This window comes from Scleropages formosus, chromosome 7 (genome assembly GCF_900964775.1).
Source record: "Scleropages formosus chromosome 7, fSclFor1.1, whole genome shotgun sequence".
NCBI classification, from domain to species: domain Eukaryota; kingdom Metazoa; phylum Chordata; class Actinopteri; order Osteoglossiformes; family Osteoglossidae; genus Scleropages; species Scleropages formosus.
The window spans coordinates 4,436,188-4,724,545 of NC_041812.1; the positions used below are offsets into that span (position 1 = coordinate 4,436,188).

Here is a 288,358-nt window from a genome sequence, read left to right on the forward strand (position 1 = left end):
ATTTTTTTTGTCCTTAAAACATTATGGCCAGTAACCTTTCAGTTCCTGAAGCTAGAAAAGAAAATCATAACAGAATCATTTTAAGGGACAATGTTTCCATTGGAATTAATGCCCAAAAGAAGGAAAAAACAGAAGGAAAAGAGTTCATCTTTAAGCATGCAATTTTGGAACATATGTTACATACCTAAAGTTCAAATATTCTCTGTGCAAGAAACCGATAAAGAAACAGATGTCTCTAGATGCTCAAACTAGTTTTATATTATTGAAATATTGCTATTGTCTGGATTTCCCCAAGAAAAAACACTTATAACAACCCTGCTGAAAATATTAAATAGTGCCTATCAATAACAATTCCTTATGGCAATCTTATAGAAACATTCAATGATGATAATCAATAACAATTCCAGCAGTCAAGTGTCACTGTCCAACAAGTACTGTTACAGATGCTCCTTGACTGGCGATGGTTCGACTTATAATTTTTCAACTTTCCGATGGTGAGCTGGCGATAGACATTCAGTAGAAACCATACTTCAAATTTTGAATTTTGATTTTTTTTCTTGGGCAAGCGATACGCGGTACGATACTCTCTCGCGATGCTGGGCAACGGCAGCGATCCACATCTCCCAGTCTGCCACATGGGTGCTATTCAAATACGTTGTGTTTTGTACTTCCATAATATCACAGAAACTCCCAACTGTGTCTCCTGCTACTGGTGGGAAGAAGAGGAGGGCAAGTACTCCTGAGGAGAAACTCAAGATAACTGCCCAGCATGAAGGTGGCCAGGCTGTAATGGCCATCGGATGTATTCTAGGCTATGATGTTTGGTAGGTTAGGTCTATGAAATGCTTTTTCGACTTACGTTGGGTTTCACGGAACGTAACCCCATCATAAGTCGGGGACCACCTGTACTTTTCCTTTTACTGACTGATTTGCCTTTGTCACAGAAGGTTTTTAAAGTCCCTGAATGCTGAGATTAAACCCGAAAGCCAGCACACCTTGAAGCCCTAGGGGACCAGCAGTGCCCACTCCTGTTTTACATCTATGAGCAGCAGCCAGAGAAGCAACTACAACAAAAAGCATCCGAAATATTTAAAGCCCTTGAATAGTGGTCAGGAATGAAAAACACCGATGAAAAGTGGCCTAATAAAATTGGCTTGTTTTGTTTGAAGCCGCTTGGACGTTTGGCCTGTGGCCGTCCCACAATGAAACACCAGGACATCCAGCATGCTTGGCTGAGCGTTGTCTTTCCTGGCAATTCTCAGATGCTTTTGTTTGGCTCATTCTGGTTTCACCCAGGTCACTGCCTTCTGCTCCCCTTAGCATAGCAGTCTGGATGTTGAGACTAACTACTTGGAAGAAGAGGTTTATAGTTTTGTTATTAGCTGAATTTAAGGTCACTGATCTTGGAAACCGTCAAAAAAACCTCATCAGAATCTACTAGTTGGGAAACCTTCCAAAACCTGATGTTGACCTGCTGTTCAACATCACTCTACTCGAGTTCTAAGGCAGGAATATTAATACTGAATTTGTTTCTCTGCATGAAGCATGAACTTGTGGTATTAAGGGACTTCTGGCTCTTCCAGAACTTTCACTCGGATGTTAGACACTGCAGCTGAACTTCTACTGTGTTGCTTGCATCTCACAGTTTTTTCTGTGGCCTTCGCTAAAATGAGAATCGAAGCCTCTTCCTCTTCTGATTGGTTCATTAGCTTGTCTGGTCTTTATCTGTCTGACGGACTGTCACCCATTCATTCATTCATTCATTCATCTCCATAGAGTCTTGTCTCCCTCTCAACTTGTAGGCATTAAAGCCGTCCAATGAAAAGTGTAAATAACCCAAGTCTATAATCCTTCTGTGTGTGGCAGTGAAAAAATTAACATGGTTTACAATCAGCAGCATATTTATGCATGCACATTTTCAAAAAGATATGTTGTCTTTTCAAAACATGTCAACCTTTAGTTTACTCAAAAGGAATTTATTGGGAGACAGGGGAAGCGAAAGAGGTGATCCTGTGATAGCTTGAGACTCAAGTGAAAGATTGAATCTCCAGAACTAAATATTGAGTCAGTTCTATGATCACAGCTGGAGAAGTTGCTGAGCTAAACACTGCTCACTGTTGACAGCAAAGGAGATTTAAAGTGCATTACTACTTCACTTAGGTCTCGTAGGTGGCCTGGCTCACCCACATAGCCATGAACTACATCAACAGTAGAGGGGAAGCTGGACAAACAAGGAACAGACCATGAGAGATCCTTATCGGGGTCGGAAATGCATGACTGGTGTAAGGCTTTGGAAAGGCACAGTTAGAGCCTGGCTGAAAGTAGCAGGACTAGATCTTGGATAGCATTCTACTACCATACCCAAGAAAAAGACACAGTTGAAAACACTGTAAACTGCTGGCGATCACATTCCAATCATCTACTGCAGTGCAGTGCGCAATGAACAACACTAGTCAGCAGATTGATTTACAACACATCAGTTTACACATTATTGGTCAAGATCAGAACCGACTGCTAACAGTGTCATGATTCATTTCTCTCAGTTCATTTAATCTTGACCTTTATTGGCGGACGCCCAAAAATTGGTCCAGGCCGGATGAGCAGTGTTAATGGTTAACAGCCTGGTCAAAAAAAATTTCAAGATCATGACCCAAGACAATCATTCTAATGCTCCATTGGGCAGATTTCTCATTCCTTAAACTTCCATTAAGTTTTTTGGTACCTTTCCACATGTTTTGAGGAAGAAAAAGCACATCCTTAACTTGTTATCCGATGAAAACGCTGAATGGTTTAATGTAACTGACATAAACGTAGAACATGATATGGACACATGTTTTCAGATCAAACAAGTCCCCATTCTTCCTCTTCTGGAAATGTGTGGCCCATATCCTCGAGGCAAAAACAAATGTAGCCTGAACTGTCCAGCATGGAACCGCATTGCGAGTCTGAATCATATAAAAGATCTTTCTTCTAGAAAAGGATTTACCATCAGATAGACATTTCATTCAACTGTTTTTGCAGTTATGAAATTATTCTCACGTTTGACTGAAGTTCAGAAAGCCGCGTTACTTTTTCATAGTTTTTTGTCAGCAGTATATTTTACTGTGAAGTCTGTACAGCAGACTCGTCACGGGAGAAAAATTCTATTCCTGTGCCAAAGGGAGACACAATTGCAGAACTTGAGGTCTTCGCATAGTGATCTGCTGACTATGATCGGAACAATGGTCTGACTTGTCTTTGTTGGAAAATCTCAAACTCACTTCAAAGTAGCAATGCTATATAAAAGGCAGAGAATCCTAGACCACTATTTTATGCAATTTATTTTTTGCCCAATGCAACTGACAAAACTACTTATATTTACATTCATTCATTTAGAAGATGCTTTTCGCCAAAGAGATCCAACAGATAACATAGTACAAAATACAGGTTTATCAAGCACACAGAAGATCCTAGGAGATGTGAGTCTGAAAGAGAAGTGTTTTTAGAAGCTTCTTGAATGTCGAGAGACCTTCAGCAGTTCTGAGTGAAAGATGGCGGTCATTCCACCACATTGATCCTCTGTGCTTTTGACTTTGGACCTCTTGTTTGTGGAACCTCCAAGTGGATAGAGGTGGAGGAGCATAGCAGTGTGGTTGGGGTGTAGCGAGTAATCGGATATTGGTAATCAGATCCATTGATGGTCTTATAGATTCTAACCAGAGTCCTGAACTTGATATGGGCGGCTAAAGGAAGAGGATGGAGGATACATGGGAGTGCTTTGGTAGCTCAGACACATCTCAGCTGGAGAGGTTTGATTGCAGAGGATGGAAGCCCGGACAGATGAGAGCTGCAATAGCCCAGGTGGGATATCCCTATGGTCTGGACCAGAAGCTGAGTAGAGTTCTGGATAAGGGACATTGAGAGCCAAATCAACAGTCTGCGGGTTTGGTTTCCAGAGCATCACTGCAAGAGAGTGATCAGCAGAAGTAAAGATTTAGGAGCAGTTCTTAGGTTACTTTAATTTTTCTCCCCCAAATTTCGTTCCAAGATTGCATATGGCTTCCATGTGAATCCCAGGAGACCAATCAGGATTGGGAATAATGCCCTCTGACCTTCCCACACTTTTCATTTCTGATTATTCCAGCTTTAGGACTCTAATTAATCCAGACAGACATGAAAACAACCCTACTAATAATACGAGAAGAGACTGCTAAAGGCTGATGAGGAAAAAGGAAAAATTTGAGTGGTATTATAGAGGAACACCATGTCTAATCTTGTTTAATAAGATGTTTGGAGGCTGAAGGAATTCTGCTACGCTTCTTGCGCCCTGGTTTGTATCCATTGCGGATGTGCCAATCTAGGTCCTCAACTGGTTTTCATTTCAGCTGATTATTGTAATTGCAGGGATCATGTGTTTAAAATTAATGCCACTGTCTTCTCTGCGAGCGTCATAAAAATTTCCCCTAACCTCCAAATACAGTATACAAAATATAATCCACTTCTTAGCTACTGCTCCTTTAGCATACTTCCCTTTGAACAAATAACATGATTTGGCCAATTATAAATAAACAAAACCTAGAAACTTAAGCAAAGCATGTCAATGATATCCATCCTCTCCAGCTGAATTGAGGAAATTGCTTTTGTATGTCGGAAGGGCACATACGGTATGTTGGGATCATACAAGAATATGACCGAATTTTTTAATATCTTTCCTTTCTTTGCATAGGAAATGGTATCAAGTGTTGTCAGATCCAACAAGACGCTCTGTGTATCTGTTGGTCTAATGCTGGCGAGTGTCTTTACTCAACTAGACTTAAGACAGTCCCTCCCAAGTGTTAGATGACCCCAGATATGTTGGGTCACGCTCAAGATGAACCAAACACACACATTTTGGTTTGACTCGGTCTCTATGTCTTTGGAATTTATTGCACACTCAGCATCCTCTGCTCTTTTAATTTTGTGATGCTGTAATACAGGTACTTGAATTAGAACTAGATAAAGTCAAGAAGGACTGGAATAATTGATTTTTGTTTCTTTTCACTGCCCATCGATACTAAATTCCATTAATTGGGTGCTTTTAACCTGTAAAAATGAACAAAATTACACATGGAGATTGTATTCTGTGAAAGAAAATTCTTTTCACCTGGAAGAAAACCGCAGGACATTTGAACTTACTTGCCAGATAATGTTCAGGAAGAAGACCCGAGACAAAGACACTAAACAGGAGAAGACCCGAGACAGATAAAGACACGAGATAGACAAAGACCCGAGACACAAAAAGACCCGAGACAGATCTGTCTTTTTGGAAGCCACGGTACCGACAGGAGAGCCCCAGTCATCCGGGTGTCTCCCCGATCAGTCCTTACTGCCTTCCTTTATTTGCAAAGCTCACACATAATTCATAACAGGGCGTAAAAACAGGCGTATTCGTAATTTTCCTCTTCTCGGTTCTCAGAATTTTCGTGGAAGCAGAAGCAGCTAATACCTCAGCTCTTACTGACCTTCTCTCACATCATATCTTACACATACATACACCACCTCGCCCTGCATGTTTGGTCACTTCTGGGTGTCACAACAAGCTTGTTTGGTAGTACTTGTCCTATTTAGTTAAGTCGCAACGCATTCTAAGCGTACATTTAAATTTTTAAACATACATAATCATCAAAGCATACGTTTAGGTCATTTTTAGATGAAATTTAACACTATAATTCACACACTGCTGACACACAACACTAACAAGTTTTTTAACGTTTTTAACTTGTTTATTACAACCTTATTCTCAATAATAAGACACCATAGAACAAATGTGAACCGCAGCTGTATTCTTATTTGTGCATTTAAGTGATTTTTTTTTTTTCTTCGAGTGACATAAATTTTTGTTAAGCTGCTTGCAATCGGGGGGGGGGGGGGGGGGGGGGTGGTGCAGTGAGTTCAGCTGGTTCCCGCTGTGTGGGGGGGTCTGGGGTTCGAGTCCTGCTTGGGGTGCCTTGCGATGGACTGCTGTCCCATCTAGGGAGTGTCCCTTTGACCTTGTGCCCTTTGTTGTCGGGTAGGCCCCAGCTCGCCGTGACCCCGCTCGGGACAGGCGGGTGTTGACGATGGATGGAAGGATGCTTGCAATCATTTAGCCTTTCAGACAGCTGGGAAAATGTTCCTGGTACTGACCAGGGTACTTCGCTCAAGGATGCTGCAGTGGAAATTCGCACCTAGGTCCTTTGAGTAGAAGGTGGGAACTCTCACTCACCATCAGCCTATCTTCCACTTTATTAGACAGATAAAATATATAAAAAATTAAACAAAAATCTGAAATGAAGCTGAAGAGAGATAGACATTGTTATGCAGGCATGTAGAAACGGACATTCTCTATAAATATAAGCAGTTGGAGGAAGGCCTTTGAACAAGACCCTACACTCATTTGCTCCTAAAATAAATGTCTGTTTCTCACTTAAATTTCTCCTCCAGTTCTAATTTGCCCCACATCAAATTCCTGTTGATCGCATTCTCATTTCCATAAATACAACTGCAGAAAATGTCGCGCTCTGAAGTGGTGGCCGCGTGGTGTTTTCCTCATCGTTTGCACCCGCCGTCCTTCGTGCGCTCTGTCGTTAGAGCCCCGCCGTGGTCACGGCGGTCCCGGCTGCCAGCGCGCCATCCCCCTGCGGGGACCAGGGTTCAACCGCACAGCCTGCGACCGGGCGCCTCCAGAAACCCCAGGACGTTGGATTGCCGGAGCTTCGCGTAAGGTGAGGCCGACGCCACCGAGCTCCGCGCGGTAAGCACGCGCTCAGGTCGCGCAGCAGACGCCGAGCGGAGGGGGTCGCAAAAAGTGTGATAGTTTTCGGAAAACAACCAAGACCCTGCAAAATTAGCCTGCCGTAGCTGCGCAGAGCTTTTCTAGACCTGGATACAATTAAACGCAGGAAGGATATGGGAAAAATTTCGAAGACGAATCCCTGACCACAACAGAAAAAAAACAAACAATTACCTAATTGGAACCACTTCCCAAACCCACATCCTTCATTATTACTGGTATCATCCAAAGGACAACTGTTTAGATGCTTAAGTCTAAAGGACTGTGGCATAACACAATTTCCCAAAAGAGGGACAGAAATAATACGACTCTGTGTCTTTGAAGAGTTCTTGAATTATCATTTTTACATGGCAACGAAACTCATTCGGTCCCAGCAGTGTAAGAACACCGGATGAAGGACACATCAAACTTCAGAGTCCTTTGTCGCTCCGGAGGTCACTGCAGTCTTTGTTTCGCGTGTGGCCTGCAAATAGGAACAGCACAAAACTGAGATTGCGGACAGCAGTGCACGCTGCCCTTCCGCCTTCGTCTTTTTACTAGCTGGAGGTACAACACTCGCACTGGTACGGAACACCTGGAACTAACTCCGCTTGTATGAGTACACGTTTTTCCCTTTATTAAACACAGGCAGTCCCCAGATTACGAACGAGTTCCGTTCCTAAGTCTGTTATTAAGTTGAATTTGTACGTAAGTCGGAACAGTTAGGTATGATGGGTATCTGGCATCAGTTTGTCAAATGTTTGTCTTAGTATATCGTTGTAGCCGCCCCAGGGAACGAGCGAAGCACCGGCGGTTAATTGAACCCCTGGGATATAACGAGCTCTGAGTCCACACCATGATGCGGATTCTCGCAAACACCTTCGTGGTTTTGCAGCATCAGCATCTTTGCCTTCCTTGTTCCCGTGTTCCTGGTTTCTCACTCTTGCCCATTCTCCCTGACTGCTGACCTTCGGATTGCCTGTATTGTGACGTTCGTGCCCCGCAAGACCTTCGCCTGTCCCTGACTTCGTTTATGCCCAGTCCTACGAACCTCGCTGAAAGATTAAAACCAACCCGCGATTGGGTCCACTACCGACCTGTCTCTAGCCTGCTTGTGTCAAACATGACAATCGTATATCATGTACCTTTCTATGCAAAAAACACATTAAAGAAACACTTCCAGATACACTAAAACATTTTTAACATAGTAATAATAATAAGTGTAACTACAGTATTTATAACAGAGCAAGACATAGAAAAAGAAAACCCCCGGATGGGACAAAGAGGGAGGCGGAGACAGCAGTCATGACGAACAATTTATTATAACAACAACACCAAGGAAACAATACTCTCAGTCCGAGGACCCATTTCCTCTAGGACCTGCCTTTCCAGCCAGCTTAGCACCCTAAGGCTCTCCCCCCACACACCAGGAAACACGGTCACCCCATCATTTTCCCCCTAAGTGCCCCCAGTGGTTACACACATTATTTACAATTTTCCCATAATGCAACTATTTACACAAACCCAGTAACGCGGGTCGTTACAATAATGATAAATGTTACTACAGTATTTACAATAGCTAGAGAGAGAGACATCGGGACAGAGCATTTTACAGGCACCATTATTTTTGCTTTTTCGTTTAAAATTGTTCCAGTTGTTGACCGACTGTAGCTGAACGCTGCTCCAATGTTCTTTGGCGTTTCACCTTTTTCCGATCGCTTTATTATTTCCACTTTAGCTTCAGTTGTGATCGTTTTCCTTTTCTTTGACGCATCACCATCACTTGCATCACATTTACACTTTGATGCCATGGTTACGAGGGAAAAACAAAAAACAATTAAAGCCAAATACGGTAATACACGAGACACGAGTCTTAGTCCTACCTCGGGCTCACGAGGCGACAAACCGCTCTAGACAATGTTTTAATGCGCATCGCAAAGTAGCGCCCGTTTTTTCTTACGAACAATTGTATGTAACTCAAATTTTTAAAATAGTAGGCTTTACAGGGGGTGGTTCATAAGTACGGGTTGTATGTAAGTCAGACTTTTGTAACCCAGGGACTGCCTGCAAATGCAATTACAGTATACTGTATCTTATTACTTTTGTTAATGCGTTAATCTTCTCACCAGAAAAAAAAATCTTTACAAATGTTAGCAATTAAGTGTACAGTGGATAGTAACTGAACACGTTAAAATAGATTTAATGCTGGCCTTACGTCCAATAAAATATAATCGTAAAGATTTTACAGCCTTCTCCCATAAAAACCATTCCTTTAACTATTTAATACTGTAAAGTGCTAACTTCTTGAAGAGCACTATAATTCCATAGCAACTAAACAGCAATATGCTGCTAAATCAAAAAAAAAAAAAATTCTTTCCAGCGCAATATGAAAAAAGACTGGGAAGTGTTACATATGTTATATAGCGTTAAATATTCCAAAAATTCTTCACGATTCCAAAACGTTATTTTTTTGTTTGTTTAGCCGACACCTTGGTCCAGGACACTGTGTGTTGGTACAGAAATGGAAATATTATGAGTTTATGCTTCTTCTTTCATTCAACAGTCCAAGCCAGTAATGACCCCAATTGGCTGGTGTACATGTTGAACTTAAGAGTTTCCAGTAGATTTTCCAGATCTTCTCAGCATCTTTGCAGCTGCATGTGCAACACTAATATGTGGAACACATTTGTGGAGACCTCATAATTTCTGGAAGGTACATGCAAACTATGGCAAACCCTCCCTCAGATTCAGAGGATCTGAAGTATACATTAAGTGCCCACGGATGCTGCAGTGTGTTGTAACAGATTTCATGCCCCAGCTGGAGAAAGGGGCAATGGGCCCAGCTGGTTGTGAGTTTTGGAGGCCCACCATGCAAATATGATGATTTGGATTTATTACTGTCAGCATTTTCTCCTCCCCAGCCTGCTGATGGATCGAGCTGAATAAACAGAACTGTTTGAGGCGTTGGTGAACGGAAAAAAAGATGTGTTTGTTTTGCTGGATCTCCCACACGCTGGAGCGGTGAGTTTATTTGTCAAGGTTTCCTTTCCTTTCCTCTATGAAACCAGTGCTGGCATGTTGGGATTCAGGGTCCTCCAGGAGGCCAGACATGAACGTCAGAGGCTGCTGGGGCCCGAGGAGAATCGCTAACCGTTCTAACCAGTGTCGCATTTCAAGTTCCGTTCGGTGGAAGGGAGACTGCACATAAACTAAGAGAAACCAAACTTGAAGACAGAAGAAGGTCTAAACAATCCCATAAAAGATGATCATTTGGACCTCCTGCTTTTGAGCTTGTGTTTAGTCCCATTTGTAGCACGGAGCCCCAAGGCCTTTGTGGACAGCTCACTACGTGTCCACTGTCTGGGATTTTTTTGACTGAGCTGCTCCCAAGATGATTTATGAGGCAGAGGCATGCGTTCCATGTAATGGCAACAGAAAAACAGGGGATCCGTCGGTGAGAAACAGTCGCCTGTTTGATTTGTTCTCCTTTAAAGGGGGATTAAATGTTTCAGCTTTGAACTTGCCTTGCTGACACGACCACAGCTACACGCTGCCAGGGGACGCATAAAGGTTACATAGTCACTCCATTCATTTCACTGGCGTTTACTCAACATGCCAGTGTTTCATTCCTGCACACAAAATGTTGCAGAGGCCATTGCGTAAGCTTGTGAAAAGTACACAACGTGTTGCAGAAGTATTCAGACCCTAAGAAGGTCTGCGGATCTTGCTGGACTACAAGTGATACTTTCTAAACGTGATGCTGGATACACAGCTCTTCCCACGTGCTATTTTGTTGCCAACTCACTATTTTGTCACTAACAGAAAAAAACCTGACACAAGAAGAGTTATCTGAGCTGATAAAGTAAAAACACCGATAGGCCGTTTGCATAAGTATTCACCCCCTCACATTATTATTTGGAAGAGCCACCTTTCACCACAATAACATCTTGAAGTTTTCTGCAGCAGGTATCTACCGACTTTACTAACCAGTCAGAAATTGGAATTTTCCACTCCTTTTGGCAGATTTCCTCAAGCTTGTTGAAGCTTCATGGACAGAGCTTGTAGACCTGAATTTTGGAATATGGCTGCAGGTTCCTAATGGAAATGAGATTCAGTCTTTGACAGGATTGCATTCCATTTACATTCACATTTAGTAATTTAGCAGATGCTTTCCTCCGAAACGACATACATCTCAGCAAAAGCAAGAGTGTATTCTACCAACAGATGTAGGAAATGTAGGCGCAAACATATGATTCTCAAAGGAAAGTCAGTTTGTTTGATGTCACTGTTTAAACCAGTGCACTTTACATGGGTAGCTACCTATAGAATTTAGAAAGTACAGAATTTTGTAAAACAGATATGAACAAGAACTTAGCCTGAGTATCAATACATAGAATTGAAAGGAAATACATGAGTAATACTGGCAGATAATGCAATTCCTACCCAACGACACTCAGCTTGGATTTCTATACTAAATATCAATATATACAATTTATATTATTCAATTGCCCAGGGTTTAACCTGTCACGCCCGCACCTGCAAGCACAACGGCAACACCTGGTACCAATCAGCCCAGCCAGGTATAAAGGCAGTGCCATCCTGGTACTGGGTGTGGAATCTTGCAAACACCCCCCTGTTTTGTGGTTTGGCTTTCCTGCTCTCTGACCCTTGCCTGATCTCCTGGTTACTGAGTTTTGCTTTGCCCATGGAAACAATGTCTGTGCCTCAAAGACTCATGCTTGTCCACAACCTCTGTTTTTGCCTGTCCCTACAATCAAACCCACACTTGGGTCCAATCCCCTCCCTCTCCTGGCCTCAGCAGTGACATAACCTCTCACTTGACAACCAAGTGAATAGCTGTAAATGACATATTTATCATCTAGCTGACACTTTTCTCCAAAGCAACTTACAGTGTTAAGGTTACAATTATTTACCCCTTTATACAGCCAAGTATTTTATTACTGCAACAATTTAGGGTAAGTACTTTGCTTAAGAGTACTAGACCCAGAGGTGAGGCTCAAACCTACAACCTTTGGGTCCAAAGGCAGCAAAGCTAACCACTGTGCAACCAGCTCTCTAACTACATGCTTTAGTGTGCGTGTTTGTGTGTGTGCGCTGCTGCACACGTGTATGTATTAAAGTAAATCTGAAGTAATATCACTTTCCTTCTCGATTCTGCCAAGCCATGGCAGCCACGGTCCAATCCAAATAAACAAGGCAGACAGTAGGGAAAAAAACAACTTTTCACTCTGCATGTATAAAGTTTACGAAAGTGAAACGCTATAAGAAACTTGGGAAAACAAATGTTTTTTTGCCTTCATCCACATTCTCCATGCCAGAGTAGCTAGAGAACATTCTAGAATGTGGCTGGATATTTCATAAAAAGCAAACAGGAGCAGAAAGCTTTCGTCACTTTATGGCGCCTTGATCAACTTAATTATTCACAAGCAGGTTCTTATTTAAAAAAAAAAAAAAAGAAAAGAATCTGACACCTTTTTCACTTTCCTGGTATACAGTTTTAGTAAACTTTGTTCTTTTTTCAAAACACGCAAAAAGTTTTGCTTCATTAACTTTCACAGAGCAAGACAAGGTAATTTACTCTGACCACAGTGCTTGGAGCAGAGGCCACTAATCTTGTCCACATGTCGCCCTTTACTTTGTTCGCAGGGCTTACTTTAAACATTAATTGATTTGTTGTAATGAATCCGAACAAAGTTTAAAAACATGGCATCTGGGGGGGCGCAGGGGCACGGGGGGGGGGGGGGGGGGGGTGGGGGGGGAGGTTGAAACCACACTACTGGACCATCCAAGCACAACCAGATTTTTAATGGTTTAGTCTCCTACCGCAATGGAGTCAACCTATTAAAATTTAACTTGCTAAGGACAGTAAACTTGGTGGTATCAAAGACTTAAAATATTATTATGCTAAATCTAGAACACAAAAGCTGTAAAAACGTGAAATCAGAACACACTTTAGGGTTTTCTGCGCTAAAGCCAGCTGGTGCTCCTCTGTCTTTCATTCAAATGCAGAGGAAATCCGGGAAATTCTTCATGGTAATAGTTCTGTATGAGCGATGAGATATTTCATGTGATATTTACTTTTATTTATTTATCAGACGCTCTTCTCCAAAGCGACTTCCAATGAACTCTATGCAGTGTTATCAGCCCACACACCTTATTCACCGCGGTGACTTACACTGCTAGATACACTACTTACACCGGGTCACTCATCCATACATCAGTGGAACACACACACTGTCACTCACACACTATGGTGGAACATGAACAGCATGTCTTTGGAGTGTGGGAGGAAACCAGAGCACCCGGAGGAAACTCACGGAGACAGGGTGAGAACATGCAAACTCCCTGTGCCACCATGCCGCCCAAGATAGACAAGGTATGTCGTATGGAGCAATATTCGTCTCGTGATGTCAAAGGAGTGATCGGCGGATTGTGACGATGCCCAGTGAACAAACAAAAACGTACTGATAAATAAACAAGCTGTTTCTGTGTCGGTGCAACAAAAATTAAACAAAGTGTTTCGGCACTAGGAAGGGGAACCTCAGATGCAGTTCAGTGGCTGTCTAGAATTTCACATTATGGGTCTACAAAAACTGCTCTGGACCGAATTGTTTCATCTCACTCCAGGTTTAACTGGTCTGGATGGGAGAAGAAAAATCGGTAAGGTTTTTCCAAGGTAAAGGAAACTTACTCAAAAGGAACATTTTAGCAGTCATTTACCCAAGAGAAACTTCAGAAAAAAGAATAAAGAATTGGTGTCTGAAGTCATGTAGGTGGTGAAATGTGCAAAGTGGAAATTGTTCTGAGCGAAAGCACATGTGTCTACAGAGAACTTGTACTTTACATGCTCGAAAAAGGCAAGTGGGGTCAAAACCCGGTTCTGCCACCGATCCTCCTGCAGACCCACAGCATATGGGACGTAATGACCCATTGCCTTCTGTTACCGACGCTCAAATGAGGTCGTATCAAATCAGTTACTTCCCCAGTGTTTTCATCATCTTAGCCGTGCACAGTTACCATGAATATATCGTTTTCACCGAGCAACTGTAATACTTAAATATCAGATTTTAACATCATCAATTCATATCATAATATACACATTTTTTCATGGTAATAGTTCTGTACAATAGGGGGGTGCAGTGGCACAGCAGGTTGGGCTGGGTCCTGCTCTTTGGGAGGTCTGGGGTTTGAGTCCTGCTTGGGGTGCCTTGTGATGGACTGGCGTCCCATCCTGGGTGTGTCCCCTCCCCCTCTAGCCTTGTGCCCTGTGTTGCCGGGTTAGGCTCCCGTTTGCCACAACCCCCCCTTGGGATGAGTGACTTCAGCCAATGTGTGTGTGTGTGTGTGTGTGTTGTTTTGTATGAGCGATGAGATATTTTGTACAATATTTGCTTTTAGTTATTTATCAGACGCTTTTCTCCAAAGCAACTTCCGATGAACTCTATGCAGTGTTATCAGCCCACACACCTTATTCACCGCGGTGACTTACACTGCTAGATACACTACTTACACTGGATCACTCATCCATACATCAGCGGAACACACTCTCTCTCTTTGTCATTCACACACTATGGTGGAACCTGAACAGCATGTTTTTGGAGTGTGGGAGGAAACCAGAGCACCCAGAGGAAAACCATGCAGACACGGGGAGAACACACAAACTCACTGTGCCATACAACATAATTATGCTATTATATATTTTTTGTTTAGTTAATATTTTGTGCTTAACCCCTAACAGTCTATTTTTCTGTAAAAATTTGGAATATGTAGTGAATATATTAAATGAATATAGGATTAATGGCAGTCTACCACAGTGGGGGATTCATGCATCTGATAGGTTGTATTATTTGGCAGATCTGGTTGTGCCTGATATCCGGCAGCCGGTGGTTTGTTCTGTGTTTTGTGTTAAAGTGCACAATTTACACTGGAATAAGTTATCAGTTCTGGTTTCAGCGTTGTCTGTGCTTTGTTTTTACCACCTGCTTTTTTCTGTCGAAGGAGAAATATTCTTCTTTGCTTACATCTGCTATGGGCAATGCGGGGCGGTGTTGGCGATAGATGATCGCTTTCAGTGACAATGGCAAAAACATGACCTAACGCTGCGTGGAAGGAGGCAACGGTAAACCACTTCCTTACTTTTTCAGGAAAGCCACAAAAGCAGACTGTCCAGAACAAACATAGATATAGTGTCAGTAGATGGGATCCTCGGGCCAAAAGGAACCCGACACAGAAGTGCGAAAGAGCTGAGGATCATTTCGAGTACTGAACACGTTTAACTGCAATAATGCCTCTTGGACGTCTGGCACCCGATGTGTCCGTGCAGGAAAAGAAAATCCGAAGCTGCAAAATAAGATTATGATCATATGTAAAGTACGAATAAATGGAAGCTCAACACATACAGAAATGAAATAATTCGATTATAGGCTGAAGGAAATGAACAGGCTGAAGACCAACACCTTGGTCATTAGTGGGTTGAAATGGACTGCTAATGGACATTTTCAGTGAGAAAAGCGTGCTGCTTATTAGAGTAGAGATGGCAAAGTAAAAGTAAATTGAGGAATTTTTACGCATCAAAGGGTATGACAGACACCGTAGTTGGATATAATGCAATGACAACAAAGGGGGGCATAGTGGTGCAGTGGTTGGACCGGGTCCTGCTCTCCCGTGGGTCTGGGGTTTGAGCCCTGGTTGGGGTGCCTTGTGATGGACTGGCATCCCGTCCTGGGTGTGTCCCCTTCCCCTCCAGCCTTATGCCCTCTGTTGCCTAGTTACGCTCCAGCTCCCCATGATCCTGTATGGGACAAGTTGTGTGTGTGTGTGTGTGTGTGTGTGTGTGTGTGTGTAATGAGGATGTTACAATATCAGTTAGGATTTGTGGACAGGCCATGATCATCATTTAACATGCAGGGTAGCACAGCAAGTAGTGCTGCTGTCTCACAGTGCCTCGGTGGTGCGAGAAGGTGCGGGTTTGACCCCCGTGGAGTTTGCATGTTCTGTCTGTGTGGGTTTCCTCCAGGTGCTCTGGTTTCCACTCACAGCCTGAAGAAATGCTGTTCAGGTTCACCCAGAGTGTGTGTGTTCCACTGATGCATGGATGAGGAGTGTAGGACAAATGAACAAAATTTTTATTCTTCTGATTATTTGTAGTTTAGGAACACTTATCTGAATTGTAAAATACCACATTTATTGTGTAATGAGACTGTAATACTGTAATAAGAAAGGCATTGTAAGTATTGTATTGTATCATACATGAATACACACACACACACACATTTTCAGAACCGCTTGTCCCATACGGGGTCACGGGGAACCGGAGCCAACCCGGTAACACAGGGCGTAAGGCCAGAGGGGGAGGGGACACACCCAGGACGGGACGCCAGTCCGTCGCAAGGCACCCCAAGCGGGATTCGAACCCCAGACCCACCGGAGAGGAGGACTGTGGTCCAACCCACTGCGCCACTGCACCCCCTATACATGAATACTTGCATTATAAATTTACAGCATACTGTTTTGCAACAAAAAATTATTTGTACAATTACAAAAAAGCATAATTAAAAGAACATCATATCATATCTTTGAAAAAAGTAATATTAAAAACATAATTGAGTGTTATGGTTTATTTAAATGTCATTTACTACCACCTGATGCAGTGTCCTCCACCATTCAGAAATTAACCAACACGGAGAACGATTGTAATATTTTCTAGGACTGATTCAGAATTAAATGACTTAATTCATATTTTTTCTTCCAATTATAATGGTCTCTCACTCCTGCTGCCACCGCGACCCTTTTAGGACAAGCAGGACAGAAGATGGATGGATGGATGGATGGATGGATGGTATAATGGTATTAAATGGCATTAAAGTGCAAAAACAGAAAAAAACTGGGGCTTTTGTCATTTTTTTATTTAATTAAGAAGGTTTTGTCCTACTTTGTGTATCAAAAGAGGGGGTTTTGTACAAGGGGGGGTTTTTCCGGACCGCATGGATGAGTGACCCAGTGCAAGTAGTGTATCTAGCAGTGTAAGTTACCCTGGTGAATAAGGTGTGTGGGCTGATAACACTACATAGAGCTCATTGGAAGGAGCTTTGGAGAAAGGCATCTGCTAAATAAATAAATATAAATGTAAACATGGCCACCATTCATTCAAACATCAGCATTTCCTCAAAGGAATAAGAAGAAACAGCACCAGGTCTGTCCACCAGATTTACATGGCAGCTGTGATTTATAAGAGAAAATGTTATTTTCCTGCAAGAAAATGATGGCACACAGTATCAGAAGAATGTCCAGGTTCACTGGAGACAAAAGAGCTGAAAACAAATAAAAAAAATCCATGTCGAATTGGACAACCACCGTTAAACAGTTGAGTATCTGATATGAAGGAGACCGGAATAGTATTAAAAGGCCACCCATCTACCGCTCTAATTAATTACTGCACCACAAAATCACATTAGATCTGGTAAAGATGATTCTTTCCAAGACGATTTTGTTCCATCCAGCAGGGACTTTGAACATCTAATGACACTAATGTTCAATTTTATTTATAATATACAATGGATAACACATAAGATATACCAAACAGTGATTGATTCATAAGAAAATCTAATCTAAAGCATCTTGTATCGTGTAGTTTCATCAATTATTTTTACTATGTAGCTTTGCTCAAAGCAAACGTGTATTGTGTTGCATATTAAAAAATGGCTTAAAATGATTTACATAAACATTAACTTCTTGAGTGCTATAAGAAAGGGTAGGACTACTTAGATACTACATAACAAAGAGGAGAGGAAACACTTCTATTGACTTGATTTACACTCTAGAATCAACAGAACAATTAATGTATGCATTAAACATGCAGGGAAACAAATTCTGACATTGTCAAGTCTCACAAACACTGTTATTATTATTATTATTATTATTATATTTTATTTTTAATATAATTATCTTATATTAGTATAATAATATAAGAAGAATGTTTTATTATTATATTAGTAGAATAATAATAATAATAATAATAATAATAATAATAATAATAATAATGAACTTATTTTCCGGGCCAGACTGCAATGAGTAGCTCATATTAACTGTTACATATTTCTTTTAGATGAATCTCGTGTGTTTTCTGCATTTTCATACTTGAAAATGTTTTTCAATTGCGTGAACATCGTGGATAATATGTCAGACGCTGATTTTGTGATACTGATAGTTCAGATATAAAACGAACAGACACGGTTTAATATGGGTTAATATATCTTTCTGTAAATGTTGTTTTTCAATATTTTAATCAGAGATAGAAATAAGAAACAAAAAAAATACGACATCGATGTTCTGCTGAAATAGATCCCACTGCGTCTCGGGATGCCACGAATATTGTTTTAATTTTTTTAAAACGTGGTATTATTCTGAATTTGCGCGTTTCAAACTTTTCGACACCTGCGTTTTTCGCTCCAGTAAACTTTTCCACACGAACCGATATGTGCGGCAATATAAAAGTAACCGAGGAGCTGAAAAGAACAGTAGGACCCTTTGTTGCGCGGGTACGTGTTGTTTTAGGGATGCGGAACATCGCTGCACGTTTCCGGTTGCGGCTCATTTTCAACATGGAGGTGGTTTGTTACTCTGCTTTGCACATTTATTAATAAATGAACTGTTTCAGACATTAACAATTTTTTTCAGGAGCACAAAAAAATAACCAGAGGGTGTTTTCTTTGTAATACCGGGACAGCTGAGTCTTTGAGAATTATGCAGAGGCCGAATTTCCGACATCCTCCTCCACCTGGCGGAGTAGGCCCGAGACCGGGGGGGTTTCGTAGTCCCGGCGCCGGGTTCGATAGCGGCAGAACGGGCATGTTTCCTCCGCCGCCCCCTCCTCCGTGGGCCTTTTCGAAGGGTCCGCCTCCGTCGTTCGGGCCTCGCCACGGGCACTTTTGCGGTTCTCCCAATACTCCACCGAGGGAGTTTTATGGGAGCAACGGCAATGGTAGTGGCAGTGCCAGTGGTGGAGGAAGCGGGGGAAAGAGCCGCTTCCAGAGCCCGTCCCCGGGCCACACGCCGCGGCGGCGGCAAACTGCGAGCCCCAGGTTTACTCCTCCCTACAAAAAAGCCCCCTATCACTCTCAGAGTCCCGGACATCACACGGGCTACCATCAGGTAAATACACCACAGCTCCACTTGTGTTTCCAGCTCGGACAAAATTAACTTAAGCAGACTGAGACCATGAAACATAAACTTAAACATGAGATCAGTCCGAGCTGCTCCGAAAATGTGAGTTTCGGCTGCTGGCAGAGATTTTAAATTGCATTGCAATTACACATTAGAGTTTGAAATTTTCTTTTAATATTTGAGAGAGCTCAAAGCAAGTACAGCTGTTTTTCTTTTTTTTTTTTTTTTTTTTTTAAAAACATCTGACAGTGCACAGTCACAGTGTTTATAAAGGACTAATAGGGAAGTTTTTGGAGCGCCTGAGTAAATGTTTGTTGATGAAATATGATGTGCAAAAAAATATCGCACCCCAGTATTACTGCATTTCCCCTTATTGGCGCGTTTATTGTTGCGCTGACATTAACGCCAAGTTCTGTTTGTGCAAGAGGCAGCCTTCGGCGGTCTGGTTGAATGTCTCCATTAACATGTCTCTGCATGATGGTTCTTTCCCGAAGGGTTCGCCGCGGACCTCCACCCCGTTTGGGTCGACGCGTGACAGGGAGAGGTTGGCAAATGATGTGGAAAAGTATTACAGCCCGTCAATGCTGCAGGACCCCTGGGCATCTCTGCAGCCAGTTGCAGTCACAGACATTAACCCCAAGTGCAGCTCAGAGCACGCCACACACACGGGTAGGAAAGGGAGGTATTTTAACTAGACTCGCGCAACTATGGACACACGTTACTGCAGGAGTACAGTTTGATGGTTTTTATTTGGATACATGAGTGCTTGGCAATGGGAGTATAGAAATGAGGTTATTGCATACTGCCTTACCGGTACAACAGACTTGAAGTCGTTTAAAACCACCAGCAACCAGTCTGACTGTTATCTTTCAAAGCAGCAGCTCTTCCTCTCGAATACCTCCTTTTTGCATGCAGACAGCTGAAAGCTCCTGTTTTTTAAAAACCACGTAGGGCTTGACCCCTTACAGGACTCGCTGCAGAACGTAGTCGCTTGCAGCCCATGTACGAGACGAACGTAGCCCACCACCAAACGTGTGTGTGCGCGTGCGGATTCATTACCCGTCGTCGTTGGGAAGAGAAGTCTGCAAACAAGGATGCGTTGATTTGTTTTGCAAATACGAGGAACTTGTTTTGACTATACTTGCCCATAATTGTGTACTGCTGTACACCACCTGTAGATGTGCCGGCAAGTCCAAAAGCTGGCATGTAGATTTCCATTTCCTTCCATTACCTAATGATGTTAATATTGTAACTATATTTCTCACCAGTAATTTTACATGGGGTGGCAATCCAGTGGTGGTTTCCCCACTTTTTTTTTTTAAATTTTTTTTTGAGAGACTCCAGCAGACCAGTGTTTGTACAACACTTGTATGAACTGTACATACCACCAGTGGTAATACATGATTGTGACTTAGTCACAGGAACTTGGTGTACAATGGCAATATGAATCAAAGGACTCTTTTGGATGGTGTTGAACCACCAAAAGATTCAAAGACTGCATATCCTATGTATAAAAAAAACTACAGTACATAGATTTTTGAAATAATTGTGTAACTTGTCACCATCTCAGGTTTTTCTAAATGTAAATATTTTACAAGAAAAGTTGAGTCAAATAGGTGTTGTTTTTTATTTCTCTACATCTAATTTCATAAAAACACTTTGCTGTTCAGTACATGCTGGATGCACCATTGAGTGTCTGTGTTCTGTGATTTATATTTAGATTTTTTTTTTTTTCCCCCCCCCTCTGTTTTAGTCATGAATGACTTTAGGTTACCATTTTAGAGCAGCATTTCTACTGAATGCTTCAGACCTGTCATACCTTTTTATATATAAAATATTTTGTGTGTTATGCGTGATATACTTGTATTTTGCCCAGGATTATTGTGAACCTGGACCAGTGTGATAATTGACCAGTAAAACATGTTTTTCAGAGACTTGCATGCCAAAGGTAACTGGCAGGTTGCCTTTTCTGCAGTCTGTCCACAGCACACTCTGCCTGCTTGTATTATTTACTTCATAACTTACATAGAGCAAATTTCATCTCTCCTCTGTTGCTGTTTATCTTCATACTGTTACTTTACATTCACACTCAGTAACTAAGTTTCTCTGAGGGGAAAAAAGTAAAGTAATACCTTTAATAAGCGATGTGGACAAGAAAAAGGCTACTAGGTTAAGAATGGGATTTGGGGAAAAATGCTGACAGTACTGGCAGTTGGGGGAAGAGCACAAGGCCTGTGGTGGAAAGGGCCTGTAGAGGCTGGTTTTGTAAATTATTTTCTACCAGTTGCAGTGAATCAATGCAAAACTGTGAGGAAGCACAATATAAAGCATGTAATTAATGTGATACGAGATTATTTTCCTATTTCACGGCGGAAGAAAAAACTGATTCATGTTTTTCATCCATTATATAGCAAATATAGAATTGTATTTGTTGGACATTTAAACTTTTTTTTGGTCATGAATTGGGAAAGCGGCTCTACACTGTGCTTTTATGTATGATGCACATATTGCATTTGTCATAGCAGTTATTGTAGCGGATCATCGTATTCTGTAAATTGTCTTTCTGACGTTATTCCTCATTCAGTTCTTCACCAGCCGAAAATAGTTTCACACTTTGGCGCGTCTGGAAACAAAATTTCTGAGAATTAAAGGCGCTATTGGTTTTATTATCGTACCTCAGATTATTGAGATGGGGGAGCAGTTATGAACTTTTCAAGGTAAGTTTTGTTTGCAGGGGGGTATGCTTTTATGTTAAAGGAACACTTTGTTTGCTGTAACACTTTATCCATGTTATCCAGGTTTTGGTGTCACCTTTCTTTGAGTTTTTACAATGCAAAGGAAACACGGTGCTGTCTTTCAACAGTAATATTTTTATTAAAACCTTACTGGAGTTCACAGGTTCTGTTGGAGGAGTGAAGAGTGGCGTTTCAATAGTTATAATGTGGTCTGCGGTGCCTCCTGTTGGCAGTAATGTGTCAGTACAGCTGGTGTGTCTACGGCACAACTTTGTGTGGATTGTATTTACTTATTCATTCAAAGCTGTTACTTGGTAAGTGCATGGATTTTAAGCAAAACACTTTACTTTTTGGCACCCATGTCAGGCAGAAAAGGTATTAGATTCAACCCATCAGCTGTGGTTTAGAAGGGGAAAAAAAAAAAACACTTTCGATATTAAAGAGATTTGGCAGTTTTCTTGTTAGAGCTTACCTGTTCGAATGATGCTTTTTGTAATTTTTTCTTTTTAATTTCCCATGGTTGCTGTTATAGCATATATCCAAGGAATGTGTTTGTCTTCTGTGTTTTAACTTGCAAGCAGTACAAGACTGACTTAAATTTGGCCTTGTCAAAAATCAGTTTTAAAAGAAAAAAGGATCTCTCTGAAGAGGAAGAAATTAATTTAAAATACATAAACGGATGGCAATTTCAGCTTGAATTGCTATTCGATAGAACTTTGAAAGTATGCTAAATATATGAGTAAGGTTACAGAGGCTGAGTAGTTTGTCAAGGACATTTCCTGTGTTTAAGCTCACAGTTGGCAAACACTTCTCCAATCATCATATCACACTTCGATATCACCATTTTGCTGACATGCGTTGCTCAAGTAATTGCCTGTATAAGTGAGATTTGAGTGGCCAGTGCATAGATCATGTGTAACAGAGGGTGTTGGTCCAGTTTATGAAGCTGTCATGATTTTACAACAGGAATCAGGGTGGAAAAGCACCATTGGAGTGCTGAGGTGAGGAGGGAAGACTTGGAGTTCATAGTCGGTGCAGTTACATTCTGGCAGTTGAAGATAATTTGGTTGCAGAGGTTGGAAGACCAGACAGGAGGGCTTCCGGTAGTCCGGAGTGTGAGAAGTGTGCGCAGATGTTACAGAAGACATGGTGGTTATATGGTGAGAGGACAGTGTCTGCAGATGTGAAAGTATGACATGTATCTTCCATAATTTATTTATAAATCTATGGAACAGCTATACGGGTATGTTGTGTACCTGTATACACTGATGCACATTAGTCTCCTTTAAGAGTCAGGGAGCGGAGGGGATGCAGTAAAGGGGGTTGGTTACAAATTTTCTACCCTAATTCTCATAGCGGTGAAATGCAGTGAAACACCAGGATGGTTAAGAGAATTTCTTTAATAAAGATTTTTGGGAAAATTCATAGTACAAAAAGACATTGTTGCCTTTCATATCTAGGGCTAAATGTTTCCACATTGATTATTCTTGCATTTTTTTTTTTTTTCTCAGCAAGAATTTCACATTCTAATATTTGGGCTGGTTTACTATCTGAAACCCAACAAAAAATCCATGTAGGAAGATTTATCCAGTGCCTTTATTTGACCCTTCCTGGTTTATTAAATGTACTTGGTCCAAAACTATAGTAAATTTTCAATTTTTTTTCCCCCCACCAAGAAGTTTTAATCCTAAACAGGTTTGGGCTACCTAGCAGTATGAAATCTTTACTACTCTGCCCTAAAGCAATTAAAAACAAAACAATTGCTAAGGTACAGATTTAAAAAAAATTACCTGGTTAGGTAAATGTGCACTCAAAAAGATTAAAAGACAGCAGTAGAACAGATTTAAAAACAATACCAAATGGTAAGAGCAGGAGAAGTCCCTCTGCTGTATGCATTTCTGGGGATGTTTGGGAGGGGTATTGTCCACTTAATGAATTACAAATCACACCAGTTTATTTCCCCATGTTGGGGCCTGAGAGGGTTTTGCTTGTGGTGAATTTGTTCTCTTCATTGCAGCGGGCTTTGACCCACCATACGGTTCAGCGTCAGAAGGGGAGACCGCGACCCCTGAGCCCCGCTGTGTTCATGTGGGGCATGAAGCCAGGAGGGAAGGGGGGCACCGCAGGGTGCGAAGGGGAGCCCCAGCCTGTGCCCGGCGGGTGGGGTGGGGGATGAGGCGGCAGGGGCAGTGGGGGTGGGAGCACACAGTCCTGCCGATTCATAGTGTGGTTGTAACCGGGGACACCGACTGTGTGGGGGATTCCTTCCACAGGCAGCGGGCTGTGGCTGAAGTCAAAGCGGTGGTCCTTGTCACCAGAGAAGACAGCGCCTGCTGCAGGTCCACCACGAGGGAAGGGGTCCTGGAAGCCGGAAGGTGGTGGAGGGGGGGCTGGACCCCTGAACATGTCCCGCAGTGTGTGGGGGGGCATAGCCCCTAGGTAGGTGGCACTGTAGCCTTCAGCTGGAAAAGCAGAGGGAAAAGGTGGTGGTGGCGGCAACACAGGGGCGAAGGCTGGTGGAGGTGGGGCCTCTGGCTGAGGTGGCGGTGGGTGTGGAGGTGGGGGGTAATCGGGTTCACGAGGCCCCCCTCCTTCCCCGGCACCACCTCTGCTGCTGGCTTCGGGCGTGGGCCGGTAGTCGAGGTCCTCGCTCGGAGGGGGTGGCTCCGGAGGCTCCGGTGGCCTCTGATCCGGAGGGAGGATAAACGGCGCCTCTTGAGCAGGAGGGGGTTGCGGAACGGACACCGTGCTGCCATCACACACTGCGTGGGGTTGGGGGGGACACATTACTCATAGGACTGGACAGGATTGCCGAGACAGTAGAGCGGCTGAAGCTTACAGTTACCTGGTGACATGGGGGGTGGGGTGCTCGGTTCAGGCGGTTGCTGCACTTCGGCTGGGGGTTCTTCCTGAGGAGGGGCTGCCTCGCCGTCCACCCCCTCTGCTGTACCCGTCTTCCTCTGCAGCTGCTGGACTTTGAGCAGCTGCGCTAACAACACTGTGACCGCACTCTGCACTGCTGTTGAGGCCCCCTCCCCTTCTGCTTTCCCTTGTGGGGGCAGGGGAGGGGTGTGGGGTACCCCCCCAGGTTGGGAGGGCCTCTCTGTCTCAGCAAGGATCCCAGCAGGCAGTGAAACCTGTGTGAGCTGTTGCAGCATGTCTGGGTTGACCTTGATGTTCATGGCCTGGGCAAACTGTGCCATGTTCACTGCGCTCTTGGACTGTAGCAGGTTCACTATGATGGCCAGCTGCTCTGGGGTCAACTGCGAGACAGGCGCCCCCTTGGCGTCTGAAGGGGGGTACAGTAAACACAGTTCAAGTTGTTTAAACCCCAGTACTTAACTGAGAACACCCACAATGTATGTACATAACTGATGGCTGTTGTGTCCTTAGCATTCCTCTCTTTGGCCTCCATTCTATTAAGATTGGTACAGAAACCATTCATTGGAGGAAATTCTACATATAGTTTTCAAAAATGTTACAAGTATTTTAGTTGATTTGATTTTTATAACATTTGAGAGGACCCTTATCTAGCTAAGCTTTTATCTAAAATCCCTTTAAACATCAATGCACGCAAGTCTAAACCACCAAGCTTGACCTTTATTAGCTGTTTACACGGCCGCAGTGGAGTATCAACTGACCCAACGGAGCAGAACCGCTGCAACTGGGGGCCTTCTGCTGGGTGGGGGCAGAGAAGCCCTGCGGGGTGTTGTTTCGGCTGTCGTCCAGCCCCAGGTCCTTCCGGGGAACCTTAGGAGCAACCAGCTCTTCTGGCATTTGTTTCTGCCGCCGTCGCCTCTTACTCCACAGTTCATGGCAGTCCTGCCACAGCGGGAGACTGAACACCAGAAGCAGCTCTGGTTACTAACCTGCTTACAACGTCATTTTAACTAGTAGCAGCAAAGACACGTGGAATGCAAACTTATGTTCCTTAGGTGGGTGCAGTAGCTAGGTTCCACCCCCGACTCCCAGTCCATCAGTGGTCACCTTACAGGACTGTGGGTGAGTGTCTCGCTTCAAAAGGGGAGACTTAAGAAGCTGGTAACTGGCTACAGCTAGAACTGGTAGTAAAATTCAAGCAGGAACAAGTTAGGATTCAAGTTCAAAACTGTTAAGGAGACTGTGACCTGAGCAGGAAACCCTTAAATTATCAGTCCCCTTTATTATTAGCAGCCATAATTTAGCTGGCTTTAAATGGGAACTGATTTAAGTTGTTTGTCATAGGTTCAAGTATCATGAAATTCTTCTTGAACGCTTCTCCACAGACTATGGACAAGACAGACAAATACTGTACAAACAAGGCAATGACAAATAACTAACAATGCCAGTAGACAGCCAGAGAACTCAGAGCATGAAAATACTTATTGACAGTGTAATTTACCAATGTGCTTGAGTGAAGCAGTCCAACTCTAGTTACTAAAGGTGGCACATTGGTTAGTGTTGTATAGTCTTACAGCAGTAGGGTAAAAGCTGTTCCTGTACCTAGCAGCGTGGGTTCAAATAGACCTTAGCCATTTTGCAGACGGCAGAGAAGAGAAAAGTGCCCGTGGGGGGTGACTATGATATCTCATGATGCGCATCGTCTTTCTGAGGCAGTGTGTGGTGTAGGTGTCCTGTACTGCTGGTAGCTGTGTGCTGATTTCCTGAGCTGTTTTGACCACCCTCTGTAGGGGTTTTCTTGTCCTGTAGGGAGCATCTACCAGCCCAGGATGCAATACACCCTGTGAGGACGGACTCCACAGCACACCTGTAGAAAGCGGTGAGGACTATAGTGGGCATCCTGGCTTTCTTCAGATGCCTGAGGAAGTGGAGGTGTTGATGGGCCTTTTTGATGGTCAATGCTGTGTGCTCAGTCCATGTGAGTTGGGCAGTGAGGGTGACCCTCTCTACAATGTCCCCTCCTATGTCGATGGGTGCATGAACCGTATCCTGTTTCCTGAAGTCAATCACCAGCTCCTTAGTTTTACTGACATTGAGAGACAGGTTGTTGTCCTGGCACCACTCTGCCAGGAGCCTCACTTCCTCTCTGTAGGCTCTCTTTGTTGTTCGTGATCAATGGTGGTGTTGGAGCTGTGCCTGGCCACGCAGTCATGTGTGAACAAGGAATACGATACAGCACCGGTGCATATCACTCCCTGCTGCGCCCACACCTCGGGCAGTCAGATCACACCTCGATTCTACTGCTTCCGGTCTAAATGTACCAATTAACAGCTGGGTAATTTTTCCCAGAGAAATTCAGTGCAAGTACTTTGATCAAAGGTACTACTGCAAGAGTTGTGATTTGAACTCATGATCAGGGTGAACAACTCGCTTCCAAATCATTAACAACATCTGCCGTCAACATCAGTACTAGTTTTTATCACCTCCATATTCTGAAGAAGCTTGGGAGGAAACACCTACTCTGGAGTGGGCATCTTAGCAGGGTCCACGTCCTTGAGGAAGTCGCTGTTGAGTGCCTGCTCGGCTGTGCAGCGTTTGCTGGGGTCCAGGGCCAGCATGTGGTCGAAAAGGTCCAGCGCAGCAGACGGTATGCTGATGAGTAGGAAACATTGGACAACACTTGGTCGACCACAGCCATAAACCCGGAATAAGTACATTTACATTTATTCACTTAGACATTTTTCTCCAAAGCAACTTCCAATGAACTCTTTGTAATGTTATCAGCCCAAACACCTTGTTCACCAGGGTGATTTACACTGCTAGACACACTACTTACAATGGGTCACTCATCTGGAGTGGAACACTCTCTGTTACTCACACACTATGGGGGAACTTGAACAGCATGTCTTTGGACTGTGGGAGGAAACCCACTCAAACACAAGGAGAACATGCAAACTCCACACAGACTGAGCAGGGATCAAACCCATGTTCTCTTGCACTACCTGCTGTGCCACCATACACACACAGACTCATGGCCTTAAGCAGCATGCTGCTTGAAGCCCCTCCCATGCTCAAGAAATGAGAAGGCAAACACTTACAATGCAAACTCTTCCCGTAGTCTGCGGCGGTACTGTTTCTTTGGTTTCATGGTGGTGAAGTAGGGTAGTTTGATGACGTCGGGCCACACCGCCGGACACGGACTGCCGCATATACGGCTGCAGGGCAGGGAGAGCGTTAAAGTGACCACAGCTTAATGCACAAAGTTAGCATGCTTTACAAGTCTTGTAATGTCACTTGTGCGCTTTTGATTATTACTCAGCTGTGGAACAGGGGACATGTTCAGGATGGAAGCTAAATACCTAATGAGCTCCAACTGGGCAAGCTCCTGATTGGCCTGGAAGATGGGCTTCTTTGTGAATAATTCTCCCAGGATGCACCTACAGGTAAGAAAAACAGCTAAGAGACAGAAAAACAACTGACAGGATACTGCTAACTATTAAGGTTTTCCCATCTGAAACTTTCCCTACTCAGGACCTACGGCCCAGGGCTCGTACCCGCAACTCCAGACATCGATGGCAGGGGTGTACCGTTCCTCCCCCAGGAGCAGCTCAGGTGGCCGATACCACAGCGTGATCACCTTGTTGGTATAAGGTCGGCTGGAGGACACAGGCAGAGTCTCAGTTAGTCTGCATTGCTGCTAAATACTTCCCACTATGTGCTCTACTGAGTACCACTGCAGGTCACTTTCATTTGGAAAGCAGAATAACTTTGACAGTAACCCCAAATATTTGCAGAAAATCCAGTAAGTGTCTAAAGGATTTGTGTTGTTGGTGTTCAACCTTTAGCTCCCTCTCAGGTCAGGAAACTTGATACTGGCAGTGAGGGTACGAGTTCTACTGGGACTGGGGTTCGCTGATATTGCTAATAACTCTTAAAGGATGTGCGACCAGTACCTTGTGCTTGCAGAAAAATACTAGGAGTACATTTATTGAAAATAAATTCCTCATGAAAATGATCAAAACACATAGTTCTGCATGTACAGTAATACGCAAGAATGTGAGTGAGCTACGAGCAAGGTGCCCAGGAATAACACTGCGTTACTATTATGTTACTTTAATGAGGTATTATTCGCTATGGTAACCTACTTGTTTACATGCTGCTTAGTTACTGTCAATTACTGTTTAGGTGCAAGAAAAATACCCTTTACATGTTTTAGATGTAAAGAGATACAATGTGTCTCTAGTTCCTTATGTGTAATTTTTAATTTCCCCATAACGGTAAAAGCTTTTTTGCCTTCAGGATTTTTTTTTTTTTTAAACTTTGTGTGTGTGTGTGTGTGTGTGTTCTGTTCCAAAGGAAGGAGTTGCAAGCATTAAGGGAAACCCATACATGCTCTGGGGATACTGGTCATTTAATACTCAACACACCCAGCTATGTAACTACATGCATAAGTCATCCTAGAAACGCGTCTCATTTTGTACTCATGAGCTACATTACATACAAGGTATTTTAAGGGGGTGGGAAAGAAGTCTGACTACATACACACCTCTCCTCAGAGTTATAGAGACGAGCCAGGCCAAAATCTGCAAGCTTGATCTGCCCCCTGGTGGAGAGAAGGAAACATGACTGAACACATCCCTCAGCTTCAAGTCACAGGACACCATTCTAGTTCCTTAACAAGTAAATTAGTTTCTTAAAATGTAGTAGAAATGCTGGCAGAACTGCTACAAAGCATTCCTCCATGAATGACAATAGAAACCGCTCCTTTAGACTTGTGACTAACTTGTTGTTGAGCAGGATGTTAGAGCACTTGATGTCCCTGTGCAAGAAGTTCTTCTTGTGGCAGTAGTCCAGGCCTTCCATCAGCTGCCGCATGAAAGACTTGATGTGGCTTTCATTGAAATGCACCAGGCCTGACTCCAAAAGCCCCATGAGATCGTGGTCCATGTACTCAAACACCAGGTAAAATGCACCTGGGGGAATCAGGAGGAATGACAGTTACCGCAAACAAGTGTTTGTGAGGACAGGCTCAAGGAAATATGAAGAACTTGCAAATCACCAACATGACAGCTTCGATTATACTGTATCATTTATATACCTGTGCAACCCTTACTTAAAATAAGTGTGTAAAACTCAAAATAAAACTAGATTCATCTTAACGCAACCTTAACCAATAATCTCCCATCTGCTTCCTGTCCTGAGCCTGGTGGGACAAGAGCTTGAGAAAAATAGCTGTATAGTAAGAAACTGGATGAAAATTCTCAATGGAGGAGCAGGTTGATCTCAGAGTCAGGCTGAACGTACCCTTGTCATTTCTGAAGTCGAGGGCATCTTCTTTGTCAGTAACAATCTCTTTCATGTTGATGATGCTCTTGTGGTTGAGCTGCCGCAGAATCTTGATTTCGCGAATGGCCGTGATGGGGAAGCCCTCCTTCTCGTTGTCCAGCCTAACTTTCTTCAAGGCCACCATTTCGGCTGATGAAGCATCAAGTGAAAGACATATGATTGTGGTCTTTATACAGCAGCACAATGCAGTTAAATGTTTTGTTCACCAGAAAATATTTGCCTCCAGAGTAAAACTATTAATGTGCTGCTATTTTCATTATTTTTGGCCATAATTTTTCCTTTACTCAGGAATTAACACCACTTGATGATCATGCAACAACTCATTAGAAGAGACTGGGAAAAGGGGAGCATATGGCTCTTACCGGTGTCTTTGTCTTTAGCTTTGTACACCTGTCCATAGGTGCCCTCTCCTGTGATTCCAATTATCTCAAACTTGTCCACACATCGCTTCCCCCAGTCGATCTCCGTGTCCTTGATTTCCCCAAACCGAGGGCCACAGATCCTGTAGGTATCAGGTGGTTACAATAAGTCACTATGCACCTCACCTACACCACCATCATTTTGAGGTCATGAGAAGAATTGTTCTCCTCGTCTTACAAATTTCATGGGCACCAAATCTCTACGCTTTTTCAGGATGGACACTGAAGGGGATTACTTGGGTCTCCGTCGGGTTGGGGTCATCTTCTTGTTCTCAGGGTATGCCGGCTCTGCACCTGGGAGCTCAGGAGGAAGAGGGAGCTCGCTGAGGAGGTTCCGGGGCTTGCGCTCCTGCTTCTTCTTAGCAGAATGAGGTGGCAGGCAATCCTTCAGACTACATTCGAAAACAAAGGTGAACAAGTCAGGTGTCAGTGTGAGAGCTAAGTGTTTAACACTCACCCAGCAAAAGCAGACATTAAATCACACCCAAACATGTAACATAAACACTCACATGTGCTCTTCTTTCACAGTACAATGATTGTACCAGATACACAGATGATCAAAAGTACTCTGTTCTATAACTCAGTTATTGTGTTTCAGGAGATCACCTCCTAAGACAAATTACCATTATTTCTTTTGGGAAAAAACTGCTGGTTCACAAATTAAAAATGTCTCTTAAAATTCATTAAAATGCCAAAATAAAAGGTATTATGCAAGACACCACCAACACATTTCATACCACTTGTAACAAAATTATTTCTAGTTTATCTTGTCATGTTATATTATCATTCATTCATTGTGATCAATAACTGCTCTTCTAACGTAGGGTTGCAGAGTGATCCAAAGTTTACCACAGAACCATAAAGCATGAGGCAGTATACATAGCAGGCTAGATGACATACCAGTCCATGTTTTTTCTTTTCAATTTACCTTTCTCTGCCTTGCAACCTGCCTCGATACCTTTTTGCACTTCCTTTTAACATTTTTGGACACAACTGACAGTTTAGCTTAGTGATGTTGACACAAGGAAATAAAGGTCAGAAGATCACTGCATCTGTACCCTCACCCTGCAAAGCATGCAGACATAATGCTGTCAGAGGCGCTCTGTAGGTTAACAATTGTTGGATGTTACTTTACCTTCATTTTATGAGATTAAGGCTTTGACACTTGCAACAATTGTTTCCAGGGTTATTTATAAGATAATACATTATATTTAGCTGAAAAACTGTCAGATTGATAGCGAACACGGACAACCAAGTATACCTCCGTTTCAAAATGTGTTACCCAAGCGACAGTGATGTGCAAAATAAAACACCTGCAGCGGAAAGACAATGATGTTCAGAGAGAAATGTCACAGAGTGCCATAGTGGTTTTGTTGTACGGAGCCCGTTCCAATATAAAGAGATTTTAAACCTAGCGCTTCCCGTTATCCTAACAGGGCGAAAACGCAGCAAAAAACTGACGTGTCAACATCCCTGCTTCAGTCACATGTTTTCTCTGTGACTATTATTTTCCTTTGAGCTGACAATCCCCACACCTTCCTGCCCTCATCTCTATTGTCAAGTTGGCAGTGCACACCTTTCGAACAAATATCTCACGTGTAAAAACAAACTCACATGCAAAGAAAATATGATCAGATACACTACATCAATGAAATTCAACAAGAAAAAAAAGCAATGCTAACAAAGTACTTATTACTGAAGATTTAAAGTCAAATCAGCAGTACCACAAGTATTTGCAATGTTTTTTTAAATATCTTTGTCTCAGCAGTAGATGGCAGTTTACACACCTGTCCACTTCCTCTAGATGTTCCAGCAGAGTTGGTGGCAATGGGAGGGAGGCAAGGGTTGACACAGGAGGTGCACTCGCCCGCTCTCTCTCTTTAGCAGCAGGTTTTCTCTTCTCCTTGGCTGCTGGTGGTGGTGGTGCGGCTGGTGGTGGCACTGTTGTTGTTGCTGCTGCTGCTTCTGCAGGAGTCTCCTCCTTCCCCTTGCTCTCCTTGTTCACCTGTGGAACAGATGCAGTCTTCTTTGGGGCACTCTCAGGTGGGGATGGGGAGCAGGAAGGTACCGGTGTCTTGGGGCCCTTGTCAGGAGGTGGTGAGGGAGGTCGTGACTTCTTGGCAGGAGGGCAGGACTGAGCAGCTGCAGCGGTGCCAGCAGCGACAGGGGTGTCCCCGGAGCCCTTGGTCCGGGCTGCCTCTGCAGCCTTTGCCCTCTTCTGCTTGCTGAGCTCAGCGGCCAGGCTACTCTTCAAGGTCAACGTGCTCGGAGAGAGGCTGGAGGGCCGGCTTCGTGAGCGAGAGTGCCGGTGGCGACTGTGGGAGCGCGAGTGGCGCGAGGACGTGTACGGGCTGCGACTCCGAGACTTGTTACCTCGCCTGGGGGTGGAGGGAACAGAGACAAGAACACCCTCATGTGGACCACATTTACAGCACAAAATAATAAATCAAGTTGTACTGAGTAACAGACAAACTGGACTCCTTTCGCCAACTTCAGAATTCAGTAACAAAATTAGTGACAAGTCATACAAACCAACACTGACCGAAATGGCAACATCCCAGTACTGCAACACTGACTTTTTTTTACCAATATAGTCCTTGTCCTCTTGTTACATATACTATAATCTGATCACTCTGTATGGGACTGTTTTGTTGAAATATAGGAATATCATGCAATATTTACACCACAGATGTGTTCCTTGACCATTACACAACCAAAGAACAACCAGGAACAAGAACTTCCATGAAATGGATGCACACAATGTTACAGACCCCACCACCATGTTCAGCAGTTGCTAACTGCACTTTCGTTTACTCCAAGTTGTATGTTGTTTTGGAGAAGTGTCTGCATAAAAGCAAACGTGACAATCTGGGCCAAATGTAACTTCTTGTTTTCTACAAACACATGGAAAATTAGTAAAAGATGACTCAGTAAATTATTTTTCCCTTTGCTTGTAAGTCCAGGTTCTACGTGCTGAATTGTTTATTTTACAATTGTTTCCAAATGGCAGTCCAATCACAAATACCACTGTTGTAAACCTCACAGCACTTTTGGCTCAAAGTGCCTCAAATGTGTTGGTCTAATTCTCTGTTTTTTTTCAGGCTGTTATGTGGTTTTTCTGAACAATCCTGTTAGATTTCTATGCCCCTGGTGGAGAGAATGGCAGAGACTGAGACTGCATACACTGCAAATAAGATCACATATAGGCCCAACTTCCCACAGAACCACTTTGACTGAAGACTGCATACAATCTTAATACTGAATTCAAGTCATACACTATAACATATGGAAAAAAACACCCATCCAAAATACATCAATCCAGTAGAGCCACTGGAGTATGATTGAAACCAAAAGCACAACATGTGTCAAATGTTACAGTACAACCCCCCCTCAGTGAGGACTCAGAAATCCAACACAAATGACTCACATCAGATATAAATGTTCACCTTTTCATAGCTTTGAACTCTGTAGTGGAAAGTTGTTAAAGGTTTAATAAAGATACTAAAATTGCATGTATTTTCAGCAGTGACCGTGAACTTCAGTCCTCATCACTAATACCCTAAATTGCCCTTCTGTAATATTCTAAGGCCCTGACATTTCTCTGTCACACACTTTGTGTATTGCCCCATAAAATGTGTAATGAGTAATAAACACACCTTGTGAAATAAACGCACCATCTCACATGCCGTTTTGCAGATCACGAAAAACCAGACACGCCAGCGCATGTCTTAATAGAGATACTGCACAGATGTGGGGAAACAAAGAGTTTAACACTCTGGTTCATTTGACTCTTTGACAACGCATTGTGTCAGCCAAGCCGTCTTGGACTTTATTCCTCCGGCAGCACGGGATAAACTGTCATCGAGCCAAATCTGAGCCTATGGTCACTCCCCGTGTCACACTGTGCCTCTTAAGGCAACTTTGTCTCAAGAGTTTAAAAACAAGAAAAACATTTTTTTTGTAAAGCATTTCGCCACAGCTGTATCAGACAGCAACTGACCTGAGATCAGGACTTGGGCTAAAAGATTTTCTGTAGGGGCTTCTGGACCTCCGCCGGCTGCTGTAAGGACTGGGAGCTATTTCTCCTTGTTCGTAGGGACTGCTGCGGTTGTAGCTTGGCGATCTGTGCCTGTTATAAGGACTCAGCGGAGACCTCTGCCTTTTGCTACTCGAGTAGGAGCCTGGGGACTTGGAGAAGTAGGCACCGTAGACATCCACATCCCGACCGTAATACGTAGGGCTTGGAGAGTGCCTCCTGCTCCCATAGCTGGGGCTTGTCCTGGATATAAGCTGGTAATACACCGGGTTGGGGGACTGGTACCCGAAGGGTTGGGAGTAGGATGCCCCGTAGGGACTGTCCTCCTTGAAGCCAGGGCTTCTCTTGTAGGCTTTTGGCTCCTCACGATCGTCCCTGTAGGCCTTAGGGGTGTCCCTGTAGGCAGACGGAGGCTCCCTTTCCACCCTTTTCGAGTCCAGTCTCTCTTTGTGTTGCTTCACCTCCTTCTTGTCCAGGGACGCGAGGGACTGTACGGCCTTCTTCTTGCCATTGCTGTCTACAGTCCTCCCCGCATCCCTGCTGTGCCGGGTGCCGGTGCGCGACTTAGACGACTGGTCCTTCTCAGTCCTTTTCTCCTCCGCATGGAGCCGGCGCCTCTCAGCCAACTGACCCTGCCCATCCTTTCTGGAGTAAGAGGAGGGCCGCTCAGTCCTCGACCTCCCGCCCGGAGCGGACGGTGCGGACGGACCCCCGGCACCGAGGTACTCGTCCTCAGCCAGCCTACGGAGCAGCAGCCGCTCGGCACGCGGGTCTGGCCTGGGCGACGGGCTCCCGGATAAGCCCTCGGACTGCGAGCTGATGTCGTCGTACTCCACCAGGGTGTGCAGCTCCCCATCCCGCTCGAAAACACTCCTCCGCTCGCTGTTGGGCTCCTCGCCGTCCTCCGCCGCCACTTCGCTCGCTCGCTCGCGGGGACGCCTGCGTTTCTTTCGGCTCGAGGACGACGACGGTCGCCTCTTGTCCCGCCGCCTCTCACCCTGAGACGCAGGGCCCCCCGGCGCTTTGCTCCGTCCCTGCGCTGGGGAGTTCCTGCGCTCGGAAGGACTGCGGCCCCGAGCCTCCTGCAGCAGCGTCTCCGAGCTCGGCATGTCGGCCAAGAGGAAGCCCGGCTGCCTAGCGCCTTTGTTTCCTGTCCGAGATCACGGGGAAAACAAAGCCAGGCGACAGCATCTGAAGCCAACAAACACGTCTATTATTCTAGCAACACAGCAGACTTGCAGACATTGCGGGTCAAGTCAGAAAAGATCCATTCCGTAAACATGGGGGGGGGGGGAGAGAGAAAAGAAGCCCGGCGCGGCTACAGGGTGGCCGCCGTGCGGGACATCAGCGCAAGTCAAGTGCCCCTTTGAGGGGGAAAAACTCCATAGTGCAGCACTGCTGAGCGTCGAGGGAGACTGAGACACAGAAGCGGAGCGCAGTTCGGGAGCGAAGGCCGCGCCTCCGGAGGGATTAGAGCGCTCTGCCCGAGCGCCACTTGGCCAACCTGTGGACGCCTGGCGCCGCCATCCCGCTCCGGCAACACGGAAGTGGCCGCGCGGGCCGGCCGACGCTCATCTCCGGCACGCGACAAAATCCCCACGAGCGCGGAGCCTCCAACTGCCGGGCATGCGCGCTTCTCGGGATCGATTCCCGGAGATATCGCCGCAAAAAGTGCGCTCCGAGTCCGCTCTTTGGTTTTTTTTGCTACTTAAACGCCACAAGGATTGTTTCAAAGCGCGCTGCTTTCTTTTGCGTTTCGGCGTCACTACCAGCGGAGTCTCTAGTCACCCCTGAAACCGGTTAGCAACTTCCTCCCCCTCGCAGGAAAAGGGGACGCGGTTCTCTGGACGGAAATAATACTGAGACCAAAAACAATACCCGTTTACGTGTGCGGAGCCAAAATTATTCCTAGTTTAATAAATATTAACACAGTCCGAGCTCCGCGCTTTAGTAGCGTCTTACGAGAAATAACTAAAACCAGACGAAAGATATGGCCGCTTGGCTCAGAAAGCCTGAACTTCCGGTTGATGAGGCACGGAGGGGGGGAGTCAAACAAAATGTCCTTCCGTTCAAATGAGGTCAAAGGAGCCACGCTAACGAGTACTGGAGAAAACCGGAACTTCCGGTTGGAGAAAAGTGAGTCCTGCGACTTCCGTTTGAAGAAAAAGTGAGCGGCGCGAGGGATGAAACCCGAAACTTCCGGTTGGACAGAAAGCAAATGTAGCGAAAGATGATTTGATTCTAATGCATTTAACCCTGTTCCTAGTAAATCTTCTGTCTCATGTCTGTACTGAAATAAATTTTTAAAAATAACTTTTGTCAAACACTGGGCTTTACTGATACATACAGAATTTAAACCCAAACTCTACAAGTTTTACTGTGATAATTAGGATTTATCCCCTAAAATTTGTATTTGTCTATGTTTAAATCCTTTTCTTGTTTTTTAGCACCTCCCCCTTGCCCTTAAGCGATCATTCTAGTATTTGCATAATCTTGAGAGCACTGAAATCAAATATTATTAACCTGTCCCATTGGAAACTAAGTTGCACCTTGCATTTCCAGGAATCTTGCTGTGTTGAAATTAGAGATTTTGCTGAAATTTGTTGATTACTGTTATTATTTTAACTCAGGAAAATGTTTGGTTTATTGTGGGAAATTGGTTTCTACTGTGAAAGTCAAACAGAAAGCAGTCTTGATTAAGAAACTTTCTAATATTTGAACAATTAAGCACAGAGGACGACAGGAAAATCTCCCATTCTTTACTAAAGGAATTAAATTCTATATTCCCTAAAAGAGCCTGAGATTTTTGGATAAATGGCAAGAATTTGGTGAAATCGATCAGCGTTTTCAACGTTGAACAGCAGGGAAAATGTGAAAATAAATTGTTTCTGCATTAAAATGCTCTTTATTCCTATGGTAATATGCTCTCAAATGTTGTTTCTGACTTTTATCAAAATTATATTCAACTCTTGATTCTTTGGCAGCTGATATGCTTTCTTGATAAGTTGCGTTCTTCATTTCCCCAAGAAAAAGTGTTCATAATAAGGTTACGTGCGGCGAACCTTTCACATTCAACTGGAAAACATAGTGTTTGATTCCCCCGTGAAATAGCAGCCTCATCCAGATGGTCTCACTTTTCCATTTATACAGTACATTTTTTTGGGACTGTATTAAGGTTTTCTTTTTGATGCACTAAAAGAACGTAATGTGTTGAGAATTGGCTTCCGCTATGAAACAAGGTCTTATTACATTGATTCCAAAATCCAATAAAGACATCAATTTTTTGGACAGCTGGAGACCTATTTCCCTCCTTAATATGGATCATTAACTTTTAGTTGCTCTTTATGCCAATAGGCTAAAACTCTGTTTGACAGAAGTAATTTCAGAGACACAGTCAGGCTTAAAGTGAGGTTGGCATATAACATCCACCTTGTTTTAGATTTAGTACATTATTCTGAATTGATAAAAAGGGATGCCTTATTCTTTTTATGGACTTATTCAAGGCATAGGGTACCATAGAGCATAATTTTATCTTTGAGGCTTTAGATATTGGCTTTGGGGGTAACTTAATTGGTGTTGTGTAGCTGTTGCTCCCAAGAATTTCCCTACACATCATGTCGATAGAGACATAAGGCAGGGGTTCCACATATCTTTGTCTTTTGGCTCTGGGGCTGTTACATTTACATGTTGTGCCTTGCTCCAATGTTGAGAGGGTCCAAAGTGGAAAGAACATTTTGATCATAAGCCAATTAGCTAATGATACTTGTTTTTGAAAAGGTCAGTCTCAAGCGTATCCTATAGATCAATCTTCATGTCTTCTGTAGGATTTCTGTTCATGTCACCAGTACTAAAATATTGAAATAATGCTTCTACACCATGTAGTTCTGTCTTCCATCAATGGAATAATGGTTTAAAAAAAAAAAAAAAAGACAACTGGATATCTTGACATATGCAGTATCTGCTAATATACTGAAGATATATCAGCTTTCACCCCATTGTACTTTCAAGTTATTTAATTTATAAAATGAAGTTATCACAATGGATATAATTCAAGTCAAGCTTATGAAAATTGCTTTAACACACAAGAACTCAAACACAAGTAACGTCTTGTTTCTCATAACTATATTGCAGATAAGAGACTGGTGTACATTTTCTTTCTTGTAAAGAAACTCAGTTCAGGAAACAGACCACGTGGTACAAGTTATAAAATGGTAGTTTATTTCTTTATTCATGTTTTCACATTCTGACTTTCTTTCAAATGGCTCAAAAGTACAGCAAAGAAAAGGCGTGGGCAGAAGGAGCCTCGGCTCTGAACGTGCAACGATGACATTTGTAGCGTCATTGCACCTAAGTGCCCACCTCCCACAAACAGAACATTACAACATTAGTGGTTTTGTTTAAGGATCCCTGGTTACACTGTACTTGTTATAACAAAGTATGCATGGCTAAAGCATCATCACAACACTTCAGAGGGTGAGGAGCCATTGAAAAGGAGAATTTCATATTGAAAGGGGAAGAAAAAACAGTTTAATAACAGCTAAACACATACATTTAAACTATGCTTAGTGTTTTAGTACAGGTGTTAATTTTCCTCTCCTCGTTCCGCTGCGGAAACTTATCCACGGAGGGGGTGCGCAAAGCACCACTGAAAATCCAGTCAGCGTCCAGTGTTTCGGCACCAAGGCGTTCCCACAGCGCACTGTCGCTTTAACAGTCCGAGCTTCATAAATTGCTAGAAAAGGGGAGTTGTGAAACTCGTGACCTCTTTTACTTGAAATAAAGCAGCTCAAAATATTATGGGAAAAGTTCAGATTTTGCCACTTGACCAGAGATTTGAATGACTCCACAAATGCTACTACACCTTCTCCCCCAACTACCAGGGCTCAGTCAAAGAGGAGCAACTGCTCGGTTTGTTTCAGCTGGTGCTGAGCAACAGAACAAGGGTATGCAGGAGTTAGCGTTACACCCAAATACACAATTCACAGTAACCTTTGTCAAACCCAAGTCATGCTCATATTGTCCTTGTTTAAATAATAAACTCCGACCTTTCACCACTTGAGAACACGATGACCAAATTTAAGTGCTGCCAGGTATTAAGCGGTCCTCAGAATGGTCAGCAGAGTGTGAAATGAAATTTCCCACAATGCCCACTGCGGGTACTGTCTCTGATGTCCAGCTAGGAGGTTTCCGCTCCAGTCGGTGCACAGGAAGTTATGCGCGACACACTGACGGGGAAGGGAGGAAAGGTTAGCCCTTTGACATCCACACACACATACTATTACAATTCCATGTTCACCCCTCTCTTTAGTTCCTAACTTCATAATATAAAACTCTTTTTTGTGTGTTCCTCTATGGAGTGTGTGTGTGTGTGTGTGTGTGTGTGTGTGTGTGTGTGTGTGTGTGTGTGTGTGTGTGTGTGTGTGTGTGTGTGTGTGGTGGGGGGGGCGGGGCAGAAACACTCAGGAGATACTTCATTTATTGACTTTGCAGTTTGAAGTCAACACTTTTGGTCCCATTGTCTTATAACGGTGGGGTAGCTTATTTAATTTGAGGGCAGATTATGAAGGAATATTAAATAGCTTACAAACTGCATGGCAAAGATCAATTTAGTGTTATGGTTTCTAACTACTGAAAATCAAAGGCAGTTAAGCACACAATTTTTTTTTTTTGCTGAGAAGTGAAATATTTGGTAAATTACAAAATGTTAAAAAGCTAAAGGACACTCAGAGAAAGCTTGGCATCACTTGATTCAAGAGGAACATTTAAATTGATGAAATGAGCTTCACTAATGATACAGAAAAAGGAAAGAAGCAACAAAAGAAAACTCCACAATTCTATACACTGAAATGCTGCACCACAGGGGGTTTGTAGTCTTCTCAAAACAGATGGCGGCATCGATGGCCAACACCCATCTTCCAAAGGCCCCTAACAGAATTTTGGTCAGATTCAATCATAGTTTACTTTATTTATGCCAAACAAGAGTATACGTAGGTTAAAATGTGTAGAACAATGTGCTTTCGGTAAGAAAAGCTTTTTTACGTGGATCACGTCAAACATGGGACAAGCAAACCGAAGTAAGACCAGATCTCACATCCAAACCCCTTCCAGTAAAAACAAAACAAAAGTTACACAGCAAGCCCATACTGAACTGGAGAGACACCCAGCAGGGATACACCGTCTTTACATTTTCTTTCAAGGAGGAATATTCATATTTTGGAATTTCTCTAACTACAGACTGTCCCCAAGTCCACCCATTGTCCACATTTTGTCCACTTATGAATAACAATAATAATGAAACATTTAGTTGCACACATCAGGCATGTCCCTGTATCATGCCCCCCACACACACACACACACACACACACACACATTGCATATTATATTACTGATGGGAAAAGTGGAGTAGACTGGGCATTAGGCCTGTGTCAGCTTTGTCACATTCACAACGGACATCAAGGCATCAACATGTCAGAAACACAGTGGCAGAGTGTTTGAGCAGAGAAAAAGCACCACAGCTAGAGCCACTTTGGAACCTATCCATTTCAGTGTCACTTTTTTGTTGCCTCGAGTAGTTCTATCTCCCAGTTCCCATGTAACACTAGGGCTTATGGGAGTTGTAGTGAAAATGGAAAGGAAGCAAGGCTGAGACGCCACAATGAAATGGAACGGAAATGCAGAACTGATCCAAACTTTGATGGGCTTCTTCACATGTATCCCGGAATATGAGACATTAGCTTTAAAGCACTAAATGACAAAAATGTGCCACAAGGGAAAAAGAATACCACCCATGATAGGTTTTATAAAAAAGAAAAAAAAAAAAGAAAAAAAATCACTGTGCTTATGGCACCATATATACATGTTATTTCTAAAAGCAAAAAAGTCCTTTTACCATTAGCCTCCGAATTCATGCTTTTCTATGTCAGTTTTCATTTTTCCCCAATTTAGTTCTTTTTGAAGCACTGCACATCCCCTATTCCCTAACTTACCCCCATCCCCAAAAAATGCTAGGAGATGACATCTCTCACAGCCTGGGCTGTTTAGAGGGAGCTGAGGGGACCCAACATAAAATCTGAGGAATCATTAGAACATTGAGGACTCTGGAAGAGGAGAGTGACCATCTGGGCTTCATTATAAAATGCAGCATCGCTCTCTAATTCTTTTAGCCAGACTTTTCCTCTTCTTCTTTCCATTCTTCTCCTTGCTGTCCTCCATCTTCCTCGCCCGGATTTCTCGCATTAGATCAAAGAAAACCTGCAACACAAGACCAATCAATTATAAATATTGTTATAAGTGTGGAAATTCAGTTCATTTTTAATTCGCTTTTTCTTTTATTTTTTGAAGTTTATGTTCGTCACAGATGAAAAACAACCTGCCCTTTCATTTCCAACCAAAGAGCTCTCAGGATAGGAACAATAGGACTGTGGGAGCACCTTCAACTTTATTCTACAGCACTTCAACTTCAACCAGACATACACAACTGTTTCAGATGAATCAGCGTATCCAAATGATATTAAGCCAGTGTTTGCCCTTCAGTTTAAGACTGTCACACTTGTTATATAATGAAACCAACTACAAATGTCTGATCACACTGACAGTCCCAACCCATCACAACCAATGGTTAAGGTAAATCTAATATCACAACTGAAACAGATTAAAATGGCATTAATTCACTCAGTTGACACTTCTCTCCAAAGAAACTTACAATTATAAGCTTCTTACAGTGATTTACCCATTTATACAACTGGGTCATTTTTCCAGGACCACTTGGAGGCAAGTAATCAAGGACTTGACTTGATCAAGGATAATACAGCAAATGTGGGGTTCAAACATTTGCTAGTAACTCTGTACAAGGCATCCAACACCAGTGTCTGCGTGCTTTTCAGAATGACAACATGGGCAGTAATCTACCGAACTTTGTCTTTATACAACAAGTATCTGTGTGCCAAATTATCAAAATATCGCTATAGTTTCAAGAGCTCTACAATCCTGCACTGGAGAAATGGTCACTGAAAATGCAGGAAAACAGAACATTAAAAGACAATCATATCAAAATGTGCAATAATTTACAAATTTTATAAAATATGTTTGTGTTGTTACTGCTATGTGAGGACAGAGGGTACTAGTGAACAACAGAATTGCAGTTTTACTAGTAATGGGCATGAGGATTTACAATACAAGTCGTCAACTTGCATTGGACTTGTATTGCCTTTGGACCCAAAGGTCGCAGGTTCGATCCCCACCTCCGGCTGTAGTACCCTTGAGAAAGGTACTTAACCTAAAAATTGCTCCAGTAAAATTATCCAGCTGTATAAATGGGCAAATAATTGTTAGTAGATTAACACTAAGTCACTTTGGACAAAAGTGTCAGCTAAATGAATAAATACAGCTTCAGCAAATTTTAGTCAAACACAAAAACCTTTGCAACACTCAACTGAAAACAATACTTTAGCAAGTCAGACACGTCTGGAACAATGCCCTCTTTGCCCCCTGCCCTGGCCCACCTTGTCCACGTTGGCCCGGGTTTTGGCTGAGGTCTCCACATAGCTGACGCCCCACTGTTCGGCACGCGCCTTGGCCTCCTCGACGCTCACTTGTCGGCGGTCCTCTAGGTCTGATTTGTTGCCCACCAGCAGGAAGGGCACGTTCTCATCTTCCTTCACACGCAGGATCTGCTCTCTGCGGAGGGAAACCCTTCAGATCAGCTACCCACACTAACCACCCAGGACCTGTTACCCTTTTCACTTTGCTGCAATTTTGAAAATTTTATATCCGTTTTCCGTTTGCATTAGGAGTTTGGATTTCGCCGATTTTTCTCCTGCTTCTCACACCTGAAGTCGGCAGTTGCAGCGAAGGACTCCAGCTCTGTGATGGAGAAGACGCAGAGGAATCCCTCTCCACTGCGAAAGTAATTGTCCCGAATGGCAGCGTAGTCCTCTTGGCCTGCCGTGTCCAGAATATCAATTTGGACCTCCTCACCATCCAGAACTACCTTCTTCCTGTAGCTGTCTGCCTTGGTGGGTTCATAGTCTTCCACAAACTACATCGGGGAGAGGAGGAGGCAAAGCTGAGCCACAAGGCCCAAACACATCTACAGATACACCACAGCTTGCTTTCTAACCACATCTCTCTTCTAAAACTGAACACACCTGACAACATCGCCATTCTTCTCGGATTATACCAACCCGGTCAAGCTGCACGGCTCAATTTCCATTAGTAAACATAACTCAGGTTGTGCAAAAAAGATGAGGTTTTTAAATTTAATGACAGGTTAGGGTTTTGATCACCTGTATCTGGTCCATTATAAAAATTTAGCTCATTACTTGCGAACGGTTAGGTCAGACAGAATTTAATGATTACGCCTTTGGTCGGAAAAAATTATTTTGAACACAGTTGTTTTTCGAAAGCGGGTTTGGCCGGGGCCTGCTCTCCGGTGGGTCTGGGGTTTGAGTCCTGCTTGAGGTGCCTTGCAATGGCCTGGCGTCCTGGGTGTGTCCCGTCCGCCTCCAGCTTTGTGCCCTGTGTTGCCGGGTTGGGCTCTGGTTCGTCGCAACCCCACTTGGGACAAGTGGTTTCAGACAATGTGTGTGTGCGTTTTTTGGAAGAGTTGTGCACTTACTAAAGACATGGTTTGGAAACATTGAGAAACCTAGTTACCGTTTCCTGTACAGCTATGATGACCTACTCACTTAAAGCCTGAACATCACTTTTATGCCCTGTTCTCTCTCAGACACAGAAAGCGGATCAAGTTGTGTTGTCATTCCCCCTATAATTAGCAGGAAGGCAGAAAATTAGCTGTATAAAAGTGTTCTTGTTCCGGAAAAAAGGGGTGCTCACCTCATCGTACATGAACTGCAAAGTGAGGGCTGACTTCCCGACACCGCCGCTGCCCACCATGATCACCTTGTGCAGGGCCAGCGAATTCTGCCCCTTAGGCTTGCTGGCTGCCATGACTGTGCTTGCAGGGGTGGGAAGGGCAGAACAGGACAGAAAGAGAGAAAGGGACTGAAAAAGTGCGGAAAGTCCTGTAGAATCGGTCTCAAGTGTGCTGTAGATATCTGAAAGACAAAAGAGAACAAATATTTAACGTTAAAAAGAAGCAGAATTAATTTCAGGTGAGTACAGCAGGTGGGTACTCGGTTGGTTCCTCTGAATGTAGGAACTCCTTTGAGTGGAATGTGTGCTGGGCATCCAAGCCAGCAAAGCAGCGACAGCAGTGATGGGGTCAGATGCAAGTGGTATCCGCCCCATGTAGTTTGTGTGGTTTAACAGCGGGGGGCACTAGCAGTGTCTCCTAGAGCGCACAGATTGCCGCTCAGCTGTGCTGCGAGTGACGGCGAAGGGCAAGTGTGACATGTGGGCAGGCCAAGTTTTTCCATCTAACGACCCAAGACACGCGTACACAAATCTACCTGCTAAGCTCTTCGGACGATGGCCACGGCGCTGTGATCCTCTCACGAGGGCCCGGCCTGTCGGCAATCTCTCCAGTCATTTCCAATTACTAACAAAACCCCTTCTTGCACTGATCGCACAGGGAACCTCTCAACCGTCGCTTGTTTTAATGAGCCTGGTAAATTGCTCTGAGTCACTCAACTCCTGATGCTCACAGGATTACTGCTGCAGAAACAGGAGGTTTTTCGGCTCCACGTAGGGCTTAATTGAGCTGATGACGTGTCGGAAGCCCAGCTGGGGAACGCTTCTTCCTAACTACTGGTACACATGCGTGCATTCTACCGGTGATGAGGCTTTCTCAAGCTATGCCACCATACCGTGGAATTCCTTTCCCAGGAATATCAGGGATTCTCCTACTTAAGACCCCTTTAAATTCAGGCTTAAGACCTACATGTTCAAAATAGCTAAGACAAAACACACGTGCTCATTTTGTCCCTCATTATTTGACTATAACCATTTTATTCTGCAACTGTTGCAACTGTAAACATTTACACACCCACATACAGTATCTTTGTTCTTTACTGTCAAGAGCTTCGAGAAGCTGCTTTAAAAGTTGCTACATAAATATTACGACACTTGTCTCAAGGGATCAGTGAATCGCATTATGTGCAGCGTTAACTTCTCTACACATTTCTTCAACAGAACTGACTGCTAATGATATTAAAAAAAACATTTTGTAAACTTTGAAATTTAATTTAGAAAAGAAAAACTAAATTTTGTTATAGTGAAAAATGGGAACCATAACCCTTTTGGTCAAGGCTATAGTGAGCCACTTCAAATACAACGCGATCCGATTAATTTATTAAATTTGTACTGAAAAATTCTATAAAAGTCACACGGCAATACAAATACACTTACAAGAGTCAGGCGTCATTCTCACAAAAATCCAAAACTCAAAAACGTAACAGCTGGAACATGACATTAAAGAGAGACTCAGCTGCACAGATAACTATCAAAATGTAGTAAAGCTCATCTTCCATTAATGGGCTGGAATATATACAAAATGCAGAATTTTACAGTCCAGATCTCCCTATATATTATCAATCCATCAAATTCTAATTCATTGAGTATATTTATTAAAGTCATTTGTCAAAAACCTTTTTAAAGTTTAATTTTACACAGGGAACCACAACAATTTGTCAACATGGGAGAAATTTAATCACTAACTCCTACAAAGTGATTAAGTCAAACCCTCAAAAACCATGTCCAACGACTGATTAGTTGACGCAGTTGCTTTTCTGCAGTAGCTCAGTCGTGCGTCTCCCGTTTACTTGCTTGTCATACATTTTTCGTCAGCTTGCAGGATGTCAGTGTTTTATTAATATACGAGGGGACAATAAAGCTTTGAGGAAACTAAAGAGTCCATCAGTCTTACAGCAGCTCCACAGCCGGCCCTGGAAAAAGCTGCCAGGAGCCATTCAGACACGGAGATGTCAGTCCGCTGCGATAAGCGGAGCTCGATAAACGATGAGGGCTCAGTGCTCACAACTATCTGTCAATACAAAGAACATATTTTCATTTTGGATTATTTAAAAAAATAGCCATAATTATGGACAGATAATGGTGAGAGATCCCACCTTGCAACTGAAGGACAAGGGTTCCAATTCCTGCATAGGCTGTAGTATCCCTGAGCAGAGTGTACACACACACACACACACACACACACACACAGTCTGAAACCGCTTATCCCGAGCAGGGCTGCGGCAAGCCGAAGACTAACCCAGCAACACAGGGCGCAAGGCTGGAGGGGGAGGGGACACACCCAGGACAGGACACCAGTCTGCCGCAGGCACCCCAAGCGGGACTAAAACCGCAGACCCGCCAGAGAGGAGGCACAGGCCAAACCCGCTGCGCCACCGCACCGCCCCGAGCAAAGTACTTATTCCAAAATACCTAGTAAAAAGTGTCCCATGCATTAAAAAATTACCCAACTATATGAATGTGTAAATCACAGTATGAAGTTTAACAAAGGGAGCCGCTTTGGAAGAAACTGTCAGCAAAAATAAGTAATGGCATTTCCACCAATAGAGGTCATTTAACTGTGACAGACAGACTGATACACACTCCTGAATAGTTTCGGTTCACACGCTACCCAATGCTGGAAGGAAGGTCTGATACAACCACAAACTATGAAATCAAACATTTTAAGGAAACTGATGCCACTTCCTGCTCTACAGGAGCTGAGAGAAGCTTGACTGGTGAACGTAGTGAAAAGTTAGCACCTTCTAATAATAAAGTGGTGGGCATGCGTTGTCGATACGGCGCACCGTTATAGACGACAGCGGCTGGCAGGTGTCCCTGACACAGTTACGGTGACACGGGTGTGTGGCGAGACGATGCAGGTGCATTATGCCTCCGCAGAATGGAGCTCCCGTCAATCCCGACCACGCAAACCCGTCACATGCTTCAACTGTTTTTAGAGCGTAACCGTTCAAAAACCACACGCAATACCCAGATATGAAGGAAAGCTGGTTGAGGGCTGACAAGATGACAAGGTGGATTACCTTCCCTCGTATGCATGCTTGCAAAGGGAAGCTACGCGTTCCAGAAAAACCAACCAGATGCCAGCTGCTTGGTGAAGTCACTGACTGGTTGCCATGGCGACCTCACCACTCTCGACTGTAGCGGATCCCCCCAACGTTTCAACGGCAGGTCTGGAAAGCGTTCCACTGTTGGGGGCTCACATTTACAAAAGCTGGGCACGGCGGGCTGCATGCGAATCAGCTCGGAGCAGATGCACTCGTCTCCGTTCACATGGATCGTCACGGAAGGGAACGATTCTTCCTCACGCAGCGGTGCTGGCATCTGCTCTCGTTTGTTCAATTTAAACTTGCGGCGCTTCCATCGGTGCCATTATGCTGGAAGTGGCTTCACACCCAGCAGTTAACGCAAGATTGTCAAGGACAACCGAGGGCAGAACAGATGTGATGAACAAGGCCGTCATTCCCGTCAAACTTTGTTTCACGCAAGAAAAACTGATTTCACCCGTTCGGCCTAATTACACGCATTTTATTGAACGTATGAACCCAATTATTTGGGATTATGAATTATGAAAGGAAATACATTTATATTTACAGTAAAATCAGCTAAATGGGGATATGAATTAGTAATTGAGTTGTGCTTATAAAGCGCTGCCAATTCATTTAATTTCAGTGACACGCAGACAACGGAACTTTGTCCCTAAAGCACAACACTGCGCACCGACACACAGACCATCAAGATGACTAGCGGCCAGGTCAATATTAGCATTTATTCGCAGCGCCCTAATTAATCCCCCTGGTCGGAAGAGTGTGTCGGTACCTTGCGAGCACCTCCCCGGTGGCAAGTTGGGCCGCATGTGTAACTATACAGCCCTTGGCCTGTTAGAAACAGGCAGGAAAGTGGAGATCCCCACCCCCATCTAGGTCTTATTTGCGCCTTGATTCGGGACTCCACATTATCGATTTGTCTTCCCACTGAAACACCATACTTAATTCAAGATTTGAAATGTGTTTGTAAAATCTTTTTTGGCTCTTACTGACATTACATCTACATTTATTCAATTATCTGACACTGATCCAAAGCAGCTCGCAACGTTAGTCGACCTACAATTACTTACCCATTTGTACAGCTGGGTATTTTTACTGGAGCAATTTAGAACAAGTACCTTGCTTAAGGGTACTACAGCCGAAGAAGACTCGAACCTGAGACCTTGGGGTCCAAAGTTAGCAGCTCTAACCACTATGCCACAAGCTCTCCCATTACACTTTCATATACAGGTGGTCCCCAATTTACGATGGGGTCACGTTCCGCGAAACCCATCATAAGTCAAAAATATCGCATTTAATACATCTAATACACACCTCTGCGTGACAGACTCTGCATATCACTTGCCTCGGGGGGGATCTAAATTTAAAATTCAAAGTACAGTTTCTACTGAATGTCTATCACCAGCTCACCATCGTAAAGTTTAAAAAAAGAAAAAAAAAGAAAAGAAAAAAAAACGTAAGTCGAACCATTTGAAATCAGGGACCACCCGTACTTTGAATTTGAAGGGCATTACCATTGTACTCTGGTTCCTGTAGCTAAGGTTTTATGAGTTTCACTGTAATAAGTGAAAATTTAACTACATGCAGTCATGATGAAAATGCCAGCTTTTCAAACCTACAAGTCAATACAGCACATTGAGGAGGTGCAAAAAACATGTTCAGCTGAAACTGAGACATCTCTGAAAACATGCAAATACAAATCATGAACAGGATTCTTTATATATCAGGCCATAAAAAGTAAAAACGAAAAACAAAGTGAAATTAACTGACCCTTTGTGTGGTTGACAAGGTGAAGGTGTCTGGCCAGAACACCAACAAACTGTGGTGCTTTGAATTTGAATGCGAGGGACAAAGCAGGCAGGCACACGCACGCACATACACGCCAACTGTACAGACCTCATGACCATTACTAGAGGTTGGGAGACCAAATTATACACACAAAAAAAAAAAAAAAAAAAAAAACCTCAATGGATGCAAAAACGATACTGACGTCATCATACTTTAGTCAAGCCATGAGGGAATTGGATTCTGTCGGAAAGACCGATTCACAAATGTGAAAGAAAAGCGGATGACCAGTTACCGGGTGAATGGACTCGGTGAGAATGGACGCACAACTTTCCACAAATAAGGACACGAGTGGAAGACTGAAGATTGTGGAAGCTCTGCGTGGTTGCTAAGAGTGGAGAGACTTGAAAGTTACCAGCACTGCCCTGCCACCACCAGCGCTTCCTTCAGGGCAGCTCTTCTGAGAAACTTGCATTCGCAGAACAGAGTCGTACTAAAATCACAACATGGCCTGCGCCGGCCACACACGGCCATTTCCCCCAAAGCCAGCATCGGACAGGACAGCCCCTCCACACGGAGAACGTTATACACCCGCTCAGCAGGGCAGGAGCAGACACCCTTGGAACACTGCTTGCCTCCTTCCCTGTCTCACACCCCTCCTGTTCCCCTAATGTCTCACCTTCCCTTGCCTCCTGTCCAAGAGTCTTTTATTCACCTTTACTTCATATCTACATATAACAAGGAGTAGACAGGGACTCAGTCCCTCCAAAAGGTAGAGGGAAGGGGGGGGGGGGGGAATCTCTGATGGAAAGTCCACTAGGCTGCAGCAGCATACAATATACAGTCAATACATTTACGAGTCAAAGTGGCTTTATTGTCATTTCAACCATATACAGCTGGCACAGTATACAGTGAAATGAAACAACGTCCCTCCAGGACCATGGTGCTACATAAAATGACAGCGCTACCTACACAGGACTACATAAAGTGCACGCGTGCAAGACGTGTGCAAACAGCACAAGGCAGTACAGTAATTACTAAAAAAAAAAAAAAAAACAACAAACACGGTAACATATGGCCACACAACATGACATTTGTACATACTTATGAATTAATTAAAAAAGCAAATGACTGGCGCGTGGACCGAGGAGGGTGAGGTGTGAGCTAGGAGAAGCTGGGTGGTGCATAGCAGCTCAGAACACAATGGGAAGAGGAAGGCGAGCAGGTGGCTTTGGCGGGACGATCAAAACAGCAAGAGCAAGACACCCAAACCACGGTGTTTTAGTCTGATGTCCCATGCTCCGCTCTGCCAAAACAAAACAGGAAGGGCAGAAACGTTGAAGTCTTCTGTGCTTCTCCTGCTTGAGCCAGATGGACACATTGTCTCCTGATGGACCTCCAAATCAGTTGGTCAATCTTGAGAACTTGTCAACAACTGAATAATACTCCTTTTTTCAGCCCAAACCTTGTTAAGCAAATTCAAAACCAAGTCATGCTGCAGACAAACGCATCTCGTAACAGCAAGAGGAACAGATGGGAGATGGTCTTATTCAAAGCTCTCCAGGAGAAGGCACCTTAAGAGCAAGTACATTCATTTGCTGGTAACCATCAGCTTCAACTTCCATGAAATCAGCACAAAATCCATCTGTTAAACCCAATTTGTAGACCACTGCCATGTGTTTATGGACTGCATTTGGGTCAGAGACAGTCATCTTCATCATAACAAATATGGCCTCCATATTTATGCGCAACAGTTGTTGCTGTATATTGATTCAATGAGAATAAGAAGAAACCCCAACCCTCCAATACATCAGCAGTACTACTGTAGGCACAATGTTCTTCTAACGCTCAACATTTCCCTACAGAAACTGCCTTCAGAAACCCGAAGGAAACCTGCTAGTTTAAGTTCACAGGAAACTCGGAACGTCACTGGCTCAAACATTTAGAAGAGAAACACACACAGACAGATAACCAGAGAATTAAGATGTGTATTAAAAATTCTTAAAGATCAGATACTGAGCTGCAGACAGGTGGTATTGGCATAAAAACCAAAACAACCTGGGCAAATCCATGTCATCGCATCTGACTCCTGGCTCCTCGCCCCCAGCCTCCGCCCTACACTGAGACACCAGCTGCGAGTGTCAAAGGAGGGTTGGGGGGGTACATCCTCCCTCCAGTTCCTCCTGTTGTTTGCACGCAGCCTCCTGGATTCGATCCATTTGCTGGCCGATGAGAACACGTTGACCTTGAGCAGCTAGATGCTACCCGTGACCATTCTCCGTCTTCGACAAACTCTAGTTTCCAGGAGTTCTCAGCTCAGGTGGGAGTCTAATAGGCGACGCTAGTGTGAGCAGTCCAGCATGCACTACATTTTTGGTCCCTTGCGGCAGACAGCGTTGCCGTGCCAACCGGCACCCGTGAGCTGAAAATCTCTTTGCTGGTTTCAGCTGCTCCCTATTCTCAACTCATTTTCAAGGTGCACCTTAGACAGCGCGGCATGAAAGTCGCCAACGCGCTCAACAAATAGGTCTCTTCAAGACTGTTTGAATCTTTCCTCCCACGTCTAGCTCTGTCCCACCAACCCCCCCCCATCCGCCCCTGTGCGTCCGTGACAAGTCTCCCAGAGGGTCACGCTTGTCACAGCTCACAGAGGCTTCCTCTGTTCGGTGGCACTCTGCTCCTCCAGCTCCGTCTGCATCCGCTCTGTTCATCAGCCAGGCTCCGGCAGCTGGATGTCCAACCCCTCCACCCAAACACTGCGAAGGGGCCTTCTGTGAAACCGCAGCACCTTAAACGTCACCACCTTGTCCATTTTGAAACCTGCTCAAAAAGTAAAACAGACTTTCAAACAAGCCCCAATTAAGCGTACGATGACTCCACTGGGATGCCGCAACTGTGCTCGACTCCGACTGCTTGCGCCGCAACCGTTCTGCAAACACATCGCGCTCAGATTACGTTCTGAAATAAATGATCTGCCAGAGATGACCAGAGCTGCTAGGAGAACAGAATGATGACGGAAGCTTAATTCGTTTCCCAGCGCGAAGCCGGAACATACCGCCTCGACATTCCAGCTGCCATGCTGCTCAGATCTGCTGCTTTGTTTGTTATTTTAGGTTACCGTGGGAGGCAGTTTATGTCCCCTCCCAGTTAAGGGTCAATGGTGCACTTCCTGTTTAAAACACCAGTCACCTTTTCCATTGCCGATCCTAGATATGCCAACTGGCATGCTCTGCTTCATCTGTTTTCCATCCATTTGCCTCCACTGCTCTCTGTAGGAGGTGGCTACACTCTCCACCAAACCTGCTCATTTAACTTATCAATTCAAAATAAACAGAACTGAAAAATGACACTGACTGTTTAAATCATGACTAGTTTAACTGCCTTCCATAGTAGGGGTTAATTCATACTAGATAACAGAACCCGAGAAGAAACCAACAATTGGAAACCTGAAATTATGTTGGTTCCTGGAAAACTAGTGCAAATAGCAGTTAAAGGAGAGAACTATTCTCAGTGAAGTTAAGAATACATAAAGGAACATGTCGCCGTAGCCGTAAGGTGCTATTCCTCCACAATTTTCACACAGTTGCAAACTAAATGAAAAAATGTGTGCATAAGCTCACATAACCAAAAAAGCGACACAAAATGAGTTGAATGCTGGACCACATTGTGCGGAGTACTCCATTTCCTTGTCCTCCACTCATCCCTTCGCTGGAACTGCACGCCTTTGTGGACCACGCACCTGGAGAACTTCATTGTCCTACATCAAATCCACAGGGAAGGAATACTCCTGGAACATCTGGAGACAGCTATAAGACTCCGCAAGTCTCATAAAAATAAATAGAAATATAATGAGAAACAATACAGCTTTATTGTATGAACACATGCAATGACATCATTTTTGTTCTCAGGCTGACTGCGGGACACTGGGGCCTAAGGATCCGAACAGCTGAAGACCTGCAGGAATTTAACATCCTTTAGGCTACAAGTCCATTCCCTACTGGCAAGATCCATACTGATATTTCTCCAGTACAGATTTTTAAAAAAAAAAAAACACACACACACACACAACACTTTTAATGGACTTTTAACGAAGTTGCTATATCATGCGTTTCACTTCAGTTTTGTTTTCCAGCTAGAGGCAGAAAAACACTCTCCTTGTCTTTTCCACACCTACCCATTCTCTGCATTGGGAGACAATAAGAGCTACAAGTAGATCGAGGAGGGAGATCTTCAGGACGCACAAACGTCCATCCACTGCGCCGCTGTGTGTATTTCCATTGGGTGAAGGGGATGGCAAATTGTAGGGTCAATCTGCAGGTGGGAGCACAGCCCAATCTTGCTCCAGACCTGTTCAGGCTTTAAGGCACTCTTGACACAACTAAACACTTTCTCTCCACAGCAAGCTCATCTCATAGACCACTTATTTTAGGACTACATGAGGTAGTGTTTTAATCCACACTGCTGACCGCAGCTGAGGTGTGAATGATTCAAGCCAGACCTTTAATCACACAGCTATTTCAACCTGGCCACATGACAGGAGTCATCATGTACTCAGCTCATTGCCTGCATGACCCACATTGGGGAAGAGATCAAGAACAACGGGTCTACATGGACATGGATAGGACAGGAAGCAAAGCTTCTATTCCAATGTTCCTGGTTGTGCTCAAGTTTTCGGTCTTCCTGGGGAGGGAGTGGTGTAAACAAGGGGCTTTGTGATGTCAGAGCTGCTCACACCACAGCTGTTCAGCTCCACTGGGCGAGTAGGGAGAGAGCAGTGAGGAACCAGTCCAAGGTTTCTGACACCACCATTGGAAGAGGGGGGGGCAGGGGCTACAAACAGGAATTCATCTGTCTCTCCCCTCCACTTTCCTGGAGAGCTGACAACTTTATAATAATAATAATAATAATAATAAAAAAAGACCTTCTCTGACATCCTACCAACCCTCTTGACATTACACCAGGAGCAGCTGGCCTCAAACCACCCTGTCATACTGAAGAAAACTGGAAGAGGTCAAAGTGACGTTGAGCTCAAAAGAACCATGATGGTGCTACGGCTGCTGTCATGTGGCGGATGTGCCTGGCACACCCTCAATACATGTAGTCATGTCTCTGGGGGTGATGGGAGTGAGTCAGGCCTTGGTGACCTCAGCGCTTAGCTTCCTAATACAACACTGTCTGCTCTCAGACACTGCCAGGGTCAGAACGAGAGAGCGTGTATGTGTCAGTGAAAGAGGAAAAGAGAAGGAGCGTGAAAAGGACAAGAGGGACCAAGTCAAACGCTCTGGGACAACTGACAATGGGGGCACCTCCATCAGCTCTGGCACTCCCATCTCTGCCAATGTCACGAAAAAGGTCTGCAGCAGAAAGCAGGATGACTTCAAATCGCCTACACGCGCTGATAGAAAACAAGCGCCATTCCCAACTGTCCACGGCGCTCGGATCGCGGAAGGAGTTTCAGGGCTCCGGTCCGAAAAGACGGCCAAACTTCAGCCAAACTTACCGCACAAAGCAGATCAGTTTGTTATGCTGAACAATCAGTCCTGGAAGTTACTCTTGGCAGAGTTTCTTCGGCAGAGACCCTTGAGGTACTGATAAAAGTGTCATTCACATGACGGTACGGGGCCCGCATGCTAAAAACTTGTGGACCGTGGTGCTGTGGGATTTTCAGCCCACAACAGCCACCGCAGACACCCTGATCCAGGCCATAAGCGAGTCTTTGCACTGCGGTGTATTCGTATGGGACACACCTCAGTGGGGGGTTTACACTGAAACTAGAATTTTACTGCTCAACTAAGGGAGCAGCGGAAACTGAACTGGTAAATTGCGGTCCACAGATTTCATTCCAGTTCAAATGATATGATGCACAAACTAATACCACCTTTCATGCTCTACACATATTATTAAAATAAATCCACATGTTGGCATTTCTCCAAAATTTTTACAGCATTATACAAGCAAATGCCTCAAAGCTGTTCATTAATGCACTGCACAAGGGTCATTCTGTTTATACCAGGGGTCGGCAACCCGCGGCTCCGGAGCCGCAAGTGGCTCTTTCATCCCTCTGCTGCGGCTCCCTGTAGATTTGGAAAATAAATAAATATTTAATTTAAATTTCTTTTATTTTAGTTTTTTTTAAAAAAAATGTAATTCTAAATTCTAAGATTATGATGCTCTTGTAACATTAAAATAAACCGTGTTTAATTTTTTTGTCGCTCAAAATATGCGTCACAACTGCCGACTTGCGAAATCCGCCGGCGCGAAATTGAAAATTCCATTCAATTCAGATCAAGCTTTTCAACCCCAGGTAGGCAAACATGGATAAATGCAAGAAAAGAAAAGTTTCTGAAGAAAACAGAACATTTAATGAGATGTGGACAGATTCATTTGCTTTTACTGCTTTTACTGGCTTCCCAGTATGCCTAATATGTGGTGAAAAATTCGCGAACAACAAAAAGTCAAATGTTGCTAAACATTTCCACAATAAACACACAGCCTTTGCTGAAAAATATCCGGATGGAGATGAGAGAAAAAAAGCCGTTTCGGAACTGTTGCGGAAGGTTGATCGGCATTTTTGGTTTGCTGCAGCCGACAAGTTGAAATTTTGATGTCATGAATACGAAGAGGACTCAATTAGACACTGAACATTTTATTTGAAAGTAACCTTCAACCCAGCATCTTTTTTGTTAAGGTTAGTTCAAACTGTTCAAAATATTTTTGTTTGCCTGCAGAAATAAAATTTCGTTTTCTCGGTAGCAGTTCATTGATTGCAACACACTACAGTTTTTTCTATACTTTCCATAAAGGTAAAAAAACGATATATGCAGTGTTATCTTCATTTTAGATGTCAAAAGGGTTTTGTGGCTCCCTGTGTTTTTTTTCTGTGGGAAACGGGTCCAAATGGCTCTTTGAGTGTTTAAGGTTGCCGACCCCTGGTTTATATGGTTACTTTTACTACATCACACTTAGAACTGATTACTTTGCTACGGTTTAGCTTCTCTGTTTAATGTTTAACATGACCATGAGGTACATAGTAGAGCTCACATTTACATTTCTTGATTAGGTTGACTGTTCACAAGTTACTGACAATGATTTACCCATTTATAGAGCTGGATAATTTCTACTGAAGCAATTCAAGGTAAACACCTTGAGCAAGGGTACTACAGCAAGAAGGGCCATTCAATCTCAGGTCATTTCAGTGCAAGACAGTTGCACTACCCACTACAGCTGTCACTGCCCCAGAAATTATGAATAAAATGACCACTGGTATGAATTAAATAGTACTGTCCAGGGTGTACCCTGCCTAGCCTAGTGCCCCGTGCTTCTGGAACAGGCTCCAGACCACTGTGACTCTGCATTAGGATGGTAAGATACTCATACATGCATCACCCTCAAGAGACAGACGCTGTGAAACCCAAGTAGTCAAACAATATAACATTTACTGCCCATTGTGATATGAAACTATGTGGGTATACAATTTCTTTTATAAAAGGGAGAAAACTGCAGTATCTCTAATTTTATTTGCAAGCCTAGCCAATATCATTACCCCACACACAGACATATAGAGCGACTGAAAACATGTCTCTGTTGATGAAATCCAAGGGATTTCCACACAGGGGTTGTGGTATCGGAGCCCTGGTGCGTTCTAACATGCCTGACTGATTCAATCAGCGCTAATAAAATGTGACTTTGAGCAGCTGAATTTTTGGAGATGCTCTAAAAATTTGGAATGTTGTTCAGTCCCAGTGTCACACTTAATAAGCAGCAGATACTGTACTAGTTACAGCGGTCATCTTTAGACTCTGACATTGCAGGTTCGAATCCCACCTCTTGCTGTAGTTGTCTTGAGCAAGGTACTTAGCCTAAACTGAGTCAGAACAAAGTTACACGGCCGTGTAAATGAGTAAATAACTGTAGACAGCCCATCGCTGTAAGCTCTTTGGAGAAAAGTGTCAACGCCTCCACTTCCTCAGGCATCTGAAGAAAGCCAGGATGTCCACTACAGTCCTCACCGCTTTCTACAGGTGTGCTGTGGAGTCCGTCCTCACAGGGTGTATTACATCCTGGGCTGGTAGATGCTCCCTACAGGACAAGAAAACCCTACAGAGGGTGGTCAAAACAGCTCAGGAAATCGGCACACAGCTACCAGCAGTACAGGACACCTACACCACACACTGCCTCAGAAAGACGATGCGCATCATGAGATATCATAGTCACCCCCCACGGGCACTTTTCTCTTTTCTGCCGTCTGCAAAATGGCTAAGGTCTATTCGAACCCGCACTGCTAGGTACAGGAACAGCTTTTACCCTACTGCTGTAAGACTATACAACACTAACCAATGTGCCACCTTTAGTAACTAGAGTTGGACTGCTTCACTCAAGCACATTGGTAAATTACACAAATTCTCTGACTGTCAACTGGCATTATTGTTACTACCGTTACCATTATTTATTGCTATTGCTGTTGCACTACTCACTGTCATTGTTTTGTTTGTGCAGTGTTTCTATTGTCTTTGTCCATAGTCTGTGGAGAAGCATTCAGGAAGATTTTCATGATACATGTACACGGTACTTGTATCTATGACAATAAACTTGAAACTTGAAATTAAGAAATTAAAATTAATGCTCAGGAAGTCACAGCAATAGATCAGCTTGCTGCTCCAAAACCATGACATCAGCCAAGAAAATCTCACCCAAATGCAGGCCACAACCGGACTTCTCACGTGGCGCCGCCCCTCGACGGGCTGAGGAACAAGATAAGCTCCCCGTCTAAATCCATCTGTCATGAGTTAAAGCCTGCAAGTTCCCCCACCTCCCAGTAGCAGTTGCGTGCTGGTATTTCCTCGCAGCACCGCTACCCGGGAGCTTCACTTCGGCTCATGGACAACTGTGAGGAAAGCAAAGAAATGGAGACAAAGTGAACCCTGATCTAAAAGGGGTGGAGAACTGGCAAATCTACTCTAATCGTGCACCGACTGTGCATTGATGAAAGGGCTCATCTGCACAAGAGTCACTTGTCCATGTGACACTCTCAACCCTTTCGATGGCCGCATCTACTGTACCTGGATAGGTTCCAAACGTAGACAGATTAATCAAAAAGACCCACAACTTACACTACCAAATTAAACACACTCAATAAAACTCTGATTTAGATTTTAAGATTAAAGGTTGAACAGTAACTTCAAAATCTATCAATTATGTACACTGTCTGCATGGAAAACTTGAATGTGCCAAATACACACACACATTTTCTGAACCGCTTGTCCCATACGGGGTCACGGGAAACCGGAGCCTAGCTGGTAACACAGGGCGTAAGGCCGGAGGGGGAGGGGACACACCCAGGACGGGACGCCAGTCCGCCGCAAGGCACCCCAAGCGGGACTCGAACCCCAGACCCCCGGAGAGCAGGACCCGGTCCAACCCACTGCGCCACCACGCCCCCTATGTGCCAAATAAAAAGTACAAATATTAGTAACTAATCCAGAATGGACTGTGAGAAGGTGAAGTTGGAGAAACATCTAAAGATACTTGTCTCTTATAACATAAACACAATAAATAATAAAAGCATTTAGTAGCTGGATTGACAGTTATACGTCGTATGGCATTCTGGCAAACTAGCACTACTGCTGACAGGAACATGGTGCTCTTATGAAGAGCCTATCTTACAGGGTTGGTCAACTGCTCTCCAGCTCTCCAGGATGGGACCATATTAAAGGATACACCGATAAGCTAGTTTCAGGAACATGCCACTGTTCTTCAGCCGGCGAGGAAGCCCTGTGAATCCTCTTACAACCACTAACGCAAAATGCCGTGTTCCAGAAAGGCACATTCCTTCCCTGCCCTCCCCTCTTGATGGTTTTACTCACCCACTGGATTCATTTCAAGGGGTTGAGTCGAGAAACACAGCTAAACAAAAAATCTCTAACGTAACTTCAATTTAAAACAACAACATGTCAAAGATAAGATTCAGATGCTCTGAGCAATGCACGGCTGAGCACTACAGTAATTTTCCTGTTATTTTGATTAAATGTCCTGAGCGGAGGTGGTTACCATTTTAACGGTTTCGACCACCACCAAACCAAAAAAAATGCCCTTTCAAAACAGTGAAACTCACTGCCCGTTTCCAAATAAGTTCACCAGCTAATGAAGTCGGTGACAAACGACCGTTGCACAGAGACAAGGCAGCAGCCGGGCAACATCGCTCCAGGCGTGGAGCCCCTGGGATGTGCGAGGATCCGGCGCCTCCCTCCGCGAAACGGTAACTCAAGCAAGTTTGGAGCCTGGATTCCAGCTCTTTGACTAGATGGAAATGTAGCAGGGAGCACATGCCCTTTCAAGCCAGACACACACAAATCTCACGCTGCCAAACAATTCATTTTCTCCGTTTCTCCAGAGATGAAACGGACCAGTTCAAGTCCCTCTGTCCCAGCTCTCTCCAGACAGGAGTCTCTGCTGAGGGACACAAGTAGAAATCTGGCAGAAACCTACTTTTGACCTAGAAAGTACAGTAAAAGTACATTACTACATTCAGTCCATGTAGCAGACACTTTTCTCCAAAGAACATACTTCATCCACCCAAGGTGAGTTACACTGCTAGATATACTACTTACAATGAGTTACTCATCCATATATCAGAGAAGCACTTTCTGTTACTCGCACCATGACAGAACAACAAGTCTACCTTAAGAGCATGTCTTTGAACTGTGGGAGGAAACCAGAGCACCCTGAGGAATCCCACACAGACACAGGGAGAACATGCAAACTCCACACAGACTGAATGGGGATCGAACCCACTTCCAGTTGCACCACCAAGGCACTAAGAGACAGCAGCGCTACTCGCTGTGCCACCTTTACTTTATGGCACAAAGGGGAATTCCTCTTTTTATAAAGCTATTTTTGAGAAATTTTAGAGCACGCCACTTTGCACGAAAGCAAAACAGTAGAGCCGCACCCGGACCTTCAACCTACTGGTTGCGTTGCACAGTCGAGAAGCGGATCATGAGCCGAAACTGAAAAATATCCTTTCGAGGTTAGGGTTATTGTTTAAACTTGATGCATCTATTTCCTCCAACCTTGAAATCTTGCTAAAAAAGAAACAAAGATAAATACATAGTCACATTACAGTCTGCCTCCAGACTGTATCTTAACAGCTGATATTATTGCTATACTCCACAGTTTTTCAGGCAATAAAACCAGCTACACACCCACCTGCCCTTGACTTGAGAACATAATGGGGAAAAAAACCAGAGGCATTCTGACGATCTCATCTCTTCCTTGCCCAACTGAGCGAGACATGTAGCCTGTCAACAGTAAAGCATTACACTTACACTGTTTTAACAGTTATACAGTTAACTGAGCTGGTTTTTACCCCAGCGTTTAGAGACAGACACGGATTTTATTTGCCGCTCTGCTGAAGGTACTCATGGGTGATTAAAATTCATCAGGAGACGAACAGGCTTGCGGATAGGTGAAAAACGAGCTGCTTGGATGTGTACATGAGATGGAAGATTTAGGCAGACCACACAAACACACCTCTGTTTGACTAGCTGCTCTGACAGGACACACCCATCTCACGAAGAGTCGCCAGGCAGCGGCTCCCAACGCAGACGCAGTGTCACGGAACCGCATCTAAACTGACGTTTTCATACAAGTCTTGCACGTTTTCGCAAAACGCCTAAATCTAAATCTTAAAAAAATCTTTTCCATTCACGCAGTGCCGCTCGACCAACTGCTTCCATAGTAAAAACAGTTTCCGTCACCTTTTTCTTTTACTTCTACGCCTTCGGACACCCGTCATCACAGCCGTCAAGAGTAGGAACTCGGGAACTGATTTTTGGCGCCCGACACCTGCTTCAGGTTTTAAACAAGATTACAGGTCATTATCATTAGCCAAAACCTAAAGACAATAATATGTATTATACATACATACATATACACATATGGCAACAACATGCTCTGTGTTACAAAATCCATGTGTAAAGGCAGCAAGTATTTTTAATTATCCGGATATTTACCAAAACAGAGCAGATTATTTTAACAGCTACAGCAGGTAATATAGTGATTAGAGTTGCCGCACACATCTGAAGGACCCTGGTTCGAATCCCAGCTGAGTGAGGTACCCATCCCCCCAATCCCAAATTGCTCCAGTACAAAAACTACCCAGCTGTGTAAATCGCTGTAAACAGCTTAATGTTTTAAGCCGCTCAGGAGAAAAATTTCAGCTAAATAAACACAAATGAAGTACTCTAGCTAAGAACATCAGTTGATCACTTAATATTTGAACCAACTTTTAATCATAGGTGAAATTCCATATGCACTTCTCTAGTTCCCCCCCCTAGAATATGAGAACAGTCATGGTTTTACAATAGCTCTACAAATGTCCTAAGTCTTTCTCAGCTGATCAGAAAGTATTAACTGGACACAAGAAAAAAATAACTCCACAAGCCGCTGTGCTCAATTTACATAGAATCCTGCAAACCACATTCGATCTACAAGGGTGAGAGGTAAGGTGTCCGAAGACACCAATGACAGTGGCAAAATGCTTCCCAACTACGGTAAACTACAGTGATCAACAAATTAAGTGGACAGGATGTATTTGTGACGTTTCCACTGCATCCCATCAAGCCGATCAATTACTATGGTTGGTAACTTGGTTACTGGCCTTGGCCATTTCCAAGGTGCTCCATGAATAACAGCTCTTTTGGATATTTTTCTTACTCCACCACTGCCTGATTCAACAGACTAATGGCTTGAAGGTGAGCTACATGATTCAATGTAACCAAGATCAGATGATTTTGGAAGTGTAACATAGAAGATCTTCTGAACATGTGGGGTTCCCAAGGTCAGGTCTGGAAACCAGCAGCTTAGCTAATGCTTCTATACAAACATCATACATTTACACAGTTGAATAATTTACTGCAGAACGATCATGGGAAGTACTTTGCTCAAGCAGGTTCCCCCCTCGGGACTTGAAACAGTACCCTTCAGGTCGCACACAAGCACTCGTGCTGGTCTAGAGCCATAACGCTTAAAATTTCAAACTTGCCCACAAAACGGAGCCGTTTTCCTTTAGGACCCACAACTTCAGGAAATGAACATGTATCACCACACCCAGTGACTAGTCTGGGTAAAAGGCATCACTGGATGCCTTTCCCTCAATTAATCTCAAGTCCAAGTGATTCCTTAATATACCAATAATGACCTTCTCAGTGCATTACTGAAAGGTGTAATCTGCGACAAAAATCAAGTACTTCACACAAAAGATGTCTTTGCGGGGCTTCACACCAACATTCATTTAAAAGCCATACTATGGCTTAAGCCTTAAGTGCAGAGCACACAGAGAGGAGATCTTAGCCATGTAGTAGGAAGGGTGCAGTGTTGGGTGTTTTTAAACATGTTCAAAATAATTTTCCAAACTCATATTTTTAAATAGCCACAAAACAGAATTCCAACTTGAACTTCAGTGAGCGAGCAACAGGATCTCTACTTACAGGATGGAAAATCGATCTGTAAATAAGTACTATATGCTTCAGTAAAGTGGGATTTACAAATACCTTGATTTATACTAATGTTAATTAAATATCTGATTAAATATTCACATGGACCAGTCTCAGCAGGCTACAGGAAACATCCATCGAAACCACATTAGGGCAATGTCAAAGAACCCTTGAGTAAGGAAGAGGAGGTATCCTGGTCCATGGACCTCCTACCCATAAACTCTTGTCACAGTGTTTACTTATGGGCCATTCATCACTACTTTCTTGCACGTATGGTGCTGAACCTTGGTGCAGTTCTGTGTGAGGATTGACAAAGAATTTATCTATCCCTCCATCACTCTATCTGCAGAAACTAAAGATGACAAACAGCTGGGACTTGAAAAGAATCAACAGCCATCAGCTGCTTGGAAAGCGAAGATCCGTCTTGGATCCTAGATATAAGTAGCAAGGCTCAGGCTGCCAAAGAAAGGATTCTTTCTTCTACACAGTAAGGAGACTTTGTAAGACGAAGATTAAATAAATATTTGGAGATGTCCATCTAGGGTGTATTTCATACAGACAAGTGGCGCCATTTGTCTTCTCAGCAGCCCATAGGTGGACATCCATGACAATATATGCTTCCTCAAGCTGGCTGAGCTCTCCACACATGTAAGAAAAGATGACGGTGGTTTGAAGGGGTATGGAAATACAGGGTGTTTGTACTATATATAAGAGCGTAGCGAGACAAAGTGAACGAGATGAATCTTAAGGAACTGAGGTGGTTGGGAGCTGGAGAAATAGTGCTGAGGGATGGGGCTGGGAGAACTGGGGCTAGGAGGATGGAGATGGGGCTGGAGCTCAAACAAATGAAGCTAGGAGGACAGAGATGGTGGTGGGGCTGGAGCTGGGAGTGCTGGAGAAATGGTGCCAGAAGGATGGATATGGGGCTGGAGCTGGGAGTGCTGGAGAAATGGTGCTAGAACAAGAAAGATGGAGATGGGGCAGGAGCTGAGAGAACTGGTGCTAGAAGGATGGAGAGGGGGCTGGAGTTGGGAGAAATGGAGCTAGAAGGATGGAGATGGGAGAAATGAGCTAGAAACATGGAGAGATGGGGCTGGGAAACTGGAGTAATGGTCATCTCCATCCTCCAAGACAAGTCCTACCTAGTTCCATTACTCCAGTTCTCCCAGCTCCATCTCCATTTTTCTAGTTCCCTCATCTCCACCACCATCAATGATCTGCATCTGCATCTCCATCCTTCTAGCTCCATTTCTCCAGCACTCCCAGCTCCAGCCGAACCTCCCTCTCTCTGTCCTCCCACCTAGCTAGTGGGGCTGGAGATCACGGAGAAAAAGGGGGCTAGAAGATCTGATGTGAGGATGTGATGGAGCTGCTGAAGGAGGTGGGGATGGCTGCCTGGCTGGGAGAAAAAGCAAGGCTCCGGCGTCTCCCGTGTGACACGATTGATTCGGCTTCGGAAAAGCAAACTAGCCACGCGCCGGCAACAGGCACTGACTCGCCGCGTGCAAAGCGCGCGCCCGGACCTGGCGCGGCTCGCGCGGGTAACATCAATATGGTGGTGAAGTGAGCGAAGAACCACGGACGTTCCAAGCCGACACGAATTCCAGCGCCACACAGTTACGTACCTGCTGCTCCAGTCAGTCTCCGCCGATGAGCAGCCAGCTGGCATAAAAATAAAGGGCGGACTGCTGAAGCGGCTCTTTCCCCCTTTCTTCGTCTTATTTTTAATGTCTTCCCAGCCTCTGGCTCTTACTCCGGTGCTCACACCCTCCGTTCACTCCCTGCGCGCCCGACAAACCCCAAAGCTGCCGCCTCTCCCCTTTCTTGTACTACTGTACGCTTTTACTGGGGAAATATGGCGAAAGGGTGGGGCCGCCGGCGGCGTCATGATGTCAGAACGTATACGTGACGTCCTTATGACTCCGCCCACTTATTCGTTCTTCCAAATAACTGTTTGAGAATCAGATGTATTTGCGCCCAATCCAAGGCGCCAAAGCGATGACGTGAAAATGGATCTGATCCAGGGTCAGGTGGCAGGTGATTCGTTCATTAACCTAATTCCGGTATCAGTCACAGAGGGAATCGGAGGAGTGTAAACCGGTGAGAGGAAGCTGAGGTGAAGCAGCGGCGGTGCGGTATCGCTTCTCCATCCAGGGAAACACTTTCATTGATTGAACGATAGCGAGGATTTTTGATGAGATGAGATTTCATTTAGCCTGCAATAAATTGTCACAGCTAATAACAGTTTTAAAACAAATTACAAGGAATCGCGCCAGCGAGTCCGCGCGGCCTGATGAAGGTCACGCCGGTGCCATTTTCATGGTGGTTAAACTGTGTCCGCTCTTTTATTTCATTTATTCATTCATTCATTCATTCATTCATTTATCTTCCCCTGGTGTCTGGTGAGCTCAAACTAAGCTTCTGTTGCTGGGTGGTGATCCATCTGTTGGTTCCCACAAAACGAAAATGAACAAGACCTCATTATTATAATGGACCCCCCAAGTAGCCCCCCGCCTTACATTTATTCTTTTTTTTCCTGACACTTTTCTCGAAAGCGATTTACAATATTTTACCCATTTAAACACTTGGATGGGGTAAGTACCTTGTTCAAGGGTACTACAGCAGTATGTGGGATTCAAACATGCAACCTTTGGGTCTGAAGGCAGCAATTCTAATCACTCCTAAAGCCAAACCCAAGATATTCTCAGATTTACCACAATTGACAAATTATTCCTAATATTTCTGTGACACTGTTCTTATGGTTGCCAAATACTATGTAATACTATGCATTTTATTTAATAAAACTGCAAATGACATAACTGTCCAAAATATGGCCTTGTATTCGTAAAGTTGGCTCGAATCCCTAGTTCTACTATAGTACCACTGATTGAGGTGCTAATCCTGCTGTAAAAATGGGTTAATAATTGTGAAGTTGATTAGGTTTATTATCAGGCAGCAGCTGATAGTGTAGTGATTAGAGCTGCTGCCTTTACATCCAAAGGTCGCAGGTTCAAATCTCAATCAGTAAGTTGCCTTAGACCAATGGGTCAGCCAAGTAATCATTAATAATAAATTCATGACAATACAGTTTTTATATAATGCATCATAAATTGGCCTAGGTTTGTATGTCTAGAAGTACAAACTTACATGCACTACTGTTTTTTTCCACATTTTCTGTCCCAGTAGATATTTAATACAGCATGTTTACCCTTCTATACTTCTACAGCAGACTGTATATGTCTAAAATGCAACTGTCATAATAGGTGATTTTATTATAACTGGTCAGTGAGAAATAGTCTTAATTTTTATACTAACAAAATCTGCCTGTTTCATACACTTATTTTAAAAAAGGGAAAAAGTGAAGAGTACAAGTATGTATGGAGTTTGCATGTTCTCCCCACAGTGTTGAGGGTTTCCACTGCATGCTCTGGTTTCCTCCCACACTCCAAAGAAATGCCATTGAGGTGGATTTGTGACTATAAACTCACCCCTAGTGTGTTCCAGTGTGTGTTCCACTAATGTATGGATGAGTGACCCAGTGTAAGTAGTGTATCTAGCAGTGTAAGTCACCACAGTGAATAAGCTGTGTGGGATGGTAACACTACATAGAGTTCATTGGGAGTCTCCAAAGGAAAAGATGTCAGATGAAATGATTTCGATGTAATCCATTTGAACGTCTATGGCGCCATCTAATGGTTTACATTGATAATGGCACACAAACCCAAAGCCCACAGGACTCCAGGAAGCACAACATTACACTATTATAGAAAATAAAAATACAGGGGCGTGTGATGGCAGAGTGCGTTGGGCCTTGTCCTGCTCTCCGGTGGGTCTGGGGTTCAAGTCTCGCTTGGGGTGCCTTGCGCCATGTTGCTGGGTTAGGCTCCGGCTCCCTGCGACCTTGTATGGGACAAGTGGTTCAGATGTAATTTTTTTCCCCCACACACATTATTACAGATGTTGTAGGTGCCATGTAAATGCTCTGTACCTGTTTTTTATTAAATGTATTATGTAATTCTTGCAGTTTTGCTGAAATTAAATAAGACTGGTTTTGCTAGTTATACATCATTACACCTCAAAAGTACATAAGTAATATTGTGCAGTTAATGCTAACCAGTAGTAACTTAAGTGACATTTATTGCAGCACAATTGACTGTTTTCTGCTTTTGAGCAGTCAAAGCATATCTTACAAAGCCAAATCCTTGGGATTGCACTTCACAACAGTAAATTTCCATGCTCTCCAGCAGGGCAAAGACAGTAAATAATACTGTAGTAGACACTTAGTGGCAAGTTTACAAGCAATTCCAGTAATTTAATCTAAACCCCTAGTGGATCGTTCAAAGCTTGAAGCAACAATGTGCAAAGAGCTAAATCTAGTTATGAACACAAAACCTGGTATTTAAGTTGAATTACAATGACAAGGTCTGTATTCAAATTCAATTATATAGTTTCATTACATAAACATCCATCTAAAAATGTCAAGGATTCCTGGCTGTGGTCTGAATGCCATTTCCAGTGTACATTTTCCAGATGGGAATGTAAACCTGGACAAAACATTTGTTATTCTGTGCAAGACCCACCTCTAACAGAGCTAAGACCCATCCTGAGTGCCAACGTTCACAAAGACAGAAACACAACCATGAAATCTGCTCGTCCTTTTTAATGGCGCTCTGTTTCGCAGGAAACATTACCTCGATTTCCATCTATTGTCAAATTATCAACTCGACAGGATACTCAACCTACCCAATTCAGTTTTTACAGCAGCAAAAAAAGAAATAAGTACTAATTTATAACAAATTAAATATTATGTATTTGTATTTCTTGTACTTGATACATCTTTACAAATATATTCTAATTACAAGAGCAGGGTGTACAGTCCTGCCACAACTTAGTGATTCAAATTCTCTCCCATAATCAAGTAGTCCTGGGCATGTGATCAGTCCTGAAGTCAGAACCGCTATAAAGCCAGTGCGTGACATCAGCAACATGCAAGAACATTCTGCCAAGATCAGCATAGACGTGTGGTCTACAGTTTGGTGTCTTCAATTCACGCAATCGCTGATGGTTCGCAGAAAGATGCTGTTACCACTCTGCTGCAAAGCTGCACACATACAAGGCTTTCAGGTGAAACCTCACATAACTGTATTGTCATTAGCGTGGCTATATCAAAAGAAATTTTCCTTTTTTTTTTGGAACCTTAACATGCACCCGCCCTGCTAACTGACGTGTCTCTTGCCGACACCCTCATTTCAAACACTCGTCTTTTGCCTCCTCGCATTTCCTTCCCTCTCGCCGGAAGGTTTATATGGGCATTGCCCTCCACTCCTTGCCCTCAGTGAGGGCTCGGGGCTGGTGGATAAAGACACTGTAGCGCACTCCTTGGTTGGCTGCGGCCCTCACGAAGCCACTGTTGGCAGTCATGGTGACGGCTCGCAAGGAGTCTCCCGTTCCAAAGATCATGAGGGAGCGTTTGTTGACCTTGGAGCTGGGAACCAGACGCTCGGTGCGCTCCGATGGCTGGTCTGGCACGACTCGCAGGCGAGCGAGCAGCTGCTCGGCACGAGCCTTCTCCCCAGGGCCCCCAAGCGTGTCCAAGATGACTCGGAAGTCATCCACAGCAGACTGGCAGGCGAAGAGCTCCTTGCCTTGCATGAACTCCTCCAGCTTGGGCAGCACCTTCTCTTGCCTCTCCTGTGCCGCCTGCTCCGTCAGCACCTGTTCCTTGAAGGTGAAGTGGCAGTTGCCGTGGCTGAGGGAGGACACGTAAGTGATGAGCGTGGTGATGTCGAGGTTGACGCGCTTGCAAACATCCACCTTGACATCTCTAGGGAACGCAACGCTGGCCACGATGGTGCCTCTGTCTACCTTGGTGTGCACGACATCCAAGTCGTCGCCGTCGCTGTCGCAGTCTGTGCTGCCGTTGCTGTCGGCTTCTTCCCCATAGCTGCTGTCGCTTTCCTCGTCGTCTCCAACCTTCGCAGTCTCCTCCGCCCCAACCACTGAGTTCACAGCCACTATATCCCCCCGCACGGAGATGCCCATCTCGCGCAGCCGGTCAGCCATGGGACTGGAGACGCCATTGTAGAAGGCAAAGATGATGTGGGGGTTACTGTACTGCACAGGCTGCTGGCGGCTGGCCTGCACAAAGTCCTCTGCCTGCCGCACCACGCTCTTGTCGCCATACTGGCCCCGGCCCTGCCAGATGTTGTGGAGGGCCTCTGCCTTGCGCCCGATGGCCTTCACCCATGTATGGCCGCCGTTGGCGACCACATCCACAACCAGCGTCTGCTTCTGACCGCCGGGACCCTCGTAAGTGAAGACGTGCAGCACACTCACGACGTCTTCCAGGCTTTCTGCCGACTCCACGATGGCCTTCAGGTGGGTGAGGTTGGTGCTCTGCAGGTGAGACTCCTTGATCTGCACCTGGCCTGCCTCCACCTTCTGCAGGAACTTGAGCTCGGCACGCAGCTTGCTACACAGCTTGGCGCGCCCCTCCACCTCCTGCGTCTGCCGACTGCAGAGCTGCTCCACCCTTCCCAGGAGCTCCTGGGCCACCTTGATTTGGTCCTTTAGCATGGAGTGTGTTGCCATTGCTGGAACATCATTCCTGAAGGGGTTGAAGGACAAGACATGCACTCAGTAATGCACTCAACAGTTAATGGACTCACATTAGTCAGCAAAAAGCTGAAATACCTGAATACCATTAATGACCATTAAGCAGTCAATAGCAGCACAACCCTGAGTACTGGACCAGGACTGAAAACGAACAACAAACGTCATTATTATCCAACCATGATCTTCAGCCTACGAAAGTAAACATGAACTAGAACATTTAAAAAATTAGGAAATAAATTTTTTAGTTAACACAACACAATTTTAAATGCAGTGAGTCCTAAACTGCATCATACAGCCAATAAGAAAAAAAGTAATATTACACATGTCTTTTTCACAGCCAAGATAGTGTTTCAGTTACAATTTCATTCTACCAAGAAATTTCTGAACTCAGTACATACGCAAAACTAAATAAAATACGGGAGACAAAAGTAAAACCAAAGCAAAGGTTCGTTACAAGGGTAACCAACCTACTGGGATGCAAAAAAAAAAAAAAAAAAACGGAAAATGTCAAATCCACTTTTATTAAGTCTACTTAATGCTATGTTCTTCGTGCTTTTACGCGTTATGCGATTATGTTCTTTCGTGTTCGCGGCGCCACGTCGTCACGGTGCAGGTGAATAAAAAGTGGCACAAGTTTCCAGACGGAGCACAGTGACGGTCGGACCACTTAGTGCCAGTTAGCAACAAGGCTAACAGAAGTTAACACCAGTCCTCTGATTTAACGACACCCACAACACTTTCATATAAATACAGATACTCAAAAAAGCATTACTGCGCAACAATAAAATCACACATTTTCTAAAGGTTTTCTACATCGCAGCCTCTCTGCATCATATTTGAACTCATGACCAAGCGAAAGATAAAATGTTAAACAGCCGCTAAAGTAATAACAGATAATAAGACGTAGATGGAATACCACAGAAGAGTAAGAACAAGAGAACCGTTCAAAGAAATACTGACTTCGACTACATAAAGCAGAGTTCATGGAACCACTTACGAGAAGCGCTCGAGTTCAAGATATAATGGGCTCTCGTAAGAGCTCTCCCGGAACTTGGACCGGAAGCTTTCCACGCCTCTTTTTCCGCCGCAGTTTAAACCGTAGGACCAGTTTTCTGTATACAGCGATTTCTCAATGTTCTTCCGGGTAAATTGTTACCATTTCCGGTTTTTGTGACGACTTTGAAGTATTTGACATGATGCAGTATTTTACGAGACACAAAGTTTTTTTTTTTCCCCTGTTAAATGCCAACCAATATTGTTACACTCCGAAATCACTTCAGAGTTAGGCATTGTAGTGAAACACTTTATGCTTCTGATACATTCATTTTGAGTTTCTTAAGTATGTCCATGTGCAGCAATCCGAAAATCCGCAATTTCTTAATAAATCATTTTCAGGCATAACATTTTTAAAAGAGGGCAGTTAATCTTGAAATATCCCATCTGAGACATCCCTGCTTACTTCAGTGGGGTTTGGCATGTGCTACCATTTGAGAAAAGTTAATGTATGAGTGGAGCTGGTTACCCCACATTTTGAAACCATTTGTGTTCATTTACTTTCAGTAATTAAGATAAAAATAAATTTTGTTAAATAAGGTTTATGAAATTAAACATTAATGGGTGAGACCGGCCACATAACCCGGAGTGACTTAGTGACTCAACTCCCTATAGTTTTTAGTATTAGAAACCAGTATGAATCTAGCATCTCCGCGTTTCAAAACAACTTAGAATTACCTCATAATAAATAATGTTTTGATAGTAATGTGTACTGTGCAGGTCTTTCCTCTCCTCCCTTTTGTCCCAGCAGCGTATGTCAACTGACGTTTCCGTGCTGCCCATCACCTTCGCGTTCGGGGAAAGAGCGAGGCAACACAGGGCTCTTTTAAAGTCTGTAGACACTTCAAACTAATGTCAATTAATGGGAAAGTTACGTAAAGTCTCCCAGCTCCACAGGGAGGCCTGTCATGCATGAGGAGTTGAAAGAACTAATTGCCAAATCCCTCCCTCCCTCAATACAACAAGATGTGGAGTAGTGCCTTTGTTATAATCCGCCCACCAGACATTTACCATGCTGCAGCATGGGTCATTAGCCTTACTAAATTATTTGGGCAGTTTTGTAAGACTCGCAATGTTGTTTTGCCAAAAAAATGGCAATAATTGGCACCTTCCCTTTGATATTCGCAACGCCAAGATCGAGAGGCAGGAGAGGAAATTTCTGTGGTACGCCTCAACAGCCTGAGTAATGCTTTCGTTAACGAGAGACGGTTGCGTGCACCTTTATTCGAGGTTTTAAAAATCCACACAACTTTTGTAAATAAAATAACTTCTCAGTGTTTTGACATGCGTACAATAAACGTAAATTAATAAACGTAGATGTAATTCGAAGACGCTTGCTCGACACAAAAACGGTGATTGGACACCAGTAGAGGGTGGTCCTCTTCGTCTCGTTTCCTGACTTTTATGGCTTCCTTAAGGCCTTTGTGAGGAAGAAAACGGTAAAGGCGAGGAACAGCAGGGAAACGTCGAACAAACACAGAGCTGTTTTATATCACTAACCCCTGGGAGGTGAGGAGAGAGTTTGGAGGTTGAGATGGAGCTCACAGGAGCACTGGCTAGCGCAAATTTTCTGTAGTATTAACACGAGACCCAAATACTAAATCTTTTCTTTGCCGAGCTGCATAGTTGCAGATTCTCCTCATTAGCGGTTGCCCGATGTGCTGCGAAAGAGTAATATTCCAGGTAATGTGAGAAAGAGTGATTAAATAAAACACTGTTCATTATCTCCTAACTTACATGGCCTAATAGTTAACTGTTGCCTGAAATGGAAATTTAATATGGAATACAGTACAATCTAGACTGGTTTTATGCTTCATTTATTCAACCGGTGGAAAATAAACCAAGAAAGACAGAGAATTCACCGGCTCTTGTTACAAATTCCCGTAAGATAAACTGATTAGTGGACCAATTTCATACACTCCACCGGACGCTTTTTTTCACGTTTCTCAAGAACGTGCTTTCTCTCTCATTACATAAGCTGCAAAAATGCATACCAAACAGCATGTGTTCATTTAATTTCACAAGAACTACCCCTTGCATCCCCATTTATGTGTATATTGTACCAAAACAGATGACTTTGCTGTGGGAGACTAAAGAAGGGCACCATTCAAGCCATGTGTTTTCTATCTGGTGTTGAATTTGGATGAAATCATGATACCACTAAGTTACTGCGCCCCGAGGACACTATGGTCCAAGAATTCACTTTTGCTTTATTGTTGGTGAGTGCTTTATTTACTTTCTGTGCCCATGCACATCTGTAAAATCCTAACTGGAGGCTCAGAGCGTGCTCCTTGGATGTCATTCTGTGAGTCAGAGGACTGGTTTGGCAGTCGAGGTTTGGGGCTTGGCACTTGACCTCATCAGAATGTCCAACCAACATACCTGATGAGCGCAACTGTTTTCCAGGCTCGGATGGATACGCATGACCCTCTCGCAGTGGACGGGAAGTCGTTTTCCATACTTTTAATATCTGAAAAGCCAGTACTGCCGTTTTATGGGAAACTGCGAAAAGCCAGTAAGTTGTAAATGAAAAAAAGATAAAAAGAAAGTATTGTTTTATCCCAGACTTATGTGATAAGTCAACATGTGCTCTCTAAACATTTACATTTATTCATGTAGCAGATGTTTTTTTTTTCTTCCCAAAGCAACTTGCAGTGAATACTATGATACATTGATTCATGGTATTTATGATATCTTCTCCATCCAAGTTACTCACAATGCTAGATACACCACAGTACAGTAAATCATTCTGAAACACCAGAGCAATGTAACACACATACTATAGGTAATTTAGAGTCACCAGAAACAGATCTTCAGACTATGGGAAGAAACCCACGTGAATTACATTTACATTTATTCAGCAGATGCTTTTCTCCAAAGTGACTTCCAATGAACTCTATGTAGTGTTATCAGCCCACACACCTTATTCTAGATACACTACTTACACTGGGTCACTCCTCCATACATCAGTGGAACACACTCTCTCTGTGTCACTCACACACAAGGGGTGAACCTGAACAGGATGTCTTTGGCATGTGTGAGGAAACCAGAGCACCCAGTGGAAACCCACATACTCACGGGGAGAACGTGCAAACTCCACACAGACTGAGCGGGGATCATAGACTATAGACTGTAGACATATAGCTGATTTGATGTGTTATGTCTAAAATCCATCCAAAAACACATTTATTTATAGGACAGGGTATAAATTCCCTTTCATTTTCTTTCTTTTTTGACATATTTGGCCAATTAACAATTTTAAAATGCACATAAATATAGACAACCCACCCTTTTTGTGTAGCTGCATGTTCTAGTTTAGATACAACATTCTGGCTCACACCTCCCAACAGCTTTGCAAAATTCACCTAATAAAGTCTGTTGTTTGTTTACATCTGATTGTGATTAACAGAATAAGCCCAAGTTTGTGTGTGTTACCAGCAGGTGGGTGTGGTATCAACAGACCAGTTTAGGAAAACCCATGAAATTTCAGAATTTGTTTGGTATTATCAATATTTTGGAGTATTGCGGATGGCTTCTCTGGCACCTTCTGTGTTTATGCAATAATTGTTTATATATTTAGGGCCCTTGAAATTATTATTATTGCGCTTAACACAGAGTCCCTTTGGGTTCAGAGAGAAAGAACTTTGACTTCTGAGTGTGAAAGTCAAACACCCCACAGTCTAAGGCTGGAGATGAAAATTTACACCACAGGATGGGCATTTTGTGTAAAAAAAAATCCACAGTAATTAAGCACAGATTAAAAATGAAATACAGGCTTTCTCTGGGGACGTGAAAAATGCTCTCGATTGTTTCAGCATAAAGTTGCTGAACCTATTATAAGTCACCTGACTGATCTGTCATATTGACTTTGGAAGTTGTTTTTGTCAGAAAATATATGGCGATTATTCACTCGGTTTAATTTTGGAATTTGTTCTGTTTTGAAATCTTAATAATTTAAGACTTCAGTAATACCATGTGATATTTAGATAATAGGATATACTGAGAGAAGGCCAGAAGAATGAAAAGAAAAAGGAAAAGGAAATATTTTGAGAGCAATGGCCAGTAGAGGGCTGGATTGACAAAAGTACCTCTTTAACTGGGTGATCTGGCAATTAAGAATTACCCACCGCTGACCGCATATTATTTCCATCTAAAGGTCGAAATAGCTTTCTTATTTTTTAATGATTCCCATTCTTCATCTAAAATTCTTTTACGGGAATAGCATATCACCAGCATCTTTTGGCTGTCCTGTTGAAAAAATAAACAAACAAAACAATAATTATGAATAATTGCAGACCTGCAGAGTTATCCTATAGCCTGGTATGAATTGGACTATATAAGTCCAGCAGCAGCGTCTGTCTCTTGTCCTATTATCATCCCATAACTTTTCCCTTTTCTGTCATTTGGGGCCTGATTGCATAACGGTTAAGGAAATGTACTTATAACCTAGTTCAAATCCCATCCCCACTGCTTTCCCAGTAACCTAATAAAAGTATTTTCTCTAAACTACCCTGTTAAGTGCACTTGAGTTAGATAGTAACATGGTGGTTAGTGCTAATACAATTAGACCCCCTAAGGTGCAGGTTCGAATCCCACTTCCAGCTGTCATACCCTTGAATAAGGTACTTACCCTGAAATGGTCCAGTGAAATCTTCCACCTGTAAATGGTTAAATTAGGTAGGTAGCTTAACACTGTAAGTCCCTATGGAGAGAAGCAGTAGATAAAAATTAATATTGCCTCTGTTTAAGTGTGCATAAATCTAAGTCACTTTAAAAATATAACAGTTTATAAATAATCTTTCCACTGTTGTACTTTGGGTATAAAACTGACAGCAGAAAATAACACTGAAAGTCAAGCCAGAACAATTAATTAATGATGTCATGAACTTTCAAATGTTGAATTTTTATTTATTTCACAGAAAATGTGGGATAATCACCTATTTACTGTGATTTACCACTTTATACATACAGTGGCACAGCGCATAGTGCTGCTGTCTCACAACTCCTGGGTGGTGAGAGAGGATAAGTGTTTATTTCCAGCTCAGTCTGTGTGGAGTTTGCATGTTCTTCCCCAGGTCTGTGTGGGTTTCCTCTGGGTGCTCTGGTTTTCTCCCACAGTCCAAAGACATGCTGTTCATGTTCCACCATAGTGTGTGAGTGACAGTGTGTGTGTTCCACTAATGTATGGATGAGTGACCCGGAGTAAGTAGTGTATCTAGCAGTGTAAGTCACCTTGGTGAATAAGGTGTGTGGGCTCATAACACTACATAGAGTTCATTGGAAGTTGCTTTGAAGAAAAGTGTCTGCAAAATAATAAATGTAATATACTATAGCAAGGCAGTGATGTAAATCAGGGTAAGTACCCTTATTCAGTGTGCCGCATCATTGGTTGGACTCGGACCAGGAATTTCTAGCTGTGCGACGGCGCCTCGAACCACTACGCCACCTGGTGCGCATCGCTTAAGGGCTTGAAACAGGGAGTCGAAGTTTTTTTAAAGAGCCCTTTGACGAAGAGCGCCCCGCTGCGCACTTTCCCCGTTGCAAGCGCACTGTCTCTTTAAGAGAGTCCCAGCCCACTCTTGTGCACCCATGGCGGGGGGCAGAGGGGATCCGGAGCTGCGGAGCGTCTCCTCCGAGTTCCACATGGACCGAGGGACTTCCTACGCGTGGAGGGACCATCTGGAGGCGCCTGGATGCTGAGATCTTCTCGGCACTGATCTCCTGCTGTCACTGATCTCCAGCTTTTTTTGTCTCCCCCGCGCTCCGCCCGTGGGCTTCGCCGCGCAGTCATGAGTGCCTGGATTACGGGACGCGTTCCTTCGGATCTCTGTCGTTGTCAAGAACTTGTGTAAAAAAAAAAGGGAAAAAAGAAAAGAAAAGGAAAGAAAAAGCTCGTTCATATATCTTGGTGGGATGGCACTCTGTCGAGGTCCGCACTGAGGATTTGAACTAACAAAGTTCCTCCCGGGCGTTTCGCACTATAGCGGTTCTGCCGTCACTCTGTGGTCCCGCTGCTCCAGGTCTTTATGGATTAATACTTTTTATGGATGTCTCGGGATTGTGTGGGTAGATTATGCATTCTGCAGGATGGGTGCGAACAATGGCAAACAGTGTGGAAGTGAAGGTAAGTGAAATAATCACTATAAATAAATCAGAGCTCTTTCTCTCTCATATGTATGCAATGTATTATTAATTATATATAGTAGATATGAGTATTAATCTCAAACCTGCGTTTTTTAAATCTTATTTCCATTTTGAAGCCCATCAGACACCCTCCTTGTTGTTTTCTCCACTTTTCCGTTCCTTATTCCCTTTTTTCTTTTTTTTTTTTTGCACTTTGTTAGAGAGCACAACTCATTTTTTAACCTGTTACTCGGTTCCATTGTCCTTCAATGGACTGAAATGTCACTCTGTCATTTTCATTTTTACACCCTTCGCCTTCTATAACCTTTAAACAAAGTGGGTCACAAAGTACAAAAAATGAAATGTTTTTCTTTTGTTCCAGTCAGCAGAACACAGTGGAACTCAGAATTAAATGAGTTTTTTTTTGTTGTCACTGTAGAAATGTATTTAAATATCCCTCAACAGTTTAAAATGAATACATTTACTGTAAGGTCATATCACATAAAGTGATGGGCGTGTGTGTGTGTAAAATCTGGAAAGAAGAAACACATGGATCAGATGATGAAGTAGTGACAGTAGTGATGTGTATGTGCACTTGTGCCCGATAAAAAGCACGAAAATAACGAAAAATTCCATATTCGGCGCGCTACTGTTCCGAAAACCATGCAGAAAAGTGACATTTATTTACAGGATAATTCAGCGTAAGCTGTTTCCAGTGGTTTCTGAGAGGTATTACCCTTATAATATGATTCAAGTGGCTTCCAGGCTACAAACAGCACTCTTCTTGTGATTTAAAGCTGATTTATAGTTAATTTGCAGTTGATGTAAAGTTAACTGTGCATGTCGGTAAACTCCTCCACCCAGGAGTGCTTTAGGATTGAAGCACCCAGACGGAGAAAGGGAACCGAAAAGCATGAAATTCTCCTGTAAACAAGGTGTTGCGAGCGGTATAAATAAATCTATAAACCCACACTGACACATTATATATTAATTATATAGATATACACACATTTTCAAGGTTGTGGCTGGGAGCAAGAGCAGAAACAAGGCACTCATTGTGAAACCTACCTTGAATCTACGGGTTACAGGCTGTACTTGGAATAACTTCCACAGATGATGTATTTAACAATGTCTTTTGTAGCCTGCAGGCCTGCGCACTTTCTCAGCGTCACTCAGACTTTACACCGAAGAAGGGACCCGTTTTGTTCCCGCATAACAAACCCTCTTATTAACAGCACGGACGGACGATCGGATGGCCGAAATGTTGTGCTCCTCTGTGAATGCTGCACGACATCTGGCTTTTAGGTGTTTGGAGGACTTTTCGGATAACTTGTTAACGCACGTACCCCCACCCCCACCCCCACAACCTTCACTTCAGCTTCCAGAGGCCCAGTTGAACCACTTATGCGCTTTTGCTGAGTCCAGCACTTTGGAGTCCAGCTTCTCGGAATTAATTTAATCTTTTTTGTTAGAGCACCTCCATTTATTTTGTTTTTCGCGAGTACATATATGGTATGTTTTTACCTTGATAACAGCTTTTTTTGGTAAATGCACACCATGTGTGCTTGGACAAGTCCATTCCTCATTCACCACCCTCGGTTCTGAGAGACCTTGCTGTTGTGCAAGCTTCTTGAGAAGCAAGTAGGGACCTCTCATTGCACCACGAAGGTCATGGGATCAAATCCCGCTCCTCCCATTGGTATAGTTCCTTTGGGTGTGGCGCTTACCCTGAACTGCTCGGGCGTGGGTATTCTACTTTTCGAACCTATTAACAGCTAGAAGTTGCTTTGGGTAAAGACATCAGCTAAATACCGGCAATGTACTGCGTTTACTTGTGTTTTCATAGATTAGTTATATCGGGCTATGAAATGACCTGCGTTTCTTGTTTCCGAGGGCAATTCCCAAACTGCCCCGTGACCCGCGGCGCTTCCCATCCCATACCATAGAATCTCTTCAGTAAACGTGGCTGTTCACCAGATTTCAGAGAGTTCTCCTCCAAATGCTCTTACTTCCATACGTGTCACATCGCAGAGTCAGTCGACGCCTTGTTACGTGTGAGCTGGCCGAGGTATGATCCTCGTTACCTGCGGCCCGGGTTCGACTCTTTGTACTTGCCAGCGTGTCCAAAGGGACTGCAGAAAAACCCGAGTCTGTGAATCCTAAATGAATAACACATTACTCGTCTGGTCGCGGGATCAGCGCACTAATATGTGTCCAAAAGCCCACTGGAAGTTTCTTTGGAAAATATTTATGCAGTGTGGTAGCACCATACTTCAAAGCCCAGTGCCAGATTTTTGCTGGCATTTCAGCATAATTTAAATCTGGGCAGCTTTATTCTGGGATAATGCAGACCGACATTTGGTAACGTCAGGTTTTTACGCTAAAAGAGATAAAACTGCCGTTTTCCCAGACGTACAGTATCTGTTTCCCGTCAGTCGCTCGGACGCGCTTGTCATTTCTTTATGATGCCGATATCCAATATTTGTGTAGGAAAAAAAGCTGCGGAAAAGACTAGTTCGCGTCGTCACAAGGAGTGTAACTTGAGTCGAAGGATGGCGTTCTTCGGGAGCCTTCGGTGCAAAGCCTACAGGGAGGATTTGTTGCAGCTGGAGTTCTGTCTTGTAGCTTGATGGTGTTTTACTGGAACCTCGAGCCCAGTGCTGCACCGTATGCCAAGCCACCCATCTGCTCGGGGAAGAAGCCGCATGAGGAGATGACCTCATGATGAAGGAGAGGGACGACACTTGTGGTAAAAGGGGGGGTGTGGGTCTGGTGAATGGGGTACTGGACAGAGGGTTGGGGGATGGCAGCTGGTCCACGATGAAAGGAGATCCAAATGAGGCCTGTAAATCGGGACCAGACTCTGGAGTCGTTTGTTATTCCGTGTACCACCTCAACGGGATCCGGTTCTTCGGTCAACGTAGAACGCGTTGAGTTCTTCGTGTCTCAGCGGCTTAGGTTGGGAAGTCAGCACCGCGCGGGTCGCAGAGGAAGAAGTGGAACGGCATTGCAGCGGCGACATTGTTAGGCGCCCCACCCACCGCGCATTCCGAGGACGGTCTAAATCTGAGCCGCCGGTGTCTTGAAAAGCAATATGGTGTCACAGCAGGAGCTTGGAACGCCATTGGAATCACCGCGCCATTCCAGAGGGCACTGCTTTTATCATAAATAAAAGCAGACTGGGAACGTAAGTCATCTTTACCATGCTGGTTTAAAAAAAAAAACATGCATTTTTTTTTTTTTTTCCCCAGTCCAAGGCACTTAAATGGACAGATTCGAGTTTGTCCAGAGCTGCGCCTGTTTGTTCCGTCACAGTGCGGCGTCGGATTTACGTCCCAGACGTAACGGAGGCCTGGAGAGACCGAAGGTCTTTTTCAAAACAGGGCAGGTGGTCTAGTGTCTCCGTCCTGTCTTCCGAGACAGACGCGGCGAGCGTCCGGAGCGCACGCCCTCGTGTTTAATTCCTTGTCCTACCATCCCCTTATAACCTTGATAAATTTTCTGCCAGTTTTAATTGTTCAGCACGCAGGGAATGTTTTTCCCTCCATTTTTTTTTTTTTAGTCGTCGACGGGTTGTTTTGAATCGGCCCTGCGCTTTTTGCACAAGTTCTAATTATTTACAGAACGTTTACAGAAGAGCTTCAGGAAAGAGTAACATGGGGAACCAAAGAGAGCCGTCCTCCCGCTCTTTACCGCCCATCTGTGAATTTGACCACATTCTTTCTCAAGCCAACACTCCAACAAAGTGGTTTTTAAAGCCTTACATTTAACGCTCTCTTTCGTACCAACATTAGTTTAATTGAAGGGATTAAATTTTTACGGATTCCCATTTCATATGTTAATCTGCAGTGTTCTGTAAAGTAATTACTCAATCGCAGTTTTTTTTTTTTTTTTTCCGGAAGGTTCTTCATAATGTGTGGTTAGCAAAAGCTATGCCGTCTTAATCCTTCGCTCCACATTATCTGGAAAACCACAGTTCTGTATCTCTCCGTGGGGAACGAAATGGAGGAAACAGGCCTTAAAGGACATAAAAGGACATAAACAGACCTTCCGCGGAAACCATGGGCGCTTTGTGACGTCCGAGTGACGGCGACATTTCCGAGCTCTGTGGACGAAGGCTGAGAAAAGGAAGAAAGGAGGTTTTCGATACACACTTCTTGTGTTTTAAGGCTGGAGTTAATTGGAAGTTTGTCTCCAGTGAGAAGCTGGACGGGTCCCAGTTCCACCAGCCATGGCCAACTGTGCTGTTGAATAATTGGAGGGCCTGAGCAGGTTTAAAATTCGGGTTTCCTGCTTGCACGCGAGCGAGCGCTCAACAACAAAAACAACAGCGGAGAGCGAGAAAAAAAAGGACAATTGCCCTCTGGGCCGCTGCCAGCCCAAACTCAGTGCAGCAGGTCTAGAGCATCATTTTCCACGCTACCTTTTTATACCCTCATCACTTCCAACTGTTTGGAATTGAAGAAAGCATTCGCTGGGTAATTTTCCTTTACGGGGTTTTGAAAAGTGCTGCCTGGATTTTGGACTCGAAGCGCCCGCGCTGCCCATTGCATCGGAAAAGGGATCCTTTGGTTGGGGTGTCAGCGCTGGTGGCGTAGCTGTTTATTCCAACAGGGTTTGCGCCTCGGCAGCCCAGGATCCCGGGGCCGGCCTTTAAGGAAAACCGAAGGCAAAGGAGGGATGGAGGTACAGTTCCAGTCAGAAGTTTGAGTACACGTGCTTATGTAGCAGACAGTTTTCCAATGAACCCTCTGTAGTGTTATCAGCCCACACACCTTATTCACCAGGGTGATTTACACTGCTAGACACACTACTTACAATGGCTCACTCATCCATACATCAGTGGAACACACACACACATACTCTGTAGGTGAACCTGAACAGGATGGCTTTGGGAGGAAACCCCCACAAACACAGCAAGAACATGTAAACTCTACACAGAGTGCGCAGGGATTGAACCCATGTCCTCTCACACCACCCACCTGCTCTGAGACAACAGCCCAACTCACTGTGCCACTATGCCACCTGGTGTGATCCTCCCACGAGCAATACTTGTATGGGAGGACCTGAACAGTAGTGTAAAGAAAAAGTGATGCACAAGGGTCCTACACCTCTGGGAACTGCTGCAGAAGACCTGAGAGGACATGGGACCCCATATCTGATCAAACTCGTTACCCAGATATGACATGGGAAGAGCCAGTTTCCAGTAAGTGTACTCAAACTTTTGACGGGAGCTGTGCGTAAATGCCAAAAAGTAAGTCGGTGCTCAGGGTGTCGGTAGGCAAACTGAATGACTGCATCCTTAGGACCTTGGTGCTGCGTTCGGCCTTGGAGAGACTCCCGAAGGGCAGCGCCAAAGAAACGGAGGCAGGCGAAAGCAATTTTGAGACGGGCGAGGTAGCAAGGATATGAAGGTCTTCCCCGCCGATATAATGCAAATATGGGATTATGAATTCTGAGTATACAGCGGTGGTCGGCGCCAGAAGTCGGGCTCCGCAGACACGGCGTCTCGCTACGTTGAGCGAAGATGCATCGCGGGGCCGTTACCTAGCGAGGACGTTCGTCTGACTCATGCTTTTGAGGCCACAATTATCCATTCCTTGGACAAGGCTGTAGTTTATAAATACAAAAGCAGCACATTTTAATCAGGATTTTCTTGACTACGGGCGATACGAAACGTGTTTATGCTTCCGCGATCCCTCCGCGGAACGGTGTTATTTTACAGCGCCTACCTGTCATTTCGCCGACGCGTTTGTGTACCGCTCCGCGGCGTAACGACGCGACGGCCCGGCAGCGCGCTAAACAGATCCCGAACGCGTTCAAAATAAACCATTAAAAGTCAAATGAGACATTGATCTCAGCCCATTTAAATATAGTTTTGAGAATAAATGAAGATGATATAGCTCCTCTCGTTGGGGGGCCCTCCCTGTGTGTGTGCCGCTTTATTGAGTACAGTGCCGTTACAGTAAATCGACGTTATACAAAGAGGTCCTGTTTGGAGGGAAAAACGTCCCTCGTGACACAACACAGTGAAGAGTATGAGAAAGGTAATTTTTTTTTCTCGCATGTGCATCTGCCTTGGTGCATGTGTTTGTGGGCGTGCTTCTGCGTTTGTGTGTGTCTTTCTGTACAAGAATCTAAACAGACAGAGGGCTTAGTAGGTAAACATTTGGATAACTGCAAGAGAATGCGACTCTTGCCAGATACATAAAAGCACGAATTTGAGTTTCGGCGAAAGGGTGGTATCGGATGATACGTCCATTTATCCGCCTATACATTTACATTTACGTGTATTCATTCAATGGGGGTGCGGTGGCGCAGTGGGTTGGACCACAGTCCTGCTTTCCGGTGGGTCTGGGGTTCGAGTCCCGCTTGGGGTGCCTTGCGACGGACTGGCGTCCCGTCCTGGGTGTGTCCCCTTCCCCCTCCGGCCTTGCGCCCTGTGTTGCCGGGTAGGCGCCGGTTCCCCGCGACCCCGTATGGGACGAGCGGTTCTGAAAGTGTGTGTGTGTGTGTGTGTATTCATTCAGTGGGTTTGCCCTGTGCCCGCTTATTGGCGGGTCTGGGGTTCGAGTCCTGCTGGGGGGGGAGTGCCTTGTGACGGACTGGCGTCCCGTCTTGGGTGTGTCCCCTCCCCCTCCGGCCCTGCGTTGCTGGGTTAGGCTCTGGCTCACCGTGACCCTCCTTGGGATAAGCTGTGTGTGTGTGTATTCGTTGAGCAGATGCTTTTCTCCAAAGTGACGAACATCTGATAGAAAATACAATGTGTTCATTACATTAGCGGGAAGAGACGCTTAGATGCAGACGTGTGTTTCTTAAATGCAGTTTATTTCCACCGTATGAACCAATGTTCATCACAAGTAGCTGCATGAAACTTTATCAGAATATCGACGATTCCTGATCACCTTCCTAGTAATTTTTATTTATTCATATATATTGTAGCGCGCATTGCCGTGGGTTTGGATGGGGCGAAGAAGGACGTGGAGGCAGCATTCATTACAAACGATTTATTAGAACACCGGCACCAGAGAAATAACGCTCTCGGGCCGAGAACCCCGTTTCCTTCAGGACCTGCGCCTACAGCCAGCCTTCCCAGCCTCCTTAGCACCCCCAGCTCTCTCCCGAAACTTCTGCGGACACGGTCACCCCATCATTTTCACCCTAAGTGCCCCCAGTGGTTGCACACCCACATTTAACATTATTCCCCACAATGCAACTATTTACATTTAACATTTTCCCACGGGTCGTTACAATATGTAATTTTTATTATGTATAATTTTTTTGAGATACTTCTAAACATTTACGTTACATTACAGGAGTAGCTGCTGAAAGGTTTATCCGGCTACGATCTTAAAGTTACGGTGCATGAACATACAAATAAAGTCACCATTTCGTTGTGTATCTTGGGCTTTAATAGAGTGACTTACCACATTTTAATCATTTATACTGCTGAATATTTCAGTGGAGCACGGTTAAGTACTTTGCCAAAGGGTACTATGCCGGGGGCCTCTTCCAGGACTTTCGGTTTTCGTCAATAGAGTTTCGTACGGAAAAATTTACGGGCGGCCTTTGGAGCTGTCAGAAGGAAACGGATCAGTGGTTATTTTTTGGCTAACTGTAATTATTGATATAATGGCAGTCACATTTCAAATGCTGCTGTGCTTAAACCATCGTAGAAGAAACCTTGTTGGAAGTAGGCGTTTAAGACTTGAAATTTTAAAGAAGCCGTTGTGTGTAAAGCAATGCGACCGAGGCATTTTTTTCAAAATGTTAGCACTCATTCCCCTTCGGGATCATCAAAAAGTACAAACGCAGGGTCCTCCGAGTTGTCATCGTTTCACAGCTTTGGTCTCGTGAACGATCCAGGCAGGGCTGTCAACTCTTTCTTTGCGATGTCATCTAATCAAGGCCTCTGTGGTGTTGATTGGTGTTGTTGTCATGGTTACAAATATTGCTTACTGAAGAGCTCGATGAGGTCCTTCAGCATTCTGGGATCTGCTGGAAAGGTTTTTTGGACCGGGTCCTGCTCTCCGGTGGGTCTGGGGTTTGAGTCCCGCTTGGGGAGCCTTGCGATGGACTGGCATCTCGTCTTGGGTGTGTCCCCTCCCCCTCCGGCCTTTTGCCCTGTGTTGCCGGGTTCGGCTTCGGCTCCGGCTCCCCGCGACCCTGTATTGGACAAGCGGTTCTGACAGTGTGTGTGTGTGTGTGTGTGTGTGTGTGTGTGTGGGTTCTTCTTTGATCCACCCAGGGGCACCAGCAAGTAAATCTACCTTGTTCAAGACATAACTTTTTGCATGCAGGGTTCTGCATTGTGGCAGCTGGAAGGATAGTGGTTAACACTGTCTCTTTTGGACCCAAAGGTCCGAGGTTCGAATCCCACTTCCGGCTGTAGTACCCTTGAACAAACTTCCCTAGTAAAATTGCCCATCCGTGTAAATGGGTAGATAATTTTAGGTGGCTGAGTAATGTAAGTTGCTTTGGAGGAAAGTCTCAGCTCAGTGAACTAATGCAAATATTCAACAAGTTCACACACACACACTTTCAGAACCACTTGTCCCATACAGGATCACAGAGCCTACCCAGCAGCACAGGGCATAAGGGCAGAGGGGGAGGGGACACACCCAGGACAGGACGCCAGTCCATCGCAAGGCACCCCAAGCAGGACTCGAACCCCAGACCCACCAGAGAGCAGGACCATGGTCCAACCCACTGCGCCACCGCACCCCTCGACAAGTTCATTCTTCGCTTTTAACACTCGACCTGTTTGTTGCCGGAGACTTTGATGAGTTTTCAGTTCTATTCATCCTCAACGGAAAGTGTTGGGTTTTTCGGCAGAATAAACCCTCCGGACACGTGGTGCATGTTTCTTGAAGCGCATGTGCATGCACGCTTTAATGTGTAACAGTGATATAGGGAGCTCTAGTGTGTCTGTATCCCCGAGTCTTTGGACATCTGTCCAAATTCTTCCAAGTGTGTGTTCTCGGTGTGACTGTGTGCCCTGTGTTTCCCGTTGAGCTTCCCTGAGGCGCACCGGTCTCCACGGCTCAGTGTTATTGAATCTCCCACAGTCTCTGGCAGGACGGGAAATTAGCCTCATATGCTCTCAGAGCACCGTGGCTTAAGCATTAGGAGGAAAAACTGAAGGAATGCAACTCTGGTTCAGGACTTTTTCACCCCCAGAACTCCCTTGACAACCATCTATGAAGACCCTTCATTTTAACCTCCTCTTCTATCGATCGGCCTCTCTGATTCTTGTAGAATCTTCTAGAATGTGGCTGTATATGGTGGTTATGTCATATACAATTATGACACTGGGAGTCATAGAAGCACAGATAATATAAATGTTATTAACATAGAAAAAAACACGGACACAGATAATTTAGTACAGGTAAACTCCTGTGTGGAGTTTGCATGTTCTCCCTGTGTCTGTGTGGGTCTCCTTCGGGCGCTCCCGTTTCCTCCCACACTCCAAAGACAAGCCGGCACGGTGGCACGGCGAGTAGTGCTGCTGTCTCACAGCACCTGGGTGGTGCGAGAGGACGTCGATTTGATCCCCGCTCAGTCTGTGTGGAGTTCGCATGTTCGCCCAGTGTCCGTGTGGGTTTCCTCCGGGTGCTCTGGTTTCCTCCCACACTCCAAAGACATGTTGTTCAAGTTCACCCATAGTGTGTGATTGACAGAGAGAGTGTGTGTTCCACTGATGTATGAATGACTGACCTAGTGTATCTAGCAGTGTAAGTCACCACGGTGAATAAGGTGTGTGGGCTGATAGTAACACTACATGGAGTTAATTGGAAGTCACTTTGGAGAAAAGCGTCTGCTAAATAAATAAATGTAATGTAGGTAATATTTTTTTTCAAAAAATCACCTTGCACTTGCAACACCCCGCTTTGAATCCCACCTTTTGTTGTAGTACCGTTGAGCAAGGTACTCATCCTGAACTGACGAAGTAAAAATTACCCAGCTATATAACTGCATAAAACATAGTGAGAAGTAAATCAGTTTGGAGAAAAGCATCCGCAAAATGAATAAATGATAGTAATAATTCTAGAGCACTGGCAAAAGGTACAATGTTTGAATATTAACGTAAAAAAAATGGTTATATTACAGAGATCACTACTAAGTAGTCATGCAAAGTTTGGTGATGTTGTACATGTGTTTGTGTACTATGGTAACTGACCAGTATATTGGCTGAGAATTCTTTAATTGAGATTTTCTTAGAGAAAATGAATTTATTTTTGTCTCGTTTTTGCACAGCTGGTCACTTTGTGTCGCCAACAGAAAATTATTTGACATTTGGAGAAACAATGTCACTGTTGTTTAGAGCAGTTCTTTTAGTTTAATACTGGTGAGTATTAAGGATGAATATTCCGTTACAGTGGCTATAGTAACGGCAGAGAGAAGCCAGAACATTCAATTGCTTCGTAATTTTCCATTTCTGATGGCAGTTTCAGGCAATGGAAACCTTATGATTCATCGACTGACATTTTTCGCAAATTCGGCCTTTCATCTATTTTTATATTTCAGACCAAACAGATTTTTGCAAATATTTTATTGCCTTTAATTAATTATACAGTTTATACTTCTGATTTTCACTTGTGATGAGCCCAGATTTATTAACACAAATCACAATATAAGAAATTACCACGTGTCCAGGATGCGTTCTGGTTTCTGCGCCAGTCCGTGTCGTATTTAACATGAATTTCCGTTCGCTAAAAATCCCCAAATAAAAGTCCTGCGCTATAAGTTTCAAGGTAGAAACGGCATAATTTAAGGCGAACAGCTGGCAGCAATGAAGACAGGCCACAGCTGTCAGCGTTCAGTGTGAGAAAGCGATAACAAAGACAACTAGGAAGGCTGGATTTAGAGCCTGAGCACAAAGCTGAGGTCTGTACACCCTGTTTGCAAGAATAATGAGTTAAGGTTGGGGCAAAAATTAGGGTTAGGATTGGAGTTACCCCAACCCTACTGGGATTCTGTGCAGCACAAGCAAACAGTGACATTTGTATATGTAAATGCTACGGGTTTCACAAAACTCAGATGGGTGCATATGAAAAATGCATATTTTCTTATTTATTTTATTAAATTATATGAAAATTAAGAGGTAATTTTTTAAAATATATATACACAAAGTGGGAATAAAAAAAATAATCATCATCATCATCATCTTACCTTTGATGTTGTCTTGGTGGTCCTACATACAGATCCAAAATGAAAAGCAGAAAGATTTTTGGTTCTAGATCCAATGTTCGGGAATGACCTCCCCTGTCACTCAGAACTACTGAATCCCTCTCAGCATTTTAAGGAGGGACTCAAAACTCATCCCTTTCAGACTCTCTCATCTCATAAATGCTCGATAAAAATGTACGTGTATGTTAAATATTTTTTAATATCAATTTGTTTAATTAATTTGCACCTACTTTTCTAACTTATACTCTTTTATACTGTGGTATGTGACAAATTGACTATACTCTAGTATTACGTTTCTGCATCCAAATCTCTCCTTCTCTTGATGTGATGCACTCTTTGTATTATTCACTGGGATTAACTTCACTTTGGAGAAGAGCATCTGATAAATGAAGAAATGTAAATGTAAATTAAAATGTAAATGTGTTTTCATTGTAATTACAATGCATTAATTAATGTGTATTTGCTTTTCATTTAATGTCTCTGATGTAACTTTACAAAGGCACGATTCAAACTGTAATAATACCAGATTCTACCAAAAAACTTGTTTAACTTGTATTCTTAATGGCAGCAGCAGAAGATGGCGTAAAATTGTCATTTACATTTATTTATTTAGCAGACATTTTTCTCCAAAGTGAATTCCAATTAACTCTATGTAGTGTTACTATCAGCCCACACACCTTATTCACCGTGGTGACTTACACTGCTAGATACACTACTTACACTGGGTCACTCAACCATAGATCAGTGGAACACACACACACTCTCTCTCTGTCACTCACACACTATGGGTGAACCTCAACAGCATGTCTTTGGAGTGTGGGAGGAAACCAGAGCACCTGGAGGAAACCCACACACAACCTGCAAACTCCACACAGACATCTTCTCGCACCACCCATGTGCTGTGATACAGCAGCGCTACTCGCTGGGCCACTGTGCCCCCCCCCGTCATAATGATTATGTTATTACCGTATTTACTCGAATATAACTTGCACTTTTTTCCGCAAAATTCAGGTTAAAAATTCGGGGTGCGAGATATATGCAAGAATTTTCGGTAACTGAAGTTTTTCAGGAAAAAATTAAATTGATGCTGTTTGGTGCGGCATGTCTAAGTTGAGGGGTGTTGATTGGCATTGGCTATTTGCAATAACATGGTTATTGCTCTTCCTAAACTGAATCACATACATAGCGATGAAAATCCATCACTTTTATCCTCGAAATCTTTCGGCATTCTTCGGGAAACGGATGTCCTTCGACGAAGCAGAAGGCTTTTCCTTTTCATGAATCTCGTGATCCAGCCTCGGCTCACTTTCAGATGTGTGCGACCGATGCCTCGTTTTGTAGCCAACTTTAAAAATGTAACATTTCGAGCGAAACACAGCAACCGTATTTTACGCAAACCTAACACATATTCAAATAACTCGTCCTCCACTCCAGCGCGGGAAACTTTCCACATGATTTAGGTCCTCGGAATACTTTTCTTGACTTATTGGTGTTTCCTAACGCAGGTTTCTGTTTACGCCAATAATCGCACGTTAAACTCGACGCCCTGCTGCTCGATAGCGACGTTTTTCTACGAAGTCAATAACTTTCCGTTTAAAACCAGCACTGTAACTGGAACGTTTCTCCATATTTCAAGCGAAAATTACCGGTAGTTTACGAGACTTGAGTTACGTTACGAACAACGCTTTACGAGTGAATTTTGAGAAGCGACGTGAAAGTGGAGTGCGAAACGGACAACGGTAGGCCGCTACGCGTAACGATTGGTGCGCAATTAGGGATCGCGCCACTCGGCAAAAAAAAAGCAAGCCGACGATTGTTGAAATGCTGATCCTCTTTATCTATTTCTTATAGTTTTAAACTTTGATGTATACGCGAAAATTTTTCATTTCTTTTTCGTAAAATTAAGGGTGCGAGATATATGTGAGGGCGAGTTATATTCGAGTAAATACGGTACTCGGTTATAATACCGGAGATGTTAGCAGACCAATATCATGGGTTAAATATCTCACAGCAGCAAGGCTTCACCTAGGATTTGAAGGAGCATCCTTTATGTTACAGCAACGTATCCTTAACTGCGTTACCGCTTCCTCGTTTTTTTCTGTCGTGTAATTAAAGTGCAAGTGTCTCTTTCACTCAAGGGTACAACAGCAATTCAGGGATTCGACCTGCGTCATTTTGGTCGCAGAAGCCCTAACCTCCAAACCACCTGTTGCAAGGATACATGTGAAACGTTAGGCAGCGGGAGCCAAAATCTCTCTATTCCAGCTACTAGCGCTGAGTATGTCCGAGCAGAAAAAGTACATCCTCTCCGGCGGGGTATAAAAATGGCAAATTGGGATGGGGTTAGTAACTTTACCAAAATATGCTGCATAGTAATGATCTGCTAGAGACACCATGTGTTACTGGGAGTGGTTTGCGTGCCACGGAAACGGCCATAATTGAGGGTAAATAAACCTGAAAATGACAGGTCTGGTGGGCTTGTTTTTATTGTGGCAATTATTAAGTTGAGGTGTAAAAAAAATGCTGGGCTGTGCGTCCCGTGCCAACTTACGCCATGAGGCCCATTTAGGGGAAATAATAATAATAAAAAAAACCTCTGCATATTCCCTGGCTTGTTTTCCACACTTGTTTGGGCTGGAGGGGCGTGTTTTTGAGCTTGTGTGAGAACGCAACGTTATAAAACATCTCAGGTCTGCGATCACTCTCCAAGAGGGTGAGGTTCAAGACCAGACTGAGGGACGACGCTCAACCAACCGCTTCTCGGGCCGTCTGCGTAGTTAAGGCTCCGCTTGGCCCAGCTGCCCTTCCAGTCTGACTGACATCAGCACGTTTTCCACCCGTCGGAACGCGCAAGAGGCTTTTGCTGTGGGTTTCTTGGGTCTCAATGTGTTGCTTCAGATGGCAGGGTTGTAAAATACGGGTTTTTTTTGGACCTCCATAGGGCTGAATTTAATATAATATTTAATAGCAATATTTAACAACGGTGCAGCACGGCGTAGTGCTTAGAGCTCCCGGCTTTGCACTTAAATGACCCAAGTTTCAATCCCATTTCCCAGTGGCGTCACTGGGGGGGTGCGGGGGGTGCGGAGGAGGTGACACCAAAATGACTGTGTCCGTACAGTTTTTGTGCACTGTTTCAGCAGAAATGTATTATTTCGCGTAAAAAAAATCCCTGTAGTTCGTTATAAAAACAACATTTTTCGTAAAAAAGCCCAGTTTACATGTATCAGTATTCCTATAAGGGTAAAACTCTGTCCTCGTTTACTTTTTGAACCCTCTAATGTGCTTGGCTCGGAGCTCTCGTTATTACCCAATTACAATTACAATTGCAATTGTAATTGCATTACAATTACGTTTCGAATCACGTGGTTTCATCTGCACGCGCTACGAACGGGCGCTCTTGTTTTCGTTGCCGCGGGTGTTTTTAAAATAGTCGCTGATTTTGTCATATTTTCTGATGTTTAAGCTACAATACTGTGGTTATTAGTATTTGTGAACCTATATCAAAAACGTTAAAATAAACACAATTTTGATGCCGTTCTTAAACGTTTTTTCTTCGAATTCTATTGTTTTCTCACCGAATTTTCACCTTAACCACATGAAACTATGTAAATGTAAATATATTTCGGCTGTGCGTATGATATTGTAGTTTAAAGGTGTAATTTAAATTTTGCAAGTGGTTTATGTCTCTACTATTGCCATTACATTGAGTGATATGTGGGAATCACGATTTACGAGTAACATTAGTACAAAAAACATCCCAAAGGATTCTGTACGGGAGGTGGTCCATGGGGGGGTGACACCAACCCTAGTGACGCCACTGCTGTCTCCTACCGTAGTATCCTTGAGCAGTGCACAAATCCTCTGCTGCTCCGGTAAAGCCTACACAGCTGTTATTGTATGTCACCATTAAGTCACTCTGCAGAAAAATGTCAGCAAAATAAATAAATGTAACAGGCTAAGAAAGGAAAGCATACAGGTGGAATATGTAGCAGTCAAGTAGCTAGAGATGCTTTCCTGGCCCTTTCTTTCAGTTTTTCGGCCAAAGCCAGGTGTATAACCAAGATCTCGTGATCTCTTTCATGCATATATCCCCCATTCTATTGAAAAGGTTCATTTAAACGCCACAAGACACGCAACATGCTTATTTTAGACATTAACCTATAAATCTCCGCAAACCATTCATCTCCATACGGCGCATGTATCTGCGCAAGCTGCGCAGACTTGAAGTTTGGCCAAAATGCTGACAATGAATTAATTACAGAACAGCCTGGAAACAGATCTCGCCTTCAGTAAAATCACTGGGGCTGGAGCCCAGCTGGAGTGCAGGGAGGAACAGACATTTGTATCCATTATCATGCATCTGTAAACTTTTTTTTCTTTCGAGGACACTGTTGAAGGGGAAAAAAAAAAAAAAAAAAAAAAAGAGAGAAAAAAGTTGAGCAATCAAGAACCGCTCAGAAACCCCACAGCATCATTCTCCGTTCCAAGTGCGGCGGTTTCGATCCTGGCTGCGGGTTCAACCGCAGGGCCTGTGGCTGCCACGCTGCTTTCGCATTCCCTCTTGAAGACTGAAGGAGGCCTGCAAACCTGCACCTCCTGCTCAGCATGGTTTGGTCTTACAGTCTCTAATTGTTTAAGGGTGACACGGCGAGTTGCGCTCCTGTCTCGCGGCGCCTGGGTGGTGTGAGAGGACGTGGGTTTGATCCCCGCTCAGTCTGTGTGGAGTTTGAGTGTTCTCCGCGTGTGTGTGTGGGTCTCCTCCGGGCGCTCTGGTTTCCTCCCACACTCCAAAGACACGCTGTTCAGGTTCACCCACAGTGTGTGAGTGACAGAGAGAGAGAGAGAGTGTGTGTGTGTGTTCCACTGATGTATGGATGAGTGACCCAATGTAAGTAGTGTATCTAGCAGTGTAAGTCACCATGGTGAATAAGGTGTGTGGGCTGATAACACTACAAAGAGTTCGTTGGAAGTTGCTTTGCAGAAAAGTGTCTGCTAAGTAAATAAATGTAACATCAGAAATGTTTAAAGTGCATTGTGTCAGTTGATACCATTCAGCTGGTGTTTGCCCCTTTTTGCACCAAAAGTCTCTTCAGAGAGCAAAATCCAGCCCCGCGTTCACAAGATGCACTGATTTAAAGCATATTTACATGTTCGTTTCCATTTTCGCCGTAATTTTACGGTAATTACGCTGCATTAAATTTGATACGGAACGTGCTCCGTTTTTCACACACCTCTATTGTGTTTGCAAAGCAGGGTCACTCTGACAGCAGGAATGGGACCGTGGAACTGAAACAAAGGCAAGAGAAACGGAGCGGTCCTCCCCAGCGCTGCCGTCCGTCACATCTGTCAGTCAACTCCGTCTGCATTTTTATCCCTGGGGGTCATTAAGTCAGTATACATATTCAGTGAGGCCCACTGCTGTGCTACACCGCATTTTCACTCCGTCTCTGCCTCGCCTCGTGCCTCCTGTGTGCCCCTGTTTGTGTGTAACAGATGGACACCAGATGCCAGCGCAAGGCACCAGCTCACAACACCCTCTGAATCAATCCGGAGCGATAAAGAGGAATACTTTTATTTGAACTTCATAATAACATAACATAATGCTCATATGCCCTTAACATGCAAAGGGAACGATTTACTAATTATTTTTCAGAGCATCACAAAATAATTTTGAATACTGGGGCAGCTGGTAGCACAGTGGTTGGAGCTGCTGCCTCTGCTACTACTGTTGTAAAACCCATGAGCAAAGTTCTTACCCTATGTTGCTGCAGTAAAACTTACCCAGCTGTATAAATGGGTAAAAAAAAAAAAAAAAACTGGAGGTGACTTAATTTTTTAAGTCGCTTCAAAGAAAAATTAATAAATGTCAATGTTTGTTTTTACCAGCAAAAGCAAACATCATAACGTCAAAGCAAAAAACGGAAGGGTAACTCAAAAGCATGGATCCACTGGACATTAGCAAAACTTTTGAGTATATCAGTGTAAATCAGTGATTTGCACTGTATTTAACCACTGCACCTCCACTGTGGTTGAACGTAAGGAAAAAGTTAAAACAATGGATGATTCTTACATGAGATCAAAGTGGTTCTCACATTTATTTATTTAGCAGGTGCTTTATACCAAAACAACTGCCAATGAACTCTCTGTAGTGTTATCAGCCCACTATGGGGGGAACCTGAACAGCTTGTCTTTGGAGTGTGGGAGGAAACCAGAGCACCTAGAGGAAACCCACACAGACCTGGGGAAGAACATGCGAACTCCACACAGACTAAGCAGGGATTGAACCCCCATCCTCTTGCATCACCCAGGTGCTCTGAGACAGCAGTGCTACTGGCTGTGCCACCATACCACCCGTGTGATTGATGGAGAAGCTAGGCAATGCTCAGGATTTTAAAATTATGTTCTTGAAATATCAAATTTTAGTTTGTTTGAAAAAATGTATACATATATACACACATATCTAGTATATAGTGTGGTGTATATATGTGGATGTATCTTATATACACACATACATATATATACAATGGTATATAGGATATTGTGTATATATATATATATATATATATATATATATATAGACAATGTATATACCCAGTGACTCTGTGTGTGTGTGTGTGTGTGTGTGTGTGTGAGTGTATAAATATATTATATATGCCCAGTGGATAGGCTATAATAAGCTTCACAGCCTCACATCCCTGGTCACAATTAGTGGTTAATGAGAATGGACAGACGGACAAATATATTTTTTCTAATTTTTTTCTCTTTTGTAAATTTTTTTCACTCCTTTGCAAGGCCTAAACATTTTGTACGGGAATGGGAATAAGTCCACTTTTCTCTTATTAGACTGTGGACAGAAAAGATGCTTTGTTTCTCCTTTCAAAGCAGAATGTTAATACATATGAGTAAGACTGGATCTGTCACTTTTGTACGTTTCTGTCTTTTGTCACGCGGCGCATTAATTTTCGTCGGAAATGAGGCTGAATGATCTCCCAGACAGGCTGTGAGTTGCATGAGCGCCCAGGGGCGACGCAGTCACCCTCTCACCCCCTGCAGTTTAGCTCCGCCCTCCTTGCGTCACTCCTTCAACTTTCTGGTCCGGTGACTCAGCACACATCGTGGGTCTTTGTACCACTTTCGATCATTCGTTTCTGTATTGGAAGCGTCTCCTGCTGTGCTGCTGACCACAGGTTTTACCATAAGACTTTTGGTGCTTCGTCTGGGATTTGATCAGGTTTACCGCACTTTAGTGGAACCTCGTTCATCCCACTATTTTGATTTATTTCTTGAAGCCGATCACGGAACATCTAGCCATGTTTCAGGCCTGATGGGTGGTTTGGGCACCAAGGTGACTTACCCTGCTAGATACGCTACTTACACTGGGTCACTCATCCATACATCAGTGGAACACGCACACTCTCTCTCTCTCTGTCACTCACACACTATGGGGGAACCTGAACAGCATGTCTTGGGACTGTGGGAGGAAACCAGAGCACCCAGGTGAAATCCATGCAGACACGGGGAGAACGTGCAAACTCCACACAGACTGAGCGGGGATCAAACCCACGTCCTCTTGCACCACCCAGGCGCTGTGAGGCAGCAGTGCTACTCGCTGCGGTACCATACCTCCCACAAGCACATCAATGGAATGAATTGATTACGCTTTATCATTAATTGAAAATAGTGGGACATTGTTACGTGGCACAGTGATGCCAGACGTAGTGCTAGTGCCACACAACTCCTGGGATGTAGGTTTGAACATGGGTTTGAATCCGTCTCGAAAAGCGTGAAGCTTGCATGTCCTCTGTGTGTTTTGGGTGGGCTTCCTGCGGGTGCTCTGGTTTCTTCAAAAGACAAATGTTCATAGTGAATGTTTAAAGGGACAGCTAATAGCATAGTGGTTATAGCTGCTGCCTTTGGACCCAAAGATAGCAATTTTGAATCCCACCTCCAGCTGTAGTACCTTTGAACAAGGTGCTTACCCTGAATTACTCCAGTAAAGTTACCCAGCTGTATAAATGTCTATATGTAGCCTAACATTGTAAGTCACTTTGGCGAAAAGCATCAGCTGAATAAATAAACGTAACCTGGTAACACTGATCGAGTGTATATATACGTGTGGTCCACACTTGTCCACCCTTTGATGGATGGGCATCCTGTCCCATTTACACTCTGCACCACATCCTATTCTTTCAGGATAGGCTCCGGACCACCGCAACCCTGCACTGGACAAGCATCTATTTATTACGGATGGGTGGGATAATGTGAAATGCAGACATCGTTCTGTGAAAAGTGTTTCATGAGTGATTTAAGTGCTCTAAGTTGGCACAGGAAAAAAAAGTCTAAACATTTCTAAAATAGTAACTCTGTTTTTTAATGATGACCAGCAAGACCTGGGACTACAGGCCAAACGGTGGTTTATAACAGTGAGAGCAATATGGGATCTCTCCTTATATGGTCAAAACACCAGCAAACAGGATTTTTGTTTGTGACTTTTTTCATCCGTGGCGCCTCGGAGTATCTGCAGGGTCATTGTATACACCTTAGAACTGACCCCGAGCTCACCGGGTCCGGGTTGTTTCGTTGGCCAAGGCGTTCAATTAGCCGACGAGCACATGCTTCTCGGTACAGTTAAGATGTTCAAAGGACTGTGGTTTATGAGGAGGAGGAGAATGAATGAGGACATTGACAGCGAGGACCCGCAATGGGGCCGCTCCTAAGCTTCTGGAGGCGATACGCAAAGGAGACCATCTCCGTTAAATCTGCAAGAGTACTGCCAGTTCTCGGAAAGATCCGCACGGGCAGCGAGGAGGGGTCTGTTCTTTTCCGTTGTTATTATTGCATTACTCTTATTTTTTGCTTAGCTGGTGCTCTTATCCAAAGAAACACAATCTCACACATTTATTCAGCTGGAAATTTTACTGGAGCAGTTCAACATGAGCATCTTTCTCAAAGGTACTACAGCAGGGCTTCCGGGACTTGAACCCAGCAACATAAAATTTTCGGTGCAGGGGGCGCGGTGGCGCAGCGGATTCGGCCGAGTCCTGCTCTCCGGTGGTCTGGAGTTTGAGTCCCGCTTGGGGTGCCTTGTGATGGACTGGTGTCCCGTCCGGGGTGTCCCCCCCCCCCTCCAGCATTGCGCCCTGTGTTGCCGGGTTAAGCTCCGGTTTGCTGCGACCCTGCTTGGGAAAAGTGGTTTCAGAGGGCATGTGTGTGGGAGGTACAGTGGTGCAGCAGGTTTCACTGAGTCCTGCTATGCAGCAGGTCTGGGGCTTGAGCCCTGCTTGGGGTGCCTTGTGGTGGACTGGTGTCCCGTCCGGGGTGTCCCCCCCCCCTCCAGCATTGCGCCCTGTGTTGCCGGGTTAAGCTCCGGTTTGCTGCGACCCTGCTTGGGAAAAGTGGTTTCAGAGGGCATGTGTGTGGGAGGTACAGTGGTGCAGCAGGTTTCACTGAGTCCTGCTATGCAGCAGGTCTGGGGCTTGAGCCCTGCTTGGGGTCCCTTGTGGTGGACTGGCGTCCCGTCCGGGGTGTTGCCAGGTTAGGCTCCAGTTTGACGGGACAAGAGGTTTCCGACAGTTTGTGCGTGTGTTTTTAGTGCGGTCACACTCTATTGTGTTCATGATTTCCTTTCTGTCACACCTGTGCAACTGGTTCATACTTAACAAGTGAGTTTAGGATATGATGGACCCTCAGGCAAGGGGTGCAGTGGAGCAGTGGGTTGGACCAGGTCCTGCTTTCCGGTGGGTTGGGGGTTCGAGTCCCGCTTCGGGTGTCTTGCAACGGACTGGTGTCCCATCCTGGGTCTGTCCCTTCCTTATGCCCTCTGTTGCTGGCTTAGACTCTGGCTCCCCATGACCCCATATGGGACAAGCGGTTCAGACAACATGTGTGTGTGTGGACACTCGAGCACAGTATAAGGACACACTCATGACCGTGTTTCGTAGGGTTCAACCGATGATGTGTGGGATTCCTCCAGGGCCACACACAGGGTCAGCGCGGCGGGTCCGCAGTGTGGGCGCCCCGCCTCGTCACCGGTGCCGAGGAGATGTTTGTTTGTTTCGCCCGGTTTCTCGTTTTGCTTTGTGTCAAAGGGGGTGAGGATGCAGGGCAGCGACTGGCAGCGTTTGTCGTGGGTGCGACCATCGCCCAGAATGCAGTCCCACTCTCCCGCAGCGCCGATCTCGGATCCTGCTCCCGTTTCCCCCTCTCGTGCGCGCTCGCCTCTCCCTTTCTTTGTTTGTTTGCCTCTCTGTGTGTGTGTGTGTGTGTCCTGTCTCTAAGTGCTGATATCTAGTTTAACCCTTGTGTTCCTTTATGAATTTTTTGTGCTGCATCCCAGAAGGAGATCCCCTCTCTCCCCACCTCCGCACCCCTGGACTTCGCCTTCACAGACCCCCCGCGTGTGTCGACGTGCGCTTGGCTGCAGGCGACTTGTCCTGACGTGTGTTCTGCCTTTTAGGTAAAGGTAGCTCCAGCATCTCCTCCGACGTGAGTTCAAGTACGGATCACACGTCAACGAAAGCTCCAAAGCATGCGGCTACCAGCGAAGGTAGGCATCTGGTCTTCATTACGGGATCGCTGCATGGCCCGACCCTCCCCCCCCCCCACCGCCCGTTTTATTTATTTATTTATTCCCCCCCCTCTTCTTTGGTACAGCGATGACTATTTTTGGAAAAACTTGTGTGTTTTTGGAAGTGACTTAAATTGAAAACAAACCAGCTGCTGCCATCGGTGCTCTTTGGAGAGACTCAATGGTCTCCCTCCCTGCTTGAAAGAAGTGGCCTCCTATCCGGGGTTGGATCCAACTCTGGACCGATGCGGAAATGTGAACGTTAAAAACGTTTTCTTTCTGTGTGTGTGTGTGTGTGTGTGTGTGTTGGGGGGTTAGATGGCTGAAGAAGAGCAGGGGTCAGGGGTTGGAGGGGTTGAAGGGGTTGGAGGGATTGGCTAGGGTGCGCAGAGGATGTGTACTGCAACGTTTTGTTCAATTACCACAGGGAATAAACATTTTTGATGGAGGGTTTTTTGTTTGGAAGGGAGGAATACAAATGAGAGTGTCCAAATTGTTCTTAGCTTAGTGTGGCATAATGCATCTTTCCGTTTGCTGGGAGATGGGAGTTTTGTTTTCGTTTAACAGCTTTGCGTTACCATAGAGTCATCGGCGGCCCCACTTATCAGAGCCGAAAGAGCGTCCTGCCAAGAAGAATGCTTGAGGAATGTTAATAGTTTGGTTATGATGGCCTTAATCTAATATTTGCCCCACGCTGGTGTTATTTGATTTCCATGTTGGAACTGAAGCAAGTCATCATATTTGTGTAATGATCTTATAATTTTGAGCTGAGGGCCGACGGTGTAGTAACTCAATGCAGTTTCGTATTTCAGTTCACAGCTTTTCATTTTTTTTCCCCGTTACGAACGCCAAACTCATAATTCTCTTCCCTGGGCGTTCACGCTTTGTTATAAACCAAGCTTTTGATTGTTTTTATTGAATTTTGTCTTTATCTCCTATTTTCTTTATTAATGCACTGTTTTTATAAGAGGGAAGGGAGGCACCGTGGGCTGAAATGAAAGGAGAAACACTGGGCCAATAGCCAGACACTCGCAACCCGGGTCTCTTTCCCCTTCCCTAAACACACACTTAAACACACGTATTCATTCGTATCTTGCTCGAGACATGAACGCACACTTCCACACCACGTGTTCATATTTGCCCACCACCGGAGGGACTTTGACTGTCACCTTCAAGAAGTAGCCAACTTGTAGTTTAGTGATTAGAGCTCCTGCTTTTGGTGTCAAGGGTTGCCACTTCAAGTCTTGCCTATTGCTGTAATACTCTTGAGCAAGGTACTTACCTTCAAATTTAAGACCCTGGTTGTGGCCTTCAAAGCATCAATAGAACTGCTCCCGGATATCTACAAGACACGATCATCCGCTACACCCCAACCAGACTGCTACGCTCTTCCACATCCGCCCACTTGGTGGTCCCACGCATGAAAGGTAAAAGCACGGAGGTTCTCGGTTCTGGCTCCGTTGTGGTGGAACGACCTCCCCCTCTCACTCAGAACTGCTGAATCTCTGTCCACATTTAAAAAGGGCCTGAAACTCATCTCTTCCAGACTCACTTCGCCCATCATCTCTTAAGTTCATGTAAAGTGTAAATGTTCATGCACCATAACTTTAAGATCATGCCGGATAAACCTTTACACAGCTACTCCTGTAATGTAATGTAAATGTTTATATGTATTGCCAAAAAAAAAAAAAAAAACTAGGAAGATGATCAGGAATGGTCAATATTCTGATAAAGTTTTATGCAGCTACTCGTGTGATCAACACTGGTTCATATGGTGAAAAGAAACTAACCGCGCTTAAGAATCACACGGATGCATCTAAGTGTCTCTTCCTGCTAATTTACTGAACGCATTGTATTTTCTATGAGATGTACGTCACTTTGGAGAAAAGCATCTGCTAAATGAATACATGTAAATGTAAATTTACCCACCTGTGTAAATGGGGACATAGATGCAGGGAGCCTAATGCTGTGAGTTGCTTTGAAGAAAAGCATTGACTAGATGATCCACCCAGACACGATATTTGACAAAAAATGGAGTGAAAGGATTTGGAACTTCTAGGTCATTTCATATGGACACCATCCCTGAACACGTCGCCTTCGGGGGACACTTTAGAAGTTTTTCAGAGCAGGGTACCCTTGTAGAAACATCCTCATCCTCATACACAGACGCACATGCTGTCAGATATGAAACCCACACGGGTGCAGCCGGGACTGCTGGTCATCAGATGGAGGCCCTTGATGGCTAATCTGGGGTCGCACACATCATAATTTGTCTTCCCGGACTTGGCGCCGCTAGAATGACAGCAGGGAGGGCCATCTTCTGAAGAATAACAATGGCGCTAGGTCGGCGAGGGGGACATGTTAGAAGGAGGGCAACCTCAACTCTGCCCCTGAATTCGCAAAAGGAGGTCCAGCCAGCGGTTCCCGTACGACTGGGTCGGAAGGGCAGAGCGCCTTATACCGCCCAGAGGAGACATTCGGGCTTTTCCGGCCAATATCTGCCCACCGAGTTAGAAAAGGTCGCTCTCAGCTGCAGGCCCCCGGGGCCAATTCCTTTCCCTGCTGCGCAACCCTCACGCTCAGCTCTTCGTTTCGCTCCCTCCTGGTGTCAGGAGGCTCCTTTGCCATACATGTGAGGAGGCGCTGAAGTTTGCCAGATGGACAAACAAACAAAGCGTCAGCTTCGAGCAATAATTGCCGTTTCGCTTGGGAGTTTACACGCTCGCGGGGGTGCGGACGGGGCAGTCCCGCTTTCTGTTTTCTGTTTGTTGACTCTTTTCCCCAAAGGCTGTGGTTTGCCATTACTCATTGGCGACGAAGCCATGGACACTGTTACTCTGACCCCCTTGCCGCAGAGCAACTCTTGTGCATCAAGACCCGAATGAATCCATGTGTGACTGCAGCAGTCGACGAGGCAGCGATGAAGCGGTGGGGTAAACCCCGAACCGCGTCATCGTAGCGCTCAACGAATACACGTGTCGCGGGCTCCGTCTGACAGCTGCCGTCGCTTCGTCCGTTTTCCAAAGCGTGTGATAGATCATTTCTGCCTTTTTGTCCATTTTCACACCCGAAATAATTGTAAATGCTTTACTCGAAGATACATCAGCACCCGCTGTGTCACGGCCCCCACGGCGGCGCAACAGGGAACACCTGCCACGACTCGTTGAACGCAGCTATGAGAAGGGAATGGGAAATACGGCACGGTGCGGAACCTTGTTCAGCCTCATTGATCACTCGCGCTCCTCTCCCTACTCCTCGTCTCCGACTCACTGGTTTGCCTGATCACTCGCCTGTTTCTTGGATTACGGTTCCTGGATTTGCCCCTTTGGATCCTGTTTGCACATCGGTTACCCTTTGCCTGTTTTTGACAACGTCTACCGAACCGCCCCGTGACCAAGCTTCCTGTGTTCCGCACTTGGGTCCGACGCAACCGCGCCGGGGAAACTTCACGACGCATTGGACATTTTCTTCGGGAAAGGGACGCAAAATGGAGGGAAAGCGTAAGAGAGGGAGAAAGCAATTGCCAGGGGTTTGGCGTATGGAAAACTGTGCTCTTTACCTTCTTAGTTATCGCAGGAAGAGGGATACAAGTGCGCTGTGCTCTGCTATTTCATATGTTGATAAGCCTTATCTTGGGTGAAGGACCAGTTGTTGGTGTAATCCTTGGGCTGACACTGAAAGCCTGACTCCCACAGACAGTTGTGGTCTTTGCAGCAGCACAACCTTGAGATTAGGCTGGATGCCTTCGTGGGTCCTTGCAGATGCAGCGCTGACGGCCTGTTCGGTACGGACGCGGTCGGTGTGCCGGACCGCTTAATTATGGGCTTGTTTTTCCTACAGTACCAGTCAAAAGTTCGAATACACCTGGGTAAACTGGGCAATGCTTGTGTTGGGCAACTTGGACAGAAGTGTGAAAGCAGAGCATCACACCAGTTTTTTTTTTTCTTTCTTTTTTACTGTCAATAATAAAATCTAAAATAAAACAAAAATCAATAAAGCCAACTAATATACAGACCGCATGACAGAACCTTTAAAACACTAAAAACATACCCCAAGGCTTAAAACCATAAATACTTAAAAGGAACTTACCCGGTAACTCCACCGCTCAAGAGGGGCGGTCCCCTGGCCTGTTCCCAGGGTGTTACCATACACCTTACCTACCGTTCTTGGGTATTTTCCATTTCACAACACGCCTCCCTTAATGACATTTTAGTGAAACAGGTGAATGGTACACTTACATATACACAATCAAAAAATGAATAAGCACCCTCACAGTAAACTAACCTACACCACACTCAACTAAAAACGAATGAATGAATAAATAAATAACAATGACGATAAATAAATTAACACAAACACACCGCACAGTCATTTACAAGTGACTACTTGAAAGTGAAATAAGTGCTATAAATTACATTAAAAAATGTGCAATTACAGGAAGTGTGTTAAAAAGGATTAAGAACCCTAACATAAAACAGATCGCACACAACATAAAACAACACTTCGATTCACCTAAAACAGGAGTTGCGGTATTTTGTAAGTACCAAAGGACACTGGAGCATCACACCAGCGTCCAGATGTCGTCTCATTTCCTGAACAAGCTTGTTAACCAAATGCCTTCTTTCCAGTACATCTACCTAAGTTTTTCACTGGTACAGTTGGTCTCTGTGTGCTGCGACTTCAACGTCGGTTTGATTGTCAGTTTTCACACACTATGTCACGATTTTCACTGCCGATGTGGGGATCGAGCATATGTCAACTGTGTGTCTTTCCAGGTATCTATTTCACAAATGTATCTTGCTCATATTGTATCGACCCGCGTTACCATGAGTTTGAGCGGAAAAATGTGTTTATTGTAAAAAGTTGGATTATGGGTAAAATGGAATTGTGTATAACCGTTGTGGGGACGTACGGGGAATATAAGGGGGTGACGGTATGTGCCGGGGGAAAAAGAAAAAGCCTGAGAGATGCTAAGTGGGTAGGGAAGGTGAGCTGTGAGATGCAGGTCCTGGAGGGAAAGGGGTTCTTAGATCGAGAGCATTATTTCCTTGTGTGCTGGTGTTCCGATAAATGTTTGTAACGGCCGCTGTCCATGCATCCTTCTTCAGCCCCATCCAAGTACAGCGTGCTACAATATATAATGGGTTGCTATAAAGCTGTTTATTTGTTAATATGACAGATTTTCCCTCTATAGCTTTTGAAACCTTATATTGTGTGGTGTTGGTAGGATCTGGACAAAGTTATCACCTTTTGTTACTGGCACAAAGGAACACGTTCGCTTCACGTTTCATTACGCTGATGTTTCCGGGCGGATTTCCCGCCGAGAAAAAAGGAAATATGCTTGCGGTTCAGCTTCCTGAATTCCCAAACTGGGGGACTTGTCGCTAGATTTGCTCCGAAGACAAATTTTTGGCCTGCACTGCAGCGTAGCGTGGGTGCAGACGTTAAACTGCAGACGCTGCAGTGACTCTGGCACCGGCCCTCAAAATCTCATGTCCTCCAGAGGGGAGGGTTACGCACCGGGCATCTTGGTCAGGGTCGGGGCTGGCCAGGCACAGCCCCGATAAGCTCGATTCAAAGGGCATTGTGCTACCGTGCTCTTTTTTCATCGCAACACTGCAAGTTTCCGTTGTTGCCAGTGCACGACTGTTCCCAGCCCTGCTGTCCTGGAGGAAGGCCAGCCCGACCCTGCGAGCGCCGATCGACTTTGGTAGGGCGCTTCCAGAGTAGTTGGTGCCGCCATCCTGAGGAGCTCCACCTGGAGTATGCAAGAGACCTCTTCAAACTAATACAATTAGGTACCATTTTTTGGGCCGGTCTTCCAAAAAGCACTAAAAATGCTTCTTTTGTTTGGTTCTGCCGCTCTCTGTGTTTCCCCTCCATCATTAGTTTTGTGTCTTCTCCTTATTGTCCTCCTCATAAGGTCTGGACAGCCTCATGAACACTTTTTTTGCAGCAAGACTGATTTTCGGTTCTGAAGTGATGAGAGCTGAATATTTTGAACAGATTTAATGAACACATTTTTTTGACTTAGGGGGGTGCGGTGGTACAGCGGGTTTGGCCGGGTCCTGCTCTCTGGTGGGTCTGGGGTTCGAGTCCTGCTTGGGGTGCCTTGTGATGGACTGGCATCCCGTCCTGGGTGTGTCCCCTCCCCCTCCAGCCTTGCGCCCTGTGTTGCTGGGTTAGGCTCTGGCTTGTCGCAACCCTGCTCGGGACAAGTGGTTTCAGGCAGTGTGTGTGTGTGTGTGTGTGTGTGTGTGTGTGTGTGTGTGAGATAACCTGGGTCTTTTAGCCTTGAGGGGCTGTGGTAGAGCAGCAGATCCTGCTCTCTGGTGGGCCTGTGGTCCGAAGAGTTTGAGCCTGGGGTGCCTTGCAACAGACTGGCGTTCCATCCTCGGTGTGTGTGTGTGTGTGTGTGTGTGTGTGTCCAGCCTCATGCCCCGTGTTGCCGGGTTAGGCTCCGGTTTGCCGCAACTCCACTTGGGACAAGCGATTTCAGACTGTGTGTGCGTGTGTATGTTTTAGCCTTGGATGGTCCCCGGTGTTGAAAGCTGGAATTATGATTTCATTTGCAAAAGAACTATGAGAAATGGATTCCCTGCGCTCAGACGTTAGAGCTGTGCTCAGTGCTGTCTTGTCAGGCCTTTAAGGGCTGGAACTTCTGGAACTTGCATCGCCGAGGAATAATTGGTCGTGCCTGGCCCGGGCGGAGTCTCTACAGGCCCTTTCTAGGATCCACCTTCATTTCGGACATGAGACGGAGCTGAAAGTCTCTCTGCTGTTTCTGAGTCTCACTCGAGAATTTAAAGATAACATTGTGTTGGGGGGTGTAGCGGCACGGTGGGTTCAGCCAGCGCCCCCCGTGCGGTGGGTCTGGGGCTCGAGCCCTGCTTGGGGTGCCCAGCAACAGACTGGCATCCCATGGCGGGTGTGTCCCCTCGGCCTTGCTCCCCGCGTTACCGGTTAAGGCTCCGGCTCGCCGCGACCCCACTCGGGACCAGAGGTTGTTGACAACAGATGGATTTTGCTGAAGTGGATTGCACGGTTGCTCAGCGGGCAGCGCTGGTGCCACAAAGCTCCTCGGTTGCAAGTTTGGACGTGGGTTTAAATAAGGCTCAGTCTGGCTTGCATATTGTTACCGTGTTTGTGCAGGTTTCCTCTGGGAGCTCCTGTTTCCTCTCGCAGTCCGACGACGTGCTTCAGGCTAATTGATGACTCTACATTTCCTGTAGTTTGTGTACGTGTAAATGAATTGAGATTGTGTGTGAGATTGCCCTGCGATGGACTGGCGTCCTGCCTGGGGAGCGTCCAAGCTCACATCCCATGCTTCTGGAAAGGCTCTGGACCTCTGCAAGTCTGCGCTGGACAAGCAGTTGCTGATAAGGGAGGGGTTGGAATTAAATTATAGGAAAACAAATAAAAAATTATAGAACACACATTCTGTTCTTATAATAGATGTTTTTTCTATGCGGCATGTAATTTTAACCAGATCACCCACAACGTGGAATTTGAATTAGCCCCAGAAATGAGCCGGCTGAGCACAGACCCCTGGCTGGTGAAGTTAAGCACCTTATATATATCAGCTTTGGCTGTAATTCGGGGAGGATTTGAGACCCCTAGTTCCACTTGGGGAGACTTAGCAGACACTGGGATGTTTATTGCACCCTTTGCCAGGAAAGGTCAGCTTGTTCCGGAGAGGCCAGACCTGGCTCGGGGGGGGTCGTGGCGGTACGCAGACTCCATCCCGCCGAGGCCAGAAATAACCTGTCCTCCATCATCACAGGTGCCGGTTTCGTCCAAGCAGGACTCACTGCTGTTGACAAAGTGGCGCTAACGCATACAAAGTGTCCAAAACGGAAGACGAAGTGCGAAGGCCAAAGTGCGTGCTGCTTTAAAGAGGAGATTATAGGTGTCTCGAAACCTTTCAGGAGAGACGACGTTAGGCTGCAGGGCACTGTCGGAATGCCGCTTTTCAAACATCGGTGAAATACGGCACATTTGTTACCCGAATCGTTGCTGAGAGGCCGAACGGAGAGAGAGGATTTTGCAGAAAGGCTGCAAATCCACTGCGGAAGAAATATACACCGCTTGAACGCCGCGCAGCATTTTAATCCCTCGCCTCGCTGATGATCTCGGGAGGATGGAAGACCCCGACAAAGTGGGGAGAAAAGGGGAGAAGAGCGGGGAGTAACTGCACGCTCTGGAGGCTCGGAGAACATCTGAGCCTCAGCGCCTTGTTAGTGCTGGATGGCTTCCAGGCCTCGGCCTCAGCGTGGCGGGTGCTCTCGATGGGGGGTGGGTAGACCCCAAATCCGGGACATGCCACCCCCCCAATCCACCAATCCATTCTGGCTCAGGGTCGCCCCCTTCGATAGCTGGGCTCTGTGTCGATCAGGGGTTTGCCTCTGAAGGCCACTTCGAGTTTCGCACATGTCCCACTTCCACCCCCACCCCCCGCCGCCTCGCTTTCCAGGAGGAGGAAACGAGAGGAAGGCGACGACGCTGCACAGCGCAGACTGTTTTCTTTTGGGAAGTCGCCGCATACTTCCCCGGTTCCAGCCACGTTTCGCTGGGCCACCAGACCGTTACAGCCAATCCTCCCGCAGAGTATCAGAAATCATACATCGGCATGAACGATACGCGCCCGTGATTAGGGGATCATGTTGTGTACTTTACGACTTCGCAGCAGCAGTAATATTCACCATGTGCAGCTCCACCACCACCATTGTTTACATTCTTTAGGTTACATTTGCACTCGGATCACATTTGCCCTTTGTAGTGGGTTAAATTTTCCTTCTCATTTTTTGGAGCTGTATGTTTTGCAGAGGCTATTTGCGTCGAATTCCTTCTCAAGGGTACGGCAGCAGGCTTCTTCGGGGTTTCGACCCACCTGTGATTTTACTTCTTATTGCCTTACATTTATTTAGCCTATGCTGTTCTCCAAAGCGTCTTACAGTGATTTACAGTAGCCCCCCTTATCCGCGGGGGCTATGTTCCGAGACCCCCGGCGGACGCCTGAAACCCCAAATAGTACCGAACCTTATATATACTATGTTTTTTCCTATACAGCAGAAGAAGAAAGAAAACTAAGGACTAATGCCCAAGTCCTCATAAGTATTGATTTTTTAAATAACGTTTTTTTTTATTAAAAAAAGTAGGTTGCTTGAACAAAAGCACTGCGATACCGCGACAGTCGATCTGATAACCGAGACGCTGCTAAGTGACTAACGGGCGGGTTGCGTAGGCCTATACAGCGTGGATACGTCGGACAAAGGGATGATTCACGTCCCGAGCGGGACGGCGCGAGAGTTCATCGCGCTACTCAAAACGGCTCTCGATTTAAAACTTCTGAATTGTTTATTTCCGGAATTTTCCATGTAATATTTTCGGGCCGCGGTTGACCGAAACTGCGGAAAGCGAACCCGTGGATAAGAGGGACCACTGTACCTAACTGTCAGTCGAGCATTAGTCCCTTGGTAAAGGGTAATTCAGAAAGATGTACAATTTTCTACCTGGGTCCCTTGAGAGCCGACTGTTTGAGGACACATTTAGCTGTCAACGGCATTTGCATCCAGGTTGTTAGCGACACGCCACATGATTCAGACGGAGGAGATGGGCTCGGCTGGAATCCCCTCGCCGGTAGAGGCTCCGTATTGCCGATCCCATTAGGATGAGCGCCGCTGCTAACCGCCCGCTGGTTTGTCTGCGACGGAACGACATTGGTCGGGCGGCGAAGGCGTTGGGTCGGAGAGGGGCAAGGGAGCGCGGTTAGCTTTGCGTCTGAGGCGAGGCTAAAAAAGCGCCGGCGCTTGCAGTTTTAAATAGATGCTCAAGTTCTTTAGGTGGTTTGGGTAATGGATTCAAAGTGATAGAGTCAAGCATTCAGTACGATTTCACAAACCCCAGTGACTTGATTTAGACGTGCTTGTTTGGCCCTTCTTTTACGGTGTATAATAAACAATGAGCTCAGCGCAGCTTAAGGGAGTTCTGTCGGACCGGTAAACATCAAAATCCCATCACAGTCCGATGCTGGGGAACGGCATTCTCTTCCAAACAATCTCTTCTTAAGCAACCTCCAGGGGGCTTGCCAGCTGCAGCTTAACCTAGCTTACGCTTGGACTTTTGTTTTGCCCGACACGCATTCGTGCTCGTCGCCGCTCCGCAACCGCCCCGCAACCGCCCCGCAACCTCCCCTGTGGACTTTCTCGTGTTTTCTTCACAAGACAATTCCTATGGGTGCGAGCCGTCCTCGGGAAAACGGTCGCAGCTCGGCCCCCGTGGGATTCAAGGGGCGGCGCGGGCCGGCGCGGGCCGGCCGCTGGGCGAGCTTCCTGTCCTTCGGAGGACGTCGGCATCGCTAAGAAGGTGCAGTTCCCTGCTCTACAGGCACTTTAATCGCATTTTCCTGTTATTCGTGGACGAGGACAGCTGGCTTTAAATGACAGCCATACCAAAGAAATGGGGCTGTGCCTTTCACTAAAATGCCCAAGGCAAATACTGCGGACTGCTTTCTTTTCTAAAATGTGTGATATTGTATTTCACCATTAAACCAATTTTCCCATCTCTCTACTACGTCATCACAGAGGAGCAGAAAGACATTGGAAATAGCTGTATGCTAAAGTGGGGGGTGCGGTGGCGCAGTGGGTTGGACCGGGTCCTGCTCTCCGGTGGGTCTGGGGTTCGAATGCTGCTTGGGGTGCCTTGTGATGGACTGGTGTCCCCTCCCCCTCCAGCCCTATGCCCTGTGTTGCCGGGTTAAGCTCCGGTTCCCCGCAACCCCGTATGGGACAAGCGGTTCAGAAAGTGTGCGTGTGCTGAAGCTAAAAGGAAAATTATTGTAGTTCTGAGCGGCATGGCACGCTGGTACAGAGGGTGGTGCCGGTGCCTCGTAGCACCTGGGTTGTGGGTTTGGATGTGGTTCTGAATGCGGCTCAGTCTGTGCGGAGTTTGCATGTTCTCCCCGTGTGTGTGCGCTGCTCCTCCTGGTGCTCTGGTTTCCTCCCACAGTCGAAAGACATGTTTTGGGTGAAGTGTTGACTCCAGATTGCCCTTTGAGTGTGTTTCTGATTGCCCTGAAACAGACTGGTGTCCAGTCCAGCATGTACTCTGCTTCTAGGTTCATGTCCAAACCTCCACAACCCTGCGATGGACAAGCTTTTATTGATAATAAATGATGGATGACGATTAATGTTTTTTATCCCCAGCTGAAAAAACTTTAAGACTCAAACATGATGTCACTGTGGGCTGTAGGCAGGCCAAAGTGTTGGAAGTTAAGTCCCTGAAAGAGGTGGGGGGGGTGAACTGGGTGCATGTCAAAGGATTCAGGAAGGCAGGAACCCAAGGTCTCACCTTTCTTGCCTGTTTCCCTCTAATTGGCACTCGGATAGCCGAGGTGGAAGGGCTCTTTGGTCGAGCCCTCCGCTGCAGTGTGCGGCACCAGGTGTGGCTGTCCACACTCTTCCGAGAATCCGAGGAGCAGGTGAACTTCGACAGGAGTCAGAACCGCCGTCTAGAAAGGTCTAGAAAGCAAGAGGAAATGTGTGCACTGAATATTTTTAATCATAGGTTAGTTTAGCCCATTACCAACAATAGGAAAAATGTCAAGTCGTCCTTTTATTAGAGTCATATTTGTTCCTCTTGCTGATTCAAAGCCCATTGACCTAAGTATTTGTTAAGCCTTACTTTGGCAAATAAGGTCAAACCAGCTTTCCGTATGAGCGATCATCTGCAGAGTTGAGGGTTTCATCGATAATGGCCATGTGTGGTTCACAACGGACTGCATTGCTAAGGTCATTTCCCGAGGGTGCGGTACCAGCGCGGTGTGAAGTTTGGACCCGCAGCCAGATGGTGATGTAGTAAATTCTCCATGTACGTGTTTTGAAGGCGATGTACAACTCAGAGTAACCAGCAATGTATTTCGCAGCAGACAAAGGGCTCGAGGCTTAGGTAGCAGTTACCCAAGCTGCACCTCCTCGGGATGTCCATCGGTCCATCTCTGCCCCGCAGGCACGTTGTGTCAAGGCTACTTAAAGCGGAATGGAACCCAGATGCTGACCGAATTAAAGTGGAGGAATTTGTGCTCTCCGACCATGGAGACAAAGGAAGTGTGGCGGGGTTTTATGGCAAACCCTCCTGTTTCTCATTACTGCAAACACACTGGTCAAACCGCACCCAAGTTTGTTCTTGAAAAAAAGAAAAAACCTCCTTGAAAATTCACTGACATTCTTGTGTTCCAGCAGCTTAACAATTTAAATAGTGAAGGGAAAAAAAAAAAAAAAACTACAGTTGACCATCTGGATCGAAATGCAATGAGGAAACTGAAATATTACACGGAGTAATTAATTTGCACGTGTCGGATTTCACGGCTTACAGCCCCTACGTCTCCTGCGTTTCATAACCTAGATGGTATCGCTCGCCGAGCTGGGGGACGCGGTATCTGCAAAACGTCACCTTCAGCGCGGCCGGCGCCCGTGCCGTCTTGAAGTTTGGGCAGTTCTCTCGTCGTCGACCCGTCGTGCGTATAGCTGGACGGGACAATCCGAACGAGTAAACAATCGCGTTTGTGTCGTTTTCCCAAACCCGGCCCAACCGCCTCCTACGCTAAAAAATGAGGTAAGGTGGCCCCTCCTCCCCTGCCTGTTGAATGGCCGGCAGTCTGCAGGAGAAATCTGATCTGGGCGTCTGGAGCTCGGCGGAGGGCTTGAAGGGTGAGCCGGAGGTCACGGTGAGAGGGGTGTGCCGAGATGCCGTCGGAGGAGGTGGGCCCAGCGGGCGTCCTCGAAGCTGCGCTTCGCACCCTAGATCCACGCTTGTTCAACTATTCGCATTAGTCACAGCAGGTCGGCCCCCCCGGAGCTTGGCCAGGGTTCCACCCCGTCTGCAGTCGACACGGCATCGCTGCTTTTCAAGAGCACTTAACATCGAATCGAATTCTGCTGCCTGAATGTAATCTTCAGCAAATTGCACAACGTTGTTATGCAACGCGTCCACCTTAGGCATGTAATTTTGACAATTTTGCGATTATCGTAATACGTCTCCGAGGGCCGATCTCGCAGCTTCGCAAGCCGACACGCACTCGGTCTTGTTAGGATGGGGTCTGGACAAAAGCCCCACAGGACAAACCCCCCCAAGGACAGAAAACCTACGGACAAAACCTGTTCTTTCAATTTTTTTTTTTTTTAATTGTACAAATAATTTTATGTTGGAAAACTGTAAGCTGTACATTTATAATTCAAGTATTAATGTGTGCTGCAATACAATGCTTATAATGCCTTCCTTATTGCAGTCTCATTATATAATAAATGTACAGGTGGTCCCCAATTTACGATGGGGTTACGTTCCGTGAAACCCATCATAAGTCGAAAATATCGTGAGTCAAAAATGCATTTAATACGCCTAATACACACCTTGGTGTGACAGACTGGGAGATGCGGATCACTGCTGCCGCTCAGCATCGCGACACAGTATCTCTCCGCATATTGCTTGCGCGGGAAAAAAGATAAAAATTCGAAATTTAAAATTCAAAATTCGAAATTCAAAAGTACAGCTTATACTGAATGTCTATCGCCAGCTCACCATCGTAAAGTCAGAAAAATCGTAAATTGAACCATCGTAAATCAGGGACCACCTGTACCCCTACACACACACCATCTGAACTGCTTATCCCATATGGAGTCATGGGGTGCCAGAGCCTAACCTGGCAACACAGGGCATAAGGCTGGAGGGGGAGCTCTATGTTTTACGGACACACCCAGGACGGGACGCCAGTCCACCGCAAGGCACCCCGAGCAGGACTCGAACCTCAGACCCACGGGAGAGCAGGACCCGGTTCAACCCGCTGCGCCACCGCACCCCCTCAGGGCCACTTCTAGTATTTTACAATTCAGAGAAGTGTTCATAAACTACAAATAATGAGAAGAATAAAAATTTCGTTAATTATTCACCGAAAGGGGGTTTTGTCCTACATTCTGTTAGGACTTCCAGGGTTGGCCCCGGTACCCCGCGCCGCTCCTTGTTGCGCCTGAGATTAAGTAACGTTCTCCCCTTCACAAGGGGGCTCTCCAAAAACGTGGTAGGTATCTGCGTGAGTATGATAGCGTGGGAAAAATACACCTCCTCCCGACACGAAATCGACGACACATGGTCTTTTCGTGAAGACGCTGTATTTTGTATTGAATTGGGCCCTTTCTTCGAACTCTTTGTGTTTCTTTTACCCAAACAACATGTCACAAAATGCTTCAATATGTGTTACTGTCTCTTTCTATATGAAAACTTTGTAAGTGACTTCAGAGGAGAAATGTCACACCACTGAAGAGCAGAACTTGGCAAACCGCGAACGGCAATAACAAAGACATGACTGCGGCTCTCGGGGCTTTTTAGAGATGCGGCACGTAATGAAAAACACGAATAATCGTTTAGGGACGAGCTCTTCCGCAAGTGAGATAAATCTGTTTTCTTAATTATTTCTAGAAAGGCCATTAGAAAGATATCAGTTACTTCTATCTTGGAATTTATATTCGGAAAAAAAAAACCTCTGAGAATTCATTTGCTCTGTGTTGTTTTTCAGGGATATGCTTTTTATGCTATTTATACTTTGACCCTGCCATTAAAACAAGGAAGTCGACGCAAAGCTTTATTGTTTCCTCAGAATTCTCATTCGGTTCAGTTCAAATACTTGGGTCAGATTGTGGTATACACCACTCCTCTCATTGTTTTAGTTTCTGGAAACTCTCTTCCCATTTGTGGGCTAGTCCAGAGAAATCAAACTGCTTGTGTTCTCTTGGGAGATGGACCATCAGGTACAGTAGCAGTTTTGCATCAGGTTCCAGGAATGGAGCTGTTGTAGAAATCATGAAGAAGGTACCCAAGTTTAATTGATCGAGTGAAAAATCCAGCTGAATAAAAACCCTGATCAATCACCTGCCGGAGCAGTAAGACTTACTACGTTTACAGGTTTTCATTTATCAGACACTTTTCTCCAAAGAGACGTGCATCTCATAGAAAATACAATTTCTTCGTTACATTAATAGAAAGAGACACTTAGTTGCAGACGTGTGATTCTTAAGTGAAGTTTGTTTCTTTCCACCATATGAATCAATGTTCATCACACGAGTAGCTGCATAAAACTTTATCTGAACATCCACGGTTCCTGATCACCTTCCCATTAATTTTTTTTTTTTTGAGAAACATAAACATTTACGTTACGTTACATTAATAACTACGTAAACATTTATCCGGTCATGAGCTTAAAGTTATTGTGCATGAACATTTACACCATACATGAACTCCAGAGATGATGGGCAAAGTGAGTGTGGAAGAGGTGAGTTTTAAGACCCTTTTTAAATGTGGACAGAGATTCAGCAGTCCTGAGTGAGAGGGGGAGGTCGTTCCGCCACAACGGAGCCAGAACCGAGAACCTTCGTGCTTTACCTTCTGTGCCTGAGACCACCAAGCGAGCAGATGTGGAAGAACATAGCAGTCTGGTTGGGGTGTAGCAGTTGATCAAGTCCTTCAGATATCCGGGAGCAGCTGCATTGATGTATTTGTAGGCCATAACCAGGGTCTTAAATTTGATCCATACTATGACATGTTCACAGAAATACAAACCTTCCAGGCTGTACTGTTTAAACGATTCTTGGGAAACAGGTTTTCTAGTCCCAAAAACCAACGCAGCCATGCCATTAAGGGTGCAGGATTTCAGTCCCTACTCCTGCTGTAGTAGCCCTCAACTAGATACTTGAATTGCTCCCATATTAAATATCATCCATCCAATTTCAATAACCATCGCGAGCAGGATGACAGTGATGCAGAGCCTGGAAGTAAGGCTGAGGGGAGGTTCACCCAGGTTGGCATACCGGTCTATCACAGGGTAGCCACACATTAAGGGCAATTTCACATCATCGGTCTTTGGCCTGTGGGAGGAAACAGGAGCATGTTGAGGAAACCCACGCGTATACATGGAGAACATGTAACCTCCTCACAGACATGGCCGAGCCATGTTCTCTTGCACCACGCAGATGCTGTGAGGCAGCGCTATTCGCTGCACCGCCGTGTTCAATACCCTCATCTATAGACGAGAACATCGCGGTAAGTAACTTAGTATAAAAAAATTAAATATGTGAGTCACGTTCACACCCCTGACCACATCCCAGCTGGGCGCACCAGGCAGAAAAAAATCGGGGCAGAGTATAAAGGGAGCCGCCCCACCACTCCCAATCTCATCGAGACCAGCGTCCCCACTGCGTTTACGACTCAAAATCTCATCTCGTTCTACTCCTCGCCCCATGATCCTGCCTCTTCATCCCAGCCTTGATGCCTTGCCCGTGCTCCTACAGTTTTATTCTCCCTGGCCCGGACTCTTTGCCCTACATCCCGAATCCCTCGGCTTTGACCACCGCTCTTCAAGTCCAGATTCACCCTGAGATTCTCTTTCGCACCTCAGGCCTTTGAGACACACCTGTCCCAGACCACGATTCTCACCTCGATTTTCGGATGCATAATAAACGCTCCCGTCCTTGGGTCCTACCTGTTGTCTCCCTGCGTTTCATTGTGACGGTCGCGATGGACAAAGCTGTCAGATAAATGAATAAATTTCAGTGTATGTGCCTTGAGTGAGGTGGCCAAAATGAGTGCTCCTGACCACATTGTGTCACATGCTGCTATGGATGGGACCCTTAAGATAAACCCGCGCTGGCAGATTCCAGCAACAAACACACTCTGCGTAAACGCTCAACAAATAAGTAGCAAAGCATGGCTCACATTTTTTCCTCTTCATTAGCAAAGGCCTTGTGTAAACACAGAGAGAGGTTTTGATTTACAGTAATAATATTGCGGAGGGCTCGTTCAAAGCTGGATCCCTGTGGTAAATTATAAGCAATAAAACGAAAGAATGTGGAAGGGACTATCGCTGTGTTTCTCAGCGAAAAAGCTGGGTGTATGTGTGTGTGGGGAGGGGTGTGTATGGAAAGGAAAGAAGGAAGAGTATGTCGGGGTTAATGGCCTTGCCTGCTGAGGAGAAACCAAGCGAAGAACTCTCCTCCTCTTCACTAGTATCAAGATGACTGCCCTTCCCCGTCTGTGAGCTGGGAAAACTGCCATTTAATATATCCGTAGGTCATAATTTGGTCTTATTTCTGCTTATTGCTGTGGACAATAGATAACACAGTCCTTTGCAATAAGGCTCGGTTGTGATCGGTGATCGGTGCTGGGGACTGCACATTCCTTCTCTGGGGTGGGGTACGGGACCACGATAAAGTCCAAGAAATGGTCCTGGAAGACCCGGTGCAGGCAGAACGCTCTTTGGCGAGTCCTGGGGGGTGGGGGTGCTGGAGAGTGACACTGGGGAGGGCTTTGGAATAACTCCCTGCTGTCAGACTCCAGGCGGAAGGCTGCTTTTAATTAGAGATTCGGATTCATCACACATTGGCTGGGATCTCCTGAGAAGAGGTGCTGCACGTTTTCAAGGCGTGAGTGAAGGGTTATTGGCCTCAAAATGTATCTCCAACACATATACAAACTTCTTTGTGTTTAATAATGTTTTATGGTCCTTCAGGTGGTTGGGAGTGAGATTTGTCCCACACTGTAAGGAAAAAACGTCAGTTGTTTCCCATTAAAACAACAGCGAAATAATGAGAACAGATTGTTTCTAGAACCTTCTTGTTCTTGATGGATCGAAGGCTTAGCCTTGACTCGCTCCTGCCATAAAGAATGGTTGAATAATAGAGCTGAATTTAATGAGGAGGCTGTGAGAAGAGTATATTTCAAATAAATCGCTGGTCTGAAGAACCTGATGAATCTGGGGGCACGATGGTGCGGAAAATGATAATTTGACAAATTAGGGCTAAAAGTTAATGCGCGAAATCTGAAGAAGGTGCCTTGATGACAAGGGGCGCATGTGTTTTAGGCGCCATGGACACGATCTGGATAGTTTTTGGTGTAGTAGCTCTGCTGGGGACAGCCCACAGTGAAAAACAAACCCTGATTTTTCAAGGCAAGGGCAACAACCCTAACCGCATCACCAAAGCCTCTTAGCAAAGCTTCTAGGGCTGCAGCATTATTATTATTTTATTACTGGAGCATGACTTCACTTCTTCTCCCCTATGCAGTTCCCACAAGTCCCTTTTAACGTGTCGTCGAGTTGGACGAAGCCCCCCTGACTATTATCAGGCATCTAAACCAAGAAACTGCCAGTGGCAGTGTAACACATTACTCTGGCCAGTGTCAATCTCTGTAACGCTTTAGTGAGATGACAGAAACGTATAACGACGACTGGAAATTGCAGAAACCAGAGGAGGTGCTGAGGGTCAGGCTCTGGAAATGTGTGTGTGTGTGTGTGTGTGTGTGTGTGTGTGTGAGTGCGTGCGCGCATCGCAGAGGAAATAGCTGCCCTCCGTGTGACTCAGTGTGAATCTTACTTGAGGAATGCATGACCACTCTCTCATTCCATGGAGAATCCGCAGAATCTCAATGAGGTGTGCGGGGATTCATAGGTCTGATGCAGTTGAAGAATTAATATCTGAAGACATATTTTAGTCAGGTTCAAGAGCCGTATAGCCCACTTGGAATCTAGTATCCCTCTAAAGAAAGAATTTTTTATCACTCATCATAGAACTTGGAGCTCATGGCTCTTCACACATGGTGTGGTCTCTGTAGAACGTCAACATATTGTTGATGGCCTTGGTCTATCCAGTTGGAACGATCCATTAAAGCTCTGCAGTTGGACTATTAGAATGACGTTTGTAATGTCACACACATTATCAGTCAAAAATTTGAGCACACATGGGAGACCTGGGCAATTCTTGTGTAGGAGAAACTAGAGAAATGAGTCCAAGCAATGCAACATATAAGTATCCTACATCTCCAGGGATTGCTGCAGATGACCTGGGAAGACATGTTGCCTCATTTCCCGATCAAACTTGTCAGGTAGATGCTTCATGAAGCAAAACTTGTCTCCACCAAGGGCAGTCACACTTTTTTTTGCTGGTACTGTACACACAATACCCCTTTTCCAGGAATGGACACAAAGAGTCTAGAGGAGACTCGCCATTATTACCACTGAATTTAGAGAACTGACAGTCCATTCAAAAGATTTCAGACTTGATAGTCTGGTATATTGTATTATTTTATGCATTTTTCTATAGCAAATTCAATTGCAGAGAATGTCACTGCTTATCAAAGATCCCCTACCTGAATTTCTTAGCTTCACATGGTTTAGTTGGAGTTGTAAGTCTACAAAGGAGTGTATGGCATTCAGAAGGAATCTGTGGATAGTATGCCACATTTGCACGTTCGTTTCTATAACAAATCAGATTGCATATTCATCCCATATGTGAAAGACTTAAAGAAGGAGGGAGAACCACAGAAACAGTAAATGTGCATAGATAGCAACCAAGCTCTTTTGAAAGGCCATTTCTGCCACGGGTGAGTGGCGAATGCGGCGAAACGTAGAGGTAATTGCCTCGAACGCAGGGGTAATTGCTTTGTTTCTGTGCTTTCAGCTACAGGGGACAGAATCTGGGAGTAGCTTTTTTTTTTTTTTTTTTTTTAAATAAAAAAAATAGGAAAATTGAAAAATAACATTTGTGCCCATTGGCTGATAGTGCCAAGAATAAATGTGAAACACTATGAAAAGCTCGTGGAAAAAATGAAGGTTTATTTCTTAATATTTTATTTCAACTCATATATGACAGGAATAAAAGAACGTGGAAAGAGAAATATGGGAAAGTCGGTGGATTAAATTCCACCAGTTTTCCATATTGTCCTTTGGAGATGAGTACTGGGGCAGTAAATTTACTCGGGTTCTATGGATAAACATCCTCCGTGCTTGATGCTCTTGTATTTGGTCCCCTCTCTGCAAAATGCTTCATAGTGTAGTGGTTAGTGCTTGTGCCTGTGCATCTCAATGTTGCTGGTTTGAGTTTTGCCTCCTGCTGTAGTGCCCTTGGGCAATGTGCTTACCTTAAATCACTCCAGTAAAGTTACCCACCTGTATAAATGGTTAAATAATTCTAGGTATCTTAACATTGTTAGTTGCTTTGGGGAAAAGTGTTGGGTAACTGAATAAATAATTTGAATTAAATGTAATTACAAATTAATAAATGTAACTTTCATTACTTAGGCTACATCTTTTCCTTACCGGGGCCTCAGTGTCCAATGGTTTAAAAATATATATTTTATATATATATATATATATAATATATATGCTCCTTTTTCCATAATCAGACACCCTTTTATTTGTGGGTAATATAACCTGTTTATTCTGTTTGACAGCTATGCCCAGAGTGTCCTTCTTTACTTTTACTGTAGGCCGAGCCAGTGATGTCTATATTCATTTTTTCTTTGTGATGAATCTCCGTTCCATTTTTTCTGCACTCCTTGCCAACTGCGTGGATAAGAAAACCGGTGAAGTCATGTTTGAAAGAGGAAACTCTATTATTTTGCAGAGGAAACACCCCATAGGCGCTCCTGCTACTACCTTTGTTCGTGTGTTTGAGATTTCTCTGTAACAAAAGATAAGGTTGGGTTTAGAGCCAACCGTGATGCTACACAGGTTAGATGAATAGGATTTCGAAGTCAACGCTTACGTTCATTTCAACACTCCAGCTTCTCCTCTGTGATGGTTCCTCAGTGAAAGGGTGTGTATGAAATTAGAGAAGGGAGTTACATTTATTAATTTAGCTGACACTTTTTTCAAAAGCAAATTTCAATATTAAGATACCTACAATTATTTACCCATTTATACAGCTGGATAATCTTACTGGAGCAACTTAGGGTAAGTAAATAGATCAATTTTAAGACCCTGGTTATGGCCTACAAATGCATCAATAGAACTGCTCCCAGATATCTACAAGACTTGATCATCCACTACACCCCAGCCAGACTGCTATGTTCTTCCACATCTGCTCGCTTGGTGGTCTCAGGCACAGAAGGTAAAGCACGAAGGTTCTCGGTTCTGGCTCCGTTGTGGCGGAACGACCTCCCCCTCTCACTCAGGACTGCTGAATCTCTGTCCACATTTAAAAAGGGTCTTAAAACTCACCTCTTCCAGACTCACTTCGCCCATCATCTCTTGAGTTCATGTAAGGTGTAAATGTTCTTTGCACCATAACTTTAAGATCATCCCTGGATAAACCTTTACACAGCTACTCCTGTAATGTACGAAAATATTTGTGTATCTACAAAAAAAAAAATTGTAGGAAGCTGATTAGGAATCGAGGGGGTGCAGTGGCGCAGTGGGTTGGACCACAGTCGTGCTCTCCGGTGGGTCTAGGGTTCGAGTCCCGCTTGGGGTGCCTTGCGACGGACTGGCGTCCCGTCCTGGGTGTGTCCCCTCCCCCTCCGGCCTTACGCCCTGTGTTACCGGGTAGGCTCCGGTTCCCCGCAACCCCGTATGGGACAAGCGGTTCTGAAAATGTGTGTGTGTGATTAGGAATCGTCGATATTCAGATAAAGTTTTATGCTGCTACTCGTGTGATGAACATTGGTTCATATGGTGAAAGAAACAAACTAACTGCACTTTAGAATCACACGTCTGCATCTAAGTGTCTCTTCCTGCTAATGTAATGAACACGTTGTATTTTCTGAGATGTACGTCGCTTTGGAGAAAAGTGTCTGCTAAACGAATACATCTAAATGTAAGTACCCTTCTCAAGGGTACTACAGCAGCAGGTGAGAAGTTGAACCCGCAACCCTGACCGCTATACTATGTGCTGCCCCTGCTTAAAGGCAAAGTTATTCAGTCATACTGTATTATGTTTGAGTTATGAAATTTACACTATTTACATGGCTTTCAGGGGTGCGGTGGCGCAGTGGGTTGGACCACGGTCCTACTCTCCAGTGGGTCTGGGGTTCGAGTCCCGCTTGGGGTGCCTTGTGACGGACTGGCGTCCCGTCCTGGGTGTGTCCCCTCCCCCTCCGGCCTTACGCCCTGTGTTACCGGGTAGGCTCCGGTTCCCCGTGACCCTGTATGGGACAAGCGGTTCTGAAAATGTGTGTGTGTGTGTGTACATGGCTTTCCTCTGCATCACTACTACATCCCTAAACATATCTTGCTGATTGATATCTTTATTTGTAATGATCCTGCAGCAACAGTACCTTTTTGTGTTTAGTTGTGCCAGAACTTCACCTCACCTGCTTGTTATTTTCATATTAATATTTCTTCAGCATAGGGGTGCAGTGGCATGGTGGGTTTGGCTGGGTCCTGCTCTCTGATGGGTCTGGGGTTTGAGTCCTGCTTGGGGCGCCTTGTGATGGACTGGCGTCCCGTCCGGGGTGTGTCCCCTCCCCCTTTGGCTTTGCGCCCCGTGTTGCCAGGTTAGGCTTTGGCTCACCGCGACCCCGCTCGGGACAAGTGGTTTCAGACAGTGTGTGTGTATTTCTTCAGCATCATGTCTGACTGTGGTTCCAACAGGTGTAACATTCATGTTTTCTACAGCATGTATTTGTTCATTTAGCTGATGCTTTTCTCCAAAGCGACTTACAGTGTTATGGCACTTAAACTTATTTATCCCTTTATACAGCTGGATAATTTTACTGGAGCAATTGAGGGTAATTACCTTAAACAAGGGTACGATAGTTTGATGTGGGGATTGAACCTGTGACCTTCGCATCCGAAAGCAGCCGCTCTAACCACTACATTACCGGTCGTCATAGGAGCAGACTAGCTACGGTACTGTGACAAATCTAGAAATCTCTGTTCTTGCTGAAAATGGGTGCAGGAAAAAGTGTTGCACTTGTCAATTTACAGTAATATAAACAACATTTAAAAGCGAACTGACATGCAGTAAGTTAATGAGGAAAAAGGCTGGTGAAAGCTTTCGGGTAATAATTGCATTAAGGGCCGTTCCATGCAGCGTTATGAAAAAGCTCTATCTGCCACCGCAGGAGTTTTAATAAATGGTATATGAGGTCTGCCGGAGATGTCATGCGGGAAACGGTGAATTACAGTGATTGCTTTTACAAGGTGTTCACATGTAAAGAAAAACCCATAAATGTAAGAGTATCTGTGGGGCGACACTAATGTGACCCCCACATTGTCCCAGTGGTTCGCTGCCTTGAGGTTAGCAAGGTGGCTGGATGTGAGGGATTGATGATGATCGTGGGGTTGAGGAAGAGCACCGTGAGAAAGACTGCTTTTCTCGCAGTGGTGTAGCCGGCCTGTTCTTTGAAAGCGGGAACCGTAAAATGGTTTAGATTTCTTTCTTCCATCAGTTACATCTAAACTTAGGGTTAGGGTTAGGGATGGGGCTGTGGTTTAAGCCAATAGCTTTCCGTTTGTGGGATTGAGTCTAAAACAGAGTATTATTGCCTGCTGGAATGACACCTGTCCAATACCCAGTTTTGCAGACTTTCAGCTATATGTTTCATGGACAGACAGGTGAATTTAAGATAGTCAGTGTCACGCCCCCCTCGGCGCGACGAGGAGCACCTGCGGCGGATCAAGAGACGGACACGTAAAATGAAGGTGCGGAACACGCGCAGACGTGCAACCTTGTTCAGCGTTATTACTCATTTGAGTACCTTGCCTTTACTTTCCTGACTTCCCTGATTCCTCATCCTCATCCTCATCCTCATCCTCGTTTCCCTGAACCCTCTCCTGTATCTCCGCGACTTCCTGGCTTACCACGACTCCTTGCCTGTTCCTTGGATTTCGTCTCTCGGATTCTCCCTTTGGATTTCATTTGCACATCGGTGACCCTTTGCCTGTTTTTTTGACCAGTTTTTCTGCATTGCCCCTTGAAAGATCTTCCTGTGCTCCGCGCTTGGGTCCGGCGCTCCCGCCCCGGGGAAAGTCCTTGACAGTCGGAAAGGTTCCGTTCATTAAACTCACAGACTTATGGGTTTTTAAACGCATTTTCTGGAAAAAATCCTGTCTGTACAGACGGTCCCCGACTTCCGATGGGGTTACGTTCCGATAAACCCATCGTAAGTGGAAAATATCGTCGGCGGAAAATGCATTGAATACACCTAACCTACCGAACATCATCGCTTCTTATCCTTTAAGATGGTCGAGATCATCAACTGCGAACGTCCAAGTTCACGTGCGATGGCCATTATGAGCTTGCAGCCTTCATGCTGGGCAGTTATCTTGAGTTTCTCCTCAAGAGTGACTGCACTCCTCTTCTTCTCACCAGTAGCAGGAAACACAGATTTGCGTTTCGTAGACATGATGGATGCACAAAGCACAACGTAAATATGGGGGGCGAATCCAAAAAAACGCTGGCAGCACAGAATACTGTAGAGTATATCGCTTGTATCCACTAGCGACCGTGTGGCAGACTGCCACGCCCACATCGCCGGTGCGACAGGGCACCCCTGGGGCTCAACGGAGACGGAGGCATAAAAGGCAGAGGCAGAGCGACGGTGGATGCGTAACCTCGTTCGCCTAACGCTCACTCACCTCGAGAGTCAGCCTTCGGTTTCCTTGCCCTTGCCCTTGTCCTTGTCCTTGCTCTTGTCCCGTGTTCCTTCCCCTTCCTGATCCAAGATCCAGTCTTCTAGTGCTCTGACCTTTCGCCTGTCCTTCGACCACGCTTTCTGGATTTCCCCGTGTACGACGTTTGACAATCGAAGACCCTCGCCTGTCCCTGATTACGTTTCTTGTGCATTTCCCAGAATAAACACCGGTTCGCTCTGCAATTGAGTCCGACAGATCATTTCCGGAACGGAACATGGCGCAGACTGGGAGATGCGGATCACGGCCGCTGCCCGGTATCACGAGAGAGTATTGTACCGCATATCGCTTGCCCGGGGAAAAAAATCGAAGTTCAAAGTACGGTTTCGAATGAATGCGTATCGCTATCGCACCATCGTAAAGTCGAAAAATCGTATGTCGGACCATCGTAACTCGGGGACTACCTGCAGATGACCCTCAGACCAAGTAGAGACCCGGAGCCGAGACCGCAAGGTTATTCCCTCAGAAGAGCAGCCTCCGTGGGAAACCCGAAGTCCGATATTTAGGAGGGGCCGTCTCGCTACCGCTCGAGCGCCAGTCGTGCCCTGCTCTTGATTTATGAGTTTGTTTTGTTTTGCTATTATAGCATTTGCGCGATGGAGGTCAGGCTTAATCGAGCTGCAAGGACCTGCAGCCACTATGTGAACTTCCAACCCCCGCTTATTCACCAAGGCCTGTCGGGTGTCCGGCTTGGGGGGGGGGGGGCAGTGGGATAGAGCTGGCTCTCGCAGATGGTGTCCCACCACTCCCGCGGCCGCAGGGTGGGCTTTTGAGCTTGCCGAAGTGTTCGAGTTTCGCCCTGTTAGCGGCCCCCGCATCTGGACGGCCCGCGTTTCAACTGGAGAGCATTTGAAGGGAGAAGGGGCGAGGACTCCTGTTAGAAGGAGGCTAAGAGCGCACACATGAAAGCGTGGCTGAAATTCCGCGTCACCTGGGCTGCGGCGATCCCTTCCGGCGTTATGACATCACGGCATGGGCGGGCTTCGTCTCCCCTGCTCGATCCCCTGGTGAGAAGATGGATTACCGCTTCGCTCTTAATGAAAACCACATGGTTCCCGGGAATATTGAATTCCTTTTTCCAGGATTAAAGCATTTTGGTTTATTGCGTCGGCCTTTGTTGATAAACCCTCCAGTTTAGGCAGAGGCTCTCCAAATGCTCCCGAACCATTATTTTCGCAGTCGACGCTTGCAGCATTTGTCTAGATCAACCCTTTGTCAGTTTCAGCTGAGTAAACTTCAGGACAGAGGAGGCGGCGGACCTGAAGGCCAACATTTTTGAGGTTCGCGGCGGTTTCGTCGAGCCGAGTCTGCGCGGCAGATTTACGCATAAGTATGCTTTAATGAAGGGTATTAATCAAAAAGAAGGTTTTCCGATAAAGGACGGGAATAGTTCTGAACGCACCTGGAGTGGAAGAAACGAGATCTGGGAAAGAGATTGCGGATGAAGTCCCCCGTTTGATTAATTTGGCTTCCTCGACGCTTCGTTAGCTTATTATCTTCTGTTTATTGCAGTAACGGAACTCTTTTAGAGGGGGAGACTTATTCAACAGCGACCTAATAGATTCCAAATGGGGAGAAGGGTTTTGAAGCTGTCCCATCGCGTTTTATTGAATTCCTCTCTCGCCTCATCCAAGTTGCATCCGTTGGAAAGGGGAAAAAAATGCGCGTACCAACAGATTAATCTTGTCGGGAGCTCTCCCGCAGGCCCCCACCGTGAACCGCCCCACGGGCTACGCAAAGCTGATGAAGACACTAGGTTCCCTGTCCGCCATCCATGTAATTATGTACCCTTAAGCTGCTCCTGGCCAAGCGCTGGTCCCTGGATCTGCTCCCATCCCAGCTGCTGTTCCAATCTGCTGAGCACATGTGTTCCTATGCTCCCCGTGCGCCTCTGTTGCTAGGACTCAGCCACCATGGAAGACATCACTGGGGGTACTGGTCCACCCCATCCCCCATCCCTGACTCTCGTGACTCCTCATCTCCCATTACGCCACATCACAAACGACCCAACCCGCTTCCAGTTAGCTGTGGCGGAGAACGACGAGTTAGTCACAGTCAGCGAAAGGCTGAGTCAAAGACCCTTGTCATTTTCATTTTTTATATTACCGCTGCACTTCTGTGATATCGTGTCGTCCTCCGCATTTGCCGCTTGTTGAATTCTGCCTTTTGCTGCGGTTTCAGCCCGTCACACGTCAGCGCCGAGCAGTGATTGCGTACATTCAGAAACATTTGCAAAATCCCGTTTTCGTGTTTTGTTGTCAAGGCTTTTCTTGAATTTGAAGCCAGATTTTACAATACCAGCTGTTCCAAACGTACACATTTTAATTATCGTCGGTTGGGACCAAGTAGTCACTGAGTACCGTGATACAGGAAGCACCGCTGTAACATTTTGAGAAATCCAAGCCTTTAAACGGACCCGTCCCAAACTCATCTGATGATTTGCGCTTTCATGTCAAAATGTCGGCTGATTACAGCAACCGCAGTCTCCTTCTTTAGTGAGCTAGATCCAGAGTTATGCTGGGTTGGTTTGCTGGATAAATTAATGCTTTTCTGTTGTGGGCAGGATCAAATAAACACAGTGCCTTGAGAATCCGAGCTGCAAGGTGTACAGGATGCGTGGAACCAAGAAGGGCAGTGCTAAGGATCACTAGCGCCTGGGTGGTGCGAGAGGACGTGGGTTCGATCCCCGCTCAGTCTCTGTTGAGTTTGCATGTTCTCCTCGTGTCTGTGTGGGTTTCTACTGGGTGCTCTGGTTTCCTCCCACACTCCAAAGACATGCTGTTCAGGTTCACCCACAGTGTGTGAGTGACAGAGAGAGTGTGTGTGTTCCACTGATGTACAGATGAGCGACCCAGTGTAAGTAGTGTATCTAGCAGTGTAAGTCACCGCGGTGAATAAGGCGTGTGGGCTGATAACACTACCTTGCGTTCACTGGAAGTCGCTTTGGAGAAAAGCATCTGCTCTGTAAATAAATGTAAGGAAATACTTTTGAATGTATACTTGTGTTCGGCCACAGTCGTTTTATTGCATCAATCACAACTGTAGAATTAAAGGATTAAACGCAGGCCTGTGTCAACAGTCCGTATCAAATTTGTTTTTTAATCTCCATGTGTCTGATGGATCTCTGCCGTGTTTATCCATTATTCCGTCGTGCAAATATTTGAACACCCCTCTCATGTATTGCCCGTAACAGCGGAATGATGTCATTTTTCATTCTGAATGGTGACCTCTTCAGAGGATTAAATAAACCATTTTTAAAAAGGAGCGGCTTTGATGGTGCAAGCTGGTCATCTAAAGGCAGCTGAGCCAATGTGCAACTTGGCGCCAACAGGGTAGTTTCAGTGGACCATTGATTCTGCTCCTGGATCCGCTTCTTGGTCGTCTTACTTTTAATGCAACACTGGCAACCTTCTCCCCAGCCCAGCTGCAAGACCAGCTCAGTAACTGTGCAAAAGTCCTTCCCAAAATGTATCCCTTGTTCAGAAAAGCATTACATTTACATATTTAGCAGATGCTTTTCTCCAAAGTGACTTCCAATGAACTCTGTCTAGCAATATCAGCCCACACACCTTAATCACCGCGATGACTTACACTGGGTCACTCATCCATACATCAGTGGAACACTGTCACTCACACACTGTGGGGAATCTTAACAGCATGTCTTTTGACTGCGGGAGGAAACCAGAGCACCCAGAGGAAACCCACGCAGGCACAGGGAGGGCATGCAAACTCCAGACACACTGAGCAGGGATCAAACCCATGTCCTTTCGCACCACCCAGGTGCTCTGAGACAGCAGCGCTACTTGCTGTACCACTGCGCCACCCCGAAAGTGTCACCATTTACCTGACACTTTCTTCCCCAGAGTTTGGCCAGTGCCCCCTCTGTGGTGGATCTGGGGTCCGAGCCCAGCTTGGGGTGCCGTGCGGCGGACTGGCATCCCGTCCGGGGTGTGTCTCCTCCCCCTTCAGGCTTGCGCCCTGTGTTGCCGAGTTGGTCGGTTGGTTTCTTCCCCAGAGTAACTTGGTGTTAAACTATATACAATGATTTTCCCATTTATACCGCTGGGTAAGCACCTTTACCAAAGACACTGCAGCAGGGGTGAGACTGGAACCCGGGACCTTCGGAACTGAAGGAAGCAGCTCTAACCGATGTGGTACCTGTTGCACCGGAGTACAGCATTGAAAACCATGACCGTTTCTTCTCCTTTTTTAAAACAGTTTTTTGACATGCCGAGGACTGAGGGACTGAGCATGCATGTGGCGGCCCCAAGGGATCATAGTATTTTGTGTAGCTCTAGACGTGTAAGGGGGTGGATGAAAGTATAATGGGAGATCAAGTAGACCCAACGGTAAGTTGGCCGGACCCCTATCTGACAGCGGAGGGGGCCAGAACTATTTCCTGTCCCATGGAGTTCTCTGCGAGCAGGAAGTCGGTGGGCAGCCGGCCCCATTGTGTTCCGAGCGCAGCTATGAAGTCACGGCTTCCTGTGTTGAAGGAGCTGGTGAGCGATGGTGAGCTCGAAGGCTGAACCGCACTTCCAGAAAGAATCGGGGCGCCGTACGCTTTCTAATACCGCGATATGGAAAACATATCATGCCGCCATTTCAACGATTTACGTATGGAAAAAGAGTTTCGAGCGCAGCAGCGTGCACCAGCTTGCATCTGGCGTCATGAAAAAGCACACAGATTCCCACTCAATTTGACAGACTTGCGACACAAATTGGAAGTACACGAATGTCTGCCGGTTAGGCCATTGACCCTCGGACCTCCGGTCTCCTTTCTCGGTGAGCGCGTGCAAACACACCGGGACGCTAACGGCTTCTGGGCTCCTAGTCTCCGGTTTGTCTCTTCACCCCCTTCCCGGTTCTTCTTGCATTTATAAGCAGACCTGGGAAGTTCGAGTTTTCATCAGACAGTAGCAGCTGGACGCTGGAGGGGAAGAACGCGCTCGCCCTTCTCCTCCGGGTCTCCCGCCGGATTTGTTGTAATGATAACGGCCCGAGAGTTCGCTCCGGTCTGCGCGTTACCTCCGCTGGTTTCAGGGCTTGAGTTTTCCGAGGCCCCCTGACCCTGACATGGAGCAATGAGACGTTGAGCCAAAAGCTTCACCTCCCAAGGTGTATGGTGATGTGGGGGTATTCGGCACTCCGGACCAATGGGGTGGGGAGTGAGGTGTTGTGAGGTTTAGGACCGAGATCAATGTCTTCTCGCGCTCGGCTCGGTCACGGTGCGCCGATCCCCCCCCCCGTCCGGTAGGGTGACAATGTCATTCGCAGGCGGAATACGAAACGGTCTCGGCTTACTCGCTCCGCTCTCGCCGTCCCTGGTAACGGACATATGGTCCTGTTTTTAATTCCGAGCTACGGAGGGAGTACTTTGTTCCCCCGTTTATTCGTTCAGCGCCTCCACCTCCAACCCACTTGCTGAGAGCGGGAGGGAGCAGCCCTCAACCGATGAGCATCTGTCGCTCGCCATCTCCCCACCGGGCGAGTGGAAGGGACCCAAACCCCGAGCCGTGCTCAAAACTGGCACGTAGGGCTTTGCCTCAACAGCGTGAGTTCATCCGAATCGGAGGCCGCGCTCAATGTGGAACCGTGTCCCAGACGCCAGACGCACCCTTTCGTTCCCGCTCCTCCCCCCTTTTTCCTTTTCTTTCCTCCATACCTTTTGATAACCTCGTCTTTCCATTTTTTTCCGTCCCTCGTTTCCTCGGTTTCGTGTTCGCGATAGCCGGCGTACGCGTAGGGCTGTTCCCGGCCGGGCCGTCGACGGCGATTCGGGGACAAGAAATGGCCGAGGAGTCGGAACACACGCACGCGCGGTCAGTCGCCTCTCCTGAAAGACGTGAAGACAAAGCTAAGAGAGACCAGTGATGTTATGGGATGGTTATTTTTAAATAGAATGTTCCATTTATTCTCTGATTGCTGTTATCAAATTTTCACTTGGCAGATGGTTTCAAAGGCGACTCTGTGTGTGTGTGTGTGTGTGTGTGTGTGTGTGTTGGCATTCCGACTGGGTTTGTCTTGGAGTGAATAAGGACCTATTGGATGGGCCGGGATTAGACTTCAGTGTGCGACTGAGACTCAGCCTCTGGTTTATACATCACTGGAATGGCCCCGCCACTAAAAAAAAAAAAAAGAAACGCTTTGGTGTATAGCTGAGACACTTGAAATGCATAAGATCCTTTTCGTTCTTTTTTCCCTTTTCTGCCGCGGCAAAGCGCAAGCTTAAATACCAGATGTTTCGATATTTCCTCTCCGATGTTTCGAATGAAGGGATGCGCGCGAATCGTTACCGAAGGAGCTCCTCCGTTTCCACTCCGTGCCCCGCTGATGCAACGGGATGAGGTCGTTTGTTAATTAAACATTCGCAGATGTCGCAGAAGGGAAAGTGCGTGTATGTGTGCGCGAGAGAGACGGAGACGCCGCAGACCTCGGTTTTCCCTCTTTTTCGCCATTCCTTGCTCAGCGTGCCTACTTTCGAGGCGTCGGCAATGGTTCCGACGCGCGGCCGCTGAAGGCAGTACGCGTGTCGAGATGCATCAGACGTAAGAAGAGCGTGTTTGTGTTTAGCCAGAAGCGACAGCATCGGTCCAGGGTGATTCTTGAAAACCCCGAGTGCGTGAGGTGCTATCGGACACGGTCAAATCCTATACTTGTTGACCCCGGTGTCCCCTCGGGAAGCAGCCCAAATGCAGTCGACATGCGGGGCTCTTTTATTTAACTGCGTCCAGCCATGAATATTCTTGGTCGGTATCTCTATTGTCGGGCTGAACGGCAGAAAGCTGCTCTCGAGGGCCTCCCACCACGTGAAAGTCGAGTTGGATGCTGATTTTGGCAAAGCCGTTTCAGGCTATGGTCAAGCAGTGCAAGAAGAAAGCCTGAAAAAACACTGAACCGAAATTAATCTGTCATATATGATTATGTAATCAGTTCTAATTATAAAGTGAATGTCCAGCAGGTACCACAGTGGTTAAGGACATAGAATGTGAAGGTTGGCAGTTGTAGTTCAGGGAACCTGCTTCATGTCCTGGGGATCTTGTATTGGATGGAAGCCTAAGTAGCTCCAGTAAGATTTCTGGCTGTGAAAATCTGCTAAATATTTCATAGCTGCGGATAAATCATTCGGCTAAGCAACTAAATAATAAAAGTGTAACACCTTCAGAGGGGCAGAATGGATCGTGCTGCTGCCTCGCAGCTCCTAGCCGTAGGTTCACATGTAGGTTTGAACCCGGCTCGGTCCGTGTGGAGTTTGCATGGATTTTCTCGGGGTGCTCTGGTTTCCCTCTACAGTCAAAAGATGTTTTTCGGGGGAAATGTTGGCTCTAAATTGCCACTGTTGTGGAAGTAAGTGGAAGAGTGTCTCTAAGATTGTCCTGTGATGGACTGATGTCCTGTCTGGGATGTACCCTGGCCTTTGCTTCCAGTATAGACTCTAGGCCCCAGCAACCCTGCACTGGGCAAATGGTTATATAACCTCTATCCATCAGCATACTTTCAAGTGTTTTCACTTTTTTATTACATTATTTGCTACATTATTTGCTTGATCATCTGCTACACACCAACCAGACTGCTACGCTCCTCCACATCTGCCCACCTGGTGGTCCAACACACAAAAGGTAAAGCATGAAGGTTCTCGGTTCTGGCTCAGTTCTGGTGGAGCGACCTACCCCCTGTCACTCAGAGCTGCTGAATCTCTGTCCACATTTAAAAAGGGTCTTAAAACTCACCTCTTCCAGACTCACTTCTCCCATCATCTCTTAAGTTCATGTAAGATGTAAATATTCATGCACCATAACTTTAAGACTATGCCAGATAAACGTTTACACAGCTAATCCAGTAATTAAAAAAAAAAAATAAAATAAATTATTACTAGGAAGGTGATCAAGAATTGTCGATATTCAGATAAAGTTTTATGCAGCTACTCGTGTGATGAACATTGGTTCATATGATGGAAACAAACTAACTGCGCTTAAGAATCACACGTCTGCATCTAAGTGTCTCTTTCTGATAATGTAATGAACACATTGTATTTTCTATGTACGTCATTAATCGAGATGTACGTCACTTTGGAGAAAAGTGTCTAATAAATGAATAAATGTAAATGTGAATGCTCCTACCTTTTTGTTTTGGTCAATTTTTTCCTACTGTCCAGCAGTGCAGTTCAGAACCAGGCACAATGATGCAGTAAGCTCACCTATAATGAATGTGGGAATGAATAGCTGTGCCGCTATCAAACGTACATTTACATTTATGGCTTTTCTCCAAAGTGAATCACGGTGTTAATCCACTTACAAAGATTCACCCATTTATACAGCTGGGTCATTTTTACTGTGTCTCTTTTCGGTAAGTACCCTGCCGCTGGAGGGTACTAATAGCCAATAGGCTGGATTTAAAGCTGGGTCTTTGGAGTCAGCAGCTCTAACCGCTACGCCACCTGCTGCCCCAGCTGCATAAACAACGAGGAGTAGTTGGACTGGCGAGTGTTTTTTTTGGAGCACCGGTGTTTTTCTGAATAAATTTCATTGTACAGATAGTACCACGCTGTTTTTTGCATGGACTGGGGAGGATTTGAATGAAATGAAATTTATGTCACTACAGAAAAGGGGATGCTTACTTGGTTGTTAGACAGAAGTGAAGTGAATCCACACCCCACACCCCCCCCCAACCCCCTCATTGTTTTTCATTACACTAATAGTAACACCCTTTTCCCCTTCAAATCAGGAAGCACAAACCAAGTAGGACAGAACATGGACAGGAATTTAGCTCGACAACATTTCGTAGAGGATGTCATCACCCAGTGTCACTTGGGCTTTTTCTTTGAATACCCCATCCCTCCGCATCATCGGCAAAATATCCGAGGCATCCAGAATAACACAGGATTCTATCTACTTGCTTCAACGCTTCCAGGGGAGCCCCTTCCTATCCATTCCACTCGCATTCTTCTCGAGGTCCTTGTTTCTTATTGTCTGCACACCTCACTGTACTTCCTGTTTATTGTCATGAGGGCATCATGATGGAATTTGAACAAGAATATTTTCCCACAAAGCAGATGCCCAGCTAGAGGATATTCACTATATCAGTTCAGAGTAAATACCTTAGGAGGGACTGTACCAGGTGCAGGGATTCCAATCCAGGTCCTTCAAATGCACAGCAACAGCATTAACAGCCAAAATACCTTCTGTCCACCAGGCAGTTAGTTTCAAATAGAGCACAATGTACAGGTTAATAATTCTAGGATTTAATAATAATTAAATTAATAACGGGTTAATAGTTCTAGGATATAATTCTAAGAATTTCATAATCGGAATTTAACTGAAATGTAACTTCTTTCTGTCATGTCCACGCCCACAACTCAATGGACAGCACCCGACTCCAGTTCAGCACCTACCCTTTAAGAGACACTCCGCAACTCCCAGACCTTTGCGGAATCTCGTCAGGGACAACCGCCCTTTCTCGTGACTCTTCGTTCACAAGCATCGCTAGCTCTTCGTTCACGTCCTCCGGTTTTTGACTCTTCGCTTCGTTTCCCGACCTCGCCCATGGATCTTCGCTCTGACCCTGACCGCCGATCGACCGACCCTTCGCCTGTCCCCGACACCGAGAACTCGCCTCATCCCTCGTCTCCGGACGAACGACGCTGCGCTTGGGTCCAGTCGTCCCAGGCCCCTACGTTTCTCGTGACACTTTCTTCCACTCTTTCTCGAATATTCATTTTTTGGATGAAGAGCCGTTGCTTCTTCATGATCGCTCTACGTTCAGTTGCGAAATAGGAATGAACATTGATCAGTGCTTATGAGTAACAGTTTACGGAAAGAGGAGCAACCCTCCACGCACAATCAGAACGGAGTAAGAGTGAAAATGTGAGCTCGCTCTGCACCGGCTGCAATGAAGTGAAAACGGTGGTACCGATCCTTCCGTGTGACTTCGGCGAGCGCAGCTGCTCTTCGGCGCGGCATCCACTCCGCAGCATGGCCAACGCCAGCGCTCCTCGCATGAGAAGCGAAGAAAGCATTTTAATTAGTGCAAGGTGCCCCGTTGGCGAGCTGCGCGAAAATGGCGGCCCTGGCGGGAGGGGTAAATGAGGGTCCGCCAGGGACTCGGGGGCCTGGGCCAAACCCATCAGATCCGGAGCCCTTCCCAGAACAGTGTGGCCCGCATGCGGTGCTGTGGCCTCGTTTAGCCGAATTTAAAGAGAGACCCACAAAAAAACTTTCCAAGCATGTGAGGCCCTTTGCAAACCTGATGGGGAAGAAAGGGAGGCAGAAAACATGTCTGGTGCCAGGCTTGTTGGCAGAGCACCTCTCTGGGGTCCTGGACCCAAACGAAGACCCTGCAGGATCCCTGTACTCATGACATCATGGATGCCACTGAGTCAGGTTAGATCACCTTGATAGCACCAGGCTTGGGGTAGGATGGAGCCGAACACGGGGACTGAGGACACTGTTACTGTTTGCATTAGTATTATCATTAATAACATCATAAATATCCAGGTCGTAGGCAGCAGGTAATTCAGTGCTTAGAAGGACCCATGTTTGAACCCTGTTTTTGCTGCAGTGTCCTTGAGCACCATACTTACCCAAACCTAACACTGTATGTTACTTTTGAGAAAAGTGTTGACTAAGTGAAAAAATGGTAGTCCAGACGTGATGAATGTTCTACCAAAATCATCATCATAAAAGGGTACAGATGACTCACAATGCAATCTGGTTTATATACTGGTTTCATTTCTTTCCTCATAACGGCTCCCTCGAAGTGTGGAACATGTCTCCATTAGCATGAGCAGGTCTGCCGTGCAAAAAATGGACGAGAACCAGTTTGAATTCATCGTGCAGCCAAATGTCTGCACTTCTCACACCCAAAACAGCAATGTCATGGAAAGACGATTGTAACAGAGTCAACATTTCTACATGCTTGGATTGAGATTTGGAACACTGACACTGACCACAGCGAACCTCTCGGAACCCCATTTTGTTGGGAATCCATCCTCGCGCTTTCATCATCGATAAAAAAAAATACTAATTTCGTTGAACGCTTCACCCAAAACATCCGAAAGCCTCCTGATATGATTTATAGTGAGCTGCTGACCTGACGAGACACCTCACGTTTTCCACATCTCCATGTTCTTGGTTGCTTTCCAGGATGAAATTCTCCACTCTGCTCGATTGCCAGGACGATTGTTGAGCCAAGATTTGTGGGGGGAGCTAAAAGAGTGAACATAACATTCAAACACCTACCGGCTTATGCATATCGTCTCTTTAGGCCTTCTCGAACTGCTGGAAGGACAAAGTTAAGGGGTCTTTGTTGAAGAGAGATTAACCCTTAATCGGAAACTCAGAATGTAAAAGAACAGAGTTACAGGAATATTCAACACAGTTAAAGGGTAAAGTCGTGCATTGCATTTTTCACTGTATTTTTTTGTTAAATGTGGTATTAAGAGTTCCACTCAAAGTCGACGAGGTGGCAAAGCACACGCAGTGCTCTGTCTCCAAACGGAGGACTTTGGCTCCTCTGGAAGAGGATTGACCGTGTCTGCAGGTCCTGGGGGTCAAGGTGTGACCCAAAGACCCACCTCTCCAAGGCTGATTTTCAGGGTTGAGTTATTGCAAGTTGCCTGGGGTCACGCTCCGCCGCCTCGCTGCAAAGACGCCCTGGTCACCCAGCATCTTGCCTGCGAGGACTACAGGGACAATGTTTAATTACGAGCGAAACGGGAAACCCGATAGGTCTGGCGCTCAAGCTTTTTGAAACCTTAGGAGCTTCAACAGCCATCCGAGGGTGTGATTCAATATGTCAGAAGTTCGTGTGCGTAAGCCTCCTGTTCAGTGTCACACACCCTTTTTTGCACTTTTGGAATACTAGAACATAGTCAGAAAGAAAAACATAAATGTGAAAAGAAGAGGTAGATTGTTTCCTTGAATCTTTTCCATGTTGTTTTTCTTGGCCTTGTAGCCCGAATCATCTCTCAGGCTGTTTTCCTTCACGGACCCTGTAGGAAATCTTCTTCATATCTCCATGAAATAAGTCGTTATCGACGTGCGTGGCATGCAATGCCGTGGTCTGAACTTTCAAAATGCGGAGGGTGGGGAGAAAGCATGAAAATGTGCCCTTGTCTCCCCGACTTCTCCGTTTTGTCTTTCAAAGGAGAAGATTTCGAGCCGAGATTGCCGTAAAGAATCCCGGCCCGAGATAAGCAATCTGGCACTCGATGGAGCAAAGTGCAATTATCTCGAAAACACTCCTTAGATGAAAAGAAACTCGGTGCTATTTTCCTTCAACGGCCATAGGAAAGTGATCAAATACCCACCCCAGCAATCAAGGGTTGTAGGTGATTTTCTACTCAATCTCTTCTAACATTGGATCCCGCTGAAATAAAACTCCTACCGAGATGTCTACGCTGAACAGAAAGGCAGATTTATTCCCGCCTGGAGCAGGACCTCCCAGCAAGGGCCAGCTGGTGTCGATGGAGGGGGTTTGGAGTGGTGGGGCTAAAGTAGCGGTTATATCTAATCAATATCTGATCTAATCACTTATCAACTGGAGCCATGGGACTGAAGGCAAAATTATAGCAAGCTGTCACAATAATAGCAGCAACGCTCATATATTAGTACAGGTGGTCCCCGACTTACGATTTTTTCCGCTTTACGATGTTTAGCTGGCGATAGACGTTCAGTAGAAACCATATTTCGAATTTCGATTTTTACCCCAGCAAACGATACCCGGAGCGATACTCTCTTGAGATGCCGGGCAGGGGCAACGATCCGCATCTCCCAGTCTGCCATGCGGAGGTGTATATTAGGTGTATTAAATGCATTTTCGACTTACGATATTTTCGACATACGATGGGTTGCGCGGAACGTAACCATATCGTAAGTCGAGGACCACCGGTACTCATCTATATAGCTTAGTTACAGACAAGTCAAGGAAAATGTACAGTATGTCTATAGTTACACTGCATATAAGAACATATTTGGTATTTTGTGTGTCTCAGGGAAATTGAGTAAAATTAAAAACTTTTTTCTACTTTAAACTCGCGGTGAAATCAGGGTGAAGGTCTTACTTTACATGGGTGGGTCAACCTGAAGGTCACAACTCTGCGAAACTTACAGAGGATCGACAGCATTTTCCAGTAATGCTTAGCATTGTATTCTACACTATGGATTCGGATGGTGTTTTATGTAATGAAAACAAAATTCATAAACCGATGATGTTGTTCTCATTTTCTGTTGTTAAAGTTGTGAGAAAAGGTCTGTAGGAATGATACTGTCGAAGTAGCGAACACGAGTTTTCGGCTCGTAGACATATTTGTGAAGGTCTACATTCGTCTTCATCCGGACGACTTTTTGAGGTACCTGTCCAAGCACTGAGCAGTTTTGTTATTTACCTTGATTTTTAAGATAAATGGCATGGTAAGCAGCATGGTAGCAGAGCGAGTAGCACTGCTGTCTCCCAGCGCCTGGGTGGTGCGAGAGGACATAGGATCGATGCCCATTCAGCATGTGTGGAGTTTGCATGTTCTCCCTGTGTCTGTGTGGATTTCCTCTGGGTGCCCTGGTTTCCTCCCACACTTCAAAGACATGCTGTTCAGGTTCATCCATAGTGTGTGAGTGACAGAGAGAGAGATAGTGTGTGTTCCACTGATGTATGGATGAGTGACCCAGTGTAAGTAGTGTATCTAGCAGTGTAAGTCACCGCGGTGAATAAGGTGTGGGCTGATAACACTACATGGAGTTAATTGGAAGATGCTTTGGAGAAAAGTGTCTGCTAAATAAATAAATATATGCAATGTAAAACACACACACACATTTTCAGAACCGCTTGTCCCATACGGGGTCGCGGGGAACCAGAGCCTACCCGGCAACACAGGGCGTAAGGCCGGAGGGGGAGGGGGGGCACCCAGGACGGGACGCCAGTCCGTTGCAAGGCATCCCAAGCGGGACTCGAACCCCAGACCCACCGGAGAGCAGGACCCGGTCCAACCCACTGCGCCACTGCGCCACCGCGCCCCCCGATGTAAAACACGAAAAGAATTTTTTTCTTTTTGTAGGGAACCTGTCAGTCTAAGAAGCATGAGTGTTTGAAACTCACCAGCCCGACTTTGGCTTTACTGAGAAACAGAAGGTCAGTTACTCCCAGTCATAATTTATGGAAGGAAAAATAGATGCTGGAGCTGGACTGCTATCCACTCACACAAGGTCACCCCCTTGCGCTGAAACATCTCTGAGCGTAGAAATAAAACTTCGTTGGAATCCACTGGTCTCATTAAAGACGGGTTATGGGGTAACGGTCCGTGCTGTAATTTACGATGGAATCCCAGAACATTTATCAACCGAGAAGAGTCCGAAACCTCAAAATATAAATGCAGACACATAAAAAACAAATTATTAAAATACTTCTTGTCATTTCGCAAAACCAAAAATGTCACTTTTAGGTTCATTTTTATAAATCATGCATCTTTTAAAGGCAATGTGCCTGTGTTTGTGCGCAAGGGTTTGTGCACAAGGGTTGTGCAATGCGGAATGCTTTCATGAAGAAGATGGATTGGCTCTCCTGTTTTTTTTCCAAGAGAAATTTTTTCGCAACAGCTCAGCACGCCGACCGGTTCAAAGAGATGGATCGCGTGTCGCGCGCATTCCAGTTCCGGCTGGAGTCCGCTGGGCCGAGCGGGTGTGTCGCTCGCAGAACCCGTACCCGCGTCGAGTCCCGCTGCTGGTTGACGGTGAGGTGTGAGCCTCATGTCCCCTTTCCGCTAATGACGCGGGACGCTGCCAATGTGTCTCCTGCGCATAATGACACGTTCCGTCAGGGACCGCGATGAGCCGTTTCGGTGACGTGTTTCTTCCACCCTGGAGGATTGACGAGAGCTGGCGGAACACATGAATTCGCAGATATTTCCTCACTTGAGGCATGAATCCATAGAGCGATGTCACCGTTTTAAGAGTCGGGCCACTCTGCCTCGAAACCTTCATCAACGAAGCCTTCAAACACCCCGAACCTGGGCTCTTGAATGGACATAGCGTCCTCCGACTTTAATTATTTGCCGTATCTATGATATATATACCCCCCACCCTCCCTCCATGAAAACTGCACCCGTGACAGAAAAAGTTCTGTGGCAGTAATGGTTAAAATAGCTGCAGTTTTCCTATTAAAAACTGTTATATCATTAAGAGGTATGTGGCACAGTGGCACAGTGGGTAGTGCTGCTGTCTCACAGTGCCTGGGTGGTGCGGGAGAACATGGGTTCATTCCCTGCTCAGTCTGTGTGGAGTTTGCATGTTCTCCCCATGTCTGCATGGGTTTTTTCTGGGTGCTCTGGTTTCCTCCCACACTCCAAAGACATGCTGTTCAGGGTTCCACTGATGTATGGATGAGTGACGCAGTATAAGTCACTGTGGTGAATAAGGCGTGTGGGCTGGTAACACTACATAGAGTTCATTGGAAGTCACTGTGGAGAAAAGTGTCCGCTAAATAAGTAAATTTAAGTGCTATTGTTCACACTGCTGGCGAAAATCCTTGTTTTCAAGAGGTAAAGGACACAGGACGCAGAGCTCAACACTCAGGTGTTACACCTGCACAGTAGAAGCACTGAAGAAGCCTCAAGGAGCAAAAAACATTATTAATTCATAAAAGACTGCAGTCTTTTATGAATTAATAATATTTCTTTCACAACCAAAGGGAGAAAAACAAATGTTTTGGGGTCCGAATACCAGTGGCTGCACCTCCTTCCTGGACATTGTACTGTGGAGACAGAGGAGCTGTGTGGATATGTCTAATACAAAAAAGCAGTAAATCTGTTAAGATTATGTTGCAGTGTATAGAGGCTATTATTTGCTGTCCAAGTCCAAAATTGCTTGGTTGGAACCAAAGTACACCAAGCATCCTGGGACGACAGTGGCTCCTGCACCTCTGGAGGGTGCCAGTAAAAGATAGAAAAGGAAGAAAGGAGTCGCTACTAACAAATAAAAGAGAAAACAACAAACAAAAGTTATTTATTATTATTATTATTATTATTATACTGTAAGAAATAACGGAAATTATGCTGAGAAAAAACAAGATGGCACAATGAATAGGTAAAAAGTAACTGTACAACAGGTACACATAGGAAGAATGTAGGTCTTACTCCTGGATTTAAAGGCTGTGTACAGTCAGCAGGACATTGACCGATTTTGTTCTGCTGTGCTTCCTGACTTTTTCTGATGACATCAGTAGCCTCCGAGGGCACATTGAGAGAACGTTGACGAGGCCAAGGCTGGTGTAGATGGCAGGAGAGTTCATGTAGGTCGACTGTGCGGGGGAGGGGACACTGGGAGTCCCCCTCACTGAACGCACCTTATCCTTGACCTCCACCCTCTGGGCCCCTTGTTAGATGCGTTGGCTGTAAAATCCCACCGCTTCCTTGCGAGGAGAGATCAGGTTGCTCTTGGACTTACTAATTCCAGATAATTATTTTACTGCTGCTTTCATTTTCGGAATGGTTGTCTGTTGTACATTTAGTTGCGTCACGGTTCGCTGGTGCACGTGGGGTTATGAACACAGAAATTTTAAACTACAAGTGCAAACAGTTGCTTCATTCAGGGACTTTCAGCAGTTTCAAAACTTTATTTGTGTTGCTCTAATTTTTAAAGATGTACTACTAGCCAGACTCAGAATAAACTCACTTTTCTGGAATGAGTTTCATTTTAAAAAAATGTTAACGCAACTACGTTTTTAAAAATTTTCTCAGCATTTGTTTTTTTTTGTCATAACTTGTGGAGAGTGAATGATGTTTGTGTAAGTTGCTGTTTATATTAGGATTTAGAAAGAGTACTGCAATCAGTAAACATTAGATGTGTGCAAAAGATTAGGCTGTTATTTATGGAGTGCTGGAATAAACTCCCGTCTTGAAACGAACAAAAAGGTACTGCAGTGTGTGTCTCTGGGTCTCTGCAGAAGGAAAATTGATGGGCAAATACACATACTCTGCGTACTGAAACGGCAAAAAGTAGTTGGGAGGTGTCTTATCTCTGCCTGAAGATAAAGACAAACCTTTAATATTGATCCAACACATTTCCATTTAATTTATAAGGAGCTGTTCAATTTATCACAGCCTGATCGGGACAAATGCATGAGGGACCATTCAGCAAATTAAATGAAAAGAGGCATTCTAAAAGCACAGTACCACTCTTATTAATTAATAATAATATATAATTTTATAATATATAAAATAATAATTATATAATGTATAATTAATTAATATTAGCACTATGTTGCTCCTTTGTTTGCACCAGTATTTATTTACAGTAGTTGATGCTTTTCTCCAGAGAAATTTACTATATTAACCTTATAAATATTTAGGTATTTATACAGCTGGGTAATTTTATTGGAGCGATTTTAGGGGAAGTACCTTATTCACTGGTACTACAGATGGAGGTGGGAATTCAAACCTGCGACCTTTGGGTCCAAAAGCAGCAGCTCGAACCGTTACGCTACCGGCTGCTGCCGATGTGTCGTTTTTCCGGCAGCGGTTCAGGGTAAGTACCTTGATCGATCGAGGGTGTTACAGGTGTAGGTGGGATTTAAGCTGAGGTCCTTCAGATGCAGGGAGACTCCTCTAACCACCTCTCTGTATGGTGAAGTATGAAATGTACCCGTTGTTTGGGTACAGGACTAATGTGTTCTGTGAAAACACCCTGTTAGGCTAATTCCCTTTCTTCGTTACGTCTGGTGAAAAAAAAAAAATGGTTCCAGGATGGAAAACATTTCTCTCACACACACACACACAGAGTCTGAAACCACTTCTCCAAAGCAGGGTCGTGGCAAACCAGAGCCTAACCCAGCAACACAGGGGACACACCCAGGACGGGATGCCAGTCCATCACAAGGCACCCCAAGCGGGACTTGAATCCCAAACCCACCCAAGAGGAGAACCTGGTCCAACCTGCTGCACCACCACACCACCCTCTACAGATGGAAAACATGTCACATAATATTGATGAAAATACCAAAAATAATAAAAGACACAAAAGCATCTATTTTATGATACTGTAATAAAAATCATTACTTCCAGCTTGTCTTTTGATGTTATATTTACATTTATTCATTTAGCAGATGTTTTCTCCAAAGCAACTTACAATGTTAGTCTGCCAACAATTATTTACCCATCTATACAGCTGGGTAATTTTTTTTACTTGAGCAATATTGGGGTAAATACCTTGCACAGGGGTACTAAAGCTGGATCGGGGGATCAAACCTGCAACCCTTGAGTCCCCAGATTATTTTCATTAATTAATTTAATGTCAAGAACTGCTTGTCCAGTGGAGAGTTGTTGTGGCCTGTTGTGTTTCCTGGAAACACAGGGTACAAGTCATGGGACACGCTGGGTGAATGTTTTAAAAATCTGGGCCGTAGATGTTTGTGAGAAAAATACATAAAATTTGCCAGATTTTCTTTCTATTTCTTTCTATATGACTTACGAACAAATGCTTGATCCTGGATGATGTTCGCTGATCTCAACATTAAGGCTATATTTAAAATACTGTCAGGGTGTTCATGTTATAAATACTGGTTATGATTTAAATAATTTAGTTAATAGCTACATTTTTACAGGTTATTTCTACATGATTAAAGGACCCAGTTTTGAATCTTGTTCCTGCTGTAGCACCCTTGAGCAATATTCTTACCTGAATTCATACAGTGTAAATTACCCTGCTCTATAAATGGCTAAATAATGGGAAAGTACTTAAAACGTAAGTAGCTTAACAGAATAAATTCGAGATGCTCCTTTACTTCCGTTGGTTCGACTTATGATTTTTCGAAGTTACGATAGCGATACGCATTCAGTACTTCGAACTTTGAATTCCGATCTTCGGATGCGAGGTACGATACTCTCTCCCGATGCCGGGCGATGGCAGCGACTCAACGACGCTCCCGGTCTCTGTAGCGATCACGCCAACGAGCGTCAACAAGCGATACTGCGACGAAAACGTTTTTTTATTTTGTGTTTCCGCATCCCATCACGTCTACTGAACGCCCACGTGCGTCTCCTGCTTCTGGTGGAAGAAAAAGAGGAAAGCAATTTCTCTGGGGGCGAAACCGTATCCTTTGTAATTCTTTGTCTTCTTTGTACTGTTTTCTTTTTCGACAACGATTTTTCCACTTACGATGGCTTTGTCGGAACGTAACCTCATCGTTAGTCGAGAAGCATCTGTATACTGAATAAAATACCTGTTTTGGAAGCAAAACAACCACCTGACAGGAAAAAATGCTGCTTTAATCTATAATATGTCTATCGAATGAATAAAGGATATATATTTTCATAATCTATTACAGCAGGATTTTTTCTTTGGGACTTTTTTATATGAGGCCTGAGCGCCAATATAATATTCTCCATCAGCATATGGTATAAAGGGGGTGTGGTGGCGCAGTGGGTTGGATGGGGTCCTGCTCTCCAGCGGGTCTGGGGTTCAAGTCCTGCTTGGGATGCCTTGCGGCGGACTGGCGTCCCGTCCTGGGTGTGTCCCCTCCCCCTCCAGCCCTCCGCCCTGTGTTGCCGGGTTAGGCTCTGGTTTGCCGTGACCCCACTCAGGACAAGCGGCTTCAGTGTGTGTATGTACAGTATATTAGTCATCTACAAATGCTCTCCGTTCCCAGCGACCGAAGGGCAGAAATGTGTTTATTACGGGCCTCTCCATTTTTTATTCCCGTGTTTTAAGCGGTCGAGTTTGCCGCGGCTTTGTTAGTTTTAAAGTGAATTCTTTCCAAGGAACGCGAGCACAAAATCAGTCTGCGAGCGGCAGCGCTTTGTGGAAACGTCCGCGAACGAAGCGGCGGCGCCGGTGGAAACCGTGCTCTTATGTGAATAACTGCCCACGCCTAAATGGGAAGCGCTCACACACACTCGCTCGCTGTCTGAACCGCTTGTCCCATGCGGGGTCGCGGAGAGCCGGAGCCTAACCCGGCAACACAGGGCGCAAGGCCGGAGGGGGAGGGGACACACCCAGGTTGGGACGCCAGTCCGTCGCAATGGCACCCCAAACGGGACTTGAACCCCAGACCCACCGGAGAGCAGGACCCGGTCCAACCCGCTGCGCCGCTGCACCCCCCCGGGAAGCACTCGTTCCATGCAATTAAAAACGCGAGTAATTATGTTAATCCCCAGTTATTTTCCCTGCTCGGAGGCGAGCTCAGTCTGTCCAGGGTGCGGGAAGCCAGGTTGCTTAGGGACGTCGGACTCACGAAGCGCGCGTCACCTCCGCACCTGAGTTTTCACACCACCCGGATTGTGTATGTTCCAGAAATCCAAGGCAACGGGCCTCAGATGGCCCTGGTCCACGGTAACAGGCCTGCGTTTTATTCCAGCGAGAGGCTGCGCTGAATATTTAGGTTATGTTTGTGTTCTTGCTGCTGCGTAACCCAACAAAGGAGGCTTTATTTGCGTCGGCCCGGACGGCCTCTTTGTTCGCGCGCCGCGTTTTGGCTGCCGTCCGAAGATGCCCACCGAAGGAACAATGCAAGGGAACTCGCCGTAATGCTCTTGCAAATTTGCCCCCCCGTGCGCCTAGCGCTGGCCGTTACGCTGCGGCACGGCACATGACGTAAGCAGGATGCCGGGGCCAAAAAAAAAGGAACGGAACGGCGGAGGAGCCCGGCGAAGTCGCGCTGGAGCTCATTTCAGAGCCGTTCGGACTGTCGGTCGAAGCAGCTGTAGCTCGCAAGGACACGTTTTCCCATTCCGTCGTCGTCGTCGTTGCGTTCGTTGGGCGCGCAGGATGGCGTGGTAACCTTTTCACTTCTGCCTGAAGGGCTTATCATCAGCAGGACATTTCCAGGGAGATTATGTCTGGCTATGTCATCACTATCTGACTCTGAGTCAGACGGGTCTGGAATTCCAATCTAAATGACAAACAGGAGGAGCAGACGGTCTGTCTGTGGTCCAGCTCGAGAGATGGAGGGGTTGGAGGTGCTGCGAAGGGGGGCGGCGGGGGGATTCGGGTACTGAGATGGGTGGTGGGGGCTATTAAGAGAGCTTTACTGTGGTGTTCTACACTGCTCTGGTTTTCCTGCTACAGGACAAGTTATATTTCATGATGGTATGTGCTGTCAGAGGAGGCAACGCAAAAGAAAAAAAGTGCTTTAAGAATAGACTTCCATCCTGGTTATACATTGCGTGTGAGTCTTTATAGGGCGCTGTTGTAAGGAGACAAATTCCAGCCCTTCACAGATGGTAAACTAACGTAGTCGCAAGACAGCATTTGCAGCTTAGAGATGTTACTTTTTCTGCTGCTTTGTAATGGGACTTAGTGTTAAAGGAGCACCTTATCCTAACCTTACATTTATTTTTTTAGCAGATGCTTTTCTCCAAAGCGACTTCCAACGAACTCTATTTATTCTTATGAGCTCACACACCTTATTCACCACGGTGACTTACACTGCTAGATACACTACTTACACTGGCTCACTCATCCATACATCAGTGGAACACACACTATCTCTCTCTCTGTCACTCACACACTATGGGTGAACCTGAACAGCATGTGTTTGGAGTGTGGGAGGAAACCAGAGCACTTGGAGAAAACCTCCACAGACAACATGCAAACTCCACACAGACTGAGCAGGGATCGAACCCATGTCCTCTCACACCTCAGTGGTGTGAGAGGACATGGTTTGTTAAGGAGCAAGAAAGAGGTCACAAAATCTATAGTTAAGTCTGACAGATATGGACTGAAACCCTTTGCTGTCACATGGGGAGAAACTGCACTGCCATAAATCTAAGTTTTACTCTGAGATCATATAAGATATAGGAAGGTCAGTCGGTTTTGCCGAATGGAGACAACATCTATAAGTGGCTATTTAAAATTGTCCTTCGTGGCTGTTCGTCCATTCGTCTCTGGGACCGATAAGAAGATAACTGGACCGGAAAAGAAGATCTCTCCCAATAAATCTGATTAACACTGCCACGGATTAGCAGGTCGCTTTAATCCGCATCTCTTCTTATCACACAGCTGCTCATATCAGACCCAAGTCGAGCGTTTCTGATGCACGAATCCCGCTGTGTGCATTTTTATACGAACCTCCTGTTGCTTGTGGAGAGATTCTTCTATATACAGAAGACGCGAAAATCACATGAACTGCTGCTGTCATGATCATACGCTGAGATTTTTTATCATAATTAAAGTGGGAACATCTTAAATACATGGAAGACCGTCAGGATAATGATTTCTTGAATATGTTTCTATCGCGGCAGGGAAAAGTCCATCGGGCTGCCTTAGTAAAAGCCTTAGGATAGGAAGAATAGTAATTAGTACAGCTGCTTTCAGCTCCAAAGGTTGCTGGTTCAAATCCTACCTACTGCTGTAGCAAAGTATTTACCTTAAATTGCTCCAGTAAAAAAAACACACAACCTAGTTTGAAAAATGGTTAAAAACTTGTGAATCGCCCAAGAGTGTAATTCGCTTTGGAGAATGGAGTCAGCTAAACGAATAAATGTAAATTGCCGATTGTCAGAATAATTGCTGGAGATTCGAAGAAGGGGGAACTCGATGCCACGCAGCACGTCTCTCTTCCTAAAATGTAAAGATAAACTATACTTGGTTTTGCAGTAATTCTGAGTCTGCCGGTGTGCATGTCATCAGATGCTTGAGTTAGCCTCCAAATGAACTTGGATTTTCCTTCCAAACATTTGAAGACTTCCAGTTAAAGTCTGCACGCAACATGTTGGTTTTTTTTTCGGTTCAGGACCTGTAAGCAGGGTGAAAGAGGTCCTGTATGGGAACTGGAGTCAGAGTCTGGTGACGTACCGGATCTGCTGCTCTGGGGTACGGCTGGATCCGCTCCCTCCTGGAGGAGCCCCAAGGATCCGCAGACGGAACCATTTATCGGGCCTTTCGGCAGCCAGTTATTAAGCCCTGGCGCAGCCCTCCGCGGTGCATCCCCGTCCCGGTGCAGAAGGAGCCTTGACAGGGAGAGGGGAGTAAAGGCCGGAGATGGAGACGGGAGGAAGATTTTGCATTTAGAACTCAGGTCTTTCTGAGTCAGTGTCAGAATTTTGGTCCAGCTACAGCTCCTCACTTGCTGGGTTGATGCATTCTCTATGTGATGGCTTCAGGGACTGTGCTGAAAAAACCCAGGTCTTCAGCTCTTGACTCCACCTTCATGCAGACGGCGAAGACTTACATTTCTTCGTTTAGCAGACACTTTTCTCCAAAGCGACTTACAGTGTTAGGGTAATGTTACCGGAGCAATTCTAGGGTAAGTACCTTGCTCAAGGGTACTACAGCCAGAGGTGGGATCCAAGCTGCAACCTATGGATCTAAAAGCAGGAGCACTAACCACCATGCTACCAGCTAGCCCAAGATACCCATTGACTTAGAGTACTTTCCTTGCCCCAGTAGTGAATGCATCTCTTCTAATGGGCTACGAGGACAGACTGCGATCGGCGACTTCTGCTGGCGAGGGGTTTGATGAAGACACGGCCGCTTCCTCTACCTTCGGGGTCCTGTTTCTGAGGACAAGCCGGACACGCAGCTGGAAGCACAAACCAATCGTGGAGAAGACCCCCTCCCCTCTCATATCCTCCCGATAGGATACGGCTGCATTTTCTTACGGAATTAACCACCGGGTTCCGTCTCGACCAAACAATCAAACGCGCCAAGCATCCAAGCATTACGACCCAGTGTTTACAGTTGACTGTGCCGCCAAGCGCAGCCTCACGGTGGCAGGAAGCATGCTTTGAAGGGCAGCTTTTCACATCAAGATAATTTAGGGCTCGAGAAGCCGATCAACAGAGCCTAATGAAACAAGAGGCACAAATGCGCCTCTTTCGCTTTCCGGAAGGGCAAAACCAATAGCAGACCACAACGTTCATCGTATTGGCTTGACAAGCGAACTGACGTCCTCGTTGCTATCGTAGAGATTGGAATTGTCACACCGATGCCTGAGGTTGCTCCACACAAGGCACGGTGCCTTCTTGACGAAAAAGACACAGATTGCATGATGGGTAATATATCTCTTCTTGAAACGATGGCGCTTCTCCACAGTCGCGGTCCTCAAGCGCGTAAACCGGAGACAACGGTGACCCGAGGACTCCAGGATTATTTCGAACACATGGTTGACTGCAGGTTGCCGTTGCGGGGTCACGCCAGGTGGATTCTGCTCCCTGGCAAGACGTCCGATGGCACGGAAAACAGAAGGAGGCCATTACTGGTAATGGGCACCTGGACGAACACGTGTTGTTTAGGCACAGCTTCGACATCTGATCCGGACAGATAAAAAGCTTTGTGTTTTACACCCCAGATGTTGCGCCGGGCCTTTCCCTCTTAGAACTATCTGGCTGAGCTCTTCAACCCGGCTGGTTGTCATCGCTGCTGACTCGGGGTGGGGCGTAGTGCGTGTGTGCGTGTGGTGGGGGGGGGTTAGGCTTCTGGGTTTGATTAGACGGTGGCAGGAAGCAGAGTTTGTATACAAGGCACGGAACTGCCGGATCCGCAAACCGGGCCATTGCGACACCTCCGCTGAGCTTGGCTTGCAGTGACCCTTCGTCGAACCGCTCCGTCTGCCGCTCCCACGCGTGCGGCTCCACTTCCGGCCGATTTGTCGCCGTTCCCGAATGTCACGTTACCGGGGGGCAGAAATCACAACCGGATGCGCCGTCTGACATACACGTGCGTGTTCTTCGCTCCGTTTCGCTGCCCGGTTTCACCGCTCCAGTGCAGACCGTTGTTGCGCAAACTCTGAAGCCGCGCCCTTCACGTCGTGTTCGCCGGTTTTCCGTATCGAGGACCGTTTGTTACAGGTAATCTGATTTCAAGCCCGCTTGCACGTAAAAGCCTCCAAAGCAAAGACGCGTACGAAGCAGATTCATGGTCTTCGGTCCTTTTCCGGTGTCATGATAATGCGTCAAACTGCTCAAGACCGTGGCCTCGCCTGTCTTATTAGGCTGACGCCTTCAGCGGAGCCTTGGTGACAGACAGATGCTCCATTGGGAGACAGACTGATCTATCCCAGATTTTAAAAGCAGGCTGTGCAATGAAGTGCACTAATAACCAGGAACGAGAACATGGGCACGCTGATGCGTACGCTGCCCAAGGAATCCGGAGAAGGAGGTGCAGCATATCTAATGGGCCTGTGCTTTTCCAACCCGGCACAGCATAAGAACTGTGCCGTGAGCCCGTGCTTGGTCAACAGTGCTCTCTTTGTCTTCTCCGACGCTCTCCCTGTTGCTTGTTCCATCCCTCCGGCGACCACAGGTTTGGCTGGTCAGCAAACGCTCTTCGGCCCACTGCAGTCAGTGACTCAAAAAGTCCAGAGCCGGGCAGATTTCTTGTCTCTGCTACTAGATCTTCTCCTCACCCCGCTCTCCCCACTCATCTCTTGCCCCACTTTCTGACTCTTGTATTCTCATTCTCCTTTGTTTCTATTTTTATCACCATTGTCAAATGCCGTTTTAAGAGCGTGACGTGGTCAAACCGCAAGTCGGGCAAGCATTTGAGCTGGGGCTGTGTTTGAGGACAGTGTAAACTTGCCTTGTTGGATGCTGGCAAGCCCAGGGAACGAAAAAAGAGCGGTCATCAATGTGCAAGGTGCAGGCACAAGCCAAGGTTGTCTCTTTGGACAGGTGAGGTGCCCGCACAAAGGGAGCAGTGTGGACACCACACCTGTGCAAAGTCTGCGTTGTGGGCAAACCCACAAGGTGCCTTCCGGGGGACAGCTGGTACTGTAGTGGTTAGAGCTACTGCCTTTGGGTTCGAAGGTTGCAGGGTTGATCTCCACCTTTGCCTGTAGTGCTCTACCCTAAATTGAAGTTACCCAGCTGTGTAAATGGGTAAATAATTGTAACCTTAACATTGTATCTTGTTCTGGAGAAAAGTGCCAGGTAAATGTAAGACACTGATTTATTTAGCAGACACTTTTTCTCCAAAACAACTCCCAATGAGCTCTCTGTAGTGTTATCAGGCCACACACCTTATTCACCGCGGTGACTTACACTGCTAGATACACTACTTACACTGGCTCACTCATCCATACATCAGTGGAACACACTCTCTCTCTCTCTCTCTGTCTCTCTATCTCACACACTATCGATGAACCCGAACAACATGTCTTTGGAGTGTGGGAGGAAACCAGAGCACCCAGAGGAAACCCACACAGACTAAGCAGGGAACAAACCCACGTCCTCCCGCACCACCCAGGTGCTGAGAGACACCAGCGCTACTCGCTGTGCCGCTGTGCCGCTGTGCCCCCCCCGCCCCTACTTTCACAGCCCCCAGGGACAGGGATCTTCACAGTTTAATATCTTCGCATACATCGCGGAGGAATCCCAAATGAAAACAGGCGACCGCGTCCCGCCGACACAAACTGGTAGCCAGCTGACAATAAAAGCATAATAAAAGCAAAGAAACTTTGCCCCACGGCAATAAAGAGAAGCAGCATGAAGACAGGCAAAGAGAGTTGGGTTTTATTTAACTTTGTGAGTGTTTTTAATGGAGTTTGTGTTTTTTCCGTTGGTGAAACCTGAGCACAGCGTGCGTGTGTAATTAATGGCTATTCTCTTGGTAATCACGCAAGGCAAGAAAACACTGAGAAAACACACAAAGCCCAGTCCTTTTTGAGCCTTTTCCTCCCTTAAGCGCTGTTTATGGCAGTAAACTAAGGCCAGTTAAGGACAAACTTAAGAAGTGGAAGAAAGCTATTGTTCAAAGTAAACTATTTAGACGCAATGATTTTGTTGACTGTTGTTTGGTGTATTTGCTGACGTTTACAAAACCTGAAATAAAACTTACATTTATTTAGCAGATGCTTTTTTCCCCAAAGCAAGTCTCAGTGGACTCTATGTTGTGTTATTAGCCCACACACCTTATTCACCGCGGTGACTTACACTGCTAGATATACTACTTACACTGGGTCACTCATCCACACACCAGTGGAACACACACACACACTCTCTCTGTGTCACTCACACACTATGGGGGAACCTGAACAGCATGTCTTTGGAGTGTGGGAGGAAACCAGAGCACCCGCAGGAAACCCTCACAGACACTGGGAGAACATGCAAACTCCAAACAGACTGAGCGGGACTCAAACCCATGTCCTCTTGCACCACCCAGGCGCTGTGAGGCAACAACACTGGTTGCTGTGCCACCGTGCCACCTCACCTTAGTCGAATTAAATTCAAAATATAAGTACATATGACGAAAACATAACTACTAAGCTCAAGAAAAAAGGGGCGGAAGATGTGTTTTTTGACTACTGTCTTCATAAACTTGTTTAAAAACTTAATTTCTGACTTCATCTGTTGTTGCTTTGCCCAGTATAAACAAATTCACAAAGCTGTTTCCAGTCAAATCAGAAACTGAAATTGTGTGACAGCTCTGCAAGTTTGCAGCAAAGTAGAAAGCACAGTAAAATAAACATGCAGGAAACAATTTATTATCAGAAACTCATGATGTATTTATATTTATTCATTTAGCTGACACTTTTTCCAAAGCAACTTCTATTGTTAAGCTGTCTCAATTACCTACCCATTTGTACAGCTGGGTAATTTTACTGGACCGCTTTTTTTTTTTTTTTTTTTTTTTTTTTGAATTTTATAAAGGAAGGCGACAAGTACATTCTTCAAAGGTACTGCAGCTAGAAGTGGGATTCAAACCTTTGACCTTTGCGTCAAAAGGCAGCATTGATATGTACTCCATGACCCGCTGACCCTTGGCAGCTATTTGAGGAGCATAAGAAAATATTTGAACATAACATAACCTTTTATGCATTTAAAGTTTCGCCACCACCTATTTTCTGAGTATTTCCCAAGGTTATTAATTAAGCTTTAACGTCAGGAAATTAATTTTTCAGTATTTGCAAAGTATCAAATCCGGCACAGTCTGTGTGAACACCCTGTGCTCATGCGGTTATGTTCTGGAAGCTCTGGTTTCCTCTCGCAGTCACAAGACGTGTATTTCAGGTGACTCTAGATTGCCCACAGTGTGTGACTGTGTGAGTGAACGAGTGTGTGCGTGTGTGAGATTGCTCTTCAATGGTCTGGATCCTGGATGTTCTCACTCTCGTACCCACACTTGCGGCCCACAATCGGAGCGGTGGTTGATGAAAATGGAAATGCAACTGGAAAAAGCTATTCCATTACATTCTACATAAATTATTTGTACCTTCAACCATAAAGACTCAGACCCACGTAGTTCCTTGTCAGTGCTGTTGCCATGGTAATGTAAGGGAGGATGAAGGTGTACGACCGGTGCTCGACACGTGCTTCCTGTCCTCATGGTTGCTACGGGCTGTACTTGTCAGGTTGTTGAACATGTGGGCCCTTCTGTTCCAGGGAGCATGTTTGTGCAAGTGTCCCTTGGTGGAATTTATGTATTTTTCAGACGCAAGGACTCATTCATTAGCAACAGTGAGCAACTAATAGGCTGCGAACTCATCTGCACTCTGCAGAACCCATGCAGGTGCCCTGCCTTGTTTCCACCAATCAGGAAACAGAAGCTGGAAGGCGTCCCCGCGGAGTCCTGAACGTTTACGATCCTCTCTGCTGATGGCTTATATATATCGTCCACTGCTATGCTGCGTAAATCTGTGGAATTGGCCTGCCAATTCTTGCGGCTGGGGCGGGGGACTGCGGACCGCCGACGATGCCGTAGGGGTTTCTGTCTGAGTCTCAGGCCGCAGTGGATCAGGTTTGACGGAAGAGCCATTGCCAAGGAATTACAAACTGCACATTCCACAAGTGGAATATAATCCAGCCTCTTATATAACAGTTTTTTTTTTTTTTTTTTTTTCTGTTTAATGTCATTAGAGCTGCTCAGGGTGGTGTGGTGACTGAACGAACGTTCTATCCCTCCGGAGCGGACGTTCCGAAACATTTTTGGTGTCCACGACGAACAAAGTCCGCTGCTCTTCCAGCGACCCTGATGGCTGCTACATGCAGTGTTAATGAGTATTCATTGTGGCACATTGGTTTATTCATGTACTTCGATTAATTAGCAACAATTCGCCATTTTCTAGAAGTTGTAGAGGGACGAGGAAAAAAATGCGCTCTTAATTCACCTCTTAATCTGTCCACTGCTCCGCCCCTACAGACTCAGACCTGAGCATGCGGACGCTGAGCACGCCCAGCCCAGCCCTGATCCTGCCTCCGAGTTCTCCTCCGCTGACACAGCCAGGCCTGGTAAATGGATCTTCCACGTCCTCTTCGTCGGTCACCGGAGAGACCATCGCCATGGTGCACGCCCCTCCTGCCGGCCTTCTACGCCCGGAGACGCGGCTTCGGCCGCCGAAGGACCAGCGGCAGCAAGCGCCTATTGACCTCCTCCCGGACCATGCGTTCCTGCAGATTTTTGCCCATCTGCCCACCAACCAGCTGTGCCGGTGCGCCAGGGTGTGCCGCCGCTGGTACAACCTGGCCTGGGACCCCCGGCTCTGGAGGACCATCCGGCTGACAGGTGATCTGCTGAACGTAGACCGCGCCCTAAGGGTGCTGACGCGCCGGCTCTGCCAGGACACGCCCAACGTCTGCCTGATGCTGGAGACGGTGGTGACCGGTGGCTGCCGGCGGCTCACTGACCGCGGCCTTCACACGGTGGCACAGTGTTGCCCAGAGCTACGCAGACTCGAGGTAGCTGGCTGCTACAACATCTCCAACGAGGCCGTGTTCGACGTTGTGTCCCGCTGCCCCAACCTGGAGCACCTGGACGTCTCAGGTAACCGACCGATACCAGACTTTCTCCTTTAGTGTCTACAGATTCGAAACCGCGAAGTCTCTGAATAATACAGTAGATATGCTAGAACTGGGCATCTAATCTTGATGGTTCACGCTTCAAAATTCCAGTCAGGCCATCCTTGGTGTGCTGAAAGTTCATGTCTTTAATACATCAAAGTCCTCAGCTTCTTCCAGTTCGTGTTCTCCTTGAGAAATAAAGCAAAAAAAGGACCCAACACAGAAGCAGAGTAAAAACCACGTGAGCCTCACCCAACATGAGGACTGACCATTTTAGACCTAGAGAAGAGTTACAGCTGATATATATATCACTTGGAGCCTCTGTGGACTTTCCTTGTAGACTAATCCATGATAGCCCACGTTTCCTCTCCAAGCTGGGAAATGTATTAGAGGAATCTAAAAAAAAACTTGGTGGGTGGGGGGGTGGGTATCTTGTCCTGAGCTGGACTGGACTCCCGGCGAGTCGGAGCACAGGACACCCACCGTAGCAACCTTCAGCGGTAGGGTTTGTACCCTAATCTACCTCCAGTGTTGTATCCATTTGTAGAGCTAGGCGACTTTTGCCGGAGCAATTCGGAGCAAGTAGCTTGAACAAAGGTACGACAGTGGGAGCAGGGGATTTGAACCCGGGTCCGTTCAGTGGAAGGTTAACTTGCTAAACGTGAGTTTCGAGGAGAACTACTGAATAAGTAGACCACCTCTTGCAAAGGAGTCCACTTCTGCTCCACTAGAAGCTCAGGATAAGTACTTTACTCAAGGGTATGAGAGCAGGAGGAGCGATTGGAACCCAGGCCCTTCAAGTCCGAGGCAGAAGATCTAACCACTAAATGACCTGCTTGCCCCATGTAACACATGGGATGCAATGTGAGGGTGGTACTTTTACTTTTGTCTTTTCTTCTCTAAACGCTTCTCAAAGATGAGGAGGGAACAAAGATGGGAAGTCCTGAAGGCTGCGTTGTGCTCGAATCTCTCGCAGCCGTTAGGACGGGTGGGGGAGGTTACTGAGGGGTTATGGGGTAAGAGGAGGAGGGGGAAAGAGTCTGGAATGCAACAAATGTGGACCCAGCACCCCTCATTCAGCCTGCTTCCTGCAGCGTCTTTTCGGACTTCCTGTTGCGGGCTGTCGTCGTTTATGCCATAAAGGCTGCGGTCAAATTGCTCGCAGGGTCTGAGCGCGTTACGTTTTCACACACATCGTCTGAAGCCGCTTGTCTCGAGTGGGGTCACGGTAAGCTGGAGCCTAACCTGGCAACACAAGGTGCAAGGCTGGAGGGGGAGGGGACACACCCAGGATGGGACACTAATCCATCATAAGGCACCGCAAGTGGGACTTGAACCCCAGACCTATCGGAGAGCAGGACCTGGTCAAATCCACCGCACCCCCTGGCGAATATATCTCTTTCTTCAATGACAATATCAGCTAAATACTAGTTAATAATCATGGGCGTCTCTTGGGAGAAAACACCCGCTAAATGAATAAATATACATCCAGCCGCCTCCTCGTCTTAGTAGTGCTGGAGTTGAGAATGTTTGAAGAGTCAAGCCTTTTCCTGTTTTCCACTATTTTTTTTTTTTTGAGATACATATAAATATTTACATTACATTGCAGGAATGGCTTTGTAAAGGATTGATCTAGGCATGATCATGAATATTTATACCTTACATAAACTTAAGAAACGATGGGCAAAGTGAGTTCGGATGAGTTTTGAGACCCTTTTTTAAATGTGGACAGAGGTTCAGCAGTTCTGAGTGAGAGGGGGAGGTCGTTCCACCACAACGGGGCCAGATCCGAGAACCTCCGTGTTTCACCTTTCGTGTGTGGGACCACCAAGCGGGATGTGTGTTGGTTTCCTGCGGGTGCTCTGGTTTCCTCCCACAGTCCAAAGACATGCTGTTCAGTTTCCCCCATAGTGTGTGAGTGACAGAGAGAGAGTGTGTGTGTGTTCCGCTGATGTATGGATGAGTGACCCAGTGTAAGGAGTGTATCTAGCAGTGTAAGTCACCGCGGTAAATAAGGCGTGTGGGCTGATAACACTACATAGAGTTCATCGGAAGTCGCTTTGGAGGAAAGTGTCTGCTAAATAAATGTACCGTATGTGCTTTGAACAGAAATGTGGAATTCTGGCCTGTTTTGCGTCACCGCCTTCCTTTGACCGAGCGTCCTTGTGTGTCCTGCCAAGGCTGCTCCAAGGTGACGTGCATCAGCCTGACGCGCGAGGTGTCCCTCAAGCTGTCGCCCATGCACGGCCAGCAGATCTCCATCCGCTACCTGGACATGACGGACTGCTTCGCCCTGGAGGACGAGGGCCTGCACACGATCGCGGCGCACTGCACCCAGCTCACGCACCTCTACCTGCGGCGGTGCGTGCGGCTCACCGACGAGGGCCTGCGCTACCCGGTCATCTACTGCCCCGGCGTGCGCGAGCTGAGCGTCAGCGACTGCCGCTTCGTCAGCGACTTCGGCCTGCGCGAGATCGCCAAGCTGGAGGGCCGCCTGCGCTACCTGAGCGTGGCGCACTGCGGGCGCATCACCGACGTGGGCATCCGCTACGTCGCCAAGTACTGCGGCAAGCTGCGCTACCTCAACGCCCGGGGCTGCGAGGGCCTCACGGACCACGGGCTCGAGTACCTGGCCAAGAACTGCCCCAAGCTCAAGTCGCTGGACATCGGCAAGTGCCCGCTGGTGTCGGACGCCGGCCTGGAGCTGCTGGCGCTCAACTGCTTCAACCTGAAGCGCCTGAGCCTCAAGTCGTGCGAGAGCATCACGGGCCGGGGCCTGCAGGTGGTGGCGGCCAACTGCTTCGACATGCAGCTGCTCAACGTGCAGGACTGCGACGTGTCGGTGGAGGCGCTGTGCTTCGTCAAGCGCCACTGCAAGCGCTGCGTCATCGAGCACACCAACCCCGCCTTCTTCTGAAAGGAGATGGCGAGAGAAAGGGCTGTAAATATATTCCCGGTGACCCCCCCCCCTCCCCCCGCCAGCCCGCCACCCTTTTTTTTTGTTTTTTTTTTTTTTTTTCTAATTTCTCTGTTGGAGGCAACAAGAAATTGAATGGGAAAGGTGTGCAATATTCACGTTTTCTTCCGCATGGTTCTCCGAAAGCTGTTCGTTTGCATCCACTTCCATGGCACACAAGTATTTATATATATACACTGTATATATGTATGTGTGCGTGTCTGTGTTTCATACTGAAGTGCTGAAGCCTCCATCATAGCCGAAATTAATTGTAAATTATTGTCACTGTTCCCCGCTTCCCTCCTGCTGTGTGTCGGGATGCGACGAGCTCGTGCTGCAACGTTGTGCCCGGAAAACATAATAATGATGGAAACACACTGTTATGGATTGAGCAGAAACCATATTTCGGGCTTTTGGCTGCAGCGTCAACGGTCCTTCTGGTCTTGCTGTAAACGTCATATAAATACTAATAATTGTCATATAGGCTTTTCGATGGCATTAAAAACAGTCTATTTATCAGAATCTTTGCTGTTTGTAACCACAACGCCAAAGCAAACTCTGACAAATTTCTCTTTCTTTCGTACTGGAAAAGGACCGATGTCTTACGACCGATTGTCCCGGCAACTTTTTTAAAACGGTTTTAACATCGTTTTGAACGAAAGGCGCGTCATCGCGGATTAACGTTTTCTCCCGGAGGGCAAACTATCGAAAACGAAGCTCCGTTACCTGGAAACCGTACCCGGCATGAACATTTTAGCCCACGATCATTTCAAAATTCGGTTTGCATTAATGCCGATATCGAGCGTTATTGGACGTGTCGGCGAAGGAGCCGCAGATTGATGCCTTTTATTGTGCCGTTAGGGTACGGAGCGAAGGCCTTTCAGACCTGCGTCGTATGGATGATGTTTCTATGGCGGCTTTGCAAGAGGAAATATTTTAACAGCTGCCTACTACTGTCACTTCGCGAAGGTCACAATGTATAAATCGCAAATGTAGCGCCAGCGTTGAGCGGGAGAGGCTCCGCGGATGTTTCTATGAAATGTTACGGCACGGATGCCGCTCTGCCGTCGGCTAGAGCCGGATCGGAACCGTGGGACGGAGGGATGAAGCTTCTCTCGTCTTCCGCTTTTCGGATGGCTTCATTCCGGTTGTAGTCGTGGCCTGGATCTTGACTTCGGAGGCGTTGACACGTGTTTGTGCGCATTCCGTGTTGGGCGCTCACCAGTGTCGGTGCGTCACGTGTAAAGTCGCTTTTATACCCTGTTTTTATTTCCCGGAAAGATCCTTTGTACAGTGCCATTTTTCGAAGACTAAGAATTGTTTATCTGCACTCTGTAAAATGCTCTTCAGACAATCACCCTTTTGAAACGGATGATTTATTTTCCGAGGTTCTCTCCTCTAGAAAGACACAGATGGCAGTATGAAAAAATGTGGGTGAAATAAATAAAAAAAATTGCATTAAAAGAGGACTGAGGGATTTTAACGCCTTGGAATTATTTTGCAGATCAGTTATTCTAATAAAATCTTTTGAAATAATATCTGTACTGGCCATTACTTTTTTGTCACTGAGTTATTGAAAGAAAAACTTTTTTTTTTTTTCTTTTCCCCAAACTGCATATAAAATAGAATTAGTTGGGATTTTTTTGGAAGCAGTTTCTCCTGCAAGTCAAGGCTCACAATAAACGCTTACAGTCAAGGAAGGAACAATTTCAGGCCAACATTTTTAACTGTATTTCTGTGATTTTTAGTTATTTCTCAGGTGAGATTGTCCCAGAAATTCATACTGTGAGTAGTTAGTTACTTTTAAATTATTTCATTTGATCTTCCCCACAGAAGCGTTATGTGCTCTGACAGTTGCACTACCCATTGCGTGGTCAGAGGTTAATACCAGATGTTGGAGGAAAAAAAATACTTCTGTTTATGCCATTAAATTATTTACATTTTCTTGACAAAGGCAGCTTTACAACATTGCATAATAACATAATTAATGCATTTACTTAAATTAATGATCCAAAACACACTGGCTAATAATCCAACACTTAACTGGCAAAAAAATAGAATCTCACTTTTCAATAGGTTGTTTACTTTTTTCATCAATAAGAGCTGTGTTAGAAAAATGATAAGAAGGATAAACACAAAAGGTTCAAAGTGACACATTTAAACTATTGCCCATTTAAATTCAACAACTGTTTAATATTTCAGTGTGTTGTCGCCATACAGAACTGGTGTCCTGATTGATGGAGAAGAAAAATCAAACTTTCTTTAATTTTCTCTGTGTAATTAATTCAGTAATATAATTAAATCTCTATATTTCTTGATCTGTGACCACAAGAGGGTGACACTGTACAAAAGTCAAAATTTGGCTGTTTTATTAATTTAAAAACAGCTTAATTTCATTTACAAAGGAGTTGCTGTAATTGCTTAATAATTTTTAAAAAATATATTAATCATTTATTAATAGAAACCACAACATCTGTTACGATGTTTAATTTCAGAAATAAATAAACACAGATTTTCAAGTTTTAATCTGTTACTGGCAAGATGCTGTAAATATTTCACAGGTTAACCCTAGAAACAGTTTTTTAAGAAAAATACAACAAAGCTGAAGTTCCTTTTATTAAAATTGACAGAATGGACCAATAAGTCCAAATATTTTGTGCTTATAGACACACTGCTTACAATGGTCAGTGACTTAGAATCACCAGAATACCCGAACAGCAGGACTGTGGGAGGAAACCAGAGCACCCGGAGGAAACGGACACAGTCAGCACGCAAGGTGAGCACCAAGTTATTGATCATATAAGGCGGCCCCACTGTGTTTTCCAGGTAGCGTAGTGGTTACAGCTGCTGTTGTACTTAATAGGAAGCCGGTATATGTGTTCAAAGTACTTACACTGAATTGCTAAAATTTACCCAGCTACATAAATAGTACCTTCTCTTTAGGAGAAAGGTGTCTAGTAAGTGAGTTGTGAAAAAATCATTGTAACTGGTTCTTGTGAACACCAGCTAACACGGTCAGTTGCTTTGGGCGGCACGGTTGCACAGCATGTACCGCTACTGTCTCACAGTGCCTGGGTGGTGCGAGAGGACATGGGATCGATTTCCCCGTTCAGTCTGTGTGGAGTTTGCATGTTCTCCTCGTGTCTGCGTGAGTTTCCTCCGGGTGCTCCGGTTTCCTCCCACAGTTCAAAGACATGCTGTTCAGGTTCCCCCCATAGTGTGTGAGTGACAGAGAGCGAGTGTGTGTGTTCCACTGATGTATGGATGGGTGACCCAGTGCGAGTAGTGTAAGTCACCACGGTGAATAAGGTGTGTGGGCTGATAACACTACATAGAGTTCATTGGAAGTCGCTTTGGAGGAAAGTGTCTGCTAAATAAATACATGTGTGAATAAAAGGTCGCATTCTCATACTGATCGTCATCTGCAACGGGGAGCAGCTGCAGCCGGGCTCTCGTGTTCCGCACAGTTGTCACTCCCACGCTGCCCCGACCACACTTGTCCGTAGAGGAGCTATTTGCAGAAGTGTGTACAGTTACAGTAGCACCCCCGCGTCGAGGCCGCCGCTGCACCTCTTCCATTTCGGGACCATTATGATAGGCTTGGGGAGCGTCGCTCTGCACATTTCTTCAGCTGCAGCGGTCAGAGGCTCATCTGCGTTTTGTCACCCGTCCAGGTGTCTATTTTGAGCCATGCTGGACTTTTTAATTCATGGCTTCTGGGCACCGTGGTCACTTTCGAGGAGTCTGAATATAGCAGTGCATGTATAACATGACCTTGGAAAAGCAAAGTCATGTTCTCTGGTTCGCTTGGATGAGCTGCTCCTACATCCCAGTATGAGGAGAACAGTGGACGGGGAAGGCTGATTCTTACCCTGATTAGCCACAGTAAAAATTTCCCAGCTCTATAAATGGGTAAATCACTGTAAACAGCTTAGTATAAAAACCTCACATTGTAATTCAGCTTGGAAAAACATGCCAGCTAAATAATAACAATAAAAGGCAAAGCATTTTGAGAGCCTTGTAAAAATCATAATTTCCCAAAGAATATACAAAGAATTCTGTGTTTCTTAAAGGCCAGCAGATCATCTAGTTGCAGCTAATTAGCGTTAATGTAATCCGTTAACCCTTTGTGAGACTCTGCCGAATGTGGGAATTTCATTTTCTTTTTTTAAATTTTCCACAGCAGCACATAGTATAAAATCAACATAGTAAGGTTAAAAAGAAAAAGCAAAAAAACAGGAAAAAAAACAACAATAAATGAACACCTTCCCCATATTGCTTATACAGAAGGGACATTCAGATACAGACAAAGGACAACATAATAACACTTAATAACACTTAATCAATAAAATAAATAAAAATAACACAATTCCTGAATCATTAAGATTTAATTTTAATACATTTTATTCCTGCTACTTTTAATTATGTTCACAGACTAGGTAGTAATGAAAAAGAAAATGCAAATAATTTAACAGGACACAGCAAAAGAAGGATGTGACCCCAAAAGAATGTATCAGCTTTCCAACACTGAAATGAAATGACATAAAACTGCTGCTACTGCAGATATTGTAAAAAGCCATATTCAGCTTTCCAGAAACTTCTCCAGGTACTTCACGTGTTTTTATTGATCTTGGAAACCACACTAACACGCGTCACTGCGGTGCAGTAAATTTCAGCGTATCGCCAAATAAGAATGTAGATTTGAGCTCGTTCGGACAGTTACTGTAGTCTTTGCTCTGACGGTGGAATGATGGTGACTAAGGGTTGACTGTGCAGCAGAGAATTCTGGAAACGCGGACAATTGCCTGTTCCTGTCAAATACACAAATGACAAAACACACACAGAAACCACTTGTCCCAAGTGGGGTCACAGCAAACTGGAGTTTAACCCAGCAACACAGGGTGTAGGGCTGGAGAGGGAGGGGACACACCCAGGACAGGACACCGGTCCATTAGAAGGCACCCCAAGCAGGACTTGAACCCCAGACCCACCAAAGAGTAGGACTTGATCAAACCCGCTGCACCACCACCACATCCCCCAAATGACAAAACTGCTGTGATCAATTTAAAGGTTTTAATTGCAAGGGAAGGTGGTGCTGGCTGTAAAAGTATCCCACGTGTGGCTCACATTTCGAAGTCAATTGCACAAATCGTCTGCCATACTCCACATCTCCAGACTAAGTTTAGACGTTGTAACCCACGGTATGGCCGTCGTCCAGCCAGGAGGAACGTGTTTCAATTAAACTCCCACATTTGTCACCCTAACACTTCAGCAGCTTTCCACGTGTGCGTTTCACATTTATTCACTTAACTGACGCTTTTCTCCGAAACGGCTCTCGATTATTTACCCATTTATAGAGCTGGGTAGTTTTACTGAAGTGATTTTGGAGTAGGGACTCCGTTCAAAGCTACTACACTTCGAAATGGGATTTGAATCTACAACCTTTGGATCCAAAGACAGCAGCCCTAACCACTACATTACCAACTTACCTACAAGCACCACCCCCAGCCTCCTCCTCCATCCACCCCAAACACTGGGGTTTAAAAGCCCTAAAATATTAAGGTTGTCATGATTCTCTGTTAAACTAAATACAGGGGGCAGCAGGTGGTGTAGGGATTAATGCTGTGGCCCTGCATTTGACCTGGGTTTCAATCCCACCTTCTGCTGTAGTCCCTTTGAGCAAGGTACTTAGCCTGAATTAGCCTGATACAAATGTCACCACATTTCCTTTAAGTCTTTTGCTTTCTCTTTTTTGGTAAAGCTCATTTGTGCAAGGACATCCTCACAATGTGCCATGAAAGCGACTCTGCCGAGGGAAAGAACGTGAAAGAGGCTCAAATTTGAAAGTTTGCAGGCTTTGTGGTGGAATGAGGTCCCTTCATCCCTCAGAGCTGCTGAATCCCTTTCAACACTCAAGATGTGCCTCAGTCATGTCTATGGAACCCACTTCTATCCTGATCTCTTGACTACTTCTATTCCCTCCCAACCCCCACCTTGTTTCCAGGATCTGCTCTGTTTCGCTGCGACCCTGCTGAGGTCAAATGGTTATTGAAATTGGGTGGTTGTGTGTTGCTTTGGAGAGAGGATCTGGTGAAGAATAAAAGTAAATATAAAATGTTACATTTTTCACTGGAATTATTGCTTTATCCCATAAAACACTGAGGCTGAAAGGCAACTCCTGGTCCATTGAATCGGTTCGGACCGCAGAACGTGACTATGGAGCGGGGGCCCAAAGTAAGAGGGAACACCATGAGCACAGGATGAAATGTAATTAAAATATTATTTATATTAAGGTAATTATGTGCTGCATTTCTTAGGATATTGCGCAGATTGATCTCCAGTTCTTTGTAATATTAGTAACTTATTTCACAGCCCTTTCTATCTTATTTATGGGGCATTAAACATAAAGACGGGGAAATGTCATTCAGGAAGTTTATGCTATACGTAATTAATTATCAGTGTAGCAAATCATGTAAAATATGAAAAATTAGCTTGTCAGTTGAAACTTTTGGATAAGAGGATAGTAATCCATACATCCATCATATTTGAATAACATGTTCTGATCAGGGTTGTGGTGATTTGGAGCCTATCCTGGAATCACTGGGTGTACGGGTGGGACTGCGGGAGGAAACCAGAGCGACCGAAGGAAAGCAATGCAGCCCGAGCAGGGATCAATCCCTCGTTCTCTCATGGAGGATGATAACATTATTCTGAACTTGTGAGGGCAGAAAATCCTTGTCCACCGTCACTCGCTGTCAGCAAGGTGCTTCTTCTGCAAGATGTCACTTAATTACAGTAATTATACAGTGAAACGAGTTACATCAAAATAGTGCCCAGCTGAGGTGTGGCCATAGGTCTTTCATAAAGTTTTATTGGTGAAATTTTGGATGGGCAGGTATTGGCGCTGTGGTATAAATCATCTTTCTACTGCATATGTCACTCTCACACGTTGCTGTCATCCTGCAATTCACCACCTCGAAACGCGGTAAGTGCAGTAAGTGTTCCGTCTGCATGTTTGAGGTTAAATGTTGCCTGTAGATCTTGACTGTTATTATAAACTTGCGCTGTCCAGAAGAGAAGTGCTGCTTTCTTAAATGTATAGTTACTGCTGCTCCTTATTTGGATATCATACTATAAATAATTTTCAACCAAACATTTCACTTTGACAGCAGCCGCACTGTCTGCACCGTTATGGCCGACTGGGGAAAGTGCCTGGACTTTGGCGTCTCTATTGCCAGACAGGCTAGAACGGTAGGCTGGAATGGTGACTCTGCACATCTATATTTGTTCATTTAGCAGATGATTTCTTCCAAAGTGACAGACATCACAGAGGAAAAATACAAAAAATTGCATCGCATCAACAGAACGAGAGATCTGGACGCAGACACGCGGTTCTAGATTTGCCACAATCCATCAAATGAACCTTACACCACATGAGTAGCTGCGTGAAGTCTTTTCCATTACCAGACAAAGTATAAGTAAAAAAAAATGATTAAAAATAAACACACATTTATCATGCATTTACGAGAGCAGTGGAGATATGAATCCGAAAGAAGGGTTTTCGCACCATTCTTAATTGTAGAGAGGGATTCAGCAATTCTGAGTGACAGGGGGACGTCATTCTACCACATGGGAGCTAGAACCGAAAACCTTTGTGCTTTTGATTTCAGACCTCTTGTGGGTGGGACCATCATTCAGGTGGAGCTGGAGGAGCGTAGCCGTCTGGTTGGGGTGTAGTGAGTGATCAGGTCTCATAGATACTGGGGAGCAGATCCGTTGATGGTTTTGTAGGCCATGACCAGAGTCTTGAGCTTGATCCTGGCAGCTAAAGGAAGCCTATGAAGAGAGAGGGGGGTGAATACATGATACACAGAATACACACACACACACACACACACACACACTCTTTAAAACACCTAGTGTCAACCGTCCATATTGCCCACTTTTGCTGTTATAGGTGGTTTTGGATGCTTTCGAAGCTCAAAAGGTAGTTTCCCTGAAGACCTCACCTGCTGACCTTGTGACTGAGACCGATCAGGGGGTGGAAAATCTTCTCATATCTGCTATCAAGGAGAAGTACCCAACACACAAGTATGTCTACCTGAGGAGATGTTACCTCTCGATCGAGAACGATGCACTTTCTCGTACAAAACGCACCGCCTTGGCTCTGCAGGTACCTTCAGGTGTGAAGAACGAAGCGACAGGCAGCTGCAGTTTATAAGCATCTTGGTAACTTAAAGTGCTCGCACAGGTCCAAACACCCACTGGCTCCGCCCTTCTAGGTTTATTGGGGAGGAGTCTGTGGCTGCCGGTGCCAGCCCCGTTTTGACAGACAGCCCCACCTGGATCATCGACCCCATTGATGGTACCACCAACTTCGTACACAGGTATGTGCTCTGCAAAGGGCTGCCGGGTCACATCCTCAAACTATTAAGCCCTTTTTCAATACAGCTGAATTTAAAAAGCCAAATCACATCTGCAATACTCACTGAAGCATTATTTATAATAATAAAAATAATGTGCATTTTAGTTGACTATCCAATGACCATGGGTAATTTCACTGTAGTACTTGCCAGTAGACAGTGAAAGCAACAAATTTAAGCATGTTCCACACACACACACACACACACACATTTTCAGAACCGCTTGTCCCATACGGGGTCACGGGGAACCGGATTTTTATCTTGTGCTTTCCTCTAAAGCAACTTATAATTAGTTGTTCATCTGGACAATTCATAGTAAGTTCCTTGCTCAAGGATAGAGATGGGATTTGAACCTGCGACTGTTAGGCCCATAGGGAGCAGCTCTAACCACTACTGCATCAGCCACCCCTGATAATGACATAAATTACTAGCACAGGATCTAATATTGAAGCATTTTGCGGCAGCTGGTGGTGTAGCGGTTAGAACTGCTGCTTTCGGACCCAAAGGTTGTTGGTTTGAATCCCAGCTGTAGTACCCTTGAACAAGATTCTTACCTTAAAATACTCCAATAAAATTACCAGCGTGTACAAATGGTAAATAACTGTAGGTACCTTAACACTGGAAGTTGCGTTGGAGAAATGTGCCAGTTAAAACTAAGTAAATTATGCCTGTAAACTGTGTACAATTTAAACTTTATGCTGTCATTTCGCTCCATTTTTTTCCATTCCCAGGTTCCCCTTTGTGGCCATTTCTATTGCTTTTGCAGTGAACAAGCAGGTAACAACATCTACATGCTTCTCACTCCAGAAAACTAAAAGCAGATCGTTTGAGGATAATGAAAAAATTTCCCCCAGACGGAGTTTGGGATTGTCTACAGTTGCATGGAGGACAAACTCTACAGGGCCCAGAGAGGGAAGGGGGCTTTCTGCAACGACATCCCCCTCCGCACTTCTGGACTGGAAGGTACCTCCTGAGACACGGCACCGCCTTACATTTGGAACTCACTAACTGCTAAAGTGAGCGCTGCTGAAGCTTATGGGCTGCCTCTGACCTCATGACAGATATCACAAAGGCGCTGGTGGTCACCGAGATTGGCACAGAGCGAGATGACCTTTCACTGAGCACCTTGACCTCTAACATCTACAGGCTGCTGAAAATTCCCATCCACGGGTAAAAATGAACTTATCGATTCATCACTTCGAGAAGTTGTGTGCAATTTAGTTTTTTTTTTTTGACTGACTGCGCAGCCCTCGTTCTGGTAGTATCCGAGCTGTGGGCACAGCCGCGGTGGACATGTGCCTGGTGGCGAGCGCCGGGGCGGACGCCTATTACCACGTGGGCATGCACTGCTGGGACATCGCCGCCTCCGCCCTCATCGTCTCCGAGGCCGGGGGCGTGGTCCACGACATTAGCGGTAAGATCTGCCACCGTTTCCGCTGCCATGCATCACATGGGTGACTTTTGGCTTGACAATGGGCAAAAATCGATGAGAGTGTGTGAGAAGAGCACAACTGTGCACCGTGTCATCCAAGCATTGAGCGAGACTGCAGAACACATTGCTACCGTACTAAATTCTCCATTTAACATTTTTGCATTGACATTTTCAGCACGTGAATCAAAACCAAAGTCTGTATTTTATAGTTGACTATATCTACTGCAAATCTGTTTAATAATAAAAAAGCCTTTATACAGCTATTGGTGTAATGTATACTGGTTTATAACTGTGATATGTGACAAATTGCATTCAAGAATCACGTGTCTGCATCGAGATCGCTCCTTCTGCTGGTGTGATGAAATTTTTGCACTCTTCTCGGAGACGTACGTCACTTAGGAGAAAAGCATCTGCTAAATGAATGAATATATAGTCTGTTAAGGCCCTGATCACAGCCCTTTGTTCCTGACCTTCCCAAAGCAGTTAATTCCTAACAGAAAACTCTGCCTACACTGTGAATGGTGCCAGGCGGCAAGTTTGACCTCATGTCCCGGAGGGTGATTGCAGCGAGTAGCCGCACGGTGGCAAGGGGGATCGCCCAGGTGGTAGAGGCCTTTCCCTGTGAGCGTGACGACGGGCTCCCAGACGCCGATCAAGCCATCGGAGCATTGACCCAACGGGATGGACACTGGGTTTCAAATGACTTTTTAAAACTGCCTTGTGACAAACCATGTGGAATTGTTATTGAATCCGTGTAAATTAGACTGGCAATAATTTTAATTTGGAAAACCTACTCTGCACTTGGGCACTTTGAGTAGTTACTCCATGCTATGCACTGCCATCTGCTGACCATAGTGCATTGTTGCATCCAGCTGCAACTCAACAGTGGTTAGAGCTGCTGCCTTTGGACCCAAAAGTTATAGGTTTGAATCTCACCTCCAGATGTAGTACCCTTGTGCAAGGTACTTACCCTAAATTGCTCTGGTAAAATTACCTAGTTGTATAAATGGGTAAGTAATTGTTGGTAGATTAACACTGCTAGTTGCTCTGCAGAAAAGTGACAGATAAATTACATTTTCCGTATTTCTCATGAGAATAAAATGTCCAACTGCATATTTAAGTGTTAAGCCCTGCAAAATGGAAAAGTTTCCACTTTGTGGTGTCAAATCAAAATAGCTGTTAAATAGCCACGCTGACCATCACTTGAAACCTGGAATGCAGAGTGCAATAAATGTCAAGTTGATTCCAGACTGAGGTTGTTGTGTCAGACACATTTCTAGCAAGGAGATGGATTAGATGTTTTACATGTTTACTGCAAACAGTGCACTTATTCTCACGCTAGTTGGAGCGTCAAATAAACCTTTTAACAAGCACATTAGAGAAAACAAACATGAGGCTTGGCAAGAGCCGCATGGCTCAAGTCCTGCTTTGGATTAATAAAAGGACAGCGTTTGGAGACATTCAGTCTAATCCATGCCTTAAATTTGATTATTTTGCATTCCAGACTATGATAAATAAGACCAAAACCTCCTTTCCGTCTTTTACCCTCTTGGCACCCTGTCAAAAGGAGTCTTCCCATCTTTTTGTGGCCTTGCATGCAATTTAAATGACTTTATAGTGCACACAAAACCTTGCAGTTGTCAGAATATCTATTTAATTATTAGTTTTTTGTGCATCTCTAGCGCTGTGATTTTTTTTTTTTTTTTTGTGGGGGAGGTTTTGAAAAGATTTATCATACAGGGAAAAAAATGCATTTTACCAACCAGAAATCGGTGATCGGTGTCCGTCTATTCAGGAAAAGTTTTAGGGCCAATCTGGAAACACAGAAGTCAGTTGGGTCACAACATGCCTTTGCGTTCCAGTTATTCTCACGTTGACTGATCTGCAAACACACACACACACCAGGGAATCTTTACAGCAGCAAATCCACTGACAAACTACCTTCAAAAAAACCCACCTAACAATATGTTAATTTCTATTAGCTGTACATTACTTTATTAATTCTGCTCCCTAATGTATTTCTCCTCTATTATGTATCCCATATAACCCTCTCCTTGTTTGGAACAGATAAATATCTTTGGAATGAAGATCTTTAGCCTTTGCACTCCATTATTTAGTGTCCTCTCTGCTTTCAGTTTATGAGAGTTCTCTTAATGAAAACTCATTATTTTTAACTGTAAAATTACATTTATTTAAGAATTACTCTCTATCACTGGAGAGCAATATCCCGAAAAACGTTTAAATTGTTTTCTGCATGCATTTTTACGTCAAAGAGGCGCTTTATAACGGGTCGTTTCTGTTATTTCACCTGCAACTTTGCCCTGGATAAAATCAAAAATCTTCAAAAACCACGTTTTAAATGATTAGATTTATTAAGCGGTCGCCGCAACTAATTAGTATTGTTTCATTAAAATCACTGAGGAGACAGAAAGTCACAGTTAGTATTCAGCGTAAGTGTAAGATTTGTCAGTAAGTATTAAGTGTATTTCTGAGGCAAAAAGAAAAGGACTATCACATGTATCATTTACCCACTTCACGGAGTCAAACACGTTTTAACTGATGGGTATTCACTAAAAATTATATTGTACACCATAATGAAGACGAAGGACTACAAAATACACAGATTATTTCAAATTATCCTTTTATACCCTTTAAATTGGGGTATTTTCTTGAAACTTCAAGATTCTTAAAATAAGTGGAAAATGTGACGCAATGAAACGACACACGTCACAGGTACCTCACGTCCGGTCAGAGACCGGAAGTCAACGCTTTTATTTTTTTCCTCCTTCATTTCAGTGTCGGAGGGTTTTCTTCCACAGGTAGTTTTTTTTTTGCATTTCTTTACATTTTATTGTGTATATATGTTTTTACGTTTCGTATAATTTTATACCCTTTTTTTTTTTCTTCCCGTCCGCTAGCCTATTTTACTGTGGTAACTGACTCAGCTGTCCTCCGGCTCCGCAGCCTAGGGCTATTATTATTTCTCTGACTCAATTTTGTCTGTTTTTCACTGCTGTTAATTATACTATATAATTATAATACTAACTTATTATTCAACTTATAATTTGGTTTAGTTCCTCTTTTTTCTTAAATTATTTTCCTGTATTCATAAAAAATCTAGTTCGTTTTTTAAATAAGTTTCTAAGACTGCTTATGCATTTACAAACTGTACTGAGTTAAAACTTAAATTTTTATATAAATATCCCAGCCTAAGTGCTAGATAAATGTATTAGTATGCTGTTCATTTCTTTAAATTTTTTGCTTTCATTTATCTACTCACTGGACCAGTGCCTTTGACTGTGGTGCCTTGCGTTACAGTTGTTTACATTTTCTCACTCAGTTTTGCTGATGCTTTTCTTCAAATCAGTTTACAATTATTTACCTATTTATACAGTTTGGTATTTTGGCTGGAGTAGTTCAGGATAAATACCTTGCTTGAGGGTACTATAGGTGTAGCCAGAGATGAGATTCAAACCTGCAACCAGGGGAACCAAAGGTTGCAGCTCTAACCACTATGCTACCAGCTGTCCCCCTTTTACCTGAATTACCTCTTTATATGGTAGGGTACTTGTAGCGCATCAGTTCAGAGTAAGTTCCTTGGGTGCCAAGGGTAGTACCGCAGTAGTGGAATTTCAGCCGGACACCTTGAGGTTGCTTCTGAACAGCCTTAACCACTACGCCACCTGGTGCTGAGTTAGTGTTAGTGTTTTGATTTACAGAAACAATTAAGTCACTATCAGGCCATAACAGGAGGAGACTGTTTATCATGGACTTCAGTTAATCTATAGTGTTGTACATTTGTTTATTACATTTTTCTCCAAAGTGATTTACAGTGTTAAGCTACTTATACCTATTTACTCATTTATACAGCTGGGTAATTTAGGGTAAGTACCTTGTTGAAAAGGTAAAGCAGCAGTATGTGAGGTTCAAACTAGCAACTAGATCCGATGTCTCTAATCAGTGCGCTATCAGTTTTCCCAAAGTTATAGTAAATCCATAGTAAGCCATTGTTTTTTATTTTATTAACTTACTTTGCTGTTTACCCTGTTTCAATGTACAAAATGGTTTTTCATTAATTAGTAATACCATAAAAAAAATTAATTTGAAGACAGAATTTTAAAACTGGAACATCCTTAGCTTTTGTTTCTGTGGTGACATTGTTTCCAGACTTTTAAAAACTCTTTAACACCCAGTTTCCAACAGTGGTGAGTTTTACACTAGAAAAAACAACTTCAAATCTGCAAAAATGCTTGTAGTGCTACTGTATTGGTTCCTCTCTTCTCTCTCTGCTGTTTTTATTCTTAGCTGATGCCTACAGTTCATTAAGTGAGCTGTAATCCCACACTGTAGCTCTAAGATCAGTGGAGACCTCACCTGATGACCCTACGTGGAAGCACAGACAGCAAAACAATATTTTTGTGCTTCTCAACAAGCGTTGTGTGGGAAGAGCTGATCCCTCATTGCTCCTGGGTTAGGATTTAGGTTTCATCCCAGCTCACTCTCTGTGACGTTTGCCTGTTTTTTCTGTTCTGCTCAGTTTCCTCCCACAGTCCAAGACATTTGCTAAAGAAGGCAACGTAGAACCACTTTTGTACCCTTCCTTGCCTCGGAAATTGTGCAAACATTTGCTGAAAGTTGACGTCAACTCTGACATTTACTCTTACTTCACCTCCTTACAAACACGTACAGCAGGCTCTTTGACAGAGCAATTCAGAAACATGTCAGTAGTCTGATCATTGGTCCAAGAGCATCTTGAAGCATTTCAGTCGCAGGTTTTTAAAAATTGACTGAGTGGTGTGAACAGCAGTACTATTCACAGTGGTATTTTAAATTGGTCGGTCTTTACAGTAATACCCACAATCCAATTTGTAAACTGTGCTCCACTAATGAGTTTTGATGCAGCAACTCGATAGGGTAGCAGTGGGAGTTGTTGAGAAGCTGTTCAATAATTTATTGTTTAGATGGCTCCAAGTAAATTCCTTCCCTGGTTATATCTCTTCTTTTTGTCTATTCTCTGGGAATGTTTCTTTGCCAAATGTGCACTTTACACCAGTAGACACCAGAATTCCCTGCAGGTTCTCAGAGCCTCTCTTCCCACCTCCCAAGATTAAAGAAGTTCTGTTTTTTTGGCAGCACATACATCTGCACAGCATGGCTGACCCCTGGCAGGATGCAATGGACCTTGCTGTGGCTGTGGCCAGGGAAGCAGGAGCGGTGAGCGGAACAGCAGTGCACCCTACTCCCGAGAGCCCACAGCCGCAAGTCGCACCGTACAACTGCAAAGCGCAGCACGCCGTGCTGTCAAACATGTCATTTTTTAATTAGATAAAATAGGCCGACTTTCATGGTTCATTCATTTGTACTTCTCCCCTCACAATTTGTCCATATAAAGAAGAAGCAGCTATTCCTGGTCCTAGAGGACCACAGTCCAACTGGATTTGGAGAATATAGTTTAATTAGCACTGTGTCAAACCAGCCTCGTGTGCTGAGGAGGCTCATGCATCCTCCTGGTTATCTTGTGTCTAGGTGACTTGGCTTGGATTGCTGGGGTCCTCTCCTTCTTTCCTTCATGTTGTCTGCTTTTCCAGAGTTGGTGTTGGTGTCACGGTGCTGCAGGACACTTAATTTTGGAAATCACTGTCAGAATTGGAAGTCCGTCCTCCTCTTTTTTTTTTTTTTTTTTTAAACTCGCTGAGCTTGACTGGCCACTTGTGGCGTAAAGCACTGCTGTGCAGTTGGTTATTGTGCGTTAAGTTGAAGGGTGTGTGTTGTGACAGGTGATCAGGGACGCCCTGCAGAATGACATGATGATCATGTGCAAGAGCTCCTCTGTGGACTTGGTCACCAAGACAGACCAAAAGGTGGAGGAGCTCATCATCTCCTCCATAAAGCAGAAGTTCCCCACACACAGGTGAGGGCTGTGCTGCGGCGCTGCAGATCTCAGGGGAGCCGAGATGCGTGAAATGGACAGAAGTGTGTGTTATATTGTTATGGATTGAAGAAAACTGATCCTAGGTTACTGATATCAGCTGGAGTCTCTCCCACATTGTCCTTATCTGACCTTTGTTTCAGCTTCATCGGGGAGGAGTCTGTAGCTGCTGGACATCTGTGTGCCCTGACTGACAACCCCACTTGGATCATTGACCCTGTGGATGGGACCACTAACTTTGTACACAGGTTTACCATCCACTTTGCTCTTCCGCCACTGGTGTTAATGTAGTACTTTGCTAAAAGTGAACATACCTTCCAATGTTGATCATTTGTAAAAATATTAATACTGTGAACAATCATCAGTGGCTACATGTAACTGAATTTACCTTATACCTATTTGTGACATTAACCATGAAGCTTATTTGATAATACAAGTTGCAACTAAAATACTGCCATGTTAAAGTACGTAAACATCAATGCCTGTGTCCCGCATCCTGTTGACTTTCAGGTTCCCGTTTGTGGCCGTGTCCATTGGTTTTGCAGTCAAGAAAGAGGTGAGAGCGGCTTCCTGTACCGCTGCTGGTGGAGCGTCCAGCACCGCAGCCCCAAAGTGTCAGCTTTGGGAAAAGCAGTCAAACTTTCATTTTGTCTGCAGTCTCTCTTTGGTACCTCAGACCTTCCCTTGTAAAGGTGTTAGTTAACTGCAGGTCCACATTTATGTTTAACCACATAATGAGCCCAGGCCATATTCAGGCGAGCCAATTAGCTACAGTGCGAGGTGGAAATTGCAGTTACAATCTCTGATCTCACTTTGGCTCCAGTGTGATTCCAGGTCCGCTTAGAATAAGCACGTCTAGTAATATCCAATTATGAAGATGGGGAAAGTTCCTTCACTCCCACTAGGTTTTACAGAGGTGAGTCTTTTATAGGGAGAAAGGAGCAGAATTAAGAGTAGTTAGAAGTGTTTTTACAAGCCATTTTCTGTTTTCAGCTGGTGTTCGGGGTGGTGTATAGCTCTGTAGAGGACAAAATGTACACAGGCCGGAAAGGGAAGGGGGCGTTCTGCAATGGGCAGCCGCTTCAGGTGTCTGACCAGACAGGTGGGTAGACCTTGCCCACTTTGCAAGGGCTTAAATCAGTGATGGGCAGCTCCATCTCTGCTAGAGTCCTGTAAGTTTACATTTGTTTGTTCACTGAGCTGACACTTCTCCAAAATGACTAAGTGTTAAGCACACACACACACACACATTTTCAGAACCGCTTGTCCCTTACGGGGTCACGGGGAACCGGAGCCTACCCGGCAACACAGGGCGTAAGGCCGGAGGGGGAAGGGGACACACCCAGGACGGGACGCCAGTCCGCCGCAAGGCACCCCAAGCAGGACTTGAACCCCAGACCCACCAAAGAGCAGGACTGCGGTCCAACCCACTGCGCCACCGCACCCCCCTTAAGTGTTAAGCAATTTAGTTATTTACCCATTTATACAGCTGTGTGGTTTCTACTTATGAAGTACCTCGATCAAGGGTATTACAAGGAGGTGGGATTTACACCTGAGCCCTTCAGGTGTAAAGTAGCAGTGGTAACCACTATGCTCTCTGCCTCAACATTTATTCATTTAAACTGATGCTTTTCTCTTAACGACTTAGTGTAATGCTACCAACAGTTATTTACCCACTTATACAGCTAGATAGTTTTATACAGGTAGAGGTGGGATATCAACCTGTGGCCTTTTGGTTCAAAGGCATCAGTGGCCCCTGTCGGCTTCATAATGCACATAATTTACATGCAGAAAACCTTATGAGGCCTGGAGCCATACGTTAATGTGCTGAGTGAATCCACTGTTATCTATTGCTGTCTGTGAGCAGCTCAAGCACATCAACACCACAGGAGAGATTACATTAGGTCGAAAGTACAAGGCAAATCATATTGTGATATGGTACAGCATCACTTTTTGCCCTGCAGACATCAAGCAGTCCCTCGTCGTCAGCGAGTTTGGCTCCAACAGAGACCCAGAGGTGGTCGACAAGATCTTAACCACCATGCAGAAGATCCTGTGCATCCCAGTCCATGGGTAGGTGTGGCAGGAAATCTGTGCTTTCATTTTTTTGCACAGCTCCTGTGATTTAATCCCAGTAAATGGGTGTAAATAGAGGTGGTTTTACCATACCCCAGGTCCATGGTGTGCAGATGAGGTTCTTCTCTGCTCCGTCATACAACCCGTTTGTCTGCAGGGTGCGCAGCATTGGCACGGCAGCCACCAACATGTGCCTGGTGGCCTCGGGTTCTGCGGAGGCCTACTATGAGATCGGCGTGCACTGCTGGGACATCGCAGCTGCCTCCGTCATCGTCATGGAGGCTGGGGGTGTTCTGATGGATGTGGAAGGTGGGCTAAACCACTGGGTTATAGAGATGCTACAACCGTTGCAGGATTTCAGCAGTATCTATTTTTAACGCATCACCAAAACTGCTGGAGGATGGGTGATAAAGGCTCGAAAAATGATTTCGTTAGTCAATATGCAGTCATTTACTGTACATTCATAAAGGATACTCAACTGTGTTAAATATACCATGTTTTTAGTCATGACTGTAAATGCAATGTAGAATTTTATGGTTGTTTTCATGTTAACCATCATGTGACCAGTGCATCTGCTGCTTCCAGGAGGACCTTTGGACCTCATGTCCAGGAGAGTAGTGGCAGCCAACAACAGCACAATCGCTGAGCAAATCGTCAAAGAGATTAAAGTGTTTCCTGCTGAAAGAGATGACACTTCCTGCGGGGACACACACTGAGCGCTGCATGGAAATAAACTAGGTTTTAATCTTTTTCAGTATTATACGTTTAAAAAAAAAAAAATGTCAGGGGTGCTGGCGCTGCTGCACTGGTAAGATTGAACAGCTGGAATGACCACTTGTGTACTGTAGTACTATAGTGTTTAGTAATCTTGCCAACCAATGTCTATTTTTAAAATTTTCACTTGCATTACTGTGGCCAAAGACTGTCAATGCTTTAATTTCTGTATTTTCTATGAGATGTATGTCACTTTGGAGAAAAGCATCTGCTAAATGAATAAATGTAATTTATCAATGATAGTGAACCTATAAAAACTCTAGATATTTATGTTCATTGTAAACACCATTCCTAGAGTTTAATCACATGCAGGAATATTTTGTATTCCTACTGTAACAAACTTTATAATTCCACTATAAATTGACTCCTTTAAATACTTAGACACTCAACATAAACCCACAGTTTATTTTTTGCAGTTGTGCATTGGTTCTGAAGAAAGACACTACCAAGTGTTTTAAACTGTAAAAATAAATATATTTAACTTTTTTCATGAACACAGTGTTTGCATAAGCATTAATGTAGTAGTGCTGTTACTGGTTGTGACAGTCCTTCAAAGTACTTGTCTCATACCTTCTAGAAAAATCAGCGGACATTCTTTTGTCACAGTGCAAAACGACTTGATTACACGCAAACATTTCGCATCCTGAGGCTATAAGACCTGTTGAGCTTAGGATGGTTATGGAGTTACTGGAGTGCCGTTACATTTCCTGCAGTTGCATAAAAGAGTACTGTTAAGTTGGGGCGAGACAGAGCATGCTCAATTAATACGACAGCGTTGAGAGCCCACGACACTACGAAACTGACTGTCAGTAGAACTGAGAGCGCGCTCAGGGTCTGCGTGATGAACCCTCCTCACCTGCCAGCAGGTTTAGGCCTAAACTGCTCTTTGAAGTCGTGTTCGTACGAGCGCGACCTTGCCGTTTTAAGAACGGTTAAATTGACACGTCAGTAAGCCTCAGCCATTTTAGGATTCTGCAGTAAAAACCATGTTAATTTCAGAGTAATCCAAAAGACTGAAATCTACAACCCAAGAAGGTGCACGAGGAGGGATCTCAACAGTCCCTTGTTTCTGGGGCTCCTCAGTCGTTGAGCAGCAGCAGAATCTGGGAGTTGGGGGACACCCCCCTCCCCGGGTTGTTTGGTGCTGTGCTCCACGGCTCCTCCTGGACGGGTGTGAAGCGCGAGGCTGGAAACGCGGCCTTCCCTGCACACCCTGGGTTTCCCGGCAGCCTGAGCTGCTGCTTCACGACCTGGGGCACGAGAGCAGAGGAGCGTGAGGGAGGGCTGAGATTCACTGCCGTGATCCACCTGAACTTCATACCTTCTGCCTACAACCCTCTCTGCACCTACTTTAACATTTCGCGTTTAGCCATTGCTTTTATCCAAAGTGACACAACAACCAACAAAGAGCTTTCAACACACAAAATCATTACCGCAGTCTGACGAGAGAGAGATGAGAATCAAATAGATGACGATTCCGTCAAAAGGGATGATATGATGGAGATTTACAGAGCAGTTAGGAGATCAGGAGAAGTGGGTCCAAAGGAGATGCGTTTTGAGACTGGCAAATTCATCAAGTTCTTTACGCAAAGTGACACAAGCGCTGCGATATAAGACCACACACGCAGAGGCCCACCTGTCTCAGCCGCTGCAAGTAGACCTCCTCGGGCTCCTGTGGACAGGCCCTCGGAACGGCAATCTTCCAACGCTGAAGCTCGGCCTCCATCTCCGCCCGGTTGTACAGCTCCGCCGGATCCAAGCGGTTCTTGTTGATTAGCTCCACTAGGCACTCTTTGTAGTGCAGCCTAAAAGAGGCCAGACCACCCAAGCTGGGTTTGTACCCTAAGCTACTTGCAATTATTTACCCATTTATTACAACAGTAATTTTTACTCTAGCAACTCAGGCCAAGTACCTTGATCAAGAATACTGCAACAGGGATTCGAACCCGTGTCCTCCAGCTGCAAGGCACAGCTCCGACCACTTTGTAACAATTTCATTCCTTATGCACACACACACACCTCGGAGTGTGTTCTCACTCACATGCAGTAGCCGCCATACTCTGGGGGGGCTGCTTTCCCACAGCACTCCTCCTTCTGGCTGGAGGACTCTCTGTGCTCCAGGACGGGACACACACCTGCAAGAGTCGTCCCGCATCGACGACGGCCGTCAACAACAGAGACACACACACACACACACACACACACACACACACACACACACACAACAACTTGACCGCACGGATGAGCATTAAATGCAAAAGCCGCACACCTGGAATCACGGCACAGCTAAACATTAGTAAGGGTAACACACCCAGAACAATTACACCGCATCGGTACCCATCAACAACGCAAGCATCTGCAATAATTACACTGCATGGATACACATCAAATTCACAATCACACACCTGCAGTAAGTCAGATGGAGACAGACACACAAACACACCAGCCTGACACAGGAAGTGAAATGACTCTCAAAGGCAGGGGAGTCAGAAGGAAATAAATCATAAAAACTGTGTTTGACACAATTGCTAAGTACTCTAGGTGTAGTACTGTGACTGTAGTACTCTGAACGTTCCTTGGACCCCCTATGCCAGAAGGACCACAAACGATACAGCCGTGTTCACAACTGTGTCCTTTTTGACTCCAAACCACATCCCACAGCGCTCAGGATCCTGCCCCATCGTCACATGATACAGGTGAGGTGCCCGTGTGTTACCTGTGCGCTCCTTCCGCGGCGCCTGGCCTTTGCCATGGGGCTGCAGTGTGTAGGACACCCGATGGGACTGAAGGACAAAAATACACGAAAAAAGAAAACACATGAAACTGCAGCAGATTGATCTATGTTCCAATTGGAAAATTTACATTTATTCATCTAGCTGATGATTTTTTTCCCCCCCTCAAAGCAACTGACAATGTTAAGTTCCAATTATTTACCCATTTATACAGCTGGGTAATTTTACGGCAAGTACCTCGCTCAAGGGTACTACAGCTGGAGCTGGGATTTGAACCTGCGACCTTTGGGTCCACAGGCAGTAGCTCCAACCACTACGCTACCAGCTGCTCCGAAGAGCCCGCCCTATGAGGGTCCAAACACCCCGGTGTGTAACGGCCACCCATCGACAGTTCTCATCGGCGGGAGGGAAGTGAGCTCGAACCTGGAGCAGCTGCTGCAGTCGGGGGACACTCCAGTCCCGCAGGTGGTACAGACAGTCCCGGGGGTGGTGGGCATGCAGACCTCTGGTCCTGCACTCGGCAGAGAAATTGCAGGCCTGGCAGATGCCGAAAAAGCAGCGTTAGAGACCATGACGTGAAACGGAACGACTTTTTCCCGCGTCGCCTGGACATAAAGTACTCTGGAGACTGGAAAGTGGACACAAAGTGCTCTGAACACCACAAAACCCTGAAGTAGAAACCAGCACCTCATTCAGTTATGAACAGTGGAAGAGCCTCATGGGGCACAAGGAAGCCCATAATTCAGGGCACCAGAAGTTACAAATCGCTTCTCCGAAGCGACTCTTAGCATTAAGGCACTTGCACCTACTCACCCATCCACACAGCTGGGTCATTTTCACTGGAGTAAATCAGGGTAAGTACCTTACTCAAGGGTACTACACCAGGGGGTGGGCTTTGAACCTACAACCTACAAGTCCAAAGATGGAAACTCTAACCACTGTATTACCTGCTGCCCCTCCTACCTTACATGTGTAACAGATTTAATGGATGGAGACAGAGACACACACACACACACACACACACACACACACACACACACACACACACACACACACACACACACACACACACACACACTACTTACGGGGCCCGGCTGGAACGGCCTGCTGCAGCCTCCACAGAACTCGTGCTGACACTGGGTGCACCTGAAGTGCAGACAGCCCCCCTTGGACAGGTAGAACCGGAACCTGCACTTGGGACAGTCTGAAAGGACACGTGGAGAAACACGTGGCCGTCACACGCTGGCGCGCGCGCACACACACACGCGGAGCCGCCGTCCTTCCCGCGAGGGGCGCCGCACACCTACCAATCTTATTACGGCTGAGGAGCTGCTCCAGGCGGGCCGTCTGGTACTCCGGGTTATTGTGCAGCTGCCACTCCTTGAACTTCTCGCAGGTCAGGCCCTCGTGCTGCGGCACCCACTGAAAAGAACGCGCACACACGCACACGCGCGCATCTTTGTCTTGTTCTTTGCACTGATGGAGGAGGAAGTGTCCTTGTTTCAGCTCATTCCTCCTGGGTGTCATCCTGTTATTTTGGGGGGAAAAAAGTGTGTGCATGTCGATGTGTGTGTGTGTGTGTGTGTGTGTGTGTGTGAGACTCACAGGACCGCGGCACTTGGAGCAAGTGCTCTTCCCGCAGCTGGGACAGTCCATCCTCAATCTGTCGGCTTCGTGGAGCAGCCCAAACGAACACTAAAAACACACACGGCCACAAACGTTAGCCTCTCATTTACCCCCCCCCACCACCACAATAACAGGAAGGGATGCTGTGCAGAAATTAAATTAAATAGCACTAAACAAAGGACAGCTGGAAACGTAGTACTTAGCGCTAGCACCTTTGGACCCAGAGGTCACAGGTTTAAATCCCACCTCCAGCTGTAGTACCCTTCAGCATGGTACTTACCCTAAATTACTCCAGTACAATTATCCATCTGTATAAATGGGTGAATAATTGAAGGTGGTTAAACACTATAAGTCACTTTGGAGAAAAGCATCAGATAAATATAATTCAATTTCCGTATTTCTTATAAGCATAAATGTCCAACTATATAGATGAATAAATCTTAAATTACACAACATTTTTCAAAGTTCTTAGTTATGTCGATTTTTGCGCTAATTATGATTAGTTACAGTTTACTAGGTAAAAAAACACCACTAGTTCAGTGTCAGTTTTAGTTTGGTAGTTTATAGCCACTGGAAGATTCCAGAAGACACCAGAACATTCTAGAAAGAATCAGATCCTAAAAGGTATTATTACATTCGGTGCTTGGGACCAGGGGCCGTGTTCCTGTTCTCAGCAACACGTAGGACAAGACAAAGACTGTAACAGTGTGGGGAGGCCTGATAGGAACAGTAAACACCAGGTAATTTACACCAATTTGCTCATGTAAAATCTTCCGTTAGAGGGAACATTTTATTGCAGGTGTTCAAAAAGTGTAAGACTTACAAATTTACCTGGCGCTTTTCTCCAAAGCGACTTACAATTATTTACCCAACTATACAGCCAGGTAATTTTCACTAGACCAATTCAGGGTGAATACCTTGCTCAAGGGTACTACAGCTGGAGGCGGGATTCGAACCTGCAACCTTCCGGTCCAAAGCCAACAGCCCTAACCGATACAGTTGAGGCTGAACTGGCGACTGCGTGACAACGTTCTCTTACATGGGCACACCAGCGGAAATTGGGCATCTCCTGCAGGGCGTGGTCTCTCAGCTTCCTCTGGAAGAGCTCGTGCGTCTCCTCGTCCAGATAGTGTCGGATCTGCGAGCGGGGAAGCGCAGCGACACGGTTGCGGTTCACGGCATCTGCGTTCGAGGGACGACCGACCACGCTAACGTCCGCCTCCTGACCTGCGTGTCCAGCAGGCTGAAGAAGTCCATGGCCTCCTCCCAGCGGGCGGTGGCGCGCACGTCCGGCTTGTTGCAGATGGGACACGCCACGGCCACGATGCTCTTCTCCTTGATGACGGACGAGAAGTAGGCCTTGAAGCAGCTCTCGCAGAAGGCGCACGAGCAGTGGGTCATGGTGATGATCTGCGGAGGAGAAGCGGGTCGCGGCGCCGGTCAGAAGCGCGGAGACGGCGGCAGCGGGTCGGGGCGATCGGCGGCGGAGTCGCGGTGGGAGGAGGAGCGGGACGCGAACTGCGCGGAGGAGCAAAGGCTCACGACGGCAGCGAGGAATACGCCTTAGCTGGTGAACACGACCGCCTAGCAGTAAGATCCTCGACCCGCTCACTGACAACTGTCCCCACCTTGCCGAAGGAGACCTGCTCCCGGCAGATGGGACACTCGTGGGAGAGGAACCTCAGGGCCGAGGGGAGGTCCCGGCACGACAGCACCGCCTCCAGCACCTCCTCCGGGGCGAAGCGCCGCTCCAGGGACAGAAGGCTCCGGAACATGTCTGCCTTGTCCCGTGGAATGCCAGCTGGGAGGGGCATCTAGGAGAGAAGGACCTTACATTGCGGTTAAAGAGTTATTATTATTATAGGTGTATTTAGCTAGCACTCGTGTCCAATTCGAAATACGCCGTTTGGTTTTTCCAAATGTTCGGTTACGTGGAACGCAGCCCTGGTTACCAACCCAATATTTACATTTCTTCATTTATCTGACACTTTTCTCCAAAGCGACTTACGATGTTAAGTTACTTACAGTTATTTACCCATTTATACAGCTGGGTAGTTTTACTGGAGCAGCTCAGGGTAAGTACCTCGCTCAAGGGTACAACAGCTACAGGTGAGATTCAAACCCGCGACCTTTTTTTGGGTCCAAAGGCAGCAGCTGTAACCACTATGCCACCAGCCGTCCTCCAAGAACGGAGCAGCTGCGGCTGTGAGCTCAGGAACCTTACCGGTTTTCGGTCGACCTTCTTCACCTGGATGGGGAAGTCCTGCTTGTTCACCGTGAAGATGCGATCTGTCTGCTTCAGTACCTGTTCTGCATCTGGAAATAAGGAGGGGGGGGCAGGAGCGTGGAGTGTATCATTAGTCCGGAAAGGGGAAGAGGCATTTAAAATAAAAAATAAAAAAAGAGATTCTCGGATGCCCCCCCACCTCCCCGCTGGGCTGCTCCAAAAAGGCCCATTAGGGCATCGCAGTTTACGGTTGGATTATGGGTATTATCGTTTAGACGGGTCGATGTAAAACAGCACTGTCGAAATTCCTGCTGGATAATAATGATGGGCAATTAATAAGGTATAGAAGGAGAGATAATGGAATTCAAATATGCCTGCAAAAAGATGCTGATGATATGCAAAGTCAGATTCCCAAAACAATATAATCCTTTCGCCGGGTCTCGATAATGAGTGAAAACAGCAAAAGTCGAAGCCGTGCTGGGATCTGCACTCATCGCCAGATTAACACTTTTTACAAAAGCCGTTGCTGCTGCTGCTGCTTATTATAACACGCTCAAGAGACATTTAAAGGGGAGCGATATTCGTATATCTTATCATTCTTGACTCGGAAAGACCCCCGAAGCAAACGGTCCAGCCCCCAGCATGCAACTTGCTCACATGGTGCGGATTTCAACGAAGATGAGAACGGATGATTAAATCCACAAAACGCTCAACGAATATGTGCCTGCGAGAGCTGAACTGCACCAGACCCCAGCATCCAGCATCGCCCCCCCCCCCCCGAAGTAACTGACAGTCCATGGAGCCATATCCTACTTCCCCATGAGAAAGCCAAAGTAAGTGAAGCTAAGAGAAAAAGGTCCTTAAAAAGTAATTTGACCAATCTATGAAGAAAAAAAAAATATTTCTATTATCTGTATATTGCACTTATACTATAATTTCAGAATATTTCAACAGCTGTGGCCAAGTGTAGCGAGTCTGGAAGTGCTGAGGAATCAGTGGCGCTTCGGAGAGCCAGCGGTGCATTCGAACCCTGAGTTATTCTGCGTTTTTAAGGACCTTTCGAAGGCGCTCACAATCAGCGGCGTATCGGCGAAGATATCGACGAGCAAAGAGGGCGGCGCTCGCCGTGCTCTCCGGCGCGATGCAGTGAGAGAAGACAGTGCCGAACGGCGGTGCAAGGAAGCCAAAGCGGAAATGCGTCAAAGCAGAGGGGGGCCCCTCCGCTCTTCCCTCGACTCGCCGACCGTAGGGTCCGGTACCTCTGTGGTCGCAGAACATGACGCAGGCCTGGTCGGGCCGCCCGGCGGGGTACGTCACATCGAGGACTTCGCCTCCCCCGTTCTGCAGTCGCTGGAAGTAAATGGTGAGCTTGTTCCTCATCCTGTGGGGGGGCAACCCCAGGGGAAGCCGGTTCACCTCGATCTCGTGCCTGTCGTCAACTAGACCTTGGCCTTCAGGGACGGGGCCCTTTTTCTCTGGCCTGGGGCTGGGGCCGGGGCCACCTTCAAGAAAACAACTGCTGCTGTCAAACCGGCCATCGGCTCATCTCCGGTCTTGGCTTTAGCGTCGCCGCGCTTCCGAGGACTGTAACCGTACGCGTGAGAACAGCGGAATTGGCATGTTTTGCCCGCGTTTACATGGATTCCCTCCGGGTGCGTTGGTTTCCTCCACACTTCAAAGACGTGTATATTTCAGGGTGACTGATGACTCTAAATTGTCTCTACAGAGAATGTGTGCGACTGCCCTGAGATGGACTGGCATCCCATCCAGGGTGTACCCTGCCTCGTACCCTATGCTGCTGGATAGACTCTGGATCACAGTCATCCTGCACTGGACATGCAGTTATTAATAACCAACCAACCAACGTCAACAGCTGCTTGCCCTGAGCGGGGTCACGGCAAGCCGGAGCCTAACCCGGCAACACAGGGCGCAAGGCCGAAGAGGGAGGGGACGCACCAAGGACGGGACGCCAGTCCATCGCAAGACACCCCAAGCAGGGCTCGAACCCCAGACCCACCACACAGCGGGCACTGGACAAACCCGCCACGCCACCTCACCCCCTGTTATTAATAACAGATGAATAAAGTTGAAGCCTTTGTCCAAATAACAGCAAGGAGGAAGATACAAACATATTTTAAAGGAATCTAGTCTCGAGTTTTAGCACAACGGTAATGGTCTCTAATACTGTGGTGAGGCGGCTGGTCACCCCTGTTGGTGAGGCTAAAACAAAAACACTTATGAGTTTGGACTCATAACTAGATTTGTACTGATACGTAGCGGCCCTATAAAAAGAATACGGTATGAAAAGAGCAAGAAGCACAAGGCTACAGTATAAGTTTATATTTCCTACTCTCTCCATTGGACACATTTTCCAGCACAATTGCAATATGAGTAGAAAACAGCATTCATATGCAAACACTAACCCCAAAACATAAAATCACATTTTTATTTCTATTTTTAAAAGAATCTTCATTTTTTTCCCTTTTCTCCTCATTGCGTTTCATAAGCAAACAGGTGAATGCTAACCTCGATTACCGGGGTTTAGTTGGTACATGTTGGCCACATTATCGAGCTGCAGACTCTTGAAGAGGTTGTTCACGTCTTCCAAATTGGAGGGACTCGTGTTTGCGGCTGAAGATGCGGAAATAATGAAATCAAGCCAACGCCGTGACCGTCTTCTCGGGAGACATCAGCAGAGATTGCGTACAAAGCCCTACCTGGCGTGTCCTGGAGGAAGGGGTTCAAGGGGGAGGGAGAGTGACCCCTCTCTTCTCCAAAGGTGATACCCAAATCCAGGAGCTCTTCTGTGTAGGACTTCCTCGTACCCGAGGGTCCGGCGGTGCCGGGCTGCCCGTCCTGTCGACCGTCAGCTACGGCAGAGAGACGAAGCAAAATGAAAGCGCAACCTTCCGAGATGAAATGCAAATTATTTGGCGCTCAGAAGCGAAAGCGAAAGCATTCCTGTGCAGACCGACAGTCGGCCGAATGGCAGACGGGCAAATGGGAGGTTTCTTTTTGGGTTTTGAATGAGTCGAGATAATAAGTAACAGTATCTACAGTTAATCCACGCAACGAGAGTAACATTTATAGATCAGATACCAGTGCGGCATTGTGTGTCGACATGAATTGCGCCGAGCACGCAAACGCTCGCGTGAAAGCGACGACAAAGAATTAACGTGAATTACGAAGGAAAACTGGGCAACGACTGTACTCATGTGACGGCAGAGAACTCCATATACACTCGGTGAAAAATGTTTTCGAAAAAAATCGGGACTTAAATTCTGTTTGTTACTCAATTCATCTTTAAATCCAACCATTATGTCCCAGTCAATAAAAACTTAATGACAGAGACATCCCTCGATTTATTCTTTCGCTAGTTTCTCTAGAAACCTTACATAAAGCTACAAAAAAGCTATAATGAACTAAACATTTGCTGTAAGACTGCTGTTTATTCTATTTTTATCAACTGCTCCTATGCAGGAAACACTGTGGACGGGTTGCCGGTCAGTCGCGGGACTTTCGTTTTATTTTATTAATTTGAAAAAGAAAAAAAAATTAAGACTGCTTTAAAATGACAGAAAATAAATATAAAATAAATATAAAAATAAATATACCAATTCATCACGCAAACCTCGTCAGCATGCGGACCCTTATGCTTTGCTTTATGCAATCAACAAAAGCATATTAGAGAAGTAACTCTATTGATTTGCTGGGTAGGTTCTGCAAAAGTCTTGGATATAGCTATAATAAATAATAGCCTTTAAGAGTGTTTTTAGGTCCACTCAACATTTTTAATAACTTTACATAAAAACTTTCTCAGTGATCCGACACTGTTTTCCAAACCGACTTATTTTTCGTGCTACTTACGATTGCTTTTATACTGCATTTATACAGATAAATAATTTTTACTGCACTGATTTAGAGTAAATATGGGTAAAAATGTGGGAGGTTACTACCTGTTGCTCTCCAAAGTCAGTTTAAAAACTCGGAAAAGGTCACCACGAACTCATGTTTAACGCCGATTTGTTCCAGTTTATCCAATAAATATCTGAAATATTCGTGTTCTTGTTATTTATCACTGACACAAGACATGAGCGTTAAACACTATGGGTGCGAGGTGAACTACTTCAGTCTCACGCTCCCATTCCGTTTGGATGTATTTTACTGCCAACCACCTGCTGAGTGTGGAAAAGCAGGTTGCATTTGAAAATAAAGTGAAAAGAGTCAGAACGAAACGACGCTCACTGTTAGCAGGGCCCGTCTTCGCAGGGGAGAGCGGAGCCGGTCCGGGGCTCGGGACCGCTCTACGTTGCGGGGAGGCGCTCGCTGGGTACGCCGGACTGAGGAGGACGAAAGGCAGAGAATCCAGTGAAAACCCAGGAGTTCGAGGTGAGTGTGCAAATCACCGGTGTGGCTGGAGTCCAAGGGCAAAGAAGCATACAGCCGCAAAGCATTGTGGGTAATAAATAAACGGGCAGGGATTTATGTCTGGAACACTAGGAACGAAACTGTGAGAAATGAACACAGAGTAATATGTTATAATAATTGATCATTTTAAAAATATATCACACTATACATTGTTTGTACCTCTACAGCAAACATGCAAACTTAGGAGGAAAAGAAATTAAATTAACTCGTTGAATCGGCTGACTTGTATAATCATACGGACAAGGGTGACTGGGATGTCGGAGGCGGCGGTCGCTCTCGCTGCCAAGAACACAAGCCCCTTACCCTGCGTCTGGACAATACTGCCGGTGAGGGTCCAGGAACTGCTGGGCTGCGCCGCTTCCTGCGGAAGACAGAAGACAGACACACGCATTTTTAATTAAAATACGTTTTTCAAAATGAACAAGGCTGCCTGGCGGACAGAGCTGCTGCCTTGTACTCTAAGGACACAGGTTTGAATCCCGCCTCCTGCAGCGGTACCCCTGAGAAAGACACTTGAATTGAAATAGGGAAAATGACCCCGTGGTGTCAATTAAAGTCGCTAAACATACAAACGTAACACTGCAAGCTGTTTTAGACAAAGCTATCTGCAACGTGAACAAATATTAATATAATGGCATCCACTCATCTCTTACATCTGGCCAATAATGACTGTAAATGTGCACACAACTATTTCCTTTTGATAAGGCAAATAAAGAAATATAATAATAATCAGAAGTATGAAGAACCACAAAGTGTTTTCAGGCTGAATATCTGATCTATTTTAATCACATTCAGTATCTATAAAAAACAGAAAAATACCAGAACATCTGAAATGAATCCTATGCATATCAATTTGCAATATAACACTTTTACTTTTTTTTTTTTCTTTCTTTCTTTCTTTCCCCTTTAACTCCTGGTAGCGTAGTGGTTAGAGCTACTGCTTTGGATCCATAGGTCGCAGGTTCAATCCCCGCCTCTCTACTCGCTGTAGTACCCTTGGGCAAGGTACTTATCCTAAATTGCTCCAGTAAAAATTACCCAGCTCTTTAAACGGGTAAATAATGGTAACCTTCACATTGTAAGTCGCTTTGGAGAAAGGCGTCAGAGAAACATAAATGTACTCCCATTAAATAAATCTTTGTAGTTCACTGCAAAGTATATTTGTGCAGATTAACAGCAGGGCAGCTGTTTTACTGTCTCAGTCAAGCAATTAAACTGACCCTGCAGTACATGTAAATACCCAAATGTGCACAGGTATCGTATTAAATCATGGTACCGCACTTTATACTGGGAAAAATGCCATTATTATATACAGACATGCTTGTTTGGGAGGGAAAATTAGTTGGATCATTACTCGAGTCATGCACGTTTGGCCAATCGCGCACCAAAGATAAGAACACATAAAAGATGTACCGCTGCATTTGCACAACTAATTAAACACCTCGCACCATATCTCATTTGCATGTATTCAGAGGAAGAACGCGGGGAGGCCGTGGTCACGCCTGATTTTCAACCAGGTGTGGGAGAGGTGGATCGCGGCGCCCGACAGCTGAGCTGCTGTAAATTACTTAAACGCCATTTCCCCTTTCGCACGGCGCACCAGGAATGGAAGGTGGCTTAAAATAACTTCATTATAACCGTTAATCGAGATTTGTAAATTATGTGAATCAATTATTGCCCTAATTGTTTACGCTTCCTCACGCGAGGCAGGTGGGGTTAAATATAGGCGCCAGAAGAAGCGCAGTGAAACCAGAGCATTCTGGGAAGATCAGTTTACATTTATTAATTTATTTAGCAGCTGCTTTTCTCCAAAGCAACTTCCAATGAACTCTCTGTAGTGTTATCAGGCCACACACCTTATTCACCGCGGTGACTTACACTGCTAGATACACTACTTACACTGGGTCACTCATCCATACATCAGTGGAACACACTCTCTGTGTTGCTCACACACTATGGGGGAACCTGAACAGCATGTCTTTGGAGAGTGGGAGGAAACCAGAGCATCCGGAGGAAACCCACGCAGACACAGGGAGAGCATGCAAACTGCACACAGACTGAGAGGGGATCGAACCCATGTCCTCTCGCACGACAGCAGCACTCCTTGCTGTACTACTGTGCCGGTTTAAACTCCTCCTGTCCTCGGCTAGAATGAAAATGGAAGTGTTGAGATGCCCTGCTGTTCTGCACCGTCTTCCTCCTGCTCTCTTAACACTTTTTGCGGTTAATAATGCCCTCAGTACAACCCACAGCTGATGTAAAGGTGCGATGTTATCGTGCGACAATATACAGCATTCGATCCAGGCGGATCGTCCACAAATAACACGACGTGACAAAATTGTTGGAGATTCTATTCAGTGTGCTCTCATGTTGGTGAAGTATCGATCACATGACCTTTGTTGTGCGTGATGTGTTCTGATGAAGCACGTATGTAAATAAATGTTCTCCCCTTCCGGTTTAAGCAAACCGATGGTGTGAACGTGTACTTTGTTACCTCCGTTAAGTATAATCTATTTACCACTTCTCAAACGCAGAGATGGCTGCGCCAACAAAAATGTTTCAAAGTTCTTAGTTATGTCAATTTTTGCATTGATAATGATTGAGGTTTACCGATTACAAAAATACCAGTCATCCTTCCACGGAAATTTTCAAGAATTTATGAGATTTTTCACTCACACGTATAAGTAACACCATTTCATTTACTAACAAAAAAATACATAGATATTCAGCACTGGAACACAGGCGCTGAAGCACAGCAGCCATTAGAAGATTCTAGAAATTGCCAAAACTAGAAGAGCATCAGATCGTAAAAGGTACTGGAATATTCGCTGGTCGGAACCCAGAGCCGAAACTGGAAAAAAAACTCCTCATTTCAAGAATGTGGATTATTTTTCTAAAACCTGAAATATAGTACGAACTTACGCCAAAAGTACGTTTAACAAGACTGACTGGAAAATGGGGGGAGGGGAAAAAAAAAAAAAAAAAGGCATAATAAAATTTCTGCGACGCTGTGTAACGCGTGTTGACGTCTGGGTGTGTGCGCGTGACGGCATCGTGGAGGGAAGCGTATCCCGCGGACACGCTCACCTGTGGCTCTCAAGCCACTTAATGGCCCAAAGGTGGCGATCTGCCCGTGAAGGTCACAGCCCCACGGTATTTAACCCCCCCCCGCCAACCCTAAGCTAAAGGACATGCCTTCAGCGCTCTCCTCCCGCTCTGCTGGAGACCACAGGGGACGTGCGCTTCCTACAGCGACCTTCTCGAAGCAACACGTGCACAGAGTCCAGAGGCGGCCCCCCCCCCCCACCTGTCTGCGGAGGACACTCCGGGTGCGGTGCTGCAGATGCGGCTGCGGGGCTGAACGGCGTCACGGTGAAAAGCGGGGTCTCTCTCTGAAAGGCGGCCCGCATCTCCTCGATGACGACAGACAGGTTGCAGCGCCCCTGCGTTTCAAGGCAAAGAGAAATACTGAGAATACTAAGGCGGAACTTATTATTATGATTCGTTCATCTGGCACTTTTCGTACGGCCGCCAACCTCCGATGGAAAAAGTTCGAAATCGGAACCGTCGGCGGGGGGGGACGACTGTGAGCCGCGATAGTTTTTAGCAAAGTGATCACGAGGCTCATTCCCAGAAGCAAGTATCCGTGCAAATGGTTGACTGAAAAAAATGGTTCGGGGATGGCTATTTTGTTATTTCTTTTATTTATTCTTTGGGAAATTTGAATTTTGCCAAAAAAAAAAAAAAAAAAAAATCGTAATTTCCGGACTCAGAATTGAAAATCGGAAAAATTCTGGGAAAATAGAATGCTTTGGGCAGCTATGATTTCACCAATGTGAGGTCTGTACTCTAACCTACCGACACTTACTAATCCATTTTAATTTATGCAGTTGGGTAACTTTTACTGCATCAACTCAGGGTAAGTTCCTTAACCAAGGGTAATATGGCAGGAGGGGGAATTCGAAGTAGGAACAGCCAGGTGACGACTTTAACCGAAATGCCACCTGTCCCACAGACAAGCTTTTCCTTCAACTAAATGTGGGGGTTGAGAACAGATTTGCTACTTGGCGGGCGTCTCGTAACTGCCAACCATTCCTATTTTTCCAGTTTTCAACACTGATTACGGAAATTACAATCTTTGTTGCAAAATTCCGCTTTTCCAAAATAAATAATAATAATAAAAAAAAAATCACCAACACCACCCACACACTTGTCTCTGATCTATCTTTTTTAGTCAACCATCTGTACAGATACTTGCTTCAGGGCATGAGCATCATACTCACCCCACGTGATCACTTTGCAAAAGTGATTGCAGCTCAAATTCCTGCATGAACATTGCAAACTTTCGCCACTAGGTCCAGTTAACCTGCACAGAAAATTATTATTTTTTTTTTCCCCCCACTCGTTACACTCTGTATTTCAGCAATGCAAAACTATGTGACTATAAAGGCAATACCCATGTTGATGATGATCAAACACCCCTGGCCCCTTCGGTCCCAGTTTTTTTTCCCCCCTCCTCCAACGAAGGTTGGCAGCCATGGTCTCTGTATCCCAGGGATGACGTACTTTATTGCCCCTGAACGGCTCAGGTAAAACATACAGCTGTATAAACAGATAAGCTGCTTTGGGTACTAGCACTGATTCAGCCAGAGCAAGATCTAAAAAAAATAAATAATAATTACATTACAATTATTTATTTAGCAGGCGCTTTTCTCCAAAGTGACTTCCGATGAACTCCATGTAGTGTTATCAGCCCACACACCTTATTCACCGCAGTGACTTACACTGCTAGATACACTACTTACACTGTGTTACTCATCCATACATCAGTGGAACACACTCTCTCTGTCACTCATACATTATGGGTGAACCTTAACAGAATGTCTTTGGAGTGTGGGAGGAAACCAGAGCACCTGGAGGAAACCCAAGCGAACACAGGGAGAATATATGAATTCCACATAGGCTGAGCAGGGATCAAACCCACGTCCTCTCACCCCATCCAGCTGCTGTGAGATGGCATCGCTACTCACTGTGCCACCATGCCATCCATAAAAATAATAATAATAACAACAACAACAACAATACATGGCAGAATGGCGGGCAACGCAGGAAAAGACGAGAAAGAGAAGGGACTAACAGGAACCCAGTTTCTGAGGCAACGCAGGAACACAAGGCCGGCGGCGTCCACAAAGCTGCTGTTGGTATTGATCACCATGGAGACAGAGGGGCGCACCAAGCACTTGGGAGGGTTCTGGGGGTGCGTTTCATGGAGCCAGATGCACACTGGGATGTTGTACATAAGTCCTAAGGATGGGCGAGATGGACAAGTCAACGAATGGGAAGCATACGTTTCAAAATCACAGTATGGCGGATGAAGATGGGGGGGTTTAAGATTACGGCATCGATCCGGCCCCGTTTACCTTCATATGCAACAGGAATAGTGCCGCTCAGGTTGACCAGCTTCTTCTTCTCCATGTTGGCGTAGCCTACAAAGAAAGATCATTTTCAATTAACAGTAATGGAGATGAGTGTGTCTGCGATGGAGGGATTAACCAGAGGTGACCCTGGTAAAGTACGGTTAACGAGCACCATACTGTACTAACCATGACAGATGTCTTTGCTTGCAGCGAAATTATACTCCCTGTAATTTCCTTTACCGTTTCGCATGTAGCGAACGCACCAACATTCCCTAAACCACTCGTCGATTACAGGTGTCGCGTCTGTCATCAACACCGATCATCTCGCGTTAAACAGCAAATCCTTCAATATATCATTTATTATCAACAACTGCCTGTGTACTGTGGGGTCGTGGTGGTCCGGAGCCTATCCTGGAAGCACTAAGTAGAATGCGATGTGGACAGGATGCCAGCACATTGCAGGGAAGATGCACACACACACACACACACACACTATAGGCAATCGTGGGCCACCAATTCCCCTGAAACATGTCTTCTGACAGTGAGCGGAAACCAGAGCACCTGGAAGAAGCCCACACTACCACGGAACGAACATGCAAACTCCACACAGACGGCGCCAGCTCTGACCCCACATCCAAACACACAACCCAGGCACCGTGAGGCACCGGCGCTTCCCATTGTACCACCTTGCCGCCCTCCTTTAATAACGTAATCGCTAATCGATTTCCAAACAATATATCCAATTAATTATCTGGCTAAGGTAGAGAGGGTTATGGTGACTTGGTGCCAGGACTCGCGGCTGGCTGCTCCCTGGATCAGGCGCCGGTCCACTCAATATTTAATGGAGTTAATTAATTAAATAAACGACGTGGGCTCCCCGAACTTCACGGGTCCGACCAGTCGACAGCGCTCAGAAATCAACGGCGTCGATGACGAAGACGCTGTCCTCGGCGTAGCACACGAGCTCTACACTCACAGTAGAAGTCGATGTAGAGGTGGAGGTCTCTGTAGGTTGCCGTGGCGATCCGCACGTCGGCCGCCGCCTCGGCGGGAAAGGAGTAACCGCACTGCAGGTGGACAGAGAGACGCAGAGGGCGCCGTGGGTCAGCTCCACGTCCGGCCGAAGGTGACAGCGTCTCAAGGAGGCCAGCTGGTCCTGAGCTCGCCGGTCTCCATGGAAACCTGACTCGAGGCAGCGCCCGGGGAGAGGAGCCAAGTACGGCTGGATCACGCCCGAGGAGCGCCCGCACCACTTGTACTCGCAAGGCATTAGGCTACTCAACACCCACCCCCACTGACAGCCACCTGATACGTTTCTGTATACAGCGCTGCTCGAAGGTATGGCAACCCCTTGCGTCCCTTAGTTTTACCACAAAATGGGTATGAAAATGAAAATCCCCGTTTCTCACGTGACATAACAGGCGTGTAATGATCAATTCCATGTGTTGCTTCAGATGAAATCATTTGTGTAGTAGAAACATGCAAGTAGTGCAGGTGAAGCCCAAGTTGCATTGGTTAAACCAAGTAGGTAAGCAGAATAAGGGGTGTAAATCATAGTAATTATTTCATTTCAGCGGGGGGCGCAGTGGGTTGGACCGGGTCCTGCTCTCCGGTGGGTCTGGGGTTTGAGCCCCGCTTGGGGTGCCTTGCGACGGACTGGCGTCCCGTCCTGGGTGCCCCCTCCCCCTCCGGCCTTACGCCCTGTGTTGCCGGGTTAGGCTCCGGCTCCCCGCGACCCCGTATGGGACAAGCGGTTTCAGATCATATGTGTGTGTATGTGTATTTCATTTTATAATTTTAAGATTTTGAATTTATGACAAATATTTTATACAAGAATAATGACCATCCCTGTAGGGTTCACATACTTTCAAGCAGCCTTGTATATCGTCTTCTTGTTGTATACAATGTATCAGTGCTATATTTACTGTGTGTTTACCGGGGTTGTATTTACTGTCTGTGTACTTACTGAAGACTTTATTTTTACTACTCTTAAAGAGTCTGCGGGAGACATGGGAGCAAGGGTTTCTTTGTGCGATGTACACCCACACTACACACACACACGTGCGCGCGCGCGCGCGCACACACACACACACACACACACACACACACACACAAGAGTGGATAGAGGGGGGGCCGATCCTGTCTGAGCACAAAAATCAATAGGTGTCATAATCATCATCATCATCATCATCTGGGATTACAAGACTTGTGATCATCACACAGCCAACGGCCTCAGACGATCACACATAATCGAGACTCAAGATAAATCAAAGCCAATACTATGAACCCCTTTTTAATGGACTCATCTGTTCAATAAAGCTTACAGCGTTGGATAATCGACTTTACACCCATTTACCTATTTATACACTATAAGTATCTGGATCAAGGGCACTACAGGAGGAGTGGGATTTGAAATAAATCACTACACGGCAATTTGAGTTTTTCCTGTTTTTGCAATGATTATGTAAAGAGCTCTAACTGGACTGTAATTTAAAGTGTGTTTCTGGAATTATAAATGTGATTCATCGATTCATAACACTGAACATCCATGTAATGGGAGCAGCAGTGTGGTTCATATCAGTAACTTTTCCAAAGGTATAAAAATACACTGTTAATGATAATACTGTATATCACAGCGCGAGGAACACCAAGCGCGCACGCGCACACACGCTGACATTACACGCGGCTTCAGCAGTCTGTATGTGAGCGCTGGGAACAGACACTGACATGCGCGCTCTCTCTCTCTCTCTCTCTCTCTCTCTCTCTCACACACACACACACACACACACACACACACAGACACACACACAGACAGAGAGAGAGAGAGAGATACCGATACTGTCACTATTATTCGTTTTGTGGGAATAATTTGCAGCAAAAAACACTGCTCCAGCTCTCGTCCTACTAGCAATACCAATAGCATGTCGGACAATATAAGAAATAATAATAATAATAATAATGATAATGATAAAAATCACAGCTCCGAGCTCGACTCCACTCACTCTGGCCTTCGTGTTTATTATTAGGTGTTTTACTATAGTCATATAGTGTATGCTTCTTACCAACTGAAACCTACTTCTTTCTCCCAGACACACACACACCGACAGAGTGATACAAACACCGCAGCGGCTCTCGCGCGATCGATCCCTACCGCGGCCAGCGCCTCGTGCTCCCGGTCTGGATCCACGCGCCACATTTTGCCGCTACACTCCTGCCTTTTTCACCAACATTTATGGAACTAGGGCACCGTGACGGGTCACACAGAGTGCCAGGGCGGGTGCGGGCGCGGGCCGGGATTCGAGAGCGGCACTCATTTCTCCAACGATTCCGTCACCGGCAGCGGGTTTCGGTTCTGACGTCACGCGGAAGTGCAGCGCCACAGTGGGCGGGTCCAGCCGCCATGTTTGTTGTGGCGTCTCCGCGCAGCGCTGCGGGCGGAAGGTGTCGCACGTGGCGAGAGATCGCGTGACACTTTTGGAACGGCGTTATTTCCTTGGAAACGTTCGCGGACGTGAAACACACGCACGCACAGAGAAAATATTTTGATTTTACGTTCCCTCCCACTTGAATGCAATAAATAATTCCCGACTTCACTCGGTGAAACTATATGGAAATATATGACACTTTTTTCCCAGTAATAATTTTTTTTTTTTTTTAATAATTTTGAATGGAGGGGCGCGGCGGCGTGCTCTCTCTGGCGGGTCTGGGGTTCGAGTGGGATGCCCTGTGAGGGGCTGGCGTCCCGTCCTGGGTGTGTCCCCTCCCCCTCCAGCCTTTGCTGCCTTATGCCCTTTATTACCGGGTTTTAGGCTCCGGTTCAACGCGACCCCGCTCGGGACAAGCGGCTTCAGTCGGCAATACATCATTATCGATATGATATGTGTGTGTAATTTGAATAACATTTATGAAACTTTTGCTTTGTGAGGATACCTCCATGGTATCTGTTCCTTATGATTTACTGATACTCTCCTTGCTGGGGACATATTATTCTTCTAAGTGGAATACGCACAAACACACATACGTTTGTGCGTTTTCCACTAGAGTTATAGTTATACTAGTAGCGCTGCATATCGTCTGTGTGTGGGGTGAGAGGACGTGGGTTTGATCCCTGCTCAGTCTGTGTGGAGTTTGCGTGCTCTCCCCGTGTCTGCGTGGGTTTCCTGGACTCCAGGTGCTCGGGATGGATGGATGGATGGATGGATGGATGGATTGATTGATTGATTGATTGATTGATTGATTTGCATCAGCACAGAGCCATGAAAAGCAGAGCAGGTTTTGCTATAACTACCGAAGTTTATATTAGCGAGTGATTACATAGACGTGACATCAGACATAATGGCCAAATACCTACCTGTAATTAAGTTTACTAAGCTTCCTCCAGCTGCAGGCAGGTAAGTGTGAGACGAACAGAGTGTCACTGAGGGCAGTTCCAGGGTGGACCTCTCTGTCGGTACTCTGCCCTGACCTTCTGGAGCAGGATGGCTCTTGACTGCGGGAGATCACTGTCAAAGATCAGGGTGCCATGTGTCTTCTCTAAAGTCCTCCATTGTCTGATTGCTCCACCAGGGTGCGGCGAACCCAAGCTCCTTCTAGCCGAGGAGCCCCGCAGCTGCCCTTTGAGGCTGTCCCTTTCCATCAGGAATCACAGGGCAGACCTTCAAGGGGTCAGACGGAAGATCACGACATCTTTTTACTCCTGAGGTCTCCAAATGAGCTGCCCGCGCTGAAGGGCTGTCAGAACAGCGTGGATATTTAAATAATTAAGATGCGCCCTCACTTGTGGTAACAGTTTAGTGCTGAGGCCTTAATCGTTTTGTTTTCACATTAAATGATCATCATTATTAGGCATTGATTAGTCTATTTCTCAGCATCCCACACCTCGGTCATATGACTAAAACTGACAGTCATACAGAAATTATATATACACACACACACACACACACACACATTTTCTGAACCGCTTGTCCCATACGGGGTCGCAGGGAACCAGAGCCTCACCCGGCAACACAGGGTGTAAGGCCGGAGGGGGAGGGGACACACCCAGGACGGGACGCCAGTCCGTCGCAAGGCACCCCAAGCGGGACTCGAACCCCAGACTCACTCGAGAGCAGGACCCGGTCCAACCCACTGCACCACCATGCCCCCCCCATAAATTACATACAAACATATACATTTATAGATGATCTGATTTAGTACTCTAGAGTGATTGGGCTTTTTCTGTTATATCAGGTACATGAAAGACCATTCAAAGCATGTGATTCTATATAAAATCAACTAATCTAAGCAATAAATATGAATTAAATGTACATATTGTATTTATCAGTGTGGATTACTCGTAAATGTTAATACATTCAGTGCTGAAATAAATTAATTGCCACCTTGTAATTGCAATGTTCTCTGAAACGTAATATTGCAATTAATTTTGTACTTTAATGTTTGTATGGTCTCAGTTTTATTCTCTCTGTGATTTTGTATGTTATGCTTTGTATTTTTAATGTCTTCGATAGACTCCCTGTCGGGCTTTAACATCCCCATTCTTGTGACTACAGCAAGATTCTGGAAGAGCCGCAATGAGAATAACAGGTGCAAAAAAAGGTCTGTGGAATGGCCAGGGGACGGTGTGCCAGAGGTCCCCACTCCTCCAGCAATCGGTTGTGAGACGGTTTAGCTGCCCTCTCCGATTGGGCCCCCACCTTCCTCCCTCAGTGGGGGCTTGATGAATACACTTCCTAATTTTTCCGGAGTACCTCATTCATCTCTGCTCCTCTGTGAGGCTCTCCGCTCATTCGTCATCAGCAGAGAGGCCAGGGTGCTGCTCCTCGGGTCAAACTCCATGAAAAAGGGGCACTTTAATGGGTGCGAGGGCAAGGGATAAAGACAACTCATTCTTAACTGGTCAAAGAGAGTGTGTTGTTTAGCGAGAGAGAGAGAGAGTGTGTGTGTGTCTGTGCGCTTCAGATACCTAGTCTAAATCACATGAGCATCTCAGTTACTTCGTTGCAATGTACCTTAATGTACCTTACCTGACTGGATGACCACGTACAGAAAAAAATTACCACTAAATCGCAATCTCAGCCACTCACTCTGATATTAGCATACAGAAAAAGTTTTGTAAGGATGTTATTTTATCTAAGATACTGTTTTCACCCAGTTCCACAGCAGGTGGTACAGTGGTACAGTGGTACGGTGAGTATGTTGCTGTCCTACACTGCCTGTGTAGTGTAAGAGGACATGGGTTTGATTCCCCACCTCAGTCTGTGTGGAGGTTGCAGGTTCTTGCTATACCTGCATGGCTTTCTTCCTGGTTCTCTGGTTTCCTCCCACACTCCAAAGACATGCTGTCAGGTTCACCCATAGTGTGTGAGTGACAGAGAGAGAGAGTGTGTGTTCCACTGATGTATGGATGAGTGACCCAGTGTAAGGAGTGTATCTAGCAGTGTAAGTCACCGCAGTGAATAAGGTGTGTGGGCTGATAACACTACATGGAGTTTGTTGAAAGTTTCATTAGAGAAAAGCATCTGCTAACTCAATGAAAGACTTCACACCTCTGGAAATGCAAGCATTTTATCAGTTTTACCACGGATAATTTTAGCGACGCTGTTAATCGCTTCTCAGATATGAAGGACTATCTAAACGCCTTCATTAAAAGTAGATCAGCGTTCCCTGTAGAAGGTTATTTATACTTCGTTTGTGAAGTTCAATAAGAAACAAAAACACCATAAGGTAGTTGGACTCGCATGTTTTCCAGCATCTCTACATGCCACATAATGCTGCCTCAATTTTTATTAATTATCGCCGATGTGACCATTAATAGCTGCAGCATAATTACATCATAATGCCTGGCTCTTGTAACAGTATGGTATAAACCTACGCCCTGACAGCTGTGCAATGGCGCAGCACCAACACAAGGAGTCACTGTAACATTTAGCATCTCGCCTTGTTTTTTACCGCACTAAACACTCGTACATACACCGAAAAGGACGACCCACGACACACACGGGTTCGTGGATATTGGGTTTATTACCTACAGTTTCATTTAAAAGGAATTCTTCTAATAAAGTGCTTACGTGAGGTGTTATCCTCCACCCACCTTGAATCTGAAGTTCTGAACTAAGATGGCAAAATATGAAAAGGACTGGAAGGAAAGAACAGAAGAGAGAAGGGGGGGGGGGGGATGCATAGAGAAAGGAGACGGTTTGGTCAGTGGAGTGGGAGACGGAGGAAGGTCTATGAAACGAATGCGGTTTTCACACTGCTACAGACGGCGACGCGGCCGCATGTGGCCCAGGAGAGAGGAGCGTTTCTGCTGATGACAATGTGTACCAGCTGCATGCGATTACACCGTGAAGGTGACTTCTCCTCCCAGGTACCGCCGGCTGCTGGCTGGTTCCTGTCCGGCTGAAGGGAGGGAAGAACCAGGCCTGTGATACAGAGCAGCGGTCAGGACACCAGGAGTGATCACGGAGTTGTGGGCAGTTTGTCTCGACTGGACGGCAAGGAGCTCCAACTGGGAATTTTTCTCTGAATGCACCTGCATTAATCAGATGATGCTGTCTGCCGGTAAACAAGTGAATGGGCCTGGAAATGGATTTTATGAAACGCTATTAACTCCAGAACCGAACCACACATGGCTAATTTTGTAAGCATATACTTAATTGAAAATATTACTTGCCATCGCATTCACAGTGTACACTATCTCTGTGCCCTGTGCTTCCAGGATAGGCTCCAGACCACCACAACCCCAAACTGGAGAAGCAGTTACTGATAATGGAGGGCAGACACCAATGGAAGGGTCACAGAGAATTTATTTTTTTAAATTTCTATTGCTTTATCTAAGGAGGCACGGTGGCGCAGCGGGCTTGGCCGGGTCCTGCTCTCTGGCCAGTCTGGGATTTGAGTCCCGCTTGGGGTGCCTTGCGATGGACTCGCGGCCCGTCCGGGGTATGTCCCTTCCCCCTCCAGCCTTGCGCCCTGTGTTGCTCGGGACAAGCGGCTTCAGCCAGTGTGTGTGTGTGTGTGTGTGTGTGTGTGTGTGTGTGTGTGTGTGTGTGTGTGTGTGTGTGTGTGTGTGTGTGCGCACTTTATCTAAGGTTTTTACAGGATTTAAGCAGTGCATAAGTGGAGGGAAGTCTGTCCTATGTAACCTTAATGGATTTTTGACTTAGTGGTAAGAATAATTTGGAGTTACAGAGAGACTTCAGCTCTTTACTGTGTTGTGTAAGTAGAAAGCAGTCATATTCAGGTGTTAGAGTACAGGAAAGCCAACCAGAAACCTGTTATGTTAACTTTCTGAGCCCACACTTTTCTCCACAGTGACATACAATCTTAAGCTGCTTACAGTGATTTACCGATTTATGCAGCTAGGTACTGGTGCAATTCAGGGTAAGCGCTGTACCATGGCCAAGAATATTACTGCTAAATTAAGGAACGCAATGCAAAAAATACTACAGCAGGAGCTGGGACCTGAACATGGCTCTTTCATGACCACTGACCGCTAAGGTGCCTATCGGCCCTCTTGGTGAGTAACAATTAGGATGTCCTGATTTTAAGTTGGAGCGTGGTACCACATGGAGCGTGGCGGTAAGTCTGTTTCCCTGGCGCCGCCTGCATCCAGGTATCCGCAGACACGCTACATCTAGGCCACGTGCTGGTCTCCCGGGGCCTGTCCCTCTGCCACTGACCTACTTCCACACAATGGAGACACGCTTCGCAGACTCGCCTTCCGCTCCAAAGGAGAACCCCCTCCCGCCTCCCGAAACCAAGCGGGACTCCCTGGTGCGGAGTCGTCCGCCCCGAGCGGAGCCGCACACAGCTGGCGCATGACCGGAGCTCGGCGAAACCTGCATCCCGAGGAGACCCCCTCGTCTCCCGCGGTGTGGTCCACTTGGAAACGATCCCCCCAGATGAAGGGAACCAACACTGTGGTCCACAGCAATGTGGCCTGACGTGCCGCCGCCACATGAAAGAGCCCTTGCACTCGTGGAGCCAGCCAGCCGCTAAGACCTGGATCAAAACGCTGAGACGCCTGCTAATCCGAGTCATTAACCACACCAAGAAGAGCAATTGTGCTCCGACGTGCGATGAAAGAGCTAAAGCGCGTGCGGCCAGCAGGGAGCGAAAGTCCTTTCTGGATCTTAAACGTGCCGTTCAAAGGACACAGTAGCTTTAGCTATTAGCGCACAAACACGCACACAAACGCCGGTACATCCAAGGTGACACTGCTTAGAGACACAACCTACGCCGCGTTGCAAAGGCCTTCAGGTGTTGTACGTACTCATCGGCACTTGAAACAAAGCATTTCGCCGCGGGGATGAAGCAGTGTTTGTCCCGGTGACTGACGACGCCTTCAGTGCCGAGTTCCGAGTTTAAAAACCGCGAGGCCCATTGAACACTGCGCGCACGGCTCCGGATGACAGGTTTATAATATACCATTAGCTTAGCGGGTCGACATCTTGATTAGGCCCTTGTCCCTGTAGGACAAAGGCACGCTGAGCGCTCTTTTTTCCCGGGCGCTTGAGACAAACAGCGCGGTAAAGAGCTGCAAATCTTAAACCGCAGCTTAAACAACCTCTGCTTTTCCACTTTCTGCTCCGGTGAGTTCGGGAGGCGGGTGGGGAGGGGGAGAAGGTTGGTGAGCGCGGAAACGAGTGCATTTGTTTACAACTGGCTGTTCTCTCTTATGTGGAGACAGTGGAGATTGCCACAGGCAGTCCGCAGCCAGAGTCGCTCGCGGATCTTCAGTTTATGAAAGAAATACATGAAAGCATCAAGAAGATCTAGACTCCTTTCTTCGCTCCTCTTCCACAAGGCCGGTTTCTTCTCCTGCTTTCTTCCAGCGGAACCTTCTCGTATACCTTTTTGATGCATCTTGCAGACAAACGGATCTGTTTATGACCTTGTTAAACGTACGATGTTGAGCTACGTCTTGCTCGCGCCCGTTTTGTTTGTGCGGAGCTTGCCGGAGAGCCGGCCGTCGGTGGTAGAAGGGCAGGAGAAGAACGCCGGGGCCCGGTCGGCGCACGTGCTGCGGATTCCAGCCGCAGGGGAGCGTGGGTCGTCAACCACCTCCTCCTCCACGTTATTGAGAAGGCCCCAGACGAAGAAGCCGTTGGCGTTTCGCCCCAACCTCTTTTGAAGCAACTCTGAAATGTGGCTACCGATGACACAGCTGTGAAATTTGGAATCGATTTCTTATTTTTCTGTCGGAAGTGGCCCAATTCAACATCTATGTCAGGGTATGAGTATGAGCAGGACAGGCAACGTGGGAGTTTAAGGCCTGGCACTGGAGCTTCTGGTATGCTCCATGGCCAGGTATGGCTGAGGAGAGACTGTCACATCCATTCCTGCCCTTCGAAGTGTGGCTCCTAATGGGGTTTGTCATCTGCTAATGATCGCCTTCAGTGATGAGCCCCGGGGCGTCTCGTAGGCAGGGAACGGGGTCCGCGGTGATTACGGATGCACTAATGAGAGCCGTGGGGTGTCCATGACTGCTCCTGAAGGGAGGAGGTGGCTTGGGAACGTCCTGCTGGAGAAGAGCAGTCTTGCGTTAACCCCTTGGCAGTACTCTGTCACCGCTTTTGAGCTCACTGGAGAGCCGAATAATTATTTCCAACTTTTTTTGACTGGCTAAATTATCGTGAAAACATCACAGCCCTGACTGGGTTTCTGGCTGTTATTCCCCCCACAATTTGCCTTAAATTGTATTCTGAATACCTACTGCAACCAGACAGAAATGCGAAAATGGACTAAAAATGTTGAAACTTGGATAATCCATGTTTTCAGCAATCAAAATATTAATGGTTGCAAATATTTATAAGCTGCAGTAAATTACATCAATATTACCGAACGAGCAATGAAAGGGGGCTTAAAGGGGGCTATAAAGTCGTTCAAAATATTCATAGATCAAGATGTAAATATTACACCGTAAAAAATAGGTTGAAAAAGGCTCAAGGTTTTTACACTTTAATACTGCACATTTGGAAAGCATCACTGTTGCTGAAGCAACAGTGGCTCCTGTTTCATTAGATCAGTTATAATTGCTTAAGGGTGGCAAATCATATCATTTCATAGTTCCTGGAAAATTAAACAAAATTGTATTGGGTTCCAGCAGAGATCATTTGTATAGTGTGTATGAATTGAAATGTACACCTTGCATCTCTAAAGCCAGCTGTGTCCTTGACACAGTCCCTCCCGACAACACTGGGGGCTCTTAGTCTGGCCAGGAGAAAATTCTTGTGTTGGAAAAGGAGGAAAATCCCATCCGTTGGCTGGAATAAGACAAACCGCACCGTTGAACTTAAGAACTGTATGACTTCTTATTTTTAGGCCCACTGAATTGAATCTTCCTTTTCTCCACCATTAGACAAGAGGAGCGTCCAGAATTTATAATATTTCTCTCTTTTTCATACTCAGTTTTTTTTGGGTTCATCGGTTAAATTTGCTCACTGATTGAACGGTGCTAAAGTGGGAAAAGTATGACTTTAATCTTACAAATTAATGTAACGTAAGGTCATTAAAGACAAACATATTCTGTTTGATAAATGTTAAGGTTAATTTTGCTCATATATTAGACACTGGAGAAGCAAAACAGACTTGGCAGAATTTTTTTGACATGTTTCTGGTTTTTTGAGCAGATGTCTAACCAAGTCTTAGAAAAAGCGTCACGCTTTCGACCTTGGCAATGAGGAACACCTGCGGCTGATCAGGGTCCAGACGCACAAAAGGACAGCCCGGAGCTCAGAACGTTGCGGAACCACGTTCAGCCTTGCCTTGCCTTGCCTTGCCTTGCCTGACTTCCCTGTCCTAGCTCCCGTTCCTCGACCCCCTTCCTCCTGACTCTCCTCGTTTTCCCTGTTTCCTTCACCCATTTTCTGATCTTCAGCTCACGGTTTTCGGATTCTCCTCGTAACGACGTCTGCTCCTTGGTGACCCTTGCTAGTTTTCTGACCGCAACCTTCGGATCCTCCCATCACCTTGTGCACCTCTGCGCTGCACTTGGGTCTGATGACCCACTTTCCGGACGGAAACATGACAAAAAGTAACGGGAGTCTGGCTTTGATCAGTATTTTATAATTTTGGGGAGATTCGCATCTTTGCCTTATTTCATTATCTTCAAGGATATTATGGTAAAGGATATTTTCCAGAAGCTGTACCCTGAGTTGGATAATCTGCAAGTCTAGGGACAGCTGGCAGCATAGTGGTTAGAGCTGCTGCCTTTGGACCCAAGGTTCAATTCCCACCTCTTGCTGTAATACCCTTGAGCAAGGTACTTTACATAAAATTGCTCCAGTAAAATTACCCACCTGCAAATGATTAGAAAATTGTATTTGGGTTAACGTTGTAAGTTGCTTTGGAGAAAAGCACCAGCGAAACGAATAAATGTAAATCTGGAGCCTGATCATATAATAATCTGACCTGCTGTGACAGCTTTCCATCACAGAGGAAGAGCTTTAATACAGGAAAATAACCAGTCAGCCTCCTTTAAAAAAACAGAAAAAAACAGACTCTTACACTTTGATTTTATAAATAATGTGGCTGTTAATTGCTTGTTTATTCCACCAATCTCTGACTTCAATTCCTCACACTGACTCCTCCAGAGACGAGCTCCTCACATTAAAAAAAATGAGAGGTTTTGGGTGGCGGGGAGTAACCGCAATGTCTGCTCTACATTCCTAATCCTGGATCATACCTCAATTTCTGCAATGTCCCCACTTGTTTCTCTTTAAAACGTGGCAAGGAAAAAAAGAGAAAGGTTACGGCCCATTTGCCCTAGGATTTTTAACCGCCGAGGCCACGGGCAACTTTATATTGTCCCGATAGCTTTGTCTCATGTCATTTACCACCCCGGATAATTGCTTTTATTTTGACAGCCTAGATTTTAGGCCTTTCCAGCGTAGATGTATTCAAGCGCCTTGTTTTTCCATGCACCCATCGGGCCCGGCATGTTTAACAGTGAAGTGCTCTCCAGTCTGTCATTAGAGCCCACGGTCAGTCCATTAACGGCAGATTATAAATATCCACTTTTGTCTGCGTGGTTCAGCTCGCTGGTGTAGCGCGGGGTGTCCAGAATGGTTCTCCCACGGGGATCCTTTCTCTCGCCCAGAGGAGAAGCTCTTACGCTCCCTCAATGAGGGACGTTGTCCGTGTCACCCCCGGCCCCCCTTCCCCAGGGCTCAGCTGCGAAAGGATGCCTGGGATTGGGGCCAACAGAAACACAAAGCGGAACCTCCAGAGTCGGTGCTGATGCTGCGCTATAGATTGTCGCAGACAGCTCTGCGCATCTTTGAAAAGGCTATTTCTGAGCTGCTGAAAGGGGACGGCTCCTCCAGAGGTGTTCGCCTCTGTGCGACTTCTCCGCTTATCACTCCTCTGTGTGATACACGCATTCATGGGACAAAACGTTAGGAGAAAGAAAAATATATTCCCCGAAATGCCCCTCTGACACGGGCCCCTCTTGTTCTCACGCCACCCGTCAGAAACACGTTCCTCCGGATGCAGCCGCTTGTCCAATCTGCGCACGTCTCGATTGCTTGACCGCTGCCTGCTTGGTCTGCTGGCTCCTCGCACGCTGTCAGATGCTGGGAAGGGGAAGATTGAGCAGTTTGCTATCGGCGGCACAGAGTGACGGTTTCCCAGCTAATGAGAACGCGGAAGGTTCTGGATGAAGCTCGGTTGCCCAGGTGAAGTGCAGCACAAGTGAACCTCTCTATCGAACCCGCATTCTCCCTCCATGATGAGGGGCTTGCTGTACCGCAGCGATGTTTTTGCAACACCAGAGGAGTGCTGATGATGTATTACATATCTGAGCGTGAGCAGCATAGGCCCATCCTCCGCTTCCTGTGGACACCTCTTGTCCGCATCCTTTTCTATTTCAAAACGTTGGTAAAATGGCATTGGGCTGCTTTAGGGTTATGAGTCCTGAGAGATGTGGCCTTGTTCTTCAAGATCTCAGGTTTGAATTCCACCTCGTACTGTAGGACCTTTGATCAATGTGCTTACCTTGAACTGACACGGTAAAAATTACCCAGCTGTATCAATGGGTGAATAAGTTGCGTTGGAGAAAAGCGTGAAGTAGATCTATAAATAAATGTCTGTCCAACGTGGCGGTCCTGTTCCCTGAGGGAAAACCACGAGAGTCTGAAAGCTGACACCTACACCTGCGTGTAGCTCTTAAGGGTTCTACAGGGTACGAGGATCTAAGGACCCAGCTCCTCGTGTGTTTGAGTCCCTGCTGGAAGACATGCAGGTTGTCATCAGAGGCAGAGCAAAGTGGGAAGAAACCCAAAATAAAGCCATTCCAAGAACTCCAGGGATGGAGATCCAGGATCCCGTGTCAGAGTGTCCACAGGTGACCTACAAACCCATGTCCGCGGGGGGCGTGGTCATCCGCAAAGTTTTTTTCAATGCTCCAGTCAGACATGCTGGCTTCCTTCCCAACTTTCTGGCTGGTCAGCATGGTGGTGACCAAAGGACAGTTTAATTACTTCTGGAAACTTCCTGGTCTCGGTCAGCAAGAAGGACAGAATTTCTCTCCACACTGCGGTCTTAATCCCCATTCGGGCAGCAGCTGTTTTGAAAAGCATAATCATTCAGAAATACTGTAGACACAAACCCGCATATATTTGCTCCTCTGTGTGTGAGCCCGTGTGCGTTTACTCCCCGTTCCTCGGCATGAACTGCTTGGGGCTTTTCTGGGCTTGCCTCTTAGCGGATAATCCACTCGGTAATTTAATAAATCTCTCTCCCACTGTCTCTTTCACCCCCGGACTCCGTGGGGCATCCACTGCCACCGCGCCCCCGGCGACCTTGCGTCGAGGCGATTTAGGGCCGCTTCGGACTCCAGGTGACTTTGTGCCGGTGCCAGAACTATTTCTGCTCCCACTGAGGCTCATCCTCTCTGAAAAGTCGCTACTCTGGCTTTGTAGTGCTTAAAAAGTGCTGGCGTGGAGGTTTCCAGGCACCGGGATCAGCGCTGCTGGATGGGTGACAGCCTGGGGGGGGTGGGGGGCGGATATAGCCGCACAGAAGGTAAATAGAGCACTTTTGAAAAGTGTCAGAAGGGCTTACTCAAAAGTTTTCCGATTCACCTCTAAGTTATTTTTCTGGCCGGTGTGCTTACGGTACGGTGATGACGAAGGCATTACAGGAGTTGATTTCTAATAATGAGCTGTGACGGACTGGACTTTCATCCTGTCCGGGATGCACCAATGGTAGTTCGGCACCCAGGGATTCCGGGATAAGTGCTGGATCATCACGACCCTGATATGGATGAGCAGTTAACCAAACTGAATGAGAGAGTGTGAGAAATTCCCGATTCAGTCCTCTTTAACCACAGTTCCTGTGAGTCAAGTTGTTTTTCTGGCCTTTACCCACTAATAGTGTAATTGTTTGTGTAAATAAATAATCCTTATGTTGAGATGACCTTTTTTCTGATAAACCAGCTACATCTCATCTATAAAATTTATTGAAAGCTTACAAATGTATAAAGATGGTCCGACGTTGTCATACTTCCGACCGGGAAGTGAGTCATCAGACCCAAGTGCAACGCAGAGGTGCACAGGATAGGGGATGATCTGAGAGTCGTTGTCAGGAAACTAGCGAAGGTCACCGAGGAGCAGACGTCGTTACAAGGAGAATCCAGAAACCATGAGTTGAAGATCGGGCAATGGGTTGAAGGAGATGAAGAGGGTGAGGAGAGTCATAAGGAGGAGGGTCGAGGAACAGGAACAAGGACGGGGAGGTCAGGAAAAAGGTAAGCAACACTATCCAAGAAACGTGAGCGAAGAGTAAGGCTGAACATGGTTCTGCGTCCGTAAAAACTACAGAATCATGGAATCAACATAGTCCCTCAAGCTCTGCCATGAACAGTTCCATTAAAAATGACCCAGCCACACAAATGTAAGTAGCACAACATACAAATCCAACTTGTTAAGTCACTTTGGAGAAAAGTGTCAGCTAAATGAACGAATATTAATATAAGAGAGTTCATCACTCTTTTACATCTAGCTAATTAACGACTGTAAATTTATCTCGGAGTAAAAAAGTGCAAGTGATGTGTAGAATTTTGCTCTGCTCTGCGCCCAAGAAAGAAAACAATGGGAAAAACAGCGAGGTCCATTAATAATGCAAGTTCCCATCACCTCACCGGGTCGCCGCTGTAGTTCCCACTTTATCACAACGTAGCTTTTCTGTAGAACGAGCCATCGGCGCGACAGCCATGGGCTGTGTTCCACAGCGGGACTCTAAAGGTCAGCCCTTTCGGTGTAATTATAAGCCTCCTTTAATCACAGGATATTAATTAGTAATAAGCAGAAGAACCTTCATGCTCATACACAACTGGCCTGGAGAGATTTGCAAAGTGTCACGTGGAGAAAACACCCTTTCCGCTTTTAGCTGAGGCTTTTCTCCAAAGAGACTTACAATGTTAAGTTCCTTAGAACTATTTACCTGTTTATAGAGCTGGACAGTATTACTGGAGCAATTCGGGGTAAGTGCCTTACTCAACAGTGCCACAGCTGGCATTTGAACCTGCAGTATTTGGGCCCAAAGGCAGTAGCGCGAACCATTAGCTATGCTACCAGCTATCCCTGTGGGAATAGATTCTTCCGACAAACGTGGAAACAGCAGGGAGGTCTGGGACGCTCCTTTGGGAGTAATCCTGCAACGCTAACTCAGCGACACCTTGCAGATGAGGGGAACCTTCATTTTACCCCGAGAAGGAGGAAACGAGCGCTGTCAGAGCAGCAGCCGAGAAGGTGCGCGGCGCCTAGACTTCATGCGGTGGAGGTAAGTGTGTGGTCAATCAAATTGCCGCCAAAACCCTTATTCTGAATTGATGCTTCATCAAGAAAGCTGATGTCCACTGAAGACCATAACCTGGTTTCAAATGCACAGGCTATTCATGCCCTTCATTTTTAACGCAAATGCGTGGGAAATTCTTCCTTGGAAAAAAATATCGGTGGCTTCCCTCGTTTCTGAAACGTTGCTTATAGGCTACATTCCCTAAGCCAAGAATCACCTTGGGAAGAAATCCCTTAAAATGTATTATTTTCCTAATGGTTTTACATGTTTTATTCAAGGCCGTGCGGCTTAATGGAGTGTCATCAATCCGGAAGACGCCCCCTCCGGCAGGGATAGAGCACTGCATCATGGGATGCTGTCGAACGGACTCTGCACTTGAATTCACCGAAGAAAGTGACATAAGCTGTCATGTGCAATCCATGATAATTTGAAATAAATGCAGCTCCCTCCGACATGGAACTTGTGCAACCTTTTTCGCTTTGGTAACAGGCATTTTAAATTGTAAAAGCCGCTGAATGAGTCAAGGTGTTGATGTAACAGACAGAGCTGAAGGATGACTCATGAGACCGTTTTGCTCGCCTCCCCCACTATTCAGCACTTTGGGGCTTCGGCTCTTCGCAGCTCTGGACCCGCAAACAGCCATGGGCTGAAACTGACTTCCGCCAAAAAAAGTCCAGCGATTTTGTCCCATCTCACCACGATGCATTCATGGCCGTTCTTTAACAGCCGTCTCATTTGTGTCTCATTCGGCTTTGCAGTCCAGACACCTGTGTACCAGCCGTGTAGCACCCATGTACCAGAATGCCATGTATTACGCACAGATGTATTAGACATCCAGGTGTCAAACAGTTACGTATTAACCATCTACGTATGTGTCAGGCGCTCGGGTACCACCCATGTACCAGGCACCCATGCATTAGACAGCCATGTAGTAGAAAGATGTGCGAGACGCGTGTTAGACACACATGATGTACGCTGCCTTTGAAACCAGTGTCTGCTAAATGAATAAATGCAAATGTGCATGAACTAGACACCCATGTGTCAGACACAGATGAAGCACCCATGTACCAGACACCCATGTATTAGATGTTATTCCAGGCATCAGACATACATGCATTAGACACCCTTGCTTTGGGTGCCTATGTACCACCCATGTGTTAAACTCCCATGTATTAACCCCATGTGTCACCCATGTTTCAGACACCCAGGTATTAGACAGATGCGTATTTAATACAGGGGGTGCGGTGGTGCAGCAGGATTGGCCGGGTCCTACTTGCTGGCGGGTCTGAGGTTTGAGTCCCGCTTCGGGTGCCTTGTGATGGACTGGTGTCCTATCCTGGGTGTGTCCCCTCCCCCCCAGCCTTACGCTCTGGCTCGCCGCGACCCTCCTCGGGACAAGCGGCTTCGGCTGATGCGCGTTTCATACACACGTGTACTTCCGTGTATCGGACCCATGTACTGGACACCAACGTGCCAGACACAAATGTATTGCTTTCAGCCCAGAAGCCACATGCAAGGAATGAGAATGTCTTCCATTGAGACTGATTGACGTTCAGAGCGTTTCTGCGTGACACTCTCGGCTATCTCGGCCCTTGTCACACTGACAGTTTCCATGGCATTAACAATGGCTGCTCTGTCTGAGGTCATTGGTGCCTGTCAGCGCGACAACAAGAAACTGTCCTTTGCATCGCAATTCTCCTCTTTCGCCAGATGCAAACAAAAAAGCCAGAGAGCGCGAGCAACTGGACACACCACCGACGGCAAAAGATTTATTTGCCTCCCTTTGTCACTCCTCCTCTCAAAGGCGTCGGCCCATTTATTTTCACGTACAAAGAATATGCTGCGCACAGCTCAAAGAAAGAGGCAGCGCAAACGATAACTGTGTTTCGTAAACTTAGGGGAAAAAAAATGTTTATTCTGGAAACATAAACTAGTATTTTTTTCCCAACTTCTTCAAAAAACAGGAAATTTTTTCCAAAATGAACTGTATGAAATTAATTCCAAAACGAATGCAACAAATTCCAAAATTAATTTGTTGTACTTTCAGCACTTTGTTTCTTTGCATTGTAATAAATTTAATATCCTATATACCCATCCATAATAAATATCACAAATTATTACAGTGTCTCTGTCCAAGTTGTACCCTGCCTTGGACCCTATTCTTGAATTGTAGGCTCTGAACCACTTAACTGGTCATTGATAGTGAATAAATGAATGAAAATATAACATTAAAGGCCAAGTTTGAATTTTTTTTTCAAGAAATATACTATATATTGTATATAGGGGGTGCGGTGGCGCAGTGGGTTGGACCGCAGTCCTGCTCTCCGGTGGGTCTGGGGTTCAAGTCCCGCTTGGGGTGCCTTGCGGCGGACTGGCGTCCCGTCCTGGGTGTGTCCCCTTCCCCCTCCGGCCTTACGCCCTGTGTTGCCGGGTAGGCTCCGGTTCCCCGTGACCCCGTATGGGACAAGCGGTTCTGAAAATGTGTGTGTGTGTGTACTATATATTGTGTCATAATCATCCATAAAAAAAACACCTGCTATTTCGGTATTGAATTTTAAGAAAAATTAAATTACAATACACAATAATAAAATTTCATATTTTTAACGTTTTTCCAATTATTTTTTTCTCAGGGAAGTTAGTAGTTTGCCACCGTCTCCATGGCAATTCCCCTAATGAGTGGATCTCTCAAAACTGATTTACCTCGATATGTGAGAGATGTGCTCTTTCTTCTCATCTGGTGTTTCCAAACACTGACTGGTGTGACCACAAAGATGTTGCTACCAATATCCAGGCTTCATCGCATTATTCTTTTTGCAGAAGTTGTGTAATCGGCGTTCAGTAAATGATATGTGTCATCGGAACATCAGGTGGCATTGCACTTAAGGACTATGATTCGCAGCCTGACAGTTACTCGTTCGAGTCCCCACAGTAATCATTTGGGTGTGCCTTTCGAAATGTTAATGAGTTGCCGAATTGCTTTGGTAAAAATATTTAGTTGTGCAAATGAGCACATTTTAAAATAACTTCTGAACAGATGGATCGGGTCAACAACAAAATGACGATAAAGAGGATCAGCTTGAAATCGCTCATCCGCTCGCCTCTAAATGATCGTTCGTTGCAGAGCAGCAATGGGATCCCCTGCAAGTCTTTATTTTAGCACATCTTCGAACCCGAGCTGCAGTGCTCCTCGGCAAAACAGCCCGAAAGCTAGAGTTTTTTTTTCCCTTTTGCTATAAATCAGCTGTTCCTAAGGTTACTGACCCATCTTCTTTCCCAGAGTCTGCCAAGCAAGGTAATTAAGGTCCTCTCTTAGCCCCCATGATGCACAAAAGCCTTCGAAGGCCGAGGTTCCTCTGGAGACAGAAAGCACAGGGCGTGGTGAATCTGTGATACATTATTCTTCCCATGGCCACCCAGGAGCAAGAGCGGGGCACCTGAGGAGCACTCACTTCAAAAGCTGCTCTCACGCCTCCTTGTGTGGAGCTCTCGTCCCACTTCGGTGGGTGGGAACTCCAAACTGCATATATTAACATCTGAGAGCGTTGCGCCCATAGATCTCCAGCCGTACATCTCTTCAGCACCTATTTGAGAAGGCGACCGATAAAAGGAAGGCCAGTCTAGAAATAAGATGAAATAAAAACAGAGACCTTCAGCTTCTACTCGTAACTTGAAGGCCCTGAGCAGGACTTCAGAGCTCATTTGTGGGGGGGAAAGGAAAGGAAGGTTGATTACCTTCTGTTGGTACAATTTTTATGGGTATTTTGTCAGTGAGTAAAGCTCCTCGACGGCTCTTTCTCTGGAGAGCGGGAAGGTCGGTGATGTCCATCAACCCATCTATTATGCATAACCACTCATCCCAGTTGGAATCGTTTGGAAGTTTTTCTGTCAATTACTTAATCAGAGCAACAGTCAGTTGATGAAATGTGTTTTGTTTAACCCTTTACAAACCGCATAGTCCAATGGGAAGAGGGCCGTCGGCAAAAAGGTGACAGACATAAAGGAGTAAAGAACACATCCAACATGCAAAATTTGCCTTTCCTGCTCTTGACTCCCCTGCAGGACAAACTATGTTAACCGGTCCTGGGTCCGCACTTAGGAACCCACCGTTCTTCGTTCTCACGGGTAACAGTAAGCGCCATCGACTGAAGTCTGACTTATGCCGACCACTCACTTTTTCACGACAGCGGAGGGAACGGAAATAGATTCCTATTTTCTTCCTTCACACATGACTTCGGGTGCAAACAAAGGGAGAACACACAAACTGCACCTACCCTGAACCGAATTTGAACCCGCGCCTGGGACCGCGAAGCACCAGGGTTACCTCTGCACCACCGTGCGGCTCCATCACAGAACTGCCTGCACTTAATTAAGCAGATGATTATTTTGTTTGAAGTGTGAAATTTCCAACCACAAGTACTTCAAATCCCACATGGAAGTCACAGCAGTGCCATTAGTGCGCTTATTAAAGTACATGGTCAACTTACTTTTGGCAAAAATTTCTGGCATGCGCCCGAATGCTTTAGATGAGGTGTTGGCTCATCCGTGTAAGTGACCTTGAACAAAGGTGCCAGATAAATAGAACATAATAATAAAGAGTAAATAAATAAGAGAGGGGGGTGCGGTGGTGCAGTGGGTTGGACTGGGTCTGGGGTTCAAATCTCGCTTGGGGTGCCTTGCGACAGACTGGTGTCCCGTCCTGGGTGTGTCTCCTCCCCCTCCAGCTTTGCGCCCTGTGTTGCCGGGTAGGCTCCGGTTCCCCGCGACCCCGGATGGGACAAGCGGTTGAGACAATGTGTGTGAGTAATAAAGAAAAGCTTGTATCCCTGTCAATTACCAAGATGAGGGATCCTGACCAAGCAGTGCACTGGTTTATTTATTTCACGTTTTATATTGTTTTTGATATCATTAGAAGTTTATTCAATTTAGTAATTGTTAGTAACCACTTATCTAACTGAAGGTCACAGTGGCTCAGAGCCTATCCTGGAAACACAGGGTGTCGGATATATTGTGGATGGGATTACCAAGAACATACTTTGACAAACCGCGTCACCGGGGAGCGTCATGTTCGAACGGAAACAGGTGTTTATTGTAAATAGTTGGGAATTGTGGGAAAGATCTAAAGTAGTTGTTCAACTGCTGTGGGGGCTGAAAGGGAATGTAAGGGGGTGAGTCCCCGTTGGGCAGTCTGAGAAGGTTAAGAAAAGCTGAAAAAGGCCAACCAGGCTGGGAAAGGCTGGCTTGAGGCTCAGGTCCATGAGGAAAAGAGATCCTTGGACCGAGAGGATTATTTCCATGGTTTTGCTCTGATGTTCATAATGAACGTCGTTCGTGTGTGCTTCTTTGCCCCATCCGAGTCAAGAGCGCTGCGCCCTGAAGTACCGATACTATTATTAAGGTGAACTCAAGTGCAGAGTCTATATATAAGTGATCAGTGCAGTCGGGTGGCAGCGAATCCACGGAGATGCGGTGCTGTACAAATGTGAAGATGTGGAGACTCAGAGACTTGGAATCATGGAGATGAGGAAAACATGCTGAGGCTTGGGGCTTGGAGATGAGCGGACTTCGCAAGTAAGTACCTGATGTAAACTCAAGGTACAGGGGGACTGGGGAACCTGGAACAGAAGTCACTAATACTTGGCAAAGAGGGATCGGAGCATACCGGTGAGGCCGGTAACGTCATTTGTTCTTCATGAGATTCCAGACTAGCTGTGCACGGAATCTCATTTTAAAGCCTTGGTTGATGGATTGATTGAGGGCAGGTGTGCCTGGTTTACTAGGGTACTGTTCCCAAAGATGGTGACAGGGATGCTGGTCCATCGCAGGGTTCAGTTATTATCATATTCTGAAACTTTTTTAAAGGCAGATCAGTAAATATAAAACGCAGGCACAACATCCACGAAGTGATCAGTTGTTCAGAGGAGTCTTGTGCTCCGTTCATTGAAAAGAGGTCCATCTAGTTTATTGTCAATACCCTCTTTAAATATAGCAGCTGTCATTCTTCTTAAGCTTTTATACTTGTTTCACTTTCTACACATAACATACTTTGGTGCAGCGTCTAGTCTGGAGAAAAAAAGAGAGAAAAACATTTACGCCGCAGTGGGTACTTTAACAAGCCATGAAATATAGTGCTCAGACCGAGGGGAAGACGAGATGGAGCGAGTTACAGAGGTTCAGTGACCAGGTAAGGACATCAGGTCTTGACTCTCACCTTTCGTCTTTTCATCCTCCAGATTTAGTCACGGCTAATTATTCAGGATTTATGTCTCTCCCTCAAAGCGCGACACGCAGGCCAACTCAGGAGGGGTGAACACAGGCACGCACCTCCTCCGACATGCACGCTGTGAGCCACCTGCTTCTTTTCGCTCTACAGGCTGCAGGCTTCATCAGGAGACACAACACACATGGAGATGAGCGCTAGCTGGCCAATTCCATCTGCAAACCTGTGATCGCCTGTGTAACTGTAGGTGCTGTCGGCAACATGTGGACGAGAACCCTAGGCATCTCCTCCAGCCAGGAGAAGTTTTTGTCCCTGGGTCTCTTCTCCTTCACCTTCACCTTCACCTGTGATTCCTGGGCCTTTTCAGAAGGCTTGTGGTACACAATGGAATTTGATTGGGCAGTTTAACGGGTGGTATGGTGGTGCAGTGAGTAGTGCTGATGTCTCACAGCGCCTGCGCGGTACAAGAGGGTGTGGGTTTGGTCCCCACTTAGTCTGTGTGGGTTTCCTCTAGGTGCTCTGGTTTCCTCCCACAGTCCGAAGACATGCTTTTCAGGTTCTCCCCTAGTGTGTGAGTGACAGAGAGAGAGAGAGAGAGAGTGTGTGTGTTCCACTGATGTATGGACAAGTGACCTAGTGTAAGTAGCGTATCTAGCAGTGTAAGTCACCGCGGTGAATAAGGTGTGTGGGCTCATAACACTATGTAGTGTTCATTAGAAGTTGCTTTGGAGAAAAGTGTCTGATAAATAAATGTAATGGTTAACACAGTACAGTGGTTTAATCTGTAATTTGGCTGTCTAATAGTTCAACTTTATTTTAAATAAATAAAATTCAGTCAATACCTTTATCCAAAATTATATCATACATTACTTATATATTAAATTTTTGTAAAATTTCCCCCATAAACTATGTCCTACATTGCAGTGTTACTACTTTAGAGAAATTCTTTAGAGTTGCAAAAAAATTATGAGCACAACTGCTAAATATCTGATTCAAGGTTTTCTATGTCTTGATAAGTAAAGGTTTGCCGTGGAAGAGGCTCAGCAGTTCGGGTCTTCAAATCCCTGATGCCAGTCAGATGCCAGTGTAAATTCTAGGCTTCAGGTCAAATCGCCTATGCATATGCGAGCGCTGAATTCCCCAATGCAGACCCTCCCGAAACAGAAGGCAAAGTGGTTTTTGTCAGAAGGCTTCAGCTGTCCCACTGTGCAGGTTTGAAAAGAGGACCCTGTTGTTGTGCCCCCTGCGCAGTGATGGGCGCAAAAGCTGCAGCAGACTGTAAGGGGGGGGAAGCCTTCTAAAACACACCTTGTCCATAGCTCTCCTTGAGTGGTCATGAACAGAGCGGGTCATTAACAGGAGGTGGATGAATAACACAAAGTGCTCCGACGGTAGGTGTGCGAGTCCATCCACCGATGACAAAGCATAGGAATAAGCTGCAGTAAGAGCGACGCGCCTAACGCATCTCCGCCTACCAAATAAAGCGGACATTATGTTCATTAATTAAACCACGCGGAGTGTATTTTCCGAAGCGATCCGTTTGATTTGATGGAATGCTCTGCTTTTGTCTCGTAAATCAATTTCCATCGACCTGCAGAATCGCTGCACTTGTGGCTTTTTTTTTTTTTTTTTTTAAACAGGCGAGATTTAATTAGCGAGGCGAGGCCTGCGTTCAGCGTGGGCAGGTTGTGAACAACTGAACTGCTTTACCCCGCTCGATACCGACCACGCCAGCTCCCCCGGTCCTACGCACTGGCCGCGACCCCACCGGCAGGACTGCAGACCTGCGATCGCCAGAGGAGTAGGGGAGTGGGCCGCTGGTACGGAACTTTCCGGATTTGGCTCGTCGATTCTATAGCTCTGATGCCCTCGGGATGGTGGGGGGGGGGGGGTTCAGACTCAAACATACACACCACATCTCATGCTCACATGCCTACATAGGGAGATCTTCTCAGCAGAGCTTGTGAGCTGTTGTTAAATGCTGAAAGGCGATGGAAACTGGAGACGCCGCCATGCGCTGTTGATTCATGTGTCCGTTACAAAAGTGACCAGCCATCAGCACCGAATTTACCATAATTACCTATCCCGCCTCAATCCATGCGTTATCCTTCCGGGGAATGCACACTCGGAGCTACACGGTTCTCGTGTGCTGTCTCTGCCGCTTTAAAGAAGGAATGGAGGTAATGAAGGGAATCAACAGCTCCTGGGGGAACATTTATAAAGTGCCTGGATTGCTGTTGGGCGACAGATCCGTCTCAAACTCCCCGCCATCTCGCGTGAGTGAGGACAGCTCCGAAAGAGTCTAGTTCAAAACACGGTAAAAAGGGTAATAGTATTTCTGCACATCAAAAAAGCATGTTGTAAAGTCTTACGGCATTTTAAAAGTATTAGCAAGTCAATTACTTGACAGGGCATGGGTATAAGGAATGTATAATGTAACCATCGGGATCCATTTTTTTCACACAATTACTACTTTTTAACGATAAAGATCATAGCCAGCGAATTTACCATTCTTACTGATTGTCGAATGGAAATACGGGAAGATAATAGGACTTTAGAACATTAAAAAATGTATTTTAATAAATAAGGGGCCAATACCAAATCTGAAAATCCACACGGTCGACCAACAAATTATTTCTGATTCCCGTAGCCGGTGACAGTTCCCAGTCGGTGACGGTTTAATGATCTTAAACGCTCAGTTTGATACCCATTTATTGCGAGAACCTGAAAGGAACGTAACAACGAGCTGTCACGGTCCGGACGCGGGCCCTCAAACACGGTGCTGCAAGTTTGGAAAAAAAAAAAATCCCGATTGTTATCAGCGGCGTAGAGCGCGCTCGCCGGAAAGTCGCCGAAAGAACCCCGCTGACTCCATTGAAGGCTTGTTAATTGTTGTCTGCTCGTTAAAAATTCCGTTCGCCTGTATAATTGCTCTCGCACACAACAAAAGGCAGTTTAATCATCGCGGCATCTGCGTTCTGTAAACACTTACGCGGACTAAAACCGCTCCAGCTCCACGAGCGCGTCGTGTCTCAACTTTCAAAGGCATTACATCATCTATGGGTGGCTGGCTGGCTGGGTGGGGGCTCCATCCTGCAACATATTTTTCCCCCCGTTATTTTTTTTTCCCTCTCGTTTAAACTTGGCAGGGAGTTGCAGCCGGTCGTCGTCCCGGCACGTCCACCCCGATCCTTCCCTCAACCGGCGCATAATCCTGGAGATTCCAGTCGAGACGCGTTGGAAGAAGTACCGCGTTCTCCAGCGAAGGTACGCCAACGTGCGCACGGGTTTCAATTAATTATGCGTGCGAAGGCCTATTTTCGTCCGTCTTCTCGTCCGCTTTCTTCTCGCCCCGTTCCTAGTTTCCCGCCTAATCGTGCAGACGCCAGCGCCGACGTTTCCCCGGCCGTTGCTATGGCGCAGCGATACCTGCGAGGCAGATGGCGGGCCATGTTCGAAAGCAGCTCCCGGGACTTCTTAATGCCTGCTGATGCCTACCTCGACAACGCGTCCCCCGCGGGGACCGTTTTCCTTCAGGAGCAGTTTTTAATTCCATTAGGAGACACGGGGGAGGGGGCAAATAAAATCAATTACCCCCAGTCTCCCGCAGAGGAAGCGTGTTACATACTGTCAAATGACTCGGAGCAAAACGGCCTTTTTGCCCGTGTGCCGTTCTGCACCTCATTCCCTAGTCTTATTTCCCGGAAAGAGACATTAACTCAGTTCGGCGGCTGCAGATGTACTGTGTAATAAGCTGTATAAAGAAGATGTGGGAAAGAGAGCCTCGGAGGAAACCCGAATATATGCCCCCACCGCCTTCTTTACACGCACGCACACACACGCACACACACTCCTCTCTCTCTCTCTCTCTCTCTCCTGGAAGCACCTGTGCTACTCCTCAACCGTGCCGCAGTCCCCGCGATCTGCGATGGCAAAGCCGACACGCCGCATCTTTTCCCATCAATCTCTTGGCTGACCCAAGCGTGAGCCGAAGTGCCGTTGCCTCATCCCGGGTTCCCTCCAGGTTGGCCACAGCTTCCCAACTCCTAATCTATATTGCTGTGAACTGTTCTCACTTTTAACTCCGCAATATCATTCTGCTGAGACTCAAACGGCACCTGAAATATCGGAAGTCAAACATTTTAGTTGGCGGACGACTCAAGGATAAGCTGGCAAGCTTTCATTGGACTTCGTTGGTCTAACATCTTATTTTCTTAGTCTCAAAAGATTTATAAGGATACATTAAACATACATCCTTTGAACAGGGTTTTTTCTTGAAATCGATGGATGAATGAATGACAGCGTGGAAAGTGTTTAAAATTCAAACTACGCAGAAATTATTTCCTAACTCTAAAATAACAAATCAGCAAAAGAAAAAAAAAGTAAAAGTTTCAAATCTGCCACAATACAAATGGCTTAAATACAGTCTTTCTCCATCTTACCAAGGCAATTAAGTCCTGAACAGAGTCATTTTAAGGTGAATTGTCATAAATCAAAGACACAGCTGCAATTAGTTTCAATGACAATTTTTTAAAATTCATTCCCAGGCCTCAAAACTGATACTCGTTTAGGCTAAAATATCACCACATCCGAGAAAATGAACACAATCACTTCAGTAATTAACATTAGTTATCATAACACAACATAACAAGGCTGTTTCCCTTCATTAATTACTCTATAATACTGTATAGCCTGTTCAGCTCTTTCATAACTACTAAACACTGTAGACTTAAAAAAAAATCATAAGCAAAACATACATGCAATGTGTTGGATATTCAATATCTATGTCTTAATTAACCTTTTACTGTACAAAAAAAGGGAAAAAAGTATGGAGAAGAAAAATCACTGAAGATAATGCAAATTAGTTCACACACACTGAACAAGTTGACATTGGATCGTCCAAACGGGGACCATAATTAGCGAGATTACAACAGGTGAAACTAGCATACAAGGGCTAATGGCAGTTAAAATCTTGACACAGCATGAGCCAAATTATACCAATGAGGGAGACCGAATGGCGGCTCTGCTCTCATGCCGATCGGCTGCCGGAAGGTGCGCAAAATCCAAATTCCGTTATCGCAGATGGGGAAAAAAAATGCTTGGTAAATTGAAGAAGGGGTATTAAAGTTGACTTCTCGAACGGGCGTATCTTGGAGTAAGACTAAATGCCCTTCTTGTTTTAATGCATAGAGAATTACAATTAGACTGATCGTGCAAATCCTTGTAAATGGGAAGAGAACCTTTGAACGTCGTCCGTCTTTTTGACTAGTGAGTTTAAGGAGAGCTGGCAGGATGCCCCGTACCTCTCAGTACTGGCATTTGGTGGTCTTCATTGGGTCTTGACGGTCCAGGCAGGTTGGGGAAGGAGTGCCGAGGGTGACGCGCGGGGGCTGCCGCACAGTCGGACGCCTGGCCCGGAGGAGCTCTGACTAACAAGCGATGGCCCCTTGAGGAGGAGAGGAGGAACTCACACAGCAGGGCTGCAACAGAAGCTGACAGGAAGGAGCCCACCCGCAAATCTTGTTTTCATTCTAATTAGGCTCAAAAAAGAGAAGACAGGAGAGGGGATGAGTCTCCAGAGGAGGTGGGGTGGGGAGAGGAGGGGGGCGGGGGTTCACGTATGTTGACATGATGGCCAGAGTGCGGAGACTGACGTCTCTTTTCGAACTTTGAGCACGACGAGAAAAAAAGATGCATTTGCTCTCTCTCTCATTCTGAAGTACCGCACTGAAATGCGGCGGATGACAAACGCTGGATTCCTGATGAAGTCCTTGTGTCTCTGAAGAGTGAGGAAGTCTCAAGTCCTGGAGGAAAAGGTGTCGGAATCGTTTCTTCTCTGCAAATTGGTTGACAAACAACAATGCTGTACACACAGTACCGGTAAGAAGTTTCAGTCCATTCACTGGAAACTATTTTTCCCAGAAGGTATTCGGTTAATTCATTTAATAAGGGAGTCACCCAGCATGTCTTCCAAGCTCTTCTGCAGCAGTTCCCACAGACGTAGAACGCCTGTGCGTTGCTTCGCTTTCACTCTTCCGTCCAGTTCCTCCTGTTATAGGGTCACCCAGGTTGCCCAGGTGTACTCAAACTTTTGACTGGCACTGGATGTGACGGTTTATAGTGCCTTTTCCGGGAAGATAGTGCCGTAACCGTTGTAAAATATGCATTATTTTCTGAAGAACTCTACAGACCAGTCTGGTTACTGATGTATGCACACGGCAGTGGCCTAGAGAGCCGGGATCCTGCCTACAGAGAAGACTCTGAGGTTAAAACTTGCTGAATTCGGTGGCAAATGGGCCCATGTCAACCCTTGGCTGCCGAGAGCCGCTCCGCTGAGAGAGGAGACAGGGAGCTTAGGGCTCGAACCCGGGCTAAGTTGCGTGGAGGGGGGTGACACTTTAAGACGGGGACCCTGTGCCTCCCTGCAGGGTTTTGGATGACGGGGATTCTTCTACGCAGGCAGATGGGGAAGTGGTGACGCTCACCTGCAGCCTTCCTGCTAGATACACCTGCATAACAAATACCTTATTGCCACCAGCAGAGCTGCGATTCCACCTTCCAGAAAGCGTCTGTGCGGGTGTTAACACATTTTTGCAAAATAACATTATCGATTGTCATTAATCTGTAAGGGTGTCAACTAATTTGAACCATTTTACGTGGACAGGCAGACTGAGTCAGGTTTTGGTGCCGCACTTCGAAGGTCATGCTGGCAAAAGCCACTTAAATTCATCTCCGCTACAGCATCCTGTCTAGGACCATGCTCATAGAGAGACTGATTCTGAGAATATTTTCTCCCACTAGGAAATGCTCTATTAACAATTAAGGGTCAAAGGTCGAGAAGATGCATTTAGTGGAATGAAGTGTCGCTACTTGAAAACTGCACCTATGTAGAGAATGCAAGGTATGCGAAATACAGGGATGCACAATGCTTTTCTGCTTTTCATAAAAAGACAGTCTGCAGTGCGTGAAGGGTCACAACTGCAAGACCTGTGCCGTCCTTGTCACTAAGATTGAAATAAAGGAAAAAATCTTTGCAGAAGTGTTTTTTTTTTTGGGTGAGGGGTGGGGTGAGTCCCATAAACCGAAGCCCCCTCCTCATCGCCGAACTGTTTCATAACGTCAGCCTGCCGGCTATCCATTAGCCACGGAGCAGTAAAACAACACCACTCCAGCACATAACTGAAAGTCTAGTTTATGAATAGTAATGGAATAATTGTAAAATTCATAAAAGCTAGAATATAACTGCCTAGAATATAAAAGAATTACATTTGATTCCATAAATACAACACCATCCTTTCTCCAGTGCAGTTATTACTGTCCACGAAGGTGGAAATTCTCATTCTTAATATGCTGCTGTTTTATTTATTGAATTTCTTTGGCCTTGAAAAATGTTTCAGAACCATCTTCAACTGGGAAAAATCACTGTCAGAGTGTTAAATATTTCACAAAATATAAAGGAGGGTTAAAAGGATGCTACAAATATGCCATGGATTTTGACCCGGCTCATACCTCACCAATATCAGCCTTAGTTAAATAAACAGGTATTATCTCCTGGCAGAACTGCCAGTCACATCTCATCAACTGCCTTCACGCCAGCTGTGGGGTCATCAGCTGGGAGTCACCCCACATTGATATTTCCTCCCCATCCCGTCAAGCCCTTGCAACTGGCCTCAGGATTCATCTCTTCCAGGTGTTATCCTTTCTTCATGACTGCAGCTGTACCGAGGTTCATCGATTGAGTAGGTGCATAAAACACAGGAGATGCAAATCCTGATATCCTCCCACCAATTTTGTTTTTCCTCTTTTTAAATATTCGAAGATACCCAAATAAGCAAGTACAATGCCGGTGTAGTGGCTGAATAAAGGTCGTATTAGAGGATGCTCATGAAGTTACGATGCGTGAACAATTACACCATAAATGAGCTGGAGAGACCTTGGGCGAAGTGGATCCGGAAAAGATGAGTTTTCAGACCTTTCTTGAATATAGACAGAGTTTCTGCAGTTCTGAGTGTCAGGGGAAGGTCATTCCACCACAATGGAGGCAGAACCGAGAACATCCGAGCTTTACCTTTCGTGCGCGGGACCACCAAGCGAGCTGAAGTAGACGAACGAAGGGGTCTGGCTGGGGTGTAGCAGTTGATTAAGTCTTGTAAATAGCTGGGAGCAATTCTACTGATGACCAGTAGATGATTGCCCTCCATCTCCCTTCCCTGCACTGAGTCAGTGCACTTGGTCTTTTCCTCTCATGGGCTGTCTCCAACCTTCCTTTCACAGGATAGTCAGCTTGATATTTAGAACTGTAGCAGATCATACTACAATATCCACCCTTAGGATGGATGTGGTTATTTTGGTGGCAAATCAGAGCTGCTGACTGAGGTCTACTCTTAAGGTCCAGTTGTTTCCATGAGCACAGATAGCTTGGCTCTCTCTCCACATAATGCACAATACTACCCATCACATTTACCCGACACTTTTCTCCAAAGTGACTTACACTGTTAAGGTTGTAATTATTGCAGTTACAAGCTTACAATTATTTACCCATTTCTAAGCTTGGGTAATTTCACTGGAGCAATTTTTAGGGTAGGTACCGTGCAAAGGTATTTCAGTAGAAGGAGGGAAATCAAACCTACAACCTTTGGATCCAAAGGCAGCAACTGTAACCACTGCGGTACCAGGTGTCCCATGATTACCTCCACTCTGCTTGTCTCTAGGACAGGACCTCTGCTAGTTTAAACAGGACTTGATCATAACACCACTTCTACTGACCTGTAGCAGTGTGGTCTGGCAGCTAGATAGGATGTACTGGAGGTTTGCATTTGAGGCACCACAGAGGCTGTCATCAGTGGACTTGCTGAGGAAGCAGAGTCTAGCCTGTGGTATCTTTCGCTTGTCATCCAAACTAACAGATCTGTTGATTGTGCCCTCTTCGGCCATTCAGCATCCTTTCTGCCAGACTGCCTTGATTTTTCACTGCTCTTCCATCCCGATAACTTCTGAGACCAATATCTGTTTCCTCTTCTTTCTGGATGCTGAAGACTACAGTTCTGTTTTACCAGCAATGTGAGGCCAGTTCGTCCTGACTGAGTCTTTCTGACTACCTTCTAGCATCTAAGTTTGGTAATGGTCTGATTTACAATTCTCTCTGCTTTCCATTTGCCATCTACTCAAACTTAGCCACTGATGCTCCACATAGACTCATCTACTTACTCTCGCAGATCCAACAACAGTCTGGCCTTCGCCATCTTATAGCCTAAGCTGATAGATTTTAAAGCTGATGGTAGTTTCAAAGTATTTCTTCTGAAGGTAAGCCCACACATTTGCAAATGTAATTGTTTGCCTTTGAATCCATCTTCATTACTGCAAATGTGGTGATTTCACACATTTTCAAAGGCTAAATTACTTGCTGGTAAAGTGTAAGTTGACTACACAAGGTCTTGAACTTGCCAAGAAGATGTCTTTGGCCGATTTTTTCCAAGCCTTTGTGCAGCTGTTTGAAAAATGCATATGTGATCTGTTTTTGGGGAAAATCCTGACATATTCTGTTTTCCTAGGCTTCAGATGGATTGTTCTACCACTAAATTCCTTCACTATCTACAAAGAAGGAAGTTTGGTAACTTCTTATTGTTTTCTGAATCTGAAAGCTGCAAGACTTTGCCTGTTGGATTTTCATCCTGGCCCATGCATGTAACTTTTCTAATCTTTTCAAGAGTCATGTTGTGAATGCTACTGTCTGCAGGATGATTGTGATGTCATTCGCAAAGCCAACGGTCTCTGTACTGACTGTCTCCAGACACCACAGACCTTCTGTCTTGCACCTATCAGGATGATTTCAAAGGAAGCTGTGAAAAGACTGAACATCCCGTGGCTATTCCCTATTGCCTACTGGTCTTATACTCTTTTGTCATGTTTTGCAAAGCTGAGAAGATGGTGGGAAACAGAGCCATAGGTGTTAGAAGAACAAACAGACGGGTCTTTCTGTCTGAAAGAGTTTCTCAGAATGTATTGTAGAGCGCTATTTGAGAGGATGACAACTACCTTGATCCTGCTACCAGCACATTTAATAAAAACCAAAATAAACCAGCCATTGAAACGATTAGCTACCAAATCGATATAGAGTAATTGCAAGGTTCCTTGGATGAAGGTGTCAACAAAATAACGGTTAATAAGAAATAATACACACTTTTACTAAAATCATAAGAAGAATGATCATGTTTGTCTTGGCATTCCGGCCATGAAGATTTCTCGACTTGTTATGGAGGTGGAATTAAAAATTCTGCACTGACCTTCTCAATGAGAAAACTGAACCAAGTCAGCTAATTAAAACAAATAAGCACATTTTAAGCAAAACATCATTAGCACAAAGCACGCTGGCTGTCTCCAGGAGATGATGACCTTTCTGAAAAGCATGTGGGTGCAACTACACAATCGTATTATTTGCCAAGCCCCAACTAAATCACAGTTTGCATTCGCCGCGCTATAGTTTGGCTCATGTGGAGGCTCAGCACTAGGAGTGGTGTCTTAGAATTGCTTGGGTACAGTACAGCCAGTCTTGATGTTATTTAGATCCAGAGACTCATCATGATACGTTTTGAGCTCTTAAGAGACAGCTCCATTTCCTACTTCTTTTTTTGCATTTTTGAGCTACCGTTTAAGATCTTTTCATTTCTCTTATCCCAGTGTTGACTGCAATGTAGGTAGTAACAGAAGCTGGCATCATCTAATTCATTCATTATGCTGATGCATACCTCAGAAAAAACTTGTTTGCATATTAAACTAGTTACAGTTTACGTAGTTGGATAATTTTTACAGTGTCAATTCAATGTTCACCAAGCTACATGATTTTATGGCACAACCAACAAAATTGACAAATAGTTTCAAAGGAAGATCGGTCTGAAAAGTGCACCTGATTCATTTCCTCATTGAAAATAGATATAAGCCTTCTTTAGACGTGGGCTTGGGTGCAAATTCTCCCCTTGCACCCACATTGAGCCGAGATCATTCCGGCGCCGGAACAAAATTGCCTGTCTGACGACAGCCTTTCAGAGCATTGGTGGTCCGCATGGTCACCGGTAAAACCAACGACTGCATTAAATGGCTTGGTCAGACCGCAAAGGGTGATTGAATTAAAGAGGCAGAAATGTTCTATAAATATGCCCTCTAATAAAGGAGATGAGTCATGCGGAAGGCGGGAGTCAACAATCTTGTGCATCTGCGCGTGGCTGGGTGGCAGCTGGCCTGGGGAATCGCTGAGTGAGGCGCACCTGTAGCTTGTTAAACCCAAGGGGGTGCGATAACCACAGGGAGGATGAGCGGTGGACAAATATGGGGGAGGAGGGCACTGCTTTTGGGAATCGTCATGCAGGGAGAGAGTGGTTTGTGTGCCCTTAGTGGATGTCTTAGATTTTTGCTCTTAACTGCCCTAGTTTTATGAAAGAGGAAGATTGACTTGCTGCATGCTTTCTGTACTTAAAAAAGAAACTTGTGTGCAAATCAAATTTATTCCAAGGATTATTAGTTTTAAGAAGTAATATCACTTTTTTTTTTTTTACATTTAGCTGATGCTTTCTCCAAAGCAGCTTATACTGTATTTTTAAAGCTACAATTCCTTACCCTTTTATGCAGTTGGGTGATTTCAGTGGAGCAATTCAGGGTAACTACAGCCAGAGGAGGGGAGAATACCTGCAACCTTTGGGTCCAAAGACAGTAGCTCTAACTACTACACTTCCCACTGTCCCTCATAGTATGGTATTTATATTTTTCGGATCAATACCTGTCAATATTACTATTTAAGTGTACTTACTAGTAGTGGGAGTATGAATTTTTTTCAGTTATGAAGATGACTGTAAGCTTTCCCATGTATACATGGGGGAAGTGGGTAGCCTAGTGGTTAACGGTATCCTCTTCCATTTGAAAGACCTGGGTTTGAATCCTACCCTTGAATAACCCTGAGCGAATACAATAAAAATTATCCAGCTCCATAAATCAACATTTGTTCTAAGTAGTTTTGACACAAACCCAACACCGTAAGTCATCTTGGAGAAACGCAGCAACTAAACCAACCAATAATACTGTATGTCCAAGCTGCTGCACTCTTTTTTTTTTTTTTTTTTTTTTCCTGTACATACATTTGCTGCAGAAAAGTGGAGCATGAGCTACCTGCCTAACTTTACTCAAGGTAGGAACCTTAAAGTACATAATGTTTTCCTACTGATGTCACCTGAGAGAAGTTCTTTTTCCCGTTTCAGTGCTGCATTCTTCACATTCTTTTCCTCTACAAAAAAAGATTCCGAAAAATACCACACTTTTTGCGTGTGACTTTGAGCAGAAAACTTTGCCTGGGATCCTCAAGTATTGGGAACGTTGCCTATGTGTGAGTATGGCGATGGATGCTTGAATTACACTTGGCAGAAAACATAGTTGGACTCCTGTGGCACATCCAGAATTTGCACCTGTGCAGAGGACAAGAGGAGACGTGTAGAGAAGACCAAGAACATCAGCTCAGTCCCCTCAGTGTGGCGCCGATCCGTTCAGTTGCCATCCATATGACTGTCACGCCTTCAATCCCAGGCTGCTGGAGGTAATATGGAAATGCCCAGTGTGCACTAATATTTCAAATACAGACCATATCTGAGGTCTTCAGACGTAAAAATGAAACATATTAGGAAAAACCCAGAGCACATCATGCCCTCATCATCACACTGTTCTGAGAAAAAGAAATTAATGTCAAGAAATGAAAAAAATGGCAAGACAAATAATCTTCATATTCTTTTGGCCAGCCGTGTGCAGTCTTTCATATAACTTTGGAGCAAAGGCAAGTTTTTCAAAGCAGGGTGTCTGAACCGGAGAGGGAAATGAGCTCTAACGATTGAGCCACACAAACCCGTAAGGGCCCGAGTTGGGATTCAAACCACGTTCTCCTGGTGCTTTTTTGCCCACATTACAGGAATATATTATCACATCCATTTTTTGTATTTAGTGGAGTGGAAGGCTTTCTACTAGCAACGGACCTGGGCATTTACATTCACGGTAATCTGGGAGACTCAAACATAAGAGCAATACCCAACAACAATTAACTTCACGCAGCTACTCGTGTAATGTATTGTCAATGTTTATAAAAAAAAAAAATACATTGTGGCATGCAGCACTCCGGGTTTAGATGGGGTAAAGAAAGACATACAGACAGCGTTCATAACAAAAGTTCTATTAGAACACCAGCACACAGAGGAAAAATGCTCTTGGGCTAAGAACCGCTTTTCAACAAGGACCTGCACAGTACATGAACCTTCCCAGCCTGCTTAGCACCCAAAAGCATTTTCTCCACATACTCCCAAACACAGCCACCACATTATATTCCCTGGAATTCCCCCCAGCGGTTGAACGCTTTATTTACAATTTACCCAGAATCCAACTATTTACAATAGACCCGTTTCCCACCCAAACTCTTGGTAACGCGGGTAGTTACAATATACTGTATATTATTAAGAATGAGAATGTCGATATTCGGATTAAGGTTTATGCCGCTGCTCGTGTGATGAACATTGGTTCATATGGTGGAAAGAAACAAATTGTACTTAAGAATCACACGTGTGCATAGATGTCTCTCTTTCTGCTAATGTAATGAGCACGTTGTATTTTCTATGAGATGTACGTCGCTTTGGAGAAAAGTGTCTGCTAAATGAATACATGTAAATGTAATACCCAAAGTCTGTAAAACCTCCCAAAGTCCTCAGATAGAACGAGTGCTCCGGCGAGAGGTGCCTGTGGAATTAGATGGTAGAACACAAAACAAAGGGTGTTAAATACTATAATCTGGTGCTGGATATGTGGTTCTGATTTTAAAATGCGAGATCAGTGTCTGTGCAATTCCGCCTCGGTACAGCAAGTAACATGGTGAAAGGGGTGATTTCACCTACAATGTTGCCATTTCAGATTCAGGGGAGGTCTTACTGTAAGTCATCAAACTGTAAAAATTGTAAAAAATTATGAAAATTTATTCAGATAACAACATTATCTACTACATATTGCCCAGCACTTTCTTGGGCACAATTTACATTTATTCGTTTAGCTGACACTTCTCTCCAAAGCAACTTACAATGTTAAGGTCACAATTATTACACTCTTACAATCATTTACCCATTTATAGAGCTGGGTCATTTTCACTGGAGCAATTTAGGATAAGTATCTTGCTCAGCGATACTATAGCAGCAGTGGGGAATCAAACCTACAACCTTTGGGTCTAAAGGCAATAGCACTACCAGCAGAATTTACATCTTTCTGCTTCTTTCAGTGTTTTTTTAGAAAAATCAATGTAAGTGTAAATGTAAATGTAATAATCACAGGATAGAAGTTTGTTGGATGGGAAGTGAAGATTTCGCATCGTGCAGTGTGGGAGAGCTATAAGATCCGAATTTTAGAATGTCCCTACGGTGTTCACACCGTCGCAGAAGTATCTCGTCCTCATGTGCTCTTCGGTCGCCTGATTTTTACAGTTGGCTTCATTGCTCTCTCTTCAAAATATGTGGGCCCCACTGACAAAGCCTAAAAAAGACAAATGAACAAATTACAAACCATTTTCCTTATGTTGCGCAACCTAAGATAACTACATCAAATTATGCAGAGAAGGGGATTTGCGTGAAATTAGAAAAAGTAAAAACTGAAAAAAGGATGGCTCGATGTAGCCGTCGTCGCAAGCGTCATAAATCTTGCAGGATCTTGTGGGCGGGTGGCTCATGCGCCCAGGCGCAAGGCTGGATGACCTTGCCATGTGGGAAACTTCACTGGCCCATTTATTCTTGGAGAAACGTGTACGCAGTGGCCGGCTGGGCCGGTCGGGGGTCTCAGCTGGGATCCCGTGGAGTCCTGCAGCTCATGAGAAATGGAAGACAGTTGCGTGGGCCCTCTGGCTCCTCATGGAGAGTCATGCTCCACAGGGGGTAGAACATGGTAACCCCAAGCTCATGTTCGCTCTACGCAGAGCGTAGTCCTTAGTCCTTCACCCTCTTCCCCTCGCACCCTCCTATTCGCACCGCGGCCCACCTGATTTCACACCACCGGTAGACGTTCGTAGCTCAGCACCTGCAGACACGCACGGAAAACGATCGCAGCCGCACGGGCTTCGCACATGTGTTCAAGTGTTTCATATAGAACCTGACATACACCTTTGCGTGCATGTAAGAGCAAACGTACGGGAGCACGACTCTCCCATGCGGTGATCAGCAACAGAGACCAAGCCTGCGAACAGCTGCGGGACCACGCAGGTGTCACACTGAGTAGGGGGTCTCATCGAGGACCGTGTTCCAATCCGACAGAGTCGGGAGGGGGGTTCGCCAAAGCTCTAATCTCACCCGAGCCCCCTGGTGCCGTTGCTTGGAAACCAGGCAAGCTTGGCTGATTCTAATTAGCAGTTTTGATGAGTCACATGTGCTGCGGCACAGCGACCAACATATTTAGGGTAGTTTGCTTTCTTCCCTCTAAAGTCTCACAGCTTTAAGACGGAACTCGAAAAATAAAATCTCCGCTTGTGTTTGTGCTTTTCAAGGTATTTACCGAGTCCTTTATGTCTTTGAGGCAGAGCAAAAGCTGAACAGCAGTATCGCAAAATGAGGAGCGAAGGCGGCCGCTCTTGGAGTTTTCTGCGTAAGGAAGGACCCTGTCCGCTTTGGAAATGGATAAGTGAGTATGAGGGAGCAGAAAAAAGAAGTGAACTTTGCAATCCTTGGTCGGCCGTGCCCGATTGATCCCGATGTGTTATTTCTTCAGTCAGTAAACTGTAAGCGTTTATTTAAATGACCAAACAGTTACTGCATCTACTACTTTTTTACGAAAGCTGATCTCGTTGAAAAGTGGAACAATTCCCCAGTCTTGTTATTTACATTTATTTATTTACCAGACACTTTTCTCCAGAGCGATTTCCAATGAACTCTATGTAGTGTTATCAACCCACACACTTTATTTACCGTGGTGACTTACACTGCTAGATACACTACTTACACTGGGTCACTCATCCGTACATCAGTGGAACACACGCACTCTCTCTGTCGCTCACACACTATGGTTGAACAGGAACAGCATGTCTTTGGACTGTGAGAGGAAACCAGAGCACCCAGAGGAAACCCACCCAGACACAGGGAGAACATGCAAACTCCACACAGATCGAACCCATGTCTTCTCACACACCACTCAGGCACTGTGAGACAATAGTGCTACTCACTGCACCACCGTGCCGCCTGTTTAGCCATCATCTACTGTCCCAGCCCCACTCTACAGCGGCCTGCACTCCTCCACCTGCGGAGTAAAATGTCCCCGGAACACAGTGAAGGACCATCCACTGTTTATTATCCTAATAAATATTACAGGAAAGTCGATGTTGTGATGACGGCAAAGAGCAGTCGAAATAGCATTTTTTCGCCTGTGAAATAGAGGACAGATGTTAGATTAGGGACGGAGACCTGGAATGTGACTTTCTCAAACACAAACACAACCAGGAGAGAAAGTAACGGTGAGTTTGAAAGGTGGAGGAAAAAAAGATGCAGATGAAAGACGGCAGAAGGCGACTGGAGCTTGTTTGGCGAAAATTGCCTGGTTATCTCTGTCAAGAGCTGCGGCTGGAGATTTGTGAATCCGTGAACAAAACGGGTCTCGCATCCAGCTGAGTGTCGGCGACCCGGCTGTAATGGGAGCGCTGGGATTGTGACATGATCGAAGAAAAGTATAAACCTTATAAATGGTCGCTTCATTTTTGCTAACTTATCAGATGGCAGAACACTATGAAAATTGACGCAAATTAATGTGTCTGAAAATAAACGTCTACTTGCAGGAAGCAACGCTTGAGCTTGCCTTTACAAATAATTTTAAATTTTATTTTTTTTTTTAATTCCCTATAAACAGATTAAGCCTGTTAAACAGATTTATATAAATATATAATTGAACATATATACGTATGCATAGATAGATATATAAATGTACTGTAAGTATATGTATATGTATGTATGTTTATATATATATATATATATATATATATAAATCTGTTTAACAGGCTTCCTCAAGCTTGGCTCCTCTAGCTTGACTCCTCTACCAGAGGCCTTGGAGTTGGAAGGTTCTGTGCAATATCTTAGCTGTTCCTGGGATTACGCTCTTCTGGACAGAGACTTCAGATTTTGTTCCCGGAATCTGCTGGATCCCCTCTCCCGGTTTGGGGGTCACAGCCCCCAGTGCTCCTATTACGACTGGGACCGCTCCGGACTTCACCTTCCACATCCGTTTCAATTTTTTCTTCAGCCCTTGCTACTTCTCGATCTTCTCATGCTCCTTCTTTCTCATATTGCTGTCAGTTGGGATTGCCACATTTATCACAAATGTACGTATATATACATATATATTTATAAATATGTATGTGTGTGCGTATATATACGGTATATATACATTGATATATATATATATATGTATCTTGAAGTAAATGCTCTTTTTATAGAATATACGGTATATATACACCCTCCAACCGCAACGTGAACGGTTTGGCATTTGCAGGCTTGAGTCTTGTCCCACTGCAATTATTTTTAGTGCCCAAATACATTCATGCTCTGGTTATTTTTTTATTTGTAGCTGTTACAGCTGCAATGTCAAAGTCAGCAGACTGATATACTGCAGACGCAGAGAACAAAACTCATGTCTCACACTCTACGTAAAGGTGTTTTTCTTGGCAAGGCAAAATATACGGGTTCTGCACGCCTGAAATGGAGATTAAAGCATGTGTGCAAAAGAAAAAAAAAAAAAAAATCATTGCATTGTTTCTGAATGAAGGTCTTCCGACCACAGTTTTACAGTGTTTCTGGGAAGCAGGAAACAGAAAGGAAGGTAAAGTCTAACCGGCGGTCTGACAACTTATCATGCACTGGGGGGGGGACAAAAGACCGGCAGTAGTCCTCAAGTGAGTTGCAGACAGATATTACAAAGCATATTTGTTTTCGTTGAACCCAACCTGGGGGGACATGTTCCCGCCATTACATCTGTAATTCAAACAATATAAAGAATGAGGGATCCTGCTTGCTTCTATGGAAAACTGCGTTCCCTTTTCTACGTTTAATATATACTGACGTGCTAATAATAAAATCATAATAAAACGTAATTTTTAAACCTAAAAACGTTAATGTTTTCAAACGGAAAAATGGAAACGTTTTTCAACGTAAAAACAAATGTTTTTCAATGTAAAAATGTAAACATAATAAAACGTTAAGGAATAATCGTTTTCACCATGGAAACCACATGATTTACGGAGTAAAAAAGAAAAAAAAAAAAACTGGTTATGAGATCGGTTTATGTTGCCACTTCTTATATTTGTCTTATAAGTCCATGTCCGGGCTGACAGTGAATCTAATCTCATCCCAAAGAGGTTTCACGATCCCACGTGACACTTTGTGAGCTATTTTACTAAACCCTTCGCCCAACATCTACCTTCATATATCCGTAAAATGGCCTGGGCTCTGAAGGAAGCGAATGGAACTGAAAATAGAGGGCTGTGTTTTATGGCCATATGTGATGCGGAGTCATTATTTGGTCATATTTGATCATTATCGATCATAACAATGGTTTAATGGCACAGGGACATTTCCTGCAGGGGTTATCAGTCACCATTTTCCAGACAAGTTCGTGAACGAATAATCTAAAAAAGAATGTTTTCTTTTTTCCCTTTTTTTTCTTTTTTTTTTAGCGAAAGCCTCGCAGGCGAACAAAAGGCACAGCTATTAGGGGTATTTTGCTCTCCATTATGGCCACTTATTCTTGGAGTTGCAAACCTGCGCCTCTGTGTACAATCCATCAAATAATCTGCACATTAAACAGCAGGACGGAAGTACGGGAGACATCTGAGTGTTTTGGGCACAGGTTCAAAATAAAATTTTCATTATGACTTGCAATTATAAATACGAATAACTGTCCCTTGAGTAATACGGAGCAGACGGGTATTTATCAGTTAATGTTCTCCGCTCACAGAACAATTTGGGAAGATCAGCGCCGGAAAGTGCTGGCATTTACTTAAACACAAACTTTATGGGGAAAATGCATGTGTGAATGCGAGCCCTCTGGGTGGCAAGATCATCGGGCTGGAATAACGGTCTTGGTAGCTGTCAGAGCTCAGTCATCGACTTTGGAGGCCTGTTACGGTGTATCTTGGACTGACCTTGATGGTCACCAAGATTGAGCGCTGCCAGAACGTTCCTTACGATGGAGTCGGAGGGCAGCGATGCCTAAGGGTCTCGGGAGGGGGTCCAGGATAGCGTCAAAGATCCCTCGTGGATCTGTAAAGGGCGGGAGTTGTGATGAATAGCCAGGGCACCAGGCTGACCAGGGCGTCTGGCGACGACTGAGCAGGCCATCTGACCATGACTACCAGCTCCAAGGGCCCCTCCACCTTCCACCACACCTCAGGGTAGGATTTAAATAAATAAATAAAGGAACAAACAAACAGGGAGAAAGAAAAACGGCATCCAAATGATAATTAGTGCAGGTTATTCTTCACACCACCAGGGTCTCATTATGCGGACGGTAATTAGGCCTTCGCTCCACTAATGGCCACGGAACAGCTTGATTGTGTTTAATTAGCCACTGATGACAATTCAGACTCGGTCGGCAATTCATGTTTCCACCTATTTTGCCTCGCAGTAGATAAGGAACTTCTCCTGGTTACAAGAGTGTGACCGGCCATCTCAAGCCGTTCGCCTCATTTTTTCCAGACCCTCCCCCCCTCCCCCGACTCTCCCAGTTTCTCAAAGAGGCTCACTGGGGGTTTCTTATGAGGATTCGTAAATGTGATGTTTGTGAGTCATAACATCCCTCCATGAACAGGATCAAGAGTTGTGCTGCGGTCCCGTCTGGCCGCTGTTTTCTTTCAGAGCTGAGATTTTAATTTTCTTTTTCAAAAATGCTCAGAACAGCTAAATTAATGATAGTGAACTGCAGCGCTGCTAAGTGCAGTGCACTGATTTCGGGTCGCAGGTTACAGTTATGAGACGCATAGAGAGAAATGCAATTTTCCACCATGGACACAGGTATCCTCAAAGGGTTAAAACTTGAACACAATTTTTTCAGAATTGCAGAATCGTCCCATGGATGCAAGAAATTCCTGCCAGGGGCATTTTGCTGATTCTCAGCATTCTTCCTATTAATTAAACGAATTATTATAAATTATTGTGGGATAATGTCATACTGTTTTGTCCCCTGACAATAAAACTGAAAAATTCTTTTCAGTTTCGCCCGACTTGTGGAAAAGGGGTCAGGAATCTCAGGTTTCTTTTTCTATACTGAGTCCATTTAAGAAAAAAAAAAGAAAAGGGGGGGGTGGGGGGAGCCATAAAGAACAATTGCGCTAACGGTTTCTAGAGGCCAAAAACAAACAGCCTTCACCGTACAATTTGCATTGCTGGGTTAAGTTTATGTAAAAGATATGCACCGGGGTATTTTAATCCCGGAAACAAACGCTTGCCGGTGACTACGGAGTGACAGCTACTTAAATGGGAAATGTCACGAGCGACCACGTCCCACCGCGACACCTGCTTTAATCACCCCCGCTCCCTGTGATATTGAAATGACGGGGCGGCGCGACGCGCGCAAACAACAACATCAAAGCGCGGCGTGCGCTGAGAGGGAGCCGGGGCCGCCTTCTCGCCAGGACGTTTCGCCGCGTGAAAGTTCGCGGTTTAACTAGCGAGGAGAAGGCCTGCAACTTCTGGAGATGAAGGGGCGAGAACCTCCTACTTCGGTTTTGAAGTATAAAGGGGTTTTTTTTGCAGACTAATCACATCTGGGGGTAAAAACAGGACTATTCAACATGCTGAACCAGAAATAAATAATTCAGAAAAAAAAAAAAGGTCTGTTCATAGGAATGGTGGCACAGTTTAACGGGAAGCTTTGAATCAGTCTGATTGGTGGGTTTACTCTGGGTGCTCTGGTTTCTTCCCATTCACCTGAACTGTGTGTATGCTTGCCCTGGCGTTCCATCCACAGTATTCCCTGCCTCAGGGTCCAGACAAAACCCCCTTAGGACAAAGCCCCCTTGGACAAAACCCCTTCTTTTGAAACACAAAGTTGGACAAAACCTTCTTAATTAAATTAAAAAATTACAAAAAACACTGTTTTTGTACTCATTCATGTAGCCGACACTTTTCTCCAAAGTAACTTAGAATGCGAAGGTTATAGTTATTGTAACCTTACAATTATTTACCAGTTTATACAGGTGGGTAATTTCATTTAAGCAATTTTAGGATAAGTACTTTGCTCAAGGGTACTAGAGCTAGAAAGGGCGATCAAACCTGCAACCTTTGGATCTAGAGACAGTAGCACTAAGCACTCTGCTACTAGCCATCCTGTTTGAATGCCATTTAATACCATTATAATTAGAAGAAAAAATATAAACTGAGTAATTTAATACTAGGGGGGCGCGGTGGTGCAGTGGGTTGGACCGGGTCCTGCTCTCCGGTGGGTTTGGGGTTCGAGTCCCGCTTGGGGTGCCTTGCGACGGACTGGCGTCCCGTCCTGGGTGTGTCCCCTCCCCCTCCGGCCTTACGCCCTGTGTTGCCGGGTAGGCTCCGGTTCCCCGCAACCCCGTATGGGATGAGCGGTTCAGAAATGTAATTTAATACTGAAGTAATCCTAGAAAATATGATAATCTTTCTCCGTGTTGGTTAATTAATGAATGGCGTAGGACACAACATCAGGTTGTAATAAATGAAATTTAAATAAACCTTAACACTCGATGATGTTTTTAATATTGCTTTTTTATTTTTCAAAGATAGATGTTCTTTTAATTATGCTTTTTTACGATTCTACAAATAATTTTATGTTGTAAAACAATGAGCTGTAAATTTTAATGTATACTACAATGCCTTCCTTTTTGCAGCCTAATTATATAATGTATGTGGTATTTTACAATTCAGAGAAGTGTTCATAAACTACTTATAATCAGAAGAATAAAAATTTTGCTAATTATTTATCCGAAGGGCATTTTGTCCAACACTCACTCTGCCTCATTTATATTTATTCACTTATCAGACGCTTTTCTCCAAAGCAGCTTCCAATGAACTCTGTGTAGTGTTATGAGCCCACACACCTTCTTCACCGCGGTGACTTACACTGCTAGATACACTACTTACACTGGGTCATTCATCCATACATCAGTGGAACACGTACACTTTCTCTGTCACTCACACACTATGGGGGAACCTGAACAGCATGTCTTTGGAGTGTGGGAGGAAACCAGAGCACCCAGAGGAAACCCCTGCAGACACAGGAAAAACAAGCAAACTCCACACAGACTGAGCAGGGACCAAACCCACATCCTCTTGCACCATCCAGGCCCTGTAAGACAGCAGCACTACTTGCTGTTGCCACCATGTCACCCAGGACCTCTATTTCCAGGTTAGACTCTGCACCATCGTGGCCATGCTTTGGTCAAGCTGTTTTTGACAATGAACGGGCTTTATTCACAATTTCATCTGTAGCAGGGATCTCATACGGGTCAATCAGAAAAAAACACTCGAATGAGGGTGTAACTTCCTGTATTTTCAAAACCAAAATGACAAACCGTCCCACTAATTAGCCTTTAAAAAGGTGGTCGGATCAATGAAATGAACCACAAAACATTATCATACAATAATTAGGTGTACACTACTGGTGTGACTTAACGGGTAATTAGCGCAGTAAAACACTTTGCTGTGGCAATGAAGTGGAACGGACTGACTGGGGACATAGTCAAGGAGGAAAAGAACAAGTTGGCTGGAAAAAAAAAAGAATAAGAGGGAAGGGAAGGAAAAGTGAGGCGAAACAGGGAGGAGGTCGAGGTGTGAGAGTAGAGGCGTGGACACAGTAGAGGGACACAGGAGGGAGTAATGAAGTGTGGATGTGGGGGAGAAACAGTTGGGGAAGCGAGAGGGTGTGGGGATGAGGACGGACTCAAGGTGGGAGGATGGGTGACGTGTTGCGGGCGGAGCAATGGGGTGTATTTGCAAAACAAAGTGTGCTGTCGAGCCCGGCGACCCACAATCCCCTTTCTCATCCCGAACCCACTCTCCAGTCGCATCTGGGGGGGTTTGTCTGGACCCTGTAGGACAAACCCCCCTAGGACAATGGAGTTCAGAAAAACCTCCCAGGACAAAACCTCAGTTACTCATAAAATGTTTCATTAAACCCAAAGTGAAACCATATCTGAAGCAGGAGTTATGTCTTTATTAAATCAAATTCCAGTTCTGGTGTTTACCATGGTACAGCACCCAAAGGCTACCTGGGGCATAGTGCTCAGTCCACCAGCCAAATCGACACACTCTCCGTTAATATTAAACGCATCGATTAGTTTAAGACGAAAAAAATTCCACTCTCTTACAATCGGTATATCTTTGAACCTCGATTACTTTTAATCCATTTGCATGCTAATTATAATGAAAGAGATCCTGTTATTTAAACTGTCTGGGGAAACACGGCGTTGTATGAAGCAGATGCCAAGCATTTTTAATTGCCAAATTTCTATGAGCTATTTATGAACAATAAATGCGTAAGTAATTAAATGCGTAGACCTGTGTAGGACTTAACAAATGACTTTTGTGATACCTGTTTTATTCCCTCCAGTAATTTCTGCATTCAAAACCAGTATAAGTGTATAACAGCCACGTTAGAAGTAAGATAAATGCAGGTGGTTTTAAATACCAGGGTACGCTGTAGCACCCAGATAATGCACCGCATGACAAACATCAAATGAGAAAGACTTTGAATAGGAGGCCGTAAGGTGTTTTTTTGACTAATGGTTCCGGTCCCTTACCTGCATTAACCTCCGTTCGGCATCCTGTCCTCTCTCTGTTTCACCCTCCTTCCATTTTACTCTGGACAAATGGCAAATGGTTTTTTTACCCCCCCAGCCCTGCCTTGACAGCTGGAGGCAGAGTCTAATTGAGCCAAAGCCACTGGAGAATAAAAGAAAAATGGACATGGGGAGATCTTTCCCTCCATGGGATGGAAAGGTGTAAAGTAGGAGCGCTCTTGACTTGGGCTCTCCGAAGGACCCCACCTGCCTCGATCCTCTATCCTCATCTCAGGACATGGAAGTCGCGACTTCGCCTCTGCTCTGATGTGGGAGCCGAGCTGCTGAAAGGATCACGCGATCGTGTGGGAAGAAGGCTGCGAACAGCCTGGCCGTCTCTCACCCTCTGCCACTCGTCTGTTGTGTTTAATGGGCGATGTGTCCGTTTCCTTCCCTACGTTCTTCTTCGACACTCTACGGAGGAGCCGCGTGTCCCCCTTCAGCTTACCGCTAATATTCAACAAACTCCGAGATCCTCACCTCCTCCAAATATCGCACACCCCCTCCCAGTTGAGCTTTTCATTTAAATGCACATGAGGCTTAAACCACAAAACCTTAAAGATAAGTTGTGGAATTTATTGCTCTTTGAGGCTAAAGGTGAATTTTACTGAACTGGGACAACTGAAAGGCTGCAAGATTAATTTGGGAAATTATATTATTCTATTATAAGGGGGGTCTGGTGGCGCAGGGGGTTAGACTGGGTCCTGCTTTCCTGTAGGTCTGGGGTTCGAGTCCTGATGGGGGTGCCTTGTGATGGACTGGCATCCTGTCCTGGGTGTGTCCCCTCCCCCTCCGGCCTTGCGCCCTGAGTTGCTGGGTTGGGCTCTGGTTCACCGTGACCCTGTATGGGACAAGCGGTTCAGAAAACGTGTGTGTGTGTGTGTGTGTGTGTGTGTGTGTATATTATTCTATTATAATTACCAACCAGTGACTACACCTGCTTGTCCCAAGGCAAGCTGGAGCCTTACCAGGGCCAAGGGGATATGCCATGGATGGGATGCTAGTCCATTGGAGGGCACTCCAAGCGGGGTTCGAACCCATGCCCTGCCATGCCTTCCTTTGGTTATAACACAATAATATTGTTATTCCGTTTAATAAACAGCATTGCTCATTTTCACTTACTTTGTTCCCCAAAGTGAGCAACCCATCCTCCTTAGGCCTGGAATGCAATACCTAAACAGAGATGGACCAACACCAAAGTGTGTTTTTTATGTTAATAAGAATTTTCTCACAGTATGCCTAAAACATTAATAACGGCTGCTTTGCATCAACTTGCAGCTTGATGGCCAAAACAAAGGCACTGAGTGTTGAGTGAAAATACAGAGCCTGATAGGTTTCCTTCAAGAAATAACAAGACAAATTTTGATTTTAATGATTTAAATTTTAATACATTTTTTATAGTTGTTACGGTTTTAATGGTATTATAATTTATGGTTATATTTGAATGATTTAATGATTTCAGTGAAGATACAGAAAGTGTGTCAATTGTTACAATCTTTCCGATTTTGCAAAAAATATGTATCTTATTACTTTGGCCAAGACAAAAACTTCCTGTTTGCATTTATTTATTTACCAGACGCTTTTTTCCAAAGCGACTTCCAATGAACTCTATGCAGTGTTATCAGCCCACACATCTTATTCACCGTGGTGACTTACACTGCTGGATACACTACTTACACTGGGTCACTCATCCATACATCAGTGGAACACACACACTCTCTCTCTTGTCACTCACACACTGTGGGTGAACCTGAACATCACGTCTTTGGACTGTGAGAGGAAACCAGAGCACCCTAAGACTTCCACTGCTAGATACACTACTTACAATGGGTCACTCATCCATACATCAGTGGAACACACACACTCTCTCTGTCACTCACACATTATGAGTGAACCTCAAGAGCATGTCTTTGGAGTGTGGGAGGAAACCAGAGCACCCGGAGGAAATCCACACAGACACGGGGAGAACATGCAAACTCTACACAGACTGAGTGGGGATCAAACCCATACCCTCTTGCACTACCCAGGCACTGTGCCCCCGCTGTGAACTTATGTGGAAAGATACTGTAGGTACATATACAGTGTGTCATTTCTACACATTTTGTACATTGTATACTGTTGCAAAGTGAATGAATGATGTTGTGTCATTCATTCATTCATTCATAACTCTAATGAACTGTGGAAGATTTCATCACCTTTTTTGGAACTCAGATAATGCTAGATGGCCACCCCTGCTTAATATTGTCATCTTTTCTCTTTACTCTGAATTTACTTCCATCTGTATGCGTTTTGCCTTTTCTTGGTGTACTGATTCTGTCTCAGTGTCGCTGTGACCCAGTTCTATTCTGTCCTGATGTCCATTAAAAGTTTACACCAAGTTTAAAAAGTACTACATAGAGATATATAAGGAATTTTATTTCCATTTGACCGCCGACTTGATCGCTCATAGCGCTCATAGAGCTCGGGTAAGGAAATACAACATCCCAGGTTCCTGTTGACCCATCTGATCAGGTGAGGATAGTTAGAGTGGCATTTTTACATTGGTAAGTGAACACGATAAACAGCAATACAGGGAGAGTCACTTTGTGACCTGAAACAAGATAACTTTTCAAGGTGGAAAAATAGGCAAGAAATTATAGTCTTGAAAAATAGGGAAACAAATCAGTGCTGCAGTTTGTTTCACTTATTCCCTCTCTGCTCCACAGAGCCAAGTTAAATAGTCTCTTTTTTTAGATTCTGCACCTGAGCAGGATCTTGTTAGTTTAACGGTACTCTGCTGAACTCCCATAATGCCTTAGCTACCAGGCTTAACCGACCTGCCGTTACCTTGTGTGTGTGTGTGTGTGTGTGTGTGTGTGTGTGTGTGTGTGTGTGTGTGCTGATCCAAACGATTTCAAGGCAATGAGCTGCCCAGCATGTGCTCCACCCCCATAGCATGAGGCACTTGAGTCTGTCATTCAGATTTATTTTTTTCCACAGATATTTTAAATGTATAGGGTAATAATGCATGTGCCTCCTGCATTATCCATCATGCAAAGCTTTTCTGACATGCAGAGAGGAAATACAACTAATCGGGATATCTGGTCACCCAAAATACCGCTTGGAACTCGTAGAGAACCAGGTGTGGGATCAGCTGAAGATTTATAACGCACATCTTTAGACCCACCGGTGATAAGCATTCACGTAAAAATCAACACTGTCAGCAGTTTATTACCACCTTGCTGTCCTTTGCACACCCTGATGAGTTACAGGGATCTCCTCCTGCTGGTCTCTCCTCACTCAGGGCTCAAGATCATTCAGGTTCAGCTATCTACGTTTTAATGGCATGGTGGCGCAGCGAGTAGTGCTGCTCTCTCACAGTGGGGAGTGGTTTGATTCCCCCTCAGTCTCTGTGGAATTTGTACATTCTCCCCATGTCCACCAGGAGCTCTGGTTTCCTCTCACAGTCCAAAGACATGCTATTCAGGTTCCCCCATACAGAGTGTGTGTGTTCCACTGATGTACGGATGAGTGACCCAATGTAAGTAGTGTACCTAGCAGTGTAAGTTACCATGGTGAATAAGGTATGTGGGCTGGTAACACTTTATAGAGTTCATTGGAAGTTGCTTTGGAGAAAAGCGTCTGCAACATAAATAAATAGAATTTCAGTTCCTGTAACTTCTGTCTCTGATATTAAGGAGTATAGTATGAAATGAGCTTTTTCTCACTCTCTCAAGCTGAATGCCGGGTCACTGTTTCCAGGATAAACGAACATCTGCTAACATTCTCGCAGAAGGTTAATGAACACAGAGGTCTACAAGTGTAAATATTGCTGTTCTGACTCTGCATATGTCAGAGGGAAACAGAAACCGTACTCCATTAGTAAGGACCTCCGATTTGTAAAGTGTAAACTGTACCGAGCTTAAACCTGGACTTTTTGTTCTAATTTCACATTTACGCTTCTGCTTTTTAATACCTTTTTTTGTTTGGTGTGACATTTGCTGATACATTTTAATGCCTTAAATATATTTAACATAAAAAGTATATACTAAAAAATTTTATTGAAGAAATAAAATCTTGATATGTCGACGCAAACAAAAATACTGGGCCGAGGAAATGAAAAAAGAAGACCAAAACAGAGACGAGAAAAATAATAATATACAATAATAAACCGCAGTCTCTCGACTCCAGTGATGGAATGGTGCTTGTTGGAGGTGTCACCTCCTAATAATAACTGGTCCGGTTAATGCCGTTTTAGTTTATTATCATATCTTTTGTAGTTTTCTAGGCTTTCTGTTGAGCTAAAGTCTCAAATAAAAAAAAGAGATGCCAGCAGTTCTCCTTCACTGAAGCCATGCATGCATTTCATCAACGCGCTGCAACACGTCTGTTTATGGCCACAGTGTTCTCTCCTCTAATCAACCACCCCCTTGCCACAAATATTAGCAATTTGCAGAAATATAGTTTCTAGGAGCTCGCATGATCGACAAATTGGGCTCACCGGCGGCACAGATTTCCATCCATCTGACAGCCCTAGCGCTGTTTAATAATTAAAACTCCCCTGCAAAATCAAGACTATGTAATCTTACTGCAGACTGAAGTGTATTAATTAATTTCCCTACAGGAGTCTTCCTGGAACCAGAAGAATGAATTAAATAACTCACCATCTGAAAGCGGTTGCCTGGAAATCAGAATGATCGGGTAATTTTTACTCTTTTTTTTTTTTTTTTTTTTTTTTTTTTAGACTTTCAGATTTCTTACCTGCTTTCTAACAGTTTTTAGTGGTTAAAGGTGTCAGTTGAGAACTTCAATTCGCCGTTTTTAATTTCTTTGTAGACATGCATGAAGGAGGGGCCATGTCGGAGAACTCCCTGTGTTTTGGAAGGTGCCCTTTTTTATAAATATGCCAAAAGAAAAAAAAAAAAATCAGTGAGAAGTGTATCATCCAAGTGGGTTGAACTTATAAACACTCCCACTGTTCGAGCTCATTGTCACCCCTGCGCATGGGCACTATGCAATGAATGCTGCACTGTGAATGTGAATGCACTCAAATAAACGTTGTGGAAATTAGCTATATGGCAGGTAATGCAAATTAAAGTAATAGTTTATCGAAAGACCTGCACCCGGGCAAATTTTAATGGACCAGATAGCATCTGAATGGGATCAGTGATTTGTAAATGAGACAGTCATCGTAAGCTTCACTGACAATCCAATATTCCATGCTTTAAATGGACATCGGCAGTACTTCTCCGGTTCTTTCTAGACTAAGTGACTCTGCGAATGCCGCACGCTTTAGCATTTGTAGCCTAATGCCACGTTCCTTTGAGAAAACCACATTTATTTGCTGACAAGCTTTATTGTCTTAGCCTGAATTACGATTTCCATGGAAACTGTAACCAACGATCCACAATAATCATTTATCTTACTGTTTTATGTCATTAATTAATGAATTGAAATGTGTGATTTCAATTGAGTATATTAAAAAAAACACTGCAGCTCAATAAGAGAGAAAAACAAAAGGTTTTTCTGTATCTCATTACATGTGCTGACAGATTCTTATTAAGGGTTCTTTTCTTATTGGTTTTGATCATTAATTGACACTTTCTCCAATTTGGCAAGCAGCAGGACAGGAAATATCTCAGAGAGGTACTTTTCTGTTTTTTTCTCAGCGTTATGCATAAAGGCAGAATTTTCAAAATCTTTATTTACAAAATTGCAATATAATTTAATCTAACGGCACAAATAACTCTCTCATCTCAAGGGTTGTGGGGCACATTAGCTCTTGACATTTCCTAACATTTCTCCCTCAAGCTCTTTAGCTATTTTCCTTTTTTGCAGAAAAATGTGTGCCAGTGGTAGGAGGAAAATAACAATGAGGATCTCCTTTCCCCTCTTATGGATCACTGTATTTTAACCTTTCTCGAATGTCAAGGCAACTGCCATGATTTGCCGTCAGCTGTCGTTTTTATACTGTGGGATGAGATGACTTCTGCTAAGAGCACTACAGTCACCTGCCTAGTAATAGCACCAGTGGACTCTGAGTAGCGCTGGCCTGGATCCAGGCCTGTGCCAGAGCCAATGAAAGAACCGCAGCCAGAGACAAGCCTTCATGTTTTAATAAGCATTCTGGTGGAAATAAATTAGTTTGGCCTCCGATCAGACGCTCGCAATTATGCATTTGATTAAGGTGAGGATGGAGTCTTTGGGCGTGGGCCAGCGCTATGAAGAAAGCACTGGAAGCACAGTAGGAAATGTTTATTCCTTCTTCCCTTTGGGCTATGACGTCGCAGATGTTCACACTTCTATTGTTATTCACCTGGGTGGACCCCCCCCTCCCCCCACAACAGGGGAATGTAAGCGTGTTAAATGACATTGCTGGCATGCGGCCTAAGGGGGCAGGGCAGCGATTAGCACTTCTTTCAGTGAGGGGAGCAATGAGTGTAACAAGTCTCGGACACACAGAAATAGAGCCCCGGTCTTTAGTACGTAAAACTGAAGCAGCAAGAAAACATATTTGTGGCAGCTAGTGGAAAAAATAAAGAGTTGAGTGTCATCAGCATAGCAGTGATGTGAAAATTCATGAGAAGCAATAACAGAACCAAGGGTAGCAGAATGGATGGAAAAAAGTAGGGGACCCATCACTGAGCCCTGTGGAACACCAGCTGAGAGAGACTGGGTTAAGTTAGGGACCCATGCGCTACTCATTAAGAATAACACTATTAAGAAAAAAAAGAGATGGGATCCAAACAATCCAAACAGATTAATTTGTGTCATGCAACAGCCTCTTGTGTTCTGAGATGGAGGGACGCTGACAGTTGGTTTCGTAACCCAGAGTGAAATCAGCTACCATACGGGTATGACAGCTACCTGCTCCATTCTGCTCCAGTCGATGCTGAGTGCAAATGGCGAAGGTCCAGTCCCATGTCAGCGTTGACAACAAAGAGGCCAGAGAGAGGAAACCTCTTGTTTCTATGCAAGGAGCCTAAACTCATCAAAGTATTACCTAAAGTAATACTATGTGCTAAACTTTAGAAGTATTGTCATAATCAGCAGGCGATCTGAATGTTTTTCTGAGTAGGGATCGGTGTTGTAATTAGTTATATTCTGTAACTGCTCATGCTGCGGTGCTAAAGACATACTCAGCCACTTTAGCGGCTAATCCAAGCGTCCTACTTTCCATGTAATGAGATGATTGAGCCTTTGATTGAATTATTTTATATGAGACCTATTATAAAGCTCTTTTGTACGGTAAATCTGACAAAGTGGGCACCACTGGTGCCACACAGCTCCTTTACTGTGGGTTCGAGCCTTGGTCGGTCACTGCAGAGTTGGTGTTTTCTCCCCGTTTTCGTGAGGATTTCCCCCGGGTGCTCTGGGTTCTTTGTACAATCCGAAGATGTGAATTATTCAGTTTAAATTGCCCTTAGTGTCTTTGTGTTACATTGCTATCACTTTGGGAGCAGGTGGCACAGTGGGTAGAACTGCTGCTATACACTCAACGGACCCGGGTACACATGTTGTCTTAGTTCTATTTGAGCAAGGTACTCAACACTGAATTACCTGGCAACACAGAGCGCAAGGCCGGAGGGGGAGGTGACACACCCAGGACGGGGCACCAGTCCGTTGCAAGGCACCCAAGGCAGGGCTCAAACCCTTAGACGTGCAACGCAGCAGGCACTGGCCGAACCCACCGCACAACCGCACCCTCCTCTAATACTAGTTAATGAAAATCAGTCATGTTCCTCAGCCGTCAGATATTAGGATCCTCTTTTGATCCCGCCCAACACCATTCAGGTTTCGAGGTCCGGAGGTGCCCTTAGATGACACCTGTTAGTCGGCAACGTCCGTGCACAGCACGGCCTAGTCTTGAGCTAAACTGGAGCTCCTCCTCAACTTCATGTGCCGTCTGGGCTCGTGCAGGAACACAGGGCCAGGTGACAGGTGACAAGCGCCGCGAACGTGGACCCCGGAACTCGTGAATCATTTCGAGCTCACCCCCGACAAACTCCCTGCGAGCACGCTGCTAACGGGACACGGGACACGAAAGCGCGCTGGCGTTCGTTTGTCAGCCGTGGCACATGAAAGAAAGCCGGAGAACGGGGAGGAAGCGCCGTTGCAGCTTCGGATGAAAAGCCTCCGCCCTGTTGCGCAATCACGGGCCGACATCGCGACGGCTCTCGGTACGAACGCGACGCGCTCTTCCTCATTACGTTTGAGGGAAGGGGTCGATTAGTTGCTCCTCACGTAAGAAGCTGGTTGCATAGAAGCGTGTCAACTTACTGAACACCAAGTGCGCCGGCACCCTGCTGCACTTTTGTGTGCATTCTTAAAGCCTTTTCTCACTCATCTGTGTGCGTGCCTGGTTGCGCACTCATGATTGCCTTTCCGAGCGTGTTTTGCGAAGCCTCGTGGTGCTGGTCATATACCGATGTCCTTGCATGCGTGCGCGTGCCCATCTCAGTCATGCCACCCCCACCACTTGGTAACCCCCTGATGCTCGCACTTCGGAACCCCAGCGAGTGCAGCTGGTGAATTAACAACTCGCAGTGCGGCCGGGCGTTCGGAGAGCGGGCGCTGATGTGATTAATTTGGCAGCGAGGATTGGGGGAGGGGGTTGCGGTCGTAGCGGGGCACCCGTAGATGATCCACCCCGATGTAGTGCAACTTGTTTGCCCTATGTTTGCTCCGCTGCACATCTGTGTACGTTTACATGCTTCCACATCCAGGCGTGTTTCATCCTGGGCTACGCCCCGCGGTCCCCATCCCGTATCAGACGGTGTCCTTGCTATTGATATGTCACCCCTCCGCAAGGTCCAGGGAGGCTGAGCTTTCAAACGGAGGTTTAATTAAGCGATTAGAAGCGTCCCCATCAGCAGCCCATACACGTTGTCGCCGGGTGTTTATAAATCACCTCTCGGCACATCGAATCAGTTAGCGGTTACGATTCCGCTTCGTAAGCATCTTTAGAAATCTCGAGGAAGCACGTGTTTTTCCTTGACGGGACAGAGTGTACTCTTCAATGACGCACTGGCACTCACGCGCGCACCGGTATGCGTCTCGCAATGGATCCGAGTGGATCTCACAATACGCACGTGTGAGATAACCCTTGCTCGGTGGCAAGACAAGCGCTCGCCCCATCTTCCCTCGCTCGCTCGCCCTGCCCCACGCCCACGACTCCCCGCCCTCGTAAAAAAGAAAGATTATCATTAGGCTTCGTTAAAGAAATGGAGCTATATTACTGTATAGCTCCCATTCCCTGGGCCTCTTTATTTATGAGACCCTGCAAGACAAAGAATCTTGCATCAAAGCCTTTTGTCAGCAGATTTTCTTTTTATCCCTGTATCTGAACACTGTTTAATAAAGACATTTAGAAGCTACTCCACTCCGCTATTTTATAAAATAAAAAAAAAGAAAAAAAAAAAAGCCAACTAAACGAAATGTATAAATTTGAGTCCAGGAATCTTTGCCAAAGCAATTATAATATTCTTTCATGCCTCAGCTAAATTCAATAGCGTTTGCAGCTCACACTGTTCCCTAAATGGAATTATGGTTTGAGATCAGCATGCTAAGATTATTGTCTACATTACCACTCCATCACAGTTTGTTTGTTCATCTCATTGGTCTCTCTGATTGATACCTTTCCCGCAGCTGTAATTAGCTGTAATTAGCTGTCATTATCAAGCGGGACAACACTTCTCGTATACGTCGCCCACTTTGTCTTCTGGAGTCTTACTGTATTTAGGTCAAGCGGTTTCTAGCGGTGGTGGGGAGGGTTTAGCCAGCACCCGCCATGCGGCAGGTCTGAGGTTTGAGCCCTGCCTTGGGTGCCCTGCGATGGACTGGCATCCCCTCCCGGGCGCATCGCCTGGACCCTGCGCCCTGTGTTGCCAGGCTAGGCCCCAGCTCTCCGCGACCCCGGTTGCTGACATTGGTTGGTTGGTTCCCATTGGAGGGGCAGAGGAAAATAATCAGTTTTACACATTAGATTTTTTCTGGCCCATCTACCATAGAGACACTGAGGCCTTTGAGCAGAGGGGATACCATGAGAAGCAGGAGCACAATCACCTTAGTTGACCTTGCAGGAGAGCAACGGTACAGATAAAAGTATTCAAAATCACAGCAAATAACGCTGAAAAATGATAACGCACTAAATTGTGTAATCGAAGCGGAACGCATGGTGGCTAGCCCCTTCAATGACAGGAAATGACATCAGCAGGCGTGGACAGCGTGAAAAACTGATTACGGGCCGGTAAATTTATGTGGCAGCCTAATTACGAGGGGGAGTTAAAGACACGTTACGCAGTTGTACAGCACATGTATTTTAGTCTCTTTTAATTAAGGAAATGTATTTATTACGCTTTCCCTCGTAATAACTTATGGGCAGCACACGGTAAGGCATGACAGCCCTTTTCCCTCAGGGAGGTTTTACACAGATTAATAGGTGGCCAGGATCATGTGCGGCAAAGCTAGTCAGGGGGGGTTAGGAGCTGGGTGGTGATATTCCTAATTGGCTGGCGACCTGCAGGACTCTGGGGTGAATTCCTCCAAACCCCGCAACTTCTCCATGTACCACCCATGTGTCACGTAAGTACTGACCGGCTTTAGTGATCGGAGTTGCCAAAACACGTTGAATAAAACTTGCGTTTTTGAAGATCGTCACACCCTACGCTGGAGTCTGCCGGTCTGTTTTGTTCATTGTTCAATGCTGTAGACACACGGAGCGGGCATACGCACTGAGTTCGGTTTGTCTGTATGGAAGTAATTTCATTCTCTAATGGATTTTAGCCAGTACACGCTTTGAAATGTCTGCAAACACAATCACCCATTATTTCTTGTCAAGCCATTTTTTGCTTGATATAGAAAAACATTTTTTTTTTTTCTAACTAAGATTCAACCTGAGAAGACATTGTTTCAGTAATCGCTAATTAGTTTTCTCAAAGCTACACAAAAGGTAATCATTCTATCCATGAGCCTCCTTGGGCTGTGGATCTTTTCTCATGTTGGAAGGGTGTATAGTTCTGATCCAGCAGTGTGTTAACTTATCGAAACATCGGTTCTGTGTCTTTTTGCCCATCACCTCTTTCAGAAGCATTGGGGTGAATTTGGTGCTTGGGGGATGTCCAGCTTATGCCGTTTTATTATTTGCTACCAGAAGTTGCTTGTGGTCGTGGCTGACAGGCGCCAGGGTCTTTGCTGTGATTGAAAGCCACCTGTACCAAACATATTATTCTTTCTAGAAGATTGTGTGAAACCAAACAAGAAAAGGAAAGATAACAAGTAATTTGATGTATTGCACCTCCACTTGACCTTCACCATCTAGTTACTCATTCAATTCCACTGAGTTCTCTGTCCCCTTATAGTAGCCAACACATAAGCCTGGTGTTTGCCTGGCCCTAATATATTTTAGTGGCTGACATGAGTTTTGAAGTATCCTTCGTGGAAATACTGAACATCTGGAAAATGTTCTTATACACTGCTTGAAGGTGACTGAATATGACTAGAGGAATTCAATTTTAAAAAAAAAAAAAAAGATATTGAGAAAACTAACAACAAGATGTGATTCTAAGGAAAAGTGAGCATGGATGTCACGAACAGTAAGGCATACCTTTTGCTTAATCAAAAAATTGTTTTTATCAGCGAAGCAATACTTGTGCATCTCCAGGTGTCAGACCTTTACACCATAGTTTTTTAAGGAATCATGCATGTTCAGGAACTGGCAGCGGTGGGATGGACCATGATGGACCTGTTTTCCAGAGGGCCCTGGGGATCCTGCGAAACCTCAGCACGACCCACTGCAACTAGGAGATGAGCCCTGATGGCTCCAGTGACCACCGCTATCATCAATGACCCCTGCTTCTGCAGCAAGGCATTTGTACCTCAGAATATGTTGCTCTAAACACAGGGAAGCCAAAGATAAAAACAACGCATTAGCTTGTACAGTAAACTCAAAATAAGAGTCAAACAAATAATTCCCAAAATGGTTTCGACGAAGACAAACTGTGGCATCATAAAAAAGACACTGGATGCATCTTGGATCTTAATTGTTCTAACACTTAAGTCATGAAAGAGCTAATAACCAAATTGGCTGTGTTTCTAATTCATCACCTTAATGTCCTATTGGATTTCATGATCATAAAATGAAACAGGCACACAACCCAAAACAGGACACCCTTTCAGTGTCACCCACCGCTTTTTGTTTTTGCGATTTAGTTAACAACATTAAATGTGAGGAATCAAGTCTAATCTCGATCTGCAGAAGTGCAACCCAGTGGAGGAGTGTGGTTTGTACTTTCTACCATTACAAGAATCATCATCGATGGAGGACAGAGTGTGCAAAGACCGTCTGGTTGCTAGGGACTGGGCCTCAGAGAAGATCTCATAATACGTGCACGTGAGATAACCCTTGCTTGGTCACATAACAAGTTTGGGATGAGAGAGGTCAAGCCTCCTTAGTTTGCACCACTAGCCAAGGTCATCATCTTCACTTCATTGTGGAGACAATGACGCATTTGACTCCATCCCTGGAAATTACAAGGATCTCAAATGTCATCCTGTTGGGTGGGGAGATTACGTTGAATAATTGCAGAGTTCAGTTACAGGGCTGACATTTCCTTTGGCTTCCTTTAAAATGCAAAGCTTGGCGGAGGCTAATCCAGTACCTCCTTCCAATCTTATCGAAAAAACACTCGGTTTCATTTTTACCACCCTGGCCTTGTTGCCGATTTCCATAATACACCGCAGCAATCTGGTGGCATTCTGTCGCGCAGCTGTAGGGAATTCCAGGGTCCAAGACATCCCCACAACAGACCTTTCACAGTCATCATCTGCTGCATATCCAGCTTGAACATTCACTATTCTTACATGCTAGTGTTTACAAATGCAGTAAATAAAAAAATTGAAATTAATAATTCTAGTCTGCACTTTCCCTAAGAGATGCAACACTCCGCCTACCCTGATTAGGTTCAAAATTTTCACTGTACTGATGGACGCTTCTTGTGGGTTGTACAGCAAGGACTCTGTCCATATGACAAAGCAATGGCCATTTCTGCATATTCATCAGTCTTGACTAGGGAATTAAGATGCTTTGTTGGCTTAACAAGTCAGAACGATGATTAAACAGCTGCAAGAAAGAGAAGCTGCCTATAACTGGGGTGGCTGATAGTGTAGTGGTTAGTGCTACTGCTTTTGGATCCATAGGTTGCAGGTTCAATCCGTGCCTCTAGCTGTAGTACCCTTAAGCAAGGTACTTACCCTGAATGACTCCAGTAAAATAACCCAGCTGTCTAAATGGGTAAATAATTGTAACCTTAACAGCGTAAGTCGCTTTGGAGAAAAGCATCAGATAAATGACTAAATGTAATTGGTCAGTATTTGAGATTGGCATTACATTTAATAACCTTTCAATGCAAATAATATTTTCATTTTTCTTGCGCCAAACTGATGTCATTTCAAAAATGACCTCATTTCCAGAGTACTAAGAAAAAAATAATTTGTCATTTTGAACATTGTTTTAAGAATATATTGACTTCTTTCTATTGAAAAATATGAAGTTTTTAGCTGAAGTGTGTGAGTGTGAGGCTGCATGTACAAAACACCACTTGCAGCTATGTGTGCAATTTATTAATATCGGGAATAATACTTGTCAAATGTAATATTTTTTCCTTGAAGAATCCGTCTTGTTTTGCGAGGTCACTGTCATATTTTATTACTCAATTTGCCCAGCAAACGTTTTGTGTCCAAGATTTTCCAATATTTTTTTTTTTAGATTAGTTGTACATTAATTTCACCACTGGATATTTTGTTCTACTTGTATGTTTTGCGGGGTCGCAGTAGGTTGGACTGGGTCCTCCTCTCTGGTGGGTCTGGGGTTCGAGTCTCGCTTGGGGTGCCTTGCTGTGGACGGGTGTCCCGTCCTGGGTGTGTTCCCTCCCCCTTCCAGCCCCATGCCCTGTGTTGCCGGGTAGGCTCCAGTTCCCCGCGACCCCCTATGGGACGAGCGGTTCAGAAAATGTGTGTGTGTGTGTGTGTGTGTGTGTGTGTTGCTGATCTGTATTATCTGTATTTTTGAAGATGAAGGCTACAGCGCAACAAAAGGAAAGTTTATAATAGTACAGCGGAAATCCTCTGGAAGTAAGAAAAAGGCGCTGGAAGATCAGTGGCTCTGGCACAGCGTGTGTTGCCAGGTAGCTGCTGAGCTCTACCCGTGACTAAAATTCTTTTTAAGCCATCGACACCAAGAGGAAATGTCGTGGGTGAGTGTTAATGATTCACCACATTAGGAACACCTCATGGTAACTGACCCCTCGCTGCTTGTACTACGCATCCGTTCATAACCCACGTGTCTGCATTGGCAGGGCGGCACCGCACATCCATCTCTGTTCACCCCATCTCGGTCATTTCGAAGCCTCGCTGGAACCCGAGATTTGACAGCCAAGACCTGATCCCCCACCATGTTCTATTAACAGGCAATGCAATCGACGTCCCCTTGCTTGCTGCGGTGCTGAAGCCTGTTTACTGCAGTGAAACTGGGGTAGCGGGGAGTCTAGTGTCTGGGAGCCACTGCTAGTTCAGTGCTTAGAGCTGTTACCTGATCTGAAGGTTGCTGGTTCAGATCTTACCTACTGTAACAGGCTACCACGGATACCTGGTAGAGTGGAGGTTAGAAGTACTGCCTTTGGCCCCAAAGATTGCAGGCTCAATTCACCCCCTCGGATGTAGTACTGTCAAGCAAGGTACTTACTTACCCTCAAATTGCTCTAGGCAAGTAGCTCAGTTGTATAAATGTGTGAATAATTGTAGATGGTTTAACATTGTAAGTTGCTTTGTTGCAAATAGACACGATAAATGCAGTGATCAGTCACCCTGCAATCAAAGGCCTTGGATTTGAACCCCTGCTCATGTACACCTGATCCAGGTACTTTCCCTGACCTTCTCTAGCAAAAGTCACCCAGTTGCGTAACTGGGTAAATTATGGTAAGTTCTGTTACGGCGTAGATGTCTCACAGTGCCTAGACTGTGCTATTGAATATAGGTTCAATCCCTCTTTCGCCTGTGTGGAGTTTGTATGTTTGTGTAGGCTTTATTCAGGTGCTCTGGTTTCCTCCCACAGTCCAAAGACATGGTTCAGGTCAATAGGTGTCTCTAAATCACCTGCTAAATCACCTGTAGTTTGTATACATGCCAGAGAATGAGTGTGTGATTCCCCTGGGATGGACCAGCATCTTATCACAGATGTACCCTGTTTACTTGCTTTGTATACACATCCAGCAATTTGAGTCTCCTTGGACAATGACATCAATAGTTAAGATGTCATTGAATATGTCTGTCTGAACTGCTTGTCCCATACGGGGTCACGGGGAGCCGGAGCCTAACCCGGCAACACAGGGCATGGGGCTGGAAGGGGGAGGGAACACACCCAGGACGGGACGCCAGTCCGTCGCAAGGCACTCCAAGCGGGACTCGAACCCCAGACCCACTGGAGAGCAGGACCTGGTCCAACCCACGGCCCCCCCCCCCCCATTGAATATGTGATATCATTAAATAACATGTAAATGTATAGTATATAATACAACAGTGACATCAGCTACATCAAACTGGTATCTGGTGAAGTGGCATTGCTTGCCACTGAACACACAGCTGTGATCTGACATTTGGAAAAACCAAGCTCTTAACCCATCTCTTTTGGAGGATGACCAATACCGGCATAAATCGTCCTTTGTGCAACCCAAGAGGAACGGCTGCAGAAGAAACCGCGCTGTAAATCTCGCCAAAAATCTAGGTGCGAACGCTCAGCAACAGGAACCACAGCGTGTTCTTCAATATTGCACTCAGAGGTGCGTTTTATTAATTTGGCACACGAGCATCATACTTCCCTCCAACCAGATGTTCTTTATCCCATGGAAAATAGACTGGATAAATTCTTAATTTCCAGCCTTTATTTGAATACTTTACATTTACTTATTCAGCAGACATTTGTCTCCAAAGTGGCTTCCACTGAACTCTACGTAGTGTTATGAGCCCACACACCTTATTCACCGTGGTGACTTACACTGCTAGATACACTACTTACACTGGGTCACTCATCAATACATCAGTGGAACACACACTCTCTCTCTGTCACTCACACACTATGGGTGACCCTCAACAGCATGTTTCTGGACTGTGGGAGGAAACCAGAGCACCCAGAGGAGAACGTGCAAACTCCACACAGACTGAGCGGGGATCGAACCCATGTCCTCTCGCACCACTGAGGCGTTATGAGACAGCAGCGCTACTCGCTGTGCCCCCGTGTTACCACCAAACCTACAATTACAAGAAAATCGTTACAAGAATTTGTGGAAGTAAATCACATTTTTCAATTAAGTTTAGCAAATTCTTCCAGTCATAATTTCACAAGGTTGAAGTTCAGGTGTGTTTTTCTTTCCTCCCCCAAGCATCAGTCTTCCCAGTGATGCAGAAGCAATATCGGCACCAGGGCGTACACCCGCGCGCCCAACGTAGCCCACTTCCACAGTCCTGTTTCGACTTATCGGGCTGCGCGACACTCTTCCCAGCATGTTTTCCAAGTGTGTCACACTCCTCTGCTGCAGCGGTGCTCACATCTCATCTTTAAAAGCTGAATCGGCATTTAATTACATTTTAATAGGAGGTCGCCCGAGCGACACGCTGAACGGTTCAGCTTCTCCATGTAGTTTCTATGCCCGGGGGACAAAGAAAATGCAGCCAGGAGACCTTGAAATACAACGGCGGTAAAGACAAACCCAGAGAGGATGTTTATTAAGGTTGGGGGGGGGGCGGGTGCATAAGTGGACGTGTGCGTTTGTGCCGCGAGTCTGTTTAAGAGGAACCGAGGCAAGCGCTCCCATCAGCGTTCAGTGAGCGCGACCTCGACCGAAAGGGTGCGCCAGGCCTTGTCCGCTCCGGCACGCGGCACCGCGCGGAAAATCAATGGCTTCATTTATAATTTAGGCAGGAGTGATGGGCCACTTTTAGGGGAAACGCTAACGCAAATTAATCGTCGTTTGACATTTCGGAGCAACTGGAAACGGGAAGGCTGTCTCAAGAGGCAAACATCAACTGGATCATTATATAGTGTTTTTTTAAAATTTTTTTTTCCTGTTGGAAAAAAAAAACGGCACTTCTGCATAATAGGATTGTTTATTATGCACTTGCATAAATTAATGCTTTTGCTTATGAACTTCGTTAATGCATATAAAAAGTAATAATCTCTCCTTTGTGATAAAATCTTCTGAAATAATTTGCACATTTCACTTGCATTACATAAATCCCTACAATTTTTTTTTCATCATCAATTTTAAATTCATTATTTACTGTGTGGAAAGGTGATATTGTATATAATATACTGTGCATATATATCATATTAATATATATGTAATAGTTTATGTTTCCAGTGAATAATGCACACTCCCCTTGTATTAAACAAACAGCACTTTTACATGAAAGGACTATTTATTATGCAGTTGTACAATTTAATATTTTTGGTTATGAATTTTGCTAAGAAATATAAAAAGTAACAATCTCTCCTTTGTGATAAAATTTTCCAATATAATCTGTACATTTCATTTGCATTATATGGTAAGTCCCTACAATATTTTTTTTGCCATCAGTTCAAAATTTATTATTTGCTGTGTGGAAAGATGATATTGTATATAATATGTATATGTTATAGGGGGCGTGGTGGTGCAGTGGGTTGGACCGGGTCCTGCTCTCCAGTGGGCCTGAGGTTCAAGTCCTGCTTGGGGTGCCTTGTAGCGGACTGGCATCCCGTCCTGGGTGTGTCCCCTCCCTCTCAGGCCTTACGCCCTGTGTTGCCGGCTAGGCTCCGGTTCCCCGCAACCTTGCATGGGACAAGCGGTTCAGAAGGTATGTATGTATATATATATATATATTATGTCAATATGTATGTAATAGTTTACATCTCCAGTGAATAATGCATACTTCCCCCCCGTGTTAATTCCCAGCTGTTCATGGTAAGAATGTGAAAGTAGACCGAGGGTCGACTCATTAACAAAACTGCATATTCATAATATTTCTGTCATATTGGAAACAGAGAGCACGTGGGACTGTTACAAGGACCTTGTGCCAGAATGACACCGATGATTTTGCAGACACTGACTGGTAAAAATGCTGCATGAAATCCTGTTCATTTGAGCAGAACACATGGGAATTACACACATGAAAGGGCCACGAATGCAGAAATCCCATCTACAGACCTGGGTCAGTCATCGGGCCCCTTGAACAATCTGGCCACCCCAAGCGGAGGGATGGGACTCACGGCTGTGACAACTTCAGGGACTCGAACCCTTTTTGAAGGGATACTTCGAAAAGTGCCGCTATTCAGTTCCGACACCGAGATAAACAAAGTTATGTTAATGGTCCGCCCATTTTTAATAACAGTGCAGGGTTGCGGTAGTTTAGTCCAGTCCGTCACAGGGCAATCACACACGCTCACTCACACATACAGGGTATGGGCAGTTGAGATTCTCCAGTCCACCTGAAATACATCGTTGGACTGTTGAAAGTGTAATGTGACGATTTGGCATGAGCACGGACATCTGCTGACGTGGACAGCGGGTAGTGGAGTGGATAGCACTGATTTCTTTGGACCTCTGGCTGTAGTAGCCTTAAGCAAGGTACTTACCCTAAATTACTTGACAAAAATTATCGTATGAATATAACTGAAATATAACGTTTGGACCCAGATGCAGTGTGTGGATTCAAATGCAGCATTTATATCCAGGTGCGCATTGCAGAATAGAAAATTAAGTGAACAGGTAATACGAAGAGAGGAACTGAGTGGCCTTTATAAGGGCAACAAGTGGAACATGGTAATAAGACTAGAGTTAATACACAGAGGTCCGACAAAGACTGGGATGGAACACGGGGACTTGGGCAGATGTATGGAGGACTGGTGCATCATAATGAGGACAGCTGATAGCTCAGTGATTAGACCTGCTGCCTACAGACCCAAAGGTCATGGGTTTAAACCCTACCTCCGGCTGTAGTACCCTCGAGAAAGGTAGTTACCCCAAAATTACTCCAGAAAAAATTACCTACCTGTGTGAATAATTGTTGGTAAACTAACATTGTAAGTGGCTTTGGCGAAAAGTTTCAGAAAAATGAGTAAATGTAATAAACTGAGAATGGAACTTTGGGAAACAGGCAGGGAAACCAGGATTGTTGAGTTATAACAAGCAATGCAGCAGAGAGCTGGTTAATAATTTGTGACATAATGGGACCCCTTTACAGGGCAGGGCATTAATTTAGGTTTGAGTGTATTGATGGAGCTGCGTAGACCTTGAGTGACTCCCCTCATGGTCATCTGAGTGATCATTCCTCAGGGTTGTGACAGAAAGGAACCCACAGGGAAAACGGGCAAACTCCATACCTGAGCTCTATTCAAACTTGCATCTGAACCCTCGGCCCGAGAGCTGTGAGCCACCAGCGCTACCCACCGTTACGGGCGCACTGCTGTCTCACAGCACTTGAGTGGTGTGAGAGAATATGGGTTCAATCCCCGCTCAGTCTGTGTAGAGTTTCCCTGTTTCCTGCAGGTGCTCTGGTTTCCTCCCACCATCCAAAGACATGCTGTTCAGGTTCAGCATAGTGTGTGAGTGACACAGCGAGTGTGTTCCACTGATGTATGGATGAGTGACCCAGTGTAAGTAGTGTATCTAGCAGTATAAATCACCGCGGTGAATAAGGTGTGTGGGCTGATAACACCACATAGAGCTCATTGGAAGTCGCTTTGGAGAAAAGTGTCTGTTAAGTAAGTAAATGTACCCGCTGTGCCACCATGCTGCCCTGAATGAATTAACCAAGATGAATTAGAACACATTTTATAACATGTATAAATAACAAAAGTTTCTGTGTAACTACTGGTTCGGTTTAGCATCAAGAGTCACAAGAAGATCCTCCCAACAAAGGTTCACCTTTTCCTTTCCCATTTGGAAATTGGGCTGTTAAAGGAAAGGACCTCTTTTCTAAGGAGGACGACACCTGCTTATGAAGATGAAGCTAACGCCGAGGAGCAGCACAACCCTCCCTTCCTTGCCTTACCTCTTTTTTGTCGTCTGTTTTTTCTGTTTCTGAGCACATGCCCCATGAGCCACCTGTCCTTCAAACTTATCAACCCGGAGCACCGCGCGGGCAATGTAATTAAAAGCCAGCCTTATATCTGGGGAGATACTGGGAGCAACATCTGAAAATTAGGCCTCGAATAATGAGGGGACGGGGCCACGCGGGCTGGTTTTAATCAAGGGACTTTCACAGCTAATTGGAGACGAGGCAGAGCCGCCTGGACAGAGGAGTCACAGTCGCGCGACGCTCTTCCACCCCCCCCACCTCCCCCAGAGACCCCTGTGGGGGCCACGCGGCTCCAGCTGCCTTTTTTCTATCTTAATTGCCATATTGAGTTATGTTAATATTTCCTCTCCTTTTTTAATGGGTTTTGCAGCGGATGATTTGTGCGGCGTCGCACGGACCGGTCCTGAGAACGACACGGGGCTAATTTACCAGGGGGCCCGTTGGCCGACAAAGGGCGCTACAAAGCGCAGGGGATAAAGCCGATTAAGTCTAATGAGGCAATGACGCACGGACAATAAACAAAGCCTAGGAACGATGGAAAAAAAAAAAAAAAACAACAAGTTTTCGAGTCAGTTAATTAAAAGTAAATGTTGATTTTGAAGTTTTGCCATTAATTTTCCCGGAAACCCTCTCGGAGTCACCGTCAACAGCGCGAGACCCACTCGGCGATGCTGCTGCTGCGCCCTCGGAGTTGGTACGAGAGCTCTGCGCGATGCGAATAAATGTTGCCGAAACCACGGCGGGTGGGTGTCGGGGGGGGGTCCCTGGAGTTTATTTATCCTCTAACATTTGTTCATGTGGCCCCGATTCACTCACACCTACCAGTAAGGGCATGTTTGCGCTGAAACACACACTCGCTGTTATCCCGAGGCTAAATATTCAGGAAATCACGAAGTAATGCGACATTTATGTTTTTCGGTGGGACGGGGTCTGACCCGTCGGTTCACGGCGATGCGAGACACAGAATTGCATTAACCCGCCTTTTCCCTTGCCCGGTGAACTCTCGTTCCATGAAATATTTAGAAAGATTACCGTGCAGCCAGGCACGGCGAAAGGCCTAATGGTAAGGAACCTTTTGCGTGGCCGCAGAGGCCCGCAGATCACCTTGCCTCAGGACGAAACAAATTAAAGCTGTCCTCGCTATTCTGACGAATGTCCTTAATCATTGCCTTGACATGGATCCGGGGGGCGACCAGAGACAGATAGCATTTGAAAACAAATGTCCGGAGCCGCACGCGTCGCCGCAATCTCATAAGCGGAGCGAGGATGGATGGAGCCGCACGGGCGGTAGGGTAACGGCGGGAAACGTTTTCCGAGGCCCTCCGGTCGCGCCCCGCTCCGTGAGGCCGCACCGGGAAGGCTCCGGAGAGGCAGCGAGTCAGATTAGCCGGCGAGTCCTTTCCTGCAATTAGGTCCCAAGCGGGCAGGCAATTATGAGGGTTCTTGGGTGTGGGGGTGGGACGTGGCTTGCCAAACCTCAGCCGCTGAGTTATGAACAGCCAGACGTTGTTCGGGGAGTGTTAAACCCCCCTCCCCCGCCGCCCAACAGGACGACGCGCCACAAACGAAGCCCGAAGTGTCACCGTGAGTCTGTGATTTAAGTGCTGTTTGTGCATCCGCTTGATAACCCCTGGCTACAATCCCAACGCGGCGGAGCGGGGGGACGAGGGAGGAGGGGGCTTCGCAAAACGATTTTCGCTCTCGTCCCTCACCGCGTTCCCCCTTTGAGTCTGTATAAATCAGCTGTTTATTGTTAGCTCGGCTTTCCGAGCAGCAGCCGTACAGTACGCAGTTACAGAAAGAGGAAAATCAATGGCATCGGTTGGTGGAAGTGTTATTTACACAGCGACGTCTCCCGCGGCTCTCGCGCTGGTGCGCCCGAAGCTTTGTGCGAAGGGCTATTGAACGGTTGCCATAGTGCGCCGCTCATAGCCGACGTCTAATTTCCCCCTCGTTAGAGCTCTCTTCCTCTCCGGCGCGTCAAAAAAGATGGCAAAAAAGTTGACGGGATCCCCCCCTCCCCCGTGTCTGATGGAAGACTCTGGCTCACCGAGGCCTCGCCGTTCATCGGCAAACACGCGCTTAGTCCCAACGCATAAAGAGGAAATTCGAACGCCGTAGACGATAGATGAGCCACATTTACATCACAAGGCATGTTGACTTGACAGCAGGAAGCAGGGCCTGCATGGAGTTCACGGCGTTTCCATCACTGCCTCATGTATGACTTCACCACCCCAGGCTCATAATTATAAGCAGAAAATACAGATCAAACCTCCGTCTTTCATACCTTCTTCCCCTTTCTCTCCAAGATCGCTCTGTTTATCAAAAGACTTGAGTGATAGATTACGGGATCTTTCAGAATTATGTATTTGTTTATGTAAATGGGATTCGGTGCCTCAATTACTACCTAAATGATATTCTTTTGACACCGATAAATTATGTAAATGTATTTGTACGGAGCAAGTTCGGGCTAACATCCCGTTTTTCGGAACCTTCCTGAAGGCAGCTGCACGATCTTGTTCGGAAAATAAATAAAAAGGCGCCTGAAACGTTGGGATTCCGGGACATTCTGCAGTAAAGTGCGGGAGTCTTTTGTCACCTGTCCGTCATCTTTTACGGGGTGGGAAGTACGTTTTAAACTTTTCGCTTTTGGTTGCCTGTGATCAAAAGGGCTGTCTCTGATCTCGGTGCGAGAAATTCTGAAACAAAAGATATAATGCTGGCGGTTCCAAAGCGAATTTGAAATAATGGATGAGAAGATAGAGTGTGCAAATAAATAAAAAAAAAAATAAAAATAACAGTGTCAGATGCGATTAATTTTCAAGTTTCATGAGTTTTGGCTGCATTTTCTGCAGATGATGGGTGATACCAATGAGATATGACAGCTGCTTACCCTTGCTCAATTAGAAGCTTGCTCATTTCAAGGTCTTATGCCAAACATAATGCAGATCTGGATTTGTGCTCAACATGTTGCAGATGAGCATCAGCAAACAGACAACGTTGTTGGGGGGGGGGGATAAAATTAAGGGAATGGAGGCATTTTTTTATCAAGTCCAGACTCAAAAAACTAGATATCTTTTGACATTTGAAATATAGACCAAAGGAAAGCCTCTGAAGAAAATAAACGAAGAAATAAATAAGTAAAAATATTGGCTTATATTAAGTCGACCCGACTAGCAGACCTGATGTAGCCCCCTGTTCCCATCATCGCCTCACCAGCCTGCTGAGATCCCTCAAACCCCCAGGATGCTGTCGGAGAGCTGACACTATGTTGCCTCTTATCTGGGGCCCAAGACGGCATATACATATAACTAAGGATAACTAAGAATTTCCAAATGAAAACAGGCATTTAGAGGAGCAACATGTCACACTGAAAGTCAAGCACCCGTGAATCAAATCGCGCACAGTGACACTTCAGATTCACTTTTCTCAACCGTTAATCGGCACTGATTCCTAAATAATTTATCTTATCCAGAAGGGATGTAGATAAAACAGAATGACACATCTGACCACAGAAATAAACTAGCTTATACTACACTGGAGTTCTTACACTTCAATAAACTGCAGTGGCAGATTTTCGGGACAATGTTGGATGTATCGGATGCTTCAAAATCACAGCGAGGTGCACGTTGGATTATGCAATTTTGTGGATTAAGTTATTCAGTGTTGAAAAGACCTTTTTTAAATTAAAATAATTTCCCTAAAAGAACAGCTGCTCGATAACTTAGAACAGCAAAACCCGACTTAGCCTATTACATGCACAAAATATTTAGCCGGCATAAATTCTTAATGTTGACACGGTTTTGACCGCAGCACGCAAACAAGTGCAAATGTCTTGAACTGTAATACAACGATGACGTACGTAATATCACGCTCACACAGCCTTATAAACAGGATCATAAATTAAGGCCAGTGAAGATAAATAGACGTAATTAACAATCCGCAGAATGGCGCCTTGTTTGCGCAGCAATACCCTGTCATATTTCATAACTTGAAGATTACTTCATTGATTATGTATAAAGTGGCATTTGCCACCCTTAAAGGCCAGAGCTGCCATGTTATTTTACACGGACAGAAACAAACTTGGGGGGGAACAAAAAACTTTCCTCGTGCAACATACGTCCTTGTTCGTCAAGTTCAAGCGTCTTTCGGTTTTCAAAACCCATCAATATTCATGTGTTCCGCTATTAGTTTATTAAACATTCATGACTGTATTGTGATTAACAATCCTCATTAGCAACCAGGACGGTGACGGCGATGCCATCGCCTCCGTCGCAAAGGTCTGTGTGAGAAATTAGCAGCTTATCATTTGCATATAATACATGGATAGTGAAAGAGAGAGATGGGTTGTCTATGAAAGGTTAAAGGTTAATTAGCGGGAAAAACAATGAGCAATGCGAATGAGGAGCGGGCAACAATTAAGCAATAGTTTGTCCTTTTCCTTTCTCAATTAGAAGTTAAGGCCAAAGTAGGAAGACACTGTGATATCCCCCGAGGGGTAATTTTTAATTTGAAAATTGAATAAAGAAAAAAAACCTCATTATAATTAGTGACTTCAAACAGGAACAGTAGGCTTTGAAGACGCCGGTTTTTACCGGGTACAAATTAAAGCGGAGTGCGTACACCGCGTGCGTGCACGTGTGGATGCTGTTTTTAATTAATCCTGAAATAACTTGTTGTAGGGAACAGGTAACATGTCTTGGCAGAGGTTCCCGCGAGCCGCCTAATAGGGTTCCGGCGCCTGATTTCCTCCAACTGGGACAGTGCTGCAACCCTCAGAGTGACGTCCCCCGGTGGAGGTCCCACAAAAGCTGAGTTTAAACGAAAAAAAAAACCCTAGAAACACACAGATTTTTGCCTCTTCTAACTTTGAATGGGTCACGGTCTTGAGAACCCAAAACAAGTTTTACAAAGTGGTTTTGATTTTATTATTTTTTTTTTTAAAGAATACTTTGCTCAGCAGTTAAATCCATAACTTTCTGGTTTAAAATCCAATGGCTTTTTAAGGTCAGTGTCACATTATCGTATTTCTCTGTGGGGCTGCACAACTTTTCCACAGTGACTGAACTTCACTTTCATTATGGCAACATTTTAAATTATCGGTTTTAAATCAGTTAGAATTCACAAAGAAATGAATTGTTGGATGAGGAGTGGTTGACCAAATCGCTGGCCATGCCCGCTAGCCACATCCAACACACCTCCGCCTCCCGTTTGGGGGGACTCAAAAATTTAACTCAATCTCTTTTTATAGAGTGCTTTTGTCACCAGGGCATTTGTCAAAATTTCAAGTGGAGACATGCGTGGCTTAACGACGGGGATACATTCTGAGAAATGCGTCGTTAGGCAATTCCGTCATTGTGCGAACATCATACAGTGTACTTATACACACCTAGATGGTATAGCCTCAGTCATAGAGTGTACTGATACACACCTAGATGGTATAGCCTCGATCATAGAGTGTACTTATACACACCTAGATGGTATAGCCTCGACCATAGAGTGTACTCATACAAACCTAGATGGTATAGCCTTGATGCAGTCAAGCCATGCGATAAACATGAGATTAATGACATTGCTGCTGGTGTAACACAGCATACTGTTTTACAGTAAACTTTTTTTATAAGTAGAAAGAGTACAGTGTAAAATAACTATAAAAATACAGTATAGTAAATCCATAAACCAGTAACATAGGTGTCTATTATCATTATCAAGTATTATGTACTGTACATAATTGTATGTGTTATACTTTTATACAACTGGCAGTACAGTAGGTTTGTTTATAGCAGCACCAGCACAAACATGTGAGTATCACGTTGCGCTATGATGTCACTAGTCGATACAAAGTTTTCAGCTCCATTATAATCTTATGGGACCACCATTGTATACGTGCTCAGTTGTTAAGCAAAACGTTGTTAAGCGGCGCATCACTGTGGTTAGAACAGAAATAGAACAATAGAAACAACAGAAAAGGAAATGATACAATTCCAAGATTTTAATTTTCTAAAGTGAACAGGTCTTCAATGAAAGTAATCTTCAGTTGCTGTGGGAAAAATTGTGCAGCTCTAAAGAGGCATAAGATAATGTGACATTGACCTTAAAAACCCATTCGATTTTGTACCACAAAGGTTTGCAGAGACATAGACAACTGTTTGGATGAACCAGCTGGCAATTGAGGAGAGGAAGACAAAAAAACTCCCAGATGCAAAGAAGTGAAGAAAAGTAAACCCCCAGGGGCTCAAGCACCAGCAGCTTCTCATCCCTCCTGGTCATTGTACTATTAAGACAGGGAACCTATGTGGAAATGTCTAGTAGAAAGACAAAAATGTCTATGAAGGTGGAGCTCTACTTGGAGAAAAGACAACTCTGCAGTCAACAACCTCACTTGACAACAGGTGCGAACCCTCCAGCGGACTTGAAGGCCATACGGAAAGTATGTTAAACATCATCCAAATATGCAATCATAGCCCAGCCCTTCCAACTCTTCCATCTCAAAACGATGTCCGTGTTGTGCTTCGACCCTCAGTAATTTTACATCCATGAGATCCATGTCCCTCTGCTCCCTTTTCTTCCCTCTCTTCATTTGCATTCTGAAACCATCAAATATAAATGTGGCAGCTGAGATCAGTAAAGGAAGCTTGACTGGAAAAGCCAAGATGTTCGGCGAGAGAGAATCTCCGCAGCTGCAAATACCCAGAGGAAGTCGTCCACCGGCTGGCTCCGGTCTCCATCGTCTAGACCTGGCGTCCACTTCCGATAATGTGCTGCGCCTGTAATTAACTCTGTGTGGGACTGGGAGGAGCCCGCTCACCTTGTGGCCTTTCTGTCAGCGGTCGCCAGTGACTGACGAGCCTCTGGGTCTGCTTCATTAGTGCGCCCATTACGACGGGGCCGGCGCTCCGCGGCGGAGCTGTAATGAATGGCGGCCGACGTCTGCCTCGCCCAGGCGGGGGCGACCTGCTCCCCAGCGTTCTACGGTGTTAATCAGTGCCAATCACGGCAGCCACTAATATCCCCCTGACCCTTCATTATGTTTCCTCATCCCAGATATTAGAATACCTATCTGCTGTAACAAAGTGCGACTGTGCACTTGGTTAAGGAGGAAAGTCCATCAACACGGAGTCAAAGTACACCGACGGGAGACCGAAGCGAAGGGAAGAAACAAGAAAACCTGAAAATTACCCCTTCTCAAGCTTTGTCTTGAGTCCACCGGATCTTTTAGGCCTGGCGGAGGGCTGGAGGGGGGTTGTGCTCAGATGTCAGACTCACCCCACCAAAAGTACATTTTCATGTCAGTTAGAATAGAGTTTAACTGCTAAATGTGTCATTGTACAAATGCATTTTCACTTTGTGATGTATGGTAATTAGCATACATATTTTGACAGCTGTCTTGCACATTAAACAACTGCGGGTAAATAAACAAGCCACTTCCTGAAAAGGTGCCAAAAAGGCAACCTTAAAAAAACTGATATTAAAATAATGACTGACTGCTACCTGCCTCCTGTTTTACATTAGTCTTATTTTTTTATATTATTCACAGAGGTACAGACTATAAATATCAACCATCATAGTCACTTTAGCTGTTCAAGCAGTGATTCTGCACCATCCAAAGCACGATGGCCTTAAGATGCGATGGCCACAGATATCGCTAATATAAACTTCAGAGGAAAAGGTATTTTTATTATTTCAAATAGCAGTGGAGTGATAATGCTTGAAAAATGTTTCTTGCAATAAATCTTGAAACTCAAAGAATAAAATCATTTCATGGAGATCACTATCCTGTAGCACCAAAGGACAGTTTTTTTTTTTTTTTAACTAAACTTTGAGGTTAGAAGTATGTGTTTTTATATAAACTAAACAGGTGCTTTGTAGTTTGGGACAAGAGAGGACTGTACTTGAGTAACCTGGTCCCCTACTGGGAGAAGGAGAGATTTTGCACATGTGAACACACACCCTTCTGGAAAGCTAAGATTTTAGAGTTGCTGATATTTCATGTCCTATTGTGTTTACAGTAAGAATCAATCAATCAATCGATCAATCAAATTATTATTATTATTATTATTATTATTATTATTATTATTATTATTATTATTATCATTATTCTTATTATTATTAAACAATAGGAAGGAAAGAAAATATGTAAATTAAGCAGGAAACACAGGACCATAGTAAAGCAGTAGGGGGTGTAGTGGCTTGAGCTGGTGCTTTGAAGTCACAGGACTTGCTTTGAATCCCTGCTTAAGTATGCTTAAGCAGGGAACTTATTCTGAATAGGTACAGTAAAAATGATCCAGCTGCATATATGGGTAAATTATTGTAAGTAGCTTATTGTACAAACATAATATTCCAAGTTACATTGGAAAAAGTTTTCTGCCAAATGCATAAAGAGACATTTATTAATATCTAAACTGTCCACATCATGCACTGCTTTTAGGATATATTTTTATAGTAATGTGGTCAAAATCATGTCACACCGCTGCTTTAGAGTTGGGTACAATAAAGGAAGCTAAGATTCAATCGACACACAATCCACCGCTGGATGAACCGCCCCATTTGGCTTACAGCAAATGCTGAGGACATCTGGAACAGCTGAGTGATGGTTTAATCTACTGCAGAGGTGTTGACTCGTGTGAGACAGATGTCTGTCAATGTCTGTAGTTCTGGACTCTGTGCCACAGATGGACAGGGCACCAGTTACAGTCCCTCCACATATACTTCTTGCCATCACACATTACACATATCGTGTTGTTCATTTCTGATAAGTGCAATAAAAGCATACAATAATACACAGGGAAAGATGTTCAACCCCTCGTGCCAAAATCAAGGGGGGCTGGACACAAACCAACCACACCACGGTATTCCATCCCTCCCAAAACCCCACCAAACAGTTCCCTTCACAAGAAAGAAAAAAATCAGCCCACATCATGGGCAAACACCATCCTCCTCGCCGGGAGCCACGGCGAGCACTTCGTTGGGGTTGTCAAGTGGGCACCTTCCTTCGTTGATGTTTCATTGAATTGAGCCCACGACACCTCCAGAAGACTCAACGGCGAGATCTGGCGTCCCAGACCCACCCCCCTCCATGCCCGCAGTGCCATCCCAGCGACTCCACCCACCAAAAAAAAAAAAACCTCCCACCCCAACCATACATCAACCACCAACAAACCAACCGCAGCCTGCAAAGAATATGTCATGCATGGTGTTGCAATCCATGGTCATGCATTGTTGATGAAATGCACTATTTTCCTCTGAGATGTACGTTGCTTTGGAGAAAAGTGTCTGCTGAATGAATAAATTTAAACACATGGATGACAAAATGTAAAATAGTTCCAAAAATTAGACCTTCGTGAACACATCTTGTATGCCGGTACGAGGGCAGTCTGCTGACAGTGGGTCACAAACTGAAATATCCGCAGCGACCTCTAATTAGACGTTGATGTAACCTCAAAATATCAAAATTACATATAAGAGCAGTTTTGGTCTAGTGTGACACTGTATACTGTATGGAAGGACACAGATACAGCATATATTTCCACTGTTTCCTCTTTGTACTCTATTTTGCTAGAACAAAGATATTGGTCTGAAGTTCTGTAAACATTCTAACTGTACCATCTAACATTGTGAGAAATAAAAGGTTTTCTAGCCAGGCTTTTGTCCACCGAGAAAGAAGTTTACTCCATATTTTGTGTACTGAATACAGCCGCTGTGTGTATCGGGGGCCTAATAATGAATCTCTTTTATTGTGAGGAATGTGCGGCTCTGAAAGGTACATTGTGCAGGACTGAATATGAGCTGTAAAACTGCAGCCTGCACTTAGCAGCGCTGGATTTGCTCGGGGAGAGTTGTTTTTCCTGCTAATTAAAGCCTGGAGAGAGTCTACATGCAGCCACTCAACCTGTGCCAAGGCCGTGAGTTATGAGTTATGAGTTATGGTAAAGTTAAAGGCAAAGTTATGCCCAAAAAAATTTGAGAAATATCAACGCCTGCTCCTCCACTTCCTTGGGAGTGGTCACACTGGCTGTGGTCCAGGCTGCGTATGGAACATGCTGGACCTGTCATGGGAGGCATGTTTCTTGTTGATATGAATGCACAGTCCAAGCAGCTTAAGAAGCAGCTAATTGAAAAAAAGGCTCTACTGTAAAATGACACATTGCACTCCATCTTTTAAACAATTTCCACAATCCACTGAGAACATTAGTTTGATCTTCAGGAAAGAAGAATTCCAACATGCATTGTAAATGGATAACTTCTTTTCACAGTGTCTTGGATGTGGTAGGGGAGAGAGTGGTGTAGGTACTGAAAGAAGGGTTGATATGGATGGCTGATGAAGGATGTTTGGTAAAGGATGGCTGGTAAAAGTTGACTGGTAAAGGATGGCTGGGAAGGATGGCTGGTAAAAGATGATTGGTAAAGGATGGCTGGTGAAGGATGGCTGGGAAAGGATTATTGGTAAAGGATGGCTGGTAAAAGTTGACTGGTAAAGGATGGCTGGGAAGGATGGCTGGTAAAAGATGACTGGTAAAGGATGGCTGGGAAGGATGGCTGGTAAAAGATGATTGGTAAAGGATGGCTGGTGAAGGATGGCTGGGAAAGGATGATTGGTAAAGGATGGCTGGTAAAAGTTGACTGGTAAAGGATGGCTGGGAAGGATGGCTGGTAAAAGATGATTGGTGAAGGATGGCTGGGATGGATGGCTGGTAAAGGATAGTTGGTAAAGGAGGGCTGGTGAAGGATAACTGGTAAAGTTTCGCTGGTAAACCATTCTTCCTTCCTGTCCCAGCCCTGCATCCCACCAAAGGCAACAACAGGCCAGAGTCCCGCTGAAATGCGGATGAGTAAGGAAGCCTAAATGTCCGATTTGGAACCCAGCCAGGTATCAGGGTGACGGTGCGGTGGGGAAAACAACAAGCCCTGCATGACCAATATGCAAACCGGCACTACTTCCTTCTCAGTTTCGGTCTTGAATTTTGACAGTGGTCTTTGCTGCATATCTGGGGTCTCCTCTTCTTCACGGTGACACCGACAAATGGAAGACTCGCAGGGATATACCACGATCACATTCGTTTACGATTTGCTCCTATAAATGTGACATTTCCAGAATATTCAGCCACTGCTTTTACAGCCATTGCTTACAGAATGGATGTTACTGAGAAGCTACAGAAGCCTGACAATGCAAAAGCAGAACCAGCAGAGACAACCAGCTAGACAAACACTGAACACTTATCACCGTGATATTCTTGGAGGGGAAGAAATCTTACAGATGTTGCCATTGTTCCTCTACCACGGATAGATTGCTATTTTGACCCTTGAACTGGAACCCGTGTCTTGTTAGTCTAATGGGTTACATCTGTCTGAGGATATCGTATTGTTATATTTTTACAGCCGAAAGTAAAGAATTTTCAAGTTTATTAAAAGCCACATCCAATCCATAAGTTACCGGGGTTACCACGAGTGTGTCAGTTTGTGTATAATTTGATTATGTATTTATTTCAAACAGAATAAACGCATTGAATTAAGGTTATTTTACACATGTGATTGTATGGCGCAAATAAAACCCCAATTAATGGCAATAACATGACAGAAATCCTCTGCCGCTAAAGTAGATCCATTTACGGCTGTTATAAGTACCAATTAAGCAGACTGCACGCTCTGAACAAAGTGTGTGTGTCAGTGCGTGTGTGTATCTCATCCAAAAGGAAGATGAACATGCCATCTCCAGGGAGGCACTGATCATTGTTATTTATCAAGACTGCTGTCTTTTCATCAACATTTTACATTTCAGTGGAAACATCTGTGTGAAACACAGCACACTTGCGAAGGAAATGCTGTACTTTGACCCGACAATTACGTCTGTTCTTTCCATCTCCTTTTAACCCTTTTTTTTCAAAGTGGATCCAAATTTTTTTTTTTGTTTTTTTTTTTTTACAAGTTCTGTCCAAAAGGATATATCATACAAATGTGTTTAAAAAAAAAAAAAAAATCAGCAAAGTGGTTTGTAGGGAAAAGGGAGTGTGAGGGGGTGGATGGGGGGTTATGTCTCACACACACACACACACACACACACACACACACACAAAAACCCCTGCATTTATAAATACATATATAATTTATACATACAATATATAAATACAAATATAAACCTGCACTTATAAATTTGAAGCAGTTATGATCTTCCAGATTGTCCATCTTCACATTTCAAGTTGTCGTTTTCAGCATAATACATTCATATTTAATCCTGTAAAATAGACCATGGTACCCTGGTACACAGCCACACAAGGACTCGGATTATTCGTAATTGGATTCCGAAAGTGTTTTATCTTTTTATTGATATTATATTCCATTTTCAAGTGTTACACTCTCAGGCTGATGTCCACAATTAAATCCTTGCTTTATTCCAAGCAATGACTTGAAATGAATAAGTAAATGTAAATGTAGCTGTCTGGAACAAGTGTTTTGGAGGAGAACACAGCAGCACTGCCTGTCTTTCCCTCTCCCACTGAGCAGCTTCTCGAAATCAGGCTTCTGCATGTACCCACGAGTCCTCTGACCGGGTGTTCATGACCTGTTCTAAACAAGAAAGTCAAATAAAGAAATGTGGCCAGAGCTAAAGCCGGGCATCAACACTATTTGCGATCAAATAATTTGTCAGCAAATCTGGCGAAGCTGGTTTGTGCAACTTAAACTTCATATCCGAAAAAAATTATTTTTTTTTTTCTGAACCGCTTGTCCCATACGGGGTCGCAGGGAACTGGAGCCTAACCCGGCCACTCAGGGCGTAAGGCTGGAGGGGAGGAGACACACCCAGGACGGGACGCCAGTCCATCGCAAGGCACCCCAAACGGGACTCGAACCCCAGACCCACCAGAGAGCAGGACCTGGTCCAACCCACTGTGCCACCGCGCCCCCCTATCTGAAAAAATATACTTCTCAAAAATTTTTGCAGCGCTGAAAAGTTCGTCACTCAAAAGTTCGAACGTCAGGGACCCCCTGTAATTACTAAAAAATTAAATCCATTAGTCCATCAAAAGCTGAATTTGCGTTGAAGGGGGAGGTCAAATTTTTGTTGCGGATCTTTTGAATAGTTAAAGGAACAGCGAACTCGCGGCCTAAGATGTCAGCAGAAGTGCTGGAGGGCAGTAGAGTCGGCGAATGAACTTGAACTTCAGTTTCTGGATGGTGAGGGAAGTGCACAAATAGAGGACTTTCGCTGCTACGTTCCCTAATCTAAATGCATCCTACGTAAAGGAACCAATGTTTGTTTAAACAGCATTCAATAAAATATTTAAATTCTAAGAATTCATAGAAATCACTATGACATAGCAAATTTATTTTTCAAGTTGTCAAAAATCACCGAATTTTAACTTCCGACTGAAAAAATATGTGCCACGCCTTTCGCTCATTTTTAACCGACTCATTCACTCATGCCCTTCCATTTCTGAATGTTTATTTTGATTTCTACCCTTTAATTGTAAATTCTTTTTATTTTTGCTCTGCCTGATTTCCATCCATTGCCCCAGGAAACCTCATTTAGCAGCACACATCTTTATTCTCTTGCATCCAGTCAGATCTGTTATATCCAGCTTCATGTGATCTTAACCCCCAACTCCTTGCCAAAGTTCTGCATATTTAGTCAAAATAATTGCCTAATTATTTTCTAGTCCTGTTAATTCAAAAAAGCAAAGTGTGATGGCGAGTAAGGGCAGGCAAAGCTCTATCCCCCATGACGTGACTGCCAGTGGATGCTAATAGAGGACAGCAAGGAAAGGACTCAAGCTTTGAACTATCCTTACGAGCCCCAAGACAAAATTAGCTTTGGAATCAAAGCACCAAGAAAGCATTTTCAACTGGTTTGGTTTCTCTACATGTTAATTTCTTCTGCTCAAAAATTGTATTTATTATTATTATTCTTATTCTTTTTATTATTATTATTATTATTATTATTATTATTATTATTATACATTTCTGGGTGTCACAAATATACTTTGCTACATACGTTTCATCTTCAATGTTATTATGGCACTTGAGAGTCAATCACTTTTTCAGAAGCATTCATTCTTGCCATTTTTATTTAAAATGTGTTCCACTGTCAGATAACTGGGATTTGTGATTACGAGGGGTTGCTGGAGGTGAATTTCCCTTTGTGCTACAAGCAACAATTATTAGCTTATGATTTTTATTGTGGATAATGATGATTTAGAGATGCTGATCTGAATGGTTTAAAGTGGTCTTAAGATTGATTTGCTATCCTTGTTGGTACATTTTTCTACCACAATTTTATAGCATTTAGATACTCATTAGGGTAATGAAAGTAATTATTAGGAAGATTTTTTTGTTTAATCTTAATATTTTACAGCATTAAGATAGATTGATAATTATACAACTACTTTGAACAAAAATATTTGCCAGGTAATTAAATGTAAATGTAATCTGAAGCTTAAATATCTGGCCCTATTACTTTTAGACACCCTTGCTAAGGACGGTCAATGACTCTTCACCATCGTTAATTCCGTACATCTGAGTGCAAAATCTTCCAATTTTCAGCTCATTGCGTACTGACGCATGTGCCCAGTCTATTCATCTATCTATTAATGACACACAACCGTTGATGCTCTTGACTCCACTTATTACCACTTACCACTTTGTGGTGTAGCTGATTGTTGTAACTGAAAGCTTTGGCGTCATACGAGTGTTTATGACAGAACTGAGAGAAAAACTGTTTCAAATTTATCCATAACTGAAATATTGTGCCATGCTTAGCAGCCCCCTCACTAATTAGAAATTATTAATACACAATGTCGGTCATGATTTTTGCTTAACTTTGTCACTGAGGGCAACGAAAACCTTGCCTACCATTCAAAGATGTGCACAAACATGTTTCAGTATTGCTGCAACATGCAGACTTAGATTTACATTTATTTATTTAGCAGACGAAAGGGGGTGCGGTAGCACAGCAGGCTTGGCCAGGACCTGCTCTCAGGTGGGTCTGAGGTTTGAGTCCTGCTTGGGGTGCCTTGTGATGGACTGGCACCCTGTCCTGGGTGTGTCCCCTCCCCCTCCAGCCTTGCTGCCAGGTCAGGTGCCAGCTTGCCCCAACGCCACTCGGGACAAGCGGTCTCAGACAGTATGTGTGTATTTAGCAGATGCTTTTCTCCAAAGCAACTTCCAGTGAACTCTATGTAGTGTTATCAGCCCACACACCTTCTTCACCAAGGTGACTTACACTGCTAGATACACTACTTATACTGGATCACTTGTCCATAAATCAGTGGAACACACACACACACACACACACACACACACACACACACACTCACACACTATGGGTGAACCTGAACAGCATGTCTGTGGAGTGTGGGAGGAAACCAGAGCACCCAGAGGAAACCCACACAAACACAGGGAGAACATGCAAACTCCACACAGACTGAGTGGGGATTGCACCCACATCCTCTTGCACCACTCAGGCGCTGTGAGACAGCAGCGCTACTTGCTGTGCCACCATGTTGCCCACACTTAATGGAGTGCGGTTTCTTCAAAAAAACGGCCGAGGGAACGGCGGCCATGGAGGGGCAGCCCAACTGTAGAGCCGAGCTTAGATCAGGAATGCGGTTCATCACTAATTACAGCTCTGTCGAACAGCCATTTCCAGCTGTTCCATCTGCAGTCAGCGAGAAACCACTGGAGACCACACACATCAACAAACTACCAGAGAGGATGTTATTTTTATCATTTGAAATATTTTTTAATGTTTGCGCTGTTCTGTAAAGAGGTCAGGGAAGATGTAATTAAAATGATATTGTACAAGCAAAAAATTCCATTGTATACAAGGAGTGGTCTTAATTACGCCAAGAGGGATTGTTGTACGAACATTTTGCAAAACACATTACCGTTATTCTCATTCCGCATTAAACGGCTCATAAACCAATAAGAGGATAATGTTTTGATTCAGTCTTTTTGTATGTCTTCAGGATCTAGTTCTGTACAGTGGTATGTCATGCTGAGGTCACCGATTCGATGTTTTATTTTTATGCATTTTATTTATTTTATTTTACGTATTTTTATACTGGCGCTCAGGCTGTCGTGGGCAATAGAGGTGACATCGCCCTAATGTATATGGAAAATATTTGAGCATCATTTGAACAGTACGGTCATACCCAAAGATATGAGTGATGAGACCTTGACTTTACGAAGAAATTCGTTTAATATCTTTCCTGTGCCTTACAAAGCTTTTCTTCACATTTATGAGCACCAGATTTGGATTTTGCGTGCCTCTCAATGGCTCATTTGATGAGACGTTCACATTTATTCATTTAGCAGATGGTCTTCTGGAGCATAACATACAATGAGTATTAACTTTGAGTACCTGGTAGTGTCAAGGTTGGCGCGGCTGCCTTTGGGTCCCACCACGAGGAACTTTGAGCAAGGTTCTCAGTCTGAATTGGTCCGATAAAGTTACCCAGCTGTTTAAATGGATAAATAATTGTGGATATTTTAACAATTTGAGTCTCTTTGCAGAAAAGTGTCGACTGAATAAATAAACGTAACAAGCTTTTCACTGACAGAATGCGGCAGTACAACATGTAATGTTGGTGTCTCAGAACTTTCGAGCTGCATGCTTTATATTGGGTTCACGCTGGATGTTCTTTGTGTGTTTACACCATGCAGACATAGTACATGGAAGAAGGAGCAGTCTTTACCGTTGAGATAATAAACAATGAGTATCATACGTACGTACGTGAGAATTTGTTAAACGAGAATTTGGTGTTTGTTAAACTCACCTCTTCCAGACTCACTTTGCCCATGATCTCTTAAGTTCATGTAAGGTGTAAATGTTCATGCACTATAACTTTAAGATCATGCAGATAAACCTTTACACATCTACTCTTGTATTGCAATGTAAATGCTTATATGTATCTGAAAAAAAAAATAAAAAAATTACTAGGAAGGTGATCAGCAATCGTCGATATTCTGATGAAGTTTCATGCAGCTGCTCGTGTGAAGAACATTGGTTCATATGGTGGAAAGAAACAAACTAACTGTACTTAGTCACACGCCTGCAGTTATGTCTCTCTTTCTCCTAATGTAATTCACAAATTGTATTTTCTATAAGATGCAAGTCACTCTGGAGAAAAGTATCTGCTAAATGAATAAATGTAAATGTAAATGTAAGCGTACGGTATGATATAGCTTCAAAATAGCTTTAAAAAAGCTGAACAAGTGCAGGTAGGCAGAATATTATAGTTATTAATAAAGGAGAACTACCTTATGATAATCAATGTTAAATATTGAGTTAACTGTGTCCATCTGAATGAGTTTTGGTGATATTTTTACATGAGTGCGTGACAATTCTGGGGCTCAGGTATCCATGAAGGATTTTATCTTTGGAACTAATGGTAATTATATCGATTGAGAAGAACTCACCGTACGAAGGGCTTTTCAGGAATACTCTACTTTTTTTAGGGGGCGGGGGGCCGTACTGCTTATTTTTTTTAACACCTAGCCCGATAAGTTATGCTGTGGAAGGCTACTGTGCAGTCGATGTTTAAATTTCACGCACAGCTCAAAAAAAGGATTCCAAGAGAAAATCTGAAAAAGCTTCTGAGCTACCTTCTACACCAAGCACCTATTACACTAAAATAGGGGCTTCTCAACCTTTGGTACATGGATGGGCTTCAGGGGCCCTGTGAAAGACAGCCTTTCTTTGGAAATAACACTGCACAACGAAATAAAAGTTAAAAATGAAATAAAAAATATTACCGTGCTACCACTGTCTACAACATAATTCTATGTGAAGGTCATTTTTTAGTGCAATGAACTGAGTGCAATATTTCCCCTGAATTTATTTATACACTTAGAGAAGGTTAAGGACCTCCGCACTAATATAATGATGTCGCAAAGCTGCGAGTTTCATTACTGACAGTGAATCCTGCGTAACCACGCATCTCCATCTGTTCTCCACTGCCTCCTCTTCCTCCGCTTGACTCCCATGTTCCACGTCCATTCCGGTGGATCCACATCCCACGAGACGCTCGCCTGCATTTCTGCGTCCAATCCCCCCCCCCCCCCCCACCTTTCGGAACCCGTGTCTGAGAGTGCAGGTCTAGCAGACGCTATTTATTATTGCTCGTGAGCAGCCGTGCGTCCCATCGTCTGGTTCGAGGGCTGCAGCTTTGTTAAAGTGCACGTCAGGAGAAGTTTGTTCTCCACACGTCGTTTCACTGTAACTGAGGAGGAAAAGCACTTTGTCAGCGTGAGCACGGAATCCACTCAGCCTGCTCTTTTTAGCAGAAAATTGCTTCCAATTTTTGTGCTAAATCCATGTGTACACACCGTGCCTGTACCTATTTCTTAGCCATTCTATTAATTAAAATCACAAAATGTTCTTACTAATTTTGGCAGTTATGGAGCATGTACTGACATTTATGTAGTTTTTACGAGTTTGCGTATAGAACCACAAAAAAAAAGGGATATTAAATATCTCCGCATACCTCAGACTTCTGGATATATTAAAATGTACTCTATCTTCTCAGTGTTATTAATTCCAGATCAGGAAATATATTCTTTACGTTTGCACAGCGCTTCTCGCTCAAGACTGTTCCTTGGAATAGGCGCAAAATGTTTATTCATAATTAAATGTATTTTCACACTGCTAAAATTCTACAACGAGCAATTTACAAATGCACTGTCTGCGAGTGTTATTTTCAGTTGCTTCCAGGTCCTCATATTTCCGCACTGAGCTGGAAACCTCAGTCTCTCTCTAAGGGAACCTCTGACCACGGAATTAGTATGCGAGGCTATCGGCTGCCGTAGTTAGGCGTGTATACATTCATTTATGTAGGGGAACAAACTGAATATATGATTTCTGACAGCCTTATTTGTTACGCGGCACAGGAGCTCACATTAGACCCCGGTTCTCTGCAGTAAATCTATAAGCGCTAATGAGAAGGTACAGGCAACGTCGAATGCCAAAGCAAAGTGCAAATTGTTTACCCTGCCAAGGCATTCAGTATCACCGTGGCTGAAGGAAACGGGCCAAAGCAGCACAAGGCCACTGCAACAAAGTTGTGTTTTGACTTTAATATGCATTACGGTCTTTCTGCAGGGACAAGGTGGCATAATGGGTGGAGATGCCGGGCAATGAATCCAGCTGAGGGTGTGCGGTTGCTATGAGTCGAACTTGACTCGCTTGCCAATTCCATCCGTCCGCGTTCTTGTTGGACCACCTCCGTGCAACGTCTTATAGCTTCGACGTACATATGGCACCAAAGTCCGCTCGGTAAAGCCGTTGCCGAGAAAGACTGCGGAGCCAAGCGTAGGAAAATGAGCTTGAAATAATGGCACGCGTGTGAACATAAATACAATAACCAGGCAACTGCAAAGCCCGCAGTGGGGCCAGGAGGTAATTATGTAAGAGAATAATGAAAAGTAATAACAATAACAATAAAATAGCAAAATTACAGAGAACTGACAGAACGATAAAACGATAAGAACATTTGGCGTGCCGCTTCAAAATCCTGACACATTTCCCTGATGGAGAAAAAAGCAATTACAGCGTCTCATTGGATTAAATTGATCCCCCCTCAAAGTTCACAGCTGCTCCATTACAAAGAGGTCCCTGATAGCTGTGCCACTTCCAGAAAGTTCTATGCATATATGAACACAGAATGAGAGAACAGAGAGGATGAGAAAAATCAACAGAGCCTTATGGGGAAAAAACACCCCGTATGAGAGGCCTGAACTTCTAACGCACTTGAGCAACACTCAGGCCACAAGCTTCAGAGTTCAACAAAGGCTAAAGGGGAGACCCGAGGCCTGTATCACAAACGTTACGCTCTCTGCAATCCATTAGCTAGCCGTCTTTCAATTAAAGTTTCGGTGCAGAGCATCGATCCTCTCTGTGGGTTTGTTCTTTAATTCGGGGATGAATGAGCTATGTTTACTCTGAAGTTGATTCCATTTGTGAAATAATCTGTTGGTGAAAACAGCTTTCATTTAATCATGCATTTGCAGCCGAGCGGTTTCAAGAAGGGCCTCGCTGTGTTTGGCCAATGTTCTCGGTTTTGCAAGACATTTTGGACCTGACTTACGGTATTTTCACTCGTTGCTCATTTTTCATCAAAGCCATTTATAGTGGGAAGCAACTGACAATTATTTACCCATTTGTTCAGCTGAATGATTTTTCCTGGAGCAACACAAGGTAAGCACCTCGCTCAACGGTAATATTGCAAGTTCAGAGATTCAAACCTGGCTCCGTTGAATGCAAGGTTGGTGGCTCTAACAACTGTGCTGCTTGAAATTTACCAAGAAATGTTCAGGTAGTGAAAAGACAAGGTAAAGAATGTAGAGCCCTTCCAAAGTGAGTAATACTTCTCACGTCTTCCAGCTAAGGGTTACTTTTCCATTGCCAACAACTGCTTGTCCCGAGCGGGGTCGTGGCGAGCCGGAGCTGCACCCGGCAACACAGGGTGCAAGGCCGGAGAAGGAGGGGACGCACTCAAGATGGGACAGCGGTCTGTTGCAGGGCACCCGAAGCTGGGCGCGAACCCCAGACCCGCCGTGCAGCGGGCACTGGCTGAACCCGCTGCACCACCACATCTCGCTAAGGGTTACATGAAAGTTAAAGAAAATTAGTAATTACTTCTCGTTTCAGGTGCCAACGATGTTTGATGATCGGCGTTGTGGAGTCGCAGAGGAACGTGATGGAGACCTCGGCTTTGTGACCCCAGCGAGCGCGGTTCCGTTCCGCCGACGTTCCAACATCCACAGGGGAGCGGGCGACAACCAGCAGTCGTCACTTTGGTGAGAGTTTGCGATTCCACAATTTCAAACAATGCGCATGGAAATAAGGAAGATTTGTGGTCGGTGGGGGAATGTGAGGGGTAAAAGATAAAACATAACTCATTCAAAGAAGAAAATGAATGGGATTTACATTTTCAATGGTAGAGACAGTGAGGGAAAAAAGTTCAATGCTTTGCATGTGTGCGTGTGTATTTCCAACCCAAAATTGGCTGCTGGTGGTGTTTGGATTAGAGGTTCTGCATTGTTGGGGCACCTTATCGCTATGGCACATTCTCCAGGCAACCTTGGGGAATCGACAATATCTTCTTTTGGAGGATAAGATGGTTCCCCTTTTATTAAAAGTCTCGGAGTTTGACTTAATCTCGGAATGCAAGCCTTGCAAGCAATTAGAAAAAGAAAAAAAAAAAAAAAGACAAATTTGTTCATTCGTTAAGCAGATATGTTTTGTTCAAGCATGATCTGAAGCCATTTCCCTGAAGGTCAGTTTATGACACAAATGTTCAAAATGTTTTCTGTATTTTGTTCTGTGTAAAGCAGTAATATGACCCTTTCACCTGTTAGAGATCAGCAACAGGTAAAATAGAAATTTTGAAGGACAAGCAATTTTCTTGTGAAAGAACCAAATCTTATTACCTGAATCTGGGATTCACATTCAGACTGAATTCAAGCTTTATTCTTGTTTTGGTCTCTGGAGCTGTTTCTATAGACAAGTTTCTATAAACTTTTTAATGTGTAAGCTGGAGAAAAAATAAAATAAATAAAATGGTGCGGACAAACAGTAATTTTTTCAGTAATGACCAGCTTTGTTGCTGTTCCCAAGGCCAGAGCCACAGATGTAACACACCGGTGTGAAGCCACCAGGGGATCGCTAAATCAACCCCCTCCCCTAACGTGTGATTGATTCTTTCAGCGCCAATGGGGATTATTCAATTATCCAAATAAATGTGTGATAATTGTGTCTGAATGGGATGGCTGCGGGACCCAGGCTAATAACAAGCCATTACCCATCTCCCTTCTTCCTGTCTAGATTTTAATGATCTCATTAAGACTTCCTATTTATTTCACTTCAGCCGTTCTCTATTATGGATGTATTATAGTCAGTTATCTCTTGTACTAATCCCCAGCTTTGGGACGAGGATTGTCATGAAGACTTTCCATGATTAGGGTAACCTTTATACGCTCCAGTAGGATAGACAATGAAAATGTTAAGACCCCTGTGCTCGACTGTAAGGTCTTTGACTGTAAATGACACCTTAGACGTTTTCTGCAGGCAATGTTATGAACTGTCGACATCGGTAACACGAGGCGGTTGGAAATGTCGACTGGGACCATTTGTACCGTACTGAGCAAGAAACTGGGAATGCAGAATGGGCTTTCTACGGTTGGGTGGGACACTGAAAGAAGGGCAACGGACACTGCTTTAGCAGCCTGTCATCACCGTGTTGGACAGCAGAGGCTCCGGTCTGGGCCAGCCGGTGGGCCCCCCCGCTGCACTCCTGTAACAGCTGTGAGAACGATGGGGGTTAGCTGTGGTGGTGGTGGTGGGGCGTTGCTCCTTGCGACATATCGTTTGTCATCCCTCAGGAGATGTTTGGAGACTTCAGCAAAAGACCAACGGCATGTGGCCGGAGCTGTCACATCTCTTCCCTGTCATGGGAAATGAGCTCTGCTCCTGGGGGGGGGGTAGTGGGAGACACAGGGATCAGCATCACCCCCCCCCAGATGTGTCAGGACACAGCGAGACGGCAGCTACAGCTACCATCCGGAGTGCTACTCCTTTTTTATTTCAGCTCTAGTTCTTTGTGCTTTACTTAAATAGCATTGCATCTAATATTTACTATATTTGAATATAGAGCCACGTATTTTAAATGTATTACAAAAGTGTCTAAAGCATATTGACTGTATTACTTAAGTTTAAAAGACTTTAATTTTAATTCATCTAGCCTTTGGTTCTGAATAAGTATGCACTCCATATCCACTGCACTACCCATATTAGCATAATTTATTGTGCATTCTATATATCTGTTGTCTGTCATTTCACCGACCTATAAATATCCATCTGTATATATCCATAGGGCAATTGAACTCTGCAGTAAAACTGCATACACCGGCAAAGGTTTTTAAAAGAGGCCAAACACAAGGATGCTTAATGATGGCCATAAAACAGGAAAAGAGGCATTATATTTCAGAAAGGAATTCAGAGGAAACACATTAGCCTAATGTGATAGATTGGGCTTAATTGTAGCCTCTGGGTTGAGAAACTTTAAAGAGGGAGGAAAAATATCATCTCTGCAGTCGACTCTGTAAAATGTTTAAGTGACCTTGCTGTGTTTTTTTTCTTTTTCCTCCTGCAAAACTCGGTGTTCTTCTTAGGAACGTCCCCAGAGGCACCCAAAATAATTCCTTCCCTTTGTATCTTGCAGTTAGATAGTTATTTAAAAGCGAACCAGGGATTCACGCTCATTCCAGGATGCAGACCGCTTCACATTAATCGCCCCTGTTCCTCACGTCTTCGCCTTTTCTCCTTCCTGGTCGGCGCCAGTTGTCCTTCTCCATCACTGCCATCCTGTCGTTCGGATGCTAAGCGGACGCTTTCATGGGGATTGACTGGCGATGATTAGGACATGTAGGCGCATGCATTAACACTGTGGAATTCACTGACACAGCCGGGTTATTACTGGACAAGTGCGGCGGCGGAGCCTCAACAGGCCGCCAACGATCATACGTAGATCGGCTGAATGTAAAATAGCTGAGCCGCAACCCACTTTTGTTTTGCCGCTTAAAAAAAAAAAGGTTAATGAAAAAGATTACATTTTTGTGGTTTAAAATATAGCAATATGTCATAACTTTGGCGCTACCTCCTCAAAAGTAGCATTCGGGTTACCTTGGAGACATTCCTATCAGGGCAGTTCTGGAGACATTTCTCCAATGATGTAATTTTCCATCGCTAAACAGAAACTTTATTTCAGCTTTGTTGTGCAGCAGGAGTGACACATCAGCATGCAAGTATGCACAGCAAACTGTTGTTTTTTGACCTTTGATGGTGTCCTTCCATACCGTGTGAGCTGAATATTGCAGCATCCTTGCCAACGAACAGCACTCCCTTCTGCCGCTTAGACAGATTTCCGCTCTTCCTTCTGTTTACTTCAGATACGGTGGTCTGAGAACAGAGATGAAAGCAGGGAAAGAAAAAACTTTTTTAGGGAAGCTTAGTGGGAGTTGTATTGTCTTGACTGTAAGGAATGTTTGCCGTATCGACAGACTCGCAAATCGTTCTCGTGGCCTTGGTATTTGGAGCTTGGCCTTGGACTCAAAAGAATTCGCTTCATCAAAGAGGCTGGATTCCTCCACATCATCCTTTTCCTTGAGAGCTGTAACTTCCCAAACGGCTACCAACCTCGGCCCCCCGTAAGAAACCGTCTTCCCTCGGTCAAGTCTCTCTACGCAAAACAGAGGCTCATGGCGAAGGATTCATACAGCACCCCTTATCCTGGTAGGCCATTGATTTTAGAGTCATCACTTTTCACTGTTTTTTATCTGCAAAACTAAAAATTATGGGTGAGGCCTGTGGAAAAAAACGGTTAATCGTATTCACAATTCACATATTTAAATTAGCGCAAAGTCGGGAACAGAGAAAGTGCTGAACACGATCCCACGGACACAAAATATTTAGTCATTCCAGCATTAAAGTTTAATTCCCTTTTGTAAGTGAAGGAAGGAAAGAAAAAAGCTTTGAACATTTGACCCCTTAAGTAAAAAAATATATTGTATGCAATGCTTCAGGGAGGATTCAGGTCATAATAATGGCACTATAGTACCAAAGGAAAAAAAAAAAAATCGCCCCTATGAATATTTAATGTGGTTCCAATGGCGTGGTACTTACTCCATCGGCTAAGTTCTATTCTTTAGCTCAGGGTCATGCACAAACACAATGGAAATCGTTTCACTCGAGAGGAACAGATTGTGAAAGCTGGAGACAATGAGGTCTTCGAACGGACAGCGAAACGCAAGCCGAGGTAACAAACACGAGGGAGACCAGAGGACACAAATCACACCAGATGGAATGGGCTACTCCGCTGTATTTAAACATTTAGCTATCTAGCCAACACTTCTCTCCAAATCGACCTACAAAATTAAGCTACTTACAATTATTTACCCATTTATACAGCTGGGTCCTTTTTAATGGTGCAATTAAGGGTAGGTACCTGGTTCAAGGGCACTTCAGAACTAGGTAGGATTTGAACTGGTGACCTTCAGATCCAAATGTAACTCCTCTACCTACCATACTGCCAGCTGCCCCACAGCAGGGAGATGATTTTTAAAAATTTTTTTAGGTTAATTTTGCTGTAAAACACCTAAAATAATGTTTATGTATTCATCTTTAAATAAACTCTCAATGTGGTTTCCTTAAAAAAAAAAATGCTATGTGTGTAAAGAAATAATGCCATGCATCATTTTTTTTTTTTTTATCCCAGCCATGCAGGAACTTACAAGACGGGTAACATTCATGTTCGGCATACTGAACATTTTTTTCCACGACATTTCTCAGCACATAAATTTTAACATTAATCTGAACATACAGGTGTAAAATTGGACCTGATGTGTAATGAATGTGTAATGAATAGTAGGTGCTATATCTAAACACAGCAGACTCCCCGCAAACAACCGGCTCCTTTTCTCTTGCAAATGCTCACTCCGCAGGGATCTCCCGCTGCTCCGCAGCCCGGCTGCCGAGTGGGTCATCTCCACGGAGATGGTCCTCAAACCGGTAAACAGGGCCCTCTTCCTGTACCCGTCTGGCTCGTAAGTATGCAGATTGCAAAGTTGTTTTTTTTCCCCCCACTCTCATCTTCCTCTTTCTGATATGCAGGTCCCTTCTGATAAATCCCAGCGCACCTCTCCGTTATCTCCCCCAGCAGCCTCAGCTCCGCAAATCCCACACTCTGCGTCAGTCTGGGGCCTCGACCTCTCCCTGGAAACATCTCCCGAGGAAGGCAGGAGTAAGGTTTAACAGCGCTCGGAGCACTCTGACCGCGGACTCAACAATTTTCCCGACCCTCACGATTCCCCCACCTGCTGCGAATACTTTGTCTTACAGTTCTTTAAACGACATGTCGCTGTAACTTCAGCGCTCACGCTTCCGACCCCCTGCCCCCCAAACATGTTTTTTTTTTTTTTTCCCTCCTTTTCCTGCCTTAATGGGACACTCTGCTCCTGTACTGTGCGCTATAATTCAATTCCGCAGAATTAAATTGTGTTTATTTTTTTTTTGCACAGCACCTTTCCCTGTAGGTTTTTCCAATGTGCTTAACAAAGTATTACCCTAGAACAATCCCAACCCTATCCCTCAAAGCACAGGGAAGCATGCAACTCTCCATGGGGGGGTGCTTTAAAGAAAGGTCTGCAGGAAGTAGCATGTTCATCCCTGGAAGAGCTGGCTTCAAATCCTGGTTCTTCCAGTTGTACCCTTTAACAAAGCAAGCACCCTCATTTGAAACTGACCCAGCTGCACAACTGGGTAAATAACTACCAGCACTGCAATATTCCAAACATTGTAAGCTGTCTTGGACCAGGCATCAGCTAAATGAATAAATAATATAAAACCAAGCAACGGGCGGTAGCAGAGAAGAACAAAACGAAAGCACAGCGTGGTATGAAAATATTGGCAGGAGTTATATATTTATTGTTACAGCTGTCGGCGGGTTATGATTGGCCCTATAATGTGACAAAGCGATGAGCTTCATCGCCGAACTTCTCTTTTCAGCGCATTATAACATTGCAAAAACATTTATGGAAATAAACATGGAAATAGAAAAGTTAATGACAATTTTTGTACCATCATTTATTTTATACTCATCATCAACTGTAACGCACTGGCCGCACTGGGCAGAGAAGGCCTGTCCACTTCTGACAGTGAAAGATCGGACGGCCGCTGCGTCGTCGCTTGAGTAATGTCTCTAAGAAGACATCGATAACGATGGCATGGTCTTCTTTTCCAAGCATGACTTGAACTGGATGGAATCTCTGCTGCTCACCATAGTCCATTCTGCTTTGCGCAATTTTGTGTACTGCGTTCTGCTCTAATTCATGGTGCCTGTACAAGACATGGAATAAAATAAGTTAATTATTGTTGTTTTTCAGTAGAAGGAGTTCTTCCATGTAAGAAACTAGTCAGAATGGCAATTTTGTACATCTTTAATGTTGAAGGATAACGTTTTCATGAATACAGGGCTGCTGGAAAGTATGTGAACCCTACAGGGATGGTCATTATTCTTGTACAAAATATTAAAATAAACTTATTAAATGAATCAGTTACTATGATTTACAAATCTGAGTCTACTTATCCAGCTGGTTCAATCAATGCAACTTGATCTTCACTTATTTTTACACCTGCGCTACTTGCGTGTTTCTACTACACACATGATCTCCTCTAAAGCAACATATCGAATTGGTCGTTACACACCTATTACGTTCCATGAGAAACACTGATCCTCATTCAATACCCAATTTGTGGTAAAACTGAGGGACACGAGGGGTTCACGTACTTTCAACCTATACTGTGTAGGTATGGACAAGCTGTTTTCAAAGTATAGTCAATTACTTTTTTCATTTAGGTGGCACTTTTCTCCAAAGCAACTTACAATGTTAATGTTGCAATTATTACAAGCTTACAATTAATACCCATTTATACAGCTGGGTAATTTTACTGCAGCAATTTAGGGTAAGTATCTTGCTCAAGGGTACTACAGCCAGAGATGGGCATCAAACCTGCGACCTTTGGATCCAAACACTGATTCTTATTAAATACCCATTTCATGGTAAAACTAAGGGACACAAGGGGTTCATATACTTTCAAGCAGTACTCTACATAACTATGTATAACATCTCTGGACTGCAAATGAACTTGACTGCAGACAAGATCTGTACTACAAGCAAAATAAAATCTTTAATATTACAGTTTTCTACGATTGGTTTTTAGTATTTTAGTGTCATAAGAAATATATGTGTGAAATGGAAAGTTTAAGAAATTTTTTTTTGTGACATGTAATGGAAAAAGGTATTCGATGCTCCATTCACTGCAGCACTGAGAATCAAAAAAAAAAAAAAAAATTATGATGAGCTGAAGAGAATGATGTAACACCGTGTAAAACACTTCTTCCGTGTTCCGTTAATGGCTTCATTTTATTTTTTCACAGCATGATCATTGCAGTATTGATTTACTGCAGTATAACTGTAATTATAACACTGGGAATAATTGCAATTATACCATGTCGAAAGACTTACAGCAAGTTTAAATAAAATGCATTGGCAGTGAAGGATCTCGAAAGTCTTATTAACTTTAAAAAATTAGATAAACAACATCTGAGCTTCAGCAATAAACACTCAATAGATTTTTTGGTAACAGAATAATCTATAGTGAAGATTAAAAAAAACCAAGGTCAGAGTGAAGAATTAGTGCTGCCATCCCTCAAAGCTGGCATGTCGTGTCGTGCAGCTCCTCTTGTACACATTGTGTGTGCCGTCGTACGTGTGAAGAATGGCTGGAATTTTCTACGTTCCGAAAGCATAGTTACATATTTTCAGAGCAGCGCGCCGGGTCCAGCTCAGTCTCGAGAGAAAAGGAATCCTGCCTTTCTTGTATTTCTGGGACAGACACCTGGTCATCAAGAACCAAGAACTTTGTGTCTTTCTTTTCTATTATGTGTCAACATATGTCTCCACTTTCCTGGTATGTTTTTCCTTGTGCTTTCTTCCAGGAAAAGCTCTGGATCACTGTGGCCCTGCGCAGGATAGGCAATTATTGAAACTGGATGGATGGATCGATGGATGTTATGCTGTCTATGTCCATATGTTGCTGCTGGATGGATGTAAAAAAAAAAAAAAAAAAATATATATATATATATATACACATATTCTATATAACTATAAATATAGAAATATGATATATATTAATATATTTAACATATTACATATACCCTTCCTGGATCGGGACCTTGGCATTCCGGAAGGGCTTGTGTGATCTAGGGATCTCCAGGGCTATGTCGTCAGGAGCATTATGCTCCTGGTAGGGTCTCCCAAGGTGAACAGGTCTGGAGTGAAGATCCAGACTAACACGATCCAAAAACCTCCATGAAAAAAGTAAACAAGAGAACGTTTACCCTGCCCGGAATAGGGTCACCGGGACCTACTCCTGGAGCCAGGCCTGGGGGTAGTGTTCCTAGGCGTGCGCCTGTCAGCCGGGCAGCCCACGTAGCCCGGCCGGGCTCAGGCCGAAAAGGCATCATGGGGGGGCAATGTGGCCCCACCACCTGCAAGGTCCAGCATGGGGGTTGGGTGCTGCGTATACCTGGCGGCAGGAGTGGGCAGGGTGGCACATGGTGTCACGGCCCCTCGTGGAACTGGCTCTTGGTATGTGGAATGTCACCTCACTTGGGGGGAAGGAGCCAGAACTGGTGCTGGATGTTGAGAAATACCAACTAGATATAGTTGGGCTCACCTCCATTCACAGTGTTGGTTCTGGAACCAAACTCCTCGATAGGGGGTGGTCCCTCTCTTACTCAGGAGTTGCACGAGGTGAGAGGCGCCGGGTGGGTGTGGGGATACTCACAAGCCCCCGGCTGGCTGCCATATAGTTGGAGTTTGCCCCTGTGGACGAGAGTGTTGCCTCAGTGCGACTTAGGCTCGCAGAGAGGAAACCTTTGACTGTTGTGTGTGCTTATGCACCAAACAGCAGTTCAGAGTATTCAGCCTTCTTGGAGAAGGTGGGAGGGGTTCTGGACAGGGCCCCACCTACAGACTCCATAGACCTGCTGGGGGACTAAATGCTCACATTGGCAATGACTGGGAAATCTGGTGGGGGGTGATTGGGAAGAACGGCTTGTCCGATCTGAACCCGAATGGTGAAATGTTATTGGACTTCTGTGCGAGCCATGGTTTGTCCATAACAAACACCATGTTTGAACACAAGGATGCTCATAAGTGTACTTGGTACCAGAGCTACTTGGGCCAAAGGTCAATGATCGACTTTGTAATCATTTCTTCTGACTTAAGGCTACATGTTCTGGACACTCGGGTGAAGAGAGGTGCTGAGCTGTCACCTGATCACCATCTGGTGGTGAGTTGGATCACATGGAGGGGAAAACTGATGGACAGACCCGGTAGGCCCAGGCTTTTAATGAGGGTGTGCTGGGAACGACTGTCAGAGGACCTTGTCCAGAATGATTTCAACTCACACCTCCGGAAGAGCTTCCCCCACGTCCCGGAGGAGGTAGGGGACATGGCTGTGTTTAGCAGAATGGAGAAACTCTGACCTCTGATGAGGACATTGTCGAGAGGTGGAAGGAGCACTTTGAAGAACTCTTAAACTCGAGTGATATGCCTCCCTTACAGGAGTCAGGGCCACAGGCTTTCGGGCTATCAGAGTTCATTTCCCTGGTGGAAGTCACTGAGGTAGTTGGTAAGCTCCACAGTGGCAAAGCACCGGGGGTGGATGAGATTCGCCCGGAAATGCTTAAGGCCCTGGATGTTGCAGGGCTGTCATGGTTGACACGCCTCTGCAATGTTGCATGGACCTCGGGGACAGTGCCCTTGGATTGGCAAACTGGAGTGGTGGTCCTTATCTTTAAGAAAGAGGACCGGAGAGTGTGTGCCAACTTTTGGGGTATCACACTTGTCAGCCTCCCTGGGAAAGTCTAAGCCAGGGTGCTGGAAAGGAGGCACCGGCTCATAGCTGAACCTCTGATTGAAGAGGAACAATGCCGATTCCGTCCAGGCCGTGGAACAGTGGGCCAGCTTTTTACCCTCTCACAGATAAATGAGGGGGCATGGGGTTCCCCGAGAAATTCTGTGGGAGGTGCTTCGGGACTATGGGATGCCGGGGTCACTACTGCGAGCCATTCGGTCTTTGTACAAACAGAGTGAGAACTGTGTCCGCAAACTCGGCACTAAATCAAGCTCGTTCAGTGTAGGTGTTGGACTCCGTCAAGGTTGTGCTTTGTCCCCACTCCTGTTTGTGGTTTTTATGGACAGGATATGAAGATGCAGCCAAGGTCAGGAGTGCATTCTGTGTGGGGGTCGGAAGATGATGTTGTCCTTTCGGCACCGTCACACGGATACCTCCAGCATGCATTGGAATGGTTTGCAGCCGAGTATGAAACGGTTGGTATGAGGAAACTCCTCCAATGCTCTGAATTTTGCTTCTGCAGTCGGGTTTAGATCAGACAAGCTGTTCTTCCCAATCACCCCACTCCAAATTTCCCAGTCATTATCAACATGAACGTTGAG

At 45.1% G+C, this 288,358-nt stretch overlaps 8 protein-coding genes across 10 annotated transcripts; 4 read left to right on the plus strand and 4 right to left on the minus strand.

Moving 5' to 3' along the window:
- The first annotated feature begins 18,376 nt into the window (after positions 1-18,376).
- mplkip (M-phase specific PLK1 interacting protein) lies at positions 18,377-20,972 on the plus strand. The gene is made up of 2 exons (XM_018757671.2): positions 18,377-18,940; positions 19,447-20,972. Exons 1-2 carry the CDS (start codon positions 18,533-18,535, stop codon positions 19,645-19,647), a joined length of 609 nt encoding a protein of 202 aa, XP_018613187.1. The 5' UTR covers positions 18,377-18,532; the 3' UTR covers positions 19,648-20,972.
- A 2,057-nt stretch (positions 20,973-23,029) lies between these two features.
- Positions 23,030-36,377, minus strand: LOC108937531 (cyclin-dependent kinase 13-like). Its single transcript, XM_018757543.2, has 14 exons — positions 34,333-36,377; positions 32,120-32,710; positions 30,569-30,724; positions 30,276-30,415; positions 29,872-30,042; positions 29,351-29,540; positions 29,114-29,170; positions 28,122-28,223; positions 27,927-28,004; positions 27,666-27,782; positions 27,088-27,219; positions 25,329-25,525; positions 24,533-24,976; positions 23,030-24,449 (listed from the first exon to the last, which is right to left on the minus strand). Exons 1-14 carry the CDS (start codon positions 35,475-35,477, stop codon positions 23,734-23,736), a joined length of 4,236 nt encoding a protein of 1,411 aa, XP_018613059.2. The 5' UTR covers positions 35,478-36,377; the 3' UTR covers positions 23,030-23,733.
- Positions 36,378-39,759: 3,382 nt separating this feature from the next.
- LOC108937745 (ras-related protein Ral-A) lies at positions 39,760-64,467 on the minus strand. Its single transcript, XM_018757876.2, has 5 exons — positions 64,249-64,467; positions 44,203-44,423; positions 43,197-43,405; positions 42,870-43,044; positions 39,760-41,619 (listed from the first exon to the last, which is right to left on the minus strand). The coding sequence occupies exons 2-5, from the start codon at positions 44,314-44,316 to the stop codon at positions 41,497-41,499; spliced, it is 621 nt and encodes a 206-aa protein (XP_018613392.1). The 5' UTR covers positions 44,317-44,423; positions 64,249-64,467; the 3' UTR covers positions 39,760-41,496.
- Positions 64,468-67,206: 2,739 nt separating this feature from the next.
- On the minus strand, positions 67,207-70,283 carry c7h7orf25 (chromosome 7 C7orf25 homolog). Its single transcript, XM_029253672.1, has 2 exons — positions 70,236-70,283; positions 67,207-69,230 (listed from the first exon to the last, which is right to left on the minus strand). The coding sequence occupies exon 2, from the start codon at positions 69,212-69,214 to the stop codon at positions 67,925-67,927; it is 1,290 nt and encodes a 429-aa protein (XP_029109505.1). The 5' UTR covers positions 69,215-69,230; positions 70,236-70,283; the 3' UTR covers positions 67,207-67,924.
- Positions 70,284-76,167: 5,884 nt separating this feature from the next.
- fbxl7 (F-box and leucine-rich repeat protein 7) lies at positions 76,168-155,301 on the plus strand. The gene is made up of 4 exons (XM_029253733.1): positions 76,168-76,415; positions 98,064-98,153; positions 151,683-152,303; positions 154,501-155,301. Exons 1-4 carry the CDS (start codon positions 76,379-76,381, stop codon positions 155,235-155,237), a joined length of 1,485 nt encoding a protein of 494 aa, XP_029109566.1. The 5' UTR covers positions 76,168-76,378; the 3' UTR covers positions 155,238-155,301.
- A 7,166-nt stretch (positions 155,302-162,467) lies between these two features.
- Positions 162,468-165,889, plus strand: LOC108937532 (inositol monophosphatase 1-like). Its single transcript, XM_018757545.2, has 8 exons — positions 162,468-162,527; positions 163,234-163,367; positions 163,559-163,663; positions 164,431-164,476; positions 164,554-164,662; positions 164,761-164,869; positions 164,962-165,113; positions 165,660-165,889. Exons 1-8 carry the CDS (start codon positions 162,468-162,470, stop codon positions 165,887-165,889), a joined length of 945 nt encoding a protein of 314 aa, XP_018613061.2.
- A 1,992-nt stretch (positions 165,890-167,881) lies between these two features.
- On the plus strand, positions 167,882-173,916 carry LOC108937499 (inositol monophosphatase 1-like). The gene is made up of 9 exons (XM_018757496.1): positions 167,882-167,950; positions 170,265-170,345; positions 170,909-171,042; positions 171,204-171,308; positions 171,571-171,616; positions 172,054-172,162; positions 173,025-173,133; positions 173,294-173,445; positions 173,722-173,916. Exons 2-9 carry the CDS (start codon positions 170,283-170,285, stop codon positions 173,850-173,852), a joined length of 849 nt encoding a protein of 282 aa, XP_018613012.1. The 5' UTR covers positions 167,882-167,950; positions 170,265-170,282; the 3' UTR covers positions 173,853-173,916.
- A 476-nt stretch (positions 173,917-174,392) lies between these two features.
- Positions 174,393-193,670, minus strand: LOC108937533 (E3 ubiquitin-protein ligase RNF31). Of its 3 annotated transcripts, none has more exons than XM_029253744.1 (22): positions 193,492-193,670; positions 191,317-191,407; positions 190,344-190,409; positions 190,061-190,227; positions 188,231-188,366; positions 185,227-185,284; positions 184,741-184,835; positions 183,213-183,365; positions 183,031-183,126; positions 181,755-181,997; positions 180,493-180,584; positions 179,897-180,082; positions 179,496-179,678; positions 179,308-179,406; positions 178,248-178,337; positions 177,950-178,064; positions 177,728-177,846; positions 177,066-177,179; positions 176,627-176,693; positions 175,952-176,045; positions 175,547-175,715; positions 174,393-175,160 (listed from the first exon to the last, which is right to left on the minus strand). In XM_029253744.1, the coding sequence occupies exons 1-22, from the start codon at positions 193,534-193,536 to the stop codon at positions 174,990-174,992; spliced, it is 2,649 nt and encodes an 882-aa protein (XP_029109577.1). In that variant the 5' UTR covers positions 193,537-193,670; the 3' UTR covers positions 174,393-174,989. The 3 variants fall into 3 exon arrangements, with proteins under 3 accessions (XP_029109577.1, XP_029109576.1, XP_029109578.1); XM_029253743.1 differs by having other exon boundaries at positions 183,022-183,126; XM_029253745.1 differs by lacking the exon at positions 181,755-181,997 and having other exon boundaries at positions 183,022-183,126.
- Positions 193,671-288,358: the final 94,688 nt, after the last annotated feature.

Bases quoted from the DNA above. Each gene is read 5' to 3' on its own strand.
- LOC108937499 (XM_018757496.1), top strand. From the start codon at position 170,283: ATGGCTGACCCCTGGCAGGATGCAATGGACCTTGCTGTGGCTGTGGCC. The intron at 170,346-170,908 runs GTGAGCGGAACA...GTGTTGTGACAG, and splicing joins TGGCCAGGGAAGCAGGAGCG to GTGATCAGGGACGCCCTGCA. The intron at 172,163-173,024 runs GTGGGTAGACCT...TTTGCCCTGCAG, and splicing joins TCAGGTGTCTGACCAGACAG to ACATCAAGCAGTCCCTCGTC.
- LOC108937533 (XM_029253743.1), bottom strand. From the start codon at position 193,536: ATGTGGCGCGTGGATCCAGACCGGGAGCACGAGGCGCTGGCCGCG. The intron at 188,367-190,060 runs GTTAGTCCCTTC...CTTGAAACGCAG, and splicing joins GCCTCAGAAACTGGGTTCCT to GGGCGCTGCAACCTGTCTGT. The intron at 179,679-179,896 runs GTGGGGACAGTT...TCTCCTCCGCAG, and splicing joins AGCAGGTCTCCTTCGGCAAG to ATCATCACCATGACCCACTG.
- LOC108937532 (XM_018757545.2), top strand. From the start codon at position 162,468: ATGGCCGACTGGGGAAAGTGCCTGGACTTTGGCGTCTCTATTGCCAGA. The intron at 164,663-164,760 runs GTACCTCCTGAG...ACCTCATGACAG, and splicing joins CCGCACTTCTGGACTGGAAG to ATATCACAAAGGCGCTGGTG. The intron at 165,114-165,659 runs GTAAGATCTGCC...GAATGGTGCCAG, and splicing joins CGTGGTCCACGACATTAGCG to GCGGCAAGTTTGACCTCATG.
- LOC108937531 (XM_018757543.2), bottom strand. From the start codon at position 35,477: ATGCCGAGCTCGGAGACGCTGCTGCAGGAGGCTCGGGGCCGCAGTCCT. The intron at 30,725-32,119 runs GTGTGTAAACTG...TTTCGAATGTAG, and splicing joins CATCTAGAGGAAGTGGACAG to TCTGAAGGATTGCCTGCCAC. The intron at 28,224-29,113 runs GTGTGTATGTAG...TGTGTCCTCCAG, and splicing joins CTCTATAACTCTGAGGAGAG to CCGACCTTATACCAACAAGG.
- mplkip (XM_018757671.2), top strand. From the start codon at position 18,533: ATGCAGAGGCCGAATTTCCGACATCCTCCTCCACCTGGCGGAGTAGGC. The intron at 18,941-19,446 runs GTAAATACACCA...TCTTTCCCGAAG, and splicing joins ATCACACGGGCTACCATCAG to GGTTCGCCGCGGACCTCCAC.
- fbxl7 (XM_029253733.1), top strand. From the start codon at position 76,379: ATGGGTGCGAACAATGGCAAACAGTGTGGAAGTGAAG. The intron at 76,416-98,063 runs GTAAGTGAAATA...TCTGCCTTTTAG, and splicing joins CAAACAGTGTGGAAGTGAAG to GTAAAGGTAGCTCCAGCATC. The intron at 98,154-151,682 runs GTAGGCATCTGG...CCGCCCCTACAG, and splicing joins GCATGCGGCTACCAGCGAAG to ACTCAGACCTGAGCATGCGG.
- c7h7orf25 (XM_029253672.1), bottom strand. From the start codon at position 69,214: ATGGCAACACACTCCATGCTAAAGGACCAAATCAAGGTGGCCCAGGAG.
- LOC108937745 (XM_018757876.2), bottom strand. From the start codon at position 44,316: ATGGCAGCCAGCAAGCCTAAGGGGCAGAATTCGCTGGCCCTGCACAAG. The intron at 43,406-44,202 runs GTGAGCACCCCT...TCCCCGATGTAG, and splicing joins TGCAGTTCATGTACGATGAG to TTTGTGGAAGACTATGAACC. The intron at 43,045-43,196 runs GTGTGAGAAGCA...TTCCCTCCGCAG, and splicing joins GCTGCAACTGCCGACTTCAG to AGAGCAGATCCTGCGTGTGA.